Raw genomic sequence first — 287693 nt, 5'->3', positions numbered from 1 at the left:
ATGAGCACTTAAGTTGTAAACCAATGTGCCAGGTTGTTGGGAAGTGAACTCAGGTCTTCTGCAAAAGCTTGTATCTGCTGAGCCATCCTTTCAGCCCCATGTCGTTTCTTTCAAGTGTGTGTGTGTGTGTGTGTGTGTGTGTGTGTGTGTGTGTGTGTGTGTGTGTGTGTGTGTGTGTGTGTATTAAAGATGTGTGCCACCACTTCCCAGCAAGGCCTACTATTTTAAAGATACTGTTACAGTTCACTGGAGAAAGCTACAAACCACCACAAACACAAGGCCAGATAAGAGTCCTTTATTTAATCTGGTGGCTGACGTCAGACTCCTGCCACAAAGAACTCTTGGTCCCAAAGTTAAGCACTACAGAGTTTATAAAGACAAAACCCACAGTACCTCACACTAGGTCCAGGCTAGGGGAGTTTTACTTCAGGGTTATTTCCAGGCAAGAAAGGAGGCCCCTTGGATCTGTTAAGCATTTGACAAGCTTCACTTCTCTAGAGATGGGAGAAGCCCTACTTTGTTTTCTGTCAAGCAGGTTGTGGTCCCAGAGTGGAGCAGGTGTGGAGTCAGGGTAGCCTGACCTTCCCTGGACCATTTCAATAGGGTTTTCCATCCATAGCCGAGGCTGACCTCACACCCAACGGCCATCTTCTTGTCTCAGCCTCCCAAGTGCTGGAACTACTACAGGCTCGGCTTTAGAACATGGATTTTGATGGCAGCCGATTTCACAGAGTCCCACCACAGCCTCCAACAGACAGCCCCTCCCCCGAGCCCCCCTGTCCCCTACCCCCTCATCCCCCCTGGGGATCACCACCAGATGAAGCTGAATACCCAGAAGCAGGAGTGTGGGTCCCTATTCAGGTACCTGTGAGAGGTCACCTTGTACCCCTGGTCTCTAATGTCCTTCTCCAGGCAGTACACGAAGTCCTCCGTGACAGGGCCTGCCTTCCAGGGCCCAAATTTGACGACGGGTGTCTTTTTGGCCTCCAAGATATGCAAGGGCTCCACACACTTTGCGTTCTCCTCCTCTGTGCGCACCACACACACCATCACCTTGGAGGAGCGCATTGCCACGGCCTCTGCCCGAGCCAGGTGCAGCAGGACCTCCAGGTTCTCTCTGTAGTTTGGCACTCCCGACAAGAACTGCATTCGAGCCACCTGTTCGCCAAAGATCTGTGGCGTATCTTCCAAGATCTTGACCAGAAGATGGATTTGGTAGAACTTAGCCTCACGGTATACCTCAGGAATGAACTCTGTGGGCACCTGCCCGGTGCGTAGGTAGTCCAAGAGAAGCCCAAAATGGGTGCCAGGCCGATCAACAAAGAAGCGGCCCTGTGCATCTCTCTGGTGTCTAGCTGACTTGGATAATATCTCTGAAAACTTTGAGCCCGGATGTTTCATCAGGGTGCCCATGGTGGTGGTGTAAAACTGGCCACCTACGTTCAGCTCCACAACCTGCCGACGTAAACAGCAGAGTGAACCAACAACGCCACCTCCAGGACACACGCAACTACAACTTCCAACTTATTAGAGGATGTGCTGTCTGCTGCTACGAACAAACAAACAAACAAACAAACAAGCAAAAGACCCACAGCAACTCTGTGCAGCGATAAAGGTTAAGTCTGGATTTCTTTCCTTCTTTCTTTCTTTCTTTTCTTTTCTCTCTCTCTCTCTCTCTCTCTCTCTCTTTTTTTTTTTTTTTTTTTTTTTTTTTTTTTTGAGACAGGGTTTCTCTGTGTAGCCTTGGCTGTCCTAGACTCGCTTTGTAGACCAGGCTGGCCTCAAACTCACAGTGATCCACCTGCCTCTGCCTCCCGAGTGCTGGGATTAAAGGCATGTGCCACCACCGCCCGCTTCTTTCTTTCAAGATGTATTTATTTATTATTTCCCAGCAAGGAAGGAGGACCCTTTGATCTGTTAGTATATAGTGCTCTGCCTGCATAGACACCTGCAGGTCAGAGAGGGTATCACATCACTATACAGATGGTTGTGAGCCACCATGTGGTTGCTGGGAATTGTACTCAGAACCTCTGAAAGAGCAGTCAGTGCTCATAACCTCTAAGCCATCTCTCCAAGTCTGGATTTCTAATCTGAAGATTCACGTACAAGTCAGTGCGGGGCCAGTGACGGGGCCAGTCCTTCAGTTTGATGTAGGTGAGACCTCATTTTCAGCCTGGTGGTGGGGGCTGGAGAGATGGATGCCTCAGGGGTTAACAGCATTGACTGCTCTTTCAGAGGACCTGGGTTCAATTCCCAGCACCCACATGGCACCTCACAACTGTCTGTATCTTCTGTTTCAGGGGATCTGACACCCTCACACAGACATACATACAGGCAAAACACCAATGTACATAAAATAAAAATAATTATAAATATGTGTATACACACACATACATCAACCTGTCTGTGGCATTGCCTCTTAAGATTTAAGTGTTGTACGGGAATTAAGACAGCCAAAGGTAAGCAAGCTGCTGGCGGGTGGGGGTGGGGGTGGGTGCAGAGCATTGAGTTGCCATGGCAACAAGTCCTGCAGGGGCCATTTCTGCTATTTAGAGAGGAGAGAGCAGAGGAGAAGAAGGAGCCAGACCATACAGCTGAGGAAAATAAGCTCAGAACCTGTGTCCTTCTGCCTTCCCTAAACTTCAAGGCCCTTGACAAGGCTGTTTGGTTAATGCTGAGGTCACCTCTCTGAAGCAGATAGTTAATCCAGCAGCTATAGACTAACACTTGAATAAATCAATATGTAGGTGTTTGTATTCCTCTGAAACACAGCTCCTAGGTCCTCTTAGTGTCTTCATATGACAGATGCGAAAGATGACCATGCGAAAAGATTCAGAGAGCTAGGAAGCATTGAAGTGCAGCTCGGATCAGATGCCCAATCCAGCAGCCACGCCCACCACCCACCACCCACCTCCTGCCTCATGCCTCATGCCTCACCGCAACTACAATTAGCTCTCTGCCTGGGGAAGGAAGTTCACTATCTTCCTCTACCTTAAGCTTCAGCATCTGTGAGAAGGGGAAGCAAACTGGACGTAGAGAACTCTTAAGTCCTCTCAGCTCTCAAAGTCAACTCTGCCCAGCCACTTCCAAAGTTCTTTCTGAAGCTAGTTTACAGAAACCAGTTTCCTAGCTAGCTGTGGTGGCACAAACATAAGCCAGCACGCAGGGGGTCATGAACTCAATGCCAGCCTGGGCTGTACAATAAGACCAAGCTTCAAAAACAAACAAACCCCAATAGTTTCCTACTCTAATGCCCTGTGCCCAATTCTTTTGTTTATCATCAAAAAAGACCTCAGCCCTGTTCGCAAGCTTCCTAGTTTTGCTCCTTTTTTATTTCTTTCCCCCCAAAGTTCCCAACCTTAGTGCAAATGCTAGCTATCCTATCTCATCCGTAAACACTGCCCAGTGTGTTTCTAGCAAGAAGGCCCGCTCTTCTGTGTGGCGCCTTCTCACCTTTGCTACCAGCCGCTCTGCCAACACAATCCTGGGAGGGTGGGAAAGGCTGTGGTTGGGAGAGACTTTGCCTCTTAGGGGAACCTGCCGGGGTGTCATGTCTAAGACGATACAGCATGGACCTGACTCCTCTCTCACCGAGTTCAGGCAGAAGGGTCCCTACACATCTTACCCTCTCCCTCTCCCTCTCCCTCTCCTACTGAGTCAGGCAGGCACCTCTAGGGGGGACGTGCCACCCACTTAACACACCTTCAATGTTGTCCTTACTCTCTTTTTAAAATATTTTATTTAAATTTAATTTATGTGTACTGGTGTGGGCGTGTCAGATCTTGACCTTGAGCTGCCACGTGGGTGCCAGGAATTGAACCCAGGTCCTTTGGAAGAGCAGGCAGGGCTCTTAACCACTGAACCATCTCTCCAGCCCATCCTTTCTTTTATTTCAACTAAAACTCTGGAGAAATTCCTTTGAGTTTTCTAATTTATTCTTTTAGGCAGCTCATTGTAAACTTGGCTCATTATAATTCAAAGTTGAACATGTCCCAAAAGAATTCACGTTAGCCATCTTTCCTTTAAAAAAAAAAAAAAAAAAGACAGGCTCTAGACAGACGCCAAAGCAGGGCTATAGGTGTGTGCGGTAGGGTTCAGTTAGAGATGACTATTGTTGCTTGTTTCTGGTTTGGGGCAGTGCTGGGGACTGAGTCTACGTCCTTCCAAGTGCTAGAAAGCGGCCTCTACTGCTGAGCCACATCCTGAGCCTACCTGGCCTCTTTAAATATTTTGAGTATGTCATCTATGAATGAAAACTGAGAATGCGCTTTCCTGTTTGGACATTACAGTCTTCCCAACACTTCATTCTTGAGGTCTAGAACTATTTTGAGAAAAGCTCCAGCGCTAGCCTCGTTAACTTCAGTTAATCTTTCTCTCTTCTTTTCCCCCTGGTGTGTGTTCTGGGTTTTCACAGTAAACCCGGCTTGCATTCCCAAAGTCATCTCAGCCGATCTATGAGAGAAGGCAGAGCCTTTAATCCCAGCACTTGGGAGGCAGAGGCAGGCGGATCACTGAGTTCGAAGCCAGCCTGGTCTACAAAGCGAGTTCAGGACAGCCAAGGCTACACAGAGAAACCCTGTCTCAAAAAACCAAAAAGAGAGAGAGAGAGAGAGAGAGAGAGAGAGAGAGAGAGAGAGAGAGAGAGAGAGAGAGAGAGACAGAGAGAGAGACAGAGAGAGAGAGACAGAGAGAGAGAGACAGAGAGAGACAGAGAGAGAAGGGGGGGGGGCAGGCTGAGCTGGCCAGTGTGGGAGTCAAGGGAGGATCGGAACAGACTACTCCTGCCAGAGGGCAGCGCACAGGGACTGACCGAAGTAGCCGCTTCCATCTCCACTCCCGGGACTGTACCAAGCCAGAGGTTTTCAACGGGGACACACCCAGGAAGTAAAACAGACTAAGTGAAGAGAGAGAGCAAGAGCCAGGGAAGAAAAAGCGAAAGAGAGACTGCACAGAGCTAGGTGGAGCCTGGGGCACTGGAATCAAAGGAGTTTACTGACAGGCGTAAAAGAATCCTTTTCTGGGGTTGGGGTGGAGGTGGGGGTGAGGGATGACTGGAGGGTGGGAGACGGAAAATAGACCCGGAGCTAGCGAAGCGTGCGGCAGGTGTGGGGGTGGGGCGTTCAGGACAGCCAGAGCAGCGCAGGGGTGCACTTACGGCGTCAGGGTCAGGGCACATCATCCGGAGCGCCTGGCCGTACTCCTTGGGTTGGTTTACGGTCTGAGAGTCTTGACTGTGCTCCTTGATCTGGTTTGCGGGTGGACACACCTGGCTGGCCAGCTTGAATTGGTTTCCCGGCAGGCTCATCCTGGCGGGACAGGAACAGCTCGCACTAACTGCACAGCTTGCCTTGAGCGGATAACTTATGGGCAGGGAACACAGTCTTGCCACGTGTAGATAACTTTCTCGAGCCTGAAAGGCTCGTGACTCTCCGCCCCCGAGGAACTCTAGGCCAGTACCTCCCTCTTGCCTTTTTTGTAAAATACTTTTAGTTCCTGTTTATTTAGCTGGACTAAGAAGGTGCCCTGAAATGTTGAGCGGACCTCATGGGTTCTTTGGGCTGTCATCAACTTCTGGTAACCTATAACTTCTCAGGGTTGGGGTACTAGGAGACAAATCCTGGGGGTCCTAGAGGGTAGGCTGTCAGACCAGAGACTATAAAATAGTAAATTAGAAGAGAAAAAGTGAATGCTGTGAAACTTGTCTGGTTCATTCTTTAGTTCTGTGTGAGAAAAATCTTCTCTAAAATTATTGACACTACAGGAAGGAGCACAGCTAGGTCTAGAGCCCAGGATGGTCATCAGCAGAGACAACAACCAGAAATCTAATGCAAAGGAAACTGAGTAGGCAGTGCAATCACACACTGGGCCAAGAAAAGGGATCCTGAGACTGGGGCCCAGCTCAGTGGTAGCACACTAGCTTAGCATGTATGCAGTCTTCGTTTGACCCCAAGCAAAACACACACACACACACACACACACACACACACACACACACAGAAGGAAGGAAGGAGAAAACAAAACCCATCCCTGAATGAAAGTATAATCAAACCAAGTTTCAAAGGATTTACACAGATTGCAAGCAGGCCATCAAACAAACTCACAGTCCAAAACCACAAACCAAGGCATCGTGAAGAAAAGTCAACAGAAAAATGCACAGTCCCTTAGATATTGAGACGGTTGGGCATACAATGTAAGCTTATTTAAGGTCATTAAATAAATAAAAAAGGGCATTTTAAACATGAGTAAATTGGGCCGCAGGCAAGTCTCAGTGGTAGAGTCCTGAGTCCTAGCCACACATCTATAAAACCAAAAGCAAACAGAAACCTAAACATGAGTAAATAAAAAGAAGATTAAAAAAAATTATTTTATTTTATTTTTATTTTTTTGTTGTTTTTGTTTTTTGAGACAAGGTTTCACTGTGTAGCCTTGGCTGTCCTAGACTCACTTTGTAGAGCAGGCTGGCCTCGAACTCACAGCGATCCACCTGCCTCTGCCTCCCGAGTGCTGGGATTAAAGGCATGTGTCACTATGCCCGGCAAATATATATATATATATATATATATATATATATATATATATATGTATATATATATATATATATATATTTTTTTTTTTTAAAGACCAGGGAGATTTTTTTTGAAATACAAATAGAAACACTAAAAATTAAAAGCTAAAGTAGCTGAAATAAATCATTACTGCAGCTTGGACGGTAAATAAGCGCAGCTGAAGGAGCAATGATGTGTACTATTTTTGTTGTTGTTGTCTTGTTTTTTGAGACAGGGTTTCTCTGTGTAGCCTTGGCTGTCCTGGACTCACTTTGCAGACCAGGCTGGCCTCGAACTCACAGCGATCTGCCTGCCTCTGCCTCCCTGAGTGCTGGGATTACAGGCGTGCGCCACCAGGTCTGGCATGGTGTGTACTATTTTTAATCCATAAATTTGGAAAATATAAGAGCAAAATGCCTGAGACGGTAGAGATGCAAGAAAACAGGTGCTCCTATCCTGCTGGGCTGGAATGTAAACTGCTGTTAACTTTAGATATTAATATGACCATCTCTACAAAAAAGAAAAGAACTCCACTTTTGGGAATCCATCCAACGGGGCGGGGGGGCAGGGGGGGAGAGCACCTTTCAGAAGGGGTATGTGAGTGAATGTATTTACCGCTGATCTGTTTGTGTTAGCAAACTGAAGTAGTTAATAGGTGCCTAAATCACCATCTGTCTATGCCATACAGTGCACACGTCTGTTAAAAAGAGATAGCGTTTGGAGAGACGGCTCAGCAGTCAAGATTGCTCGCTGTTCTTTGAGAGGACTAGAGTTTGGTTCCCAACACCCACATCAGGATGCTCACAACTACCTGTTAACTGCAGCTCCAGCGAATCTGATGCCCTCCCACACACAGGCACATGAACACACACACACACCTATGCACACATCCCTATGATCCCAGAACTTGGGAGGTAGAGGCAGGAAGAACAGATGGTCAGAAGTTCAAGGTTATCCTTGTCCTTGGCTCCACAGCAAATTTTAGGCCAACTTGGGAGACACAAGAACCTGTCCCCAAAACAAACAAAGGAAAAAAAAAAAGAAAGAAAGAAAGAAAAGGGGAAAAAGTAGGCCTGGAGAGATGTCTCGGTTCACAGAGTGCGAGCTTTGCAAGCATGGGAACTTGAATTCCATCCCGAAGAAGCCATCAAAACACCCAGGCTGGCTGGGTGTGAGGCTGTAGCACTGTGGTAGGCTCAGCACCAAGGAGGCAGAGGCTGGGGAGCCCTGTGAGACTGAGGCCAGCCTGTTCTGCATAACGAGTTCCAGGCCAGCCAGGGTTATGTAGTGAGACCCTGCCTCAGAAGCAAAAACAGAAGCAAAAGGAAAACAAACAAACAAACAAAAAAGCAACACAAAACAACAAACCCCCCAAATCAACAACTCAGTATAGTGGTACAAGTTTATAATCCTGGAGCTGAGGAAATAGATACAGGAGAATCCCGGGGCTCACTGGCCTGCCAGTCTAGCCTAAGTGATGACCTCCAGGCCAGTGAGAGACCCTTCGTAAAGGCAGGCACCATTCCTGAGGATGAACCGAGGTTTCCTTCTATCCTTTACACACACGCATACACATGTGACTGTCCATACATATATACATGCAGCCCCACAAACATGCACATACACAGTTAAAAATAATAAAATAGTAAGTGTTACAGCAGTGGTATAGTGGGGATATACCAGTGAAAACCATAATAAACACAGCAAACCATCTCTTGTGCAAGTCAATATCTGTGTGTATCAGCATATTATATGAAAGACAGTGTGGAAAGAGGGACCTTAAGTGAGGATATGCCTCCCTCAGATTGGCCTGTAGACAACCTCGTGTGTGGGGGGGTGTTGGGGGTGTTTATTTATTGACGATTAATGTGGAAGACCCCAGTCCACTGTGGGCAGTACCATCCCTGCACAGGTGGCCCTAGGGTGTATAAGAAAGCAAATTGGGCAAGCCCAGGGGAGCAAACCAATTAAAATGAAATGAATATGAGCAGTGTTCCTCCGTGACTTTGGCTGCAGTTCCTGCTTCCAGCTCTCTGCTTTGAGTTCTTGCAATGGCTTCCCTCAGCGGATTGTGATATGGGATAAGTAAGCCAAATGAAAACTTTCCTCCCCATGCCGCTTTTGGTCATAGTATTTACCACATAATAGAAACTAGTGCTTAGCTGGGCGGTGGTGGCGCATGCCTTTAATCCCAGCACTCGGGAGGCAGAGGCAGGAGGATCGCTGTGAGTTCGAGGCTAGCCTGGTCTACAAAGTGAGTCCAGGACAGCCAAGGCTACACAGAGAAACCCTGTGTTGGAAAAGAAAGAAAGAAAGGAAGGAAGGAAGGAAGAAACTAGTATTAACAGTAGTCATTCAGTCGGTTGGGTATAGCAATGTAGAGACCCTCTCCTCCTTTCTTTTTGTTGTTGTTGTTTTTGTTTATACATCTTTGCATTGACATTAATTACAGTAAAAGGGTAAATTAAAAAAGCAACACTACAAGACAAATATAAGGCTTTTAAATGTGAGGCTTCAGGGAAGTGGTGGCATGTGAGCTTGGTCTTGCTGGAGGAAGATGTTTGCTTGAGAGAGACCTGATTCGATCATTTTGTAGAGGGTTGTGTAAGTGAAGGGGAGAAAGAGAAAGAAAAGGAGCGTGTGTTGAACACTGCTTTTCTGTTGTTTTGTTGTTGGTGGTTTGTTGCTTTTTGTTGTGCTGGTGATTTAGTTGTTTGTTGTTCTGTTTTTTTGTTTTTTGAGACAATGTCCATGTAGTCCTGGCTGTCCTGGAACTCACTATGGAGACCAGGCTGGCCTCAAACTCAAAGAGTTCCACCTGCCTCTGCCTCCTGAGTGCTGGGATCAAAGGTTTATGCCACCATGCCCAGCTCGCTCTCTCTCTCTCTCGTTTTATTTTGTTTTGGGTGGAAGCCATGTGGAGAGGCCTGTGATCTCCTCAGCTCATGCTTCCCTGCTTTACACGCCCCATAGCACTTTGCTTTATGCAGTTGGACTCCCCAGGAAGGCAGCGATCCCCAAAGACCTTCAACCCACAATGGAGGGCACCACATATTGAGTAACAGCTTTTAGCTTTATCTCCTGTCTCCCTCAGCCCAGCTGTCCTGAAACATCCCCCGCTCCTTTTGCCGGAATGCCTTTTCCTCTGCCTAGAAAACTCAGACTGAGCTTTGAAGATGAATTTATGTGGTTCCCCGCCCCGACCCCTCTTTTGTATTCATTAGCACATTTGACCCTCATGGTTCAAATGAGGGAAGGGCACCTCCATTGTTTTGATCCTTAAGACTCTTTTAGAGTCAGAAGCAAACAAGAGACCAGGGGTTAGCTCTGGCTCTGCCATGTGTCCTCAGTTACCTTGGGCCAGTCCCTGCCTCCCGGGTCTCATTTTCTATCTGTAAGAGGGTTGAGGTTGGGGCGTTATCTGAAAGGACCCTCGTGATCTCATCCTGCTTCGTGCTGTGGCCACAAAAGAATTAAAAATGCTCCTCGCTCTTGTCCATGACTGGATCTTCTTTCCCCCTGGCCTCGTTCCTCCGAGGACAAGCGCTGCTCCCTTCTGCCCTGCTCCCACCGCCCCCAGCCCTTTGTCCTTCCTCCTGAGACAAAGCTGCCAGCCCCTCTCCCGCCCCACCTCGCTCCCGCAAGCAGATGGGCTTCCTGCCAGCCAGTCAAGTGGCAGCTGGGACTCAGATGAAAGGGCCCTCAGAAAGCTACCTGTGGCAAAACGCCCAGCGCAGCCTTGGCAGCTTTGAGCCCAAATGTCCCGTGAGGCATCCTGTCCACCGCTCCCACACAAAGCTCTCTTTGTGAGCCCCACAGAAGGACACGTCCCTGCCAACCCATGGCTGCCCCTTTCCTCCCCTCGGTGCCATAGTAGTTCGAGCAATGGCCCATAGGGAATGAGTGCTTCAGGCTCCGACCAGGTCATCTTGCCGTTGTGCCAGGAAATTTGGACCGTTGTATCCCATTTAATCTTCAGAAACTTACTGGTAGCAATTATTACCTTTTTTAGTCAGGGTCTTGCTTTTTATGTGACCGGGTTAGCTCAGGTTTGCAAGTCTCTTCTGAGCGCTTGGATTACGTGCGTACCACACATCTAGCCACCGTTAATCCTTCTCCTCCTCTTCCTCCTCTTCTTACTCCTCCTTCTCCTCCTTTTTTTTTCTTTCTTTCTTTTTTTCTTTTTAAGATAGAGTCTTTAGCCCTGGCTAGCCTTGAACTTTCCAATGTAGCTGAGAATGAACTTGAATTTGTGTTCCTCCTGCCCCTGGGACTACAAACTTGTGTCACCACATCTGGTTTTAATCTTTTTTTTTTTTTTAAGTTTATCTAGCCCTGGAAGTTCTGGATCATACTATGTTGACCAGGCTGGCCTTAAACTCATAGAGCTCCACCTGCTTCTGCCTCGTGGGTGCTGGGGACACTTTTGCCCCCCCACCACCACCCTTTTCTTTTCTTTATCTTTCTTCTTTTTGAATCAAGGTTTCACACAACACAGGCTGACTTTGAACACTTGGGTCTCCCGCTTCTGTCCCAAGTACCGAGGTTACAGGTGTGCTGCCACACATCTATCTACTTTGAAAGAAGAGCACACAGACCTGAGGGTCTGCTGAGGCAGAACAGAAAGACAGAGAAAAGTGAGGAGACACGGGAAGAGCAGGGCCCCCCTCACGCTGGGCTCCGGGAGTCAAGAGAGCTGCCTACAAAGAGCCGGCGTCACTTCTGTGAGAGTGTTCAGACCACAATGTACTATGCCTAAGTGTTCATGACCTTTAAGCGTGACTGCATTCCTTCTCCAGATACAAACATGCACTTTTCTGAGACTCTTTTATAAGCAAGACTGCAGCGCACAGTAAAATCATGTGTTAGCTTCTCTGTGCAACCCTTGTGACCTGTGGCTTTACCTTATGGGTTGTAAATCTACCAATCACTTCAATACACAACCTGTGATTTCATTCAATGGTGGACAGCTGGGGGCAGGGGCAGTGAGGACTTCTGGGAGGTGAGGTTTCAAAAGGGAAAAGGAGCTAGATGGAGAAGCACAGTCGGGGGGGGGGAGGCCAGGGGGGGTTGCACAGGTCACTGAGCCCTGAGGGACTAAGAAGACCAAGTCTGTGGAGGGATATGGAGGAACACAGGCATCCTCTTTTGATCGTTTTTTGGCTGATGCAGCCTCTGTTAGGAAAAACTGTGTATGAACTTGCATCATGCAGTGTCTCTGTGAATCACTGTCACATCAGTCAGTGTGTCCTCTATTCTCCCAGGGAATCCCACCCACTCTGCACCCGCCCCTCCTGGGAATTCTTTACTATGATCTATACGTTACCTTTTTTTAACTCTAGGAACCTCTGTGCTAGCAAGCCTGGCGAGCTGAGTTTAATCCCTGAAACTCACATAAAGGTGGAAAGAAAGCGCCAGGTCCACCACATTGTCCTCTCATCTCTGAGCATGCACTGTGGCATTTGTTCATTCATCCGCCTCCCAAATCTCCCTCTCCCTCCCCCCCTCTTCTGGAAGCCTCACATTCTTTGCTTGATACTCATAGAATCTGGGGGATTATGTACTGTCAATGTCTAGGTACAAGCAGGCACCCACATAGATAGAATAAATGACTGAGCAACAGCTACTGTTTCTTCTCTTCTTCCTCCTCCTCCTCCTCCTCCTTTTTCTCCTTCTGTTTTGGTTTTTGAGACGGGGTCTCTCTGTGTAATCCTGGCTGTCCTTGGAACTCATTCTGTAGACCAGGCTGGCCTTGAACTCAGACATCTGCCTGCCTCCGCCTCCCCAGTGCTGGAATTAAAGGTGTGCACCACCACCACCTGCCTCTGAGCTTCTTTCTAAAGGTGCCAGATCTAGCCAGGAAAAGCAGGTGCTAGAGTCTTTGGGTAAAGGGTGTAACTCAGTGATAGAGCACCTGCTTAGCATGTGCTAAGACCTTGGTTCAGTCACCAGCACTGAAGGCATTTAATAGCTTGGTCAATTTAGCCTTGACTAGGAAAACAGGGACTGTAGCTGGAGGCCAGGGATACTCCTAGTTTACCAGTTTACATAAGAACTCCCCTTGCAAGGAGAACTTAAGAGGCCCAGAGTGCTGGCAGGAGATAACCTTTGTTTCACAGACATTATCTTTTATTTTATCTTTTCACATGGATTATCTTATTTAATATTTGCAACAAATCCATAAAATAAATCTAAAGAAAAAAGCATTCCTGTTATGAACCTGGACCATTTTATGCATCACAAAGCAAGCCAATCACTGTGATGAGCTTTTTGAAAGAAAGTTTATTTGTAAGCAAGGCAGCCAAGGGAGGTGGGAGAGTAGGAGGACTCACACCTGTCTCCCTGAGGGAGGCAGTCTGGGTGTGGAGGACTCACACCTGTCTCCCTGAGGGAGGCAGTCTGGGTGTGGAGGACTCACACCTGTCTCCCTGAGGGAGGCAGTCTGGGTGTGGAGGACTCACACCTGTCTCCCTGAGGGAGGCAGTCTGGGTGTGGAGGACTCACACCTGTCTCCCTGAGGGAGGCAGTCTGGGTGTGGAGGACTCACACCTGTCTCCCTGAGGGAGGCAGTCTGGGTGTGGAGGACTCACACCTGTCTCCCTGAGGGAGGCAGTCTGGGTGTGGAGGACTCACACCTGTCTCCCTGAGGGAGGCAGTCTGGGCATGATTTAAGGATATTTGTTGAATAAAGAAGTAGGTAAAGTGGGCTTCGAGGTTTCAAAAGCCCACACATAGGGCCTGGAAAGATGGCTCAGCAGTTGAGAGGACTGGCTTCTCTTCCAGAGGACCTGAGTGTGACTCCCAGAACCCACACGGCAGCTCACACATGTCTGTAACTCCAGTTCCAGGGGGCCTGACACCCTCGCACATGCAGGAAAAACACCACTGATTAAAAGCTCACATGGGGCCCAGCCTTCCTCCCTCTCTCCCTCCCCCTTCCCTCTTTTTCTCTCTCCCTGTTTCCTGCAAGTCAGGATATAAAGCTCATAACTACCTTTCCAGTGCAATGTCTGTCTGTCTCCCAACATGATGATTTTAGATTAACCCTCTAAAACTGTAAACAATCCCCCGATTACACGTTTCATAAGAGTTCCCACGGTCATAGTGTCCCTTCGCAGCCATAGAGCAGTAACTAAAATGGTCTTTATCCCATTTTATTGACAAGAAAACTACTGAAGCCAGAGAGGAAGTGTGATTTTTCTCAAAGTCACACAGCCCTGATCTGGACTTCAAATATGGGCCCCTCTATTGTCACAAACATTTTCATTCCTTCTGTCCCTCACTCAAGAGTTGACCAGAGTATAAGAGGAAAGTCTGGCCAGTGAGAGACATGTGAATCATTCTTGGACAAATAGAAACCTGGTGAGCAAATATTGTCTACTGTGAACACTCTCCTGTAGCCAGCCACTCCCAACCACCTCAAGCACAAACTCTCCAGCCCAGCCAGGAAGCCATCTCTCCTCTGTTTGCTCTTAGACTCTGGGCCCAATTCTACCCTATCTGTGGCTGGTAGGGAGTCTCCACTCTCCTTGCAGTGCTGTTCTATGAGCAAACTACTCACCAAGTTCCCAGAGGCTGGACTTAAACCCCAGGTACTGGGCATGGTGCTCCTGAGACCCCAAGTTCAACATGCAGGCCAGCTTACCAAGTTCCAATGATTAAAAAATAAATAAATAAAGGAATTTCTGTTAAGTCCTTAGACATGTACATCAGCCCAAGCTGCTGAGGTCTTGCCTTTCCTTCTCCTCTGGCTCCCAGCCCCTGCACTGTATGCAAAGTTTATTGTATAGTTTAAATTCTGATTTCTGTCTCAATGTTGTGTAAACGCTGCTCCCCAGATGTTCCAGGTGTGCTGATAAAGCAGTTTAGGCCAATCTCTGAGCAGGAGAGAGAATAGGGCTGGACTTCCTGCCAGCCATGGGAGGAGGAGTTAGAAGAGAAAGTAGGATATTCTGCAGGGAGAAGTGCAGGAGAAATTTAAAAGATTAGGCTGGCCGGGTGTGGTGGCACATGCCTTTAATCCCAGCGCTCGGGAGGCAGAAGCTGGCGGATTGCTGTGAGTTCGAGGCCAGCCTGGCCTACAAAGTGAGTCCAGGACAGCCAACAGCCAAGGGTACACAGAGAAACCCAGTCTCACAAAAAACAAAACAAAACAACAACAAAAACAAAAAGGTTAGGCTGGAGCAAAGAAAGAACTAAAACACAAACAACCTGGGGATTTTGGCAAAGATGGAGTCAGGATAACAGAGGTTAAGACACTGCTCAAGATTGTGTTGTAAAGCTTATTTTTTTTTTTGCTTTGTTTTGTTTTGTTTTGTTTTTTCAAGACAGGGTTTCTCTGTGTAGCCTTGGCTGTCCTGGACTCACTTTGTAGACTAGGCTGGCCTAGAACTCACAGAGATCCACCTGCTTCTGCCTCCCAAGTGCTGGGATTAAAGACGTGCACCCCCAGGCGTGAAGCTTATTTTTAAACAAACATAAAAGAGTCACAATTATTTGTATCATAGCCAGGTTAAGAGAGAAACTAAGAGAAACACTGTTTTATAAAAATAACTGTAACACTGCTCTGTCCTCTTTAGAAAGCCCAACAAGGCATGCTGGCTTATTCCTGTAATCCTAGCACTTTGGGGACAGAGGCAGGCGGGCCAGGAGCTTGAGGTCTTCCATGGCTACTTAGTAAGTTCAAGGCCAGCTTGGGCTATGTAAGACTGTCTCCAAAAACCAGAATCGTCGTGTTGGCCTAGAGAGAGGTTTCAGTGGGGGAAATGCTTCCCCTGAGGTGTGGAGACCTAAGTTTGGATCCCCAGACCCCACGAACCCTGCATGTGGTGCTGGCGTGCACCTGCAGAGAGATGGGAGGCAGAAACAGGAGAATTCCTCAGACACTTGCAAGCATACACAACAGTGGACAAAGAAACTGATTCAAACAAGGTAGGAGGTTGTCATCTGACATGGCACATCTGTGCACATAAAGAGAAACACACATCTTATACAGGCACAGATTCATACACAAAGAATGAAAATAAAATAAAAAGCTTTGCCTCTCAAATGAGTTTCTGGGATGCCAAGCAATGCTTGGTTTTTTTGTTTTTTGTTTTTTTGTTTTTAAGATAAGGTCTTACTGTGGGGCCCAGGCTGATCTCCAATTTGAAACCTTCCTGGCTAGGCCTCTCAAATGCGGGGATTAAAACAGAATTTCTTTTTTGTTTGTTTTTTTGTTGTTTGTTTGTTTGTTTGTTTGTTTTTCGAGACAGGGTTTCTCTGTGTAGCTTTGGCTGTGCTGGACTTGCTTTGTAGACCAGGCTGGCCTCGAACTCAAAACGATCTACCTGCCTCTGCCTCCAGAGTGCTGGGATTAAAGGCGTGCGCCACCACACGCAGCTAAGACAGAATTTCTAACAATTTCAGAAATGGCTCTAAATAGACTTTTGCATATATATTTATGCAAAGTGGCATTCTCAGCACCAACAATTATAAAACCAAAATAGCAATCAACTGAAAAATGTTGGCAGTGTTCTATATCTTACAATATCAAAATTTAGCCATGATTTAATTCTTTGCATAAAAATAAACAATCAAATCTATCTCATTGGTATGAAAATCTGTTTTTATCTTTAATGAACAGTAAAATTATATGCACAACAAATAATTACTTTGAAATAAATGTGTTTGGCTTTTTGTTGTTTTTGTTTTGTTTTTTCAAGACAGGGTCCCTCTGTGTAGTCTTGGCTGTCCTAGACTCACTCTGTAGACCAGGCTGGCCTCGAACTCACAACGATCTACCTGCCTCTGCCTCCTGAGTGCTGGGATTAAAGGTGTGCGTCACCCTGCCTGGGCGAAATAAACGTGTTTGGGCAGTGGATAAAGGTGCTCATCTTCAACATTGATGCCCTGAGTTTTATCCCCTGAAGAACTGACCCCTAAAAGCTGTCCTCTGGCCTCCACATGCATGTCATGGCACACCTGTCCACAAACATACAAAATAAAATTGAAAAAATAATTCTTTATGTTTATTAGTAATAAATGTTTAATTGTATACCTATTTTATATCTTTGCACACTCAGGATCATGTAAAAATGCCTTGGGTAGGAAAGGGTCACAAGTGAAAAAAGTTTAAGAAGCCCTGCCATAGAAACCTGTCTGTGGTGGCTCATGGGTTAAGAGCACAAGAGCACTAGCTGCTCTTCCAGAAGACCGAGGTTCGATTCCCAACACCCACATAGCAGCGTACTGTTGTAGTGCAGGCGAGAGCGCTGCAGACCACCGCAAATAGAGGGTCGATTTAGAGTACTTTATTAGCTGGCGGCTGAGAACAGGTTCTTACCCCCGGAGAATTTTCACTACCACAGCTCAAGGGTACAGTTTCTTAAATTCAAAAACTAGAGGACATTATTGTCGGGCGTAGGCAGGGGGACCTGGTGGCATTCGTTCTAGCTACCAATCCGGTAGATATTTGGTCACGCATCTGGGCGTGCTCACGTCCATAGGAAGTCCTGATACTTCAGAGGGGCTGAGGGCTGAAAAGCTTCTGAGTAGACACAAGATGGAGTCTTCTGGTGAGAGTATACGCCCCTCCCCAGAACGTAACACCCTCCCGCCACCCCGCGCTTCTCTTAGTTACTTTCGGATCTTTGATTTTTATGAAGAAGCAAGTGCTGGGCCCTTAGGGTCATTGATTTAACAAAGACTAGCTGTTGTTTTACAACATTTAACAATCATTAACTAAGGAGGACCCAGTGATTAGACTTAGGAGGAGATGGATGAGAGGCCTTTCAGGGCTGTGAGGAAGGCGGTCAGCCATGGACTCCAATTAAACCAGCCATGGAAATAGGACTATTGGCCTTTTTATTACTTGGGAGGACCAGCTGTTACATGCATACTCAGGCATAACTTATTAAAGAAAAAAAAGTTTGTTTGTTTGTTTGTTTGTTTTCGAACCTATTATTTTTAGATACAGCAGAGCTAGTAGAATTTTGCATCAGAGAACAGTCCTGGGGAGCCACTGGGTTAAGTCAGCCCTGTATGAAGCATTATGGCTAATGTCACCAGGATCCCAAAGGGAAGAAAGGCCGTGGTGATCCCCACCTCCAAATGTAAGGAGGCTAGCGTGCAACTTACTCTAACGGCGTCTGGGCCCCTTGAGCATGGGTCTGTCCTGCCGTGCAAGGACGAATTTAACCCATTTCACTTGGGGATTTAAATTTCCATAACCAGTTTTTAAAATTAATTTTGAATATTGTTTTACATTAAAAGTTACGTTTACTATAAATTTGTTTTGAGTTACTTGCTTTAGGGAACTTCCACAACATATCCAGAAGACTGTATAATGGGAGATATAAATTGGTCTCTCCCTCCCTTGTCTCTGTAAACGAATTACATTTGTATTTAGCACGACATAAATTGGTTTTAATGAATTAAAGATAGAATTATAAATAAATTCTTTAATACAATTCCATGTTGAAGACATTTAATTATTTATGAGTGATCATTTTATATCTTAGTTACCCATGTTTTAACAGTTTACATTAAATTAGTAACTCTCATAGGATTAGAATGTTATAATTTAAGATAATTTATCCATGTGAAGATTGTGAGCTTTATTTTTATTTTTTAATTCTCGTGCCTTTTACTTCTTGTGGCACACACTAGCTTCCTAGTTCTTAAATTAGTAACTCTCATAGGATTAGAATGTTATAATTTAAGATAATTTATCCATGTGAAGATTGTGAGCTTTATTTTTATTTTTTAATTCTCGTGCCTTTTACTTCTTGTGGCACACACTAGCTTCCTAGTTCTTATTTACTTAAGCACTATCTTGATTCCGAAGCTATACAAGGATTGTGTAGCTGTGTAAGTCCTCCCTCCCTACAAACACCGTCAGCCACTCCTATTTACAAAGAGAGATTTAAAAATGCAAGGAATTGCAGAATAAAATGTAACAATGTCTTACTAATACAATTTGATTGTTCACTATACATATAAAAATGTAACCTTGATTCATCTTTAGGAAGTATGTTAATGGAATCCATTAGAGTAAAGTACTTTGTGAAAAACAGCCCTTGATAACCTGAACAGATTCGTAAGGCATTATTATTATTATTATTAATTTTTTGAGCTTTAAATTTACAATTCTTTTGTTTGTTTTTATTTTTCTGAGACAGGGTTTCTCTGTGTAACCTTGGCTGTCCTAGACTCACTTTGTAGACCAGGTTGGCCTCAAACTCACAGTGATCTGCCTACCTCTGTCTCCCCAAATGCTTGGATTAAAGGCGTGCACCACCATGCCCAGCTAAATTTACAGTTTTTTAACTGAGGCTCTTTTAGTATCAAAATAAGCTTTAGATCTCAAATGTAATCCATGGAGAAACGGGGAACCTTATTCTCCTGATCCTTTTTAATAGTGTATTTTCAACATGGTAGCTCTTCCCTGAAGAAGACTAGTTAGCTCTCTTGCTCTCGGCATTACTTCAGAGCTGTAGTTCTTTGTCTAGGATTGAGGCTCTTTAAGACACCCCCTCTGCCCCCCATGTTAGCAAGTCTGTTGGTCATGGTGCTGTTTTTGTTCTCCTCTTGTTTAGGTGGTCATGGTGTCTCTTCATGGGTATATCTTCTCTGACGTTTCTAGGAGGCAAAATTTCACAGCCTCTTCCTCTGACTCTTAAAAATCTCTCCCCCACCCCCAACCCCCCAATTAAGAGCACCCCCCTCCCTCGGTGCAGGAGGTGTATCTGTCGAGTTGGACCGTGCTGTGGCTTTTTCTCTGTACTTAAATCATTTGTGGGGGGTTTTTTTGTTTGTTTTGTTTTGTTTTGTTTTTTTGTGATGGTCTTTATGTGTTGCGTAGAGACTTTCTTGGGTGCAGATGAAACCTCTACTTTCTGTGGGGACAGGATATTTAGAAGGCAGTTAGGAACTGTGCAGATTTAGTAAAGTGGTACGTGTAGGTTTTCCTCCAAGAGCCAGGATTCACTAGTCTGGAGTTGTTGACCGGGTTTCCTGTAGCGGACGCGGTTTCTCTCCCGTCGTGTGGGCCTTAAGTCCAATTTAGAGAGCTGTTGGCTATTGCGAAAGGACTAGAGCTACTGCAACGACCTTGCGGGTATTGTGCCCCGTCGCTCATTGTTTTAAGCTCCCAGGCGTCGTAGCTGGGAAGAGCCTTGCTTGCTTCCCTCTCTTGGAAGCTTTCGCGGCGGCACCTTCACAAAAACAGTTTAAGCTGTCTGTTTTCACGGAGGATGGCAAGCCAGGGTGCCCTAGTGGCAGAAGCCTGACCTAGCGTACAGCTGATGACCCTGTTGCTATGGTGACAGGCAGGTTTCTGGTAAATTCAATTACTGGGCTTTCACAGCGAGAGCAAGGAATTGGCCTCTTGCCAGAGACAGAGAAAATTCACTACTACACAGGGAGCGCGTGCGGCTGGGAGGGAGGGACCAGTCTGGGTTTTAGAGGATTGAAAACATTTACCAAGGGTGGAAACAAACTGAAATTCAAGGTGACTCTGAACGGGATGGGAGATGGAGGCTGGTGCCACCCTGTTACATGTTCATCCGTTCAGAAAATTTGAATCGCACTGTTTTAAATATTCATGTGCACACATACCTACATATGCACACTTATTTCCGGGTCTAGTATCATGGGGATTTTTCTCATGTTATGAAGGGCCTTTCTCTGTTCTTTTTCTTTATTTCTGTTTACTCATTTGTTTATATAGTTTTGAGAAGATCCTTACTAAGTAGCTGGGCCGACTTCGAACTCCCAACCTTTCTGTCCCAGCCCTCCAAGTGCTGGGACTATAGATGTGGGCCACCACACCTGGCATTGCACTATCCTTTTCCTCCAAGTACTGTGACTGGAAACCAAGGTTTCACACCTACCAAACCTGTCTCAACATTTTAATTTTTAATTGTTTTTAATTATGTGCATGTGCCTGTGGGCGTCTTAAGGTGCTCACGGAGGCTAGCGGTGTCAGAACCCTGAGCAGCTGGGGCTATAGGCAGTTGTGAGCCCCTGGATGTGGGTGCTGGGAACCCAACTTGGGTCCTCTGCAAGGGCAATGCACCCCCCCCCCCAGCATGTCACACATACACAGGGTTTCTCTGTGTAGCCATGGCTGTCCTGGAACTTGCTCTGTACACAGGCTGGCCTTGAAACTCACAGACATGCCACCTGCCTCTGCCTCCCAAGTGCTGGGAAAAAGGCATGCACCACCACACCTGGCCTCCTTATTTTCGTTTTTATTTTTAATTTTTAATTTTTTTTTGTTTTTGTTTTTTCGAGACAGGGTTTCTCTGTGTAGCCTTGGCTGTCCTGGACTCACTTTATAGACCAGACTCACAGCGATCCACCTGCCTCTGCCTCCCGAGTGCTGGGATTAAAGGCGTGTGCCACCACGCCCGGCTATTTATTTTTGTTTTTAAAAAGATTTATTTGGGGCTAGAGAGATAAGTTATTGGTTAAGAGCATGACTGTCCTGCTCTTCCAGTGGACTGGAGTTTGACTCCCAGTACCATCCTGATCAGAGACTCACACCTACCTGTAACTCCAGTTCCGGGAGAGCCGAGGCCTCTGGCTGCCTAGGATACTTGCACTCACAGATACACTCACACACACACACACACACACACACACACACACACACACACACATTTTAAATATAATAAACATTAAATGAGTATTTTTATATTCTTGTATGTGGTGTGTTTTATGTATGAGAAATAAGGCAGATGCCAGATATTATATGAGGTTTACTAAGTGAGCATGGAGAGAAGGAAAGGGAGGAGGGTACCCCAGAGAGAGGGAGGGAGGGAGAGAGAGAGAGAGAGAGAGAGAGAAACAGAGACAGAGGAAGAAAGAAGTGGGGGCAAGGGGGTAGAGAGAGGGTAGAGAGAGAGCCATGAGGAGGGTCTGTCCTTTTATATGCCCTGGGCAGGGCCATGCCCCTGTGGCACGTAGGCAATGACATCACAGGTAGGCAGACTGAAGCAGAATCCTAACTGTGTGTGTGTGTGTGTGTGTGTGTGTGTGTGTGTGCGCACCTGCGCAGGTGTGTACTGTGGGAGCACGGTGGAGCCAGGGTAGGATGTCGGTACCCTCTCCTCACTCCCGGCCTTTCTTGTCAGTTGTTGAGATAGGGTCTCATGTAGCTCCCGCTGGCCTTCGACTCACTCTGCAGCTGAGGATGACCTTGAGCTCCCAGTTCTCTTGCCTCCACTTCCAAATCCTGGCATTGCAGACACGTGCCTCTGGGTGCCCAGGATCGGCCCCAGGCTTTCATGCATGCTAGGTAAGCATTCTACAATCGAGCCCCATCCCCCGCCTGTGCCAATACCAAAGCTCTACAGCACTGTGTTGTGTGAACCGCCATTGCGGTTCTCCCTTTACGTTCTCTGTCTCTGCACCATAAACAGCCTTGCAACGAGCAGTCGTCATGGCTAAGTATGTGTGCAAAGAGTATGCACTTTTGGGGGGACCTTATCCGGTTGCTAAATTCCTAGGACTACTATGCCACCCGCTGGTCCACCAAGTGTGGGCATCCCTGGGTTTTGCTTTTGCCTCGTGTTCAAAGTCTGGTACCACGCGGCCGTGCAACTTGATTTAAACTCGATTTACCTGTGGCAGCAGGATGGCTTAGTGAACAAAGGTGCTCGCCTTCAAGTCTGACCACCTGAGCCGAGTTAGTGCTTAGCTGGACTTATTCCTACAAACTGTCCTCTGCCGGGGCACTTACTGCAAGCCACGTTGGCTCGAAGCCAGACCTACAGCTGCACCAAAGGCTTCCCCCAGCTGCCTTTTGTGTCTTGCTGGATCTGATGCAGGAGCATTCTTCTGAAGGACTCCAAAGTCCAGCCCTACTCCCCACACTCCCACGCTCCCTCCCTTTTTCTGTGCCTTTTCTCTCTTTCCCGCTTTTGCTTCCTCCCTATGATATTCCTGTTTTGATGTTTTTGTTTTACCGAGGCAGGGTCTCACTGTGTAGCCCTGGCTGGCCTGGAACTGGCCGTGCAGATAGATCAGGCTGGCCTGGAATTCACTGAGATCCACCTGCCTCTGCCTCTCAAATGTGACATTATAAATGTGTGTCACCCATTTAACCACACTCTGCTATGCTTGCAGACAGGAGCCTAGTATAGCTGTCCTCTGAGAAGCCCCACTCAGCAACAGATCGAATCAGATGCTGAGACTCACAGCCAAACATTGGGCGGAACTCAGAGAGCCTTGTGGAAGAGTGGAGGGAACAGGAGCTCCACAAGAAGACCAACAGAGCCAACCAACCTGTGTGTGTGCATGTGTGTGTGTGTGTGTGTGTGTGTGTGTGTGTGTGTGTGTGTGTGTATGTGTGTATGGACGCCCTACACATATGTACCTGATAGACAGCTTGGTCTTCATGTGGGCCCCCCTAGTAAGGGGAGTGGGGTGTGACTTCCTTCCAGGCGAGAGGATGTGTTCAGTCCTGATGTGACTTGACCTGCTGGGATGGGGGAAGGGGCTCCCCTTTTCTCAGGGGTAGGGTAGGGGGGAATACAGGGAAGAGGGAGGGAGAGTAGGACCAGGAGGAGAGGAGGGAGGAGGCTACAACTAGGATGTAAAGTGAGTAAATAAATAACTTATTTTTTAAAAATGTGTTTCACTAGGACTGGCTTCCCTTCTATGACTTTAACTCTGGTCTTTGTCTTGACTTTTTCCCCCGTGTGTCTGCCTTTTCTTCTTCTCTGTTTCCTTCTCCTTTCAGTGTTTTCTCCCTGGAACCCACCCTTCTTTCTCTTTCTTTCCTCCCTCCTACCCACCGCTGCTTTCCACCCACCGCTTCTGTGAGTCACTATTCAGCCAGCCAGGCTTCTCCACCTAGGACTGGAGTCGAATAAAGATTAGCTAACCTCCTCCAAGGCAGCGCTAGCAGATCCCAGAACAGGGAGCGAACCCAGCCAGTGTGGGCTTCCAGGATTTGGAGACACAATCCATGGAGCTTGCCTCCAAGGCTTCGCCACCTGGCTCTATCCCCCAGTGCTGATGACTCAGCTTAGAGGCTTAAAGAGCAGACTTTCTCCTTATGGGCAGGTTCAGGGTTCTAAGCAGCGAGCGCAGCGACACAGCGGGCCACCATAACTGTGCTTCCCAAGGTGTGGCCTCGCATCACAATGTCAAAGCAAGGATGCTTCAGGAACCAAACTCCTACACTCCAGACATCCCTGTTAAAGCAGAGGGTCTGAGATGGGATCATGCATCCAGTGTTAAAGCTGGGTGTGCTGATCACTCTCTGTTTTTGTTTTGTTGGGTGTTTTGTTGTTGTTGTTGTTGTTGTTGTTTGTTTCAAGACAGGGTTTCTCTGTGTAGCCTTGGCTGTCCTAGACTCGCTTAGTAGACCAGCCTGGCCTCGATCTCACAGTGATCCACCTGCCTCTGCCTCCCAGAGGGCTGGGATTACAAGCATGTACCACCACACTGGGCTGTGCTGCTCACTTTTATGTCTCTGTAGCCCATTTCCAAGACTTTCTTCTATCAAACCATCCCCAGGAGTCCTATGTGGGCCATAGGTGTTATAGCACTGTTTGTTTTATGGTAGGAAGGGGGAAATTCTTGGTCTTTTTTTTTTTTTTTAATGTTACCAAAAGAAGTACTGGCTTATGGATGATTCTGGTTTTTAAATGTATTTATCTAGTGGTGTGTATATCTGCCTATGAAAAAGATTTACCATACTAAAACCCACCATCCTTGTCTTCAGAGATCTCAGAATCAAGTGAGAATTCATACTGGGGCAGCATCTCACAGTATTAGTGTAGAAACAGTGGAGGGACAGCCTGGACCAGCTTGGGGGTACCAAGTGAGGTGCTCCCTGGAAGAGGTGACGTTTTGGCTTCAAATGCCAAAAAGTGGTCACCAACTAGAGGGGCAGAGTTCCCAGAATGAGGCCAGCCTTTTCAGATGCCGGCCAGATTCCAGACCCCAAGGACTACGGGAAGGCTCTCTCAGAGTCCTTGTGTTAAGTGAGGGACAACTCTTTCTACTCCCTGGTTTCATATGGACAATCCCGAAGAACTCTGACAGTTTTCCAATGAAATTTCCCTTCCAAGTTCTTGAGGGAGTTCAGTTTTCTCTCTGAGGTCAGGAGGTGGATTTTAGCCCTTTTCCCTCAGGCAGCCTCCTGTTTTATGTGTGGTGTATCTTGGAGGCACGGGCTCCGCGGAGGTCCGCAGAGCTGCCCGGCAGCGCCCTCTGCTGGCCAGAACCAGAGAGGCAGGCTCTCGCCTTGCAGTGCCCTCCGGTTCGCACAGTCTGCAGTCGGTAAGGCGCGTTGTTGGTGGTGAATTGGGCAATTGGACAAGAGACAGCTTGGGTGGATTATCACTACGGCAAGATAGCCAGTTACACGGTGGGAGAGGGAAGATCTTGTCCGAAAATTCAGCTATTGGTAGTGAGGCTGGTTTTCAGGAGTTAGGACAAAACAGATTGGGACAGCTGCTTTGGAAACTGGGAGAGAGCTGCAGCCGCTGCCAAATCCTCTGTGTATGGTTGCAAGTTTGTGCCTTTGAGCTTTTTACTCAGGCTGGGATTTCTACCTGGAAATCTCCCCTCCTCCTTTCCCTTGCTTCCCCCCCCCCCTTGCTCCTCCTCCCACTCTGTTACAGAGTCTCACTAACTAGCCCAGGCTGTCCTTGAACTCACCACTCTTCCTCCGTTAGCCTCAGTGTACACCACCGTGTCTGGCTTTTTTCTAAGTAGCGTAAAAAAAAAAACAAACAAACAGATATTTATAAATACCAATTTCTTAGCTTGATACACAAGCCTAGCAAATGCAAAGTGTACCCCTGTGCCCCAAGACTGACATCTAAGTCCATGGCTTTCACCATCTGGTGAGTTTTTCTCATGTACAATGTTGGGAACTGAATCCACAACCTTATGCTGATACTCAGTAAGAATGCCACCCCTGAATTACACCTAGCCCCCTTTATTAAAATAGCTTATTTTTGTTTTCTAGGTATAGGTGTTTTGTCTGTGTGCACGTGAGTGTTCCGTGTGCGTGGCGGTGCATGGGGTTCAGAGGGAGGCATCAGATCCCCTGGAACTGGAGTTACAGATGGCTGTGAGCCTCCATGGGGGGAACTGGAAACCAAAGCTCTGCTGGCAAGAGCAGCCATCTCTCCAGTCCCCGTCTCCTCCCAGCCCCACAGGGTCTCACCACATGGCCCAGGATGACCTCCAACAGGCAATCCTCCTGCCTCAGCTTTCAGGGGCTGAGATTCCAGCTTTGTGACACCAGGCCTAGCCCTATGTAAGTTTCCACTTACTGCCTATTTATGTACTCATAGATAACGTAAAGATATATGAAATTATAAAAAGTATAATGGATACATCTTTTATTATGTACACTATGCCAGACAGGTAGATCATGATGTGCAATATGTGCATGTATGTAGTATATATGTGCATATATGTAGTATATATAGTATATGTAGCGTAGCAGTGTATATCTGTGCCTATGTAGTGTGGACATGTACAGCATACGGAGGGAAGGAAGAGAGGGAGAGAGAGGCTGTTTCTCCCTTAGCATTTAAAATTATGCCCAGCCAGTTGTGGGGGCGCACACCTTTACTCACAGCACTCGGGAGGCAGAGGCAGGTGGATCACTGCGAGTTCCAAGCCAGCCTGGTCTACAAAGCAAGTCTAGGACAGCCAAGGCTACACAGAGAAACCTTGTCTCGAAAACAAAACAAAACAAAACAAAAAGATTATCCTCAACTTCTGCATTGCTAATTCTGCCAAGCGATTAATCCTTCTGGAAACTTCTCCAAACTCCCAGGCTAAGCCAAACACTTCGTATCGCCATCTGCCTGTGCTTTTGTGTTCCTTGATTTCTGCTGATGCAGCACATTTGTTAGCGTGCTTGTCTGTCCTTCCTTGCTGAGGGTCCTAACTGTGGACATCTTGGACAGACAGGAGGATTCCTCTCCTACCAGCTGCCACCCGTGAACAAGCAGATGACCCTGAGTCTAGAAACGCATGATGTGTGTGCCAGCACACACGCGTCTGTGGGCACGTGTCCCTCCACTTGGCCTTAAACTTGGCACAGGGGTGAGGTCAGGTTAGTTCACTGCTGGCAGGGAATTGGGCCAGAAAGGCCGGGGAGGTCAGGGTAAGGCTTTGGACTTTAATCGACAGGTGGCTCTCTAGATGGACTGTGTGGAGCACCCTTAGTCTCTACAAGCTGACCTGAGGGCTGAGGTAAGATGACCACCACAGTCTTCCTTGTCCTGTTCCACTCATGTCAGCATCTGCCCTCCCTTATTTGCTGATCTTCAACACAAAATTTCACTTAAATAAAAGCATAGGCTATGAAATCAAAATTGAAAAGAGATGAGAAGTCTGGCGGACATAATAATAATGACCCTAAAGGTATCCATGCCCTAACCCCTGGGACTTGTGACTATGAAGGCTTACATGCCAAATGAGAATTGAGGCTGCAGTGGGAAATAAGATTACTAATCAGCAGATTAGGGTATCATCTGGGACCATCCAGATGTGCTCAGTGTAAGTAGGAAAGAAAGGCGGAAAGGGGGAGGGGAGGAGAGGGGAGGCAGCAAGGCTGTGGGAGGGAGGCTGCAACCAGAGAGGAGGGCATCACTGATGAAGGAACACAATGGCTTCTAGAAGGTGTAAGAAAGGGCACAAAGTGCATCCCCTCCCCCAGCACCGAAAAGCGCTGCATCCCTGCTGACCTCTTGATTTTTGGCCAGTGAAATCCATTCTGGAACGTAGACCTCCAGGACTGTAATATAATCAACAAATCTCTGTCCCTCTGAGACACTGGATTTATGGCCTTTGTGACAGCAGAGACACAAAACTGACAGAAGAAGCCTGGAAAATATGTCAGAAGGGAGGAATGGGGTCCTCAATTCATGCAAAGGCTGGAACAGGAACCTGGCCCACAGGGAAGAAGATGGTTAGGAGTAGCTGAGAAGGCTCGAGAGAATGTTGTCTCCGGGCTGAGCGTCACTTGTGCATTCCTGGATCCTTTGATTTGTCTTTTGAGATGGAATGGGTTGTGTAGCCCAGGCTGGCTTTGAACTCGGGATCCTCCTGCTCCTATGCGCCTGCTAAGCATGAGCCACAACCCAGCCAAATTATGGATCTTGAGCAAGGTCTCCCTCATCTCCAGCAACTCTTCCTCCTAGCACTCATCAGAGTGAGAAAGAAGCCCCCTGTCACCTCCTGGACACTGGCTAGGGTCCTAGCTTGGGGGCTGGCTCTGGGGGGTAGTTCTCCTAAACAAGGTGACTCATCCACGAAGGGCTGACCAAGGCAAAGAATTCAGGTAAGCTCTTTGGGTCCTGGGCTTTCCAAATGATCTCTCTCTCTCTCTCTCTCTCTCTCTCTCTCTCTCTCTCTCTCTCTCTCTCTCTCTCTCTCTCTCTCTCCAGCTCTTCACTCAGGGGAGCCCAGCAAAAATATGTGGATTGAAACAATAGAAGAAGCAAAATGAAACAAAACAAAACAACACCCCACCCCACCCCCCACCAAATAGATTCAGAAAACACCTGGAGCGGAGAGGAGGAAGCTGGACCTTCAGGCTTTTCTTTCATCGTTTATTGTTTTAGAGCACTTGAGAGGTGGAGCCAGGAGACCACAGAGTTCAAGGCCAGCTCTAGTATATAGGGAATTCTAAGCAAGTTTGGGATATACAAAACCTGTTTAATTAGATAGGTAGGTAGATAGATAGATAGACGGACAGACAGATAGATAATTAGGTACCACCCATCCTTTTGGTAAGGAAGGAAACAGGATCCTGAATTGCAGAGGGAAATAGGGAAGACCCAGAGCTCGCCTCCCAAGGCCTCCCAGATAGACAGAGTGACAAGTGTTGGCAGGTGACAGAGTTTTAAACTATCAGAGCCTTATAGTGAGTGATAAATGTGGCAGGTGCAGTTCTCCCAGCAGAGGAAGCGAAGCGTAGATGGAAATGCAAATTGGGGGTCTCCGTTTCCTCATCAGTAAACTTTAGGGACGCTTTGTGGCCACGGCAAGCCTGCTCCGCAGTCTCAGAAGACCTGTGTGGCCTGGGGCCTTGGCCTGTGAGCCCATTGCATCAGCAGCAGGAAGGACTGTTTTGGTTTTTATTTTTTCCCAGAACTAGGGGTAAGGTGAGGTGGGGTGGGGGAAGTTGGCGAGTGGGGCGGCATAGGAAGAGCTGCCAGCTTCCTGGGTCCTCTCTGGTCAGGGCCTCACACAGGGCCTCTGACAGCCATGCTTGCAGCAAGGACTCACATTACCGCCAGGACAAGTAGGAAGAACGTGGACCTCCTGTATGCCTGAGGACCCCAGGGAAGGGCCCCTGTCACCTCTTCAATAAACTCTTGGTGCCTCCATAGCCAGAGTTTTTTTTTTTTCCCAGCTTGAAAAATTCCTCCATTTAGCCCAATCTCTCCAGTTTCCAGGTAGGAGACTGAGGCCTACAGAGGTTTCGTGTCCCTGAGCCAGCTGTCCCTTTAAGGGCTCCTTGGGTGGATGGGTGGATGGGTGGGTGGGTGGGGGGTAGCACCTGTTCTTCTTGGAGGATATTCCACAGAGGCTGAGTGCCTCCACTGACCTCTGTTAGGAGTCAGGCTGGACAGGGCCTGAGAAACTACATGGCTGGTCTGCACATCACACTAGTGACTCTAGCTTATGACCTTATTTTATTTCCTCCCTGACATACACCACAACGTCAGATTTGACGTGTTCATCTTGACTCCCCCTCCTCGCCCCACCCCCACCCCAGATCTCAGCTGCCACCTGTGCTATTAGGACACCGTGCTGACACACAGGAGGCTTCGGGGCAGGGCCTTCTCTTGGGCTTCGAGTACACAGTGTGGGCTAAGTGACTGAGGGCAGAAGCAGGGCAGACCGCGGGTATAAGACCTCTGACCTTGGGGGGCGGGGTGATGTATTCACAGAGGTCAAACTCAGGGCCTAGAACATGCCTGAGCTCAGCAGTGCTTCTGACCCTGGACCTCACCGGAGCAAATCTGTCAAGGAAAACAGCATAGGAGATAGTGGAATATGGTTCAGTGGAAAGATGCAAGCCCGAGAAGGCCCTGAACTTGATCTTAGCCCTGAAGCAGGGGAGGGAGAGATGGGGAGGCAGGTGGGGAGAGATTCCTAGCAGCCTAGCTGAGCAGCCTGGAACCCACGGACATAGGCGACATGTGTGGATGTAGATAGCATGTTGGAACTGGTAAGGCTATCCCCCTAGCTTGGTCTTTAGCCAAGGGCCAGCTGAGGTTACTTGGTGTCTGGCAGCGTGGGTACCACTTGCTCATCTTACCCTTGTACCACATTCACATGGTGTGCCTGGCCAGGCCTTTGACCCCAGCCTCTCTAGGGACAATTCAGTTTATCCAGCTTGGGGCTTTCAGAGTGAGGTTATTCCAGGAGATAGAGATGTCAGCCATCCTCAGTTTCTCTGTGTGGTTGTAGTCTTGGAAGGACTAGAGAAAGTGTGTGTGTGTGTGTGTGTGTGTGTGTGTGTGTGTGTGTAAAGGTCAAAGGTCAACTTGGGTGTCATTCCTCAGGAGCCATCTCTTCCCTCTGCTTGAGATAGAGACTCCCTCTCTTGGATCTGGAGATCACTAATTCAGCAAGGCTGACCCGCCGGATGGCGCCAGGGACGCTCCTGTTTCCGTCTTCTCAGCGCTGGGATCATAAGCAGACACTATCACCCCCTCCTTTTTATGTGGGTCCCTGTTGAGCAAGCTAAGGTCCTCACACCTATGCACTAAGAACTGTACCAACCGAGATAGTCCCTGGCTTAGTCTGCCTTCTGATGTGACACGGAGCCTGCTCCTATTCTAGCCAGGGCTTTCTATCGGCCACGCAGACCTGGAGGCTTCTTGGTCTGTCAGCTGTTGGCTGGATCTGGTCATGCAGACATGCTCACTCCTTCCGACGGCTCCCATGTGTTCAGCACACTGGGCAGTGGTGGCACAGGCCTTTAATCTCACCACTCGGAAGGCAGAGGCAGGTAGATCTCCGAGTTCAAGGCCAGCCTGGTCTACAGAGCAAGTTCCAGGATGGCTAGGGCCACGCAGAGACTTGTTCAAAAAGCCAAAAATACCAAGCCAAACAAAAACCTAAATAACAACAACAAAAACCCCATGAGGCCTGAGGGCCAAGTTCTTGCGGAAGCCCCCGCCCTTGAGTCTGAGGTGCAGAGGCCTTAACAAAAAGTAGCCCTTGAGTCTTCTAACTGCGGCAGAAAAGACGCAGGGCTGACGTGGCCACTGGGCCAGAGGTGGGAGGCAGCTGTTCCCGAGGCTCCAGGGCCCCTTTCTGGCTGTTCTCCATGCCACGCTGGAGTCAGCTCTCCAAGACCTGACCACAACAGAACACTTTGTTTGCCAGTTCTCACTCGGTGGCCCTGGGCTTGGGCACTAAGGCAGAGAGTAACGCCCTCAGGGACCTAAATGTGGATTCAAAAGAGTTACACAACCAGGGCTGGGAAGGCCTCCCTTTGGAGATTTCCAAACCTTTCAGTTTGCAGGTGTAAGCTGGAGCCAGGGAGGCTGGCTGCATGGCAGCTGTCAGCTGCACCAGTGTCCTGCCTCATGGCCTTAGGCTCAGCATGGTCGTAGGAAGAATTTTGCCCCAGAAAATGTAAAGTGAAACATAGAAGTGAGTCGAGAACACATTTACTTAAAAGAGTACTTTTTGCTCCTACAGAAGACCCAGGTTCAGTTCTCAGTACCCACATGATGTCTTGAAACCTCCGTAAATTCAGTTTCAAAGGACCCAACACTCTTCCTCTTCTGACCTCTGAAGGCAGTAGTACACATATGGTGCACAGACATACATACAGACAAAACACTCATACATATAAAATAAAGTGAAATATTTTAAAAACCAACCAACCAGCCAGGTGGTGGCAGCACATGCCTTTAATTCCAGCACTTGGGAGGCAGAGGCAGGCAGATTGCTGTGAGTTCAAGGCCAGCCTGGTCCAAGCCAGCTGAGGCTACACAGTGAAACCTTGTCTCGAAAAACAAAAAACAAAACAATCAAAACCCAACTGCCAAACCCCTCACTTACTTACTTGGCTTGTTTGTGGTGATGTGATCAAATGCAGAGCCCCGGCATGTTCTGAATCCTACTGCTGAGCTACATCTTCTAGTCCCTTAATTGTTTCTATTTTAGTTTTGGTTTTCTCTGAGACAAGGCTTTACTTGGTAGCCTAGGCTGGCCTGGAACTCATTATGTAGACCAGGCTAGCTTCAAACTGGTGGTGATCCCACTGCCTCAACCTCCTGAGTGTTGGCATTACAGGTGTGAGTCACCACAGCTGGCAGATCCTTTAATTTAACATATTAAATTTGAAAAACTATAGCTGGGCATGGTGGCGCACGCCTTTAATCCCAGCATTTGGGAGGCAGAGGCAGGCAGATCTCTGAGTTCGAGGCCAGCCAGGTCTACAAAGCGAGTCCAGGACAGCCAGGGCTGTCACAGAGAAACCCTGTCTCGGGGGAAGGGGGGGTGGTAAGAAAGAAAGAAAGGAAAAAAAAACCCTACTCTTTTCCAGTTCAAGTTAGGAAACAACTTCATGGCACATCTTTAACTACTGACTGATGTAGGTGCTGCGGGACAAGTGTCCTGCCATCAGTTCTGTTCACAGACAAGTGCTGTACTCGCTGTGACTGGACTTCCGGCCCTGGCTTCAGGGCTCTCGGTCCTGCACGGAGCCGTTCCATCTGAGGACACTGTTCCTGTGTTCTTTTCACAGCTAGGTACCGAGATTGAAGACGTGCGCTTGTGCATCAGGAGGGAAGCAAGCAGCAGCCAAGAGGCAGCTTGACTTCAGGTAACCTGAAATAACTATCGATAGCCTGCAGCCAAGGGTACCGGGTGCCAAGGGGACAAAGCTTCCCTCTAACTGGCTGGGCAAGCTGCTGGAGGAAGAGTTGGCCTCTCACTGAGGCAGTCACGCAGGCCTGAGATGACAAGCAGAAGGCTGCCAGGGTTTGTCCCTTGGGTAGATGGATCACCTGATATACACACTGGGAACCAAACCCTGGGATTGGTTCAAAAACAGGGCTGTGTTGAGCCAGCGATTGGGCTTTGGCACCCTGTCAATCTGCTGTCTGCTCAGAAGCCTAGAAATAGTGCTGGGGCAGTCTGCTGGGCTGTGAGGAAGGAAGCAGCCATGCAAGTGCTACCTAAACGCTATCCCAAGAACTGCCTGCTGACCGTCATGGACCGGTACTCGGCCGTGGTGCGGAACATGGAGCAGGTGGTGATGATCCCCAGCCTTCTGAGGGATGTGCAGCTGAGTGCGCACGGAGGCTCGGTCCAGGAGGGAGGCCCTGATCTCTATACCTACTTCACCATGCTTAAGGCCATCTGTGTAGAAGTGGACCACGGGCTGCTGCCCAGGGAGGAGTGGCAGGCCAAGGTGGCCGGCACCGAAGCCAGCGAGGGTGAGAACGAAGCTGCTGACACAGAAGAGGCTGAAGAAGACAGGATCTCTGCGGAGCTGGACCTAGAAGCCCAATTCCATCTGCACTTCTCCAGCCTCCATCACATCCTTACCCACCTTACCCGGAAAGCCCAGGAGGTGACGAGGAAATACCAGGAAATGACAGGACAGGTCCTATAGGTCTCCAGCGCTAAGGAAGGTAATGGTGGCCATGCTGGTGGGTTACAATCCACAAAGGACGTTCCAAGGGAGGAGGGAGGCGAATGGTAGTGGCACTTGGTAGGAGGGGGTGGGTGCTCACTTCAGGGACTGTCACATGGGAAGACCCAGAACTGGGCCTGCCTCCCTAGCCTTCTTATCCAGTGTTGATAAGCAATGACTGTGAACTCCTGCAGGGAACAGAAATGTAGCCTAGGAACACATTCTTCCTGAGTACATGTGCCTGCGTGTGTGTGTGTGTGTGTGTGTGTGTGTGTGTGTGTGTGTGTATGTGTGTGTGTGTGTGTGTGTGTCTGTGTGTGTGTGTGTATGTGTGTGTGTGTCTGTGTCTGTGTGTGTCTGTGTGTGTATGTGTGTGTGTGTGTATGTGTGTATGTGTCTGTGTGTCTGTGTGTGTGTATGTGTGTGTGTGTGTGTGTGTGTGTGTGTGTGTGTGTGCATGTACTGTGTGGACTGGTTAGTAAATATATGAATGTTTGTAGATTGACTTGAATGAGTCTATTCTCAAGGTCAAGTTTTTTAAAACCTTAAAATCATGCTTTTTAGTGTGTGTTTGGTGGTGGTGGGGACACATGTGCACACATGTGGAAGTCTGAGGAATTGAACTCTGATCACCAGACTTGGTGGCAAGCTCCTTTATCTGCTGAGCAATCTGGCTGGTCCTTTTATGAAGTTATTATTATTAGGTGTGTGTACATGCTGTGTGTTATGGACCCGTGTGCTCTGGTGTGTGTGTGTGTGTGTGTGTGTGTGTGTGTGTGTGTGTGTGTGTGTGTAGAAGTCAGAGGACAACTTTGTCCTTCCACCGTTAACTTGGGTTCTAGGGATCAACCTCAGGTCACCAGGCGTGGGAGGTGAACTTCACCCACCTCACCATCCCAAAGCCCCAGTCACAGCCACTTCTCTTCCTTCTCATCTTCCTTTTTTTTTTTTTTTTTTTGGACAGGTCTCTCTATAAAGGCCTGGCTGGCCTATGGCCTAGAAACTCAGAGATTCTCCCTGCCTCTGCCTCCAGGGCACACACCACCCACAAATCCTGAGACCTCTGCTGCCATTGATCTCCCCACACTAAATGCCAGTATGGCTCCCAGTTGCTGTATAAGTCCTGTGCCTACAAAGATGAAAGTAGCTTTTATATTTTGATTACTTATGTTTTGGAGACAGGGTCCCACTATACATCCCGTTGGTCTGAAGCCTGCCATGCTTCTGCATGTCTCTTGAGTTCTGGGACCGCAGGTGGTGCTGTCCATGCCTGACTGCCAAAGACGAGGCTCGTTGTTTTCATTTTGCATGTGTCCTTACCGAGGGAGAAGTATTCATGTAGATGTGCACTGTGAACTCTATGTGTATGTGCCCGCACTGTCTCATAACACGGTAAATTATCGTTCACTGACACATAGGGGCATCTAGGTAAGGCTACTCATAGTGCTCCTGAAACTGGCAGGGATGCTCCACCTATCCCAGGTTGCAATCGGACAAACAGCAATTACTTTGACATTTTAATTATCTCAGTCACATGAGGGTATGGAAGCCCCTGTTGGGAATTCCTGGGCCCATGTGTAGAGGTTGGGTTTGTGAAATGAGAATAAACAGCAAGCAAACAGGTCATGGTATAGAGTAGGGCGTAGAAAGGGGGCTTGGGACACGGGTCCCTCATAGGCAGGGATTGGGAGAAATCAGATTGCAGCGTCTCCTGGTTTTGACCATGGGCCACATGATTTCAAACTGGCATCAGTTATACACTGCCTTATATAGGACTGAGAGACTAGAGTTGTACCTCCAGGGTGGGTGAGATGGTTCATCAGGTAAAGGCACCTGCCACCAAGTCTGATAACCTGGTATTGATCCCCAGGACTCACATGGGAGAGAATTTAACTTCTGCAAGTTGTCCTCTGTCCTCCACGTGTGCACTGTGGCCTGGGCACTGGCCCACCGACCAGTGTAAAAGAATTGTACCTCCACTTACTAGTAAGGAAATTAAAGTTGGGGAATTGAGTGATCCATCTGAAGTCATATAGTTAGTAAAGAGACAAAAGTCAGATGAGACGTGGCATGTTTCCAGCACTCAGAGGCAGAGGTAGGAGAATTGGTCGTCGCTGGCCAGCTTGACAAACCCACACCTAACCAACAAGCAAGCAAACAAAGAGCAAAACAGGCCCCAACTTTGAGCTGAGGGTTCTTCCCATGCCTTGCCATTTTGGAAAGGTGGGGAATCGACATGCCTCCCTTCCCTCTTGGATACCAGACAGACATTCTGTGCTAAGTACTTTCCTAGCTGTTTTCTTTTCTCTACTTCAAACCTGAACTGTCAACCTCAGCCCTGTTTCCCTCTCCCCTTGAGACTTCCTGGGCTACCTTCCAAAGGATCTCCTTGAATTCAACTAGACTGGGTCAACAGCCACGGGTGTCAGAGGAGCTGAGCCTCAATCCCTGAGCTCAGCACCAGACACTGAAGAGCTGTGAAGCCGTGGCGGGGCCACTGTGATGTCTTGTTTGTTTCTTCACTGCACAGTAATAATAGTAAAAACAACTGGCATTTGAATAGTGTTTAAATTCCTTGCATATACATTATTGAATGAATTATCATTACTTTAAAAGGATGTTATTATCGAATGATTGGAGATGTAATTCAATGGTAGAACACTCGCCTAGTAAGCCCAAGGCCCTGGGTTTGGCCCTCAGCTGCCCTCTTTGTGTGTGTGGGGGGAGAGACTTTATTATTGTGTATAAATGTGTGTGCAAGCACATGTAGGCTCCTGTGCGGAAGGACAACTTTTGGAAGTTGGTTTCTCCTCTCATCAAGGGTTCCGGAGATCAAGACTGGGCCACCCAGAGTGCACATGGTGGTGCATTCCTGTAATTCCAGCACTTGGGAGGTAGAGGCAGGAGGACTGAAGTTCAAAGCCACCCTAGGCTACACAGCATGTTTGAGGTCAGCGTATGATATACAAGTCCCTGTCCCCAAACCCAAACCAACAAAAAACCCTTGAGGATTGAGAAGTAAGATAAGGCCGGAAGTTGCTTGCCCTGGCTTGAATCTCACTCTTTCCTTCTACACTGGTGGTTTTGTGCTCCTCAGAGCAATAAAGCCTGCAGACTAGGGTGGGAATGGCAACTGGGGACAGCAGGGAAGGTGGAAACCACACTTTCCAACTAACAAATAGCTTTAAAGGCTAGAGAAGCACTTCTCTACCACGATAGTCCAACAACGCTGACCTGGCTTTCATTCACAGAGGCCTTATGGCACAGCAAAAGTTCAAAAATCTGAGCTTTTTTTTTTTTTTAGCTCTGCTGTTACTTTTTGCCACCCTAGGCCTCTTGCCTTAGTGTCTGTAAATAGGGTGAAAGGACAAAGCACAAGTAGCCCGGCTCTGATGACCTTTGATGTAGTGGTTCTCAACCTGGGGCTCAAATGACCTTTTCACAGGAGTTGCCTAGGACCACTGCAAAACACAAATATTTACAGTAGCAGAATTACAGCTATGAAGTAGCAACAAAAGTAATCTTATGTGGCTGGAGAGATGGCTCAGTATTTAAGAGCACTGTCTGCTCTTCCAAAGTTCTGAGTTCAATTCCCAGCAACTACATGGTGGCTCACAATCATCTATACTGGGAGCTAATGCCCTCTTCTGGCCTGCAGGTGTACATGCAAATAGAGCACTCTTATACATAAAATAAATAAATAAATAAATAAATAAATAAATAAATAAATAAATAAAATTTTTTTTGGGGGGGGGCTCACTTTGTAGACCAGGGTAGCCTCAAACTCATGACAATCTGCCTGCCTCTGCCTCCCGAGTGCTAGGATTAAAGGTGTGCACCACCACATCCAGCTGTAATGAATCGTTAAAAGAAGTAATTTTATGGTTGGGGGCCACTTCAACATGAGGAACTGTGCTAAAGGGTCACAGCATTAAGGAGGTTGAGAACCACCGTTTTTATGTCTCAGGCTTGAAGTGCTACCAGCTTCTAAACAGCAAGTCAGCATTTTTTTTTTTTTTTTGCCTTATTCTGTTTCAGGAGGTGTGGGATGGTAGTTGTTTAAACGTATAAACATTTGGCTTTTTAAACATTTCCACATTCTACAGATCACTTTACACGAGAGAGAGAGAAGACTGATGAGGACTCAGCGGTGCGTCACCCTTGAGACCAGAAAGGAAGGCCTGGACCCAGCTGGACATGAAGACAACTGTGTCTCTGGGTGCTTCCCTATGCCCCTCTGCGGACTTGGTTGCAGGCTCGCCTTTAAGATGTATGCTGTGTTGTCTTAGCAGTTTGAGGTTCACAAGGCAGCCAGGATCAGTAGAAAGCAAAGGCATTAGCAAGTGGCCAAAGTTCACTTCCCGCCTCTTGGGTGTCACTTAGTGCCTGGTTGGGGGGATGGGCGGTGTCACAAATTATTTATTCTCTGGAGCCAAAATTCCTTCATGTGTGAAACTGGGATGCTGTATCTACCTCACGAGGTTACTAAAAGGAACCGTGGAATCAAAAGCACCTGGCATGTGCGGGCCTTTGAATATCCGGTGTCTCTCCTACCTTTCTCGGAGTATATGCTATAGGTTGGCTGTTGCTTTTCACCCCAGGAAGATGCTGAGGTAGCTGAGTGCGTAGGATGAGCTATTCACCCAGTTGGATATGATGGCCACCGAGGAGGCTGAGCACAGGTGAACTAGGCACCTAATTATTGCAGTAGCAATTAAAAGAGGGAAGAAAAGCCCAGCATGCTGCTATGTCTTTTTTTTTTTTTTAAAGTTTCATTGATTCTTTGTGAATTTCACATTATCTCCCCATCCCTCCATATCTGCCCTCTGCCCTTGCAACCTCCCCCACAAAAGAAACAAAGAAAATCTGTCTGTGGAAGTTATATTGTGTCACACAGTAAGTACATACTCTTTCACCCAATGAGCTTTGCTTGCAAATGGCTTGAGGCCTCTGGTTTCTGCTACACTATCAATACTGGATGCCCACAGGGACTCCTCTTGGACATCCTGTTGTTGCCCTCTGTTGTGAAGATCTTGCAGCTTTGGTTCTGGAGGGCCAGCCCTTCACCCACTCCAGAAGTTCATAAATGGCGTAGGTGGGTGGGCCAACTCAAAGCCCTGGGTCTGGGTGTGGGTGGTAGCTGAGTTGGTTAGCCTGACAGCTTTCCCACAATCCATCAGGGCCAGCTCTCCCATATCCACTACACCAGGGCCAGCTCTGTGTTGCCCAAGTGAGGTTCAGGGATGCTCTCCTGAGTGCTGCAACTACTGAGGGGCAGGGCCAGCTCTGCATAGCCCTCAGACCCTGGGGCATCCACCTGGTGCTAACAGACATGGCCTTTAGTGGCAGCAGGGGCCAGGACCTCACCATGGCCTCAGGGGGTATCACAGGCTACTCACGTCAGGCTGCTGCTCACCACCCTCACGTCTCCAGTTCTGCCTCTCTTCATTGTGCACACATGTGTGTCTGTACCTTTGTAAAAGTAATGTTTATTCATCTGATGTAACTGTTGTCTCTGAGGCTCACTGCCTCCCTCAACTAATCTAGGCCTAGTCCGGGAAGCTTCTACCCACCACAATCTAACCTAGGCCTAGAATGTTTTCAGCCTCTGAGACTTACTGCTGAATAAGCTCACTCTTTCTAGTTCTTACTGAACTCTGCCTGGTTGGTTCAGCTCAGATGTCTGGCTCAAAACTCCTCTCCAAGCTGATTCAAACTGGCTTTTCTCAGCTGCTGACTCAATTGCTCTGCCTGGCCTCATACTAACTTCGGCAGTATGTTCTAGCCTTCTGGCTCCTTCTCATTCTCTGGTTTGTCGTATCTTCACCTGTGTCTAGCTTGTTCTCTCTTCAACCTGTCCCAATAAAACTGCCTCTGAATTCCATGAATGCACTGCTTCTCAACTGTCAACAAACTGTCTGAACAGCACTGAGCAGACCTCAGAGATCCGCATGCCTCTGTCTCCTGAGTGCTGGGATTAAAGGCATTTGCCACCATGCTTGGACCTAAGCTTTTCTTTACCTGAAACTTGCTCTATAGCAGGCTGGCCTTGAACTAAGAGATCTGCTTGCCTGTCTTCTGGCATTAAGGTTGGGTCTATATTCCAGCTTTATCACACAGACCTACAAGGTCTCTGGATGTGATCTCTTGCCAGAGCAGCCATGTTCTGGATTAAAATTCCTCTATGTATTTTCTCTAATATAATTCCCACAAGTGAACTCATGGCCACCAAATTAATTTGATTTTTCCCAAGAAACAATTTGTCATATTCCAATTTGTTACATATACCAATTTGAAATTAAGTACCTACCAATTTTACGTACCTTGAAAATATAATCTGAAAAAGGTCTGGACAGCATTTGGATTTGATGAGCTGTAAAGAATTGTCTCCCTGGAGGCAGAGACAGGTGGATCACTGTGAGTTCTAAGCTACCTAATGAGACCCTGTTTCAACAAACACTTCCGGCTTGCTAGGTATCGTTTTCTAGTGGCAGACTATGGTTAGCTACTGAGCCATCTTTCTAGCATGATCCATCCAGGTGCAAAAACCTTATCAAACTATCCATCCTGTTGAATCTTCCCAAACTTCACTCTGTATTGTTACAGAGAGAGCTCAGAAATACAAACCTGTTCTCCTTAAAAAGATTTAAGGGAGCCGGGCACAGTGTTACGCACTTGTAATCCCAGCACTCAGGAGGCAGAGGCAGGTGGATCTCTGTGAGTTTGAGGCCAGCCTGGTCTACAAAGCAAGTCCAGCATAGCCAAGGCTATACAGAGAAACCATCTCCAAAAAGATACACACAATCAAACAAACAAAACCCCCAAAACATTTAAGGGGGGCTGGCAAGATGGTAGTGGGTCCCTGGAACTCACAAAAGGAGAGAACCAACTCCCACAAACTGTCTCCTACTCATATGCCTTGGCATGTGCATATGCACACACCTAAATGTAAAGTGAAATAAAAACCTTTTGGTGAGCTAAGAGTATGTCTTAATCCTAGTGCTTGGACAAACTGAGACAGGAGATCAAAAGTACAAGGTCGGCTGGGCTACATAGGAATGAAGTCTCATAAAAACCCAAACCCAACCAAGCCAAACACTCCTCTAGCAAGTTCCCAGGACTTATTGGGATCAAGTTTAAATCTCTTTGCATGACACAAACCCTTCCTAATCTGGTTTGTTTTGCTACCTTCCTTTGCACCAGAAAAGGAGCAGAGAAATGTTGGTTAAGGGTCAGACACTATCTCAGTCTTAACAAGGCAAAAAATTGTCACAACTAATTAAGTCTGCAGTTGTAGCATTAAAGCAGCCACAAACAACACAAAAATAAATGAACATGGTTACCTTCTAATAAAACTTTATCAACACTGGGTTTCAGATATAGCTCAGTTGGTAGAGTTGTCCAGCAAGCATGAAGCTCTGGCTTCAGTCCCCAAAGCTGCATAAAATGGATGCTGTACTGCACACCCATAACAGAAGTGCAGAAGTTTAAGCTTAGCTTCAACTGCATAGTGAGTTCAAAGCCATCCTGGACTAGAGACCTTGCCTCAGAAAACACAATCCTCCCCATTATTAGCCAGATCTGACCATACTAGTTTTTTTCTTTTTCTTTCTTTCTCTCTCTCTCTCTATCTGGATGGAACCAGGGCCTTGTGGCTGCTAGATATTTCAACTGGAGGGAGAGGGCTGGAGAGATGGCTCGGCTTGTAAGAGCACTGGCTGACCCTCCAGAGGACTTGAATTCAATTCTAAGCACCCACATAGTAGCTCACAAGCCCTGTAACTCCAGTTGATGGGGACCCAGCACCCTTTCTTGCCCACTGGGGACACCTACTCAGTGCACAGACACACTTGCAGGCAAAACAACCAAATAAAGTAACAACAAATGTCTTAAAATCACATGCACACATAATACACAGAATAAATAAATGCAAAATATCTTTGTCTTGAAAATGGGTGAACAGGGGGCCAAGGAGCTGGCTCTGTGGGTAACGGCAATGACAAGCCTGATGCCCTGATCAGTGCCTGGGTCCCAGTTGGTGGAAGGAGAAAACTGACTTACAAGGTGTCCTCTGAGGGCCACACGTGGCATGGCACACACAAGTGCATTCTCTCATGTAAGACACACACACAAAGATGTGTATTGCCATGCATGGCTAAAATGATTTATGTGTGTGTAATGAGCTAATTTCTTAAAAAAAAAAAAAAAAGATTCGAAGATGGGGAGGAAGAACTGTAGGACCCAGAGGGGCAAGGATACCATGAACATGGCCCATAGAGTCAACTCCGCAGGACCCACAGACTGATCGGCAATCAATGCATGCATGGATCCTCTGCTTATGTGCTATGGTTGTTGCTTAGTAACTCCTGAAAGTGGGAGCGGGGGTGTCTCTGATCCTTTTCCTCCTACTGGGAGGCCTGGTCTTTTCTGGGGGTAGACAGAGGCAGGGCTGGGTCTAGGGGAGAGGGGAAGTTGGGGCAGGGGGGGGGGGCTGGGAGGAGCAGAAGTTGTCATTGGGATGTACTGTATGAGAAAGGAAAAGTTAAAATTAAAAAACAACACAAAACCATGCCCACCAAGCGTTCAGAAGTCAGGCTTAGTGGTGGCACACACTGGAATTCGAGTTGGGAGGCTGAGGTAGGATGGCTGGGTTGAGGCCAGCCCGAGCTACACAGCAAAATTCTGTTCAAGATGAATATGGCAGTATACGCCCGAAACCTGTGGACTTAGGAGGTGGAGGTATGAGGAGCAGGAGTTCAAGGCCACCTGGTTACAGAAGACCCAGCTCCAAACCAAAACCATACGTCATCCAGCGCTTCAACATATAGCCCTGGCTTACTGGTCTTGCTATGTAGACCAGGCTGGCCGAAAACTCATAAATCTACCTGCTTCTGCCTTCCCAGTGCTAGGATCAAAGGTGTGTGCTACCACACCCACCGAAATACATTCAATTCTTTTTTTCTTAAGGAGCCTTGCTGGAGAGACCACAGTTAAGAGTGTATACTGCTTTTAATTCAGTTCCAAGCACACACATTGGGCCACTCATACCCACCTATAAACTTCAGTGTATACACACACACACACACACACACACACACACACACACACACACACACACCAGAGAACAAGAAAGGACCAGAATACTCATAATAACCATTTTAATTATAGGTATTAACATATTAACCTAAACTTCAACTGTCACAGAAAGATATTCCATAAAATTCAGAAATATTCAGGCTGTGGTGAACAGGAGCAAGCCTTTTGAAGACTTCAACGCACTGGGTGGAATGGCTCAAGAATTTCACCATAAGTTTTCTTCTCTGTGAAAGAATCATAAAGGATTAATTTTAAAGTTATACTTAAAAAATTTGGTTTCTTGGGCCAGGGACGTGGCTCAGGAGTGGAACAGTTGCTGAGTGTGTATAAGGCCCCTGGCTTATTCCTTAGCATTCAAAAAATAAAAGTCAGGAGCTGGTTAAGAGCACTGACTGCTCTTCCAGAGGTCCTGAGTTCAAGTCCCACCAACCAAATGGTGGCTCACAACCATCTATAATGTGATTTGATGCCCTCTTCTGGCCTGCAGGTGGACATGCAGTCAGAGCATCGTGGTCATAATAAATAATAAAGTAAAATAAAATAAAATAAAATAAAATAAAGGTCAGGGTCGGGAGAGAGCTCAGCAGTTAGGGACACAGGCTGCTCTTCCAGAGGACCTTGGTTTGATTTCCAGCGTCTATGCGGCTGTTCATAACAGTCTGTGACTCCAGTTTCAGGGGATCCAACATTCTCTTCTGGCCTCCTCAGACACACATATGGTACACAGTCACACGGGCAAAAGTCCACACACATAAAATAATGATGATAACTTAAGTAGATAAATAAAGCCACATTGAAAAAAAAAAAGACAACACAGTTCATCTCACTGACGGAAGCCTGTTGAATGCTGGGCCTCCCCATACTCCACGCTGGAACTCAGTTCCCAGTGCGTTGGTATTACTAGGTGGGGCCTTAAAAGGTGACTAAGCAGCAAGGGTGTCACCACTCTGAATGGATATGTTCTCGTAAAAGACATGGATTCAAGAGGTTCTAGTCTATAACCGGCCAGCACCTGAGCCATAGACACGGACAACGAGACAGTATACACAGGATTTTCATTCTTCAATTAGAATAAAATACCTTTTTCAGGAAAATCTTCTGGATGTAATTTTATATATCCAAACATGTCACGGTCCTTCACAGCATACAAATAGTCTTGACGTTTTAAAAAATAATATCCAGCAAAGAAAAAGGAAGTAACATAGAGAAGCTGGCGATGCAAACCTGTAATTGACAAACCCCAAACAACAACAAGAACAAGAAATCGGTCAGAATGCAGAGAGAATTACACTCTGAGGTCGCACCTCAGACACACTACTGCGGTGTTCTTGCCAGTGTTCTCTCATAGAAGGAAGCCCCTCCCGCCAGGACCTCACACAGCCCCGGCTGGGACCTGCGCGTCAGCTCTTTCCTCTCCACACCTTTCTCCACCGCAGCGAACACAGTACTGCTCACCAAACACTTGAGTATGCTTTCATTTTAGAGCCTCTCTCCCATACTCAGACACTGGCTCCCAGATTCTCCCCCGACAGGGAGCTCATCCTTTTATCAGAGCCACCTGCTCGGATCCACTTTCACCTGGTCACCCTTTGCCTCCCACCCAACCGTTCATCTGTGAGACACTGTGCACCGGCTACTGCAGTGCCAGAGACTGCATCACCATATTCCAGGCGCAGACATGGCCGCCTCTGCAGTGGGTCCCTAAGTGTGGAGTGCAAAAGGTGCATTCATTTCTGTTATAAACTGTGTCATAATTTGTTCCTGTCTCCACTACCATCAGGGCAAGCAGTGTCTAATTCATCTGGCTATACCAGTCAGCAGCTAGCACCTAATATATATTTATTAAATAAGTGAGTGGCTTTACCAGTCAGCAGACAGCGCCTAATATATATTTATTAAATAAGTGAGTGGCTTTGGGCAAGTAAATTTACTATCTTTGAAAAAAGAAAATATCTGATGGATGGGTGTGCACACCTGTAATCCCGGCACTCCAGAGGCAGAGGCAGGTGGATCTCTGTGAGTTTGAGGCCAGCCTGGTTTACAAAGTGAGTCCAGGACAGTCAAAGGTTCACAGAGAAACCCTGTCTCAAAAACCAAGCACAAAAACACACCCAAAAAACCCATATGATACATTACCAATGTTTAGACTTAATTACCAGCTAACTTGGAGTGGTTATCAACAAAGCTTTTAAAATACAGATGACAGGGACTAGAATAAGAAGAAATCCTATTTAGTATTTCCACAAACGTAAAAGATACTTGTGTACGTTTACTTCACTGCCAGAACATGCCGTAAAGGCTAAGTGTTCTCTAAGGCTACAGTCCAAAATCCCGCATTCACCTCAGTCCCCGCTCTCCGATCAACCGCATCATGCATGGCCGCACTCCATCCTCCATGTCCTCCACTTACGCCTTTGGTCCCCAGTTGATGCATTATTCTGGGAGGCTGGAGCAGAAAACTGTTACACCTAACTCAAAACTTTTAAAATAAACTCCTTTATGATTTATGTAATGTAATGTTTGATTTAAATACCTATTTAAAAATACCACCGGCTGTGGTGGTGAGCACTTGGGAGGCAGGCAAATCCCTCCGAGCTCTAGGCTAGCTTGGTCTACACAGTGAGATTTTTGTCTCAAAAAGAAAAAAAAAATGGAAACAAAAACAAAAAGAACCTATACACTGGGGGGTTAAACATTTCTTGGGCAGAAGTGTGCTGTGAGTGGAAAAGGTTTAAGAATACTGATCTAGAACAACACAGAAGTGTTCAGTAAACGCTGCAGAGGAAACAGTCTTCAGCACTGCTATCTCCAAAGCAGCAAGGACAGACAAGAAATTCTGAGGCCTAGTCCTAAGTGCTGTCTAAACAGTATTTCATTTCATTTCATTTCATTTCATACAAAGATAGAAAGTTCCCTTGGAATTAAATCACTAGTAGGGTAGAGACAGTATCACACTCTAAAGCATATGCTCCTCTTTTTCTTTTTGGAGAAAGGGTCTTACTGTATAGCTTGGCTGGCTAGTCACGCTGTAGACCAGGCAAACGAAAAGAGAACCAACAGCATCCGCCTCCCTAGTGTGGGGATTAAAGGTGTACACCACTGTCCCTGACACAAAGCGTATGCTTTTCTCCAGCTTCTAGAAAAAAAGTTGAACTGGAGACAATCAGGTGCCACTAGCTGGCACAGAGTCCACATTTCAACCAATTTGTATTTCCTATGAAACATTCTTTCTCATATATATATATATATATATATATATATATATATATATATATATTCTTTTTTTTTTTTTTTTTGAGACAGGGTTTCTCTGTGTAGCCCTGGCTATCCTGGACTTGATTTGTAGACCAGGCTGGCCTTAAACTCACAGAGATCCACCTGCCTCTGCCTCCCTGAGTGCTGGGAATACAGGTGTGCACCACTGCACCCAGCCTAAATTTGTACTTCTTTTACGCTCCCAAAGTACGCTATCATGCCATCTCTATCAAAGCATGTGCCTATCACTCCAAGATCAATAACAGACATTTATTTTTATTTCTGGCTGACTTGCTTCTTGAAGTCAGCTCTTTCCCCCATACTCAGTATGTATACCCATGTCTGGTACAGAGAAAATTCGTTCTCACTCAGCACCTTTTGTGTTACGCTCCTTATCTATAGAACTCACTGAACAAATACACAAAAATCTATTATTCTCATTTGATAGATGAGGAAACTGGCAGATTGAACACATGACTTGCCAAAGTGACGGGCTTGGGCAAACGTGATATGCAGGAGGGGGTGGGGGTACAAACAAAGACCATTTCCAAGAGAGATGGGCTTCCAGGAGTATTTGAGTCCTAATGATCCTAGGATTTCACAGATGCTGACCTTCAGGCCTAAGGCAGAGATGATTAGCTGGGATAATTCCTAGTGGTTGGAACCATTTCATTAGCTTTCTTGTAACTGTGGCCCTTAGCAGCCAACTGAAGGCTTATATTGCCGACAACCTGACCCTCGCCAGTGAACTCCCTCAACCCTCAAAAGTCCAGGGGACAAACTGCCACCACTGACATAATGTTTGCAGCCTTACTACCCCAATCTTGCACAGTAGGTAACCAAAAGCACTCGCTTTCAGAAGTTCTTGCACCCCCCCCCTCACGCCTAGAAAACTTGGTAACTTTTGCCTGATGTTCAAAGTTAAGTTCACTGATAAAGACATCAGCCACTAAACCTGACAACTGGAGTTCAACCCCTGGATTGGTGGCGGTGTGAGAAGCAATTTCCTTAGGCTGTCAGCTGCCCTCCACATTCCCACCCACAAACAATAAATACAGTAAAGTTCAAAGACATCCAAGGTTAGTTTGTCTGTTTTTGGAATTCTAGAGTTCTTAGCACAGTTACGTTGTCAGCTATAATCAATCCTGACAGGAAGCCAGTGACACACTAGAGTATATTGACAGTTTATTGACAGTCTCCTATCCGAACTGTTGTTCCCTGAACGGCAGCAGTGGTAGCATCTGGAGTTTGTACACATTAGTCCCCTCCCCAGACCTTAGGGATCAAACCAGTATTTTAACAGTAGATCATTCTTACATGCTCTGGTTCTGAACGCACAAACCTAGCTCCTCTCCTTAACTGGCCATATGACCGTGGGCAAGCTGCTTTAACCTCTCTTTGGCTCCGCGTTCTTCTAACAATACTTTCCCAGGTCTTTTTTTTTTTTTTTTTTTTTTTTTTGGCTGGGCGGGGGCGGGGAGAGACCTACTGTTATCACGAACTTCAGAGCGGGAACTGTGAGGAGCCCTCTGGGGTCCTTCATAGATCGTGGGGTTCAGAATTCCTTGCTGCGCCGCACTTGGCTTTCTTTAATGTGGCTAAGCTCTGAATAGCTCCAGGGGGTGCATGAACCGGGAAAGCCAGAGGCTCCCAGCTAGGCAGCAAGGCCCAGAAAAGCCCGGATCCCGGGGGCGGACCGCAGCCGGGAGCACCGCAGCCGGGAGGACCGCAGCCGGGAGGACCGCAGCCCCTCTTCCCGGCGGCCCCCGCGCAGCCCTCACCTGCTTTCATCACAGGTTTCATCCGCAACGCGTTGTCGAGCAGGCCGGAGCAGTAGCCCAGGAAGCCGATGTAGACGAGCCGCGGGTCGTTCAGCCTGGGCGGGGGCAGGCTCCGGGCCTCATCCGGCAGGAATTTTAAGGGCTCGCGGCCCGGCCGTCCGTCCATCATATTGATGCCGTTTCCACCTGAGGTCTCACCTCAAGATTCCAACTATTAAGAAAAACCACGAACCCCGCGACCGAGCTAAGGTTCTCCTCCGAGCTCCAGGCTGAAGGGCATAGGGTACGGCGGTGCAGCACCGAAAAGCTTCCCTGTGCGTGCAACCGTAGGAACTCCTGCACGCGAGGTTCCGGGTTACTAAGTGGCCCACAATGCGTGCAGGCCTGCGCTGACATCGGAGTGAGGGTTTGGGGGCCAGGCACCAACGCAGTCCAGGGGTACAGTGAAGGATTCAAAGTGGGCAAAAAGTAGGAAACATTGATATTTGCTTGTTTGTTTGATCCAAAGTGGGCAAAAACTAGTAGACATTGTTATTTATTTAGCCCAGTTCTCGCATACGAAATTGTCTTACTCACCTGCCCCCACCCCCACCCCCGCCTCCGCCCCATGGCTCTTCAGAAAAGGTTATCTTTGCAACCAACAATCAACACTCACAAGTGGTTGTGATAGTTCTTTTATTGAAAGCCCATAAAAGCTAGCTTTCTGGGGTTCCGGCCTTTCATTTGCAGTTGCACGCCCGACTCCCCAAGCCTAAAGTTAAGGTACTGTCAGCAATAGAGTGTTCAGAGAAGGAGCAGATCTTTAACCTATTCTTGAGATCCAGTTCTGGTGATAGTCTGCTAAAATGGTTCCCTCCGGGCCTTTAGGTCTATGTGACTGAGGGGAGTGTTCCCTGTAGGAGTACGGAGCCAGAGAAGGAATCTATAACGCTCTGTCAAGCCGTTGTCCAGTCTCTCTCTCTGCTCACCAACCTAGAATAAAGGACATTTCCATATTTGAGCAGCTCCCTTTCCAAAGCCCTTCCTGAGACTGAGCTAAAATGCCTTCGTCTTTTGTCCGTCTCTTTGTGACTTTTAGCATTTAACCCAGAATGCTCACTAAACCACAGGTCAACACAAATGGCTATGCATCAAAGACCTGAGCGCTAAATACCAGCGCAGAGCGAAGTGTGGGGATAGCCCTACATTTTTGTACTCTTTAAGAACGATTTGTAAGACACATAGATAAAAGCGTTGGAGTGTGTGAGCAAATCTTTTATAAGCATAGCAGTTGGCCCGCAGGAAGGTCATCCTTGGGTACAGGATGTACAGGGTGCAGGACTTCAGAGTCCCTGCCTAAATAAAAAATAGATAAACAATACATAAAAGCAATACAGTTACATCAGCAATGAGCAGACCATGGATGAGAGGAAGACAAAGGGAGAGTTTTGTAGGGTCTGGGAGTCTACCTAACCCTTGCCACAGTCCTAGAATTAGCAAGTATATCTAAATTAATTAATTAATTAACTTATTTGGTTTGTCGAGACAGGGTTTCTTTGTGTAGCCTTGGCTGACCTAGACTCATTTTGTAGACCAGGCTGGCCTCAAACTCACAGTGATCTGCCTGCCTCTGCCTCCTGCGTGCTGGGATTACAAGTGCGCAACACTGTGCCCGGCTCCCTTAAATCTTTTTTTAAAGCCATGTGCCACCATGCCTGGCTCTAGAATTAGCAAGTTTAAATGGTTTTCTTTCTCCTGTGTGTTCAATAATGGTTTGAACTGGAAGATATTTATTCCTTTTTGAGATTTGCTTAGAGTTTTTCATTTGGTCCCACAGAGCTTGCTAGCTAATTAAGGTAAGGAGGAATAGGATTTAAAAGAACCAGGACTAGGGTCTCCTATTAGGGTGTCACCCCCCTCCCCCAGTAAAAGAGTGAGACCCCTTTCCATGGCTCTACTGATCACCTCTACCTTCTAGTTAACAAAGGCTGGGGGCTGGCTGTGTTGCTTATTATGCATGAGGCAAGTAGTTGAGTTTATTTTTATTTTTCAAGATAGGGTCTTTCCATGTCTCTGTGTAGCACTAACTGGCCTGAAATTTGCTGTTTGGACCAGGTAAGCTTCAAACTAATGGTAAGCCTCCTGCCTCTACCCCAAGTGCTGGGATGATAGCCCTGTACCACTCTGCTCACCTCCACCCCACTAAGAGGACGCTTCATGCCCAGAGAAAGCACGCCCAAACTGACATATGTTAAGAAAGATTTTTTCAAATAAAAATTATTTAAGAAAGCATATGTTAGACTTTTTCCTGGAACGCACCAAAAGATGTGAAAGTTCATACCTTATGGCCCAGTAACTATACATCTCCTAATCTGTCCTATAGAATAGTATAACACTGCAGGGTGTGTTGGCTCACACCTGTCATTCCAACACTTGGGGGCTAAGAAAACAGGAGTTGAGGTCAGCTTTGGCTACAGAGTGAGACCCTGTCTCAAACACAACACAACACAACACAACACAACACCAGGGCTGGGGATACAGTGATACAGGGCTTGCCTAGTATGAACTAAGCCCTGAGTTCCAGCCTCAGCTCAACAAAGCACAAAGCAAATGGAACAAAAAGAAAAATAACATGAACTATCCTTTCTGCGTTTCTTTTTTAAGGTAGAGTCTAGAAGGCTGGAGCAATGCCTAAGAGTTAAGAGTGCTTTCTGACCTTCTAGATGACCAGCACCCGCATTGGTTGGCTTTTAGCTGCCAGAAACTCCAGCTCCAGAGGGTCATATGCCTTCTGCGGCCATATACACACAAAGATGCACATAGACACACAACAAAAATAAAGCCAAGCTGGCCTCAAATACACCATGTAGCTCTGACCGGCTGTGAACTCGTGACCTCCTGTTTCTGTCTCCCACACCCTGGAATCACAGGTGTGTATCAGCACACCCAGCTTGCAGAATGACCTCTTGTGGTTGTTTTGCTTTTTGCCACAGGATTTGTTTTACAATTATATATAAAGAATTAAATCCACCAAAAATATTCTCCAGAGAGAATTCTGGATAGTTAAAACTATAAACACACATTTATACTATCACACATATTTTTGCACTGAACACACGAAGGCTCAGCGTCTCAGCTGTGTGCAAGGGGCTCTGTAATGGCAGCTCACCCACTCATCCTTAGCACACCACTCCTACTCTCCTCTAGGCCTCAATCTGAGACTTAGAACATGTTTTTTTTTAAACAACATGCGTATATGCACATGTGCCATGGAATCTTGTGGTGGACAAAGGGAAGTTTTTGGGAGTTTGTTCTCTTCTTTGACTGTGGGTTCTGGGGATCAAATGAAGGTTGTCAAGCTTGGTGACATGTGCCTATAAACACTGGATCATCTCACCTGGCTGATTTGAAAAAATACAAAGAAATTTACCTGCTGACACACGTTTGTCATCTTAGCACTTGAGAGGTAGAAGCAGGGTGCTTAGGAGTTCAAGAGTATTCTCAGCTACATAAGGAGTTCAAGGTCAGCCTGGGCAGTGGGAGATCTTGTCTTAGAAACAGTAACAAAGAAGGGTCACCTTGAACAACATATATGGAGATCTTGTGACAAATGAGCAGAGGATTGACAGCCTCATCCCAGGCAAGGATAGCTAGTTAGATGGAAGAGAAAGAAAAAGGCCCATTTATGTCTTTATGTCATTTATGCTTTATTTCTCTTCCTGGATGGCACCAAGGAATTTGGCATAACTGACCAGTCTACATGAAAGAAAAGTACATGTAACTCTTTCTTACAAAAGCATTTATTATTATTATTATTATTATTATTATTATTATTATTATTATTATTATTATTATTATGTGTGTGTGTGTGTGTGTGTGTGTGTGTGTAAGTGCCCTTGGGGGTCAGAAGAGGGCACTGGATTACCGGAGCTGGAATAGTCATAAGTAGTTTATGAGTGACCTGATACAGGTGCTGGGAATTGACCTGGGATCTTCTACACCCATATGGACTCTTAAGCACCGAGATGAGAGTTGGTGCATCCGTGCTCACACGCAATACTGTTAAAATGCTTAATGCACCACACCTGAAGTCCATTCCCCTTGTATGTACAAGTAAGGACCTCTATCACCCAGTCTCCTGGTACTCCCTTTCCATCTGTAAGCCTACAGTGTGCCTGGGAAGTCTGTTCAGGGACAGAGCAAGGCTGGATGGAGCTGTATCTCAGGTGGTAGAGTGCGTGCCTAGCATGCATAAGGCCCTAAGTTCAAACCCCAGCCCTGCATAAACTGGGTGTAAAATCTGTATGAGCTCAGGTTGTCTTTTCTTTGTGTGTTATTTTCATCAGTTTTTAAAAATTGTTTTAAAAATTACATGTATTATCTGTAGGCCCAGCTAGCAATCAATCAAGACACAGACACTATATTTTAAAATAGTCTTAGTTAACCTGGGGTAGGGCAGATATCAGTCCTCTAAACTACTTCCCATAGTGGGGCCTCAGGCTTGGGATCCCTGCCTCAATCCCATGCCATCTGCTTCTAATAACTCCTATCAAGCTACCTCCCATCCATAATCCCAAATACTTGCTAATGCTCTTCATCCGGGCCGGATTCTCCGTCCACGCCGCAGGCCATGTGCTTCTCCTCCAGCTAACCCATGGCGGCCTTCCTCTCTTCACTTCAGGTCTCCTTCTCTCCTCCTAGCAGTCTTTTTTCTTTCCAGAATTTTTCTCTCTCTCCTAGCCCCACCCATCTCCTGCCCTGTCCAGGTGGGGGGCTTTTTATTAAGCAAAAGGTGGGTCAGACAGCAAGCAGTAATTAGCATCAAAATACCTCAGACCATCCCCCAACAGAGACACATTTTAACGTTTCCTAGGATGGCCCCAAACTTGCTATGTAGTTGTGGCTGACTTTGAACTATTGACTTTCCTGACTTATGTGCCACCACACCTAGCTATAAATCATTTTAAATTACTTAGTAAATTGTGTGTGTTTGAGCTTTTGTGTGGTTTGTGTGTGTGTGTGGGGGGGGAGTATGTGCATGTGAATGCATGTACTGAGGCCCCAAGAGCGCATCAGATCCTCTGGAGCTGGAGTTAGTTACAGGTGGGTGTGAGTCACCTAACCTGAGTGCTGAGAAATGGAGTCAGGTCCTCTGGAGGAGCAGCACACACTCTTAAACCCTCTCTCTAGAGACATTGCCCCCCTCCCCCCAACTCCTTTTTACTCCTTTTTATGGTTCTGAACTCACTAAGACTCACTTGCCTTTTTGTACTTTTACCCACTGAGCTGCTGCTACTGCTTCTTCTTCTTCTTCTTCTTCTTCTTCTTCTTCTTCTTCTTCTTCTTCTTCTTCTTTTCTTCTCCTTCTTTCTTCTTCTTTTCTGAGACAGGGTTTCTCTGTGTAGCCTTGGCTGTCCTGGCCTTGAACTCACAGGGAACCACCTGCCTCTGCCTCCCGAGTGCTGGGATTAAAGGCCTGCACCACCACGCCCGTAGCCTAGCCAAGGTGGTTTCAACCTTCTTCTGTAGCCGTGGATGCCCTTTATCTCCTGATCCTCTCACTTCTACTTAACTGTTGGAATTTGTGCCAAAAATCTAGACTTCCCTGTGTACTTTGAGGAAAACAGATAAACACATTCACGGTGGCAGACCCCTGGCACAGTAGGAGCACATGTAGGATGGAAAGGCAGAGGGTTAGTGGACGCAGATAAACAGCAGTTGTTAAGCAATGGACACTTACGTTTCAGGCTGGGCCAGGAGTGGCGGCAAACAGCTATGATGCCACCACTCAGGAAGCAGAAGCAGGCAGGCGTCTGTGAACTCAAGGCTAGCCTGGTCTATGTACTGAGTTCCAGGCCAGCCAGGACTACAGCGAGTGTCTGAACCCTCCTTACCCTCCAAAAATTTCAGGCTATCTTTCATTTTAGAAATAAAGACGCTATGATAAAAAAATGGTTAAATAATTTGTGAGATGGCTCAGTGGGCTAATGTGCTTGCCACCAAGTAACTGGAGTTCAGTCCTGATACCCACATGGAGAAAGGACAGAACCGACTCCCCTGTTATCCCAGACTTCCACAGGTAGGCGCCAGTGCATACACATACCGCCACATAAACACACAAAATAAAGAAGAAAAAAAAAGCGCTTGATCTCCAAGCAGGCTGTATAACTCCCAGGCCCCTACTCTTTAATCACCATGCTGTGCTAGGTTTACTATTTACAATGTACACACACGGGGGGGGGGGGGGGGAGTAGGGGGCGCAGGGAGACTATTACTTATGCTGGGACTGAACACAGGGTATAAAGCGGATGGCTGAAGCTAGGTGTGCATTCCTTTCCCTTTGGTCCAGTCCCCATGTCTATGACTGGATCAGCACCCTAAGATGACATTGACTTTGGACTTTCTTAGTTCTGTAGGGGATAATGGGTAACTATAATGTATAAAGGCTGTGGTGACAGCTAATGTTGGCTGATTTTGAATGTGCAGTACATATATGGTAGGAAAACTGAGGACCTAGATAAAAAATGTTTATAAGGTAGTCTCAAGAAAAAAAAGAAAAGGGATTGGAGAGACAGCTCATTGGTTAAATACAATGGCTGCTCTTATAGAGGACCAGAATTTGGCTCCCAGCTTCTAGACATGTGGCTCACAGCACCTGTAAGTCCAATTCTAGGGGATCCAACACCCTCTCCTGGTATTCAGACACCAAACACACCTGTGGTGCACACACATACATGCAAGCACACATACACATAATATAAAAATAGATAAATCCTAAAAAAGTTAAATGGAGGAACTAAAACCACTTCAGAGTGTTCAGGAGAGGAAAGGTTACATTATAGTCTTATGCAAACCGCAGGGCTCTTAATGTGGTCTGAGTCTCAGTGGCTTGGGAAAGCAGTACATCAGACATATCTGGCTTGTTGAGTGTTATCACTGTATCATATTAGTGACGCCCATTCTCCTGGAACAAGGTGTACAGAACAGAGACAATACACCATCGGTCCATGTGCATGTCAGCAGGAAGCTATTAAGGGCTGGTAATGACCCAAAGCATGTTGGTATTTTATGCATAAGTACAAAATGACATTTTATTTGTATTTCCTTAGGTGCGGGATCTGATTTGCATTACATCCGAACAATGGTTAGTAACAGCTAGAGATGTTGCTTCTAGGCAGCTCCCGGGCACTTTCAGTGGGCACAGCGGCCTCAGTGATCGCAGCCTGTTCTAAGAGAGGAAAGTGAGAGGGTGAGTGGCTTCTCACCATGGAAACAATCCGGTTGCTAGGCAGGGCAAGGCCAAGTGTGGAAGAATGGTCCTTAAACAGATCTACTGAATAAATAGATCCTGCCACCGGCAGCTTTCTTCAAGTTCTGATTAATATCCCATGAAGTAACTGCTTGGCTTTCACCCAAACATTTCTTTAGTCATTGCTTCTTTGTCTTGCTGACAAGACAGCCAGTCAACACTGAGACATACAGCCTGGTCCAGGCGTATGTGATGCCCACTGCACAATACACTGAGGTCAGCAGCAGAGGGATGAAGGGAAACTTCAGCTTCCAGGAGGTCAAAGGGAAGAGGAATTCACAGCAGACTTCCAGAGGCCCCAGGCCAAGGAGGTAGACAGTTTCCATCCAGTTAAAGAGAGGTTTTTCTTTTCTGAAGGAGAGAAGTCTGATTTTAGATGAGTCGCACCCTGGTTTAGCAAACATCCACAGCTAATATTTTTCCACCTATAATCTCTCACTGTGTGACAGCCAAGGCTGAAGTCAAAAGACTGTTTAAGTTTCCCATGTAAAAAGACATTAATGCTATGCCACTCCATTATCTCAACAACTTAATCTGCCACATTTACCTCTGCTGCTCAGATAAAATTAGTCCTGATTTAGAAGACAGACAGTGGCTGGGCACTGCGACAACAGAATAAGAACATACATGGAACCAGGGATTCTAAAACATGTTTATGTAAGTCACACAGACTTTGCTATTTCAGTAACCTTTGAATTATTCACTCCAGTGGCCTTATGTACACTGCTCATGAGTGCCTATTACTAACCGCTGTCAAAACATGATCCTGGCAGAGCTACAGGAATGCTCCCCTCCAACCTCTGGTCTATGCATTTGTCTGCCCCAGAATCAAACAACATTTGATTTTATGTCCAGTTTCTTTTCTTTATCTTTTTTTCTGAGACAAGGTCTTTCGGTGTAGCCCTGGCTGTCGTGGAACTCTCTCTGTAGACCAGACTGGCTTTGAACTAAGAGATCTGCTCGCCTCTGCCTCCTGAGTAGGGGGATTAAAGGCCTGTACTCCCCCCACCCCTGCCCCAGGAATTAAGGATACAATTTAGGCTGTCATGTAAGAAGGTCAGGGTTAGGGGAATTCCTCCCTCTACTTATCAAGTATTTGTATTAGTTATAATACTGCTATAACTGTATGTGTGCAAATCTGTGCATATGCCATATGTACACATCTCTAGAGGCCACAGGTTGAAGTCAGGTGTCTTTGTAATTGCTTTTCTACCTTTTAAAAAAATTCATTTTATGTGTATGAGGGCTTTGCCTTCATAGCTGCCTGGTGCCAACAGAGGCCAGAAAAACAGGTGTTGGACCCCCGAGACTAGAGTTATAGATAGTTCTGAGTCTTGTGGGTGCCAAGAACCATACATGGGTTCCTTAGAAGAACAGCCTGTGCTCTTAACTGCTCCAGGCCTTGACATTATCTTTTTAGACTGGAACACACACTAACAGACATACATACACACAGACACACATATATACTCAGACAGACCCAGACCCAGACATACACCCAGACCCAGACATACACACCCAGACCCAGACATACCCAGACCCAGACATACACACAGACACAGACACACAGACACACACACAGACAGACACACACACAGACAGACACACACACATACACAGTCATACACACACACACACACACACACACACACAGAGTGCTGGGACTGCTTTCAGAGTGGGTTCCTAGGGGTCTGAGCTCTAGTCTTCTTGCCTACACAGAAGGCTTTACCATCCGGACCATCACCCCAGCCCCAACTTAAAGACATGTTTGAAGTCCCCTTTGACTACTTAAGAGCAAACATCTCACAAAAGAGAATATAACATTAAATGTACTCCTAAAATTACCTGAATAGTGTTTTCAGTGAGGAAATACTATAAACGGTGAATAGCAACATGAGTAAGATTTTAATGGGAAGTTCTGTTAAAAGAAAAAAATACAGATGACAAAATAGCACATGGACACTGCTAATATTCTTTTCTTTCTTCCTTTTTAAAGATTTATTTATTATATATACAATGTTCTGCCTGAGTGTATGCTTGAACACCACAAAAAGGCAATCTCATTATAGATGGTTGTGAGCTACCATGTGGTTGCTGGGAATTGAACTCAGGACCTCTGGAAGAGCAGACAGTGCTCTTAACCTCTGAGCCATCTCTCCAGCCCCCTTTCTTTCTTTTTTTTAGACAGGATCTGTTTATGTAACTTCAGCTGGCACAGAACTCTCTATGTAGACCAGGCTAGCTCTGAACTCACAGAGGTCCACCTGCCTCTAACTCCTGAGTGCTGGGATTAAAGGCATAAGCCACCACCGCACAGCCCGGCTAACCATTTCTGAGGCATCTAAATATACTCAAAACTAGGGGTAAACCAGAGTTTATATTTAAGAGAAAGAACAAGTCTCTTCCTTCAGAAGACTTCCAGTTGTTTAAGTTAGAGCTCACTGGCTTTAAGCCTGAACGGAAAGGGCACAGTGAGAAAAGGCATCTTCCTAAGCAGAAGCTGCTTACCTGCTGCAGTGAAGAGCAGAGGGAAGAGGGAGTAATGTCCTGTTGTGGTCAGAATCAGAAAAATTGTCGCATCTCCTGCTTTTTCCACAGACAAAAGGCTAAAAATAAAAATTCTTACAATAATTCCTTAACAAAACTGAATGTGACTGCAAAGAGCTTAAGTAAATATGTCTGTTATTATTCTTAGGACTGGCTAAAGTAAATACTTTTAATCTCTTTATAAAATGAATATTGATAAGCCCCCTGTGAAATAAATACTGGTTTTGTTGTAAGTCCAATTCAAATGAGAACTATGTGTGTTTGTTTTAAAGGTTTTATCACCCAAAGGTTTGCTTACCTTATATGTATGTTTTGTCCGCATGTATGCTTTGTCTGCATGTATGTTTATGTACTATGTGCACGTGTGCTTGGTGCCCGTGGAAGAAGGCATCAAGCCCCTGGAACCAGAGTTATAAGTGCCAAATGGGTGCTGGGAACTGAGCTGGGAAGAGCAGCCAGTGCTATTAAGTGCTGAGCCATCTCTCCAGGCCCCGGGTGTCATTTTTAAAGCAATCAATAAAACACTTCAAAGAGAATAGGGGAATGAGACAGACATCCTCCACAGAGAGAGAGAAAGAGAGAGAGAGAGAGAGAGAGAGAGAGAGAGAGAGAGAGAGAGAGAGAGAGACAGACAGACAGACAGACAGACAGACACAGACACAGAGAGAGAGACAGAGAGACAGAGAGGGAGAGAGAGACAGAGAGAGAGAGAGAGAGAGAGAGACAGAGAGAGAGAGAGAGAGACAGAGAGACAGAGAGACAGAGACAGACAGAGACAGAGACAGACAGAGACAGAGACAGACAGAGACAGAGGGTGGGAGGGAGGGAGGGAGAACTTTGCTCTGCTGAGTAATGAGGACTGGAAACTGCTCAGTGGAGACAGACAGGAAATTGTACTTAAGCAGTCACCTCCAAACCTACAGCCAACCTTTTAGCTGTAGTTCAATCCCTGGCCCTGCAGGATGAGTTCAGACTGGAGTGTGCTCCATTTGGCAATCTAGAAGTTCTATGGTTCCAAAGAAAACATACTGATCATAGTTTAAATGCTTTCTCATGATTTGAAAAAACACCTCAAACCCAGAAAAGGGCAGATTGCATTCCCATCTGTGTGCTGGATTTAATGAGGTGTCAAGTGGTCACTGCTCCATTTACAGGAAGAAGCTCACAGGACTCCACAGCATAATCCCACTGAAGTCCTAACTGTGACTTACTCTCTAAGGCAGTGTCTTGGTATATACCAGGTGGCCTTGGAGTCATGGTCCTCTTGCCTCAGCCTCCTTAGTACTAAGGGATACAGGTGTGTGCCACCAAAACAAGCTTAGCTGTGTAACTCTGTAAGTCACAGCTCTCTGGGCCCTGGTTTCTGCAGATTCTAAGATGGAATTACACCAGTTTATTACCCTAAAGGATCTGAGCAGTGCAAAGTAAGGTGTGCAAATGATTAAGACAAGAAAGGAACAATCAAACAGCTCTGGAAAGTCTGAAGTGGACACATATGGAGCCATTTTGTGACCCTCAGTCCTTGGACTAACATGGAACAGGTGACCCCACAGCTTTATTTTTACTGATGTGTTGATGCTAAGGATGCTAGCTTTCCAAGGCCACACTCCTAGCCAACACTCAGACCCACTACAGTGTTTAATCATCAACAATATAGGACCAACACATGGATTTCTGCATATCTGAGGACCCTCACAGGTCTAAATAGCCAATCAGCCCTGGTCTATCCACTAGCATGGGCCTGTCGAGGGCAGCACAATCATTAGGCAGTAAGATAGTGGGAAACATGCCAACACTGAGCTCTTTGCTTACCTCATTGGGAGAATCGCAAAGAGTATGGCTTTTTCATGGACATGCCAACCAAACATGAAGGAACTCAAGGCACACAGAACCAGGCATCGGAGAAAGCCTCTGGGCCCTTGGGGTTTAAACCAAAGACAGAAAACAGAGGGCTAGAAACAACAGGCAGAGACAGAACTTCAGTATCATTTAAAGTGAGCTTCACAGAAGCAAGGCACATGCAAACACAGTCTGTGTCATGCCTGGAAACAGCAGAACTGGGGACTCTCCACTGCACTGGGATAATCCCTCACTCTGTGTACACTCCCCCAAAGCTAGCTTTTCAGAAGGAAGTGCAAGCCCATAGGAATATGTATTTACTTCATTAAAACGAACCTTATCCAAATTAACAAATGATAAGTTCTGGGGTATAAAATTTAACAGCTTACTATTTGTATAATTAGCTAATATTCACTGAACTTACTAGGTCAAACTACAAAAATTCATAGATGCTTTGGGGATAAGTGCATTAGATCTTTCCAGTGTTGTGAGCTACAGTGTAATTTACAATAATAAAGCAATTGCCCTCTATATATAGAGTTTACAAAGCTGAAATTTTATGGCTTTAAAAAATTTTACTTCTCTCTCTCTCTAGTATATGTATGTGTGAGCACAGTTGTGTGTGTGGAAGGGTATATACACAAAAAGGTCAGAGGAGGCTGCAGGTATTGTGCATTCTATCACTGCACTGTTCTTTTGCGGCAGGGTCTCTCGTTGAATGTAGAGCTAGGCTGGTGTCAGCAAGTCCCAGCGTCTTCCTGCTCTCATGCTGTGTACATGTGCGGCCAAGTCTGGCAGTTTGTATCATGGGAGCTGAAGATATGAACTCAGACCCTCGAGTTTGCACATCGTGTGCTCACTCACTGGACCCAAGGCTGAGGGCTGAGAATTTTTAAAACCTTAGCTAAAGCCTGTGAATAAGGAGAGTAGCGGGACTCAGTTGCCTGCATACCAATATGGCCACACAGTCAAGTGGGGCCAGGTGTCCTGCCAGGAGATCGTTTAGAAACCAAAATCAAAGCTAATGCGTAACTAGCCACAGGGATGAGATGTTTATGCTGAATCCTACTGAAACTATCGCAAAATTGAAGTCACCAAGAAGTGACAGATGTCAGTGAGAACTCTAACATTTGACTCAACCATAGCTTCTACTTTTTCCTTTTCTTTCTTTCTTTCTTCCTTCCTTCCTCCCTCCCTCCCTCCCTCCCTCCCTCCCTCCCTTCTTTCTTTCTTTCTTTCTTTCTTTCTTTCTTTCTTTCTGAGACAAAGTCTTGCTGTGTATAGCCCAGATTGGCCTCCAAGGGTCAATCTTCGTGCCTCCACCTCCCCTGAAGAGCTGGGGTTGCAGGCTTGTGCTACCACGCCTGGCTTCACAACAGACTGTCATGTGACATGCAAAGAGCTGTTGCTCCTCCCAACTCATTATTGCCATCAAGACAAAACATCCTGTTTTCCAGACACATTTTGATCATTTAGCCAAGGATGAGAGACACAAAACAGAGCCTGGGTGTTCTGCCACAGAGAGTTCCTTTCTCCACAGCATGTTCCATGCTTCCTACTTGGGCGTTTCTTTCTCCTCATGCCAGGATGGACAGATGGCTTAAACAGCCACTGGCAAGACTCTCTCACAGCGGCTGTTCTGGTAACCCTCCCTCACTGTGCTCCAAGTGACTCTGAGAACTGCTAGGAAATACTCCAGTCTGCAGGATGCCAGCCATGGAATTTCTCCTGCAGTTGGAAAGGCTTGAAAGCTGCAATTCAGTCAGCTCTGTGACAGGAAAAGCAGAGGCAGAGCTAGCAAATGAGAACCACGTGGCAGCTTCTTACCAGGATGGCTATCAGTGTGCAGATGAAGGTCGCCAAAGGCGAAACGGAGGGAAGGACTGTGTGCTGGAACTGCTGAACCAGGCCACTCGTCATCGAGGCCCTGGGGATCTGGCTGGGATCAAGAAGTTTCAATTCCAAACCTAGCGAGGAAGCAGACATCTTATGTTAATCAACACGCCTCCATTTCTTATGAGTCAGATCCTTGAGTAGTAATTTTAAATCTTTCAGCGCCTCACAGCCGAGTTTCATGAGTGTAAGTCTGAGCCGTGCTGCCTCCAGCAGATGCTTCTTGCTGGTTTCAGATGATAACCTACTGCTGTAGACTAAAACTGGAGCGAGCTGTTTGTGCAGCGTTCAGGAACCTCGTGGGCAGGAGCATGTGAGTAACAATCTTCTCTATCACTTAAATGATGCAAGCTATTTAAAGTGCAGACCATGTCACACCAAAGCGTTCATTTCTTGTAGCATCCGGTTCCCGGTCCTACATACAGCGGTCTTCATTGATGTCACCTTCCTACAGCCTCATCTGTGCTAATGTGGCTTAGTCTCAGTGGACTGAGTGAGTCCTCAGCATACCACCCTTGACAGCTGGGTCCCTCTGCTCACGAGACTCCCTCGGAACGACTCGCCCACTCTGACTGACTAACTTTGTCATGTATAGAGATCTTCTAAATTGAGAGGCAAGGCTGCTTTGCAAGTTCCCTGGAGCTGTTTCTGTGCTTACTTTCTCTACTGTACTGCGGCTGTCATTCATTCTATCCCCAAACACAGAAGTTCAACAACTCCTTGTCAGATGATGTAAGCCCCACCCAAAATGAACTCCAGAGTAAAAACGGGCAGGTCAAGACAGCCTGAGCACCTATAAAGCACTATCTACTGCCACTGAGAGCCAGCAATGTGGGGAACACGTAGCCTACCAGTGTATTTTCTATTTACTCCTTTCCCCTTCAGTTTTTGGTTCTTTTTTTGTTGTTTTGTTTTGAGACCTAGTCTCATGTAGCCCAGGCTAGCTTTGAACTCCTGATCCTCTTGTGTCTACCCGCCAAGTGTTGGGATTACAGCTTGTACCCTATACCCAGCTCCCTACCCTCTATTTAAGACAGGCTCTCATGTAGTCAAGCCAGCCAAGAATGATTCTGAACTTATCTTCCTGCCACCACCTTCGGAGAGCTGGGTCTGCAGGTGTACCCGCCACACCTGGCTGGGTCTGCAGATGTACCCGCCACACCTGGCTGGGTCTGCAGATGTACCCGCCACACCTGGCTGGGTCTGCAGGTGTACCCGCCACACCTGGCTGGGTCTGCAGATGTACCCGCCGCACCTGGCTGGGTCTGCAGGTGTACCCGCCACACCTGGCTGTGCCATGCTGGCAGTGGAACACCTGGCTGTGCCATGATGGCAGTGGAAGTTAGGACCTGCACTCCACCAGCTGAGTTAATCCCTGGCCTCCCTAATTCTATCTTAAAACTAACAGCTGTTCCCCTGCATTGCTGAATGTCACTGGCTTTCCACCTGAGACATCGTTGGGGCGCAGGTACACACGGTAAAGTACAGCAGTTTCCCGACTCAGGAAGGCCAATCAGGCCTTGTACTGCACTCTGGGTGACTGGTAATAGCTTTTCTGCAAACGTCTGAAGTAGCTTTGTAAGAATGCTATTATACTGATGCTGGACTCATGAGTGAGGGTTGGAACCAAATTATGATTTCTAAAACTAAATAAGCAAACAAAATATCAATTTCTCATAAGTACATAACAGACATACTGGAAGTCACAGTGCAGCTAGCATCTACTACCATGTTCCCAGGCTTTGTTTCCTTACTTTAGATCCAAGCACACAGATGGAGTAACCATTGGGTACCACAACCAAATCTGGGTCTGGGTGGCTCCAAAGTCTCTACTGCTGATAACACCGTGTGTGTGTCTGGTCCTAAGGAGGTCAGAAGAGGGCATCAATCCCCTGGAAGTGGAGCTCAGGTAGTTGTCAGCTGTCTGTAAGAGCAGCCCCTACAATTATTTTTATGCTGGGAGGGGTGCACATGTGCAGGTCAGAGGACTTGAGAGAGTCAGCTTTCTCCTTTTATTAAATGGGTTCTGGACTCAAACTCAGGCTGTCAGTCCTGGCAGCAGGCTCTTCACCTGCTGAGCTATCTTGCTGGCTCAACCTAACATATATTTATTCTTGCTTTCACTCTTGACAACATGCTTTGCAGGAAAGTAAGGTCAAGGAATCCCCCAGGTATTGTGACGCGAGTAATACTAGGGTAACTAAGTGACTGGGCAAGGTGCACAGCCATCAGGTTAGGTAAGGGTGGAGATCAGGACTCAGCAAACAGCATACAGTTCAAATGCAGCCTGTGGCCGGCATCTGTGCAGCACTGAAGCTATCAGAGCTTTTGACTCTTTGTAAAGACAGGCTCATTTTTCTTATTGGTCCAATGCCCAGAGTCACAGTTCATATTTATTTTTCCCTTCTTCAAATATTTCAGTTTAAAGGTAGGGTCAACTCTGCTGAATAGTTTTACTTAAGGCAAAAACTCTCTTCAAGCAGTGTCTAAATAAGGGCTGCACTATAGAAAGGGCTTGGAGGGTTAAGAGTCCAACCAAGAACCCGAATGTGGTTCTGAGCACCCACGTCAGGTGGCTCACATCTACCTGAAACCCCAGGTCCAGGGGACCCAACGCTCTGGCCTCTGTGGGTACTTGCACTCTAGTGCATCCTCCCATTAAAGATACTTTTTAAAAGTGTCTAAATGTTTAATCCACTCACCCAAGGAAAGCTACAACCTCATAGGCACGAGGAACTTTTATAAGGAACGCAGTCCACTTACTGCTCAAAAGACTTGGTCTCAAGCAAGTGTGGGGCCGGAGACCAAGTAATCCAGAACACACATCTAAACACAAAACATGGGCAGCTGCTTCCACCTCCTGATGGGACTAGTCCTTTCAGTACTCATTGTCTAAGTGAAAATGCTGGGTACCATACCAATGACAGACAGCACTTTATCCAAAGCATTGTACAAAGCCCAGAAATTCGGAGCCCAGTAGGCATGGCAAAGGCCCCTCTTGAAAGGAAAGAGTCGGGAAAAGACTTGTGGCAGCTGGTTCTGTCAAAAACAAGAAATGAAACCAATTAAATAGTCATCAATTTTTTTCCCCCAATTCTAAAACAGAACAGTGAAACTGCTTGTGGCATAGTGTGTAGAAAGTTCAGCAGCCTGGGTTTCCATCTTTGTTTTTTACTCCAATCAAGTCACAGACTTTTTTTTTTCAACTGGCCAGTGAGCCACATAAGAATCATGCTACTAGGAAGGACAACAGAATTTACGTGGTGCAAACAGCACAGAATGTAGTCAATCTAAGTCTGCTGAAGTGCTGGGGAGCAAGGTCTACCACAAAGATGCGGTGTTTCTCAATTTTTTTTTAAAAAAAAAAATAAGATTTCTTTATTATGTACACAGTATTCTGCCCACATGTGATCCAGCAGGCCAGAAGAGGGCACCAGAACTCATTGTAGATGGCTGTGAGCCAACATGTGGTTGCTGGGAACTGAACTCAGGACCTTTGGAAGAACGGACAGTGCTCTTAACCTCTAAGCCTTCTCTCCAGCCCGTTTTTCATTCCTAATACAAAGTAAAACTCATTTTTGGATGTGGAGAGAGAAAAGAAAACATCTGAAGACTTGTCCAGCGTTTGCTGTGTACAAAGGACTGAGCTGGGAGGCTAGAGCAGCTGCATTTGAGTGGAATCCACACTGAGAACTAGCCCTCTCGTGTAAAAGAGAGTACAGTTGCCTCACATACTCCCTACTTTACTGTGACTTACGTTATTTTTTAAAAAGTAAAGCAGAGAGTTGGGTATGGTGGTGCACGCCTTTAATCCTAGCACTCGGGAGGCAGAGGCAGGCGGTTCACTGTGAGTTCGAGGCCAGCCTGGTCTAGGATGGCCAAGATAACATAGAGAAACCCTGTCTCAAAAAACAAAACAAACAAAAACAAAAACAAAAACAAAACAAAAAAAGTAAAGAGCAGAAATAAAATAAAATGCCTTACCAAGGCCAAGAAAGGGCCCAGCGAAAGAGCAGAAACCAGGAGAACAATCAGTCCCAGGGAAATAACACGGACAAAGCTGAAGCTAGTCCATCGCACACTGCCATCTGTAGACAAGAAAAACCAGCATTAGCAGGAGCATGAAGACATGCAGGGGGTTCCATCCATAGCCCAAATGTTCTGGAAGCTACCATCCTTCCACTTCCGCCTTCTCAGTACTGTGATTAGAGGTGCCTGCCACCATGCCTGAGTGTACATTGATCTTTGCCATGCCCGAGTGTACATAGATCTTTGTGGATGATGAAGGGCTTATAGATCAGGACCTGAGAGACACCTGCTGTGCTTCATAACACTGTAAGCTGCAAGGAAGAAAATATGAATTTTGCAACCACTGCTAAGACTTACCTGATTTACTGGCAGTGAAACAGTAAGATCGCAGCAGATAGATACCATAGACTGGTGCTACATAGAGGTAGATGTGCTTGAAATGGAGGAGAACAGCAAAGAGAAACGCCCCTTCCATATGCCTTTTCTAGGAAAAAGAGAGGGGAATGTATCACTTTAAATTCAAGGTAGATGAAATGCAGTATGTAGTACCCTGGAGTGAATCCTGGAACACAAAGTAGACATTAGTAGAAAAGCTAATGAAAGTCAAAGACATTTCTCCACAACCCAATGCTGGTTTCTTGGCCTTGATAACCCAATGCTGTTTTCTTATTCTGCATAACCCAATGCTGTTTTCTTATTCTGCATAACCCAATGCTGGTTTCTTATTCTGCATAACCCAATGCTGGTTTCTTAGCCTTGATAACCCAATGCTGGTTTTAGTTCTTGATAACCCAATGCTGGTTTCTTAGCCTTGATAACCCAATGCTGGTTTTAGTTCTTGATACCCCAATGCTGGTTTCTTAGGCTTGATAACCCAATGCTGGTTTTAGTTCTTGATAACCCAATGCTGGTTTCTTTTCTTTTTTGCTATCTTTTTTCCCCATATACATTTTTTTATAGTACATGCATAATACAAACTACATACAGCAGGGAGAACCATGTGATAATCATGAGTTATATAAATGTTACATTCATAGTGATTTGGTCACTTGTATTTGTCAAACTTGAAGTAAACATCTTTCCTATCTTGTTGGGTCTAAATTTCTGAATGAAATTCAATATCATATCTCATTGCTTCTGACTTAAGTCCTTTATCTTGATCTAAAAAGATCTTAACCTCTAACCAGCTAAACGTGATTGTGAAACTATCTGGTCTTCAAACCTCCTCAGAGACTTGAGAAGGAATAAAACTTAAATGCCTAAGTGAACCAGTAGTGCAGGTTAGCAGCTTCCAAAATGAAAAAAATGAGTGAAACAGCTTACTGCCTGAACCCCAACTGACAGTTGGAGCCTCATTTTCAGACTTCTATCCCAGTATTTCTGCTAGACTTATTCGTGAGGCAGGAACTATTGAGGACTTGTTTACCCTGGCTTGGCAGAATTCTGCCACTGACTCTGCCTGCATCTAAGACGCCCACTTTTAGGCAGAATTCTGTTTGTGGCAAAAATAGGGCATTTTGCCCAGTGGATGGTTTGCCACATTCAAAGCCAACTCCATAAGGAGGCTCTTTGATGATCATTATCTTCTTTGAGATTGGCTGGGTGTTGTCAGGAGTTAACTTGTCTTGTTGTCGAAGAAACTTTAGAATAATAAAAACATCTTTAAATGCCATATTCTGTGGGTCTCTGAGGCATTTGAAGACCTTATTTAACTAGTTTACCTCATACATCTGCAGATTCATATCTATCTGTTAGACTTAGGATATATACTCTTGTGCTAAAATCTGACTAGTATTTGACATGCCCATGCCTTGCATCAATATACAAAATTTTATACCAATAACTTAGCAATAACCTTGATTATGAGTAACAATTAAGGCCTTGAGTTAAGGTTCAATCATCTACTTTTTGTTCTGTCCTCCCTCTATATTTCTATATCCCATTATTTTCAGCTCCTATCTCTTTACCTATGCATGAAAGATAAATGAAAAGAGAGACATCCCTGAGGTCAGCCTAGTTTTCTCTCTGTAGAAAACCAATAATAACTTATAACCCCCTCCCCTCCCAATGAAAACAAGCATTTGTAGACCAAGAGAGCAAACAGAAATTTCCCAGACCCCCCTTAGAGGGAATGGGTCATTGTTCGCTTAAGGTTTCTTCAGACTGAATTGAGGTGAATAATACCTTAGAAGGGGCCCAGAAAAATTGGGAAAATGATTAAACATGCCAGGAATTGCATTTGTGGTCCAGTTGCTAAATGCTGAGAGATTCCAGGCTTAATGGGAGATTGAAATGCTGGACCAAATGGGATCAGAAGCTTTCTGCAATGCTGCTGAGAAGCTGTCCAATTCTGATGGGCAACAGTGACAAAGGCGTCCAGGGCTGGAGCAAGGAGGATGCAGGATGCCATCGTCCAGCACGCTGAGAGGAATGGATCCTGTCAGGTCTGACCAGCATCAGTGTCCAGTTCTTTTGTTCTGAAAACATACTTTCTCACAAGCCTTATACAGTTCTAACATTATAATTTTATGAGATGTGTGGGATGTACACAACAATTAAGGCTGATTCTCTGTTCCTTGTATGGACAGAAGTAAGACATTTGCAAATCTTCCTTCATGCCATGCTAAGAATGGTCTCTAGCAGTAAGTCACAGAGAATCTGTGGCCAACATGAAGCCTCTCTATGCATTTACATTTGTATCTCCCAGTCTCAGAGCTATTCCCATGTAGTGGGAATAGGGATATAAGTTACCTGCTTGTTCTGCAGTTTGAATTCTTTACATCCTAATTGCAGTCCCCTCCCTCAACACCTCCCGATCCCATCTCCTCCCTTGTGCCTTTTCCTCCCTCTCCTAGCATCTGATCTCAGCTTTTTTAGTGTCACCTGTAGTACATATACCCTCTTCCTCTGTGGCCTGGCAGGGTCACCCTATACTCTTGGCACTCTGTCCAGTGTCCAGCTTCGAGTCTCCATAACTGTCCTTAAACCCTTGCTGGGTGGAGTCTTTCAGAGGACGTCTATGTTGGGGCTAAAATCCAGATATGAGTATATATATACCATGCGTGTCTTTTTGGGTCTGGGTTATCTCACTTAGGATGATCATTTCTAGTTCCATCCCTTTGCCTTAAAAATTCAACATTTCCTTGTCTTTAATAGCTGAGTAGTATTCCACTGTGTAGATATACCAGTTTGTTTTTTTTTCCATTCTTCAGTTGAGGGACATCTTGGTTGTTTCCAGGTTCAGGCTATTTTTTTTTCAGGCTATTACAAATAAGGCTGCTATGAACATAGCTGAGCAAATGTCCTTGTTGTATGGTGGAGCATCTTTCAGATATATGCCCAGGAGTGGAATAGCTGGGTCTTGGGATAGAACTATTCCCGATTTTCTGAGAAAGTGCCATATTAATTTGCAGAGGGGTTGTACAAGTTTGCACTTCCACCAGCAGTGGAGGAGTGTTCCCCTTTCTCCACATCCTCACCAGCATGTGTTGTCATTCGAGTTATTGATCTTTGCTATTCAGATAGGTGTAAGATGGTATCTCAAGATCATTTTGATTTGCATTTCCCTGATGACTAGGGATGCTGAGCATTTTTTAAAAAGTGTTTCTCTGCCATTCAATATTCCTCTATTGAGAATTCTCTGTTTAGTTCTGTACCCCATTTTTTAATTGGATTATTTGGTTTGGTAGTGTCTAATTACTTGAGATCTTTATATATTTTAGATATTAGCCCTTTGTCAGATGTAGGGTTGGTAAATATCTTTTCTCAATCTGTGGGCTGTTGATTTGTTCTGTTGACAGCGATTTTTGCCTTACAGAAGCTTTTCAGTTTCATGAGGTCCCATTATTAACTGTTGATCTTAGAGCCTGAGCTGTTGGTGGCTCTAAGGGATCTGATGCCCTCTGACATCTGTGGGCACCTGCACACACCTGTGCACATAAACTCATAGGAAACTCATAGGCACACCACATACACATACACATAAAATAATAATTACTTCATCAAGCCTGATGCCAAGATACAAGGTATGCCATCAGTAACCACAAACTATATTCTAAGGAGACAGAAACAATATAGTTAACCTGGCCAAAGAGGAGCTAGGCTCAAAGGATGAATGAATATAATATATAGTGCTGTGTTTTGTTTATGGCTTGTGCTGGGCCAGGATTCTACTATTGAGCTACATACTCAGCCTATCTAAAAAACAAAAAAACAAAAACTCTCCAGTGATTAGAACACTTGCCTAATGTGTGGGGGACCTTGAGTTCTAGCTCCAATATGGTCTCATGGAGCTGTTGCCCAGACTGGCCCTGAATTCTCAGGTCCAAAGGCTCAACCTACCTCAGTCTTCCAGGCAGCATGGACTATAGGGCATACCACCATGCCAGGCTAAGAGGACTAAATATGGTACTTAATCCATAAAAGTATAATAAAACCTCAGACAAACTCTAAGAGAAGAAGTCTGAATTCCACCTACCTCTTAGCAACTGGAGAACCACCAAATATGGCCTTATTAAGTCCTGTCTGAGTCATACAGTTTATTAATGTTAAGATAAAAACATGGGCCTTTTTATTTTACTTCTGTATTTCCATCACACTATTGTAAGTAACCTACAAGCATCTCAAAGAAAAACACCACTTTCAGGCAGGCATAGTGGCACATGCCTTTAATTTCAGGGAGACAGAGGCAGGCAGATTGCTGTGAGTTCTGAGGCCAGCCTCTTCTATAAAGCTTGTCTAGGACACCCAAAGCTACACAATAAACCCTGTCTGGAAAAAACAAAAGAAGAAAAGAAAAGACAAAACAAAACAAAAATACCACTATCATTTATACAGCAAGTGGGGCTGGAGATTCCACTGGAGAAACAGTGCAGCCAGACACAGAACTCTATTCCATACCTGCCACACTGTAATGAGTTTTTAGGATATAATTTTAATTTTCTCATCTGTAAAATTAAAAATAAATCATCCAAAACCAGTAGAATTTGTGGAAGTAACAATAAAAGTGCCTATGTGGTGAAATTCTAAAGAGTAGGTCAAATGAATTATCTGTCACCCACTACAATACTTTCATTATAAGCTAAAAACTAAAAGGGAGATCTAACTAGGTTCTTCTGTGTTTACCTGAAATAACCGTGCGATGGAGAGCAGCATTAATCCAGATAAAAAGCCATTGTACTGGAAATGAATATCTGGATGGATGTCAAGGAAGATGGCACTAGATTCACAGAGAAGTGTGCTACGAATGAGTACTGAACTTGTGGATGTTTTCTTAATGTGTAGATTAAAATGACAGTTTAACTGGTTCTCAAAATTCAACCAGAGACAAAGTTTTTTCTTTTTCCCCAAGACAGAGTTTCTCTGTGTAGCCTTGGCTGTCCTGGACTCACTTTGCAGACCAGGCTGGCCTCCCACCACCTGCCTCTGCCTTCTGAGTATTGGGATTAAAGACCAGGGACAAAGTATTTTAATTACCAGAATCCAGTAAACTTGGAGAGAGCACAGTTTGGGGCGTTAAGTGCCCCAGACCACGCCCCCTTTCAAAAGCAGCTCACATTTCATGATCTTCCCTACATCAAGAATTAAGCTGTGAGTGCACAACAGAGTCAGGATAAAGAGCACCAAGGATACGGTCTACAATTAACAACCCGAAGTTCCACAGCAGCAGCACGGCCAGAATAAACTTGGGTTTCTCCGTGAGCTCTCTGCTGGTTCTCTTCCCATCGATGCACTTGCAGCACCTACATGCACACACAGGCAGAGACAGGTAACATCACGCTTCATCGAATCACACCACTTCTGCACAGAGCTGCTTCTCACAAACCGTCCATGACCTCAGGGCCCAATTCCACATCTTTTCCTCACACATGCAGATCAGAAACAAGTGCTCATTTAATAAAACTAAAGCAAATAAATAGTGATATAAGACCTGCAAGTAAAAACAAGAGGGCACACACTACTTCAGTCCTTACGAGTGAACAGTGTGGGCTAAGGGTGAGGCTCAGTTGGTAGAGTGCTGGCCTAGCACCCAGGGCTTGCACAACTGAGCACAGCAGTGCATGTCTAAAGTCCACTCTGACAAGTAGAGGTAGGAGGATTGGAAGTTCAAAGTCATCATTGGCAACATAGCAAGTTTCAAGCTAACCTCAGCTACATTAAGACCTCGTCTTAATAAACAAAAAAGGATAGCTGGGTATGGTTGGCCCACACCTGTAATCCCAGCACTCAGGGAGGCAGAAGCAGGAAGATGGCTGTGAGTTTGAGGCCAGCCTGGTCTACAAAGTGAGTCCAGGACAGCCGAGATTATATAGAGAAATTTTGTCTCAAAAAACCAAACCAAACAAAATCTAAACAAAAAAGGAAAGAAGGAAGAAAAGGGAAGGTGCAAAAAATGCAAGGTACCTAGTGGCGGAATGGTACATTCTGTGTGAGCAACACTCTAGCGAGGTTCAATCCCCAACGTGTATGCAAGACCCATACACACGCACTCAGTTAAACACGCAGGCTCCAGACACAGTGAGACCCTGTCTCAGTTCCACATTACCCAGATGACAACGACGACGATGATAAAAATAAATTTTTATGTCAAGGGCCGGGGAGATGGCTGTGTCAGTAAAGTACTTACGTTCACTCCCAAGAACCAATATTTCCAAACTAAAACCAAAAACAACAGCAACAATAAAACCAAACCAAACCAAACAAACAAACAAAAACCCCCAAACTCCCCAAATGTTGAGTGCAGTACTTGTAGTGTCAGGGAGCGGAGTTAGGCGGATCTCTGGGGCTTGCCATCCATTTTGTTTTTTGAGATAGGGTCTCTCTCTGGTCCGGAACTTGCCAAGTAGGCTGTTCTAGGCTGGTTACAAGCACCGAGGATCTACTTGTTCCACCATTTCAGTAATGGGATCACAAATGTGTGCCACGTGGCTGCCTTTTCCACATGGTGTTTTGTTCTTTTGTGTATGTGTGTACCATGTGCACACCTAGTTCCTGCAGGTCAGAAGAGGGCATCCAAGCCCTAGACAGTTGTGAGCTGACAAGAGGGTGCCGGAATCAAACCTGTGTCCTCTGCACGAAGAGCGAATGTTCTAAACTGCTGAGCCATCTTTCCAGCATGCCACAGATGAGTTTATTGGAAGACACTCCCTAAGAGCAGACTTGGGTGACGCACAATGGATACATGTGTGTCACGACCCCTCCAGTGGTGTTGATGTGACAAATACTACACAGGCCTGAGGCTACGACCCCTGACAAGGGAGGGCCTCCTGGACTGGGGCTAATGCTTCTGCCAGGAGAAACTGAATTGTAGTTTTTTTTCTCTCATTGTGCTGAAACCTATTCTTCTCTTAACTCTACCTCACTCCCAAGTCAGGACTTTTCAGGCATGAACGTTGCTGTGAGACGGCCCTGACTTGGGACTGCAGCAGAGACTGTCCAGGCCAGAGCAGCTCTACTTCACTCCCACTTATTAAAAGAAACATGACTAGGAGTTCATCACTAGTTAATAAGTTATATTATGGCTTACAAAAAAACAAGGTATATCAAGGAAAAAAAAACTCCAGATAGTGGCACTCAGATATTAAAAAAGGAAAAAAAAAACTGTCTTGACACACAGGTGCTGCACATAAGTTTTGGTAGAAAAAAAAAACATTAACCTTGGACAAAGGGAGCACATACATATTGATATCAAGCCAGTAACTTAGAAGTGATGACATCTTTGCTGTGTGTTCTGTACCCTGTATTGTTATGTTCAAAGTTGTAATTCAAACTACGACAACACAGTAACTTCGCATTCTGTACCTGCACTGTGTGTGCTTGAGTGCTCACTGACTTCCTTATATCTGCTCTGTGAAAAAAATGTAACCACAAGCCCCCCTGCTTTTAAAATGTATGTATAGAAATTTAGACTGCTTGGCTAAAAAAACCACTCAGATACAAACTCGATTCTGAGTTTTGTCTGTTTGCCAACCACCTTATCTCTGCCCACCAATGCTTCAAGAACTCCCGATCCCAAAGACCTGTCCCGACTGAGCCAGTCCATAACAGTGGTGCACAATACATGGGGCTCGAAGTAAGCTAAGCTTTCTCTCCTCTTTTAAAATACCTTTTTCAGACAAAGATAAGGACCTCGCCAAAGAGTACTACAGATCCCTCAACAAAGGACAGGCTGAGCAAAAGGGCGAGTAGGTAAAAACCATGAGATAGTCTCAGTCCAAAAACAGAAGAATGTTCTTGTTAGTATTAAGTCATATATTAAAAGGTAGAGACATAAAAACTTCAAAAGAGAGTTTAAGACAAAATTTCACAACTTTTTATTAAATATAAGTCCCTGGTTCCTGGGGGAAAAAAAAGCTTGTCTTTTTTTTTTTGGTTTTTCGAGACAGGGTCTCTCTGTGGAGCCTTGGCTGTCCTAGACTCACTTTATAGACCAGGACTCTCTGCCAGAAACTAATTAAAAAAACAGAGAGGTAACAACAAAAAAATTTCATGTTTTCTTGTAGTCAACAAGGTCACATTAGTTGTGCCTGTGCCAAACAAACAAACAAAAACCAGACCGTTAAAAGAAACTGTACAATTACATAAAAATCAACAAGTGGCTCAGATTCTATTGCTTCCCGATGTTCACCTGCCTAATCCAATTTTAAAACAAGACAGAGACAAAGAGATTTGGTCTACTGAAGTGGTAGCCTAGACTCAAAAGATAACTAAACAGAGACCTCTAAAAACCATAAAGGTAAAAAAAAAAAAATTAGACACTGGAGCGGACAAATCGTGTGTTACTGGTGAAGACTGGCAAGGTTCTTGGCTCATTTATAACACTACATCAACTTTGGTAGGATTAGGTTCAGCCTCAACTATGGCCCAAAGTTCAAAAATTCTAAAATGGTCTATTAAAGATAAAACTGAGACTTTTCAACTATATGTTATTTCTTCCCTTCCTTCTTCATTATAGGGAACAGATATATTGAAAAAATAAAAATAAAATTAACCACAAATGATACTTAAAACAACCAACATTTTTCATAGGGGCCACTGATAAATTATATACAGATAAAATAACATAGATAAATAAAAAGCCTGTTTAGATTAATCAGTGGTCCCTAATACAAAAAAAGATACAAACATTAAAACAACTTGTTAAAAAACAATTAAGTAGGGTTGGCGAGATGGCTCAGTGGTTAAGAGCCCTGTCTGCTCTTCCAAAGGTCCTGAGTTCTTCCCAGCAACCACATGGTGGCTCACAACCACCTATGATGAGATCTGGTGCCCCCTTCTGGCGTGCAAGCTCACATGCAGGCAGAACACTATAAATAATAAATAAATCTTAAAAAAACCAATTAAGTACAAAACATATAAAAATATCACATAGTCCATAAAATACTCCTATATTTGTTATTAAAAAAATCAGAGAGATAAAGATTTTTACAAGATTTAAGAGCTATAAATAAGACTATACATGATATGGAGGCCCTTCAACTTGGCCTCCCTTCTCCTATAACTATCTTAAAGGCTGTTATATTAATTATTGTTATAGATCTAAAAGATTGTTTTTTCACTATTAAATTATATCCTAAAAGTTTCTCATAAATTTACATTTAACATACCTTCAGTTAACTTTCAAAGACTTTATCAAAGGTATCAATGAAAAGTTTTGCCACAAAAAATAAAAAATAGTCCCACTCTTTGTCAAAAATTTATACATCAAACATTAAAATCTGTTAAAAGATAAATATAAAAATACTTTTATTTTATATTATATAAATAAAATTCTTATGACAAAAAAAATTGACTGAATTCATTCTCAAAGATATGATTAAGTCTTTAACTCAATATAGATTGGTAATAGCCCCTAATAAAATACAACATAATAGACCAATTAATTACTTTAAAAAACTATCTATGACAACTTTATTATGTCACAAAAGTTACAACTTGAGATTGATAAATTAAAAACACTTAGTGATTTTCAAAAATTATTTAAAAATATAAATTAGATTAGACCTTATTTAAAAATTACAAGACAATTACATAATTTGTTTAAAACTCTAAAAAGAGACCCAGATCCAAGATCTCCCACAGTTAACACAAAAAGCCTTACAACTAAAACTAATAAAATAAAATATACAAAATGCCAAAGTACAACAAATTAATTATACTAAGCCTTGCCTTAGTCGCTTATTATATTAAAAACTAGTTATACTACCCTAAACTAGTCTACTACCCTAAAAAAAGAACCCTACACCAAAAAATATATTTCTAACAATGCTTGCTATTCTTGCTCTATAAATAACATGTATTTCAAAAAATTATATTAAATTTACATTCCTCCTCCCCCTCTACTTCATCCTGTGGGTTAAAAAAATCACATATTCAAGTCATAACTAATGATACTCAAATCTTAAAAAAAACTTTATAAATCAAAGCTGACATCTTCTGTAACTACCTATTAAAAAATGTCAGGCCGGGTGTGGTGGCACACACCTTTCATCCCAGCACTTGGGAGGCAGAGGCAGGCGGATCGCTGTGAGTTCGAGGCCAGCCTGGTCTACAAAGTGAGTCCAGGATGGCCAAGGCAACACGGAGAAACCCTGTCTCGAAAAACAAAAAAACAAAACAAAAAAAAAAACCAAACAAAAAAAAAAAAACAAAAAAAAATGTCAAACACTGACCCTATCTGTATAGCTCTATTAGCCCTCACACCAACAAGATGCCTCCTTATTAACTATCACACTTTCCTAGCCAATACTCCAAATCGTTCATCATGACCTGTGACTTTGTCACTCACTTATAAAAAGATTTTAAAAATATGTAAAAAATTGGGCTTATAACTTTAAACTATTACAATTATAATAAAAGTTACTCTATACCTCCTTTCCCACTGCCATTAAAAAGCTATGTACAAAAATATAACAAGGACAAAACTTGATATTCTCTAGCAAAATAAGACTCTAGTCCTCCATGGTTACAATGTAAATATAATCATACTACTCATGCTCCTATAAATCAGATATAAACATTTTTTATTATTCTATTGTATCTCCTGATTTTATTCCTTAGAAGTTAATCATCCGTGGGGTGATGCCAGTCTGGTACCAGATGAATATCAATTAGTTCAAGAAATAATCAATAGGATGCTTGCTAAACTAGAGACCCACTTACTGGCTCTCTTACTTACTACATCTATAGAAACTTTTTTCCTACTTGTCCTCGGGACTTGCACCTGATCTGCTGTGCTGGTGACAGTGTGGGCCCAGCTTAAGCTCAACAATCAATAGACGAGACCCTTGTGTGTTTGCATCCGAATCGGCTCCTAGTGTTGACTGGGTTTCATTTAAGCCCGCACAACAGTACCACATGTAGCTCCATCCCACCATCAGGGCAGGTCACAAAAGCCTCTGGCCATGGCCAAAAGGAAAGGAGGTCTGTGGAGTTGTTCTGAGTGAGAGAACTGGTCCTGGAATTCTATTTGGATTAGTTCTTTCAAACACTCACAATGCTCACACTCCACCACCTCAAAAATCTTAATTTATTCCCATTTCTCTACAAAACCTCCTAAGACTGCTGTAGAGGAATTTTAATTCAGAATATGGCTGCTCCAGCAAGAGATCACATCCAAAGACCTTCTCTTGTCTGTGAGTTCAGACTGGAATACAAACTCACCTTTAATCCAGGAGACAGAAGCAAGGAGATCTGAGTTCAAGGCCAGCCTGGTTTAAAGCAAGTTTCAGGTAAAGAAAAGCTTAGGTCCAGGAGTGGTGAGACACGCCTTTAATACAAAACGATGTTAGTGTGTAGAAGGAAGCACACCCATGTTTGAAAGTGATGTCTAATTGAGTGGCAGAAAAAGTGACAAGATTTGACAGAACAGGATATGCTCAACTCTCAGAAGAAGAAGAGAGGAAAGGTTAAGTAGCTAATGGGAGGGAGGGAGGCAGGGAGGCAGGGAGAGAGAGAGGGAGGGAGAGAGAGAGAGAGAGAGAGAGAGAGAGAGAGAGAGAGAGAGAGAGAGAGAGAGAGAGAGAACATGAATATGAGCAGTTTTACCGGGACAGTAATAGAGAGACAGGTTGCAGAGACAGAGAAAGCTCAGTTGAAGACTGAACAAACAAGAGAATGAGAAAGAGCCAGAAGATTAGAAACGATTGCTGGAGTTAATTTGAGGCCATGCAGAGCAATTCTGGGGCTGAGAGAGAAGCCAAGTTGAATAGGTTAAATGGGAAAGGAGTTTGAACCACAACAGCTGAGTTGAACCAGCCAGCCCAGAGCTCAGAAAGAACAAGAAAGGGCGAGCTTATTCAGCAGTAAGTGTCAGAGGATGAGAACATTCTAGACCTAGGTTAGCAGAGAGAGGCAGTAAGCCTCCAAGACAACAATTACCGCAGGAAAACAAAGGTTCCTTTTACAGACTTCCTTGTAAATACTCTCAGGCATTTTAAAGCTCAACTTGGGTTTTTGTGCTATTACATCAACAGGGTTGTGTTCCCTGTAAATCAACAGTAATCCATTCTCAATACCTTCCACACAAACAAATGTCCACACAGCATGACATTTACCACTTACTCATGAACAGCATACACAAAGAGTGCATCTGTCAAGATGACAGACAACCTCTGGAAAAGCAACGTCCTTGAGCTGCAGTAGTTCAGGTTATGAATATTAAGCATCTCTTGATCAAAGTATTTGGCAATATGTGATAAGGCGTACTCAAACCATGCGAAAAAAGGGGGGTAATCCAAGGTCCACTCTGAAGTTGCCTGTGATGAAAAAAAAAAATCAAAATTAACACACACCCTCAGTAACTAAATAAGGTATATTTAAATTTGCTCACTAGTCTTTAAAAAAGCATAATGAAATGATGTTGCACTTAAATTGCCCTAAAAATAAACAGCAGTTGCTATGTAAGGAAAATTAAAACACAAGGACGCGATGCACACACACATGTAATCCCAGCCCTTGGTATGAAGGGCTACACACTAGTTATAACTTTCCTTCTCTGCACTTGTTACTTTAAAAAAAAATTAAAGTTTTAAATTATACTTCAATGTGAGTGAGTGAGTCTGTTTCCTGCATAAATATAGATGCACTACCATGTATCTGGTGCCCCTGCAGGTCTGGAGAAGGTGTCGGAATCAACAGGCCTGGAGTTACAGACTGTCGTGAACTGGGACTTGAACCCTGTTCCTTTGTAAGAACAAGCGCTCTTACCCAGAGCCTGTTCTCCTGCCCCTCGGCACCCTTCACTCAGAGTTTCTGTCTCTACAAGTCCAGTACAGGCTCACTGGACACACTGGACACACTGGTTCTCCTTGAGGACTACAGTTCAAGGTCTCTCATGATTAAAAGATAATAAACCCAAAGCAAAATCTCTTCTTGCTTTCATTTTTAAGTTCTTTTCTGAAGTCCTGGGGGCTGGACTCAGGCAAGCATTATAACACAGCCTCATTCCCAGGCTAGCCCTCTGCATATAAAAATTAATGACAGCTGCTAGGTCTGGAGAAATCATGACCTGTTTGCAGGTATAACACAGAAGGTTTAGACGGCCCCAGGTAAACCCAGAGGCTCTCAGTCTCTAGTGAATGCAGTCCCTAACGTCTACACTTACAGAACATCTCTCTAATTCCAAGTCTCCAAAGTAGGAGGTAAGTAAAATGACCCACTGAACTGAGGAAAAGAAAAGCTACAAGTTCTAGTCTCATTTGTTAAAATTACTATTTTAACAGCACATTAACAGAATAGTGGCTTTGTAACTAACATAGACACATTCAACAGAACATACTCAGAAATGACTTCTTGCTAGGATATGTACAATAAAAATGTTTAGAAAAGTTCACATAATTCTACTGTCAATTCAGACAGTATAGCTATAATTTAAAATGTCAGAGCTTAATCTCCCCTGAAAGAGCTTTTTTTTTAAAATTGGAAGTTAAAGACTTTCTGGCTTTAGTTTACTGACACATTTACATACATTAAAAGTAGTAAGCAGGAACCAGCCAAAGACATGGGCTGCTGAGAGATGGCCATTTTCCCACAACAAAGTGCCCTTGAGTTTCCTTTGGCACCCCCATTCCACACTACTCAAAGCCTCTCTGTACACCATCCCCAGTCCACACAGACCCCCAAACTGGGCACAGATGACCTCTGCACCCCAAGTTTCCATCTGCCACCATCTTTTTAACTAGATAGCTTTTATTAGCTAGTATTTCCTCCCAGTCACTCCACTAAGTGTGCAAGACATGAGACTCAAAGCCTGGTTTTCAAACACGAAAATAACCAATGCGTCCATATGAAGATTCAAACGATTTTTTTCACTCAATAGATATCAACAGTCTCTTCAGTACTTTCCCAACTAGTTGGCCACTTGGAGGTCAGTGAGGAAAGATGAAGTCACAACTAAGGAGAGCTCTACAGACAATCCACTTTCACCTGTTTACCTTCCTGGGACAGCTTGAAGACACTGCCTGGCTGACTCCACCCTGCCCTACAGCACTTGTCCTACAGCACTTGTTTGCCCAGCACTGCACTTTGAGTTGCTAATTTTTGTTCCCTGTTAGAAAGAACAAGGAAGCAGCAGCACGTCTTCTGTGTAAAGCAAGCAGACACAGGAGACTCCCTTGCACAGGAGAGTGGTCCTCAGGTGACTGTGAGTGGTCATGGCTGGAGGCAGATGTGAAAGAAGACAAAAGAATTAAAAGGGAAAAGGACGCCTGGTGCACACCTTCAATCCCAGCACTCCCGAGGCAGAGGCAGACAGATAGCTGTGAGTTGGAGGCCAGCCTGGTCTACAAGTTAAGTCTAGGACAGCCAGGGTGACACAGAGAAACTCTGTTTCGGGGGTGAGGTGGGGGCGGGGAAAGGAAAGGAAATGGACCACAGAACCCGAGAGTACCAGCTTTTTAAGGGGTGTGAAATAAAGTAGCAAAGGAAACTATGAAGGAAGTCAGAGAAAAAGATAGAGGGCTGCTTTTTCATACATATAATGCTAATAATTAATGCATACTGAGCACTTTGCATTGCACCAAGTTCTTCCACTTGTCTCATATTAACTAGCATCGTTTCACAATTGGAGACACCTTGCAAATACCACGCAGCATGGTCATTAAGCAGGCGAGCTGTCAAACCTGGGCACTGTGAAGCCACAGCCGAAGCTCTGGACGAGCAGCCTACATACCACTTTCCCTAGTCCGCATCCACACACGCTGACTGTGATGGCTGAAGCTAAAACAATCACCTAAAGCTGCCCAGCATATCTATGAAATACTTACAGCACTATTAGGTAAAAGTAAAGCCAGCCCCTTACAACAGCTGTTTTTAGGTTTCCTCACTACACTGACTAGGGAATAAGCTGACTTGAGGATCCAGCTCAGTTAATAGTGTGCTTATTTAGCATGCACAAGGCCTTGGGATCCCCAGTACTGTAAACACATTGGCTTGTCCTCGGCTACATAATGAATTCAAGGCCAACCTTGAAGCCATCTTAAAAGAAAAGGCTGGCTTACATACAATCTGAAAAGGTAAAAGTGAAACTCACCTCATAATACCACTGAGATATCGGCAAACTGTGAGTGATAGCAAGCCAGTTTCGATGCACTTCAAAATCCGTGGAATGGCTACACAAGGCAATCAAAGGAAGAAAATGAGATTTCTGAAAGGGCTGTGTCTCACTATATCCTATAAAATGACAGGCATGCATGCATGTACAAAGTCCTAAAGCACCTCACTTATTAGCAGTCAGAAGATCAGGCCTCCTCCTGAAGTTGCTGGAGGATCTAGGAGTTTGTGATGGGGTCACAGAGATCTCCAAGGGCTGACAAAAAGCTTCGAACAGGTTCTCACACCACTGCACAAGAGCAGCTTTCTCTCTCACACAAACAATCCTAACAAAACCCATAATCTAGAAGATGCCTTACCAAGGAGCTTTAAAGTCTTACAACTACATTTACATCACTTTGTGTAGGTACACCTGTGGAAGACAGAGGACAACGTACTGGAGCTGGTTCTCTCCTTCCACTGTGAGTCACACCTGCCAGCAGGGGCCCTTTGCCCACTGAGCATCTCATGAGCACGTGCTGTTTTCATTATGCTGCCCTGGCTGGACTTGAACTTGCTTCATAAACCAGGCTGGTCCTGAAATTGCATCAGTCGTCTTGCCTCTGCTCTCAGAGTGCTGAGATTACAGATATGAGCCACCACATCCAGCACCAGATGCTTTTCTTTCCCTGAGACCATGCTGTGACATGGGCTACATTCCTGACCTTGGAAACTCTCCTGAATTAACACCAATAATATAAAGGTGCCTTTGTGCAACAACCCCCACCAGCCTGGCTAGAAAAAGTCTGGATACACAATCCCGGCTGGCCTTATATTATTTTCTATTTTTTACATTTATGTATTTTGTGCAGAGAGGAGGAACAAGCTGCCGCCTGCGTGTGCAAGTGCACTGGTGTCTGTGTGCTCTCGTGTGCATGCAGATCAAGAGGACAGTGTGAAGAGTTTGTTCTCTCCTCTCACAACATAGTTTCTGGACAGCAAACTCCTGTTGTCAGGCTTGCCTACAAGTGCTTTTACTCCTGGCCTTCTGGAGTTGTTCACCTCCACATCCCAAGTGCTGGAATTATTAAGCATGCACCTAGCTTAACAGTTAAAGGGCCCCCCTTTTTACTAAATCACTCATCGTTTGACTGTGGAATGCTGTTCATATAACTATCAATACCCTTTATCACACTTACAGTTTATGTTACTGTTTTTGAGAAAGGGGTTTGTGTTATGTAGTCCAGGCTGGCCTCCAATTCATGATGCTCCTACCAGACCTCCAGAGGTATTATTATAGACTCCTGCTGGCATTACAGACATGGACTGCCATGCCTGGGTTTAATTTATACTATTTTGACACCATTTTAATCAGATTTGGAGAAGAGATTACCTTTCGTAACCAAAACCTTTAATCAAGTTTTGAGTTTGATGTCTACTGTGAGCAATCAAAAAAAATCTCAGTGCTCTGTGTTGGTATAGTGCTTAGAAAAAAGCAAGGGGCTGGAGAGGTGGGGTGGTAGTTGAGAGCACTGACTGCCCTTCTTCCAGAGGACCTGGGTTCAATTCCCGGCACCTACAAGGTGGTGGAGGCATAATGACCTTCAGTTTGAGGCCAACCTGGGCTACATGGTAAGTTAGAGCTTGTCTCAAAACTAGCAGCAACAACAATGAATTACAAGCTGAGCTTGGTGAGACACAGCTATAATCACAGCATTCAGGAAATGGAAGGAGGAAGATTGCTACATGCCGAGGCCAGCCTAGGGTAGTGTAAGACCCTGCCTCAAAAAATAAGTAAATAGAAGGGTTTCATATAGATAAAGTTATTTCTTCCTCAGTCAATGCTGGTATAGGAATGGATGGCTATAAATATTCAGAACTGTGTTGTATAAATTTAAACCAAAGGGAGAGAAAGTTAGTTTTGTAGTATCAGCAGTTCATTTTTCTAATTAATAAATATGAAGAATGAAAGTAATTATAACTTGCTGAAAGAGTACTGGAAAAAAAAGGGCCAAACTAAGTCTAGAAACATGGTGTCAAACAGTAAGCAACTGCAGCGATGTATTAAGGCAAGGGCACTTTCAGAAACCTTAAGCAATTTGTCATCGCACACACATTACAGAGCAGTTATACAAACCAATACAGCTGTGGCATCACTAAAGAATAAACTGGAGAGGTGGCTCAAACACCAAGAGGACTTGTTGCTCTGACGGAGGACCCAAGTTCAGTTCCCAGAACCCACACTAGGCTTCTCACAATCCTGTAACTCCAGCTCCAGGGGTCTCCAACATCTTCTGGCCTCCAAGGGTGCCCTCACATATGTGGGGAGTGCGCGCGCATGCGCGCACACACACACACGCACCACTTTTACAAAGGAAAACATACAACTACTGTATACATAGTCTACCAGCGACAGAAACATTATCATCAAATGACACATTACTGTATTTGTTTGTTGTTGTTGTTGTTGTTTTCCGAGACAGGGTTTCTCTGTGTAGCCTTGGCTGTCCTAGACTCACTTTGTAGACCAGGCAGGCCTCAAACTCACAGAGATCTGCCTGCCCCTGCCTCCTGGTGCTGGGATTAAAGGCCTGCGTCAGCACACCCAGCCATTACTGTATTTGGGATGCAGTGTGATGGGCAGCCTAACAGGTGGCCACAGTGAATACAGAGAACAACTACAAAGGTATTCTAGGACAAGATTAATCCAGGACCAAGGCAAGTATTCAAAGTATTGACCCTGAGGATATATTCCTAGACTCAAATAACTAACGCAGGAAAATGCTGTTTAAAAGGCGCTTGGGGTGGCAGTGTCTCTTCAGATAGGAACGGTGATTTTGCTTTTAGCTATGTTTTCTGCCAACTGATCCCTTCTTTTCCCACGTTCACTGCTTAACTTATACACTGCAGTACTTATATTTACACATACATTATAATGGGCATGCATTCTACACAAATGGCTTCTCACACTCAACAAGAGATCAAGATCTTGAGTTAAGGCCAGGCGTGGTGGCGCACGCCTTTAATCCCAGCACTCGGGAGGCAGAGGCAGGCGGATCGCTGTGAGTTCGAGGCCAGCCTGGTCTACAAAGCAAGTCCAGGGCAGCCAAGATAACATTGAGAAATCCTGTCTCAAAAAAAATAAAATAAAACAAAATCTTGAATTAAAGAATACTAATAAACCCTAAGCTAGGAAGTGTAAAGATCCAGTGGAGGCCGAGTGTGCGAGGTGTGTATGCACATCAGAAAAGAAGGGTTGAAGGGATGGCAGAAGTTATTAAATATGCATCCTGAATACCCACTGTCTACACACAACTAAGTGGTGTTTCCTGTACTTTCAGTTTGGACCATACAAGTCATTTCTTTTTACACAAAGCTACCTATGTTTTCCACAGCCCTGTGTGATCTGGCCACTGCTTATGTTATCTCGTGCCACTTCCTTCTTTTTCTCCTCGTCAGCTACTATGACAACTTTCTGTACCTAGAATCCTGAGTTCTTTCCTACTACAGGGCTTTCGCACTTACTCTTTCCTGCTCCTGAACCATTTTCCACATTGGCTATTCTTCTTTTCCATACTCAGAATGTGAACTCAAACATCACCTCCTACAAGAAGAATAAAAGCCCTGCCCATCAGTTCCAGTCTCCTTTCTAAATCACGTAAGAGTCTGAAAGTTTGCTGCTCCCAGATCCACGGGAGACGAGGCCCTGAAACGTTTTGTGGACCACTGCAAGTTCAGGACTTAGAACGCCTTGTCTTGTGAGCAGCAGGTCACACTGGCTGAAAGACTGGTGGAGGTGGTGGGTGTCATTCATTTGCGTACGGAGGATGAGGGCCCGGGAAGCTTAAAAACTTGAAAGTGATTTGCCCAACATTAGACAGCGTGAGGTCTCATCCTAGCCAGACGTGGCTACAGCCTAGCTCTCAGGTTAAATACCAACCCCCGCGGAGGGAGGCTTAGCAACGGCAGAGAGATCACACGGTCTTTCTTCATACCCAAGATATCCACGTAAGTCTCGCCCACCCTGCCGACCTCGGGGCCTTCCCGCTCAGCCCCCTGTCTCTGCAGGTCCTTACTAGGTAGGGATGAGAAGGCATTTGAGGAGTGTCACCCCGAGGGCCAAAGCCGAAAACCAATGGCCACTACCGGCTGCCAGCCTGAGCGCCGCCATTCCTGGAGTCCTGTCACTTCCGGGACGCTGCGCAGGCGGGTAAAGCCCTTAGAGGCGGCGCCTGTGCGCTCTGCGCATGCGCCGGCTGCCCCGGGCGCTGGCTGGAGAAAGCGCCGGCGTTTAAACCTCCAGCCTTGTCACCGTTGTCTCTCAAGCCAGGAGGACTGAGTTGCGCCTGCGCAGACCTCTGTGGTGACATTTATTTATTCATTCATTCATTCATTTCGGTGTTGTTAGTACTTACTTCCATTCAAATGGTGGCTGGTCGTTTGCTTTGGGTCTGGGAAACTTACGTGAGAAAACCCCCTAGAAGATGTTCAAAAGGGATAATGAAGACAATTGTTATTCCTTAGTGACACAGATGAAAGTTCTTGAGAATGAGAACACCCAGGGCCCTTGGAAACCTGAAGTTAAATCCAGGTAGAGAATGGTTTGAGCAGAGTTACAGAGCTGAGGTCATTCTGATCCTGGCTGAATTAGGCTGTCCGTGCAGCACCTGCCCCTTGCGGAAGGAGGCTAAAGCCTAGTGCTTCTCGCGTGTTTGTTGTGGTAGTTCATTTTCACAGTTTAGCTCTGGCTGGGACGGAACTCGCTATATAGACCGGGCTGGCCTCGAACACACAGACACTTCGTTCCTCTTCCCCTGGGGTGCTGGGACCCAAGGCTAAAAACATGCGTTACTATGTCTGTTTACTTCTCTCATTTAATTGCAAATAATCTGGGTAGCTTGTTAAAACTGACTTTATGATTCAGTTCAATCTGCCTACTTTTGATGTCATCGCCTACCTGCCACGGGGGCATATAAAAGCACAAACCGTCCAGTGGCGCGCTCTCTCTCTCTCTCTCTCTCTCTCTCTCTCTCTCTCTCTCTCTCTCTCTCTCTCTCTCTCTCTGTCCCTCTCTCCTCTTACTCTTCCTTTCTTCCTTTCTCTTCTTCCAATTCTCATTCTTTCTCTGTCTCTTTGGGGTACCCCTCCCCCATTTTCCTTCTCCCCCGACCCATGCTCATTTAATAAACTCCTCTACAATATAATATCTGCTGCCTGGAACCTTTTTTAAAAATACCTTATTATACCTTATCTTACTGCCCTAATTTTTAAATATAAAACCGAGCACCACTGCTGCTGGTTAAAAAGGGCAGAGGCACAGGCAGTGAAATTGTTCTTGTCTCTTTGGGACCTCACGGTCTTGGTCAAATTAAACCTTTATTATCTGTCTGTTTTCTTTCTTTCTCCCTTCCTCCTTCTTTCTAAGGATTAAAAATATTAAGCTCAAATTATTAAGATTTAGAGAATGAACACATGTTGTTTGAGATGATGCCAGGAAAGACAGTGCCCAGTAATGGATCAGAGAAATTACATGCCTTACCGAAAGATGTACAGCAAGGTGTTAATCTGAATGTGTGCCTTATTGCCAGCTTTATACACCACCTATATCTATAGGATGCTCAATTTTATACCTCCAACTCAGTCATCTTCTCAGATTCTTATTTGCAACTCTGTATCTGACATTCCTGCTGTGGGTTCCTTCCCAGCCTCCTCACTCCTCCCCTCCCCTCCCCTCCCCTCCCCTCCCCTCCCCTCCCCTCCCCTCCCCTCCCCTCCCCTCCCCTCTCCTCCCCTCCCCTCTCCTCTCCTCCCCTCCCTTCTTCTCTCCTCTGTATCCGCCTCCTCTCTTTTCCTTTCTCCTTGCCTTCTTCATCTCTCTTTAAGCTTTCTTGGTGTTGGAGATTGAAGTCTCAGGGTTTCACACTTGCTAGGTAAATGCTCCACTAATGAGCCACACCCCTGTACTTATATGTATTTTAAATGTTTGTTTATTTTATATACTTTAATTTAAATTAATTTATTCAGATTACATCTAAATTGTTATCCCCTCACTTGTATCTTCCCATTCCCCTCTCTCTTCCTCTTTCAACCTTTTCCCCTCCCCTAGGTCTGTGACAGAAGGGGACCTCCTCCCCCACCATATGATCACAGCCTATCAGGTCTCATCCCGGTAGCCTGCTTACCCTTCCTCTGAGTGCCACCAGGCCTCCCCACCAAGGGGAAGTGGTCAAATAGGGGGCACCAGAGTTCGTGTCAGCATCAGTCCCCAGTCTCCAGACAGCTGTGGAGAATGTGCTGTCCATTGGCTAGAGCTGCATAGGGGGTCTAGGTTTACTGCATGCATTGTTCTTGGTTGGTACAGTAGTTTGAGCAGACTCCCCTGGGTCCAGATCCAGCAGCCTTGATTGTCTTCTTGTAGGTTTCTAGGGCCCTCTGGATCCTTCTCTTTCCCCATTCTCCCATACTTCTCTCACCTGAAGTCCCAATAGGAAGTCCCAGCAACTATCCCAATCTCCTACTAAGTGAAGACTTTCAGGGTACATCCCTGTTGGGCTAGTGTCCAATTATAAGTCAGTATATACCATGTGTATCTTTCTGCGTCTGGGTTAACTCACTCAAGATAATCATTTTTAGTTCCATCCATTTGCCTGCAAATTTCAGGATTTCCTTGTTTTTAATAGCTGAGTAGTATTCCATAGTGTAAATGTACCACAGTTTCTTTATCCATTCTTCGACTGAAGGACATCTAGGTGTTTGATAGATTCTGGCTATTTGAATAAGGCAGCTATGAACATGGTCCTATCTTTCTAATAGGCCCATGATGTTTGTTCAATCCTATGGACTGGTGGAGAGCTCCAACACATCTGCAGGTCAGTCGTCACACTAGATGGACTCAATACAGCCAGAGCATGCATTGAAGGTCTCCACTTAGCTTGGTACTTACAGTCTGCTTACAATTTGGTTATGTTAATGGGGGTCCACCATCATTTTCCGGAGTCTGGTTTCTGTACTGTCTAGATTTGGTGGAGAGACAACAGAAGTAAACTGACTTCTGCCCTCTAAATTGTATTGAGTGGTGTTCCCTCTGAGATGTGGCAATGCTTCTGATTTGCCCTCTTGGCTTGCTGTTGGCTGTGGAGCAGCCAGGTTTCCACTTGACCTTTTCCATAATAAAGCTATAACTTCTCAGGTCAGGGAGCCAGAGTGAAGGTTCTGATTCTGCTAAATGCATACCCACCAATTCTTCTCTCAGGAACTGGAGGCCTAGCTGTAGGGTGCGTCCTGAATGCTTTCTTTCTGTGAGTGAGCTCAACTCACTCTTGAGCTTCAGAATCTCCGGCCTCCACTTCCCAAGTGTTGGGCTTTAAGGCATGTACCCCCCTGCCTACTTTATTCAGTGCCAGGGGTTGAACCCAGGGCTTCCAGAATGTTAGGTAGGCATGCTACCAACTGAGCTAAATCCCCAACATTTTTTGGTTTTTGTTTTTGTTTTTTGTTTTTTGTTTGTTTGTTTGTTTGTTTGGTCTTTCGAGACAGTGTTTCGAGATAGTGTGTAGCCTTGGCTGTCCTGGACTCACTTTGTAGACCAGGCTGGCCTGGAACTCACAGCAATCCACCTGCCTCTGCCTCCCGAGTACTGGGATTAAAGGCGTGCACCACCATCACCCAGCTCCCAACATTTTGAAAAGTAGAATGTTGCTATGTTTTCAAATATAGAGTATGTTATTTTCTTACCATGTTGTTAATAGATCTCCACATGTATTCTTGACAGCAGTGTCCTTTGCCCAGAATCTCTCAGTTCATGTTTCTTTGCCAGCCAGAACCTCTTTTCTACTCTCTACTTCCATTGTTGATTGCCTTCAGATTCCATACATGAGTCAGATCGTGCAGTATTCATGCTGCCTTGGTCCCCTTCCCATAAAGCCTCCCATGTTCATCTGTATCACAAACAACAGAGCTCCTTATGTTTAAAAGGCCAGCCAGTGTTCCTTTAACATATACTGTGAACTACATTTCTGCTACCCATGACTGAGGACAATTTCATTTACATAAAGTCAACTGAATGTAGATGTTAAACACATCTACAGAATGCATCAAAGGGCTTGGAGGCCTGTGTAGCATGTGTGAAGTCTGAAGTTGATCCCTAGCACTGCAAAATCAAAGTTCAAACAAACAAACTAACAAACACCTCATATAACGTCCCAACACTACTTCAGTATTTCATTAAAGCCCTGGCTGCTGGGGCTTAGTCTCCCTTAATACTTCACACTTTACATTCCTCAGTTATTAGGCCGATCCTCATAGGGCTCATGGATGAAAATGTGTGGGGGAAGCTGACAGGGTGCTTTCCGCATGGTAGGCAGCGCAGCTTCAGCGATCTGCGCAAAGGCCTTTGCACCAGTCTAGGGAGGCAGCATTTGATTTGCAAACATTTTTCTACCAACTTCACATATTTTAAATTAAAGTTATATGTGTCTGTATATACATATATATATATGTATATATATATATATATATATTAATTTCCAGTGCTTGGCAATGAATTAAGGCTTTGAGTTGTAGGCGCATATAGCCCAGGCTTGAACTCATGATTCTCTGGTCTGTGCTTCTGAAGTTATGACTATAGATGCTATCTGCGTTTGTCCTGGACAGTTTATGTTAACTTGATACAAGCTACAGTCATTTGGGAAGAGAGACTCTCACTTGAAAAAAATAATTACATAAGATTTTCCTGTAGGCAAGTCTGTGTACATTACCTTAATTAGTGGGCAGTGCCATCCCTGGACATGAGGCTCTGGGGTTTATAAGAGAGCAGGCTGAGCAAGCCATGGACAGCAAGCCAGTAAGAAGTGTTGGCCTTCCTGATTGGATGGGAAGGTGTCCAGGAAAGGGAAGGGTATCCTGAGGCACGGGAGGCCAGGCACCACACAGCTCTGAGCTGGAACAGGTCCCAAGGGTATCCTGACACAAGGGAGCCCAAGAACCACACAGCTCTGGGAGGTGGCCTCCTCAGCAGAGGCCTTGCAGCTCCCAGGGGAGGTTGTCCCAACCCCTGGTGAGCGCAGGAGCTATGGAGCTTCAGCTCTGCTCCTTCTTCTCTTCTTCTCCCGTTGAGGGAGTCACACCAGGCAATAAGTCTCTTAAGAGAGATTTATGGGAGGGACACGTCCAGGAGAGGAGGGACTAATCCAGGAGTGGCTGCCTCTGCATCCAGGAGGAGACAGCAGAGAACTGGGCAGACACAACCTTTATATAGGGGTTTATACCGGGGGGTGGGAAGGTTGGGCGGAGCTTTCTAGGGCAGAGACTTCCAGAGTGAGGATTGGTAGGATTTCAAGTCCTGAGCTTGGGGGAAGCTTAGGAATTGGTGGGTTTTTGTTCAGCCTTTTCATCTAAAATTAGCATAAAGATGCTCCCATCTGTGTGTGTGTGTGGGGGGGGGGTTTACTGCGGGGCTTTGTGACTGTTAGAGGCCTGAACTGCCAGTTTGACAGAGAGATATGGGGAACAGACACATCAGCTCATACCCTAAGGGTTTACATAGATTTGAACTCTAAACTAAACAAAACAACTTTCCTTAACTAAACTATGAATTTATACTATGTGGTCAGATTTCTTGTTCTGGTCCCTGGCTGGCAGTGACCAGTGACTATGTAATGTTCCCTACCTTGGAGGACTTGCTAGTTTATACATTGTTGCCACAAAGAGGGCGCTGCTGGAGCTCACAGACTAGCTCCAGTTAAACACGCCTCCCTGTCAGAAGCCTCCCTGAGTTCCCTGTCAGAAGCAGCTGTAACTGAGGCTTCAAGTGCTGCTGCTTTCTCTGTGGCTTAAGCTTAGCATTTTTCCAGGCATCTGATCTCAGGTCCCAGGGCTGTGGAGATTCAACCTTATTCACACTGGAGTCCTGAGGTGTTGCTGTCCAGAGGTGTAGTGAGGCCAGCTGCAAAGCCTGAAGATCCCAGAATCTTTCTCAGGGACCATAGAGTGTGGCACCCGGGGGAGCTGAAGAGCTGAAGAGGAGTATTCAGGGAAAGGTGTGGTGGAGCCCAGAGGCAAAACTTGAAGAGGCCCAGCCTAGCAGCTAGAGCTCCTCGGCAGGGGTCCCGACATTTTTCTGCAAAGTATACAGAGTTTGCAGAGTATGCAAAGTAAACAAAGGGAGTCTGGCAGGGAAGGCTTCCCCAGCCGTGAATAGCCAACAAGCAGCACTCCTCTGTGGCCTGGGCATCAGCTCCCGCCTCCAGGTTCCTGGCCTGAGTTGCTACCCAGTCTTCCCGGATGATGTACTACAAACCATAGGGCAACTCTCTCTTTCCCAAAACCAATGGTGCTTTATCTCAGGAATAGAAACTCTACCTTAGACAGTATTCTAAAATAAATAAATAAACTGTGTGTATCTGTATGTGTTATGTGTGTGCGAACACACATGCCCCAGCACCCCTGTGAAGATTGGAGGATAACTTCATGTAGTTCTTTATCTGCACTTTTATGTGTATTTCAAAGGATCTGAGTCATCAGGCGTACAGCAAGTGTGCTTACTCACTGAGCCATCTCACTGTTCCTGTATTTTTAATATGATTCATTATAACAATGACTATTGTGTGTGTGTACATGATATGTGTATGTGTACGTGTGTGCCACAGTTTGTACATAGAGGTCCATAGATGACAACTTTGTGGAATCACTTTTCTTCTTCCACATTTATATAGGTTCTATGGGTTGAATTTAGGTCATCAGGTTTTTGTGTCAAATGCCTTTATCCTCTGAGCCATTTGCTGAGCATATATATTTATGCTGGGGGTGGTGGCACACACCTTTAATCTCAGCACTCGGAGGCAGAGGCAGACAGATTGATGTGAGTTCGAGGCCAACCTAGTCCAGAAAGGATAGCCAGGGTTACACAGAGAAACACTGGGAAGACAAAAACAAACAAAAATGTATGTGTATGTATGTATACATATATTTATATGTGTATTTATTTGTGTGTGTGTGTGTGTGTGTGTGTGTGTGTGTGTGTGTGTGTGTGTGTGTATTCAAAGAAACCACTTCAGGAGTCAATCTTTGCTTTCTTTTCATGGGACTGCTAGGTTCACAGTGGTATATTACTGTGTCTGGCTTTTTTTCACGTGAGCTCAGGTGGTCAGGCCTATGCAGCAAACACCTGCTAAGCCATTTCCCTGCACCGCCCCACCCCTGTTGTTATAAAGAAAGATTTTTCTCTCAACCTTTGGTTTTACTAATAAAAACTCAGGAGTCAGATATTGGGGTGAAAATCTACTAGCTCAGAGAGGCAGAGAGAGCACCCAGCAGATCTTCCTACTCAGCTGATCCCAGAGGAAAAAGCCTTTCTGACTTAGCTCACATCCCAGATGGAAAAAGCCAAAAGCCAAAAAACCCAAAGGCCCTTTCTTCTTCACTATGCTGTCTTAAATATACTTCTCTCAAAGTCTCTCCTTTCTGTTTAAGCCCTGTCAGCTGATTACTTGCTCTGCCCCTTGATGTAGAGTTAACTTTATTTGGCTCTTGGGTTAAAGCTGTGTGTTAGGGCTGAGCCACTCCACAACTAGAGTCAAGTTTTTTGTTTGCTTGTTTTTGTTTTTGTTTTTCAAGACAGGGTTTCTCTATGTAGCCTTGGCTGTCCTGGACACCTTTGCAGACCAGGCAGGCCTCAAACTCACAGAGATCCACCTGCCTCTGCCTCCCTGTGCTGGGATTAAAGGCATGTGCCACAAAGCCCAGTTTAGAAACAGGTTTTTACAGTTCACAGTCTCAGGGTTGGGGTTCACAATGGGATCAAAGATCTTGCAACACATCCCCTAACCTGGGATGAGCTGGGGCTATTCCAAGGCACTAAAATAAATTAAATTTTAAGATAAAATTAATTGTTTTATCTATCTGTTTATCTATCTGCCTATCTGCTCATCTATCTGTGTGCATGCACAGGCATGCCAAATTGCACATAGATTCTGATCAGGTATCAAGTTTGTTGGTAAATTCCCTTAGTGGTTAAACCATTTCACAACCACCAAATAAAATTAAACAGATAAATAGTCAGTAAAAAAAAAAAAAAAAAAGATAAATGTGAAGAAGCCACTGAGGAAGAAACCCAGTGTTGACCTCTGGCCTCCACACATGCATGTACACACACACACACACAGAGTTCATGCATGCACACACAAATAGTAAGACTAATAGAGCAGACATATTTGTTCATACATCAATAATGAGAACATCTGTAAGATGAATTTTTTTAAAAGATTTATTACATATACAGTATTTTGCCTTCTACCCCCCAGAAGAGGGCACCAAATCTCATTATGGATGGTTGTGAGCCACCATGTGGTTGCTGGGAATTGAACTCAGGACGTTTGGAAGAACAGACAGTGCTCTTTACCTCTGAGCCATCTCTCCAGCCCCTGTAAGATGAATTCTTACCAAGTGCAAGCGCTAAGGGTCTGCGCATCTGGAAAGTCAATAAACAATATGGTTCATTTTCCCAAGAGATAACGTTAGTTTGCTGCCTGCTCATAGTAACAGTGTATGAGCGCTCACTTCACCCCATCTCACTGTTGCTATGGCTTTAAATCTACTCATTTTCCTTCCAAAAGAACACGTGAACCCCCCCCCCCATCACAACATTTTTTTTTCTAGGTTAGAATTACAGATTTGTGTGGGATTTATCTTTCTGACAGTGAGGCTGGATCTTCTGTCCTATCCTTGGGTTGTACTCTGAGGGCTTGAGGCAGGTGACCTGACCACAGGACTCAACCAGAATAGCTTCAGGTCACCTGGGTAATTGAGACCCAGGCTGGTGCTCTGCCTCATGATGGAAACGCAAACAAGCCAGGTTCTATAATAGAGTACAGAGCTATTGCTGGGAAACCACAAATTGCTGACTTGCTCTGGCAAAGAATACTAAGAAGCCAAGTCCAGGAATTCTAAAGACGCCTAAAGATCTGGGCTGGGGGAGGGGGACTTGGTTTTAGAAAAGAAGCCAGCAGCAAAGGCCTTGGGATACTTCCTAGAGAGCCCGTGAGAAGCCATGGCCCTTCGCCACTCCTGATGGTCTCTGGACACTAGAGCTAGAGTGGCTTGTCCACCCAGAGAGCCTCCAGGAAGGAGTGTCGGAGTGTCACGACTCACGTGCTCAGTTCCCATGGAAAATGCAAGGGCTGCACACAGGCTCAGATCCTGATTCTGCCACCCACCAGTTCCCTGACTTTGGCATATGATATATTTTAATGAATCGGTCAATGTCTCAAAATCTCCCCTCTCTTCAACTTTCTCAGCCGTGGATTGCTTCTTATAACACCTGTCTCAGAAGGCCACTGTAAGAGTCAGTTGAATGCTTATGTTCATATAGACCATCATGATGCCTGGATCTTTACAATGGCCTAGTGAATTATTATTAGTATTAATAATAACAATAGGGCTCCAGGAAGGGACAGACAATCTGAGCTAGATCTTGAAGAAGCAGGATGATTTGACACAATGGGATGAGTGAAGTCAATGTGCAAAGGTCTTCTATTTTCCTTGGCCCAGGGGGAAGCAGACAGTGCTGGGGCCTTAGGAGCAGGCCAGTGTAGAAAGAGTCAGGTGTAAAGGCAGGCACTATCCCACTGTGAACCATGACCAGCTAGTCCTGCCTTACGTGGCAATGACAGCGGCACTGGCCATTTATGGTTACATTGAAGTGTTGGATTCTGCACAGCAACAATTTCTGTGCAATAGAAACATTTTCCTCAATATGAGTCTTCAGTATATTCTAAGGAGGAGCCATGTATTGTACTTGGTTCTAGATTTCATACTTTCTGAAGCCGGAGGAGCAAGCTCTGGCCATCTCCTATTGAGCTTGGTGATTATATATATATATATATATATATATATATATATATATATATATATATATATATATATATATATATATATACACACACTTCTCCTTCTAAGTTGTCATTTTCTTACCACCATCATCGTCATCATTGTCATCATCATTGTTAGTGACAGGATCTCATTTTGTAGCTCAGGAGTCTCTATTGACGAGCAGTATGACCTCCTCCTGCCTCAGACTTTGAATGCTGGAATTTTAATGAAACTATTTTGTTGTTGTTGTTGTTGTTGTTGTTGTTGTTGTTTTGTTTTAAAGACAGGGTTTCTCTTGTAGTCCAGGCTGTCCTGGACTCACTTTGTAGACCAGGCTGGCCTTGAACTCACAGAGATGCTGCCTCTGCCTCCTGAGTGCTGGGATTAAAGGCGTGTGCCACCACTCCCGGAAAAGTGTCTATGTCTCCAGTATACCCTACCCAGTCTTCTACTGCAACCTGACACGCTTTCAGGGTCCACCCCTAGCCCTTTGTTACCATGAAGCTACAGACTGAAAGTTTGTATCCTAGACCCAAATTCATGGTTGAGACCTTAAGCTGCACGGTTATGGCATTTAGACATGAAGCCTTTGGGAGGTAGGTAGGTCATGAGATTGGAACCTGCAGGATGAAATTAGTGGGATGGTGGTGTTTGAAAACTCAGAAGTGGGGCTGGAGAGATGGCTCAGTGGTTAAGAGCACCGTCTGCTCTTCCAGAGGTCCTGAGTTCAATTCCCAGCAACCACATGGTGGCTCACAACCATCTATAAGGTGATCTGATGCCCTCTTCTGGTGTGCAGGTGTACATGCAGGTAGAACACTGTATATGTAATAAATAAATAAATCTTTAAAAAAAAAAAAAAAAGAAAACTCAGAAGTGGGCCTCACACATCTGTCAGCACCTGGATCTTAGACTTCTTAATCTCCAGAACTATGGGAAATATGCATGTTTTGCTTAAGTTACTCAATCCATGCTCTTTTATTATATAGCAGCCCAAATTTATTAAGACAGTATTTCTTCTCTTTCGTAGAAGAAAGTGTAAATGTAGACCATGGTCCAACATGCCATAATGTCAAAAATACAGGTTCCTCTTCTGTTGTAGCTCATCCTCCTGAGTATGCAGTCTTCATGGCGTGGTCTCTGATGACTACTCTGCCGCACACCTGACATTTCAGGTAGCAGAAGAAAGAGAGGGATAAAGAGAGTCATATTCCTTCACAGTAGGAACTTTTCCTAGAAAAGTCTGACACCTATCTTTCTGTCTGTCTATCTGTCTGTCTATCTATCTATCTATCTATCTATCTATCTATCTGTCTATCTATCTATCTATCATCGTGTGTGTGTGTGTGTGTGTGTAGATACTATGGCAAATGTGTGGAGATCAGAGAACAATTTGCTGGAGACAGTTCTTCTTTTCTACCCATGTGGGTACCAGGAATAGAATTAAGGTCATCAGGCTTGGCAGCAAATTCCTTTACCTGTTGAAAGCTCCACACAAGTCTTCGGTCATATGACCACAGTTTGCTGTAAGGAAGCAGGGAGTATGATAAATATAAATACACATATGTATGTTTTTGGGAAAGTGTGGTCAACTATCTGGTTAAAACTGCTAATATTGAAAGAAATTAGGTGGGGGTAGGCTGCCATTTTCCTCAGTTGCCCACATTCCAGTAAGTAAGCCCCATTTGTGCTCCTGCAGACAACCATCGTGAAGCTTAGTGCGTCCAAAACAACAAAAGGTCTCAAAGTAGGAGGGGCTTGTTGAGAAAAAGAAGGGTTTCAGCGGAGAGGTGGGGGATGAGAGAAGGCCATGGCGGGGGTTGAAAATGCTCCTACTCAGTAGATTCATGTATGCAATTGTCAAAGAATAGAAGTTTAAAAGGCAGGGAAAATGGGTTGTGACAGTGTAGCGTGTATTATCCAAAAGGACTGCATATATGAGGGTAGAAGGTAAGGTCTCTTCCGTGTGGGCAGATGAGCCTTCAATTCTGTGTGATGGTTTTGAGAGTGCAAGAGGGAACGTCATTACTGGGAAACACACGCGGGAGGGAGGCAAGCGAAAGGCTAGCTGTGTCTCTGGGCCTCTTTATTGGGTTGAACTCTGAGTTGGGAGTTTTGATTGACAGTGGATGATGCTTCTGACACACACAAACACAGCGCAGGGTATTCCAGGCCTTCCTCTGCAAGGATGGTCTAGCTTTCTGGTTGGTTTAACACTCCCCGCCCCCCCCCCCCCCCGGCCCTGTTTTCGAGGAAGGTTCTCACTGTGTAGAGAGTCTGGTCTTGAACTTTCTATATAGTCCAGAACAGCTTTGTATTTGTCATCCTTTGGCTTCTGCCTCCCCAGGAATGGGATCACAGGCACATGCCACCATACCGGACTTCATGTGATTCTTTGTTTCCTTCCACTTGGCCATCCCTGCTCCCTAGGGGACGTAGTGTGTGGATGACTGAAGTCTGGTGCCAGCTCTGTCGTGTTGCGTTATGAGGTGTAGAGGGCTCACCTGCTCACATCTGAGTGTAGGCTCCCACAGGGCAGGCCTTCTTTATATTATGTGACAGCTGCATGATGAGGAAGGACAGAAGGCTGAATGGATTGGTTCCATTGCGTCTCACCTTTGCTGCCTTTCCTCACTCAGGCGCGGCTTAGCAGCCTACGCGGAGGTGATTACTTAGACACAGCTTCGGTTCCAGTTTAGCAACATGTGCCTGGTGATTGAAGTGAATTAGTGTAGCGTGCAAAGCTCACCCGAGTCTAGTTTTCACTGCAGTGTGCTGTGCGCATGCTCATGTACGTGCTTGTGCGTGTACTTGTGTGCGTGTTGGGGGTTATTGAACTAGAGCCTCTCATGTGCCAAGTACACACTCTACCACTCGGCTGGTGAAGAAGAAATCAGTCACAGAGGGGAAATAACTTGCAAATCCTAGAGCCGGGTCTGGAAGTATCGGCCTGCCCAGATCCGTATCTGCCTTTGGCACTGTTTCCCCCCAACTGCTGTAAACTTGGCTTTGCTTTCAAGAGCTTTTCCCTATTCGAGTGTCTTCCCTTGATTTCTGGCTCTAGCAAACTCCATTTTCCCCTTAAAGTTCAAGTCAGATCTTGCCCCCCAGACCCCACCTAGCTCTCAAGCCAGGGAAGTGGGGGCTGATCTTCTCTCCTTTACTAGTTGCTCCCAACCTTGGTGGAGGAGTTTTCTGAAACTGACCATGTATTAGGCCCATGCCCCAGGCTCCTTAGCACTTGGCACAGTGTTTGAATGGGGAAGGTCTTGTTTATATTTCTGGATGAGTAACCGACCTCATTGCTTCCCCCCCCCCCCCACAGAAACAAGTCCAGAGAGGCAAAGCAACTGATGCTTGTTACACAGCCAGGCAGAGGAAGAGCCAAGGCCAGGCTCCGGGGCCCCTGACTCCTGCCCCTCCTGTCTTTCATACTAGATCACAGACACGGGGCATTTGGAGAAGCCTATGAGCATCTCTGAGCCTTTTTAAAATTAATCTTGCCGTTTTTATCCCAAAGAGGACTTCTTGGAGCATGCTGGCAGGAGAATGGATTTTGGCAATCTTGTCTGAAGTCACGAGGCAAGAGGGAAAAACAGACAAACAATCCTGAGATGTATTTTGCTGACCCAGTCCTCAAAAACATGAGAATAAACCACCTCAAACTCAAGTTGGGGACCAGCCAGCAGGGCACTGAGTCAGCTTGGACGGAACTCACCACACAGGTTCTTCTTCCTCTTTCCTTTGGAGAGGAAGTTCCCCCCCCTGCCCCCCCCCCCCCCCCCGTTTGTCTGGATTTAAAGACTATGTCTAATTTTTTTCTTTTTGAGACAGAGTCTCCCTAAGTAACCCTGGCCATCCTGGAGCGCACTATGTAGAACAGGCTGGCCTCACACTCAGAGGGATCCACCTGCCTCTGCCTCCCAAGGCCAGCTAGAAAGTCCTTAAAGCAAAGCAAAAAGCATGACAGATTTCAAGGCTCTAGGGTACTAACGGGAGCTCCAGGCACGCCTTCTCTTGCTCTGCCTCACTGTGTCCTAGGACCTGGGCATGGTTTATAGCACAGACAACTGGGGGACAAGATTCTCCCTCCCCGAGCCTCTTCCCAGCTCTGCTCTCAGCTCCAGGGGTTTCTGTGACAAAGCAATTAAGGCAGGGTTGCTTCAACAATGGCAGACATGCCAGACTCAGTGGCACACACCTGTAATCCCAGCACTCGGGAGGCAGAGGCAGATAGATCTCTGTGAGTTGGAGGCCAGCCTGGTCTACAAAGTGAGTCCAGGACATCCAGGAATAAACAGAGAAAACATGTCTAGAAAAACTAAAAACAAACAAGCAAACAAACTAACCAAAACAAACCAAAAACCAAAGGCAGAGAATTCTCTTGCTTCTCTGGAGTCTTAGAGCAGGGTTGTTTTTTCCTGAAGGCCACTCTGCTTGGCTTCAGGTGGCCATCTTCATGGCCCAGGTAGGAGAGTGAGTGGTGACAAGGCATAGGGAGTTCAGAAGGACGTGAGCCTAAAACAGCCCGGGGAAACAGTGCACAGACTTGTAGTGACAGGGTCCGTGCTGCATTTTACTTCATCTGCGACAACTTCAAGGCATGAGTTTATGTTCTACTAGAGGAGACTAGAAGCTGACACGTAGACTAGTCATTGTTAAGTTTTACCCTGATTTTACTGACTCTGGAATTTGAACTATAAATGCGTATTGGATCGATGAGGGATAGTATTTCCAACTTCCTGGCTCTCGGCAGCAAGATGTACTGAGGAAGGATGAGGCTGGGGTATTTGGGTGGGGCCCACGATTCTGGCTAGTATTTAATATCAGGTTTCCGCAAAGGAGCAGAATGGTAAAGGGCCAGGCGCACTGAGGGCAGTCACTGTGGGACTATGCAAATCCATGACTAGTAACGAAGTCCGAACACTGCGCATGCTCCACTTGAGTTTTGGTGAGCCCTGTGAAATGAACCTATGGCTTGGAGGTTGGTTTTTCTTTAATAAAAAAAAAAAAAAAAAGATTTATTTATTTATTTAATGTATATGAGAGCTTCATCTGCATGTACACCTGCAGGCCAGAAGAGGGCACCAGATCACATTATAGATGGCTGTGAGCCACCATGTGGTTGCTGGGAATTGAACTCAGGACCTCTGGAAGAGCCATCTCTCCAGCCTGGCTTTGAGTTCTTGTTTCAGAGCTACCACTCACTGACCAAGGCGTTGAAGAGAGAAAGGCTTCCAAGCAAGAAGAGGAGGTTGCATGCACAGCACAGTGTATGCGAGAGAGGAGAGCGGGCATCAGGAGGCCCAGAGCCTGGCCTTAGCTCCTCCCTTTCTGGCTGTGGGCTGGGCAAAGGGCTCATGGATCAGGCAGTGGAATTTACTCACTCATTCAACAAATGTGAGCTGAGGACCTCCTATAGCTGAGGCAGGGCGCTGAGGTACAGAGATAGAGAGCTTTGTCCACTGTGGAGAGAAGAACAAGAGAGCGGCCATGAGGCTGCCTCCCTCTCGGTGGCAGCGCAGCCTGGCCTGGGACTCATGCTCTCTCTGCTTCCGCCTCCCAATGCAGGCGTTTTCATTTCTATTATCCACACACCGTCATCGAGCCTGAACAAGATAGCGCTGCTGGTTCAAGGTGCATGCCAGAGCCAGGGGTAGACTTTCTCTGTTTGACTTAAAGCAGCTCTCTTTCCTGTCTATCTTAAGTGGCCTGTCACAAGTTTGGTTCTGTGCCAAAAAATAACCCGCAAATGTCACATTTTGTTAATTCTGTCATTAGTCAAATAAGAACAGACCCACCCTGCTCAGGAAAGAAGGGTCAAGGAGGGAGCTTTGCTTGTCTACTCTGGCTTCCTGTTAAGGTGGAAGGGGCACCATGTTCCAGTAGAGCAAGCCGCCCCTCACAGAAGCTTCACATAGTCCCAGGAGGGTTCGTGGTGTGGCCTACCACCTGAGCGGCTCCACTTTGCCCGGCCACTTAGCCCTAGCAGCCCTCAGTGCAGTCCAATGTTTCACTCTGGGAGAACCGGCATAGAATGCAGTCAGTCCTAGGATGGCTCCGTCAGCTTAGCATCTTGGTTACAGGTTCATGCCCCAAGATGAAAAGCTGCCTGTAAACCCAGGAGGTCAGCCTTCCGCCTGAGAGCTCCCTGAAACCCAACATGGATTTTTCTGGGCTCCGCTGGAATGTTTCTATGGGTAAGAAGGTGATCTTTCCATCCAGTCCTGGCTAGAAAAGACTTTCAGCTGGTGGATCAAATATCTGCTGTGTTGCATTTTGCTGAGGAAGTTTTCAGGCCCAGAGCAGTGAAGAGATTCACTCAAAGTCATTTGGAATTAAAGGAACAGCCTAGATCTGGGTCCTGGCACTTGGAATCCTGTTCTGTCCTTGGCCTAACAGTTGAATGGGCATGACCTTGACCGAAGAGTCAGTGTATCAGATCAATTCCCAGGAAGGGTTTTTTTTTTTTGCCCCAACTTGGCCACTTAAATTAAATGCTACTTAATTAAATTTAATCTTAGCTAAAGCACATTGTGTGCAGGGCGCTGTACTCACAATGTGACCACGGGAAGCCATTTCACCTTGCTGTACCTCAGTTTCCTCTTCAATGAAATAAAGCACTTCTGGTGCAGCTTCTCTTTGGAGGTTAAATGAGGAAAAAAAAGTAAAGTGCTTTGTAAACAGTGAGGTGCTATGTCCACTGAGGAGCATTGCTAGGCTGCCCATCCTATCTTTGAGGTCCATGCTGCCTGGAGACACCATAGCACTGGCCGCCAAGTTTGCTTACCTGACTCTCTTTCCCACCAGCCCTCCCAAAAGTAGATATGTGGACTTTATCTAATGATCTCACAGAGCACATTTCTGGGGTTGGGATGCTGTTTAAAAGAGCTTGCAAATGTTTAGGTGGGGGAATATAATAAACAGAATGTTTATGAATGATAAGAAAAACCTTATTTTTGGTCCTGAGGATAAAATCTAGGGCTTTGTGTACACTTGGTGAGTATTCTGCCTCTGAGACAGTCCCTAAAGAGTGAAAATTTATTTATCATAGTTCTGGAGGCCAGTAAGTCCAAGTTAATATACATTAAGTATCCATTGAGAAACTATGCATTAAATCACCTTCCCATGACTATAAAAAGTATCTGTTATAGGTTCTTAGGAAGTAAAGAGAGATTTGATTGTGTAGTCAGGAATATAGCTTCGTGGTAGAGTGTTTACCTAGCATGTGCAAAGCCTTGGGTTCAATCCCCAGCAATAATCAACTTTCTTTAAACTGGATATGGTGGTGCAAGTGTGTCGTCCCAGTACTTAGGACACTGAGGCGGGAGGACTGTCACTTAGATGCTAGTCTAGGCTTATGTTGAATTAGAGGCCAACCTGGCTTACATAGCAAGTTCTTGTCTCAAAAAAAAAAAAAAAAGTTTCCAAGCTGGGCATGAAAACTTTAATCTCAGCACTTGGAGGGCAGAGGCAGGTGGAGATTTGTGAGTTTGAGGCCAGACAGCCTTGTCTACAAAGTGAGTCCAGGACAGCCAGGTACACAGAGAAACCCAGTCTTGAAAAACCAAAACAAACCAAAAACAAAACACAAAAAAACCACTCAACAAACCAAACCAAAACCTGCCCCCAAAACAAACAAACAAACAAACAAACAACAACAAAGTTTCCTTTTCAGCGGGGCTTGTGGTGAGGGTATGATATCATGGGAGGAGTGCGTGTTAGAGCAAGGAGTTACATTTCAGGTCAATAAGAAAGAGAAGATAGACAGACACACAGACAGACAAGAGGCATAGATCCACCATTCTTTTCAGTGAATTAAGGGCCTCCCACTACTCATTTCTCAAAGGCTCCATCCTGGGAGGCAAGCCTTTAATTTATGGATCTTCGGGGGAACACTTATCATCCAAGGTATAGCTGCCCACGACCTGGCTCACACATGGCCATCTTGTCACTGTGCTCTCATGAGGTAGAAAGGGCAAGGGGATCCTCTACAGTCTCCTTTATTATGTAGGAGGTCAGGACAGGAACTCAAACTGCAGAAACCTGCAGGCAGGAACTGATGCAGAGGCCATGGAGGAGACTTGGCTTCCAGCTTGCTTCACATAGCTTGCTCAACCTGCTTTTTTAAATTTTTTTTTTTTTTAGCTTTATTTATTTATTATGTATACAGTGTTCTGCCTGCATATACATCTGCAGACCAGAAGAGGGCACCAGGTCACATTATAGATGGTTGTCAAGCCACCATGTGGTTACTGGGAATTGACCTCAGGACCTTTGGAAGAGCAGCCAGTGCTCTTAACCTCTGAGCCATCTCTTCAGCTCCTCAAACTGCTTTCTTATAGAACCCAGGACCACCAGGCCAGGGATGGCACCACCCACCACAGTCTGGGCCCTTCCTAATCAATCACTAAATTAAGAAATGCCTTATATCCTAGGTGGCAAGGGGTGGTGGCGCACACCTTTAATCTCAGCACTTGGGAGGCAGAGGAGAGGCAGAGAGGCAGAGGCAGTGGCCATTTGCAGTGGCAGGCAGATCTCTGAGTTTGAGGCCAGCTTAGTCTACAGAGCTACAGAGCTAGTTCCAGGACAGTCAGGGCTACACAAGGAAACTCTACGTCACTCCCACCCACTCCCACTCCCACCGCACAAAAGAAGAAAAGAAAAAAAAAACATGCCCTATAGCCTGATCTTCTGGAGGCATTTTCTCTGTTGAGGCTCCCTTCTCTCTGCTAACCAGCTATGTCAAGTTGCTGTAAGACAGTCAACATGGGGCTAGTGACTTTGGTTTGTTTTTTTCTGTGCTACAGGGAAAAGTTTGAGCAGACTTTTGTTCTAAAGAGCAAGGCAGAACTTCACTTACAGGAAGGGTGACAGCAATGGGGCCGTGTCACTCCGGGCTCCAGAACTTGTGTGCCTCCCTTCCCAGTGATACCACATTGGTGGCTTGAATGATCCACTTGAGCACACTTGTGCCATGGAACCTGAAGGCTACAAACCGGAGCCCTGCCCCAGCGATGTGGCTGTTGATGGTTGACCATCACCACACCGTGAGTGAACAGCTGCGGATACACGGCCCCTAAGGTCCAGGGACGCTCAAGGGGGTCAGGGCTCGTCTGTCTGGTGGAGTCAAGAAAGTGGAGCTCAACACAGTCTTAGGGATAGGCAGATGTGGTGACAACAAAGAGGTAAAGGGGGTTAGCCTAGACAGAAGTGTGAGAAAGCACAACACGTCCCGTGTTTCCGGAGGAAACTGGATTTGAAGGAGGTTGGAATTATCAAAGGGTGTTTAATTCATAATTCAATACAACACGGGTTGCGGGGAGAGAGCACTGTTTGTTCTTTGGCTGGATTGGTCCCCAGAGGATTTCAATGTGGCTTTATTGGGCCTTTACCCAACTCCCAGTAAAAGGGAAGCTAGGCTTTGGCAGGATAGGGGGAGCTGGCACAAGGAAGAGAATGGCTTGGACTACTCTAGGCTGCCAGCTAACTGGGAGATGGTAACAGAGGCTTAGAAATGCTCTGGGAATCGGGAGCAGGGGTCGAGGGTCAGATCCTCATGGCTCAGATTCACCACCCCTAAGATTGGCTGGCTGCATCACCCTCGAAGCCCATCTGGTCATCCTTTGGGTCAGATGGGACCTGAGTCATGTGTGCTCAGTGATCTTTGGCTTCCACTGCCAACCTTTCTCTTCAGTGTCTTCAGGCTGCGCGGGTATGTCACCAGACTAACTCTACTGCTCGGCCTGTGCTGCACTCCCCCAAAGGCTCTGAAGAAGACTGAGGGCACCCCAGCTGTCTGGGCAGATGGAGTGGTTAAAGCCAGGATCTTTAGGACCTGGAAACTGGCCTGGTCCCTCCCTTTGATAGGCCTGTTATCAAGAATGTTTTGCTCTGGGAAGTGATCACAGGGCGTCGTTTTCTTGCCAACCACTGCCAACGGCCCTGTGCACCTGGGGACCTAGGCAGACACAGATGGTCATTGTGAAAGGCTGGCCACAAGCTGACCTTGGCTAATTCACTACTCACATGGCCTGTTGGGAATAATTCATAAAGGAAGCTAGAATTGGATGAATTCTAATAAATGCTATTATCCAGTCCACTTAGTGGCTAATAAAACATGGTGGGGGTGGAACACTGTGCTGTAAGCAAGAAAGACCCATGGCCACTCCTGCACAGGGAGCATGGGCCCAATGGCAGAGCAGGGCCACGAGGCTTGGCCTTCTTAGAAATGGGAGGATCATTTGGTGGTCCTGAGGGTCGGGTGAGAATGGTTCAAGCATGCAGGGATCTGGCTGGGGCAGGCCTCCTGCAGTGGTCACGAGGTGCTTTGGCGTTCCCACTGGCACCCTTTCTGACGATGTGCTGCATGTGTGGGAACAACCTAGGTCAGGAGCTGACAGGAATAAAGATTCATCAGTGGTAATGCTAAATTGAGTATGGGTGAGCTCCCTCTGGAGTGAGGGGCGCAGAACAGCCCTGCCCTGCTCCCCTCTCTCATCCACTGCAATGGCACCACCCACTCTGCTCTGAGCTCCTCCTCACATTTTTGTTAGGCAGGTGGCTGAAGTCACCTGTCAATGTGAGCCTGGAGTTGTTGAGTGCAGCACCTGCCCCCGTCACACCCCCTTGCAGCAGGTGTGTGTGAGGACCACCGTGCTCACATGCCTCCCCTGCCTACCTTCAGTGTATCCTTGCATGATCTGTCAGTGGCTCACCCACTCTCCACCACCCAGGCTTTGTGGGAAGCTGATTTCCAGGCTGCCACACCCTATGGGCTTGTTATCTACACTCTGCCTGCAAAGTGGTCCCCCGTACCTACCTGAAAGAGCATCGGCTGAGCTGTGTCCCAGGACCAGCTGGGATTCCTACCAACTCTTTTCAGGTCCCTGGGGCAGGGGTGTTAACCCAATGAGGAAACAAATCAGGGAAGCTCTGTGACATGGCCAAGGAGCCAACAGTAAGCCAATGAGGTCAGCTCAAACCTGGGTCCACGTGATGTAAAACTGGAGACTTCCCCATTGGAAGCAGACACAGAGTAATCATCATTTATCATTTATTCTCACATACATTATTTTGTTTGATCCTCACAACGGTCCTGTGAGGTAGGTAGGGTTATGTATTACTATATGCCCATTTCACAGAGGAGGAAATGGAAGCGGCTCAGAGAGGCGAGTGGCTTGCATAGTCCCATAGTGTGTTAGTGCCTTGACACGTTCTGTACTTGCTCTAAGGCCAAGCTACTGAATTAGGAAGCACCAAAAAGATGGAGAAAGCAAAGTTTTATGGGGAGGAAAAAAGGGCAGTGTTGATTTCTGGGGTTTCTTCCTTGACTTATTTGAATATGGTCACAGCTTCTGCTTGTCCTATTGGGTTCTCTGAAGAACTTTCCAGAGAGCCACTGGTGCAGTGGCTCAAGTCAGCCACACAGACTCCCGAGTCCCACTGTAGGGAGAGAAAGGCCTTTACGGCATCAGGACCGGGTTTTGCCTAGGATGTTGAAAACTCCCCGTCTACATGGTGTTAACTATGGAATCCCTTTGCTCTGTCCACCCACGGATGCCTGCACCAGAACTCCCTGGCTGTGTCTGGAGCGCTTCTCCAGTGGGTTAGAGTCTGGGACTCTCATAGCTATGGTCACTCCAGAGGTCAGTCGCAGTGTGCAGGTCCATAAGCCTCCTCACTGGCTGGGGAATAGTAGTCTGGACTTCTTGTCCTTAATATATCCTAGGTGGCCCATAGGGACTTAGGATGGGATAGTACAACAGGCGAGGCTGCTGTCCTAGCAGAAGGGTTTGGAGCTGGACATTTGCTCAGGGCACTGTGATGGTACAGGGCAGTTCCGTACTGCCTGCTGAACACTGTTTTCCAACACCCTAGATCTCCTCAGTCAGTGATTTTCCAGCCAGAAATAATCAGGTGCACGCTGAGCAGTGGCTGGTGGCGAGGGTGATGGACTGGGAGTCATGAGCAAGGCAGAGCCACGTGAGAGAGGGTTGACTCAGAAGGATGGAAAGGAGCTAATTCTGCTAAAGACAAATGGCAAACGGGAATCAGCTCTGAGTAATGTGTCTTCAAAGTGTCCAGTCAAAGCAGGGACACACCTGTGTGTGTAAAGGGAGGTCTAACAAGAAGACCTAGCGCAGGACAGATTTTGGGTCAATACTGAAAGAACTTTCTAACAGCCAGCACTGCTCAACCACGGCAGAAACTGCCTTGGGAATATTGAGCACTCCGTCACCACGGGGTATGCGAGCTGGCATTAAGTGTTCCCTTGGAGGTACTCAAGGGGAGGCACTCACCCCCAAAGGTGCTGGGGCGTCCTGGAGGAAGGGGAAGAACTAAGGAGCTAGTGGATTATTTTCCAACCCTGAGAGTCCACCATATACCGGTTTAAACTGACTGGTTCCAGTGATGCTTCCAGTCATGGGGAAAGGGCTGTGAGAATCGGGCAACCGCAGGGTCATGAGGCGTCCTTCATCTTCTTCACTTCAATAGTCACATCTTTGCAGGGAAAACAATATCTGAAGCCAAGAATCCTTCGATTCAGCCTCCTCAGGAGGGGCATCCCCTCCCACTGAAGCCTGGACACTTGCTCCTCTAGGCCAAGACACAGCTCAACTCTCTCCCTGAGTGGAGCCACAAAGGGTCCTGGGGACTTATTGCATTCTAAAACACCCAAACACGGTTGCCTTTGGGCAAAGGAGTCCTGGTACCCAGGCACATCCAGAGCAAAGAGCAGGTGCGGTGGGATTTGATGTACATGTCATGTTCTAGGAAACTGAGAGGAGCCTCCTGTTCCAACCCTGCCTCTCAGCAGCCAGGGCTCTCTCTGGAGATGGGTTCACGAGGTACAGACCAGTGCTGTGGTGATAGCCTGTGAGAAAACTGCTGCTCCTCTGTCCCAGCCAGAGTCCTCCTGTGGGCTCTTGTTACATGTTTTGGCTGACTTTTAACTTGCCATCATGAACTACCCGTCACCAGCTCAAAACGGCGATGGTCAGAGGACACGTGGATTCCAGAAGGTGTACTTTATCATTGGGAATCGGGTCCAGCTATGCAATTAATACAGATTAGTATAGTGCTCTGCCTTGTGCCACAGGCGAGACACTCTCCTCAAAGCCTCGGCTGACACGAGCTTCCTGGGAACTCCTTCCCCAGCGTGACTGGGGTCTTTTTTTTTTTTTACCTGTACCGTATCAACCGGATGATCTTATTGTTCATAAAGTCCAGAGCGTGTGGGTGGGAGGAGTCGATGCAGAACCCATCGCTCAGTGCGATCTTCAGCACCTCCTCCACAAAGACCTGGAAGCTGTTGATCTGCTTGTTGGCAGGCACCACCCACAGGCGTTTGAGGTTCTGCTTGGTGTACTCTTCCTCGGGAAGGCCTTCCACATTGGCCACCCAGTCAAGAGTCAGGTGGTTGGGGTCCTGCAAGTGGCTGGTGATGGAGGAGAGGTTGCCATTGGAGCAGTAGAAGAGCTTGGAGCCAAGGAGTTTGAGGAAGAGGCAGGATGTGCTAAAGATGTTGGCGTTGAACACCTCCATGCTGGAAGACGACAGGCTGTAGATCTGCGGCGCCTCCCGCACGGTGAAGTGGACTGTCTGCACGCGCTGCTTCAGCGTGATGTTGAGCATGGCGTTCTTCTCGGCCTTGGAGAGTTCCACCTCCTTCTCCTGCAAGGCCTCAATCAGGGGCTGGACCTGGTAGAAGTCAGCTTCCCTGCGGAGCAGGCCCATCTCCTGGAAGTCCTCCGGCAGGTCCAGGTGGGAGGTCCGCAGGAAGTTGAGGATATAGCGGAACACTTTGCCATCGCGGTCAATGAAGCAGTTGCCCTGGCTGTCCCTCTTGGTGGGCATCTTCCCACTGAACATGGCGCCCAGCATGGAGTCAGGGAAGCTGGTCAGTGTTGCCAGTGAGGTTGTGTAGAGCTTCCCCCCAACATTCAGTGTGATGGGGTCAGACATGGTAGGGGCCTGGGTGCCTGGAAACAGTTCTAGATGGGGAAGATGAGAAATGGCTATTAGCCAACCATCTCTGCACAGTCCCAGTCCCTAACTCCTGATTACAGAGCATGCCTACATTGAGTGTGCAATGTGCTAATGTGTAACGAATGGCTGGTAACTGCCACACTATGCAAAGCTTATTAGACTCACAAGGGAACACAGACAGACAACAGACACACACACACACACACACATACACACACACACACACACACACACACACACACACAGAGCCTATGTCCTAGTACTCAGAGGGATTTTTGAAAAGCTTCTTTGGTGATTTCAAATGTTCACGGATGCTAGAGAACCATTGGTCTGTGGAAGAAAGTCAAATGCCTGCGACAGAAACTTCCTGAATTCTTTTATGAATATTAATTTGCACACATTACAGTCCTGCCATCTTTGACATAGACAGTGTCATTATCCATCCCTGCTGCAGACGAGGACAGCTGGGCCAGGACTTATTCCTGGTTTAGAGAAGAAGTGTAAGAGAATTCAAACTCAGGTTCCTTTTTTTGTGAAAGAAAAATGTGTAAATGCTTACTATTCTTTGAAGTACTTAGCGGATGCTTTCTGATTGGGCTCAGTACTCTCACTGCATCAGTGGTGATACAAAGTGAATTGCTTTTCTCATTCAATTTACAAATGGTTGTAACTAGTGCCATTTCCATCTGTCCACCGGAATGTACCATGGATCACTTAGGTTTTGGCCTCCAAATGATAATCTTTTTCAGACCCGCCCCCTCATCAGATCACCTGGCACAGGAAGGAACATCCTGCTTTGCATGAAGATGCTCATCGCATTCCTCAGCCATCTGAAGCTGCCTGCAGAGCACTGTTGCTTCCTGAAAGTACTTTTCCCTCGGCTGGAGATGGCTCAGCAGTCAGAGCATTCAGTCAGAGCACTGTAGAGGACGGTGTATGTGTGTGTGTGTGTGTGTGTGTGTGTGTGTGTGTATGTGTGTGTGTGTGTGTGTGTTCAATTCTCAGCTCTTATAGGCTCAAAACTGCCTGTAACTCCAGTTCCAGAGGATCTAATGCCCTTTTCTGGCTTCTGAGGGCACTATATGCATGCAGTGCACAGACATACACGCAGGCAGAACATGTATATATACACACACACAATAGTAATCAACAAAATGTTTTTTGGAAGATAGTAAAAATGCCCCCACTGCCCCCAGACTCCAGCATCTAGGGCACTGGCCTCCTTTAGCTGGATCTCGCATCTTTGTAAGGTTCTACAGAGCTACGGACTCCTGTAGAAGGGCTCAGCAGTGCCACCCTGACCGTGGAGGTAGGTAAACCAAGAGAAGGAAGCCTCAGTTCTGCCCTGCAGAAGAAGTCATGCTGGGTGCGCGCGTGGGGAGGGTAGAGACAGTGGAGGTGTGCTGGCGAGACAGATGCGTGAAGCGCTGGGGCAGTGAATGCTGGCACAGGAAGAAACATCCTGCTCATCCACACTTACTGCCAGGGTAGGGAAACAGGTCCATGGAGGTGGGGTAGGACAGCAGAGGCAGCACACACATCTCTGTACATCTCTATGTGAAGAGGATCTCTATGAGACCCTGGTTCTCTCCCGAGTTGGGCCAGGATGGATAAAGATGCTTGAAAAGGGAGTGTCCCCTTTCAAGTCCTTCTCAGTGTAATGGGGAGTTTTGATATTGCAGAAAGGCATTAACCATCTGGAGTGTGTGAAGAGGAACCAGCCCACGATGCAGTTACAAAACTCTTGGCAGAAACATGGAGCAGATGGGCTGTGAGGCACTGGGCAGGTCTGACAGAGCTGGATGGGCAAGCAGCCGTGGAAGGGCAGAGGCCAGCACTTGCAAACAGCAGCTGGGACGGGTGACAGGGCTCACAGCTGAGTCAGGCACAGGCAGGGCCCGGGAGTGGGTCGCCTTTACTCTGGATTCAATGAACTAATCCAGAATGTTCTTTTTCTTTCTTCTTTCCCACCCCCAAACTCTGGTCTCCTCTTCCTTTTCTTTTTAGACAACAATCTGCGTGTTTTGGTTTTTCTATCCTTGAGAAATGTCGCCCGCTCCCCATTCCTGCCTTTCTAAGACACTGGACTTCAAGCGGAAGCTTTGGCAAGTGTTCAGCTCCATAAGCTCATGCATCACAGGGGCCGGACTGAGTTTCCAGACAGTTTTGGCTCCAAAGACTCTGCATCTCTTCAGGTGTTAGTGTGGAAGTGTCAAGTGGGGAGGGTGGTAGCCACGGAGCTTTCCTGGAGATCTATGGGTGGGGCTGAAACACCGTTTCTCAGCTTGCACAAGGTAGCAGAGTATGGTCTCAGGACTCACTAAAAGGCAGGATGTTAAAACTGAGGTGAACAAAAGGATGCTCTAAGGGAAGTGAAACATTCAATCCCACAAGGAAGCTTGTTAAGCCCCCAAAATAAATAAACTATGAGGCTGGCAGAGAGAGACATTCTTTCAAACAAGCCAAGCTGCCTGGAGAAGGCTCAGACCACATGGGCCACCTGAGATAGTTTCCAACCTATTGAACTGCCTACCAGCTGTGTGGTGTGCTCCAGCTGTTTGTTAGCACGCTTCTGGTGATGCGCACAGCTTCTGGTGACGCGCACAGCTTCTGGTGATGCGCACAGCTTCTGGTGATGCGCACAGCAATGCAGATGTCTGAGCCATTTCTCCTCCTCTAATAGCCCAACAAAACTCACTGGTTCACCATGTTGGATGGACTTTGGTGGTTTCCTCTCTTATGGGAGCTGCTAGAAGATTCTAGGCCAGTTTGGGCTTTATAAGACTCTTGTTTCAAAACCTCCCAAATCAAAGCCCAAACCAAAGAAAAAAGCAACAACACAAAGAAATATTAAGCACTACTATCTGTTAGAGGCATGGAATTAAAATCACGAATAACATGGCATGTCTATGAAAATAAAAGTGCTCAGCTGGAGAGATGGCTCAGAGGTTAAGAATGTTGGCTGCTCTTCCTAAAGGTCCCGAGTTCAATTCCCAGCAACCATATGGTGGCTTACAACCATCTATAATGAGATCTGGTGCCCTCTTTTGGTATGCAGGGGTACATGCAGGCAGAACACTGTATAAATGGATCTTTTAAAAAGTGTTGATGAAAAAACCCAGCAATTCCAAATGCTGGTGAGCACACAGTGGTGGAGAGTGGCATACTGCTGAAAAGAAAGCAAGAATGTGGGCTGGAGAGATGGCTCAGAGGTTAAGAGCACTGGCTGCTCTTCCAGAGGTCCTGAGTTCAGTTCCCGGCAACCACATGGTGGCTTACAACCATCTGTAATGAGACCTAATGTCCTATTCTAGCATGTATACGTAAATAGAATAGTCATACATAAAGTAAATAAATACTCTTTTAAAAAAAGAAAGCAAGATTGGTTCTGCTGCTGCCATATGATCAAGTGACTCCGCTCCTGCAGAGATGAAGCGTGTACCCATGGAACCCTGCGTGTGACTCCTGCAGAGAGGAAGCGTGTGCCCATGGAACCCTGCGTGTGACTCCTGCAGAGAGGAAGCCGTGTGCCCATGGAACCCTGCATGCGCATGCCTAACACAGCTTCATTCATGATAGCTGAAACCCAGAAACTACTAAAATATAAACAAATTGTGCTACAGTTATATAATGGAATAGAAATGACTCAGAAATATACATTATATATAAGCTTTACACATACACACACAGGGTTCACCACACAGATGAAAAGCATTACCACAAGTGAAAGAAGCCAGCCTCAGAAATGTGCATGAGCTTATTTGTATTATGTCTTGACAAGGAAAACTAGAGAGAGAGATCTGCTAGAGGCCATGCTGGGGAGAAGACATGGGCTCTGAAGAGGCATAGGGGAATATTTTGGAGTGATGGAAATTCTGAGCATCTTGATGTCCTGGGGGCCAAAACTTATAACTTAAGAAGAATGAGTTTTATTATCTATAAATTATCTCTATAAGCTAGAACCGAGAGTGGTGTCCATATTAGTGAGGCATGAAATCAACATAGTAAGTGGGCTGTGACCAGTGGCACCTACTGCAGTGAGATGTTTGCTCCAGTTATGTGTATGTGTACTTGACCATTAAATGTTACCCCACAGTGAGACACTGGCATGCTGAGTGCTTTAAAGTAAAATCAAAATTACAGAATGGGTTGTGATGATAGGAAAGAGAAAGAGAAAAAATTCCATCCTTTGAAAGTGAGACCTGAATCTGTGACATAAACTGACAGCACATAGCTTCACAAGTGAAAAAAAAACATGGAAATGCACAGTAGTTTTGCAAATGGACCCCAGAGAAGATTACTGAGGTCTATATAGTGAACATAGGGGCGGGGTGCCTGCCACACAGCTGTGTGTGGGGTAAGACACCGACATGGTAATACTGGTTCTTCTGGGTAGTAAGAGCTGTCCACAGAGGAAAGGGTGACAGCCTGGCCCTGGGCGTGCAGCTCCTTAGTCTGTGATTCAGTGTGTCCTTCAGGTTGAGAGCCAGGGGAGCTATTAGTCTTAGTCTATGGTCGTGTAAGGAATCTCCAGAGAAAGCCCTTCCTTCTCTTGGGGGAGGTGTTAGGAGCTAGAAATGTAGGAGGTCAGAGATGCACTCAGCACACTATGTCACACTTTCATGCTTTGGGGAATCATCTTCTGAGCCCCTAGTCCTTTGAGAACAATGGCAGGACTCATGTCTGCATGGTGACTGTCCAGCACACAGTAGGTCCTTTGAGAACAATGGCAGGACTCATGTCTGCATGGTGACTGTCCAGCACACAGTAGGTCCTTTGAGAACAATGGCAGGACTCATGTCTGCATGGTGACTGTCCAGCACACAGTAGGTCCTTTGAGAACAATGGCAGGACTCATGTCTGCATGGTGACTGTCCAGCACACAGTAGGTCCTTTGAGAACAATGGCAGGACTCATGTCTGCATGGTGACTGTCCAGCACACAGTAGGTCCTTTGAGAACAATGGCAGGACTCATGTCTGCATGGTGACTGTCCAGCACACAGTAGGTCCAGGTGGATTCATGTGATAAGAACTATGCATCCCAGTCCTAGGTCAGGGTTCTAAAACACTGGTTATTTCCATGTGAAAAAGCCCTGGAAGCTCCTTTTGGTATAACTATTGATCTTGGCCCCACTTCCTGAAATACATAAGAAAGGAGCATCTTCTCACATTCCTAACAAGCCCCTGCCAACAACAGTGTTGTTTATGTCAGCAGCTGCTTCTAGACAGCCCTTAAGGACAGTGACCGGTGCCAGAAAACTCAGCTATTAGAGGGTTGAACCCTCACCTTCCAGCAGGGACCAGAGAGTGGTAAGCACCATGTCTAAATCATTTACTCAGCTATGCTCACATATTGAAGCCCCCACAAACACCCAAAAAACAGAATTAGGAGTTGGTGAGCCCAAAGAGGTACCAGGAAGGTGGGTACCGGGGGAGAATGGGGCTGCTGGCCTTTTCTCCGAACCTGGCCATATACTACCTTTTCCTCTGGCCTTTTCTGACTTAGCCTTCTGCAATAAGCTACACGTCTACTAAATAGATTGTCTTCATGCATTCTCCAGAACATTCTCATAAATCATCCGGCCTGGGTAGGAGGTCATGGGGACCTCTGATTACAGTCAGCTGGTCAGAAGCACACATGAGAACTTACAGTTGCAACTGGCATCGGAGGAAGGAAGTGCAGTCCTCTGTGCTTGTAGGGTCTGTACTAACTCTAGGAAGACAATGTCAGAGAATTATTATGTTTGGTGTTGGCGTAGGAGTAAAGGGTTCTCCCTGGGGAGGGTGCTGCCTCAGAATGACAGGATAGGCTCATATATTTGAATGTTTAGTCACCAGGGAGTAGAGCTGTTTGGGAGGATTAGGATTAGGATTAGGAAGGAAATGTGGCCTTGCTGGAGGAAAGGTGTCAGTGGGGTTAGGCTTTGAGGTTCTAAAAGCCTAAGCCAGGCTCAGTGTTTTTCCCTCGTGTTGTCTGTGGGTCAGGAAGTAAAGCTCTCCAGTTCCGGGGCCATGCCTGCCTGTGTGCTGCCACACTCCCTGTTATGTGATGATAATGGACTAACCTTCTGAAATTGCAAGCAAGCCCCCGATTAAATGCTTTTTGATATAAATATTGCAGCTGGGTGGTGGCAGAACACGCCTTTAATCTCAGTACTCAGAAGGCAGAGGCAAGGGAATCTCTGAGTTCAAGGCCAGCCTGGTCTATAGAGCGAGTTGCTGGATGACAACCAGGGCTTTACCCTGTCTCAAAAAACCAGAATGAATAAGTAAGTAAGTAAGTAAGTAAGTAAGTAAGTAAGTAAGTAAGTAAGTTAAGTAAGTAAGTAAGTGTTGCTTGGTCATGGTGTCTCTTCGTAACAACAGAAGAGGCACTAAGATGCCGGGTAGGAGTGTAACTCAGTGGTAGAGTACTTGCCTGATGTTGAGGCCCTGGGCTCAGAAAGTGGTGTGTAAGGGTTAAGTAGTACAGCTCAGGAGGATCTAGTTTCCATGCCCAGCACTACAGACAGACAGACAGACAGACAGACAGACAGACAAAACTGGCAGTGAAAGCTAAAAGCAACAGAAGGTGTAACAGCCTCTGAGACCTCTTGAAGCACCTTGTTTGAATACCACTCTGCAACTTGCTTGGCAAACCAGTGGCTGCCACCTGTTGTTGGGCCTCACTTAACACTTGGTAACTCTTAGCTCATTTTAATTAATTCTTTTCATTTTTGGTGGTGGGAATCAGTCTAGAATTTCCTGCATTTTAGGCATGCATTCTATCACTGAGGTATATCTCCACCATTCAAATATACATACATACATACATACATACATACATACATACATACATACATACATACATTTGTAGTGTGGGGCATAAACTCCGCGAGCTTGGGGATGCTAGACAGTCTATCTACTCCTGTGGAACATCCTTAGCCCTACTTTTAATAGTGATACATAGAAAAGTACAAAGAATGATTCTGTTGTGCTAAGTGCTTTGCTCCATGTCTTTACAAGCACACCTTGCAGTGGTCTAGGATAGAGAACTCTCAAGTATGACCAAACGAAGCCAGAATACACCACGTCCCTTTGGCTTATTGATTATTTAGTTATTTTGAGAAAGTGCAGACACCGGAGCAGCTCTGGAAAAATGCATTCCGTAGGAAGGGAACTTGCAAGTACAAAGGGGACTCATTAGGGCTGAGGAGAGAGCTACTGGGAGACGGCGTTGCTCAACCTGAGAAACCGACCCCGATTCACTACACAGTCCCTCCCCCAACTCCCCCATAAATCCCCACCACTGCCAGAAGCCCCAAGCTCACCTTCCCTTCTCTAGCCCAGGATGCTGTCTGAACTTCAATGACAAATTCTTTGGGGCTCTTATCTGTGGAATTCTCAGATGTGCACAAACTAACCAAAATGGGCTTTCTCCTGTTCGTCTGCTTTGTGTCAGTCAAGTTAAAGTTCATCCTAGACCCGTTTTCTCTTTGCTTCAACACTACTACCCTCTCCAGTTTGCAGATGAGGACAGTTGAGGCTCGCAGTCACATATCTAGTTAGTGGAGGAGCTGAGATCTGAACCCGATGTTGAATCTCACACCTCTGTTCATTTCCCTCCTGTCACAGGACCTCAGTGTACAATGAAGGCAAGAGATGCCCACCAGCCTGGAGCTCTGCCAGGGGCCAAATGCCAAGATGACGAACAGCTCCTGCACAGCACAGGTCTGTGCAGTCAAAACCGTACTACTTCAGAGGAAACCCAAGATGTCCACTGAAAAAGCAAGGCCCCCAAACCCAGGTCTTTAAAGGTCAGATTCAAAAGATGAAGGAGGATGCAAACCTAGTCGGGACATAGAAGAAGTTCCAGGCAGCACCCCCGCATGTGAATGAACGGTTCTCTTAGGAAGGTTTTCCAAGAGGTGAAGCTAAAGTTCCACTTGCCTGCCCACTTAAAACGCAAGAAGAAAAACCACTCTCTGCCTCTGAGGAGACCATATGCGTCAAACCAGGAGATGGTAGTGCCTTGCTGCTCCCTAAGAGCCTTTGACAGGGCAGTGGGGGCCAGAGTGTCCCACCTGGCTCTGTGGGAAGGAGCAGTTTCAGTCTAGGGACTGAAAAACATCCCTTGTAATGTTTAATTAAGATCCCCAAAATAGAAATCTTTGAGAGGTTCCATAAGAGCTGTGCCCTGCAATCCTCAGCCCTTGCAGACTTGAGGAGGGTATTTGTGTGTGGCCAACCTGGCTGTAGGTGTGTTAAATATAGTGGCTCTTTAAGCTCTACAACACTATTACCTCAGGGGAAACTGAGGCTCAGGAGATTAGATTAACTTGCCCAAAACAGTGGCAGGCTGTGTGCCCATACTACTCTGCCAGGAGGGTGGACATGTATTCTGCAGCCTTTGGAAGTGAGGGTCTTTGTCCCTGTAGGTGTTTTCACACCTGCCAACCTCAACTTGGTCCTGATCCATATGCCAGGGGCCAGACAGTGAATATTTCCTTTGACATACTCAGAGCCATATGAGGCATCTCCCAGAAGGTGATGTCATTAAAATGCCACAGCAGCAGTGTGAGGTGCTGTGATTATCATCTTGGTTCCAGAATTATAAAACCAAGGCCTAGAGTAGCAAACACAGCTACCTGAGACCACATCCTGAGAGGAGGCTGGGCTAGATTTCCAGATGAGGACTTGAGCCTGTGCCCTGGCTGGTACTGCACGCAGCCGGACTTTACTAAGGCCCATAAGCAGAATTTGAATAAAGGCTTGTGATGCTGGAGATCAAACCAGGACCCTGTTGATGCTATGCAGGTGCTGTACCACTGAGTTACTGAGCCCAAACCAAAAGATATTACGGTTGCCTAAAATAATGCTAAGGACTAGAGAGATAGGACCTTTTATGTGCAGTCAGTGAAGACCAGCTGTTGTAACAATCATAAACCCACAAGTAATAGCTCCTCTGTTTCGTTCACTCTGAGGGCCCAGAAATGATCTGTAACCTATGAGCATACCCGTGTGGGTCTTTCTAGGCATCTCCTACAGGAGAGAGTGCCTATAAAAGGAACTAGGACTTCCTGGAAAATGGATTGTTCCTGGGTTTTATTTAAAGGAAACGTTCCAGGTGGGCCCCGAACTTCTTTTGTTAGATAATAAAGGACAAAGACTACTAAGATCATGTCAGAAACACTTAGGAGTTGATCTCAAGAACAAATTTAGTAAAATCTGAGCACTAAAATTAATAACAATAATAGATTTTATCACACTGAAATTTTTAATGGGTCCATAATATTACTGCAAACACAGAAAAGGGGGTGAGGAAGGAAGAGGGCGTGAGAAAGAAGAAAATGTTATTCTATAAATGGGACACCAGGCGGGTGGGTGGGCCTGGTGCTTGTCTTAGTTTCCTTTCCTGTTGCTGTGATAAAATATCCTGACTGAAAAGTCTCAAGAGTGGAGCTTGTTCTAGATCACTGTTCCAGGCACACTCTATCACAGCCAGGGAGTCACCAGTGGCGGGGGCTACGGCACAGCACATGGTAACACTGCATCCGCACTCAAGAAGCAGAGGGCGATGAGCACACCGTTCCCTCTCCCCATTTGTACAGTCAGGGACCGGTCCCACCCACCACTAAGATGGGCCTTGTGTCTGGATGTGGTGGCACATGCTTTTAATCCCAGCACTCTGGGAGGCAGAGGCAGGTGAATCTCTGTATATTCAAAGGCCAGCCTGGTCTACAAAGTGAGTCCAGGACAGCCAAGGCTACACAGAGAAACCCTGTCTTGAAAATCAAAAATAAATAAATAAATAATAGAGAAAAGGGGGGGGATGTGCCACAGACACTTTCCCTGTTACCATGGAGACGTGTGCCATGACATTAACCACTAACCAAACGGCTTCCTGAAGCCCCTGGTATCTGCCTTCTAAAGTGATGGAAGGAGAAGTACGCATTTCCAAAACGCCAGAGACAAAAATAGCTAGGACCCAATCGTTAGTGAGCCAATCAGACACAAACAGATGAGATGCCTCTCTCCAGATAAATGACTTGCTCAAAGAGAGGTTAGCAAATGCAGTGTGTGGCTCTAGACTGGATCTGATCATTAAAGGCAACAACTAAAGGTTTTCGGAGAAGGGCAGTCTGGAAAATGTTTAATACCAAGTGCTTATTTGGTAACACCAAAGGTAGGATTATAATTATTTGGAAACTGCCATTTTAATGAAATGGACATATATTGGAGAATTTAGGAAAAAGTTTCTTTTTTTTTTTTTCCTAGACAAGGTTTCACTCTGTACTCAAGGCTGGCCTAGAAGCAATCTTCCTGCTTAGTGTCACAAGTGCTGGGATCAGGCACGTGCCACCATGCCTGGCCAAGACACTCTCAGTCTCTTCCCTTCTCTGCTCACTCTTTCCGTTTCTCTCCTTTCTTTTGTGTAACAGGTTTTCATAATCCTGCCCTGCCCTAGCTGGTTTGGAGCTCTCAGGCCCAAGTGACCCTCTTGCCTCAGTCTCCTGAGTAGCTTGGACTGTAGGGACAAGCTATCAAGCCTGGCTTGTAAGTTAAAGTAGCCGGGAGATGTGTGTGTGTGCTTGTCCAGGTAAAAGCAAATGTGGTTAAGCATGAATAGGTGAATGCAGGCTGCACTTGGAATTTATTACAGGTCTGGCATTTGGAGAGACTAAGATAGTCATCTAGGTCTAACGGTTGAAGATGTTTCTGAGTGGGAGGTCCGTCCAGCTGGACCTGTGGGAGATGTCCCACAGGAACAGCCTGCCCCTCCTCCATGCTGGGATCCAGGCTTTGAGATATGGCTGTCTGGGCCTTGTTTCTGCTGCTTCCTCCTGAGCCTAGAATCTGCTGCTGTTAAGCAGCAGGAAGGAGATTCCTGCTGTGCATATTGAGAGCTACTCTTGCAGCCCATGTGTGTTGAACCCATGGGGCTTTGGGGTAGAGGACAGCCTATGGTCTTTGTGGTGAGTCAGTGTTTGCGGTAGGCTCTCCCAGGGAAGATGGTGCTGTACCAGGAATAAGAAGGGTTACAGCTGACTCAGCAGTTCAAGCTGGGCTAGCTACTCAGCATGCTGATTTCTACTAATCCTACAGGCCCACGGGATGCTTTCTCTCTCTTTTGGTTTTTGAAGACCGGGTTTCTCTGTGTAGCCCTGGCTGTCCTGGAACTCACTCTGTAATCTAGGCTGGCCTCAAACTCAGCGATCCGCTTGCTTCTGCCTCCCTAGTGCTGGGAATGAAGGCGTGCGACGTCACTTCCTGGTGAAGCAGACACTTTACAGACCAGTGTGACAAACCCTTTCCTCTGCAACTTGGCTTCCATCATCCCCTATGCCAGGAATTCTAAGGAAAAATCTCACTGGGCTGCCAGGCCTCCATATGGAATTCACACTGCCCTCTCCTTAGATTCACACCACTTTACACTCACTCCTTAGCACAACTACCCTACGTAGACAGGTGCCTGGCCTCCCTACTGGGACAAGGAAGCCCCTCTGCATCCCTCCCCAGAAACAGGCTGGGCAGGGAGTAGGGAAAGACATATTTTGATTTTGTTTAGTTAGAACTGTTTTCACCTTCCTTAACTGACTTGTTTACCAACAGGAATATTTATGCCCCCGTCTTGGAGATAAATACTTTTAAAAATGTTTCTTCATTTTGAAGTACTCTCTTGGATTTTCAATTTGGACTCAAAGGCGTTAAGACAAGGTCTAAGTGGCTGAGGTGCAATGGAGGCTTCCATTGTGTAGGGGACCCTACAAATCTCTAACATGACAATGTCTGAAGTGAGTAACGTCTTTCAATAAACCAACAGCTTCCCCGCCTTACCTAGGTAGACCACCAGGACCAAGACTTTGGCCCAGAGCCCCGCAGACTTCTCTCTCTTCCCTTCACACCCGACGGCAGTTATCTTTAGTCATCTTGCCCTGTCCTAGCTCAAAGAGGCCTACAGGCTGCTCCATGGGACCAACTTAGCAGTTCACATGAGGGGGCCTGGAATTTGTGGGCCTCGGTGGGGAAGGTGGGCGGGAGGAAGAACCCACCCAGCTAGGTGCAGTCTCCCTGCTTGCAAAGTCCCCAGCCCACCCCTCACCTGCACGCAGAGCTCTCCTGCTTTATCACATGGCTCTCCTCAAGGCACCCACACCATCTTTGAAGCATTCTCTTCCTGTGGTCTTTCCACTCCTCCCAACAGTGATCATTATAAACAAAGGGCTTTCAAACTACCCCAGCCTGAAGATCCCGTTAGGAGCGTTGGTTGCCTTATAGCTTGGCACTTGGAGGAGCTGAAGCCAACTTTGGAAGGGTGGGGAATCAGAACGCTGATTTCATTGCTACACTATTCCCCCCCCCCGCCCCCCCCGCCCCCCCCCCCGCCCCAAACATGTTTCTCCTGAGGGCAGAAAAAGGTAGGGTCTTTGGCGCATTTGGGGCAAGCCACTCATCAACCTGTGTGCTTCAACTGGAAACCAGTATGGTGCGGCCTTCGTAGGACGTGAGAGGAGACTGAGGTATGTGTGTGACGCGCTGAGCTCCAGGAATGGGTTCTTTATTTCTAGTCGCATGGAAAGAATGGTGCTATGTACATCCACAGGCCCTGGTCCACACACAGCTCAGCTACACGCCCTGGGTTCGCCAGAGGTCCCCGTCATTCCTACGGTCCTGCCTTGCACCCCTCCACCTAACCTAGCACCCACTCCTCAGCTCTGAAACCAGCCCCCTCTGATCAGACAAGAAGCCCCCTTCTCACCTAGAGACCCGCCCCTCTCCCCACCCACCAAAGGCTCCTCCCACATCGCATCCCTTTTTCCCAGCTCCACCCCTCTGATAGCTCGGCCCACCTCCTCATCCCCACAAACGCGCCCCCTACAACTCCCTCCCCTGCCCCCCACCCCGCGGCCACGGGCGGGGCTAACCCCATTTCACAGATGAGAACAGCAAGGCTGAGACAGATGACTAGGACAGGTGCCCTGAGGGGCCCGTTATGTTTCCGCTGGGTCCCGAGCCTCGCCCCCCTCCCCCAGGCGCACCGCACCCACCTCCTGCCCTCGTTCGGCAGCCTCCCCTCCAGCCAGCGCAGCTTCTCTAGGGGGTGGGCCTGGCGGGGGCAGGGGCGGGCTGTCCTGGGCCGCGCGCTAGCCTCCGGGACGTGTAGTTCCTTCTGTGCGGCTCCCTGTGTTGCGCGCCCCATCCTGACTCCACTTCCCAGGAGGCAACGCGGAGAGCCCGCCCACTCCTGTCCCGCCCCGCCGGCACTCGAGCCAGCTGGCCTTAAAGGGAACGCAGCCCGACTGGCAGCTCGCGGGGTAGCCCCCGCTCTGGCTCCGCCCCGTTTCCCGCACCTCGCCCCTCCCCCTCCCCGCTCCGTCCCGCAGCTCCGCGACCGCGCAGCAGAGTTGCACTGACCAGGTCCATCTAGGGTTGTGCGGAGCGGGGTGGGTGGAGTTGGACATCACAGTGGCTGCAGCATCCCTGCGGTCTGGGACCCCTCCATAGGGGAGCGGAGGACCCGCCCTGACCTGCCCTGGCCCAGCCTTGCCCAGCCTGGCCCAAGCGCCCCGCCCTGGAGTGGGCTCTGAGGTAAGGCCCGCTGAAGTCTAGAAGGTAAGGGGGCCCTGGGTGTGAGTGCTGGTGGCAGCGAGAGGGAAGCAGAGTGTCTGCACCCTGACATTTCGAGGGCCCCATAGTTACCTTCAGGGCTCTGAAAGCACGAGATTGGGAAGTGGGAGGACTAAGTACTTCTGGGCCTTGCTGTGTGACCTTGGGCTACTCACTGCTCCTCTCTGAGCCTTAACCATCATCGTCGTCAACTGAGTATAGAGGTGGTCCAGACCCTGCCCACCTCAGTGCTGAGAGCACACACGCCTAGTTCCACGAAGCCTGGCAGTCTTTTTGCGGAGAAACCGCAGTCCTGGTTTGAGACACTGAGGATCCAGAGACTGTCTGGTCACGGTAGCATCTGGGGTCCTTGACAATACTTGCAGATTGGAGAACTAAAGCTTTAGCTGGAGTCCTCCCTCCCAGAAACTCTCTGTTGGGAGTGGGGGCTGGGTCAGCAGAGGGTAGTAAGGGGCAGTCCTGGAGAGGGGGGGCGGGGAGTGTGGCCAATCCCGGAGGGGGAACAGTGTTCCCGTTGCCTTCCCTTCCTGTCTCTCTCATTCTTCTTCAGTAACAGCCATCAGCAAAACCCTCAGGCCTTTCTTTCCAGGACCCAGCTTGTGGGCAGACAAGGCCTCCTAGAGGGAAGGGTGCCATCCCAGGCCTTTCTTGGTTATGACACTAAGTTAAAAGAGACCTGAGGGACAAAAGGTGCCGCCAGGAAGCCCTGTCATCCATGAGAGTCAAGGTGTGGGGGTGTGAATGTGAGCGCCCTGGAAGGGAGCAGATGAGTGGCCCGCCCCAATCCCTAGTGCAGGGCAGGGACAGACCCTGCCTCCTTTCCTTTGAGGAGATCTGGGAACAGCCGACCCGGGGGCTAACCAGGAACAGGGTTTTCATTCAGCCTTTTCTGCCTCGCTTTGTGTGGACCGTTTCTGGAGTGGCCAAGGGCTCCTTCAGTCTACTCTAGTGGCCTCTGTGGGGTGTCTCACAGATGACCAGGCCCAGGCAGAGGAGGGGCAGAGACGGTACTCAAGGTTAACCCTGTCTCTCGTAGCTACTTTTCTGGTCACATCCTTGATTTTTGTCTCACATTGCTGCCACATGTCTCTCCATCAGTAGCTGGGCACACCTTCATGGCCGCCTCTGTATTTGGGCACACTTCCACCATGGGCATTGTGTACCGAGCAGGATTGGATCTACTTTCTACAGAGTCAGACCCTAGCCAGGTGGAGAGAGAGAGAGTGCAAGAGAGAGAGCACGAGAGCGCTGAAGCCCGAGAGACTGCAGAGGGTGAAGGAGCCAAGAAGGCCTTGGAGCCAAAGCTCAGAGACTCTCTTTTTGGAGGGACAAGGAGTGGCCCGCAGGCTGGCCCCGCAGGCTGAGTCAGAATTAGCCAGGAGAGAAAAGGCAAACTCTTCCCATAGAGAGGACAACGGGAAAATAAACCAAATCAAACCAAACCCAAACCGTTCTCAGATTCCCAGCTATGCCCCGTTAACAGTGTTGTGACACACAGACAGCCCCCAGCGCCAGGCTTTGTCCGAGGGGGTTAGTGGCCTTGAGGCTCTGAGTAGCCAGGCAAGAGGGAAGTTTTCAGAAATGAGGCTAATCTGATGGCATTGCTGAGAGAGTTGGGGAAAGGGAGGCCGAGGAGGTGATGAAGGCTGAGCTCAGTCCCTGACCCCAGCGGGTGATAGGCAGGTTCCCCCCCCCACCCCCAGGCAGAAGCAGGGGGCTGTCAGCACACAGCCGAAATCCCAAGGGTTATCTGTGAGGATCAGATGAAGGCTCAGGGCCTTGGGGAGAAGTGTTGCTTCTCCTGAGCACCCTGGAGCATACATACAGAATGTGCCTGGACACCTAGGCTGGCAGGGAGGGCGAGGTCTTGGGGAGGGGTACCAGCCATGATGGGGCAAGGCCAAGAGGTAAGTGGCCAGTCATCTTCCATTTGGGCCCTAGCCCTAGTCCAGGCAGGAGGTAAAGAGGAGCTGATGTTGGTGAGGCTGGAGCTGGGGAGGAGAGTAGGAACCGTTGAACGGAGGGAATTCCTAGAGGCAGTTGTGCAGCCTCCTTCCCCTCACAGCACTTGTGTGTTCACGACAGATGGCCAGTAAGGGACCCACAACTGACCAGGCCTCCATCATTTTTCATACATTGGGCCAACCTTAGGAGTGTCCGGCCCAGAACAGCTTCCATTTTCTGATGAGAAAGCCAAGATGCTAGGAGGAGCTTACCCCAGGCAGGCTGGTGACTTCTGTGTGGAAGCCCCGACCCCATCTCTGGGAAGGGAGGAGGACTGCTGCAGTTGGTACAGAGCCGCTGGCTGGACTCACAGCCTGTGTGGACAAGCCATGCCCGCTGGGCTTCACCTAGTGTCTTCTGGGAGGGAGGGATGCCCCTGATTCCGCTGTGCCTTGGAGATGTGCCTCCCCCTACTCCCTACTCTTTCTCTGGCTGGGGCTGTTGGAGTCAGGTGAAGTAGAAACCTCCCAAGCTCTTTTGCATGAATGCATCCAGGATGTCGCAGACTGGGTTTACTGGTAACCATGGCGACAACTGACCTGAGTGCTTGCATAGGCGGTGGGGCAGGTAGCAAGGCTTGTGCTTTGTGGAGAGGCCAAAGACAGAGGAAGGCTGGTTTGGAACGTCAGGTGGTACTGATGGACGGGGTTTCCAGGTGCCAGGTGCAGCCCACCTGGTGTAGTATCAGGCAAAACGGCAGGTGTTTGCAGGTGTTTGATCATTGGGTTTCTATTGTTTAATCTAATGCCATTTATCCCCCATTCTTTAAATGGGAAAAGCAGCCCTTGCTTATGTCGTACTCAAGGTCACACAGTGCAGGTCTCCATTTCTACTTTGATTTTTTTTTTAATAGTCTTCTAGAACCTTCCCTGGCTCCAGACTTCCATTTGTGCCTGCCCTATGCCCTGGCCCTCTATACATGATGCCAAAATCTCATTGATTAAGTCTTCTTAGCGGCATGCGTGCTGAGCTTTCTTGGCAGCCTGGGTTAAAAAGCATGACCCACCCACTAGTCTACAGTGCAGGAGTTGGGGACAGCAACTGCCTAAGAAAGAAGGCCCAGGCTGACATGGGGGAGGTGTTGCTATTTTACTTCTCACTAATTCTTTAAGTGTTGCTGTGGCTCCAACCCATGGCATTCCACATAGTAGGTTCTATTAAGGAGCCACACCCCCAACCTGGAGACTAGTCTTTAAGGGTCTATGTGTAGTTGGTTCCAGAACAACTCAGGTCCTGAGTCAAGTTTTCTGCCCTGTTGTCCAGGAAATGTCCACCTTCCTTCACCCAGCTGCAAGCGTTGATGTGAGCTCAGTAAATAGAGTGCCTACTATGTGTTGGGTTTTTGCCTAGAGTGGGATTGTGCAGAGAAGCAAAGAAATAGCCTTGCGTTCTCTTATCCGGTCAAGAGAAAGAGAAGAAGTCAGCTATGAAAATCAGCCTGAGACTCGGGAGTCAGAATAGGTCGCTGTGGAGGTCCCCAGAGGACAGTCCAGGTGGAGAGCTCCTATAGCACAAGGCAGTAAGGACCTCATTCACCCAACACATACCTACTGTGTGCCGGGGCCACTGCTAGGTCCTGGGGAGGCGGAGGCTGGTGCCAGCCAAGTAGCTGCGAGTAAGTGCGGTAGAGGAGCCGGCAGCATGTTCAGAGCGTGTAACTGGTCTGAAGCAGGCAGGAAGGGCAGGCGGGGTGTTTTTGAAGTGCCACGCAAGTGTCTTAGTTACTTTCCTATTGCTGTGCTATAACGACGCCACGGACTAGGCAAACTCGGAAAAGGAAGCAGCTAATTTGGGCTTGGGTGAGCCGAGGCAGGATGGCGGCAAGAGGTGAGGGCTCACATCTTGTTCAGCAAGCAGGAGGCAGAGAAAGCTAACTTTTGAAACCCCAAAGCCCACCCCCCCCCAGTGACACGCCACCCGCCTCTTACTTCTTCCTAAACAGATCTTTCTAGAGGGACCGAGATTCAAATGTGAGCCTGTGGGGGGCCAGTCTCATCCAGACCACCACAGCAAACAAGGAGAGGGGGCTGGGGAGCAAGGCTGAGGCTACAGAAGCAGGCAGGGCCCTGGGGATGAAGGGCTGTGGAACCAGGCTGCCCCCACCCCCCAGGGTCAGTAAAGGGCACTGGGACAACCTTAGCATTAAGAGGTGGCAGCTGTGAGCGGGGGACCAGGCATAGCCTAGTATTTTCCAGTTGCTGTGGTAAAACATGAAAGCAGCCCAAGGGAGAAGGGGTTTCTTGTGGGCTCCCAGTCTGAGGTATAACCCCTCAGGGTGGGGCAGCCGAGGTGGCAGAACCACCTGGCGGCTGCACACAAGGGAAGATGAGTGCAATGGATACCTGCCCTCAGGTCACTTGCTCCTTAGACGGTTGATGAGCCCAACGCGGAGAAGGGTGGGTGGATGTCTCATCTCAAACCAATGAAGACAATCCCCCAAGGCGCCCAGAGGCAGAAATCCCTCACTGGTGTCTTGAAGGTGATTCTAGAGCCTATCAATTGATAATACACACATCACAAGGATGTGTATGCATGTTTGCGTGCGTTTGCGTGCCAGGAGTGGGCTTGCCTAGGACAGGTGTTTTAGGCGTTTGGGAAAAGAAGTTTGTCCCGTAATTGGTAGTGGCACCAGCAAATGAATCTAGCAAATGGCATAGCGCTCACCAAGAAGAGTTTGCAAACAAGTTGGTGATCTGAGAAAAGGGTCTTGGGTGGGGCCCCGCCCCGCCCCAGGGCGTGGCTTACCCAGGGGCGTGGCTTACCCAGGACTACTTACTGCAGCTCTTAGAGCCAACACTCACCTATTTCAGGAGTGTTTGTGCTTAACAGTGTTTGAGAGAAACAGAACCAAGAAGGCATCCAGCAGCCAGGTCTGGGACTCCTAGGGGCTGGGCAGGTGCCACTCTGTTCTACTTGTGATAAAGATATCCGTGTTCCCTTTTACAGGTAAGGAAACAGGCCTATCGCCAGTGTCAGCATCCAGGGATCTGGGCCTGGCAGTGGGTTAGAGTGTGTCTCTACTCCCTGTCCCCAGCAGCGTGCGGCCATCATGGACAAGATCCTGGAGGCCGTGGTGACTTCGTCGTACCCTGCGAGTGTGAAGCAAGGGCTGGTGCGGCGCGTGCTGGAGGCTGCGCGGCAGCCCTTGGAGAGAGAGCAGTGCCTGGCGCTGCTGGCCCTCGGCGCGCGCCTCTACGTGGGTGGCGCGGACGAGCTGCCGCGCCGCGTGGGCTGCCAGCTGCTGCACGTGGCGGGTCGCCACCATCCCGAAGTCTTCGCCGAGTTCTTCAGTGCGCGCCGAGTGCTGCGCCTGCTGCAGGGCGGGGCGGGTCCCCCGGGGGCGCGCGCGCTGGCCTGCGTTCAGCTAGGGCTGCAGCTGCTGCCGGACGGGCCGGCGGCCGACGAGGTGTTCGCGCTGCTGCGGCGCGAGGTGCTGCGAACCGTGTGCGAGCGCCCGGGGCCCGCCGCCTGCGCGCAGGTCGCCCGGTTGCTGGCGCGCCACCCGCGCTGCGTACCGGACGGCGCGCACCGCTTGCTCTTCTGCCAGCAGCTGGTGCGTTGCCTCGGCCGCTTTCGCTGCCCAGCCGAAGGCGAGGAGGGCGCCGTGGAGTTCCTGGAGCAGGCCCAGCAGGTGAGCGGGCTCCTGGCGCAGCTGTGGCGGGCTCAGCCAGCTGCCATCCTGCCCTGCCTCAAGGAGCTGTTCGCTGTCATCTCCTGCACAGGTGCGTGGGCAGCCCAGGCTGGGGCGGGAATTCGGGCTGGCCTTGGGGGCGGGTGGCACACTCGGCAGACTGCGATGCTCATTTTAAGTGAGAAAATCTACCTTGGGCGTTTACTATGGGCGTCATCCTGTGGTGATGCGAGGAGTGCAGGGAGCACATCACGTAGAGCAGAGGACGCAATCAGTCAGGGAGGGTAGAGTGGTGGGTCCTGTGGTCCTTGGGTCAGATAGGATCCGTCTTTTGCCACTGACACCTGGCAGCAGGGTAACGTGCAGGCGATACCTGAACTTGGAATCTATCTTTAAAAAAAAAAAAGATTTATTTTCATTTCACACGGACAGATAGATATTCTGCCTGTGTGTATGTTTGTGTACTACCTGTGTGCCTGCTGCCAGGCAAGGTCAGAATAGTGCATGGATCCCTGGAGCTGGAGTTAAGGATGAGTGTGAGCCACCATAATGGCTGCTGGGCACAGAACTCTGTCCTTTGCAAGAACAGCAACAAATGTTCTGAACCACTGAGCCATCTCTCCAGCCCCCTCGACTCTGAGTCTTGACATCTTGTTGCCAGAGGTGGACCTTAGAGTCTAGTGTGGCTGGCTGAGCTGAGGTCTGTGCCTTCTCTCATGGTAGGGACTGTACAGGGGAAAGGAGGGGCGAGCCGGGGCCAGCCTGTGCACCAGGGCCTGCCTCCTGCACAGTGGCACAAGAGTTTGGCGTTAATTGTACCCTGTCACATCTGGAGTGGCCTTTGGCTTTGAAGGGCTTCTCTTTACATGTACGTTTGGGGCTTAGTGCTTCCTCTTGTTGTCAGAGTTTATGTCCCGGGAGGGGTGTTGAATAGATGTGTTTACAATGGACTTTGATGCCTTTGAGGGGACAGGATGTGGCCCCACATGCTCGCTGCAGAGGCCTAGCCTAAGCAGCAGTAGCATGAGAGCTCAATCTAGCCCCATTCCAGAGGAGGAGCCGCCGTCCAGCGCCTTGGCTAGTGTGGTCCAGCACCTCCCGTTAGAGCTCATGGATGGTGTGGTCCGGAACCTCAGCAATGATGACAGTGTGACAGACTCCCAGATGCTGACGGCCATTAGCAGGTGGGTGCTGAGGGTCGGGGTGGGGGGGGTGGGGGTGGGGGGCAAGCTCTTCCCTTCTCCCTTCTCTCTGAAGCTCTTGACTCTGGATGAGGATACAGGCTTTGAGGTTTGAAGTCAGGCTGTCGTACCTGCTTACTGTGAGTCCTCCAGGCCTACCCTGCTCGGCCTTGAGTTGGATGTAAGTAACACAGAATCCTGTCCCAGTGATACTGGCAGGCTAAGGTAGTAGCTGCGCGACCCTGGAAATGCTAGTGAACTCTCAGCCTCAGTTTCCCCTTCTATAAAAAGTAGAAGTGGGCGGTAGTATGAGAAAGTAAAAACAGGCACTGAGGAGATGGCTCAGTGGTTGTCCCTGAGCGCTTGGCCCTGCGAACCTGGCTTCACCCGGTAGAGCCATGCATATGGGTGACTGTAGTGTTCAGGAGGCAGAGATGGGCAAATCCTTGGGGCTCACTGGCCAATCAGCTTCCAACTCAGTGCAAAGACCCTTTCAAAGAGAATCAAGCTGCAGAGGAGTGATAGAGTAGACCACCACCTGTCCAATGGATCGCACATGTGTGTGAACACACACACACACACACACACACACACACACACACAGTGCAGGTAGTTGTTGGTGTGATTTATGAGTCTGGAGAAGATCGTTAACAGAGTTGGGGTGTTTTTCAACTCCCCAAGTCTGTGTACAACCTCCCCCCCCCCATTTGAATGTTGTCACTCTGTGAAGTAGCTTAACCTGCCTGCCTTGTGACCCCTGACTGTGCCACCGGCACTCTTTCCCCGAAGGCCTTTGCCTGTGCAGACCCCGTCTGCCTGGCATGCCCCCCTCGGCTGTTGTTTCTGTAACCATGCACAGAGCACCATCTACATAAGGTCTGCATGGATTCCCTGTCTTTAGTGGGCAAGCATGTAGGCAGGAGGCGGTGTCCCCAAGACCCAGTCTGGCCCAATGCTTCTCACCTGTGTGACTTTATTTCCATTTCCTTAGTCTGAAGAGGTCATCGTTGGGCCCATCCAAGAAAGCGTGGAGGATTAGGTAAAAGCGAGCCACCTTGTGAAGTGTAGGACAGTGCCATGGGAACCCTCATAAGTACCACTGCTCTTCCTCATTATGGCACAGTCAGTTCAGTATTCCAGTGGTGCTGGTTTCCTGAGCACTCACACATCCCATGAGCAGTCCCGCACACAGGCCTGGTGCAGGTGGATACTGCGGGGTTTAGGTGCCATCCTCTGGTAATGTGATAGCTCTCAGGAGCCGGGCACTGCCTCAATCCCAGATGACATCCAGGCTCAGAGAGGAGAAGTGGGTTGCCCTGGTCCTCAGCAGGGCCTTGGTGGAGCCACAGTTTTCAGCCGCAGGGTGCAGCTTCTTACCTGGAAGGTTCTCTTCTCCCCTGTAGTGGGGTGCAGTGGGTGAGAGGTTCTGGAGGAATGTGAGCCGTTGCTTCTGGGTGTCTGCTGGGCTCCTCTCTGTTTTCCAGGAGTGTTTTGTTTGTCCCATGGACCCAGGTGCCCTGTGCAGGTGTGAGTCAGGACTTGATGGCCAGTCCCCGGGCTACCCTTACTCCGGCTTTTGGGCCCCCCTTGTCCCTGCGTCACTGTCACTCCCCCTCACCAGGATGATCGACTGGGTGTCCTGGCCCCTGGGGAAAAACATTGACAAGTGGATCATCGCCTTGCTGAAGGGCCTGGCTGCCGTTAAGAAGTTCAGCATCCTCATCGAGGTTTCGCTCGCCAAAATTGAGAAGGTTGGTGGCCCCTGTCCAAGCCTGGGCTCGTGGCCTTTCCCACTGGTGTCTTTGGGAGCAGTGCAGGTGTGAGATACAAGGTACTGGGCTTCCAGTCAAGCTCATGGTGTGACAGGGCTAATTCACTGCCCATCTCTGGGCCTCAGACTCCAGCCCTGTTACTCTGACCACTCGTTCCAGTGCATGTGTCTGCCCAGCAGCCCTCGCCTAACTCACCATCCGTTGCTCTGTCCAGTTCCGAGGAGGCACCTCTGTGTTCTTGCTCCCACTGTCAGCTTGCTGTTTTCACTCTACCATGTCTCAGGTTCCCTTTCAGAGTACACTTTGGTCACACTTGGCCCTTGGGGTAGCTCAGGTCTGACACAAACTCTTTTTCAGGTCTTCTCCAAACTCCTGTACCCCATCGTGCGGGGGGCTGCCCTGTCTGTCCTCAGATACATGCTCCTGACTTTCCAGCACTCTCATGAGGCCTTCCACCTGGTAAGGGCCCTGCCCCTGCCCCTTGCTCTGTCCTGTGTGACCTAATGTGGTTTTCTGCTGGGAGTCGGGGAGTTGGGGGCTGTTGATGCAAAGCTTTGGATTTTAGCACAGGAGGCCCGGGGCCCCGTCCACCCCGTCATATAGGTGGGAAACAGAAGCCAGAGCATGTGTGGCTCCCGTATGCACACTGTAGAATGACAGAACCTGGGTTGGTGACAGGCACAGTTCTAAGGTTTGTTTATTTGTTTGTTTGTTTATTTTTGGGTTTTCTTTCTTTTTTCTTTCTTTTGTTTTTGTTTTTGTTTTTTGAGACAGGGGTTCTCTGTAGCCTTGGCTGTCCTGGACTCACTTTGCAGATCAGGCTGGCCTCGAACTCAAGGCCTCTGCCTCCCAAGTTCTGGGATTAAAGGCGTGCACCACCATGCCTGGCTTCATACACAGTTCTAAAGGGACTAGTGACTAGTGACTCGTGCCAAGAACAGTGCAAACACTCACTCAGCCACCTCCTGGTCAGTCCTCCCTTCTTCAGATAAGGACACGCAGGGGGGAGGGGATCCCCGATGGCAGGAGGTGGACAGGGAAGGGTCCAGCCAAGTTGGTGTGACTCCCAAGCCACTGTCCCTCCTTCACTTGGTTGCCACAGGACGCATTGGTCTGGCCTGCAGCTCAGGCTTCTCACTCCTCACTTGTGCTCAAGGCTTCCCGTGAGGAGGAACCCCTTCTCCACCTGGCTGAACCCCACATTTTGGAGCTTTCATTTTCATGGCCCCTGGACAGGGCAGTAATGTCACACTTTCCAGTTTCTTGTGAAAATATCAGAAGCAGGCATGGGGACCAAGTGTCACTGTGGGACCTTAATCTGGAACCAAGGGGGTGGGGGCAGGGGGAGGGGGAGGGGATGGATGAAGCCTGGTTTGCTTCTCCCTGTCTCGTGTTCTTGTAGCCCAACTGCCCATTATGACATTGTGATGCAATACCCCAGGGCAGTGGTTCCCAACCCATGGGTCTCTGCCCCTTGGTGGGGGTGGGGTCTTGTACAACCCATTTTACAGGGGTCACCTAAGACCACTGAGGAAACACATATATTTACATTACGGTTCATAACAGTAGCAAAATAAAAGTGGTGATGTAGCAACAAAAATAATTTTATGGTTGGGGTCACCACGTTATAGGGAACCATGTTAAAGGGTCACAGCATTAGGACGGTTGAGACCCACTGATCTAAAGGGTTTGAAAATAACTGGGACACCCTAACATGGGGGCTGAGTGGGCTTTGGACTCAGACAGCCCCGGTTCAGACTCTACCTTTTGTACCTCATCCTGAAAACCTGACAGGTTACACAACCTAGCTGGGCCAGGGGGTGTGGCTCAGGGGCAGCACACTTGCCCTGTGTGTACAAGGCCCTATGTTCCGTCTCCAGCGCCATCAGTCCCTCCCCCAAGTTCTGCCACACAGAATGGATGCTCGTGCTGCTGGCCTCACCCAGAAGTGGGTAAGGCCTGAGCATCTGCTGTTCCATAGAGAAGCCTGTGGCTGCTCGGGCCTTTGGCTCTTAAGGCAGGTGGGGAGGTGAACAGCTGGCGTCTCCTCAGCCGCGAGGCAGGAATTATCTTGCTTTGCAGATAAAGAAACTGAGACAGAGAGTCTTAGATCATAGGTGTTTTGTTTTGTTTTGTTTTGCTTTGTTTTTTAAGGAAAATTGCTTTCTGTAGAGCTCAGCTCCACCTGGTGGAGGGGACACTGGTCAAAAGGGTAGCCTTCAGTCCCCAGAGGTGGCCTTCGGTCCCCAGAGGCCCCCACTTTCAGCCCCGAGCTACAGATGGGTTGCCTGGTGCTTCAACTAACCTGCCTTTTCTCTTGCAGCTTCTCCCTCACATTCCCCCCATGGTGGCCTCTCTGGTCAAGGAGGACTCGAACTCTGGGACCAGCTGCCTGGAGCAGCTGGCAGAGCTGGTGCACTGCATGGTGTTTCGGTTCCCAGGCTTCCCAGACCTGTACGAGCCTGTCATGGAAGCCATCAAGGTGAGTGGGCAGCCTCTTTGGCACAGGTGCAAGTGTGAGCCTTCTTTGAGGCTGTACTGTAGCTTGGTAGCAGCCTCCATCATCTGGATCTGTGCTGTTTCCTGTCACCTCTCTGGGGCCTTTGTGTGTGTCAAGTACACGGAGGTCTCCACTGCTCCCACCGGGGACATCTTTTCTCATGTGTGCTCTGGGCCTCTGTGTGTGCTGGTTGCTCTGTAAACTTCTTCCTCCACATGACCCACAGCACCTGCTCTATTTTATTTGAATTTTCTTGTATTTTAGTAAGCATATGGGGTAATGAATGGGTCACAGCACCTACTTATTGTTTAATAAGGCCCCAGGGTCTTATTAACGGATTGCCGTTAGTGAGTCATCCCTGGCCTGTCTTCCTTCACCAGGCTTCAGCAGGGCCTCTTGGTGGCTCCTGCGGCACCAGCAATGTTGTCACTGTGTGTTGAGACCAGGAACGACTGGCTGGTAGGGCTCGGCTGGTATCCTGCTCTCAGCTGAGCTGAGGTTGGGGTCTGGGGACCTAGGCACAAAGCAAAGCAAGCCGCCTTCCTGGAGAAGCTTTTGAAGTCCTTTGGGGCGACAGATGTGCTTATAGGAAGTCTGGGCTAAAACAGAAGAGGACCCATGTGGGGGTGAGGGCCCCTTCAGAGCCTCTGATGTTCACTCCCGCAGCACAGCAGACCCCCTGCACGTCTACAAAACATCTGGGCATGTGTTGAGACATAGCAGACATCGCTTAAAAGGGTTTACTTTTATTTTATTTTATTTTATTTATTTATTTATTTATTTATTTATTTATTTATTTATTTATTTATGTGTGTGCGTGCGTGTGTCTGCGTGTCAGCATACGTATATGAAGAGAGCATCAGGTCCCTGGAGCTGCAGTGACAGGTGCTTGCAAACCACCTGTTGTGTGAGCAGGAGCTGCCCTTCCAAGAGCAGCTAGTGCTCTTAACCAGTGAGTCATCTCTCCAGCGCCATAGCAGACATCTTTTAAAGTTCAGAGCTGATTTTGCAAGAGAGTAAGGGGGGGAAGGGGGAATCTCCAGGGACCCCAAAGGAGGAGGAAACCGACTTCCCAAATGGTGAGGGAGGCAGGGTGGGTGCCGTGGGTGCCGGTTAGGAGGGTCAGTAACTTGGCCAACCTCAAACACAGAGGGGTTAGTACTGGTGTCAACAAGCCTGGATTAATCGTCTCTGTGGAGTGCCACTGTGGAGCTCCGGAAAGCCAACAAAAAAGCTCTGTTGATAAAAAGTATGGTGTAGAAAACCAAACCACATGTGATCCAAAGTAGATATTGGGATTTTTTTTTCCTGGCTTGATATAGACCTTGGACCAGGAAAAAGAAAAAGAAATGTGTCACCACCAGCAGGCTTAGCGGTTGAAATTCAGATGGTGGAGGTGGTGGTGGTGCTGATGGTGGTGGTGGCGGTGGTGGTGGTGGTGGTGGTGGTGGCGGTGGTGGTGGTGGTGGTGGTGGTGGCGGTGGAGGTGGTGGTGATGGTGGTGGTGGCGGTGGCGGTGGTGGCGGTGGCGGTGGTGGCGGCGGCGGTGGTGGCGGCGGCGGTGGTGGCGGCGGAGGTGGTGGTGATGGTGGTGGTGGTGGTGGTGGTGGTGGTGGTGGTGGTGGTGGTGGAGGTGGTGGTGGTGGTGATGGTGGTGGTGGTGGTGGAGGTGGTGGTGATGGTGGTGGTGGTGGTGGCGGAGGCGGCGGCGGTGGTGGTGGAGGTGGTGGTGGTGATGATAGTGGTGGCGGTGGTGGTGGTGATGATGGTGGTGGTGGTGGTGGTGGTGATGGTGGCAGTGGTGGTGGCGATGGTGGTAGTGGTGGTGGTGATGGTGGTGGCGGCGGTGATGGTGGTGGCGATGGTGGTGGTGTACTGCTTTCAAGGCCAGGCATTAGTTTTGAAAGTATGGATAAACTTGTAATGCCCAAGGGCTGTCTGGTAGACACAAAACAAGCCACAAATACAGGCTTGTACTGCAGATGAGTTAATCTAGAAATTGCTGCTGTAAAAATTCCTTCCCAGGAGAGACAAAAGCTATGTCTACCCCATTTCCAAAGGTCCTGGTGACAAACCCAGAGTCAGTTCTGTGGACGTTACTGTGGGGAGCCACTGAGTTTATAGGCTTCCTTACAGAGCATAGGGGAGCTGCTTTCAGGATATGGGTGCCTGGAAAGCCCTTACCCAGCAGGGATGAGGCCTTCCTTGTAGCCACATGGGTAGAGCCCCTCCTTAACCTGTGTACTCCACCCTCCTGAAGGCCATGTGAGAGGCATGTCCGGCAGGTGGTGGGTGGAAGGGAACTTTCTGGAAAGCCTGGTAGAGTGGAGAATAGAAGTTTGCCATTGACATTAGGGTCTGGCAGGAGGGGGGACATTTCAGATGACTCAGGGGCACAGGGGTGGGGAAGGTGAGTCCGGTTTGGTGGTGTGCAGTGTCAGTGGTGTGCAGGGGACACCAGAAAGGCAGTCACTCTGCTTTGTCCAGGAGATCTGAGTTGCCCAGGCTGGTTGGTCTTAAACTTGCAAGCATTCCTTCGGTAACTACCTAAGTGACTGGTATGACAGGTGGATCCTTTTTCTTCATCTGTGAGAAATGACTGACATATCTGATAAACCGTCCTGGGGAAGGAGGTAGCAGGAGCACCTGTGCACCTCTGCAGTAGCCAGTGTGTGTGTGTGTGTGTGTGTGTGTGTGTGTGTGTGTATGTGTGTGTGTGTATGTGTGGGGGGGTGGGGGGGTGGGGACTCAAGGCACTAAGCTGGTGTGAAGCTCAGATGCCTTTGACTAATCTAGGCCATTGTACTCAGGAACTGGAGGGATGCTGCGTGGGCTAGGTTTATGTCAGCTTGACACAAGCTATAGTCATCAGGCAGGAGGGAGCCTCAATTGAGAAAATGTTTTCAGAAGACTGGACTGTCAGCAAGCCTGTAGGGCATTCTCCTAATTAATGATTGATGGGGGAGGGCTCAGCCTACTGTGGGTGGGGTCATCCCTGGCTTTAAGGTCCTTAGTTCTACGAGAAAGCAGGCGATGCAAGCCATTAGGAACAAGCCAGGAAGCAGCACCCCTCCATGGCCTCTGCATCAGCTCCAGCCCCCAGGTTCCTGCCGTGTTTGAGTTCCTGTCCTGGCCTCCTTCAGTGGTGGACTATGATGTGGAAATGTAAGCCAAAGAAACCCTTTCCTCCCCAACTTGCTACGGTCTTGGTGTTTCATCACAGCAATAGTGACCCTAACTAAGACAGGAATTGGTACCAGGATTGTGGAGTATTGCTGTGACAGACCTGACCATTTTGTTTTTGGGAGGATTATGGGCAGGAAGACTTTTGGAACTTTGGGCAAGGAAAGCCATTGAGTGTTGAGGGCACAGTGAGCTCTTCTGTGGGGATTTGGCAGAAGAGAGCGTTGAGAGTCACGCAGATAATGAAGTTTAAGGACTATCAGGACCTTTGCATATTTACTATTTTGAATTAAGATTCTGTGAAATGGCCGGGCGGTGGTGGCGCACGCCTTTAATCCCAGCACTCGGGAGGCAGAGGCAGGCGGATCACTGGGAGTTCGAGGCCAGCCTGGTCTACAAAGTGAGTCTGGGACAGCCAGGGCTACACAGAGAAACCCTGTCTTGAAAAACAAAAAAAAAGGATTTTGTGCAATGATCAGTGATTAAGAAGAGACCAGCATTGTTGAGGTGAAAATCTCCTGGGAAATGTTTCCTCAGTCAGCAAACGGATTGGTGGTGTAAGAGTCACCCAGGTGGTACTGGTTTTGAAGGCACGAAGGGGTCATGGAGAGCAGCTGATGCTTGGCAGTGTGAGATAAGGAGAGGCCATTGGTAAAGGTGCAGCCTCAGGGGAAGTTGAAAGCCCAGGATTGAAGAGGTCAAGGTTTGGCACCATCAAGAGCGCCCAGGAGATGTTATTGATGAAAGCGCAGTTCAGTTGAACAGCGACCCCAGCATTTTGGAGATGTCAGTATCTTGGGACGACCACCACCACCATCAGCAGTGGCAGAGTGGAGCCAGCTGGAGCCTGGCTGTTTGTGCTGCAGAGGGCGGAACCAGACCTTGCCCTGAGCCTTGAAGAGGAGCCCTGAGGGTCATGAGTGATCCCAGATAGTGGACATTGAGTTATTTACACAGTTGGGAGTTTGGTTTTGATTTGATTTGATTGTGATTTGATTTGTGACTGGTTCTTCCCTTTTGAAAAAAAAAAGTATTTAACTTACTTAAATTTTATGGGAACCCAGAGTAAATTGACTTTGGATTTTAATGGATGCTGTTTAAAAAGAGACTTCAGAATTTTTAAAAGAAACTTCTTCTTCTCCTTTTTTTTTTGTTTTTTGTTTTTTTGAAACAGGTTTTCTCTATGTATCCTTGGCTGTCCTGGACTTGCTTTGTAGACCAGGCTGGCCTCGAACTCAGAGCAATACATCTGTCTCTGCCTCCCAAGTACTGGGATCAAAGGCATGCGCCACAACACCCAGCTGAAACTGATTTTTGTTTTGTTTTATTTTGTTTGTTTTTTGAGACAGGCTTTCTCTTTGTAGCCTTGGCTGTCCTGGATTCACTTTGTAGACCAGGCTGGCCTTGAACTCGAAGCAATCCACCTGCCTCTGTCTCCCAAGTGCTGGGATTAAAGGCATGCTCCACCACACCCAGCATGAAACTGAATTTTTAAAGTGTTTGTAAGACTGTGGGACTTTTAAGTTTGAAAACATTTTATGCCGTGTTGTCAATATTAATGTGTAATCCTGGGGGTGGGGGTCACAAGAAAGGAAAGGTGTGGCTTTAACAGCAATGTATTTGTGTGTCAAGTTGGCCAGGGTCAGTTGTGCTGGCTGGTTTATGTCAGCTTCACACAAGCTAGAGACCTCAGAGAGAAGGGCCCTGAACCGAGGACGATCTGCTTGTAGGCACCACTGTAGAGCATTTTCTTGTTCTTTTCGTTTTTCTCCTTTTTTGGCCTCCCAATGCTGGGATTAAAGGTGTGTGTCACAACCTCATGGCAGGGCATTTCCTTAATTAGTGATTAATGTGGGAGGGCCCAGCCATTGTAGGTGCAGACAGTCTTGGGCTGGAGGGCCTGGGTTCTGTAAGAATGCAGTTGCTGGGCGTGGTGGCGCACACCTTTAATCCCAGCACTCGGGAGGCAGAGGCAGAGGATCGCTGTGAGTTTGAGGCCAGCCTGGTCTACAAAAGTGAGTCCAGGACAGCCAAGGCTACCCAGAGAAACCATGCCTCAAAAAAAAAAAAAAACCAAAACAACAACAACAACAACAACAACAAAAAACCCAAACAAACAAAAAAGAAAGAAAGAAAGAAAAAAAAAAGGAAAAAGAAAGCAGGCTGAGCAGGCCATGAGGAGTAAGTCAGTTAGCAGCAGCCCTCCATGGCCACTGCGCCAGCTCCTGCCTCCAGGTCGCCACCCTGTGCAGTGCCTGTCCTGACTTCCGCCAATGATGGACTCCACTGTGGAAGTGGAAGTGGAATAAACCCTTTCCTGCCCCAAGCTGCTTTTGGGCATGGTGTTTCCTTACAGCAATGGGAACCCTAACTAGGGCAGAGGACTTCACTTTGACAGCCGCTCCGGTAGCTTAGGTGGTTGTCTCTGATGCCATTAGCTGAGCCAGGCAGCCTCCTGATGCAACTACTCAGTGTGACAAAGGATAGCATGCCGAGCCAGTGACAAAGGACTATACCTTAGACCCTCCTACCACTGTTGTAGGACCAGGGCTGGGGGGTGACTAATTATTAGCTTGAAAGCTGGCTCTGTAGTCTCACACTGGGAGGCAGAAGGGGCGGGGGTCACTACTGACAGCACAGAGTGTCAGACCAGGAAGCAAGGGTGTCTTCTCTTGGCAGCTGAAGAAACTGAGGCCCAGGGAGGTCACATGACCGAGACAGGCAGGCTTACTGAGCACCTACACATGGTGGTGAGGCAGGAGTTAGGGCTGGTGGCCAGGAGTCACCCCTGGGCTCTGCCTAGGACAAATGTGTTTGTCACTCACTGTTCATGTGACTACACAGTTCTTTGCTCTGTCTGAATCCTAGTTCTTCCATCTCTGAGATGGGGATTGTGCTACTTCAGACATGGCACCTGAGAGACCGCATAGAAGGCCCGCATGTGAGAATGAGACCCTGGAGTGAGTTGTAAGCAGTGGCAGTGCAAACGCCCTTTTTAGACTTTTCTGAGTGTGTGCTTGGGAGGGAGTGGAGGAGTGGGTTCTAGTCCAGGAGGGCTTCCTGGAGGAGGCGGTGGCTTCAGAGCTGACACTGTTATCTGCTGTCCCCTCAGGACCTCCACATTCCCAATGAGGACCGAATCAAGCAGCTGCTGGGGCAGGATGCCTGGACCTCACAGAAGAGTGAACTGGCTGGCTTCTATCCCCGGCTCATGGCCAAGTCAGATACGGGCAAGATTGGCTTAATCAACTTGGGCAACACATGCTACGTGAACAGTGTCCTTCAGGCCTTATTCATGGCGTCTGAGTAGGTGCTGTTCTGCATCGCCTCCTTAGCTTTTGAGTCAGGCTCTTACCTTGTAGCCTAGGCAAGCTTTGAACCTAGAGCTGGTATTGAGGTATAGCCAGCACAGGGAAAAGGAACTTTATTTGCCTATTTCAGTTGTTGTCTCAGAGGCTCACTGCCTCTTCCTGCTAACCTAGGCCTAGTCCTGGCAGCTTCTAGCCTCTGTACAATCTAACCTAGGCCTAGAATGTTCTCAGCCTCTGAGACTTACTGCTGAATAAGCTCACCCTTTCTTTCTTTTTCTTTGTTTTTTTTTTTTTTGAGATTTATTATTTATTTATTATCATGTATACGGTGCTCTGCCTGCATGTACACCTGCATGCCAGAAGAGGACATAAGATCACGTTATAGATGGTTGTGAGCCACCAGGTGGTTGCTGAGAATTGAACTCAGGACCTCTGGAGGAGCAGTCAGTGCCCTTAACCTTTGAGCCATCTCTCCAGCCCCAGCTCACCCTTTCTTGTCCTTCTGAGCCCTGGGCTGGCTGGTTCAACTCAGCTGTTCTAGCTCAAACTCCTCTCCCAGCTGATTTCTCCAACCTGACTTCTGTCTCTCGGCCCCTGATCTTCTCCTTGACCTCAAGCTAACTCCAGCTGTCTGCTCTAACTTCCTGGCTCCTTCTCCTTCTCTTGCTTGTTCGGTCTTCACCTGAGCGCGCTCTCTCTCTCTCTCTCTCTCTCTCTCTCTCTCTCTCTCTCTCTCTCTCTCTCCAACCCACCTCTTTATTCCTGTCCAGGTGAAACTCTCTTCTCAGAATTGCCCCTTAAGTAGCTTGCCTTTCCTCTCTCTTCTCATGTGAGTTGGGCATATCCTGTTCTGTCAAATCTTTCTGTGATTTGACACTTTTTCTGCCACTCAATTAGACATCACTTTCAAACATGAGTGCTGTCCTTCTATAAACTATCTTTACCTTCCCTGTTTGTGATTAAAGGTGTGTACCACCACTCCGGGACCTGATACTTGCTCTATACCATTCTGGCCTTGAACTCAGAACTGTTTACCTCTGTCTCCTGGACTAAAGGCGTATTTGTATTCCAGCTGGATCACACAGACCTAAAGGTCTTTGAATGTGATCTCTTGCCAGAGCAGCCATATTCTGAATTACCATTCCTCTACAGCCCCACCTCCTTTAGCTAAGCAAACACAGTTGTCTCCTGTGGTTCCTGGTGTGCCTTGTGGCTTGTTTGAAAATCCCTCAGGGCTCTGTAAGGCAGCACTAGTTCTGGCATGCCTCTGGCTGTAAGTTGGTTTTCTCTGAGCTGCAGAAGTGCCTGCTGAGGGGTAAGCCTTGTGTTGTTCTGACTTCTGGAATGCCCAGACCGTTATAACTTCTATAGAATACAACAAAAGGGTTTGCCAGAAAAATCCCTTGTGCTTGTGTGGTCGTGTGAAACTGAGATGCTACGGGTCCTTTGTGCAGCTCATCCTCTGCATGTAAGCTTGTTTGGGACCTGCCGTGGGGGGGGGGGCCTGGAAGCTGCCATTCTGTGCAGTGGCTCTGGATGGAGCCCTGTGGGGCTGAACTGCTGCTGTGAAGGACAGTAGGTCACACTTATCCTTGAGGGCCAGTCTCCCTGCAGTGTCCTCTTATGTCAGGGAATTCCTCAGATAGAACCTGCCTGGTTTGAGGTAGGGGCTTAGCTCTGGGTGGCTTGGGGCCAGGGCCCAGAGCAGGGGCTGCAGGAATGGGTTGGAGGGCCAAGGTTGGGAGCGAATGACAATCCTTGGATGTTACTGTGAAGTGCGTGTCATGCCTCTGGTGGTGACAGCAGAGATTGGCACACCAGTATCTCCACCTTAGAAGATTGACATGTTTGAGACCTCAGAGTCATGGGGTGTCAAAGCTAGAAGAGATGGCAAGGGTCACCTTGTAGTCCCATTTGTTGTCATACCAAGGCCACCACAGAACTCATGACCCCAGCCATAGCAGTCCAAGTTGTTTGCCATCAGGCTCTCTAGTCTCTGGCCTCATCCGGAGCAAATGCCAGAGGCTCTGGGCGGCCTGGTATAGAGGAATGGTGGCTCCCTGGGGCCTCAGCTTACCATGGGCCCCTGTTTCATTTGAAGCTTTCGACACTGTGTGCTCCGCCTGACTGAGAACAACTCCCAGCCCTTGATGACCAAGCTGCAGTGGCTCTTTGCCTTCCTGGAGCACAGTCAGGTGCGTGCTGGGGGCCCTGGGTGGGGCAGGGAGAGCAGGAAGGCCAGGCCCTGCTCTGACACCGTTCACGTCTCCAGGACCTGCCTACACTTAGCTCGATGCTCCCGCCAACACCAGCCGACAGCCAAAAGCCTCCGGGGCCCTTTCAGTGTCCTAACGGCAGGGGTGCACCTCGAACCCCTCTGGCCTCCCTTCCCGTGCACTAATGCACCCTCATCTTCTGATTGTGAGCACCTCAGTTTCCTGGTCCTCTAATCTGAATGAACAAAACGAGCATTGCCTCTGTCCTTGCCGAACCCCAAAGCCTCCCAACAGGCATGTTGGGAGGTCCTGTGTGCAGCCTGTGATGGAAAGGCCTCCATCTGGTGCTTGAAAGGGAACATAGAACAGGCTGGGGTTTGACAGCACACACAGGAAGGGACAGTTAGTGATGGAAGTGGGGGCAAGGCTTTGGGAAGGTGTCATGGAAGAGGCCTCTACCCTGGGGACTCATTTTGGCAAGAGTGAGGGGTGTCCTAGGCAGAGAGAAAATGACACACAAAGGGCTGGAGAGACTGTGGTCTCTGAGGGCAGAATCGGTTTTCAGAGAGTTCTCACCGAGACGATGAAGCCCTGCTTATGGCCCGTGTGGACTTGTGGGTGGGTGTGCCTCAGGGCCATCCTGGAAGGGGAAGGTTATTGGTTAGGAGGCTGGCATGTTTGGAACATAGTCTTAGACTCTCAGGCATGCTGCCTGCTGCTGGGCGCACCTGTGGCTTGATGGTCTGACCCCACCCATCACCTGCTTGTCCTAGAGGCCTGCCATCTCTCCTGAGAACTTCCTTTCTGCATCCTGGACACCCTGGTTCAGCCCTGGCACCCAGCAGGACTGTTCAGAGTATCTGAAGTACCTGCTGGATCGGTAAGAAAGGGCTGGTGGGTTAGGAAGGTGTGTGGGTCCTGAGGACGTTCTGGGGTGATAGCTTATTCCTCTGAGCTGGATTGGGTCTTTCTGGAAATAGAAGCACCTCCTTGTTCTTCTGAGAGGCAGAGGAAGGTGTGTGCCACTGGTCTCCAAAGATGTGAATACATGTGGCACCTGGGAGGGGCTGTCAACGAGTGCATGCGTCCACCGTGCTGCGTGCGCATGTTGATCTTCACACAGCCATAGGCCCGCCTTTGTGGAGGTGTGTGCTGGGTGAATGTGTGAACATAGAGGTATGTTAGTATGCCGCTCTGTACAGGGATGGGAACTGTCTTGCCAGGCTCTTATATGTAAGTACGGTGGGCAGCTTGCTGGGGGTGAGCCTGCTGGTAGGTGTGCACATCTGCTCTCCCTGCTTGTTCTAGGCTTCATGAAGAGGAGAAAACTGGGACAAGGATCTGCGAGAAGCTCAAGTGGTCCAGCGGTCGGTCCAGCTTGCTGCCCCCCCAATCCCCACCGTCAGAACTTCCGAGCTCCAATGCAACATCCGTGGAGAAAATGTTCGGAGGCAAGATTGTGACTCGGATATGCTGTCTCCAGTGCCTCAATGTTTCCTCTCGGGAGGAAGCCTTCATAGACCTCTCGCTGGCCTTCCCTCCTCCCGAGAGAAGTCGCCATCGCCGCGTGGGCTCGGTGATGCTCCCCACAGAGGACGCGCCAGCTCAGGAGCTGGCACTGGCTCCCAGAACCCCAGGGGCACAGAGGCAGAGGAAGCACTGCATCACAGGGGACGCTCCCCGCGCTGGGCTGGACATAGAAGGTGTGGGCGCCGTAAGCCCTGGCGGACAGAGTGGGCAGGAAGAGATGGTGGAGAGGGGCCACGCCGCGAAGGAGGAGGAGGAGGAGGTGGCAGGGGAGGAGGAAGGAACAAGGGAAGAGGAGAGTGAAGATGGGGAACGGAAAGAGAAAGAGAAGGAAGATGAAAAGGAAAAGGAAGCTGAGAGCAGCAAGGAGAAGGAAGGGGACACCTTGGGACTAGGGACCCACAGGGATGCTGCAACCCCACCCAGGGAGCAGGCATGTGGCCCCGAGGGTTCCCGCTCTGTACTGGACTTGGTCAACTACTTCTTGTCCCCTGAGAGGCTGACAGCTGAGAACCGCTACTACTGTGAGTCCTGCGCCTCCTTGCAGGATGCAGAAAAGGTGGTGGAGCTGAGCCAGGGTCCACGCTACCTCATCCTCACGCTACTGCGCTTCTCCTTTGACCTGCGTACCATGCGGCGGCGCAAGATCCTCGACGATGTCACCATCCCCCTCCTGCTGCGCCTACCTCTGGCTGGGGGTCAGGGCCAGGCCTATGACCTCTGTAGTGTGGTGGTGCACTCTGGAGTGTCGTCAGAGAGTGGTCACTATTACTGCTATGCTCGTGAGGGCGCTGCCCGGCCGGCCCCCGTCCTGGGATCCACAGACAGGCCTGAGCCCGAGAACCAGTGGTACCTGTTCAATGACACCCGGGTGTCGTTCTCCTCTTTCGAGTCTGTCAGCAACGTCACCTCCTTTTTCCCTAAGGACACTGCCTATGTGCTCTTCTACCGCCAGCGGCCCAGGGAGGGGCCTGAGGCCGAGTCTGGCTCTCCCCGAGTCCGAGCAGAGCCTACCCTCCACAAGGACCTGATGGAGGCCATTTCCAAAGACAATGTTCTCTACCTGCAGGTGAGTTCTCTGCTGAGGGTCACCCTCTCGCACCTGATGCCACTCCTGGGTGAGGACCTGGCCCAGCACAGCCACCTACGTAGGACAGTGATCTGTTCTCCTCTTGAGTCTGCCTTAGTTTTAAATCCACCTACTCACTCATCACTTAGTAAGGGGTATGTTGATGCCTGGAAAAAACATAACCCTTGACCTCAGAGCAAGGGACACTGAATAATAACACAGACCGATGCTGCTGAAAGAGAGAGTGGTGGGGTTACTGGGCACAGAATGCTCCTGGGGCTCCCAGAGCGGTCACTTGCTCAGTGGCCTTGTCCTTTGTCATAGCCTCAGGCTCCCCTATCAGAGTCTAGTAGTATCAAAATACTCAGCCACACGAGGGCCACAACTGCATCTGGAGTTGGCGTTTCATGTGAGGAACGTGAGGGCGTGGGGACACCAGGTGTGCCTCTACATTTCTCAGGCCACCCAGCCAAGCTATGGCTTGAAAGGGGCTGATCAGGGAAGAACTTGCTCATGAGCAGAAGATGGGACCTATGCCTCAAGAGAGGCAGTGAGTGAGCTGCACAGCGGAGGCCAGGAAGCCAGGAGGGGTTTTCTTGAGGCCCCGGCACTTGTCAGCTAGTCACTATTTAGTATGATCAAGTCATCCAGGGGACTTGGTTTATCTTTGGGAGAAATGGGTAGAGTTTGAATCTGAAACCTGAAGCCCTCCAGCTTTCTTCTCAGCGGGGCCAGGTCCTTGGGGGGGGATCCAGAGATGTTGGCGGTGTTGTGCGGGGTGAGTAGGAGACCCGGACGTTAAGCCTACTTCCTGTCTGCTTCCATTCCAGGAGCAGGAGAAGGAGGCCCGGAGCAGGGCAGCTTATATCTCCACACTTCCCGCCCCTCCACACTGGGGCAGGGGCTTCGATGAAGACAAAGATGAGGATGAAGGCTCTCCAGGGGGCTGCAACCCTGCAGGCGGCAATGGTGACTTCCACCGACTGGTCTTCTAATGGGAATTCCCACTTGTGGGGGTGTCACAGCCAACCTCAAGAGTGGGTCAGGTGGGGCCCAGGGCCCAGGTGAAGTACTCTGTCATCTGGGATCTTCGGAGGCAAGCCCAAGGTGAAGCAGGTCTTTCTGAGGGCAAGGAGGATGGAGAGGAACCTTCTGGGGTGTCAGTCTGTAGCTTGAAGGGCACAGAGAAGGTGACCCCAAGGCTCCTTAGGCATCCATCATCCTATTGAGATGTTACAGTCAAGTGTCCTGACTAACTGGGAGCACTGTGGATGAGCCCACTCTGGGCTTTGCCTCCCCGTGGTCCCACTCCTGGAAAGGCCAGCCAGCTCAGGAGCCAGGGTGGTGTCAGCTTGGGGTCCTGCATCCGTCCAGTAGCACCTCCTTCTAGTTCCTTCACCCAGCTCTTCCTCCATAGGAGAAAGAGCACAGCTGAAGTCAAGGCCTTGCACCAGGAAGGGTGCTGTGTCCCCTCTGCCTGCCCTCATGTTTCCTCAAGGGGGTTCCTAAGACAAGGGTATGTGGGTGCCTGCACCTGCTGTGTGTTTTTGAGGCGTGAGAGCAGAAGACAGAGTAGCACAGGATCAGAGATAAGAGCCTCCCCTCCTGCCCTCCCCCACCCTCCCTAGCCTGCCTCAGTGCCTGAGATGCTGTGTTGCATCCCTGTCCAGTTAAGGTCCAGAGTCCATATTTTATCGACGACATTAGTCAGTCTGTAAGAAAGCCATTGTCGTTTGAGGAAGCTAGCTGGCTTGGCTCCTCTGATGGGATGTGGGGGCTCGGTAGGTACGAATCGTGTAATGAACCTGACCTCATCGTGCCCTGAGACTACTGTAGCCTCTTCTCAGTGGAGAGAAGACACCTGAATAGGAATAAACTTGCTTCTCCGAAGGCTGTGCAGGAGGCTGTTCTTGCAGCTGAGCTGTGGCGTCTGCTGCTCTCTGGGATGCTCACTTGGGTCTAAGCAGTCTTGGCAGTGACTTGGGCTCCTGGTGGGTAAGGAGGGGATGTGCCCCTGTCCAGGGGACCTTAGGCATAGCAAGGAGGTGCTTGGTGCTAGGTCTTGGAGGCCCAGGGCTGGCAGCCTCCTGGGGGCGGGGCAAAGACAGAAGGAGGGGATCATGGAGGTGTGGAGGAGGAGAAAGGGAGCCAGATGGCTGGGGATGCTTCTTGGGATACATTGGGGCAGAGTGGTTTGCCAAGTAAATACAGAAACCCAACAGTGAGCTGCCTTGAAACATCTGCCATCATTGCCTGCTACTTTCCCTCCTCTGAGAAGGGGCCATAGCCCATTCCTGGCTAGACAAGACATATGCTGGGACAGGCTGGGAGGCAGTTCTCCAGCACTCCGGAGTCAACATGTAGCTCTGTAACAAACATTTATTTATTTATTATTGTATGAATGTGTATCTTTGAGAGTTTATGTGTACCATGCATGTGTGCAGGCCAGTAGAAGGCGTCAGATCCCCTGGAACTGAAGTTACAGGCTGTTGCGAGCCACCTAATATGGGTGCTGGGAAGCAAACAGCTGAGCCATCTCTTCAGCTCCAACGTTCAACTCTTTCCTTAGGTCACAGTCCCAATCTTGAAGCTGAAGCAGGGCATGGGCAGCTGTGTATGCGGGGAGGTCTGGGACCTGCCTGCACCCCAGATGATCCTCTTAAGAACAAAGCAGCTAGAAGGCCAAAACGGTGCTGTGACAGGGGTAGAGGTTTTGGTCCAAGTGCCAGACTCTGGAGCTGTGAGGGATTCAGCTTCCAGGAGTGCTGGGATTCCAGGCCTGCACACTGCACATGCCGGATGCTGGTCTGAGTAAAGAGGTCTCACTCCTGCTCCGGCCCACTAAGAAGAGCAGAACTGGGCACGCCAGCTCCTGGGCTTATTCATGAAATGATCCTGAACTGAGTTTGTCAGAAAAGGTGTGTATGTGTGACAGCATCAGTCCCAGGGCTGCCCAGCATGGGACAAGAGTAAGTTTCCACACTTCTAAAGACAGTCTCCAGCAGCCCACTCCGGGTTGCATTTCTAAAGGACTTTATTGTCCTGCTTCTACATAATAAAAAGGGACCTGCAAGCTCCAGGCCTGTACCATTTGTCACCAGTGTGAAAGAAAACACGACTCACTTGAACACATTTCCCGTCCCACCCCTAGACCTCACAAGATAAATACATGTTACAGTTTTTTTTTTTGAAAACAGAATAAATTAATAACTTAAGTGATTAGGCACCAACAATGACTTGAAAAATTAAAGGTCAATCTTAAATGGTAACAAGACACGATGATGTAAGACTAGGCTGCTTCTACTTCATTTTCTCTTCGCAACAAATAGTGACAGTCCTGTGTGAAAGGATTCTAAGTTTCAAGACACACAGATTACAGAACTCACACCACCAGGTACCATGACAGTACAAATCACCAGCAGGGGTGCCCTTGGCAAGTCTGGATGATCCTGCTGGTCCCAGGCCCCAGATATGGCAAGTCCCAGAAAGATGGCTGCTCTAAGGTCAGTCGGCTTCCCCACAATTTTCAGCCAAAGGGTCAAATGGAAGGAAGAGCTACTTCTGCTCACAGCTTGCAAACCTCTGTTGAGGGGGAGGGGTGGGGCTGGACCTGACCCCATGCCCCAGGGACTTCAGAACAGCTGTGCTTCTGTTCCGGGAATGTGGCTTGGTTTCATTGAGTTAAAAGGTAGTATCGCAAAACCCACAGAGGGAGGGAGGCAGGCAATTAACAAGCTAATGTTTGTGTGCTGCCCCTCCCCAGTGACCCAGACCTTCAAAGGATCACCCAGGCTCTTACAGCAACAGTGTCAGCTGTGACCATCCCATGTCAGACTGGCAAGTCTCATGGAGATGCCGTTTCCTTTCTTCGCTGTTCCTACTAAACTTGAGTGTTGCCGGGTGGAGCAGGAGTCGCCCCTGCAGGACAGGTACTTGTGGGAGCTATGGTAGCTGAGAGACAAGGAGTACTCATGGGTCTCAGTCCTTGGCAGCCTAGGGGAGGTGAACTTTGACCCATGGGTAGGCCAAAAGAGTTTTTAAAAAATGGAATTGGATTTTTTTCTATTGGCTAGCAGTCTGGAAATTGTGAGCCAGAGGTCAACCTTCCACAGGCTGGAACCAGAGCAAGGCAGAGGCCTTGAGACTAACTAGACCTGATATGTGGCACGCTCGCCTCAGAGCATGCATCCTGTGGTCTGTGGGGTGGCTGCTGAGGCTGGTGATATCTGGACCTGCTTTGAGCTCCAGCAGTACCAGGGCAAAGCTTAGCCATATAGGAGTCCCACTGAAGGTTAAAGGGCACCATGAAGATGGGCAGAGCCAGACAAGTACCCTGTAACCCTACTCAGTGCAACTGACCACAGCCCTGTGTCACTCAGGGTGACAGTGCACACTTCTGAGGCTGCTGGCTTCATACCTTTAAGGACCTTCTGTTCCCAAGGCTGAGGCATCCCTGTCCCTCATCTCTCCTGTCTCCCCCATGGACCTAGTCCTGCCTACCCTTTCTGCATACAACTCACTCTGCTCTCTTTTTGACTCAGGCTCCCTTAGTGCCTTCCCTTTCTATGCACTTGCTGGTCATCTTTATCTTTTACTTTTCTTACTGTGACCTCCAGTTAGGGACAAGGTATGGTTCATCTGTAACGCAGAGCGTGGCAAACGTTACTAAATGGTGTGTCCTGATGTGAGAAGAGGGGCTCCTGCGAGGAACTCCTAGACAGGGCTCCCTAGAGGGGAGAGGCGAGGTGTGCCCCGAGTTGCCGGAAAGTCCTAGTCTTTAGAGGACAATAGCCTCTTTCTTCATCTAGGACAGAGTGAAAAATGCTGGTTTGCCCTGTAGTTTTTGCTTTCTGAAATGTTTGAAAATTTGGTCAACAACTTTCAACACAAGCACATTGAGATCTCCCTGTCCTATCTTAGGAGCCTTAGGTGATGTCTGCTGCTCATCTCTTCCCTGGTGACCTCTGAAGCCATGGGAAGAGACAGTTTCTACTATCCCTGCGGCTGAGGACAACAGACGTGAAGAGCTTGAGAAAAATACCTGGCACTAGATCAGAGGTGCTTCTCCCTGGCATAAGCCACCACCCAGCCCCTCAGGTGGTGCCTAGATTTCCTTGGTCAAAGTGTGGTTCACCATTCTGCCCCCTGCTGCACTCCTGCACGTGGCCTTGGGCTCTCCGTCAGGCCTGTGGACACACCTCTCCACATACTCTATGTCCTGCTTGGCTCCAGCCCCTAAGCCATCTTCTGCACCCCACTACCTACTAGAGACTTCCTGTGCCATCCCCGTTGCTGCAATGTCCCTGCACTGCTCTGCGCCTAGCACACTCCTGTCCGGGGGCCCCTGCCTCCCATCCCCTGCATCACCCCTTACTGTCTTCCCCATTCTGCCTTCTCTCTCAATCAGGGTCCAGGGAAGAGGACTGCCTGACATGGAGTGGCAGTCCTTTAGCTCCAGGCTTTGTCAACCCAAGCCCAGTTCCTTGTTCCTCGTGGTTGCTTGTCATGATTAATTCTCCTTCCTGCTCTTCTCCATCCTTTGCTTTTCCCAGTCTATAGCATCATGACTTGATATTGGGTACCACCCTGCAGATTATCAGCTACCCTCCTGTGCCTGAGGACTTATTTCTTCATCACTCAAGGCAACTCTGACTTCCATTATTAACCATTTCTTCTTGTGGCACCTTGCCTTTCCCGCACCAAAAATAGCAGGGATATGAAAGCCCATGTGTACTTTGGTCTGCTGGTCCTTGACTCCCTGGGATAGTCATCCTCCTATGGGGATGGAGAAGCAGCCCTGAGGTAGAGGGTAGAGAGCAGTGAGCAGACATGAGGCATGAGCCTTGCTCAGCACCTCATCCCTCCCTCCAAGCATCCAAGCAGCAGACAGATGGGTCCAAAGCAGTAGGCCTTTTTTTTTTTTTTTTTTTTTTTTTTTTTTGGCAACAGCCCCTAACTAAGGTGATGGAGGCACAGCTAGTATTGACAGAAGTCATAGGTGGACCCCAGGTGGCAGAGAGAGTGTCTCCATCAGGCTCTTGCCTCTGATGGGTCAGGGTCCCTGATGTTGAGTACTTTAAAGGCTGAAAGTGGTACAGAGGAGAGGAGGTGTGGAAAAGTAGGGATGGAGAAGAAGGTGACAAAGAAGAGCCAGCTCTGAGCAGCTGCCTTATGGCCCTTGAGCTCAGTGGCCCCCTTATCACAGCTTGGCACCCTTGGAAGGCTCTGAGGACTGCCGCACATCTGTCCACTCCTGCATGGTGTTCTGCAGGGCCTGGGTCTTCTCTTTATCCACTTGGACGTAGTCTACCTTCTCATCCGATGTGACAGATGATGTGGATGGCTGAGGGGACAGAAGGAATGACTGAGTTACATAGAAGGCTATACTCTGAAAGGCCTCAAGGTCCTGTCTGGGTTAAGGGAAGTAGTCATCTGCTGGCGCCACCAAGCCTGCTGACACCTGCTTTTTAGCTCTCAAGGTAACCTACCATTCATGGGCCCTGCTACTGGTCCAGGCCTTCACTAACGCCACCACCCATCTTTGTCCACACTTGCAGGGAGAGCTGTGTTGGATGACAATAAGCAGCAGGCCTTACAGAGCCCTTCCAACATGCTGAGGGGAAGTTGAAGTGGACTTCCTTCTTGGTGCCTGGGCTGAGAGTGGTTCTTGGTAAGCCCAGGCCCTGATGTCCCTTCCAAGGGATACTGTGTCTCCATCAGGGCTCTGGGCCTTATCCAGACAGAGTGTCTGTCTGTGTCTCTCTCAAAAAGGGTAGGGAGACAGGATCTCTGTGTCTTAGACAGTTCACTGAATCCATTTGTAATTGTGAGTAATCCCTGGGGGTGTGTTCCATGCAAGGAGATGGGTTAGAGTAATGGTATAGACAGAGGGGACTGGTGCTCTGCAACCCACTTAAAGAGCAATAATCACATATAAAATGTCTCTGGAAAGGGGCTGCTGGGACGGGTTCTCTAGTCCCCAACCTTCAGGTACCTTGCGGTGAGGGCTTGGGGAGCCCGGCTGGAAGTCCAGGGCTAGGTAATCCACACTGCCAGTGCTCTTCTTTGGAGCTGGGCTATTAGTGCCGCTGGGAACAGGTGATGCAGATACTGGGTTTTGCTACGACAAAGAGTAAAATTAGGTAAGCTTAACAGCCCAAACCATTGCTTGAAAAACCTCTGGGAGCAAGAGCTTGTCTACTATGTCCTGCACTGAGCCAATACACAGTGACTTTTCATATTCTCATTTAAGTTTTCACAGAAGTCCTGAGAGGTCGGTATTACTACTGTTCACACTGCTGAAGGCTAAGAAACTAGGATCAGGAAGTAGAGTGAGTCACTTGTCCTGCACCGCTGGTGTGTGATAGGGATGTGTTCTGACTACCAAACCTGGGCTAATCATCCCATGTAGCTGGCTGTACCTGCTTTAGAGAGGCTCAGGGCAAGTCTTAGGTACTGTCTCTCCTTAAGACTCAGCTCAGTTCAAAGGTCCCTGATAAACAACATTGTCCCACGCTTGGAGATTTAGAGCTTCCTGTCATACCTGGCCACAAGCAGCTGGTCCCCTTTGCCCTTCTCCATAGTGACTGGAACAGTCAGTCAGCTTGTTTCTGGGTGACAGGCCTTCATTTCTTCAGCCATTCTTGGTGTGAGAGGTTCTAAGGCCCTGTCTTCAGGGTGTTTTTGGTTTTTTGGTTTTTTTGAGACAGTTTCTCCATGTAGCCCTGGCTGTCCTAGACTCTGTAGACTAGGCTGGTTTCGAACTCACAGCGATCTGCTTGCGCCTCCTGAGTGCAGAGATCAAAGGCATGTGCCACCACACTCAGCCCTGTCTTCAGCTTTAAGACAACAATTTATGTCAAAAAACAGGCCCAAGGTCTGACTGTCATAAGAGGTGATACCATTTGAATGATTGATCTGTTCTCTGAATCTCTGCAACCTTAGCAGCTGTGCCCCTTTCAGTGACCTCAGAGAGGAACTGTACCATGCATGCTCTGTGTGTATTTCTACTATGGCTGTCACCACCAGAGGGAGTTAAGTATCTGTGTGTCTCTCCAGGGACTCCCATCATGATGTCACCTGAATGACAGACCCCCGTGGGGGCCAGGCTGTATCTCTCTAACGGCTGACAACCCCTGTGGTTTGACATGTGTCCGGGAAGGGTCTGCAGCCGGATGATGACTCCCATACAGTACAAGGCGGCCATGATCTGAAACGGGAGGCAGTCCATTGAATGCTTGAGAGCTCACCATAGGGACGTAGTTCTCCTCACTGTCTCCTGAGTCTGTGCTGGTGATGCTTTGTGTGGAGATGGGACGGCAGTACTGGGAGGAGCTGGAGTTAAAGGTGTGGCTGTTGGACAGAGAAAAAAAAGAGTGAACCGCGAGGAGACATGGGCCACCAGAGCTTCACACTTCCATTATCAGACTGACATCTAATATAGGGACATTTTAATTATTTTCCCCTCACAGATGAGGAAAACAGTTCCCAAGAGTAAGAGACAGAGTAATAAAACACGGAAGATGGCTGGCATGTGGTATAGCAACAGATGTATTGCTGCGTGTGTGCAGTAGTAGGCAGGGGCTGGAACGAGAGGAGCAGCAGGACAGGCCACCTCAAATGAGCCAAGTGACCACAGCCTGAAACCATGAACCAAAGCGTTTATGCCATATAATTTGTAACAAAGACCGGAAACTGAAAAAACCTTCTGATAGCATTAGCATCAAGCCAGCTATCACTCCACTCAATTCTGATGCCAAGTTCCTGATTATAGACACTCACTTGACCCTGGACCAAGACTTGGTGACAGGTGACTTGAAGGGGAGCTCATCGATGACAGTGTTGTTTCTCAGGTCAAGGGGTGTTGGCTTTGCTACAGCAAGAACAGAGTTCAGGAATCAGTCACCACACTAGGTAGACACATGTGCAGCACACAAGCGACATATATTTACAAAGGCCATCAGCTTTATACAGAGGCTGAGTGAGGCCACACAGATGTCAAACTCCACTGTGTGATAATCAAGACTTCCAGAATCCAAAATGGGACTCACGGGTCTGACAATAGAGATTCTCCCCAGGTCTGTGACTTCTAATAAAAACAGATTGTAGTCAGAATAAAGATGGATGCTGATTGTGACTACTGCTATTGATTTTGGACAGTGTTATACAAATCACAGTGAAGGAAAGTAAATGGTACATGACCGTGTAAGCCTCAATTTCACGTGTTCAGAGTCCCTGTTGGTAAGACCCACAGCGCCGGTTCTGTCCAACTTGCCTATTCCTTTGAATCTCTGCTGCTCAGCCAAGGCCAGCAGAAATCTAGTTTGGACTCTAGCACTTTTCCCTGATCTTCACGCAGGTCATAGATGTACTACTGCACACCTGCGGTGGACTACGTGAAGCATCTCAGGTGCTTTCCTATTAAACAAATCTGAAGTCTGAATTTACATTATCTGCACCCTCCCCCCAATCTCTAAGCAAATGCTTTCCAGAGACGAGACTGGGGAAAGAGGGGACTTACCTTTTCGGTCAGGCTTGAGGTTGCGGTTGACCGGGGGTGGCTGGATCTCACTTCCTCGGCTAGGGCCTCTATGAATAGGAAGGGCTGTGGATGGGTAGCCAAGTGGGTCAAAGTGATGGGGCCCTGGGCTCATTGGGATGTACACACTCTGGGAATTGTCCCCTGCTCGTTCCATCGCCAGAAGGGTAGAAGAACCTGGGTTCATGGGCACGTAGTTGTCATCAGAGCTGGCACTGTCTGATCGACCCACAACAGACTTTCCTGGCTGAAAAAGTAAAGTACAACAACCCTGTAACTAGTGAAAAGAAATAGTGAGACTGTACACGTTGCCCCAGTTGGCTAGCTACACTTAGAAGCTACGAGGGAGACCTTGAGAAGACCAAATAAGGAAGTAGAGCAGGAGAAATGAGCGCTGCAAGCTACTTCTTGCTTACATGATCTCTTGGGAGCGGCCTATAATCTGTGAGAAGACTTCAGTACAAAACTCTGGATATTCTAGTCAATGGCTTGTGGCTAGGAGTATTCATGTTCCAGATGCCTGGCTAAGGCAGAAGGCAGGCCAGGCACAGCTGAGGATTCGCCGCTGCTGAGTCAGTCTAGACCCTGACCAGGGCTCTGAAAGGTGAGTTTGCCAGCTGCACTTCCCTGTCCAGTATTCAGTTGACCTGGGCTCATCCCAGGCACAAAGGTCACATGGCAAGTTGATGGTAGAGCAGTCAGAGACCCGCATAGTAGTGCAGCAGCCCTGACTACAGCCATTCTTCAACTTTCACTTATCGTGCGGCACATCTGTCTGCCTTCGCTGCTGCTTCACTGTCTTTGCAGTGGCCTTGTACCTAAGCCCGATCAGCTTGCTTTCAACTTGGACAACTGTGGTCAACCAATTCTAGAGGCAGCCTCAGATCCTCATGTAAGCTGTCATCTGCCACCATTTTTGCCATGTTCCTACTCCATATGATACCTGGTGAGCAGGCCTATTGCCCCAGAGGAACCTTTATTTGAGTGTGTCTGCTTCATTTTATTGTAGTTTGTCACAGGACCCAATGAGGGTATCATTTTATTTGCCAAAAATACCACCCTAGGACTTTGGGCTGGGATGAGCAGGCAGGTCCTGAGGGAAATGCCATCATTCTTTGAATGATGCACTTTTAGTTACATGGGGTGTGCCTTCTTCCCTACCCAGTCTGACCCAAGGGGCCCTGATTAAACCCCACTTCCCAGGAAAGGACCAACGTTCTCACTCACAGATTCAGCACACCAGCTGGCACTCTCTCCACCACCTCGTGTTGGGTACTCATAGGTCTCACAAGAAGAAGCTGTGATGAAGGAAGGAAGATGATTTAAACTCATGCTGATCCCCATGTTTGCTTTCCTGTCCCTGCCAAGTTGACCATTCTCCTGATATTCCCAAAGGTACTGGTGTGCCCTTGAAGAACAGGGCATTGCTTGCTGTTCACACCCCTGATCATGAGCTCTACGTGGGTTTCATGTCTGTTTTGTGTAGGCATCTGCGAGGGGCCTCGTGACTTCAGCCTGGGTTCTTCTAATACCTCCCACTTGGCCCACTTTCACCTCTGGGAATACTTTGGTAATGACATTTATACTAGTTACATATGTTGGCTTTATTTTTCCAGTATGAGGTGAGCTTTGAAGGACAGGGACATGTCCTATATGTGTTACATGGTTCCAAAGCACCGGTGACTGCTCAGAGAGCTGACTGGCTGTAGAGCTCTAAGCTGGTTGCCTAGCCTAGTAGGCCTTCGACTCATCTCTGCTGCTGTCACAGCAGGGAGGAGAAGGCTTTGTGAGCTCTAGAGCTCACTGAACAGAGGGTATGTGTAGAGTTGGAATTCATCTGTGATAAGTGAGGGTAGAACTCAGGGGTTCAAGCCCAAGGTCAGACTTTCACCAGAGATTTTGCTGACATGAAAATATCCTGAAGATCCCATTTTATATTTTAAGTTTGCTGATCTTCTAAATTTGTTTTTACATTTTTGGTTTTAGTTTTTAAATAAATAAGACAGTATGATTTAAACCTCCAACTCCAAAATATCAACATCTCCAAGACAGAGTCTACTACACTTCTGCCAGGGAGGGTGTCATATTGACAGCTGGGCAGAGAACCAACTGTTACGGAAACTGCACAGAAGATGCCTCAGCTTGCATCACAGAACTGAGCAGTCCTTAGCTTACCTTGGCCTGGGGTGACCAAGGGCTAGCAATACACTGAGAATACTTAGGCCACTTCCATGCCCCCTAGTCTCAGCTAGAGATTACACTGACCTCGATGGAGTCGGCTGTTGTCCATTGCAGGGAGGGTATTGCGCCTAGGGATAGTAGCAGCTATAGATCTGCTGTTTTCACTAATTGGAGGTCTTTGCTGAGGGCTGCCCCATCGAGGTGTTTCTGCCTGAACTGGCTTGGGGGGGCGAGGTGGGGGAGCTATGGCTGAGTCTCCAGGAGTGGCCATTGTCATGGCATTGTGGTTCTTGTCCAGTGTGAATGTTCTAGGGATCTGGTAGGCTGAGAGAGGGGTGGTTGGAACATCCATATTGTCCATTAGGAGGTCTCCAAACTCCCGACACAGGGCGTTGCTGGGTGTCTTGAAGGTATAGACATCCTCATTATCAGTCTCAGACCCTGTGAGGCTGCCCTTGGTGTGGCCATGTGAAGCCAGGCTCCGGGGGAGGTCATAAGTACTGTCTTTGAATTCTGTATTGTGTCGGCTTGGCTTGGGAAGGCTATAGAAGCCATGGACTTGACCGCTGACTCCGTTGATACAGTGGCCATTGCCCTGGGCAAGTTTCTGCACTGCTGTATCACTCTTCTGCCGGGTGCCCTGAGAGAAGCTGGCACTCCTAAAAGAGAGAAGTGAAAGGGGGCAGTGAGAAGAGGACAGAAGATGTTTAAAGCGTTATGCAGGTAGTTAGTGTGAAAACACTGAGGTGCCAGGCAGACCTCAGGTCTACCTAGCTCCTGCCACATATTAACTGTGTGATCTTGGGACATCTACTTTAGGTATCTCCAGAACAATTATTAAAACCATACTCTGAAGATTCTTTAGGAAGTCAACTCTGGTGTGTCTAGCTTATACATGTCCGGTAATGTTAACCTTTGTTAACTCTGACACCTATGGATGTCCTTAGCAGAGAACACGATTATTTCTGGGCCCCAGAGATATAAATAAACTAGTCACATTGATGACCTACTCACTGTTTGAACTACCACAGGACACACATGTGTGTAAAAGCTATGAGACAGTGGCAAGTTGTGGGAGAAAACAAGTCATTTTCTCTCTGAGTTAGTTTTTCTCTTTAAAGTAAAGTCAGCTTATGGGCATTGATGCTTGCACTTTTAAAGAACTGGTTGAAACTTAAGCTATAGGCTTATCTTCTACCAGGGATCATGGCTTGAGAGGATCTGGTTCTTTCCAGAAATCTAAAAATATGTAGGTAAAATGACTTCCATTTGGGGACTATATTCAGGATAGAAAGTGGTATTATCTTTATGATTCTAAATGGCAGTTGTGGGAAGTAAGGCAGGCATTAAAGAGGGCAGCTTATGTCAGGCCCTAGCACTGTGACTGACACACTTGTGAGCAGCATCACGCTGTTCTCCCAGGTGTGACCTAGTAAGTCTCAATAACATCCAGGGGTCCACCTGGATCAGAGGCTCTATAAACTGCTCACTTCACAAGCAGTTACTGGTTACTTGGGTAAACTGGAGTGTGAGGTTAAGTAGTAGGGAGCCAGGTCTGCTCTTCTCTCTCTATGATGATCCTTTAGAGGGTTTCATCTGAGGGGGCAGAGCAGGGGATCGACCCTTTCAGCAGTAATGCTGTCTTTGTAGACCAGAGTATCTTCAAACACAAAGAAACAAGCTCTTGGATCTCTTACCAGAATAAGGTGCAGGTTCACACCCAGGCTTGTGTTCTCCTGGGTGGTGTTTGAACTGAGGGTCCTTAGCACCCTCACTGGGAACTTGTTATTTATAGATGTGGCCACCAGGTGGTGGTAGAAAACAGCACCCAGACATTTAGACAGATGTGGGGAACCATGTATGCTGGCCAGGATCCCCTTAATTTGGGCCATTGGTGGCTAAAGGTACTGTTTCAGTCCCCAAATATTTACCAGATCTGGTCCCAAGGTTTTTGTGCTCTCTCTCCATTTCCAATCAATCCCATACACGTAACCATGCCCACAGCTATGGCCCAGGATACATGAACAACAGAGCTGAGGCAGGATAATCAATGGCAGGTACAGAGTATTCATATTTGTCTTTGGTACTTTTTATTTATTACTGTGTTTGAATTTTCAACCCTCTGCCAGATGCCCTTATCTGATTCGTTCATTTGACAAACACTTGCTGATGTCCTCTTTCCCATCTAGGCCAGACACAATGGACACAGAGGTACTGCCTGCTTTGTGCTTGGGAATCACAGGAGGTGCCATCCCTGCAAGTCCCTACAGTCAAGTATAAGTCTGTCAGTGGCCACATATTAGCCCTGGCTGATGGGGTGGAGTGCCACAGACATCACATCTGAGTGAGTCTGGAAAGGAGGGCAGCAAGACAAAATAAAGGCCTTCCAGTTTGTGGCCAAAGACGTCTAATACAACTTGGCAAGCTTAAGTTGCCAAGGCTCAGGCTGGAGGCAGCATGCTAGAAGGGAAGGTGCACAGAACGGCAGATACTGTATAATCTCACTCCTGTGGAATCCAAATCACTTATCTCACAGAAGCAGGTGCAACTGTGGTTACCAGAAGCTGGTATTGTAGTAACAATCACACAATGTATCTGTCCATTTAAAAAGTTAAGTTAGCTTGGGGTTTAGCTGTATAAAAAAGCTGGCAGTCAGGGAGACTCCGGAGCAGTGGCAGAACATCGCAGGTGCCCTGCAGTAACAACGAATGCAGTCCAGAATGGACTCGGTGCCTTCCTTCTTCTGTCCATGTCTGTCTTGTCTGCAGTCTTGGGGAACCATAAGGAATGAGTTACCCAGACTCATTTCTCAGGACTTGTTCGGGTCTTCCAGAATCCACTCCAACTCACTACCTGCTGATTTTTCTTATGGATCAATGAGAGGACTAATGACTCATCTCCAATCTATTGTCTGCCTCCTGCTGATACTTTCCCAGACTTCCCATCCAGATGTTATCAGTATAGTCTCAATGCCTTAGGACTGTACCCAAACCTCTAGGTTTATTTCAGTGGTTCTCTCTGATACACCAGAATGCACTCATCAAATTTACTATGTACACTAGACCTCTGCCTGCCTCTGCCTCCCAAGTGCTGGGGTTATAGAGAGGCGTGTGTCACCATGCCTTGCTGACCTTCTTAGGAGACAGGGCCTTACTGTGTAGTCTGTGATAGCCTCTAATTCATGATATTCTTGCCTCAGCCTTCTGGGTATTGTGATTACATACATATCACCACACCAGACTGGAAGCTTCTAACTTAAACCTGGCAAGGTAAAGCTTCCTCACAATTGGCACAGACGGTTTATTCCTTAAAGTAATTTCCACACCTCTGAGCATAACCATTACTTGCTTAGTTCTGTTCTCGGAGCAGGTATCAATTGTTATTGGTACTATGCCTTTTGTTGCTTGTCTGTACCAGACTTTGACTTCCTTGAGAAAAGAAACTATGTCATAATCACCCCCTTTGTACCCAGATTAGTATTTGTCACACAGTAACTAATGAATGTAGGTGGGATGAAGAGCAGGTGCATGATTACATCAATTTGTGAGTAAAGAAACTGTGATGTTGCCATGCTTTCCCCTGAACTTGGCCCAAACACTTTGGTCTAGTATATTGAAGTCTTTGCGCCTTAGTTTTGTTTTTGGTGTTGAAGATTAAACCAGGGCTTGTACATGTTAGGCAAATGTTCTATCTTGAGGCATATTCCTGGTCAAAACCATTCTCTTTAGACTACATTAAGTTATGTTCCATATTTCCTCTGCCCCAAAATCCCCCGCTGTAGAACTACATACGCATTCACAAACACAGCCTTCTTGTCTATGCTCCAGCACCTGTATCACTCGCTTCTCTTGGGAATGGCTCTAATGTAACAAAAGCTTTCTCTTTACAAAGGTACAGTTGGTTCCTGCTCCCACTTTCACTAGGATCCCCCCTCCGTCTGCTTCCACAGTACTCTGGGCTTCTGTTATAACACTTAACTTACACTGTCATGTGCCCATTATCTGTTCCTATGATTTCCACTTCTGACAAACATGCACTATTGAAGGCATTGGCCTGGAAGATTGCAGATCACACTGAAGCAGAGTGGGGGCGGGGATTGATCATTGCTTCACCAGGCAAAGTAGTAGAATAAAGTAATCACCTTGTTCTATATTTCTACTCAAACGGTGAGCGCCCTTTTTGGGTAAGAATCAACAGAGTGAAATATGAGTACTCATAACCCCTATAGCTTTTCCTACTTTCACGTAACTCTTAACTGAGGACTGCTACCATGGCATCTTAAGATGCTTCTGTGGATGGATGCCTGGAATTGATAAGCTGGTGAGAGCCTCTCTTGCCCACTCCTGGCTGCTGACTGCTGCAGGGGCTACATGGCAGATGGGGCTACCACACTCTTTGTGCTTCCGTATTAATATCTCTTTGACTTTTAGAAACAGTTTCTTATTTTTTTTCTAGCCACATAATTTCACTTCTCTTCTTTTATACATTTTCATATACTCTTATGACTCACACTGTATTATGATTTTGATTTTTCCCCTACTAGACTCTCAATATGATAGAAGGACCAGTTTGATTTTTAAATGAGTCTCCTCTGCCCTGGAACTTGCTTTGTAGACCAGGCCAGATCCTCCTGCCTTTACCACCTGAGTGCTGGGATTAAAGGTGTATGTCACCACTCCTGACTTGAGTATATTTTGCATTTAAGGGAAAATAATATGTAAATACTTGTAAAAAAGATTAACTACCATTTACCATTTTAATGATTGTCCATCACTGGCAATCTCAAGAAGTCACTTGGACCATCTCCCAGTACCAATCCCAAATAAGCCCCTTCTGTGTGACACATAGAAAATTATGAGTCACAGTCCTTAAACAATGAGATCATCTTTGGGGATGGAGATGTAGCTCCCTTCGTAGAGTGCTTGCCTCCCACACATGCCTGAACTCTTTTCATTCAGCAGGCTGAGGCTGGAGGATCAGGATTTCAGACTAATCCTTAGCTATATAGTAAGTTCAAGGTCAGCCTGGGATATGTGAGATCTTGCAGAGAGGGGAGAGAAAAGGAGGAGGAGAGAGAAGTGGGGGATCGATCAATTAATTTATCTTTGTGTCTGGAACCCTTCTGGCTATAATTTGAGCACACCTTTTCTATGTAATGAGAGGGCAAAGTTGCACTTGTGAAGCTAAATAAAATGCAAGATTATTTATGACGCCTTTGGCTAATCAAAGCAATTGGGTGAAGGAGTCAGGAATGCCTTGGAAAAGATCTTGGGGTCAACATGCTGACTTTACCTTTTATATACCATTTCTCTCTAGAATACTGCTGCTGGGCCAACGATATTGGCATCTTTTTTTGTTGTTGTTTTGTTCTGTTTTTTGAGACAGGATCTCTCTGTGCAATCCGCCTTCCTCTGCCTCCTGAGTGCTGGGATTAAAGGCGTGCAAGATTTATTTATTTTTATGTATACAAATATTTGCCTGCATGTACACCTGCACACCAGAAGAGGGCATCATATTATATTATTGATGGTTGTAAGCCATCATATGGCTGCTGGGAATTGAACTCAGGACTTCCAGAAGAGCAGTCAGTGCTCTTAACCTCTGAGCCATCTCTCCAGCCCATGGTATTGGAATCTTATTACTTGAAATTTGCCCTGTCAGCTTTCAACAGAATTATGGCTTCTTTAGGTATGTGACCTGCCTCAGTGTATCACCTCTAACAGGTTTAATAGCATCTTTGAAACAGAAGACAGACACAATCTAGGATCTATAGTGTTGCCCCAAAGACTAGTGGGCAAAAATCAATCCAGTGAAATTAATCTGTCTACAAAGACAAAAGAGTTCTGTCTTAACACAACAGTTCAAAACTATTTCCTTGGCAGTAGATGCTGTTCTGAACAGTTACTTATTTTAGCTGAGTGCAAGACTTGGATTTTGAAAACTTGTTATTTCAACAGAAATATGTATTACCTAGTAATTGAAGGAAGAATAGAAGCTATTACTATAGTAAATAGTGATAAATAATGCATACGTTTATTTCCAGGAGATGCCAAATTTACTTTTGCTTTATGCTAGGGTACCTTACAAATAAAAAGGAGGGGCATAGATATAAAGCTACTAACCTTAGTAATTTATTTATTATTCTCTCTCTGTCTTTCTGGCTCTGTCTCTCTCTCTCTCAGTTCTTTTGGAGACAGGGTTTCTCAGTTTAGCCATGGCTGCCCTGGAACTGGTTCTGTAGACCAGGCTGGGCGTCAACTCATAGAGATCTGCCTGCCTCTGCCTCCCAAGTGCTGGGATTCTCTTTTCATAGCCCTGACTCAAAACTAACTTTAAGGATAAGAATTTGGTGACCATGTGAACCAAGTAATGTGGAAGTGCATTTAAAATGGCAAATGTCCTTTTTTCTGGAGCAGGCACTGTGTCCCACCATACTAGTATAGTAGCATGGCAGGATGAAGTCTGTCCACACTCTGACCACACTCTACACAATTAGACATCCGGAGATCATGCAGAACTGATTTCCCCCCTTGGAGACAGAGTTTTGTTATGTAGCTTAAGCTGGCCATGAACTTTTTATCTTCATGCCTCAGGTGAATGCAAATATATAGACAATCAGTAGCAAGCGCCACTGAGAGACTCAACCAAGCAGAAGAGAGAAGTCGGAGATGGGGGACATGATCAAAGAAATGCAACACTCATAATTAATACAGGATAAATAAAGACATAAATGAGTAATGCAAGAACTCTGAGATGTGATCCACAGACCAAATCTAAGACTCCACAGGGGGAAAACTAAGGTACAGGAAACCTATTCAGTGAAAGTATAGCTTAAAATTTGCAAATTTATGGAAAGAAATGGACATCTAAGCATTAAGAGCCATCCAGAGTCCTTGGTCTTCCCAGAGAAGAAACCCCCCCTCACTACATCATAGCCACGATATGAAATACTCAAAACAAAGAGCACCATTAAAAGCTGAGTGAGACCAACTCAGAAAAGCAAGCACATTAGGAATAACACACTTTACGACAGAAACGCTATAACAGCCAGGAAAACATGGAATGGTGTATTTCAAGCCTTGAAAGTGAATAACTATCAACCAAAATTGCTGTATTTTAATTTTAAAATCCACAGAGAAATTAAGACATTCACGACAGACAGAGACTAAAGCAATTCATGATCACTGAGCCAGTACTGCAGAAGATAACTGAAAGGGCCTTACACAAAAGAGGGAGAAGGACAGCCTCACTTATGAGACCATATGAAACAGCAAAGTTCATGAGAAGGATAGAGGAACAAAGGCAAGCTAGGAAAGAACCATGTCTCACCCAGGAAACCAGTCCAACCCTAACACAAGTGGGAGAAAGAAAAGAACAAGTGCCAGCCTCCAACCAATTAGAAAAACAAGGAGCAAAACTGTAGAACCCCTCTAAATAAGAATGTAAATGACCTTAACTCCACAGTCAGAAGCACATCCTAGCCGACTAAGTTAACACAACATCCAGGGCTAGGGAGATGGCTCAGTGGGGGAAGTTCCTGCTGCACAAATATAAGAACTTGAGTTTGGATCCCCAGTAACATGAATCTATAACCCCAACTCTCCTACAGTGTGATGGGAGATGAAGGCAAGAGAACGCCCAGGAGCTTCTGGGCCAACACAAGTAGTATATAGAGTAGTAAGCAATGAGAGATCAACAGAGTGGAAGGAGAAATCTGTATCTGAAGTTGTCCTGTGATCCCTGCCCACAACTCACACACAAGATAAAGAGAGAAGAACAAGATACAACTTTATATTGTCTCCAGGAAACACAACTTACCGTCAAAGACAACTGAGTGAAAGAATTCTGTTACAGCAAACGGAAGCTGAAAACAAGCCAGTTGGCTCTTCTGATACATGAGTAGAGTTCAAGCCAAAATTAACTAGATGACATAAAGAAGGTAATCATGTATTAACAAAGGGAATAATCTATCACAAAGATGTCACAACTGTAGATACATAGGCACTGACTCATTGCAGTGCTCAGCATCATAAACAAATAAAACTTGACCTAAAAGGACACACAGGTCATGACATATTAATAGAGGACAGATTCAATTCCTAATTCTAATCAATGGATAGGTTACTCAGACGAAATGTCAACAAAGAAACTTCAGAAGTAGTTTGTATCATATATTAAATGGACTTAATGGATATTTACTGAGTATTCCATTTAAGGGCTACAGAATACACATTCTTCTTAGCAGCCATGGAGCTTTATAATAGATCACTTTTAGGCTACAAAGCAAGTATTAACAACACAAAAGAATTAAAGCAATTTCTGTGACTTTTCATATAATGGTAGAATAAAACTAGAAATTAACATCAAAAGAAACTACAAAAACTATGAAAACATATAAAGATTCAATAATATACTTGTAAATGATAGTGAGTTGGTAAAAAAAAATCAGGGAGGAAATTTAAAAGTTACTAGACTCAAATAAAAATGAAACATAACTTATCACAGCCCAAGGTCACAGCAAAATCAGTTCTAAGAGGGAAGTCTAGCTATGAGTGTTTTGTGAGAGAATTTAAAAGGTCTCAAATAAATAATCTAGCATTGCACCTTATGGTCCTAAACATGTAAGAACAATAGAAACTCAAAAGCAGTAGACATGAAGAGATAATAAAAATCAAGGCAGGAATTACCAAAAGAGCAATGCAAAGAATTAATGAAACAAAAGTTAGTTCTTTGAAAACAAAACAAAATATTGACACACTTTTAGCTATACCAACCAAAAGAAACAGAAAGGCTCCAATTTAATAAAATCAGAGGCAAGAAAGGAGACATTTAAACAAGATACTAACAAAATTCAGAGGTTCATCAGGGACAGTTTGAAAATCTATATTCTAGGAAGCAGAGGCAGAGGCGGGAAGATTTCTAAGAGTTTAAGGCCAGTTGGTCTACGTAGTGAGTTCCATGCCAGCCCAGGCTATATAGTGAGGTCCTGCCTCTAAACAAAAAACAAAGACAGTAAAAGAATGGGACATGTATCAGAGGCAGAGGCAGGAAGTTTGGAGTTAAAGGTCTGTTTTGGCTACATAGAAAGGTTGAGGTCTGCCTGACCTACATGACACTGATTTCTGAAAAACAAGATAAAATATATATCCCTAAGTGGGAGAATCTTCAAGAGATGGACAGGTGTTTAGTGACTTACCAACACAAAATGAAGAGGATATAGATACTTTAAACCAATCTGTAACAAGCAATCAGAGTGGAGCAGTGATAGTCTCCCAAACAAACAATGCCAATTCTCCAGCTCTTTAAAGAAGAGCTAACACAGTGTTCCTTGAGGTATTTTATGGAACAGAAGGGGAAAGGGCACAACCAAGCTCATTCTGTGAAGCCTGTATTAACCTGATACCAAAGCCAGAAAAGAACACAACAAAAACCGACTGGTTGTTTTCTCTGACGAACATAGATGCAAACATTCACAATAAAGTACTTGCACATCAAAGTCATCACTGTATTAAAATGATCATGACCAAGTTGGTTTCATTTCAGAGGTGCAAGGATGGCTCAACATATACAAATCAATAAATTTCATACAGCACATATAAATCACAAGATAATCTCAATAGATGCAGGAATGTCCTCAGACAAAGCTCAGCATCCCTTCATGATAGAGCCCCGAAGACACAAAGAATAAAATGAACATACCAACATAACAAAGATGGTGGTGTTGTTTTGGAAGAGCATGGTTCCTAACTGGAGATTAGCAGGGAGGGAGCAGGCCTCGAGTGTTGTGAAATCTGCATCTGGTCCATCAACCTGCTTCCTGATCCACGGAGATGTAAACAACAAGTGATGCCACACACACCCACAGCTAGGGCAGAGCTGCCCCCTGCCGTGCCTTCCCTGCCATCGTGGGTTGGATCCTTAGAACTTTTCAGGGATTTGGGGCTTTATGTTTTGTACTGGAGACTCTGTTAGATGTACTCATAGAGACACAGTTCAACAAGGCTTGTGCTCTCGGTGGAGCTGGACATCTCACCGTTTTTTGAAGTGTCTACGCTGCTTTTAAAACTTACCGTTACTTCCTCTAGTACACATTGAAAAAAATGACGAAGACATTTAAAGCCTTTTTAGGCTGGTTCCCAAATCCACATTTATTTTGGTCTATTCCTATATACTGACTTTTCTTAGCTATGGGTCAACATTTTTATAGCTTCCTCCCCAGTTTACATGGTGAGCATCTTAGAAGACATACTCTAGGAACTCCATAGGTAGAGTCAGAGACATTGAATATCTTTTTTTCAGTTTAATATTCTTTTAAATTTCTTCTTATTGCTATTAATATTAGATGATCTGCAACAGGGTTTTGCTATGTAGTGCAGACTGACCTTGAATTTGCAATAAAACACATTGGCCTTGATCATCCTGCCTCAGCCTCCTAGATGTTGGCATTACAGGCAGTGTTACCATGAATGGCTTGTTCAAGTGTTTATTTTCCATATATGATTTGCTCTATAGCCTCAAAGTGCAGTAACATGTTAATTAAAAATGCATAGTCCAAGATAAAAAAATTCCAAATTCTAGGAGAGAGAGAGAGAGAGAGAGAAAGAGAGAGAGAGAGAGAGAGAGAGAGAGAGAGAGAGAGAGAGAGAGAGAGAGAGAAGACTACAGTAATAACCCTGAAGGAAATGAATCTGGCCAGGAAGACCAACAGGCTTCCAGAGAGCCAGTGGGCGGGACAGGCGTGGTGTAGCTGCTAATTCCAGCAGAGTTATTTGTGCATTTGTTCCCGAATGCTTTAGCAGTTCATGGGCATGGAAGTCTGGGGAAGTGTTAATATTTTATAAAGTCTTCTACTTAAAGTATGATCTGCAGACAAGCTGCACTGGGCAGTGTCTAGTGTTTATCTAAAAGGTAGGCTCTCAGGACCCAGCATAGGCATGCTGAGCCAGAAGATCATTGCAAGAAGATCCACAGGTATTTAAAGATGCTAAGAGCAGGTACTTAACGTCTCCTCTGGAGTTATCAATTTGTGATCTCTCATTCTGGGCTCCCAAATAATCATAACATGCCCTAGAAGAGGACATATTCACAGACAACTGAGTATCTAAGTACTAGATAACATGTATTTTATGACTATTAGTGAGCTCTGCATTAGCTATTCTCATCGTGCAGATAAGGGAGTTAAATAGGTGGCCTAAGGTCACAAAGGAGGCAGTAGAACCTGAATTTAAGCTGCACATGGCTGATTCGGAAGCCCTACAGTTACGCTTTTTAGTTTATCGCCCTGTCTATCTCTCACCTGTGAGTCAGGAGAAGTAAGTGCTACTTATAGGTCCATTGCTCAGTTCAGTAGTCTGGGCTACTTCACTCTATCTTTTTAGAATTCAGCCTTCATCTTTAGGTTGGTAAAGGACAAATTTACAAATTTGTAAAGTTCATAAATGGTGGTGACTTAGGAAAACAACAGCTGACTGTTATGGTATAGAGACGATTACAGAACGGAGTCAATCAGAGTCTAGCCCTAACCTGCTATGTATTAATTGCATGCCTCTGTTTTATCACATTAAGACAGAGGTAAGTCATCCACATTTGCTGTCTCTCAGTGTGTTCTACTGGTTCAAGTGATGTCATTAAAACATTTTCACACATAAGAAGTGTTATATTAATACTTTTGTTTGGGTGCATGTGTCTTCTTGCTGTTCTTTTGCTGTGAAGAGACACCATGACCAAGGCAACTCTTATAAAAAAAGAATTAACTGGGGGCTTGCTTATAGTTTTAGAGGGTTGGTCCATGATCACAATTGCAGGACACAGATAAGCATGGTGCTGGAACAGTAGCTGAGAAGAGCTTTATATCCTAATCCACAGGCAGAGGGCAAAGAAAGAGAGGGGGCGGCAGGGGAGGGAAAGAGAGAACACCTGGCATGGGCTTTTAAAAACTGCCCACCCACAGTGACATACCTACTCCAGCAAGGCCACACCCAATAATCCTTCCCAAACAGCTCCACTAACTGGAAACCAAACATTCAAACATATGAGCATATCGTAGTCATTTTCATTCAAACCACCACAGTGTGTGTGTGTGTGTGTGTGTGTGTGTGTGTGTGTGTGTGTGTGTGTGTAAACATGCGCCATAGCACATATATAAAGTAGAGAACAACTCTTGGAAGTTGGTTCTCCCCTGCCACCTTGTGGAATCTGGGGATTTAAATCAGGCTGTTAAACCTGTCTGTAAGTGACTCTATCCACTTAACCATCTTCCTGGTCCTTTGCCTAAGTTTTTAAAATGGGAAATATATATTACTAAATTAATTTAGAAATATGATTTGTAATCTGGCTATGGTATTAGTTGAAAACTTATTCTGGCAAAGCTCTGTTCTTCTTTCTTCTAACAATGAGAATAAAGGTAATAAATACAAGTGTAGCTTCTGTACCTAGAATGTCCTAAGATAATAGATACAATTTCTACCTCTGCTGTCTAGTCTTAGCCACAGGCCACACCAGAGTGGTGGGCTCTTGAAGCATGCTGGCTGTGATGGGTAATCTTGATTGTCAATTTGACTACATCTAGAATCACCATGCACTTCTTATAGTGCCTTTGAGGGGGTTTCTAGAAAGGCTACACTAGAGAAGACCCGGTCTGTGTGTAAGGGGAATGGTCCTATTGGATGGGATCCTGAAGTGAATCAAAAGGAGGAGAAAACAGGCCTCAGTATTTATCTCTGCATCCTGATATGGATACAATAAAGCCAGCTGCCACAGGCTCCTGTCATTGTGTCTTTTTTGCTGTGATACTGTATCCCTTTTTAAACTAGGAGCCAGAATAGACCCTTCCTCCCATTAGTTGCTTCTTCTCAGGTAGGAGAAAAGTAATTCATACACTGACATAACAGAGCAATTGAATTTAAAAATGTTTCTCATTTAGCTAATTTAAGGTTGCATGGATACATTTAAGGTTACATTCACACATATATACATATGAATGGTAGCTGTTATGAGGAACAGAACGGCCCTAGAGATGAGAGACAAGGAGTTGCTAGGCAGTGCTAAGGGTTTTTAGCTGAACTCTCAAAGGCAGAAAGAAATCGACTGTTCTGCTGTAGTTCTGAAACTTTATCCTCCAATGCTTCTCGTCCCCAAACCAGACAAAATTTTTATAACATGATTGCTGATAATGAGACAATAATTTCCCTGGAATTCAATGATGATTTTGTAGCAACACAGATTGAAACAAAAATTATGATGTTTACACAATGTTTTGTTATCTTTGTGTTTCTTTGCCTAAAAAGGTAATAAGCCTTTTTACTCCCTTGTCTTTAAAGCTGAAATTCAGGGACTGAATAGCAATAGGTCCTGAGTAATCACTTTCCCACATGGTGGCCATGTGGTCTCTTACCTTGCATTTTCTGTCCTTCGGCTTATGCACTGGTGTAAGTAAAGATACTCCTGAGGTGCACTGGTAGACAAGGCCGGCTGTATGTGGCTTGACACAGGGGGCTCAAATGTGAACAAAGTGGGCTGGCTAGAGTGTGAGGGGGCTGAGGACTTGCGCTCTCGGAGCAGGTGATGACTGGAGCTGCTGAACTCAGCTGGAGAAGAGCGGGGACCATGGCTGGCTGCAGAAAGGTTTCTCAGGGAGTCTGTGGGAAGAAGAAAGAGGTCCATGAGTGAACATAAGGAAGGGAAGGCATCCTTACCTAAAGACAGTTGTCAGAAGAAAGTACTTTGATGAGCGATAGTAATGTGGTTGCTGCATTCTCTCCTTCATACACTCATTCTCTCTGTCTCCCCAGCGAGGCAGGTTGGACCTCGTGGCCATCTTGGTTGAGTGGGGGATGAGCTGCACCTCTGAAAAGCTCAGGAGTAGCCTGAAGGCCAGACTATCATGACCCAGACCTGCTCTGCCCCACCCCAGGGGGTTTGCCTATCCACCTCCAGGAGCGTGACCCTGCCGTAGACAAGACTAGACTCTGGATGGGTGAGTACCATGCTTCCTTCCTGTTGGTGGCTTCTGTGGGGAGCGGATGATGTCTGGAGTGAATGTATACTGTTGACATGACTATGGCTTTGGTGAGACTTCCTTGTGTGAGGCTCAGAGGCACGGCAAAGCCTCCTCTGGTCTAGGTAACAGTGTTTATGAATAAGGGACCAGTGTGTGAAAAACTGGCCAGGGTGTGAAAAAAAAACCTGGCAACCTCAGCTTCTTCCTCCTGAATGACTGCAACCTAAGACTGTTTCCCTACAGAGACCTCCTACCCAGACTAGCTAACTTCTGCTCCTGCACTGTACATGATACACAGGGCTGAATTTCTGGTTTGCAGGTGTCTATTAGGATGAGCACAGCCCATCGGATCCTGGCTTTTCTGTAACAGAACCATGCTGCTTCTGGTTGGCCTGGACCTTATATGTAGACAGGTTAGTCTCTAACTTCTAGATATCATAGGCCTGCCTCTGTCTCCGGAATGCTGGGGTTCAAGTTGTGCACTACCATGCCTGGCTGGCTGTCCTCTCTTCATTCTCCTGTCACTCTAGTCAAGGCTTCCAGGAGCAAGCCTTGTAGTGCATGTCAGGTTCGTGCTATTATTACCTCCATCAAAGCTTCTGGCTTTGCTGAATGAGACATTGCTCACTGAAGACTCACTAGCTAAGGTCAAGGACCACCTTTCTGAGATGGTGATAAAAGCACAAATGAATGCAGAGCTGTCTCTTCAGCCCAGACCCTGCTCGTGCTGGTGTTCTTACATGTCTTCCAAGGACAGCTTTATTTTCTGTTCCCCACTTTTCTCTTTCCACTGGTCCTTCTTTGTTTTTCTTTATCCCAAACTCTCCTCTGTTGTATTAGAAAGGAAGTGGGGGATTTAAGGGCAGATAAAGGCTAGAGTACTACAGCCCAAGCCCAGAGCATTATTCATTTGGCTGGCTCTCTAAGCCTAGTCCACATTTCCTTAGTCTGACCTACTTCCTGCTTTCTCTCCACACATAAGCAAAGCAGATGGAAGCATCATCAGCCCCTGAGCACAGCAGCCTTTCTGTGATTCTTTGTTTTCCTGTACGTTGTTCCTTCATCCTGGGTTTCATCTCTATTCTTCTAGCAAGCTCATATGAAAACTTCAAGATCCAGTGCAGATATTACATTCCCACAAAAGCCTTCCTGAGTGCTTTTTTTTTTCTTTCTGGGCACGGACAGGTTTTGGCTCATGCTTTGTTTAGATCTATGGTCACTCTGCTCTCTCATTCTTGGTCTCTGAGAACCGTGTCAGTGAGGTTATTGCTTACACACTCCCAGCATTTGCCTAATAAAGTTCTACAGAGAAAGTTCTTAGACCATGATTATATAAGAAAAACATATGGTATTTAAAAAATTAAAACAGTGAAAATTTATATCTTCAAGAAGTAAAGGTTTAAAGCTATAAGTTCAGGTAGTGTGCTAGGCAGGAGGGATGTTTGGGGACGATGGCTTTCTAGAGTCATTCAGATCTCATCAGAAGAGACAAAGCTCTTTAGCTTCTCTGTTTTCTGACCTATTTTAGGCTGCACCATCCACATGGCCTAAGGCAGGATCACCAGCTCACTAATGCTCTACAGCACTAATTACTCTCTAGTCACTCCTAATACTGGAAAGGGCATTCTGTCAGGGCAGAAGAGAGAAAACCAACGAGCCTCTGGGGAAAAGCTGATCCATGAGAGCTGTATTGATCTCCAAAATGAATTCCTATAACAGGGTCTCCTAGTGACCTGGATGTTTGTTAACAGGACCAATGCATTTATTATTCGATTAGGCTTGCAAAATGAACTCTCTAATGGTGGATAAGAGAGGGTTTATACTAGGGACAGAGAAGTCATGGCACCAAGGGAAGAACACAAGATGTTTTGCCTGAGAAGACGCAGGGAGTGTGTAAAAAGAAACCCTTTGATACGGTTCTATACTCCCGGCTGACTTTTTGGCTTCACCTTGCTTTGTCTACCTCTTCATTCTCAGAATATAGTTCTAGACCTTCCTCTAACTTCCCCCAACCTTAAAGCCTTTCTCTGGAGGAATATTGCCTATTACCAAGCTTTAAATGCCACCCAAGTGATGCCAACTCTCAAACTTCAATCTCTAGTTCAGTTCTTCCAGGGTTTACTAGTGTACATCAATCATCCCTTACCTGCTGGGCTCTTCCTTTAGATGTCCTATCAGCTGGCTAAGCTCAGCAACCAGAGCCAAATTCCTTAGTCCATCATTTTCCGCCTCAGTACCTTTTCCTAACAGTTGTCCAAGCCAGAACCCTAGTCACTATCTGTGACTCTGCCCTGCTTCTCAACATCTATGACATTCTGCCACTGCCCCACTTAGCAATGCTTCCTGTTCTCCTTAAGATGACTTACAGAGCTCTGTCACTTTTGAAAACTATCTTCTTCGACAGTATTTCTTACCAATTCCCCTTGCACTTCAGAGGATTTCCAGGAACATACCAGTCTGTCCCTCATCACTCAGCTCCTTAGGCGTTAGATTGCAAATGCAGTGAAGGCAGAGATTCTAACACTTTCATAATAGCCGTGGCCTTGTGTCATGCCTACCGCATCATACAACTTAATATTTGTTGACCATACAAATAAAACACGCAAGATAACGAAGTACTACTTCTTCAGTAACAGCCACTGATTTCTCATTGCCTTCAGAATAAAGGTTCCTCCGGTTGACAATGGAAGGCATTTTATCATAACCTGTATATTTTGTCTTGTCACTTGGTGCTTCCCTCATTTCTTGCAGTGAATTATTAAGCTGTGTATACAAGTAAAAGGGATGGTTATCTTTTCCTCTGCAGCCCTCCCCTTAGGTACAGACTGGAGTCAGTTCTGTGACCCAGTATATTTACTTGCAGAGTCACTCTGCCTCTCAGAATCTCAGTTTCCTTACTTATAACTCCACATTGGGACTTGGAAGACACCGGCAGTCTCTATTATCTTTATTTACTTATGTTTGTATTGGGGGCTGGATATGTATACCACAGTACACATGAGGAGGTTAGAGGTACCTACCTACATATAGAGGATCTCTACAGAGTGACACCCTACATAGTGAGATAAAAACAAAACAAAACACCAATAATATGCTCTGTCTGAATTATGTGATTATCTCTTGCTGCCTGACTTTGGGAGTTGTCTCTTTTTCCACCATGTGGATCTGGGGTCGGGTAGGGGTGTGTGTGGAATCAGACTGTCAAGCTTAGCATCAAGCTTAGCCTGCTGAACCTTCTCACAGCCCTCAGAGAGACAATCTTGACAAGCAGGGTATACATGATCTTACATGTTGTAGGTATATGACACACGTTCCAATTGTCTGTATTTCTAGGACTTGTAATTAGCACATTTAATACATATTTGTTGAGTGAGCATACTGAATAAATAAAAGATTTCCCCTAGCACAAAAATCCAAATGTGTAGACTCCTGTGGCCAAGATCTGTATTTTATGTATTCCTAAGATGAGGCAGAGAACTGGGGTGAGTTGGCCCCTCTACTGTGCCCATGCCCAGGAAACAAGCTAATTCCATGTAAGGGTCTGTAGCTCTAGAAAAGCTCTGTCAAAGCTGGCTTACACCAACCCTTGCTGAAATCACCTTTCTGTTTGCAACTTCAAAAAAGCTCTGCTTTGCCTGATAAGGTAGCTCATACCTATAACAGCACTTCGGAGCCTGAGGCAGGAGAACTAAGGCAAGTTTAAGGCCAGCCTAGACTACAATGTAGCGTTCCCACGCTCGCCTGCTTTACAAAGTAAGATTGTATCAAAACCAAAGCAAAACATCAGTAAGAGATCTCTACCTTGGGGGTAGAGAGATGGCTCAGGGGTTAAGAGCACTTGCTGTTCTTGCAGAGGACTGGGATTTGGTTCCCAGTATCACACAGTATCTCACAACTGTCTTTATCGCTAGTTCCAAGGAATCTGATATCTTTTTATGATCTCCTTGGGCATCAGGCACCCACATAGTGCACATATGTATGTTCCTAACTACATTATATTTTTCCTTATACTCATGGATAAGTGTAGTCAGTCCTCACCCCTCATCAAGGAAAATTCTCTTTGCAACAGGTGGTGACTATTATAAAAAAACCACAACCAATCAGAATGCAGAGTTGTGGGGTCCAGTCCCCAGTGCTCTACCTATAATACAACTTCGGCACCTACAGCTGAGGGATCATTGCAGAAGAGAGGGCAGAAAGATTATAAGAGCCAAAGGGACAGGGAGTTTGTTGTGAAATGCTGTCTCCTACGAAAGTCTGAAGCTACATTCATGAAGTCTCACCAACAAGACTGTCTAAACAGGAGCTGAACAAGAAAAACAACACGGATGGGGGTGGGAAGGGCCCAGAAGGTCTCGAACCTACACAAAGAACTACAGGCAACGAAGGAATGCTGAGAGCTGAGGAAATAGTCTTCCTCAGGGAAGAGCACACCAATTGGTTATCCAGCACTAAATGGTCAGCTCTGAAAACATACATAAATGTGTCACTCAGACTGAGGAGATTGTATTTAGGAATCAATGTAGATACATGAGTATATATGTATGCAACAACAATTAATGAAAAAAGAGGCCATGAATTTGAAAGACAGCAAGAAGGGTGGTATGGAAAGACTTGGAGGAAGGAAAGAGAAGGAAGAAATGATATAACTATATTAAAATCTCAGAAAATAAAAGACATTTAACAACAAAATCTGCATGTGTATGCATACACATACACACAATAACAACAAACCCCTCAAAAAACTCTAGAACAATCAATGACATAAATCCTATGCTTCATTCAAGATCTTCTTGCTTATTTTAGGAATAATAACGATAATGATATGATGATGATGATGATGATAATTCAATTTACTAGAATAAGGTCTTCTTATTCTGGACACAGAAGGTACAGTATCCCTATAGGCCTTTTGCCTTACTGGGAACAGCCTGTGCATCATACTAAGGAGATCTGGGGAGGTGCTGCCTTCCCAGCCAGCTTGGGTTTAGCACTGTTCTGTTTTGTTCACTATGTGGAGCTATTTCTTTCAGCTAGCAATTGCTTTTAGTAAGTATGTTTTACAAGTATGTTCTGGATAGGGGCTGATTCCTTGGCTTAGTTGTGCTATGTCTTAAGAGTTCACTAGACTATAATTAAAAATTCAAAATTATATCTAAATATTTTACAGAACAAAATATCTAAGGCATGATATATATAATAAGAAAGAATGTATATGTATCAAGTGAACAGCTAAGAGACTGGATTCCTTTTGTTACTCATCCTCTAGCTTGTTATAGAACTCTGAATAAGTTAAGGCCTTTGGTGGATCTTACCCACCTCAACTGTGAAAAATTACTAGTACCACACACCCTACTGTTAATTATAGAGTTCTGCTGAAAGGATAAAGCTAGAAACACATACAGCAAAAACCTCACACATGAAGGTTTCTAATAGCACTATTTATGAAAGCCAAAAAGATGAAATGGACCCAATTGGAGCTGGAATGACTAAGTGGTTAGGAGCACTTGCTCTTGCAGAAGATCCTAGCACCAACATGGTATTTCATAACCACCTGTTACTCCAGTCCCAGGGGATCTAGCTACCTTCTGGTCCACATAGCACCAGGTACACATATGGTGCAAATAAATAAATAAATAAATAAATATCCCCAAATTTCCCACTAACTAATGAGTGGCTAAATAAAATATGACAGCTCACAACGTGGAATATTAGACATACAAATGAATGAAATACTGATATACTATTTTGATGAACCTTCAAAACAATGTACTATGTAAAGGACGCCAATTATAAAAGATGGGGACTATACAGTATAATCTATGTGAAGAGTTTGGAGCAGACGAATACACAGACAGAGAAAGCAGATGCAACGAATGTCTAAGACTGAGCATGGTGTGTGTGTGGGGTGCAGTCAACAGGGAGTGTGACTGCTAATGACTGTGAGGCTGCTTTTTGGAACAGAGAAACAGTTTTAAAATGAAGACTGTGGAGGTGGCTACATGACTGTATAAATATATCAAACCCACTGAACTGCATACTTAGGTGAATTTGATAGTATGTGAAATATATCTCCTTAAAGCTTTAAACATACAGGTTGATAATTTCTCAACAAGCTAAATATACCCATCCCCTCCAAAAAAGTTAAATCCAAATGACCCAGCAGTCTCACATAAAGGTGTATGTCCTAGAGAAATGTAAAATTATGTCTATAAGATGAGCATGTACAGAAACGTTCAGGGCCAGTGAGATAGCTCAGCGTGTAAAGGTGCCTGTTGCCAAGGCTGTCGACAACCTGAGTTTCATCCCCAGGATCAAACTTTACCTACTGTTATCAAACTAGGCCAAAATATCAGATATTAGATTGTCATAACAATTGCATAACCTGTATACTTCAAATGGAATCACAGGAGTGCAAGGTCATGCTTAGCTAAACCATAAGCTTGAGGCCAGTCTGGGATATATAATGAGATTGTGTGTTAAACATCAGAACATAACAATAGAAAACAAAACAGGACCACACACACATACAAATCCCTACCAAACTATTAAGTGTGGACACGAGATTAATAGCACTCTAATAACATACCTGCCAGGCACAGTAGCTCATATCTATAATCCCAGCTCTTGGGAGGCTGAGGCAGGAAATAACTGTGAGCCCAAGGTTAGCCTTGTATGTATGTATGTAGTGGGTTCTAGGTCAGCCATGGATATATAATGAGACCCTGTCGCAAAATGAATGAGGAGGAGGAGGAAGAGGAGAAGGAAGAAGAGGAAAAAAAGGTGGCGGCCAGTCATGGTGGCACACCCTTTTAACTCAGGCTTAACTAAGCAGAAAGACCACTGTGCTGATGCCAATCTGGTCTGCACAGCAAGTTCCAGGCCAGCTAGGACTGTATAGTGAGAACCTGCATCAAAATAACATACAAAGCTCACCTGACCTGAACACTTGGTAAACACTTAGGCCTCACTTTTGCCCCATAATCACAATATGACTTATTGATCCAAGTGGGTGAAAATCCTTTCCAGACAAAGACCTTCATGTCTAAACAGGAGGCAGTTCACCCAGACCCCAAATTTGGTTCTGCCATCATCTGACTGAGATCACGTTCAGTCTAGAGTTTTAGGTAATGCCTCTGGAGTTCAGGGGTTAATACCTGGCCTATATTCAGATCTTATGTGGCTGGGATATTTTTGGTATGAGATGGACATGCTGTTGCAATGATGTGTCTTGGGTCATTAGGAAGGTCAGTAGCACAGCAAGAAGTAAAGGGAGGTTTCCAGACTCCTGGCCTGACTTCTATCTCTGAGTCTAGACTAAAGATAACAGCCACAAATGTCTGAGTCAATTTGTTTTCTTTTCAGCAGGGTTGTTATTTTTTCCTTTTCTTCCTGGCTTCTTTTTAGGGCTCTACAAAGTCACCCCTTTTCCTTTCCACAACTGCCCCTGGGAAGCCTGCCCAGCGCAAGTACTCCTCCCACCTCCTTGCAAAACTGCAGTGTAGAAAAGCTCAGGGTGTTTTAGTAGAGGAGCCCTGCCCAGGCCAGGCCAGCCATCAACAAGCTAGTGATAACAAGGGAAGGAAGGGAGAGCTGGCAGGGGTTTCTGGAAAAGATGATTGCCCAAATAATGACTAGTTCCCTCATCTGAATGCCCTTTTTATCTTTATCTGTCCTCTCCAAATTATCCTCATCCCAAAAAGTCTCAGTGGATCTAAGAACCCAGACACAGGGAGACCAAGTATCTGGAGCCTAGGCTGGACCCAGAGTCTGCTTCTTCTAACTCTGAGCTCCATGGCTTGGACAAGGAAGGATTAGAGATTGTTCTGTAGCTAGCATTTAGCACAATACTCAGCCACTCTTACTGTGACACTTTGAGAAGAAGACTGAGTTGGATGCATGGACAGATACGGGAACTAGTCATTATTTGGCCAATATTTACACTATATATATATATATATATATATATATATATATCCATGAACATGTACATATGTATATATATTATTAAAAATAAATCATAACAAAAATAAGACTCAAAAATTATTTTAATAAAAAATTAGATTCCTACAGCTAGAAAAGCCATAGACTAGACCTGCAAAAGCTCTATTTTCAAATCTCATTCTTACTTGGTGGGTGAATGAGTTCCATGAGATCACAGTAGATAAATAGCATTAGCCTGGTGGGAAGCAGAGTCAAGGAACAGAGTGAGAGTCTGTTCATCTACCTGAGGCACATCTTCCTATATAAAAGGAAGGGTTGGATTAGATCAAGGGTTCACACTGAGGACAGAAAACTGATCCTACTGCAGACCCAATGAACCACCTCCCCACAGAAATGCAGGTTATTACCCTCTGATTTGGTTTTTGCAACTAAGGGCTAGGACCCTCTGGAAGCTCAAGGGTAAAGCAGCCTCTGAAAGTTAATAGAAGGAACAAATACTTCCAAACCTTTTCTTTCTATCACCAAAATTAGAAGCTGAAAGCCATCCACGACCTGACTGTCACTCACAGCTAACTCCCAAGCAACAGTGCGTGACAGAAAGAGCACGTAGACAGGCGCTCTACAACCATGGGCCCTAGTTCTAAATCTACTTCACTATCGCTCTGCCCACAACTTCTAACGTCATCGTATGCCTCATTTCCCACGCTGTCACACCCAGTGCCAAGGAGAACAGTGGCTCTCCAGAGTTCTCCGAAGGATTCGGTGAGAGGAAATGTAGGCAAACAGCATTTTGTTTTGTTTTGCATTGCTTTATTTTGCAGGGCTGAGGCTCATGAGTGGTAGGTGAGTGCTCTACCACTCAGCTGTACACCCAGTCAATAAAAAGCAATTGTTTACTCGTCAATACATTGTTTGGCTTTGATTCTAAGAAGTGAGATGGTAGAGGGGAACTTAAAAGTCTAACTAGAGAAAGCAGTTGATGGAAGAATACTAAAAACAGAATGGCATGGAATCGTAAGTGGTGAGTAGTCCTATCATAAAGGTAACTAGAAGCCCAGAGGGACAGAGAACTAAAAAGATGCAGAACCACCGACAAGTGTGAAGGGCAAGACTGGGAGACAGTTCAAGTCATTTGAACTCATGATTGCAAGCTTGAACTTATTTACAAAGGCATAATTCTCATAGTTATTAAAAAGGCATATTATGCTTAGAGGAGTAATTCCTAACAATAAGGACAAACAAATGTAAGGACCCCACTGAATATATACCCTTATCAAGTGGCAAACAGAATCATCTCTGGAGTCCAACTCCACATTCACCACTGCCAGTCCTTCCCAAATCTTCCACCTACAATTCAAGGAAAAGTCCAGAGAAGGGAGACTATTTTTCCAAGGCTGTACACTGAGTCAGAAATGCACTGTGGAATCAGAATTCAAATCTCTTGGTCCCAAAGAATGTTGTGTCACCATGAATGAGGAAGTTTTCTCTACAGTGTGTCTCTCTGTAATAAGTCGTAAGATCTGGTCACCAGAACACTGGCTCCTTGTGTGTTGCGCTATGTTATGACATTCCTCATAGTTGTACAGTAAGTAAACATCTGTTAGATCAAACTTAAACACTACTATAAATAATTTCCCAAGTTCAAAAATATGTTTTCTAGTGTTTATAATCACCATAAAGCAGAGGAAGTTGAAAGAGGTGGTGGAGACAGGCAGCAACATGAGATCCCAGGAGACCTGTCTGTGACTACAATTCTCCAACCCCCTCCATGAGAGAATCTGAGAAAGAACATCTCAGTGCTTAGCACAGCCAACTCGGACCATCCTGACCTTGCTGCATATGATCCTGAGCTATGCATTAGCTTCGAATTGATTCTTAAAATGCACAGGAGAAACACAGGGTACAGGAGTGAGTGGCTGGAGCTTGGTGCTGTGGCTCTTGGTTATATATCCTTAGAGAACTCCCTTTGCTCCAGAGCACCCCATCTAAGACACAAATGCTTTGCATCAGGCCTCCGGTTGGAATTACTCATGCCGTTCTTTCCATCTTTCACAGTACTTAGTTTCACCACATATTTCAGATGGGGATTCACAAATATGTCATATAAAACAAGACTACAAGCTTTAGAAGTCAGGATCTAGATTCTGGTTCTCTGACAATGCTTACTTACCACAGTGCTCCAGGTCCAAAAAAAAAAAAACCTGGATTTGGATAAGAAGTCAGTTAAATCAGATTTTTTTTTCTCCTTGCATCAGTACAATGAATGGCCATCTAGGTTCCAAATTCTCTTTGGCTGGAAGAAACTGTTCTCACTCTGTGAAGTTTTCTGGGTTGTGTATGTTTCTGGCTTTGGAGCAAGTTTATATTTAACCAGTCACTGACCTGCTCATTTGAGAGGGTCAGGTTAACAAGCTTTGTTCTCAGCTTATTGGCACACCCACCTTTCTCCTGTTCCTTTGCACGGGGCTTGGGTTGGTTAGGGGTCCCTTTTGAAAGGTAGTCCTCTCAGAAAGCTCATTCATACTTGAAATAAACCTTTTTTTGAGGGAAAGGGCAGGAAGATAATGCTGGGCATAGAACACAAATCCACATATGTTTGCAGCCACTAGAATGAAACACTCTTGTCACTTTCTGAGAGTCATGAGCATTTACTGTAGGCACTATGCTGGAAATCTCAGGCCATTGTGAAAGGGTGGATCTTGTCCTTGATGTATGAGCTCATACCACAGAAGCAAAGAGCTAATTTATATTCACAGGAGCACTTCTATCTACCCCCTAAGGAACTCTGGGAACGCATTAGTATTCCTGAGGGAATCAATCCATCTAGTGGGTACCACAAGTTCAGATTTTAGCAATGCTTTTAGAACCTGAAAAACTCTCTACAAAAATATTTTAAAACATTAACAATATTTAAAGCTAATCAACTTTCTAAGAGGGCATTTTTGTTCCTTTCACAGTGTCTCTCACTGAGACAGTCGGCAACTGGTATAAACTCCAGTGTCAGACATAATTGTGGGAGCTTACTGAGAATCATTAGCAGTGGGGTAATTGAACAATAGCTTTACACTGACCAGCTTGGATGTGAGTCTTGGAGTCTAAGAGCTCTAGCTTCCCCTAGGGAACCAGGAGACATGCAAGCGTATCTGAAGGGACACACTGGCTTCAGGAAAGTCGGTGTGATGGTGGGGAAGGAACCTGAGATTTGGAGCCTGAATCTTGGTGTACTTACTATGAAACTGAGTGAATCTAAAAGGCCTTAATTTGTAAAGTTTGTGAAGACTACTAAAGTTTTCTAGGAAGAAACATCTGTGGTCCCTGCACGCAGGTGCTCTGAAACCTACCTTAGTACCTCATTGTAGGAACAGATCTTGAATTCCTTGTTCCCACACTTTCAGGAGCTGTTCCCGGGCGTGAGTGTAGTCAACTGGCCTTTGTGGGGGAAGTCGAGGACTACAGGCACAAGGGTTTGGTAGGACCCAGCTCGCAGCCACCACCTCTATTCGACATCCACACTAATCTTCTGTTGTTACTGCTGTAGCTTCCCACACACCCCTCACCTCTGCTCTTGATGTTCTAGCATCTCTACTTCTTTGCACTTGTGCCCCAAAGAGGAGAGCTATCCTTTTAATATGACTGAGAGGGCAAACATTCGTATCATATGTATTACATAGGCCTGCCATGGCTTGTGGAGAGCTAACTCCATCACATAGCTAGACATGAGGCAGGGAGGAGAGCTGAGAAGAATGTGCTGTGTAAATCACCAAGGATTGTAGATACCCAGTAGAATAAAAACCACAGCTATTCTCATCTGACTAATCAAGTCACAGCAAAGAGGCCTTTCCTCTCCACCAGACCCAACCAGCTTTCCAGTCTCTCCTTATCACATTAACAGGTCTCATTCACCAAAGTATTTATTGCTATCATTTACTTGCTTTGTTTTTATTTGTTTTTCTACTTGAGCATAAGCTATTTTAGAGGTTTGAACCTTACATGTCCTTGATAGTCATAAAAACACACCTCTAAGCTGGCACATGCCTTTAATTCCAGAAGACACAGGCAGGTCTCTTGAGTTGGAAGCAAGCCTGGTTTATCTATATATTGAGTTCCACACTAGCTAGGGATATACAATGAAACCCTGTCTTTAAGACACAAAACAAGGAAAACAAACAACCCCCCCAAACCCAACAAACCCAAGCACAAATCATGCCTCTGAGATCTCCTAGTGTGGGCAGAGTAACTGACGGACAATCTGGGCAGCTAGCCTTCTGCATCCCTTCCTCCCCATGTTCACATGGAGCCTGCACTTGTGAGCTGTCCTCACCAGTCCCAGAGTACTAGCATAGGCCTATTAATATGAGACATGAAACTTCATTAACAGATGCCTTTGGCTGGAGAGCCTTCACTGACTGGCTCAGCCTGTCTCAGCCTTGTGTTGTGGGCTAGTCCTTTTTCTTGCTTTCTTTTCGTTAAATGTGTTAGGACAGCATTGTACTCTTGGATGTTACTTCTTCCTCTTGCTCTCTTCCTTAGCCTCTCACATGAATTCATCCAATAATCCTTCAGGCTATCTAAGCTTTTCTAAACACCGGGTGGACAAAACAGTGCTTGCTTGATGAACAAATGATTGTCTCTCGATGAACAAATGATTGTTTCTTATCTACCCATGGCCAAATTTCCCAGCTAGACGCTAAACTATGTTAATAACAATATGAACTCTTGGAGGAACAAAGACATCTGTCCTGAGCCTGAAGAAGCTGGAGGTACTGTTTAGGTCAAAGGCAAAAGCTAGCTCAGGTTGAAATCATAGGTAACAAGAATTCTTTGGGATGTCTTGAAGGGATAAAGGAAGATTAGCTCTCGCTAAAGGGTGGAGATAGTAATAACTCTCTGTTTGCTGAAGCCTCCAGATAGGCACTGTGACACTTGAGTCAAGGTCCCGAATCTAGAATTTAGAAGTATGGCTTAAGAGTTAAGACGACAGGTTCTAGGGTCAAATAGTTTGGTGTGAATTTCAGCTCCTTTGTTCTCTAGTTATGTGAACTAGAGAAAATAATTTAACATTTCTGTGCTGTTTACCTATTTATAAAACTGGAGTGACAGCAATAAAAAGTATCTATTTTAACTATTGTAAAAATTACAATCTGGAAGATGCTGAGAACATTGCCTTTTATATAGTAAATGCTAGAAATTGGTTGTTTCACTATTAGTAGTAATTCATTTAAAGAGACACTTGCCTAGGATGGGGAAAGCCCTAGGTTTGATCCCAAGGACTGGTAAAACATAACAGACAACTTGGTTTTTGAGCACTCCAATAACTCAAAAGTATAATGCACTTCAAGTCAAGAATGTCAGTAGTCTTTATTTAGTAAACAAACTAATCATGGGCAGCAAAAATTATTTCAAGTTTGAACAAAAGAGAGACAAGGGTTATTTAGGTTACTACAGATTTCAAAAGCAGCATGGTATTCAAAGGGCTGCTGTTGAGCCAGGCAGTTGGTGAGCACCTGTGTAGACCTAGCTCCTTGGAATATGCTGAGGCTGTAGGATTGCTTACAACCAGGAGTTTGGAGACCAGCCTGGGCAACATAGTGAGACCCTGTCTCAAAAACAAATAGACAAAACAACTACAAGAACAACAAAGAAACCAGAATAAAATCAAATGGATGACAACAGCAACAAAACCCATGAAGGCTGTACGGCGATCCTAGAGAAGGCAGCAGCAATTTACTAGCCATACATACATCAGATATTTAACATATGTGCGTATTGTGTATTAGTACTATCTCTACTATAGTTTTAAGGCATTCTTAGTCTTCATAATAATCTTGCAAAGAATTATTTTTTAAATTTTACCAAGTAAGATCAAAAGTGAGGGAGAGAAGTAAGCCAACTTAACTGATAGTTAAATTAGTAGACAGGATGTAGTAGCATGATTCTACAACACTGTGCTTTCTGAGTGTTGGAGATGTAGCTCAGAGACAGAGTACTTGCCTAGCACATAACAGTACCTTATGCTTGATGGCCAGAACCATATGTATACATGTGTATGTATAGGCAGTGCCTTTTGTTTTCAAGACAGGGCTATCCTATGTAGCCCAGGTTGCCTAAGACTAGGATCCTCTTGTGCCACTACGTCTATGTTATATGTGAGTGTTTTTTAAAATGGAAGATGCTGTCACCATCAGCATTATTTGAAATGCTGACTGAAGGTAAGACCCCTGTATTTTCATTCTAGCTTTGCTAGCCAGCAGTATGATCTTGAACAAACTCACTCCCCTGTCTTGGCCTCTGGATGCAGTGGCATTTAAGATTCGGAACTAAGCACTCTCCAAGGACCTTTCAGGATCTCATATTCCAAAATCTCCTACCCCATTCTTTTCATTCCCTTTTGTCTTGGCTGATTATTCTGAGTAATGATATTTACCAGCCATGAAGAATTATGCCCATTTTCTGCATTCAGAAAAGAGGTGAGGAGGTGGTAAATAAGACAAAGAGTAAAGAAATGGTACATACATTAAATAAAAATAAAGGAGTTTCTGTTTTTATACTTTATATTTATTTTTATATATTGTTGTTACATTTGTTTTAATATTTAAAATTTATGATATTTTGGTCTAACTCCTATAATAAAGTTAGAATTAAAAAAAATGCATACATGAGTGTTTTGGCTGCATGTTTCTATATGCACTGCATGCATGTCTTGTATCTGTGGAGGCCAGAAGAGGGAGTCAGATGCCCTGGAACTGGAGTTACAGATAGCTGTGAGCTGTGATGTAGGTTCTGGGGATTGAACCCAGGTCCTCTGGAAAAACGGCCAGGGCTCTTGACTGCTGAGCCATCTTTCCAGCCCTAAAGTTGGAATTTTCTTTCCTATCCCAATAGTGCTTTTCTCTAAACATTTGGAAATGAGTTAGAAGTTTAAAACAAAATAGTTATACAATAATTTTCAAAGTAATTGCCAAACACTGCAACTAAACAGTTTAAGTGAACTGTATCACAATTCCTATTTCTATTAGTGGCCATACATGGGGCTCGATGGTGAAGCTAAATTCAGAAACATTAATTTAAAAATTTTAAATTTCAATTTGATATTAACCTAGCTAAAAGAAAAAGCAACTGGTAGATATGATTTGGCATAGAGTGTGCCATCATTCAATTAATAGTATGTATCTTGCTAACAAGGAGGCAGAGCCACCAAGAAGAGTCCAAGCCAAGGGTAGACTACAGTCCCAGCACTTGAAAAGCTGAGGCAATCAATCTAAATTCAAGACCAGTCTCAGGTACATGTCTGAAACCCAAACAAAGATAAGGTTACAAAGGAAGTTTGGCTGAAAGAACAAAAAAGGAGGTACTTCATGGTATGGACTGAACGAGTAAACAGAACAGAAACTGAGGCATCACTTAAAACTGTGGGCTGTGGAGTCCAAGAGGAAGAGGAAACATGTTTAGGAGAAGCAGAAGCAGACTTTCTTCAGAAATTCAGGTGGAGAGACCACTGGAAACCCAGACACGTTCCAGTGGGCAGTGAGGCCTTGGGCAATGACTTAATGTCTGGAAAGACTGTGATACATCAGAATAACTAAATTAAAAACAGGACAGGTCAGCCTGGCAGTGGTGACGCACGCCTGTAATCCCAGCACCCTGGGAGGCAGAGGCAGGTAGATTGCTGTGAATTCGAGGATAGCCTGGTCTACAAAGGGAGTCCAGGACAGCCAAGGCTACACAGAGAAACTCTGTCTTGAAAAAAACAAAACAAACAAACAAAAAACCAGAATAGGTCCATCCTAGATGAGATTGAAGATCACAAAATGGTTAACAGGGCAAAGAAAATGAGGCAAAATCTCCGGTTTGATCCTAACTAGAAAAGCCAAGAGGACGGAGGCTCCTCTAGAGCATGGATCCCATGCTGGAGCGGTGTGTGCAGATGCTGAATTTGACGGTGGATTTCAGAGGTCTGGAGCATGACTGTAAAAGCAGAGTTGGAAGCCAGGTGCTTTTGACAGTCAGCAGCACCTCTGAACCACTGTTTCCAAATGCTTCCCTTCTACTGATGGGTTAAAAGCATAGCCTCTGTTTGCCATCTATGTATCTTTTGAAATGGCTATTTAAAAATGGGGTTGCCAGTTTTTAAAAATGGTGTCAACTATAGGAAAAGTATCACTTAATAGGATTGTCACTTTATATACGCGAAAGAACATGTTATACACATGTACACACACAGAGAAGCTCTGAACAAGGTGAAGTTCTAAAATCTAGTCACAGTTTTACAAAATTAACTATATTTTCCTCCTCATGTTTATCATTTTGTTGTTGACTGGTAAAATTTTTTCTTAACTTAATACTAGCCCAGAGGTCCATGTTTTGAGGTATTTACCTTAGCCAGTATATTCACACTGTGTTCCGGCCTTTATAGGAAAGCATGGGAGAGGAGCATTTAGATTTTGCTCAACTTGTAGACTTTGACCCTCTCCCCCGTAATATTTAAACTGATTCCTACTCTCTCCTTTCAGGTACTGTATTGCATGTAAAATGTGGTTTAAAACAATGCTTAAAATAATGTTTTAACTTATTCCTAGTTTATTGCTGAATGTGAAATCTACACATTGAACCAGTAGCAAAGTTGAAATCTAAAATTGAGACTTTAACTCCCAGTTTAGATGTTGGGGAATTGACCATTATCTATGGTGTTGTAGCATTTAGAATCCTAAGAGCAACTTCTTTAACTGGATATTTAATCAGACTCAAGATTTTCAGGGATCCAAGATGACCATGTAATACAAATCCCACTTACCATGTAATACAAAAATCTAGTTCTACCTCTAGTGCAAAATAAAGTTAGAACTTTGGAATCTACTCTGGTAATTCATTACTGACTTCCTTCACTATGGGCAATTAGAAGCCATCCATGAAAGGCCAAAAAAAAAAAAAAAAAAAAAAAAAAAAAAAAAAAAAAGGAGGGGCGGGGGCAGGGAGTCTCAAATCACAGCTGGGAGCTATCCAAAGCTGAGAGCTTGGGACCAGACTGCTCCTACTCGCAGCCTGCGGGTCTTGGCAGGTAACAGTAGACTTAATCTATGCTGGCTGGCTCGGGAGGTGAGGAGGAGTGAGTGTCTTGTATAAATAGAGCAGGAAGAATGGAGAAAGGTGTCATGTTTTCCCAGTCACCTTTTCCTCCTCCAGAGTCTGGACTTCCCTGAAGGTCAAGGCTGGGGCCTGTTCCAGAACAATGCAGAAGGTTCTGTGAAGATTTATGGAGCTTGTGTTCCATTCAAGACCTGTTCTTTGGGTGACCAGACCAAGTTGTAAACAAACAAACAAACAAACAAAAAAAAAAAAAAAAAAAAAGCAAAAGACTCACAAAGGAGATCTGATACTTTAGAACTACTTAGAATAACACTTTTTAAAAAGGCACAGGGATTTCAGATCTGGCTGGAAACTGGTCTGGTTGTTTATTTTCCCCATTGTCTCAGTGGAAAAAAGGGTGGGTGATGCCAACAGCAGCCTCCGCCTCTGGGCTGGGGCTTGGGTCAGTCTCCACCCTGTGCTGTGCTTCTCCACAGCTGGGTTGCAGTCTGGGGAGATGCTGCTTCTCACCTCCCACACTGGCTCTCCGCTTCCAAGCAGGGTCCCAGGAGAACCTGGGTGTCTGAGCTCAGAGAAACAAGACCAAAGGGGTGGGGGAGGGAACGGAAGAAGAAAAGGCCTCCCGGGGGTAAGAGAAGAGAAATACTTCTTTCCTCCTGACCATATTCTATTCCCAGCTCTCCACTCTCCCATCCACTTTCAGCATAAGGCAGCAGGGGAGGACAAGGTTGTCAAAAGACATCTGTGTGGACAGTAGCTCTCCCATAGATCTCTCTGCTGTCCCACAGAAACAAGGGGTCTACAGAGGAATGAGCTCTTTGAGGACCCCTCAGTGACATTCTTCCACAGGATCTAAATATTTTCCTAAAGCATTCCTGTGAGTGTTGTCTGACCCCAGATGGAACCCAAGACTTGAAATATTCTGCCGAGGAGCTAGCTGGGAAACTCAAAGATTACTAGAAGTTTAAATATTTATAAAACATTTGGGGGGAGGGGCAGATTTATCAGCTTTTTTAGTAGAGAAAAGGTGGGGGAAGAGAGCATCTAGAACTCTGGGAATTTCATTCTACAGAATTAGGTTAACTGCTGCCACGAAACTCTTGCCAAGGAGTAAAGGAGAAGGAAAAACCTAATTCCATGGAGAGGATATGGAAGAGACTTTGGCCTTATTTCAAAATCTTTACCAGTTATAAAATGGGGCTTTGGTGAGCTAAACTCCCTGAGCTCAAATTCATTCATAGTGGCTTGCTAGTTACTCTGAGGCAGACCATGTTAGTCTGCTAATTGAGTTGTCAGAGGCCACTGTTAATGTATAATAGCACTGCACTTGCAAAATAATCAGCTCTCAGTGATTTAGGAACGCCCTGCTGCTCTTCCTTCTGGCTGTCTGCTTTGTGACTTAGAAGCAGCTATGCCAGACTTGTCTGTGAAGAGTTTAGAACAAATGAGAAAGAGAAGGAATTAGGAAACATAGCCTGAGGATGCATAAAAGCCTCAGAGCTTAGCTGCAGCACCTCTGCTTTCAGGCCAGGCGACTCAGTGCTTCGAAAGCTCCCTGGCCCTCCTTGTACAACAGGAGTAGTGTCATTTGCCCCATCTACCAGGTGCCCAGTCTACCACATTGTGTTTCAAGTGAGACTACAGAAGGGTTTGCTGACAGGAGAGCTCTCTGAAAATGTTAGATACTCTGTTTACCTTGTTCTATAAATACAAAGAACATTTTTATCATCGTCGTCCTCACTATATGGAAAGCAGTGCTGGGCAACTACTGTTCCTACATGTTTTCCTGATGTTTCCTATGTGGTCTGGCATAATCTTCCCAACAACTCTGATACATCATTTCCATTTTCCAGATGATAAAACCATAGGAGGTAAAAAAATTACTTATTTGATGTTCAAACCGCAAATAAACAGAAGCCTTGGGTTCCAGCACAGCTGACCTGCCAGATACCATAGTGGCTCTGTGGGTCCCAGACAGCAACTGAGGAGTGAAGGAAGGAGGCAACACAGGAAGGCAGTCTTCAGCTTTCAGTATTCAAAGGGGCGATGGCTTTCCTAGCACTGGCTGACTCCTCAGCACATGAATAATTCATCAAAGCTTTCAGCTGAAAGCTGGTTCTTTTTCTATGTGGTACATCTGGCCGGGGACAGCTGCCCATGGCAGGCCCTAGTATGAGGACACAGACATGTCTACTGGTAAACACAGCTCTGAGTAGTTATCTGCTTCCTTCTGTTAAGTTTTGAAAGTGATTTTGATTCCTGGAGGGAGGGTTTTAATTTTGTATACACACACAAAACAGAAGTGGGCTCCACACACAATACAGGATCTTTTTGGCATTTGTTCTCCTTCTAGAGCATTGGCCTGGGTTACCATTGGAAGGGGCTCTTTGTCAGGAGGCCGATGTCTTCTCCAACCTATGTGACTATTCAGACTCAGGATCATTCCTGGTTTGGCTTGGTCTCTTAGGTTTTAAACTAGACATTTGGCTAAAATATGTGAGGAATCGCAGGGTAGCTGTAGAATAAGGATCTGGGGGTGTTGAGAAAGTTTAGAGAGAGAAAAAAAAAGACAAGACATATTCCATCTGCTACAGAAACTCTTCCAGCTGAAAGTAAAGAACAGAAGTGTTCAGTGGATGCCATGGAAACCCTTAAGGGAAGGAAGGCTGCTTGAAGGAGGCTCCTCATGTGGAGGAATCTCTACAGGGTCGGGAAGTAATCAAGTGGCCCAGACATGGAAAACAGTGTGCAGAGTCCTGGGGGACATGCAGCCAAGACCTGTGGTTTGCCTGATGGACCACAGAGAATAGACGTGCTGGATGACCAGAGCCCCGTTCTACAGGAGACGGGGGTGAATGACGTTGCTCACAAAGCTGAAACAGACATTCTTACCACAGCTACAGACACACCAATGGGAGTCTGATCACAAGACTGAAGCCATGGATGTCATTATATGAAGAGTATTCTAGGCCCCAGGCTGGAACAATCTGAGGTGGTGAGAAGGGACGCCTGAGCCAGCTGTGAGACCTCATGCAGAGGGGTCTGGAGTGCCTGGTGTGCCTTACACAAAGCCAAATGAGGGAAACTGTGTTTAGTTCTGCCGGATATTCCTATTCTAGGAGTTCAGGGACAAAGATAGAATATATCATTTATAATGTGGAGTCAACCCTAATTTAAACTTGAATCCTAGATAGGTCATTTTCTAGCTATGTGACCAGGGGTTGAAATTAGTGCTACCTAAAATGATTACTACTAATTTTTAGTAGGGATTTATTTAAAGTTTATATTTGGGGCACATATGGCAGCTGTTATTTCTTTTAATTGGCTGGTACAGGTTAGGCTGAGGCAGTTCAGAGTGCTCTATATCTAAGGTAGGTGCTGATGCAGGGCCCCAGGCCCCAGCAGGAGAGCTACACCAATAAGAAAGAAGAGTTTCAGAGTCTGATGCTAGTTTGGCAGCTCACTGTACTGAGTTCAGGTCAAGAGTGGGTAGACAGAGAGAATCTTTAAGTGCTGTTAATCTAAAAGTGCTACACAGGGAGGAAAAATTACTCATTGTCTTTATTTGAAAATGGAGTTAGTGTGGTGGTACACATCTGTAATCCTACCACTTGGGAGGCTGAGGCAGGAAGGACTGTGAATTCAAGGCCAGTCTGGGTTACAAAGCAAGATTATGATAGACAAAGACAGGAAGAGGGGGAAGAAGGAAATAGGAAAGTAGGGAGGAAGGAGGAAAAATGAAAGAAAGTGAGGGGGAAAAGACAAGAGAGGTAAGCAGGGAGGAAAAGAAAGAAGAAAATAGAAATAAAGTGACTAATGATACAGGCTCTTGAGCACAAATGGATAATCAAATGATAACTTCTGCTTCTCCTTAGTCCCTAAGCTCTTATCTAAGGACACTCTTGGGCTTTATAGATAGAATCCACTTTTATTAAAACTACTGAAATGTTGGTGAAATGGCTTAGCAGGTAAAAGTGCTTGTTACGCATGGCCAGTGATATGAGTTAGATTCCCAGACTCCCCTTAGAGGTGGAAGGAGAGCACCAAATTCACAAAGCTGACATGTGTTCTCCCCCACAAAAATAATAAATTGAAAAGGAAAAAATCTCCTGAATTAAAACATAACTCACTATATAACTTGATCTTGTAGCATACTAGAGTCCTGATGAAAAAGAAGAGAAACCTTTTGCTCTCATAGAACTATCTCATGAAGAACCTCACCTTTATCAGAGACTACTAAGATCCTGTTCTGGTGATGGAGCACTAGACATCTAATGAAATAACGTCCCCTCAAAAAGAAGCTGAATGAAGGTGTGGTGGCACATTCTGCCATCCCAGCACTTGGGAGGCTGAGGCTAGCCAGGGTAATAGAGTAAGGATGTGTATCAAAATAATAATAATGACAATTAGAAGCTCATGTTTGGAATGGTGGCACCTGCCTACTCCTAACACTTGAGAGTTGAGGCAGGGAGATCTGAGAAGTGGAGGCCAGTCTGGGCTATATAACGAATTTAAGCCCACATCTTGAAGTCCTGTTTCAGACAGAACAGAACTTAAGGTTTAAGGGAATATACCTTTTATTTTACATCTTTTTATTTTTTAGTTTCCTTTTGAGACAGTCTTGCTACATAGCCTATCAGAACTTGAATTCACTATATAGCCCAGGCTGGCCTTTAATTCAATCTTCTTTCCTCTGCCTCCCAGGTGGTAAGATTACAGTCTGTACCATTCTGCCTGGTGTTAAAGGAATTTATTATCATTAATAAACAAACACTTAGAAAATTAGAAGTTGTTGACAATATAGTCACTCATCTATCACTCTCTAAACATTGCCTATTCTCATCCCTTACTTACTGACCAAACTGGGATACTTAATACTTACCATTCCTTTATATTTAGAACCTTTAAATATCCCCCTCCTAATTCTTTGTAAAATATATAGCATGCTATTATGAATTAAGGTCACTCCAATGTGCTATATAACTCCCCAGAGTTTGTTATTTCTACTTGAGTGTTTCATGTGTGGACGTCAGAAAACAAATTCAGGTGTTTTCTACCTTTTGTCTGATACAGAAACTCTCAGTGGCCTGGAGCTTTTCCAAGCAGGCCAGATGACCTGGACAACAGGCTCCAGTGACCCTCATGACTCCAGCTCTTTAGGCATTGCTGGAATTATAGGCATGCCCCACCACACATGGCTTTTTAAATGTAGGCTCTGGAGATCTAAACATGGGTTTTTACACTTGCAAAGTAAGCATTTTACCAATTGAGATGTCTTCTCAGCCCAGAAATCCATAACATTTTCACACACCAATAACAAACTACTACTAATCATCTCATTGAGAAAGAAACTATAAAAGAAATCTCATTCATGATCACTACAAATCCTACAAAACAGCACCAAAGATAAAAAAAACAAAACAAAAACAAAAACAAAAACGTAGGACATCTTAAATGAAAATTAACACCAATGAAGAACTAAAGAGGACACACAAAAATACAAGTACTCCCATGGTCAAACTTGGAAGAATTAATAGTTAAAATATTCCCATCAAAACACCAATGGCATTCTTTACAGAACTAGAAAAAAAATTCTTAGTTAAAGCCATCCTGGAAAAATAAAAGAACAAATGGAGACATTATACTTTTCTTTCTTTCTGTCTTTCTTTCATATATATATACATATATATTCATATACATACATACATACATACAGTATTCTGCCTGAATATGTGCCTGCAGGCCAGAAGAGGGCACCAGATCTTATTATAGGTGGTTGTGAGCCACCATGTGGTTGCTGGAAATTGAACTCAAAACCTTTGGAAGAACAGCCAGTGCTCTTAACCTCTGAGCCATGTCTTCAGCCTTCCCTCCCACCACCACCCACGCCAAGACAGGGTTTCTCTGTGTAGTCTTGGCTGTCCTGAAACTAGCTCTGTAGACCAAGGTGGCCCTGAACTTACAGAGACTTGTCTGCCTCTGCCTTCTGAGTGCTATGATTAAAGGAATGTGCCACCACCGCCTGGCCTCAATACCAGAGTTTAAGCCACACTACATAGTCATTGTAACCAAAACAATATGATAATGGCATAAAAACAGATATACAGATCAATGGAATACACCAGAGATCCCAGAACCAAACCCACAGCTTTATCTACCTAATTGGCAGCAAAGATAAAAAACATATACTAGAGAGAGGATAGCCTCTCCAGTAACCGGTGCTGGGAAAACTGATGTCCAGGCACAGAGGCTGAGATTGACTCCTACTTCTGATGTAATCACAACAAACTAAAAAGCTGCTGTGCAGCAGCAGGAAAAGTGAGCAGAATGAGCAACCTAAGAAGAGAGAAAACATGGCCGGGGAGATGGCTCACTCAGTCAAGTGTTCGTTATGCACTATGAGTATGAAGACCTGAGTTTGGGTTGATTCCACCCATCTAAGGAGCTGGGTGCGGTGGTACATGTCTATAACCTCAGCACAGATGGGCGTTTTGTCTGCACCTGTGTCTGTGCACCTGTGGAGACCAGCAGAGGGTCTGGAGTTAAAGACTGTTGGTTAACAGCCATGTGGGTGCTTCAGATGAAACCCAAGGTCTCTGGAGGAGCAAGTGGTGCTCTTAACTGCTGAGCCATCTTTCTGAAAGTCCTGAGAATCATATTATGTTTACCTAAAATTACATATAAGATATATGTGTGTGTTCTGTGTGAAGTTACGTCACTTGGTGTGATACTACTTCTCTCACAAGAGCCACAGCCTATTTAATAAAAACCTCAATCCCAACTATCTCTAGTTGTTGGCTGGGGGAGTCCAAGAGACTCATAAAACCATACAGGCTATTGCCATTGCCCCTGCTTACCTCACAGAATTTGAAAGTTAGCCCTTATTTCTAAAGATGTCACATACTTTAGACACAGGACTTAGAAGACCTGAGCCAGAGCAGACCTGGAAGCTCCCTACCAGAAGGTGCTGTGAGCATTGCCAAGAGGAAAAAGAATTAATAGTTCTACCCAGATGTGACAGGTAAGATATCCCCCTAAAAGTTTAATAGTGGCACTTATATCTTAATCAATTAGCTGCCCCATTAGGAGGGAATTCATGCCTGGTACTGTGAACCTAACAAACTAAATGGCTGGTGAGGTCATAGAAATTAGAGGAGAATGTAATACAGCCACTTTCCCAAACTAGTATAATTTTAACTGTATTCTAAGTACTTATTCTTTTATCCACAGGTAAGGGAAGCATCTCCGCTGCTCTGGAAAAGCTACCACTTGGCTACATAACGAGAACAATTGACTGATAGTACCCAGATCCAGCAAATCCATCATTTCCCCCTTTCTCCCTCCAATTCTTTCCATGTCACTCTCTACCTACTTCTCTTAAATTGACGGTCCCATTTTCTTTAGTTATTGTTACATGTCTGTGTGTACAAATATATAAATACAACCTGTTGAGTCCATTTAGCGTTGCTCATATGTATATATTTTTAGGGCTGACCATTTTAGTACTGGACAACTAACTAGGGGCTCATCCCTGGAGAAGATTGACTCTCCTTTTCTCAGCAGTCATTATTACCTGTAGTTTTCATTTGGGGTTGGTGCACTGTGAGATTTCCCCCGTCTGTGTTGGCAGGCCAACTATGTGTTACAATCATGCAGGTCTTATTTAGGTGACCATATTGTTGAGATTTCATAAGACACTGTTTTGAAGCAGATTCTCTGGTTTCTGGCTCTTATAAGTTTTCTATCCCACCTATTCTGTGATGTTCTCTGAGCCTTGGGTGTAGGGATTGTTTTTTGAGGCAAAACTTGTTTTGAGTGTGTGTGTGTGTGTGTGTGTGTGTGTGTGTGTGTGTGTGTGTGTGTGTGTGTTTCTTCCCCTAACTGCCACTTCACAGGTTCATAGGTTAGCATAGCTACCTGTTAGCTTCCAGATGATTCTCTAGTCTTTAAATCCTATTTCCTGTAGGTGTGCTATGATTACAGATACTCACTGCCACATCATGCTTAGGTTCTGGGGATTGGACTGAGGTCATTAGGATTGACTCACTGAGCTTTGTCCATGGCCCTTTTTTGATTGACACAGGTCTAACTCTTGTCATCCGGGCTGGCCTCAAACTCATGTAATCCTACCACTTTAACTTCTTGAGTGCTGGGATTACAGACATAAGCCACCACACCCAAATATAGTTGCTTTGTGTGCATGCATGCATGCATGCGTGCGTGCATGTGTGCCTGTGTACGTGCAAATGGATGTGGAGACCAGAGGTTACTGTTAGGTGTTGTCCTGATTTTTTGAGATAGGGCCTCTCACTGATTTGCCTGGGCTAGTTAGCTAGCAAGCTCCAGGGATCTTCCTGTTTCTCTCTCCAGCATTGCTGTACAGCTTCTTATGTGGGTGTGGTGAACTTAGATGCTCACACTTGTGTACAAATAAATACTTTACTGACTGAACTATGTTCTGATCACCCTAGACCTGTGAGCTGTTTTCCAGACTTCTGAACAAGGACATCACTATAGTGTAACTATCCAGTCATACATTTCTAACTTCTGGCTGTTATTTCACCTTTCCAAATTATCAATTAACATCAACAATAGTGTGATCCTCAACATTATTTTTGTGTTTCCATGAGAGGACCTGGTATGATATTTTACACTTAATTATTTGGTGTGAGCAGTCAGTCTTTTTTTATAATCGTGCATGTTTTTCTTTTTCTTCAAAATAATTTTTTATTAATTTATTCTTATTATATCTCAATGGTTATCCCATCCCTTGTATCCTCCCATTCTTCCCTCCCTCCCATTTTCCCCTTACTCCCCTCCCCTATAATTGTGCCTGAGGGGGACTTCCTCCCCCTGTATATGCTCATAGGGTATCAAGTCTCTTTTTGGTAGCCTGCTATCCTTCCTCTGAGTGCCACCAGGTCTTCTTCTCCAGGGGACATGGTCAAATATGAGGCACCAGAGTACATGTGAAAGTCATACCCTACTCTCCACTCAACTTTGGAGAATGTCCTGTCCATTGGCTAGATCTGGGTAGGGGTATATCTGTATTGTCCTTGGCTTGTGCCATAGTTTTAGCAGGACCCCTGGGCCCAAATCTGCCATGCATGTTTTTCTTACACTGCTAACAGGTGTTTGATATTTAGACATTTAAATCATTAACATTTCAAATTACATGGCATTGGTTTGCAACAATAAAATAAACCAGTGAAATGTTCATTACTAGCCAGCTCAAGTGATATAAATATAACCTCATGCCATCTTAAATGGATTATAGTAAAGAATGAATAAAATTGTCTTTCAGTGATTTATGAGTTATAAAAACTTGAATTTTCACACATGTATCATTTACCTAGAGAATATCTTGTCATTTTGGAGTCTTTGTTTGCTTTCACATGAAGAATCAGAACCTTTGAATTCTTTCTAGTGAGTCTGAGGTCAGAGGACAACTTTTATGAACTATTTCTTTCTTACCATGAGTCTTGGAGATAGAGCTCAGGTTCTCAGGTCTGTGTAGCAAATAGTTTACTTGCTGAACTATTTTATCAGCCTAGTGTACTACTTTTGACAAGAAATTGAGTCTGTCTTAATTTCCTAGATGGTAAGTCATTCAGGTTGATTTGGGTCACTCTCCTTTTATATCTTGCTATTGAGGCAGTCATATCTTTTAATGCTAAAAATATTTCATACATGAAGATGCTTGCTTCATTTTACTAAGATACTGTGCCTAGGGAGTATCTTGTTATAGTGGTCACAAAAGTGTACTTAAAAAAGTCACAGAATGACTACAAATATGAGCTACTAGCAAGTTTTAAAATTACTGGGAAGATTTTTAAGAAGAAAAGATATTGATATGTCAATAAGGCACAGAGCCATGGAAGAAGATGCCCAGTGTCCACCTGTGGCTGCTGTATGCACAGGAATGGGTTGTCATACCCCTCCCACACATAAAACATAGATACACACGTTGAGGTCCTTTTCTTTTAAAAAGGGGTGGGCTATCAAAACTCAAGCACAATGTCAGCATTTCATCCTTTTATCTGCCCTCAAGTAGATATATAGGTATCAGTAACCGAAAAGGATGCCTAAGAAACAAGCAAGCAAACTGTGAGATGGTCTGGAATAGATGGACTAGAACACAGAGAAATGAACCAGAGGTGCGATCAAAGCCATCCCTACGGCATGGCTGGCAAGTGACAAGGCGCAGGGTACAAAACAGGAAGTAGGAGAAGTGGCTAAGAGCTGACAAATGGTGGGAGCATCAAAGTACCTGAACTATCATTAGCATCATCATGACCTTAGCCTTTCTTGCTTCTCCATTTGAGCATTATTAGAACTAGGAAATCTGTCTATATCAAGCTAACTTGGTTATACATTCCCTATTTGCTGGTCACTTGTGCTAAAAATAAATTTTAACCTGAGCCAGTTTTCCTGACTAGAGGAACCTGAGGTCTCAGCAGAGTGCCCTGGGAAAGAGTTGTGCTTGCTCTCATACCTGTGCTCTCCTCAGCCTGATTGAAGCCGCAGATCTGACAGATGCTCTGGACCCACTTATTCATGTCAGCCTCTGTCTCAGCTACCAGGTAAAAAGTGCGCTCGCTGGTCTTGATATCAAACACAAAACTATCCTGAAGCTCTTTCTTGTTGAAGGTGAGGCCTGCATCCACCTGCTCACAGAAGTTCAGGTTGATGATCCGCAGGGGTTTCTTGGAATGCTCATTTTTGTAATATTCCAGAACATCTGGGTCGCCACTCATCCGGCCGCTCCGCAATATGAACCAGCGTTTCTTCCAGGCCTAAATCACCAGAGAGGCAGTAGGAAGAAGGAGAAAAGGCCATTAGTTATTTTAAAGCCTTTATCAGATTCTTACATATCATTGATTAAAGATGGGTGTGACAGGAGGGCAGGGCTTGGAGAGAAAGGCTGCATGGCATACAAGGGATCCGACAGATAGGTCAGTGGATAAAAGTACTTGCCAAAAAGCCTAATGATCTGAGCTCAATCTCTGAAACACACAAGGTATGAAAGTTATCATCTGAGCTCCACATGTGCATCATAGCATCTGTGCTCCACCAAATAAATACATAATTAAATAATTAAGATTACTATACAAAAGAAGCCAGTTAGCAGAGGAAGAGAAGAAACCTCTGGCTATTGGCTACATGTAATAAAACAACAGCATTCCCCAACAAGAAACAGAACAAAACCAAAACACCCTAATATTCAAGCCCTCTGAATGAGGGAGAAGGAGAGTGTTATATAAATTTCCTATAAAGGATCCAAAATGTCAAGGCCACAGGGCTTGGGACCTGTGCCAGCTTGCTAGCCCACTTCATTCTCAGGAGTGCTCTTCTTTTCTTAACAAACGGTCTCTATTTCTATCACTATCCTTGTGTGCTTAGCCCAGTTCTTTATTCTGGGACACAAGAACCTGGAATTCTCAGCAGGTTCCCCCTGGACTCATGCCTACTAACATAGGGAGCGTTGGATCCTTCAGGCACTCACAACCTATATTTCCTTTTCAGATTCCTCAGTTAAAAAATGGAGGATGGTTTTAGAACTTATTACAGGATTAGTGCAACTATTCCTTTAGACCAGAAACATACTCATAAAATGTCAGGCTAGGGAGCACTTGCAAAGCCAAAAAAAAAAAAAACTGTTTATAGGTGGGAACTGGCGGAGGCACTGCAAATTAAAACAACTATGTCACACCACGTATAGCAGAAAAATAAGTTTCCTAACTTCCTACAGTATGCTTGTCACCAAACCATGATGTCTTTGAAAAATCATTGCTGATAAATCTGTGTGGGAACTCTCTGAGACCCACCTTTAGGCCCTTCCTTGTTTTTCTTCAGTCCAGTTTACTGGCATATGCTTCCCCAGGACCTGGGGTAGTTCTCTGTGCACGCTGAGCACTCCTTCTATATTACTGAATGGATAAATGTATTCCATATCATAGATTTAAAACTTGGCTACATATGCTCATATGCTGTCTTCTACATTGCATCTCTTCAACAAGACTGAGTAAACTCAGAGCTGAACTGATAGACCATAGTCGAAAAGGCGAAGCCTCAAACAAACAAAAACCTAAATATAGCTACAGAGCTTTGGGGATTTTGCACTCTGCTACTATTCACTTCTTTGGATCTTTCCTTATCTAGGTAATGAGAATCACAACCACCACCACCATTATCCACTCTATTTAAGACATAGTTTTCTTTCGTGAAAATGAGCTCAGAGTACTATAAATGTCAAGAATTTATTATTATTATTATTATTATTAATATTAATTAATGTTACTATTATTATCATTATCACAAGTTTTCAATCTCTAGGGTGTTATATTAATCCTACCAACATTTCAAAATCACCTTTTATCCCTGTCCTCAATTTCTTCTGTAACCAAATCTCTTTACTTTTCCTTACAATCATTTCCTTGTTTCTTTTTCCATTTCTCTTGTTTACATGGCAAAGCCACAACATCCAGCCAGGTCTAATGTTCTGCCTACTCCACTTGTTCTCGGGAAGGAGGTAGGGGGAAAAGTGAAATAGCTCGTTGCAGATTGGCTTCCCTGGGCTTTCACATGGGCCCCTTACAATGTCCAACAATCCTATTGACCCAGTCCAGGACTTCCCTGTGCTCTTTGGCAACAATCTCTGATCTTTTCTCTTTAAATCTCCAGAACTTCACTTCTTTCTCATTTCATGAGAAAATGTAATGAAAAGAGATCTGATGCCAAGTCGGGCGTGGTGGCACACACCTTTAATCCCAGCACTTGGGAGGCAGAGGCAGGCGGATTGCTGTGAGATCGAGGCCAGCCTGGTCTACAAAGTGAGTCCAGGACAGCCAAGGCTACACAGAGACCCTGTCTAGAAAAATCAAACCAAACCAACAAACCAACCAACCAAACAACAACAACAACAACAACAACAAAAATGATGCCACTGTTACCAATACACAAGCCTCCACAGTCACATTCTCTGGTACCAGAGAGTACAAGCAGCTCTCCTAATAGTTTATATCAGCCTTCTTCCTGAGGCACTTTATCAGAAGATGGAAAGATCTCTCATACTCATGGGTTGGTAGGATTAACATAGTAAAAATGGCCATCTTACCAAAAGCAACCTATAGCTTCAATGAAATTTTCATCGAAATTCCAACATAATTCTCTATAGACTTAGAAAGAGGAATTCTCAACTTCATATGGAAAAACAGCTCCAGGGGAGCTGACACAGCTGACACCTTCTTCTGCCCCCAGTGGGCACTTTTGTGCACATGTGCACTCATGCATACACAGATTCTCCCCTCCAAATAAAAACTAAATCTTTTCTTAAACAGGTAAATAAGTGGAAATTAACAAGTATTTGTAAGTATTCAGTTAAAATAAAGATGAGCTGTGCTTTATGCTGTGTGGGATAAAGAAGAGCGGCAGGACACAAACACTCCTCTTAAGTAACTTAAAATATTTATAAAGTTGTAGGAAGACATTAATATATAGTCCTAAAAGATGAAGCAGAGATTTAAAAGTATCATAAAAAGAGTCATAATAATCTTGCTTATCACTGAAACAGGAACTAAGGTTTTTAGGGACAGAGACAGAGAGGGAGGGAAAGGGATGGAGAAAGATGAGAAATTAATGGCTATAAATAAGAAAAGTTATAAAGAAAGGAGAAAGACTTTTATTTAAAAAAGATCACGCAGTATGAAAAGGCCTACGCATGGAAAAAAAAAAAGACAAGACAGGTTTGGAAAATTTGGTAAGGAGGAAAGGGAGAGCTTGGAGGTCCTGTAAGGCCTTCAGGGCCACCTAAGATCCTGTATCTTTATTGGGAATGGGAGTGGTTGCAAAGTGCACAGCAGTTGAGAAATGGAAAACAATGCTCGGTGTCTACTTGTTAAAATGTTAAGCAGTGTTTATCTAGCAATGAGAAAAATGAACTAGAAAAAGAAAATGAGACAACCCCCCCCAAAAAAAACAACAATTTAACAACAAAACAAAAACCAACCAATCGACTGAGAGGAGCTGCTGCTATAGCTTTCTATGGTCAGTGCACGCCTTTAATCTCAGCACTTGGGAGGCAGAGGCAGGTGGATCGCTGTGAGTTTGAGGTCAGCCTGGTCTACAAAGTAAGTCCAGAACAGCCAAAGCTCACACGGAGAAAGCCTGTTTTGAAAAACAAAACAAAACAAAACAAAAACGAAAACAAAAACAAACTAAAGGAGAATAATGTGGCAGTGGAATCATTAGCAGCGAGGCCTTGCCTCAACAAAACAAAACAAATAGCATAGTGATAATCAAGACAGAGGACAAGGCAATGCCCCGCACTTACTTAAAATGGGGCACACCAGAGTATACTGTCAAAAAGTCAAAACAAAGTTAGAATTTGTGCCAAGAATCAAGTAGGTATCACCACTCGCTCAGATGAAACAGAAGTGACTGTTTTCCTTTGTACCCAAATCTAGTCAGGAAACAAACCATTTCACAATTACCCAGACCACAGAGACATAAACGTGGGCACACATGACCTGGAAGTTGCATCACTCCTGCCGTTGAGCAGAGTGCATGTCATGTGATCCTGTCTGTCCTTTAGGTTAGGTCTGTAAGTGTGCACAGAACAAAGTCATGACTTCCTTTTATTGCTCTTTGGCAACCAGAAAAGTAAAATAGGCCTCAATTGAGACTTAGGATAACTAGATCAAATTATAAATATTCTGATCTAGGCATGGTGGTGCACGCCTGTAATCTCAGCACTCTGGGAGGCAGAGGCAGACGGATCTCTGTGAGTTTGGAGCCAGTCTGGTCTACAAAGAGAGTGAGGACAGCTAAGGCCACACAGGGAAACCATGTCTTAAAAAACACAGAGAAACCATGTCTTAAAAAACACAGAGAAACCATGTCGTAAAAAACAAAAACCAAACCAAAACAAAACAAACAAAAAATACTCTGTTGGTGGGGAAGAGCTCCAGTGAACTTGCCTGTGGTGATGAATGAGTGCTCTAGGTATAAAGGCTGCGTTACACATGGAGCAAGAACTCGGTTTTGTTTAGGTTATTTCACATACTAAAGTTGAACTAAGCTAGTTCCCGCAGGGGATCTGTCTTCTGTTTTAAGGAAGAAGGAACTTCTTGAAGACACTTTCAGCTTCAGTCCTGAAAACTGAAAGTCCTTGTAAAATCTAGATTTTCATAGAAACTCTATGGAAACTAGATAATGTTTAATACTAACACCTCTGAAAAAGAGAGCCTAGGGCAGTAGTCACATTTTGGAGGCATAGAGCCTTTCTTACAACTGTCAAATCTATAGTAGCATGAACATAACAATTAACAAGCAAACAGATTAGCTTATATTCACAAAACTGTTCCCAAAGAGTGTGGTGCAGGTTATTTGCTAAGCCCTGGATTAGGATAAAATAGAAGGCCTAGGGAAAAAGATAGAGGGTGCTGTAGGAGGGTGTGTGTGTAACAAATGGTTGACAGACCAAAGTCAATATCAACTTGGGCAGCCTCACATGGTGTTCACTAAACAATCTGATACCATGATGCCTTACTTAACCAGATTACTTAGATTCTTGGAAGCAAGAGATATGCTCTTCTAAATAACCAAACTAGGCAGAACTTTTATTACTTTCTTCCTGGCAGTTGAAAACAATTCTAAAACTCCACAATCTTTTGCCTTGCCTTAGGTTCTATACCACAGATAACAGAATTCTTCTTTGATGGCTAAAAATTTCTCAGTGCCTCCAATCATCTTTCTCCAGATCCTGTGGCTAAAGTTGTAGAAGGGGCAAGGCATTTCTTGGAAAAGAGCTTGCATAACTTCTAGAAATGGGTGTGTCCTTTTAACTTCCCTCTTTCTGAAGGTAAAACCAAAAACTGCCAATAAGCCAGGAGATGCATGTGAAGTGAGGATTATAGTTCATCAAACCCTGAGGCTACTACATATTAATACACCAACTCTATTAGGTATAACACAAACAAAATACTTTATCTTTTAAAAATTCCTTGCATTCTTTAAAAAAATTACCATAACCAACTCCAAATCTACTCTCAACCCCCAGACTTCCAACTAACTACAGGGTTGGAATTCTACTTTTAGCAATCGTAGACACAGAAGATTTGATTTGCCTTCTGAATATAATTATATCCTAATCTATTTCCGTGTGAAGTACAGTAGGCCACTCTTCTGTCCCATTATACCCAGTACAAGCATGGACAGAGTGCATTCCAGGAGGAATTCTTTTTTTATTATTAATTTATTCATATTACATCTCAATTGTTAGCCCATCCCTTGTATCCTCCCATTTTTCCCTCCCTCCTGCTTCCCCCTACTCTCCTCCTCTATGTCTGTGACTGAGGGGGACCCATACATGCTCTTAGGGTATCGAGTCTCTTCTTGGTAACATGCTATCCTTCCTCTGAGTGCTGCCATGCCTCCCCATCCAGGGGACGTGGTCAGAGATGGGGCACCAGATTTTGTGTGAAAGTCAGATCTTCCAGGAGGAATTCTTATGAGCAAGGAAGGGCTCTGTCACTATGCTTCTAGGAATCTGCTCTGGACAGCAGGGACTTCATACTCTGAGGAAATCAATGTAAGTATTTCCTGAGCTCCTGCAAAACGCTATGTACTTTTTGTTCCTTATCATATTTAATTCTTAAACCAGTGAGGCAAGGTAAATATACCCCCCCTTTCACAGATGGAAGAAAAGTCTCACAGGGTATACATCTAGAAAATATTATGGCCTCAGATCTTTTTGTCCCAGAGGTCTAATGAGAGCCCAGGAAAAGGCTTGAGTAGATAGAGAAGAATGGCTGCCTAAACCATGAGAAACTCTGGCCACAGAGTTCATGGGGAACATTCAAGTTGATTGTTAGTTGACGATGGCAGAAGACAACAGCAACACTAGAATTCAGGCTTTAGGTCTCAGTACAAAGTTAAATGACACATGAAATGTGAATTCTCCGAGAGAAGGCAGGACAATAACTTGCTCCTCGCGTATTTGTTATGAGGATTCTTTCAGCCTCCAGATGTACACAGAATGAGCTTTATCTAAGCACAAGACTGTTACATTGAGGTCCAGGGCTCTTTTTATCTCAGCATTTGGCCCAGTACTTAGAACTCATAGTGTGTTAGATAACTCTTCAGTGATAGTCATAATAAAGGTGCAAAAAGAAAGAATATGTATTTGCTTTTCTTTTAGTAAAAACAGGAAACGTGAGTAAAGCCAAAGCTCTCAGACAGATGACCTGCCAATGTAATGGCATACCTTCCCCCAGTGAGGTAGTTCTGCACAGACACCAGAAACGCAACGGACTTCAGGAAAGCTCACATTCTATATTTGGTACACTAATTACAGGTTGTAGTGGGTAGAGCATAAAGCTTAAGAAGAACTCCCAATGAGCCACACTGGTTGGCTCGGCAGTGAGCACAGATCCAAGTAAGGTCACTGGTACTCAGATCCAACTCTAGCACCATCTTACATGTTAACTAAAGCTCTTTCAAGTCACAGGGAGTTGTAATTATTTGGGCCTGGAATTCAAGGATTGCTGTTTGGGATCTAGGCATATTCAATCCAGAGAGAGCAGAGCTCAAAGATGAAGTCTGTGCCAGGTGTGGTGAAGAAGTAGGAAAAGAGGATAGTTAGAAGTTTAGTGAGTCTAAGCTACATGGAGGAGGAGATGGCGGGCCAGTAGGACAGAAATGACTCATGATGAAATGTGAATTCTAAATCAAGTTCACTCTTGAGATTGTCTCTCCTTAGCTTAGGTAGCTATATTATCATTTAAACTTTGTTCTCATTGGTTTCTTCTCACCTCCAAAAATCTTCTTCCTTTCCTTTAACGGTTTACAATATCTATCAAAATCAATTAGTGCCAGGCTCTTTAAGGTCTTATGGTCTCAGAAAAGACAGGCAGGTGTAATATGTTCTCTAACTCATATATACAGGGCAATGCTGAATTAGTTATGTAAACAAAATTTGTGAGTTCTCAGAGCCCGAGTTTTCCTGGAAAGAGTCAAGGAAACTTATAGCAGAGACCCTATTTGGGATGGATTTTAAGGGATGGAGCAGTCTACCAGTTGAAAAAATTTTTTACAGGGAGAGCTTTTCAAGCAAAGAGAACGAGTCACATAGATCTAGGAAGTTCTGGTTAGTAAAATCAGTGTGTTGAACTAGTGGCTACTCAATCATTCTTCTAGGGGGAATACAGGATTATGCTTCTGTGAGCCTGTAGTTACATGTTTGTTTGTTTGGTTTTGATACAGTGATTCACTATGAAGCTTTGATTGTCCTGGGCTTCCTATGTAGACCAGGCTGGCCTGGCACTCAAGATATTTGCATGGCTATGCCTCCCAGTGCTAGTACCACCTTGCCCAGATCTAGTTACCTTTAAAAAAAAATCAACCTTGTTTCAGTGTTTCTGTTCATAGACACTCTATTCACTATACATTATTGATTTATTAGCACAAAACTCAAGGTCAACAGCCTGAACAAAGCTGATATAACATACTTCTTTTCTCTGTAAAACAAAACAAAACAAAAAACAAAACATCTTAGTCTTCTTTTGCTTAGACACACAAGACATAACACCTCGGCACTGGAAGCACTTAGTGGAATTGCTAACAAAAACAATGTAAGACTATGAAAGAAACATGCAATTGAAGTATGAGAGCTAAATAAGAAACCAGAGTATTGTCTTGTTCCACATCAGCATGGAAAAGATGTATCAATTAGCTCCAGTTTTCCACTTCTCTGTATGTATGCACAGAGTCTAGGGCTGACTGTGAAAGCAGTATTTTAGTCCACTGGAACTGATATAAATAATACCTGTGACTAGTATGACCAACAGCATAAATGCATTGCTCACAGTTCTGCAGGTGTGGTAGCCCAAGATCAAGGCATCAATAGGCTGGGTGTTAAGAACCTTGTTCATAACAGATATTATTTTCCACGTAAAAGAAGTCCAGTAAGTCCTTTCAAGTCATTTTATATTGGCATGGATCTAATTCATGACTGCTCTGCCTTCCAGACTGTCCAAAAGCCCATCTCTCAATACTAACATTGATGATTAGATTTCAAGATATAAATTTTCAAGGGACACAAAAGTCAGAGAGATTAAAAAATTTTAGTGATTAGGGTACTTAGTAAATAAAGAACCTAAAATATATGAATATGAAAGCGAGTATATATTTAAAAGTCTGGTCTGCTCAAAGTATAAGACCAGGTTTGATGAAACTGGTGGAAAAAAGAAATTACTAAAAGTAAGGCTGGAAAAACAGTTTGTGGCAATTTTCAGAAGAGTCTATTCAATTGTTCTCAGTGTCAAATATTACTGAGAAGTAAAATATGAGATTTCTTTTACAATATACTTTTTAGTGTTTGCTAATAACGAAGAAAAGCTACTGTAAACCTAGTAACTCAATTATTTTATTAGTCACAATAATCACACATTTTATGGGGGAAAGGAGTACAAATTCATGGAAAACAGTCCATAAAATGCTTGGTATGGTAATTTTCTTGTCCATACCAAGCATACAGAGGAATATCAAATGGCTGAGAAACACTTACAGAAATGCTCAGTGTCGTTAGCCATCAGAGAAATGCAAATCAAAACAACACTGAGATTCCATCTTACACCCTTCAGAATGGCTAAAATCAAAAATTCAAGTGACACCATATGCTGGTGAGGATATGGAGAAAGGAACATTCCTTCATTGCTGGTGGGAGTGCAAACTGGTACAACCATTTTGGAGATCTATCTGGTGCTTTCTCAGAAAAATGGGAATAGGGCTTCCCCAAGACTCAGCTATTCCACTCCTTGGAATATACCCAGAAAATGCTCCAGCACACAAAAAGGACATATGCTCAACCATATTCATAGCGGCCTTATTCATAATAGCCAGAACCTGGAAACAGCCTAAGTGTCCCTGAGTAGAAGAAAGGATAAAGAAACTGTGGTCCATTCACACTATGGAATACTACTCAGCTATTAAGAACAAGGAAATCCAGAAATTTGTGAACAAATGGATTGAACTAGAAATGATCATAATGAGTGAGTTAACCCAGAAGCAGAAAGAGTCAAATGGTATATACTCACTTATATCTGGACACTAGCCCAAGGGGCAGGTCCCATGAAAGTCTTCACTTACCAGGAAAGTGGCTCAGAGGGGAGGACATCCTACTGGGACTTTAGGTGAGAGAAGCATGGGATAATGGGGAAATGGAAGGATCCAGAGGGTCCTAGAAACCTACAAGAAGAACATTATGATGGCCCGATCCAGGCCCAGGGGTCCTGCTCAAACTATGGCACCAGCCAAGGACAATATGGGCAGTAAGCTTCGAACCCCTACCCAGATCTAGCCGATGGACAGGACATTCTCCACAGCTGAGTGGAGAGTGGGGACTGACTTTCACATGAACTCTGGTGCCCCACTTTTGACCACGTCCCCTGGATGGGGAGGTCTGTCAGCACTCAGAGGAAGGATAGCAGGCTACCAAGAAGAGACTTGATACCCTATGAGCATATACAAAGGGAGGAAGTCCCCCTCAGTCACAGTCATAGAGGAGGGGAGTAGGGGGAAAATGGGAGGGAGGGAGGAATGGGAGGATACAAGGGATGGGATAACAATTGAGATGTAATATAAATAAATTAATAAAATATTAAAAAATGCTTGGTATGGTAGGGTATGTGTGTTTTGAAGGACCCAGGACAGTTCTGCACAGTCATGTAGCTTGGGGAACAGCCTAGGTATAAGGGAATAACATGTGCAAAGGCACTGAAGAAAAAGAAAGCTTGGTTCATGGAGAAACAGACTGAAGGGCATGGCTAGAGTACAGGTGAGTAAGCAAAGGGAGAAGCTGTATGAAGAAGAGAAGAGGAAGGTGCAGAGGCCCTATATGCCATTTATAAAGTTTGGATTTTAATCTTAAATAGAACACAACCCTTCACTAGGGGCATAATTAATACATTGATATATTGGCAATTTAAGATGCAGGCTTTAGAGTGATGTAGTATAATTGCTATTTATATTAAATACCTTATGTTTATATGTACATAAACACATATGTATGTGTTTATAACATATATACATGTTTAACAAAATAGTACTCCAAAATAGTACTAATAGCTTCTATTGAGTGGAATGAATATGTAAGACAAAAGCTATGGGGGAATTTTCACATTTTAATACATATACTTAAAAATTTATACAATGTGAGGCCATAATAATTTTCCTATTTACAATTGTGAACGGTCACTCTGCCTGTAGCAACTGAAGTAGGGACAGAATGTAGGTATTCTTAGATAAACTACTACTGGGGAAATAACAGCAATTTGGACAAGCAGTGGCAATATGTACATAAATCCAAGATAAATTTCAGAGACTGCTATGTCTAATTCTGGGAGTGAACTGAATATGGGGGATACAGAAGAAGGATATAGAAGACTCCAGTTTCCACCTTGAACAACTTGGTGGGCTGTTATCACTTTAAACCAGGAAGAGAGCCCTAGCTGTCTTCTGAGACATCATGCTATCATGATGCATCCTATCCATTTTTGCCCCTAACATATCAAAAAGCCAAGATGAATGTGCCATATGTGAGGGGGGAGTAGATCACATCCGGGAAAACAAAGAGCCTTCTATCAGTAATTACACTGCATTCTAGGACATTGATTCCTGAAAGACAGGTCAACCTTCCTGCAGAGGACTCCAAATCCATTAATGGAATTAACTCTCCCATTGACAAAGCAACACATGAGCCAGTTGTTTGAGTTTTTGTAGAAACAAAGGTTATTCTGTTCAGAGATACTTTTTCATGTCCTTGAATGGTCTGATTTCAGTCATATTTTAAAAACTGAATTAAGTAAAGGTTACCAGGAAAACGTGGGCAAAGTAAAATAAAGGCAGACAAATTATGTCCATAAAAACAGCTAAATAGTTCATTTTTTCTCCTCAGCTCAGGCACCGTAGCCATCATGAACGACACAGCAATGACCTGGACCAGGAAGTTCATGACAAACCCTCTGCTTCAGAGGAAACAGATGGCCATCGATGTCCTTCACCCTGGGAAGGCAACAGTATCAAAGACAGAAACTGGGGAAAAGCTGGCCAAAATGCACAGAACCACACCAGATGTCATCTTTGTATTTGGATTCAGAACTTACTTTGGTGGTGGCAAGATGAGCGGCTTTGGCATGACCTATGATTCTTTAGATTATGCGAAGAAGGTAAGCCTAAACACAGACCTGCAAGACATGGCCTTTATGAGAGGAAAACGACCTCCTGAAAACAGCCAAAAACCAGCAAAAACAGAACGAAGAAGGTCAGAGGGACTGCAAAGGCCAATGTTGGTGCGGGCAAAAAGCCAAAGGAGTAAATCTGTCGTGACTTGATCTGCTGCGATGTGCACATTTCTAAGAGGACAAATAAACTAAAAAAAAAAACAACAACAACAACAACAACAAAAACAAAACAAAACAAAAAAACCAAACAGCTAAATAGTTCCTTTGGGAGCAAAGACTCAAATGCAAGTAGGCATGCTAGGTTCTCAGTCCCAGTATTGATTCAGACTCAGTAGCTCTAGAGTCCTTAAATTATCTAGTACAGAATATGTAACAACTGTTGTCAGAAACCTTACACTTAAGTTGTTAGCGGTGACTGCCGGAATGTGGTCCTGAGAATAAGTGGATCAGAGTTTGGAGGTTTAGGCTACCTTTATCTCTGTTTCTAGAATGTGAACCTGGGAAGAAATACAGTTTCCTGCTCAGGCTTGGCTTGCTCATCTATGTAAAACCCAAGCTTGGCCTGTTTAATTTCTGACACTCTAAGACTACAGGGAAAGATGAGGGTTTAATTATGCAAGGAAGAGCTTCTGGACGGACTCTTAAAAAATATTTATTTACATCCCAATCCCAGCTTCCCCTCCCTCATCTACTCCTAGTCCTTCCCTCTCCCCTTCCCTACCGGCAACCTCCCTTTCCTTCTTCCTCTGAGAAAAGGAGACCTCCCAAGGATATCAACACACTTTGGCATTTCAAGTCTCTGTAAGGCAAAGGACACTATCAATAGAATGAAACAGCCATTTACAGATTGGGAAAAGATCTTTCCCAATTCTACATCCAACAAAGGGCTAATATCTAAAATACATAAAGAACTCAATAAATTGAACATCAACAAACCAAATAATCCAATTAAAAAATGGAGTATAGAGCTAAACAGAGAAGTCTCAACAGATGACTCTTGAATGCCTGACAAGCACTTAAAGAAATGCTCAGCATCCTCAGGGAAATGCAATCAAAATGACTCTGAGATTCCATCTTACATCCTTCAGAATGGCTAAGATAAAAAACTCAAGTGACAGCCCATGCTGGCAAGAATGTTGAGAAAGAGGCATACTCCATTGGTGGTGAGAGTGCAAATTTGTACAACCACTTTGGAAACCAATCTGGAGCTTTCTCAGAAAATTGGGACTAGCTCCACCTCAAGACCTAGCTATACCACTCCTGGGCACAAATCCAAAAGATGCTCTACCGTACAACAAGGACAATTGCTCAACTATAGTCATAGAAGATTTATTCATAATAACCAGAATCTGGAAACAACCTAGATGTCCCTCAACCGAAGAATGGATAAAGAAACTCTGGTACATTTACACAATGGGATACTATTCAATTAGTAAAAACAAGGAAATCATAAAATTTGCAGGGAAATGGATGGAACTAGAAATGATCATCCTGAATATGTTAACCCAGACCCAAAAAAGACACACATGGTATGTACTCCCTTATAAGCAGAGTTTAGCCATATATTACAGGATAAACATACTACAATTCACAGACCCAAAGAAGATAAATAACAAGGAGGACACAAAAGAGGATGCTTAAATCTCATTCAGAAGGGGAAATAGAATAGATAGTGGAAGCGGTTGAAGAGAGGGCACAAGGTAGGAGAGAGAGTGCAAAGAGAAGAGGGTGATCAGATCTGGAGAGAGTAGGGACCAGAGAACAGAAGGCCTGCAGAGGGAAAAGAAACTGTGGGCAGAGGCATCTCTGTGACAGGCTGGAGACCTAAGGCAAAGTAGGCTTCTGGGAGGGTATGGGGGAAACTCCTAGTAGCAGGGGTCCTGGAGACTGAAGAGGACATCTTCTAACTAGATGTGACTCCTAGTGGAGGGAGGGGAACACCCACCTACCCACAAGAACTTCGACCCAAAATTTACCCTGCCTACAAGCTATGCAAGGATAAAGATAAAGAGGGAGCAGAGATTGAGGGAATGTCCAACCAATGCCTGGCCCAACCTCGGACCCACCCCATGGGAGAGAGCCAACCCTGACACTTAATGATACTCTGCTATATTTGCATACAGGACTAGCATAGCTGTTCCCTGAGAGGCTCCACCCAGCAATGGATCAAAACAGATGCTAAGACTAACAGGCAAACACTGGATAGTGTAGGGAATCTGGCGGGAAGTGGGGGTGGAGGGGAGGATAAAAGGACCTGGAGGGGACAGGAGCTTCACAACAAGACCAACGGAGCCAACTAACCAGAGCCCAGAGGGGCTTGAGGAAGTTGAAGTACCAAGCAAGGACCACGTATAGACTAGACCTAGGCCTAGTCCTATCTCTACAAAGATATAGCAGAGAGGTACCTCAGGCTTTATGTGGGCCCTCTAGTAAGGGGAGCAGGAGTTGTCTTTGACGTGGACTCTGTTCCCTGCTTTTTGATCACTTCTTCCTGGTGGGGCTGCCTCACCAGGCACAGGGGAAGAGGACATGCTCAGTCCTGATGTAACTTGATGAGGTGGGGTGGGTTTGAGGGAGAGCTTCCCTTCTCTGAGGAACAGGAGAGGGGGGATGGTGGAAGAGGGAGGGAAGGTAAGATGGGGAGGAAGCTACAATCAGGATGTAAAGTGAATAAATAAATAAATTTAATAATAATTCTCTGTTTAGCTCTGTGCCCCATTTTATAATTGGGTTATTTAGTTTATTGGTCTCTAATTCCTTGCGTTCTTTATATATTTTGGATATCAGCCCTCTGTCAGAAGTAGGGTTGGTGAAGATCTTTTCTCATTCTGAAGGCTGCCACTTTGTCCTATTGATGGTGTCCTTTTTTGCAGGAGTTTTTCAGCTTTATGAAGTCCCATTTATTAATTGTTGATCTAAGTGCCTGAGTTGTTGGTGTTCTACTCAGGAAGTTGTCTCCTATGCCAATATGTTCAAGGCTGATTCCCAATTTCTCTTCTATTAGATTTAATGTATGCAGTTTTATGTTGAGGTCTTTGATCCACTTGGACCTGGAGTTTTTTGCAGGGTGATAAATATAAATCTATTTGCATTTCTACATGTAGACATCCAGTTAGATCAGTACCATTTGCTGAAGATATTTGCTTTTTTTCATTGAATATTTTTGGCTTCATTGTCAAAAATTAAGTGTTCATAGGTGTGTGGGTTTATTTTTGGGTCTTCAATTTGATTCCATTGATCAACCTGTCTGTTTTTATGCCAAATATCATGTGGTTTTTATTACTATTACTTTGAAGTACAACTTGAAATCAGGGATGGTGATACTTCCAGAAATTCTTTTATTGTGCAGGATTGAGCTATCCTGGGCGTTTTATTTATCAAATGAAGTTCAGGATTGTTCTTTCAAGGTCTGTAAAGAATTGTATTGGGATTCTGATGATAATTGTTTTGAATCTGTAGATTGCTTTTGGTAAGATGGCTAATTTTTACTATGTTAATCCTGCCAATATGAGAGATCTTTCCATATTCTGTTATCTTCTTCAATTTTTCTTCAGAGACTTGAAGTTCTTGTCATATACATCTTTGACTTGCTTGGTTAGAGTTACACCAAGATATTTTACTGTTTGTGGTTTTATGTGTCTTACTTGTCTTATCTAAGAATCTCCCTGCCTCAAACTCAAAGATTTTCTGCTTTATATTTTAATATGTCTTACAACTTTACCCTTATGCTTATCTGATGTGGATTTATGGAGAATGTAAAGGATCATGTTCTTTGTCTTCCCACTTCTGTATCCAGCTATTCTGGATCCTTTGCATCCGTTTCCATTATTTTGGGAATGATTTCTTTCTGAAGTGTTGACTAGAATTCAGAGAAGCTATACATGCCTGGAGATGTCTTTATGGAAGTTTTAAAACTTCCATTAATTTCACTTAAATAGTGATATTTAGATTTTTAAATAAGGCTATTCAGAGTTTTACCCTCTTTTGGTATTTTTTTATTGTTTAACATTAAAAATTATATTTTGTGTTTATGTGCCCACAATGGGGGGAATGTGTGCCACAGTACATATGCAGAAGTCACAGGGCAGCATACAACAGTCAGTTCTCTCCTACCATGAGGGTCCTAGGGATAGAACGCTGTTCATTAGTCTTGGTGGCAGGTGCTTTTCCAGTTAGTCTTCTTGCTAACTTCTTAAGACAGTTTCTCTCTATATATCCCAAACTGGCATTAAACTTTAATCCTCTAGATAGATATGTGTTTCCCATACCTGATTTAATATGTCCTTCATAGAATTTATTCATTTTGTATGTTACCAAACTTATTTAGGTAAAGTTATAAATAACATTTCCTATTATTTATAAAATGATATGTAATCCATATACCATAAAATTTACTTCCTGTGCCATAAAAATGAAGTGCATAATTCACAATTTTGTTGATTATCCACAAATACACAAGTATCTCCATTACTTAACTCCAGAACATTTCATCACAGCTCACCCCCCAAAAAAACCCCATGAATAACTAATCACTCTTCAATTCTCCTTCTCCTAGTCACTGGAAACTACTTATCCATTATCTTTTTAGTGTCTATATAATATGCAGTGAGAGGCTGACCCATTCTGCAACTCGCAGTGCAGAATCCAAAGGGTTAAACTCACATAAGACATACCCAGAGGCTCTGGGGAGAGGAAAGGAAAAACTTTTCCCTCAAGTTTGTTAACCCTGATGCCTCACAGCATTTTTCACTGACAATGTGCCAAGCTATTAAATACTTTTTATTCCTTTAGCCCTGTGGGTCAGTCACCTCTGGCCACCTGGTACCTGCAGCTGACAGTACAATACTATTTTCCTAGTGTGGTGTGCTGCAAAGTTTGGGAAGCAGCAACCTACAGCACCAAATCTCAGCTGCTGAGAAAAGCACTCTAGGTGCTCTTCACTTGGCTCCAAAATGCTTTCTGGGGTTGTTTTCTGTCTTTTCTCACTGTTTTTAAACATTGTAGACTACAGGAAAAAAAAAAAAAAAGCTTTGTGAAAACAAGCCCTGCATCTTTATGTCTTTGTGAGGATCGCTGTCAGAATCCTATGACTCCTCCAAGAGGCTACTCAAAAGTCTTGCAGCTTTCCTTCTTCTCAGAGGAAAGGTAGGTACTGAGTCTTTCCTTCCCCACATAAAGAAAGAGCTAAGATAGTACAAATGGAGTGCTTAGTGCTGATGTCCTTTCAGAATACCACCCTTGTTTGTATTTTCAAATTTTCTTTATGTTAGAGACAAGAAGGGGAATATCTTCATGCTCTTGCAGATCACAGACTAGAAAATATTATGGAAGTGTATGGTAGAGCTGAGGCAAGAATGCAGGAGCTTTCTTTTACCAGACCATGTTTCACTGAGTGAGAGCGAGAGCAAGAGAATGATGTGCATGCGCGAGATTGAGAGAGAGAGAGAGAGAGAGAGAGAGAGAGAGAGAGAGAGAGAGAGAGAGAGAGAGAGAGAGAGAGAGAGAGAGAACAAGAACTCTGCCCCATGTTCTCCAGCCCGCCACGCTACTTTTGAGACATGCTCTAATTTTGTATCCCAGGTTGCTGTCAACTCACAACAATCCTCCTGTCTCAATCTCCTACATGCTGACTACAGATGTGAGCCATCACATTCAGCCAGACATGCCACTTAAACTGCAAAAATTCCTAGCAGTGTTCTATCCAATGTATACAGACTGTAAGTTATAAGATTGGTAGCAGATCAGGATTTTAGATAGGAGTGAATTCTGAGATTTTAGGCAGGGGAAGAGGGTGTTCCAGTGAAGAGGGAAAAATTCTGTTTGCTCTGAAGCCTTTGTTGTCTCTTTTTAAATTTTGTGTGTGTTTTGCCTGCCTGTATGTCTGTCTACCATTTGCATGCAATGCTTGAAGAGTTTAGCAGAGGGCATGGATATTCTTGTAACTGAACTTACAGAGGGTTGCTAGCTGCTGTGTGGGTGCTGGGAATCCATTCTAGGTTCTCTGGAAGAGCAGTCAGTGCTCTTAGTTGTTGAGCTACATGTTTAGCTCAACTGCAACATTCTTTATAACTTCGCAGTCTACTGTTGGCTGCTTCACTGATGCAGAGTTGTCTGTACACAGAGGAAGATGCTGATAACTTCAGGAAGTACAACACTGGGGCATTTTCATGTCAAGAAAGCTTTATTTCAAGCTTCCTCTGGTTATATGTGACTGCAGGCTGTGGCTGAATAATTATCAGAGTCTAAATTCAGTTTTTAGACAATATTTCATTTCTAGGCATTGCAGTTCTGAGACATAGGGTTCCCTCTGTGCCCTTGGACATTGTAACTATGACTAAACTAAGTATCTGTTTCCCTAGTTGTCCATATTCTAGATGACATGTCATGGGACTTCTTAACACGCATAACTGTATGAGTCAGTTCCTAAAGTTAGTTCTGTTTTACCTATCCACCTCATCTAGTTATCCATCCTATTAGTTCATTTCTCTCAAGAATCCATATTAATGCAAATAACAGGGAATGTTGTCAATTGATTTTTATGAGAACATGAGCCAATATGCTGGGTGTTTTCTCCTAGTAAGCAACATAGCTGATAAACAATATGGATATGTACATATTTCTATCTGTATATGCAGAGACAGAATCAATAAAGGGGAAATACGTAAGGACAAAATATGTGTTAGTACTAAGGATCACACATAAGAGGCAATAAAGCAGCAATAAAAAAACACTGGCATTCAGGTACACTATCCTCTACACTGAGTTCAAAATTGTGCTTCAGGGTAACATGTTAGCTTGCAAGGTAGGCTAAACTAATGAAGCATTCTTTCATTTCCCAGATATATTTATTAAATTTTAGCACGGATCAGAATTACCTACACTTCTCTCTACAACACAGATTTCTGGGCCCCATTCCCAGCATTTCTGATTTAGAAGGTCTGGTATTTAGAAGAATCTGGTAATTTATGCTCATCTTTTTAAAATTAAATTTTTACATTTTAATTTATTTTGTGTAAATGTATGTGTGCCCATATCACGTGTGTGGAAGCCAGAGTATCAGCTGCAGGAGTCAATTCTCTTTTCCCACTTGGGGATTGAATTTATGCCCTTAGGCTTGGTAGCATGTACCTTTCCTATTAAGCCATCTCACCAGCCCAGACTCTTCATTTTCTAGTAAGTTCTAGGTCATATTTTGATATTTCTGTCTTTCTTGTGTTGAGGCACAGTAAGTTCTGAGTAACATTAGCATTCAGGTCATGATACTACCATGACTAGACACTGTTTTATGACTCTGGCCAAGTAAGAGACTAAAGGAGTTCTTCATTTGAAGGTAAGAAACTATAAAGTACAGACGAAGCACAGGAATCACATTAATATAACAAGAAGTTTACCCAGAGAAGAAGCTCAGTGTCATAAGCAATACCACAGGCTTCAGACATCTCAAGAGAGAAACCAAGCTCCACGCCCCCACCAAAGATTGATCAGCTTACTATCTGACCCCATGGCTTTGCTAATTTGAGAAAAAACTCCTTTCACTTTTTATTCAAGTAAAGCTATCCTCTGGTCATATATTTGGGAAACTCAAATTCACACAACTTAAATCTTGGGAAAATGTCACAGTAAATGTAACTACCCTAAGAGAGCATATGAAGAAGAAACAATGCAGGTATAGATATTTTAGAATGAGATTAAGCATAAAACACAAACAGATCATCAGTCATTGTATTTGCATATTTATTATTTAAGACTTGTGAATTATTCAAGGGAATTAGACAAATTGCAATTATGCTGTTTAACAAAATTTAGGCAAATTTTTAGTAATATCTGACTGTGCAATAAAAATTAATTTTCAACGGTTTGAAATGAAACATGAAACAAAAGTATAAGTAGACAATATTTTTCTACAGGATAAAAGCCCTTTGGAAACACCAAATACCTGATAGACTGCTCATGTCAGCCAGAAACATGACCAAGACAGGTTTTAGAAAGACTGTGTATGCTGACAAAGTAGTCTGCATCCTTTCCACCGATGCTTTAAAGATAGTATGCCACCATTAAAGACTTTACCAATAGGGCTGAGTATCTGTTATGCTAAGTGAGGAAAAAAAAAAAAAGAAAAGAAACATGTATAAATAGAACTTCTACTTAGTATTTATCCAGTCTCAAATCTGGTTTGCCAGGCTCAATAAACAACTTGTTATTCTAGTATAAAACATCCTGTGAAGGTTAAGGAGAGAACAAAAAACAACATAAAAAGACAGAAATAATTTTTTAAAAATCAAAAACTAAAAACAACCAAACAAAAACCAAAGGGATTGATGAGATGGCTCAGGAGGAGCTTGCTACCAAGACTGAAGACTTATTTTGATCCCGGTATCCAAACAGCAAGAAGGAACCGACTTTCAGTAAGTTGTTCTATGACCTCTGCATGCATATATGTCAAATAAATGAAATGCAAAGTAAAATAACTAAGGAGAGAATGGTCTCAAAGAATTATTGAAGATATAACAGAGACTTAAGTATTTTACCTTGAGAGGAAAGTCAAGAAAATGCTAAGATGAAAGAAAAGAAGAAAGCACACAATTTAGGCACTAAGGGAAAGGAACATGTGGCTTCTTTGGAAGTGGCAAGTTTTTTGATGTATTATAGGAAAGAATGTGATAGAGATGCCATAGCAATTAAGTAAGAATAAAATAAGGTCACTTAGTGTTTTGAATAGTGCCACATTAACGAGTTTTGAACTTAGCGTCTTCATGACTAGAAGAAACAGCTAAGATTTTGGTTTTAAAAAGTAAACAAAGTTACTCACAAAAGAGGCAGTGAATATCAAAACTATGAAGTCAAGATTGAAAAATATGACTTATTTTAAACATAGCCTAAAACAAAATTAACAATATTGCTAAAAATATACTTATCATAAAAACTATAAATAAGACCAAGAAGGTGACTACAAAAATCATGACAATTGAATAGAAGAAGAAAGTTGGTACAGTAAGACTTAACTGAGAAAAATTTCTTGGCTGCTGGTGACAATTATGGGTCTTTTATGGCATATTATATTTTACACAGTCTTCATATATATACTATATTTTACAATAAAATGTTGTGGACATAATTGAAAATATGATGGGGGTTGGGAGACACTGGGAATAGAGAGAAATTAAGAGTCAGTCCTATAAGTATTGGGCAAGGAAACGGCACTTCAGTAAAGTAAGTGGGCAGGGAAAGGAGGATTTGAGAATTCCTTAGGAATTAGGTCTTAGTGATACATCAGAAATGGAATCTGAGGGAAAGAACCTGCAAGCAACTGAGCTCTTTTAAGTTTCAAGCTTGGAAAACTGAAAATGATGAATGGGAAAAATACTAAAAATAGCCACTTTTCGTAATTTAGAAGAAATTACTATCTGATTCACATGCCGTAAAAGCTACCCTTTTGAAGTGTGGCTCAGCTGGTAAGGACACTTGCCACCAAGACTGAAATCAGTCTCCAGAAATGACATGGTAGAAGGAGTGAACCAACTCCTACAGGTTCTTTTTTGACCATGTGCATCACACACACACATTAGTAGCAAAACAAGTACAAACTAGAGTATATATCCATGGATTTTAGCATTCTTATAAGGGTGTATAAACACCACCACTATCAAATTCCACAGTATCTTTCATTATTCCCACAGAAACCTTACTGTCATTTACAAGCACTCCCCCTCACATCCTGCCTCCAATCTCAGTCCTCACGTAATTTAAAGAGAATAAAACCTTGTGATTAAAACCTGCCTTGACAGAGCAATAGGAATTTTCAATCAGTGTCACTAGTCCAATCCTCAAGGAGATATTATTTCAGAGCCATAATTGCTTCTTGGTTTTACAAAGGTAGGAGCATTATTGCAGCTGAAAAGTACCTTTTCTCAAGATGTACCTAGTTTCAACTTAGAGAGTCAAATTATCAGATTATAGTGTCTTTCAACAGCAGCCATACTACCCAGGGTGGCTGGAAATATGTACTGTGTTTGGGGGTAACATTACAGGCACTAGTGGTCAGGGGAAAGGTATACTAAAACCCTGCAGGAATAAATAGTCTATCATAATGAATAATTGTCACTTGGCTGCCTCAAATACCAGTGGAGCCCATCCCTCTTTGGAGAAATGAAAAAAGGCCAAGATTCTATTATTCCTCCAAGTGCAAATACCAAAATGGAAGTTATGATCTCTTAACCAGAACCAGGCCTGAGCCCAAGAATGTGTTGTTAAAAATAGCCGAGAGAACAGCAGATTTAAATTAGCGCACAGTGAAAAGAGAGTATTAATAGAAACCTAAGATATTTTTAGTAACAAATCCCAGTCAGCTATGGAGGTTGGTATCCTGAAGCCTGCAGTGCTCTGCCTTCACTGCTTTGTGAAACTGTGTGTTGGAGTTGCAATGGTACAAACCTGGGCCTCACATACGCCTGCAGAAAGAGGACCCACAGAGAGCTATGTCCTACAGTGCAACTTAAGAACAAGTGTTAGGGAGCTCTCTACGTAAGATTTGTGTACAATCTCTCTCACTCTTCTCTCTCTCCCCTGCTCCCCCCTCTCTCTTCAACTCCTTTTATGGAATTCTACCATTGACCATTTCTTCTATTTTAGCATGGAGTACTAAATTTGGTGATTTTTTTTCAGTATTTATTACAAGAGATACTCTAGGAAGAGTTACAATAGTAGGAGATCATTCTCAGATAAAAAGGGCTTTATTCTTGTTGGGGGAATCAAAACCTGGACACAACTGAAGAAAGTAAGCATTCATATATATAACATATTGACTAAAATTTTTTAACAGCTGTCTTAGTTACAGTTTTACTCCTATGAAGAGATACCATGACCATGGCAACTCTTTTAAAGGAAACACTTCATTGGGGCTCCTATTAGGGGCTTCTGTCTCCTAAGTGACTGCACTCCATGAGACTATGGCCAAAAGCTTAAGCGTATAGTAGCTCTTCTGATAAACATATTATGGAAGTAATGTGAAAGCAGTTCACTGAGCAATACTAATGCCAATGCCTGGCCCAGGGCCTGGCACAATGCAAAGTGAAATTTTGTTGAATAAATCATTATTTTAGATGTAATACGTTGAAATTTAACCTTTTATTTATTCTTTATGAATTTCACATCATGCACTCCAATCCCTATGTATCCACCCTCCTCTCTTGCAAACTCCCCCCAAAAGAAAACAAATGAAACAAAACAAGAAACAAAAAACCAAAGCAAAACATCTCTCTGTGGAAGCTGCTTTGTGTCACAGAGTGTACATTTTTGTTTACACATCTTTACTTGCAAATGTTCATTATAATGGGTCTGGTTCAAGGCATCTGGTTTCTGCTATACTGTCAGTTCTGGATCTTCACTGGGACTCGTCTCAGATATCCTGTTGTTGCCCTGTGTCATGGAGACTCTGCAGCTTTGGGTCTGCAGGACTGGCCCCTTCACACACTACAGCAGTTTTCAGATAAGGTAGATATTGGGGGGGGGGGGCAACTCAAAGCCCTGGATTTGGGCCAGGGTGGTAGCTGAGTTGGTCAGGCTCCCAGCTCTCCTGCACCCACACCACCAGGGCCCGCTCTCCGGCACTACCCTGCATAGTTCACCCAATGCTGTAGCTGGCAAGGGGCAGGGCCGTCTCTCCAGCTCTCACACCCGTGGGGCTAGTTCACCTGAGAGCCTTCATCACCAGGGCCAGTTCTACTGTCCTGCCCATGCAAGGTGCCCTTACCCAAGTGCTGCAACCAGCAAGCTGTGGGGCCAGCTGTCCTGAGTGCAGCGGCCAGTGAGGAGGGGGGCCATCCTTTTCCAGCTGTTAGACAGAAATATGGTCCCAGGTGGCAGCCAAGACCAGGACCATTGACATGGCCTTGGGTGGTAACATGGACCACAAACATTGGCACAGACCCCTGATGCATATGGCCATGAACTCAGAACATGGCCCTTGGTGGTAGCATGGGCTGGGACCTCACTAAGGCCTCACGTTGCAGTGCAGGCTACTCACAACAGGCTGTTCCTCACCACCCTTGTGTCTCCAGTTCCACCTCACTTCATAGTGCTCAAACCATTCTGCTTCTCTTTTTCTCCCATCTATCTACCATTTACTTGCACATGCCAGTGGTGCCTGCAGTGTGTGGGTACCCACACATGGAGGTCTCTGGGTATCTGCAGCTCACCTGCACTGTGTGCCTGCAGTGTGTGGGCACTCACACATGGAGGTCTCTGGGATCTGCAGCTCACCTGCACTGTGTGCCTGCAGGTGGGCCATACTACATTTCCTATCCTAAGCATGAATTTGAAGCCCAGTTCAAATGCTTTGTACTTTGTTGAACTGTTCTTATATCAAATATTAATCTTACATGTTATATATAATATCAATACCTTAACATATTACTGTATATTATTATCTATAGCAACATGTAACAAATATAACATAAATTCTATAGATGTATAAAGCTTAATATGTTTTATATATATATAAAACAATCTATATATAGCATTTAAGCTTCTGTTATAGTCTTCATATAGACAAAGAAATAAAAACAACCTTTCATTTCTATTACATGAATATCATAATTGCCCTGTCAAGATTATCATCTTCATGTTATAATTTTAGAAACTGAGTCTTAGGTATATGAAAAAGCCTACATTAAAAAAAGAAAGAAAGAAAGAAAAAGCCTACATTTAGACAACTCTTAAGCACCAAATTAGCTCCAAAACTTACTTTTGGCTGTTGTGGTTTGAATAAGTATGGCCCCATAGACTCATGCGTTTGTTGTAATAGTGCTATTCCCTATGGGAATATGCCACTGTAGGGTAGGCTTTGAGGTCTCCTATGCTCAAGCCACACCCAGTGTGGCACACAGTCTCCTTTTGCTACTTGTGGATCAAGATGTAGAACTCTCAGCTCCATCTCCAGAACCATGCTCATTGGGGCTGGCTTATAGTTCAGAGGTTTAGTCTATTGTTATCATAGCTGGAAGCATGGCAGCTTGCTGGTACACATGGTACTGGAGAGTTAGCTCAGTCAAATAGAGGCCCAAGCTCTGCAATGAATGGGATACAGCAGAAAGCAGACATGGGAGAGTTCTTCTGACAGTATCACCAAATGAATAATGCTATCCAATACTGGATTTATCGATAGGAAATCAATTTCATGCTTGACTGTAATGACTGAGAGCACTAACTTTCCCCTGTCAGCTTTAGACTTGGAAATAATTTGGGAAGGGAAGAATTACATAATTAAAGCACAACATCACACAAGATGCCCTGAGCTGAGGCCAGAGCAAGCTGGATGCCTGCTGGTGTTTACAGAAAATTCTAAGTCAGGCTGACCTGAGAAAAAACAACATCATCATCATCAACAGCTCAGCCCAAAATGATATGCCATTTCCCTATAGTTCTTCACTAAGAAAGCACTAATGGGGAAGCAGGGGAGATTTTGGAGATTCCTGAGCTGTAGGGTCTTCACCTTGGCAATATCAATGGACACACATTTATTCTGCACCAGGATCTACACTAACCACTCTATAATATTTGCTCATTTTATCTCTACATCTACACTATCAGTAGTTACTGTTACCCCATTTGAACAGTAGATATATAAAGCTATGAGGTATCACAATAGTGACTTCTTTCTTCTTCTTACATGCCTTTTTGGCTAAGACCTATCTCTGACCAACTCAGCCCTGTGTCAGACCCACCATACATCTCTCAAAATATGCAAATTTCCAAATCTGACATCCTAGTCCTAAAAAGAATAGAAGAAGAAGGAGCTAAAAATATGTTACACTGATAAATAGTTTCATGCTAAATCTTTTGATTCAAGCACTGTTTTGGGGTTCAGTCTGTAGCCCATGATTTATTGGATGATCCCCAACCCTTGCAGATTCTTTAACTTAAAGCTCATTAAAAAAAATGAACTCTGTTTATTTTAAAAGGTTGTCTTAAAAAAAAGTTGTCTTTAGAATGAAATCTGTATACCTTTGTTTATCTATAAGCTTTAGAATCACTGTGAAATTTTATTTCCCCTCCCCCCTTTTATGTTCTTTAAAATGGTTTGGATAAATGCAAATGTGAGATAGACAGTGTTACCAAAATGAAGCACATGGTTCAGTGAAGCAGAATCCTAGGCTGCTGTAAATATTAATAGCCAGATCTGCTTTATATTTTGTCTCATATCAAGTGCCTCATGTGATGCTGGCCTGACTCAGATGCCAAGTGAATGGCTCCTTTATTTCTCCTCCTGGTTTGGCACTTTTGTGAGAGAGTGACATAGATGGGATTTGATACTCCTGTCAGGAGGCAAAGGAATAATCCTGCTAGAAACAGAACACAGAATTCTCTGGTATTCCCCATCTGAGAATCACTAGGATCATGAGATTTACAGCTTTCCAGTGATTCACTTTCCCCAAACCCCAAATAGGCTGATTTATTTATTCAGGGTATACCATGGAACCCTGCCAAATGCAAATGTGGAGCATGTGCCAAGCTTTTTTGGGAGCCAGATCATTACTGCCATAGTCACTACAACAAATAACAACAAAAGCCTCTAGGTACAAATTATCGCACATAATAAACTTAATTTAAGAAACACTGAAGAGATCTTTAGTTGCATTTTAATTTACACAACACCATTTACCACACAAGTGCCGTGGAGCCACTACAAAATGAAAACAAGGCATCTGTATAGAAGAGGTTCTGATGTCTCATTGAGCTCACCAATATAAGTCCACTTACCAAAAAAAAAAAAATGTGATTGAAAACACAGGGAAGACTGTAAAAAAGCATGGACCAACATACTGTAGAGTTAAAATTCTATTCCTAGCTAGATCAATGGTAATGGTTTGGATCTGCAATGTCCCTGAAAAGTACCCTTTGGGAACGTTCTCACAGCTTAATGAGCTGTTAAGAACCGGTAGAAATTTTAGAAGGTGGGACCTAGTTGGAAGGAGTAAGTCTCTCAGGGTGTATACCTAAAGAGTTTTATTTTGTCTCCATCCTTTCCTTTCCCTTAGCTTCCTGGCCACCAGGGTGTGAACAGCTCTGCTCTACCACAAACTTCATGCTGTAATGCTCTGTCTCACTACAAGGCCCAGAGTCAGCAGTGATCATGACCTAAAATCCCTGAAACTGTGAGCTGAAACAAATCCTTTATCCTTTGAGTTTTATCTCAGGTATTTTCTAACTCTCTTAGCTTCAAGAGTTAAGTAGATGAAGTTCAATGTAGTTCACCTGCAAAAGCACAAAGCTTAGGGTGGAGCTGTTGAAAAGGACCATTTCAGAATCAGGCTGGTATCACATGAGGCACCTGGAAGTGAGGCAAGCCAGCCACTATTATCACAACAGTCCAGGGCAGAAACACAAGGATGGCACTTGCTAGACTTTCCTTTAAGGTAATACCCAGAAAAGTGTGTTACAACAGCAATAAAACATGACGTATGAGGATAACTACTAGCATCTGAGAACCTCCATGATGTGTCAATACTATACTACACTCCCCAATATTGGTTTTTTACACTCATGGCCCTTAGGAAGCAAGCACTGTTACCTTTATTTTACAAATGGACCAATTCATTTGATGATGTGGTTAAACATCTGAAGTTAGTTACTCTGATCTCAGGTTAGCTATGTGAGAATTCATGGGTTTGTGGGGCAAGTGTTCTTATAGCTAAGCCATCTTGCCAACCTAAAAGCTGTATTCTTCAAAACGTGACATTTCTACATGCTGCCAGGCCTTTTGTCATGAGCATGTACTAGTAGACACGATATTCTCAGTGTCCTGCTCTGCTTGTTTAGGAGATGCTCCCTTTGGCAATAGCCTTCGCATGAGTTTTATTCCAACAGTGGGGACTAACTGGTGTTTGTTCTTGGGAGGAGTTCAACCGACGGGTCTGGTCTCTACTCACAAGGGAGATGATAATTTCAGACAGCACTATACTACAAGTGGACCAATGACAAATTTAAATATCAGGAAATCATATGATTAAATGTTTATATTTTACTCAGAATATTAAGTACATTTGAGTAGAGGAGAGAAGCAGACGAAGAGGGAATGTCAGGGAAGTATAACGAAAATGAAGGGGTTGGAGAGAATGCAATGCCCACTTTTTCATCTGTACAGGGGGGTGGGGGCGGGACAGGCAACAGACACAAGCCAACACAATTCTCCCACCTTGGTAATGTAAAATCGTGTAGTCATAAAGTGACATGCTGGGATAAGGGCTAACATAGTTGTTCATATTCACTATATAGGCAAGATTTCTTATTCCCCTTTCCTAGACAGTATAACTAAGGCCCATGGAAGTAGCATAATTTACCAAAGTCTCATAACAAAAAAGTATTCCACAGTTGAAAGGTTGTACAAGATCAAAATTACATTCCTGGAAATAATTACTAGGATAATGGTCTTTTTTTACTTTAACCTCTGGGTGTGGCCTGTTTAATCTAAACTTTATGATAAGCCAGATTACCTTCTCCTGCCCTATGAAAACTGCTTGCTAAATTTTCAAGATTTTTGTAACCCAGAGGACTTCATAATAGTATGAATCAGCTGCAGTGGGAATACTGACACCATAGAAATTAGTAAATGCTGCAAATCAGAGCTGCTGCTGCTGCTGGTATTTCCTCCTGAGAACCTACTGCTAAATATATACCATCACAAAACTGTTGGAGAACAGCGAAGTGACTCCCATCTTCTTTGTCAGGCTCTACCTATCGGTCTTAGTTGTGAGGAAGATTGTTGAGAAGGATTCTGAGACTTCATTTGTGGTTATATTTCATAAAGAACCCACCAAAAGGTGGTTGTGACATGTGCACATAATTCCAGTACTTAGAGGGAAGAGTCAGGAGTTCAAGGCCAGCATAGGAAACTAAGTGACACCCTGTTCAAAAAAAAAAATCTTTCAAAACGAAGAAGTGATGAGGGAAACGTTATCAGTTATGCTGTGTGCTTACTTTCTCTAATATATCCTGATTTTAGAGATGAGGAGGAGAAGTAACTCCTCTGAAGCTGCAGAGTTAACTAGTGGTAGGGCTTCGGTGAGATGGACTTCTAGTCCAGTGATCTTGCTGGGGGAGCAGAGACATGGAGCTGAATCTCTCCTTGACATAGCTAGCATCCCTATTAACATTTAACACCAGCAAGCACTACTAGAGTGATAGTAATCACTAAGCAACAATGCCACAGAGGGAATACAAATACAGTGCAGGGGAAACAGGATGAGTTTTTGCCTGTTGGCCCAGAGTGTTTTTATCTCTGCTCTGATATGCCTTCCTTCTGACTGCAGAAACAACTACGGACCCAAAGTGTGAAATTTCTAAGAATCTTACACAACTTAGCAACGCCCTGAAAACAATTACATTGTAAACGATTAAATCACAAGATACAGAGATTATACTGTAAGGCTGATTTAATCAGAAAACTGTGTTAATAACACCATAACAATTCATTCACAATGAAAATTTGAGAACATTTCTTAAAAATAAACCATCCCCAAACTATGTTTTGTTTACTTGGAAGACATTTTTATTATATTTTTTTAATGCCAGCATGCGGGGGGCGGGGGGTATATACGCGGCACACGTGACTGCAGGGAGGTCAGAAGACAACTTACAGAAGTTACTTCTCTCCTACCCCATGTTGGGTCCCAGGAATCAAATTCAGGCTGTCACTTTGGTGGCAAATGCCTTTGTCCATTGACCCAGCTCCCCAGCTCACCCCACCTCCTTCTTTGCCTGTCTCCAATGGATAGAGAGATAGGGTCTCCCAGTATAACCCAGCCTGGATTTGAATTTGTAGTCTTCCTGCCTCAGCCTCCTCAGTGATTAGATTATACATGTGCTATTATATGCTTTTGAAAAAGATTTCACACTCTTTGCTATACTTATCTGTGGTGGTATCTGAATTCTGCTGTGAGCTTCTGGAAGTCACGAGGACAAGCTGTTCATCTTTGTATTCTAAGTTATAAACATAAATATAAAACAGGACCTCAGTTGAGTTTATGAAACATTGTTACAGACTGTTTAAGTCATTTGACAACCACTAAATTTTATGGTTTGTTGCTCTCAAGTACAACTAAAGCAATGGCACAGTAAGACTTTCTCAGAAGCTACACTTTGGGAAAATACCTTATTGAAGGTTTGGTGGATATGGACAGCCTAGAAGTAGAAAAGGTAAGGATAAACTGGACAGAAGGGACAGAGATCAGTAGTTCAAGTCATCTTTTGCTGTATATTTATATAATGAAGTTCAAGGCTAGACTTGACTAAAAACAAAAGGCAGAGGTTGGAGAAGTTGTTCAGTTGGGAGATGCCTGTTTATTGTACACAAAGCCCTGGGCTTCATCCATAGCACCACAGAAACCAGACATAGTGGTACATTCTTGTGGTTCTAGAACTTGGAAGGCGGAGGTAAGAAGATCAGAAGTTCAAGGCCAGCCTAGGATACATGAGACCTTACCTCAAACAAACAAAAATGTTAGGGAAAAGAAAGAATATCCTGGGTTCCTATGTGTTGGGTGGGTGGGTAACTGAGGAGAAAGAGATGATAGCGCTTATATGACCAGACTTATAGGCTCTTTATGTTAATAAAAACCCTCATTTTTTTACATGAATACATGCAGCTCTTTCATATCCATCCTTGTTTTATTCCCCAGCCTAATTTATACACCATTCATCTGTGTTTCTGAGACCATCTTTCTCTTAGTATTTATTTTTTTAAGATTTATTTTCATGAATGCAAGTGATTTGCAAACATGTATGTCTGTGCACATATGCATACCTGGTTCCCAGAGAGGCCAGAATATGGCATTGGATCCGTAGAACTAGAGTTACAGAAAGCTGTCTAATTTGACCTATTCAATTTGAGGGAAATCATGACTGGTGTTGGAAGCCAGTCAACTATCTGGGGCTAGTGAGACTGTGGAGAACCTAATACCACAACTTTACTAGACCAGTATAAGTTCTAATTATATCCTAAAACAATAGTAATAGATGTGCTAACATGGAAGGTGGGGAGCTCAAGGATCCCACCCATAACAAAGAACCACAGGCAACTAAAGTCTGCTGAGGGAGGGAGACTCAGTCTCTCACAGGGATAAGCCTCTTAATTTGTTATCCAATAGAACGTGGTCAGCCCTGAAATCATATACGCAAGCCACACTAAAGGGACTCGGGGTGGGGGAGGGATAAGGGTGGGAGGTGGGGGTGTGAGAGCGAAGGAGTGTGTGTGTGTGTGTGTGTGTGTGTGTGTGTGTGTGTGTGTGTAATAATAAAACTCAAAGAAAAAGAAGCTATCAGTTTGAGATGGAGTGGGGATGGGAAGGGTTGGAGGGAGGAAAGGGATTATAAAGCAAAATAAATAAAAAGTGATATAATTACATTTTACTTAAAAAAATTTTTAAACAACACTCCCACACCAAGTAAAAAGGACAGAAAGAAGTGAATTCTGGAAAAACTAAGATTCAATTTGCTAAATTTGCTTTTGGTCACGTGCCAATTTTCCTGAAGCTGAAGCTCTCTCCATGTCCTGAGTGCCATGAGGCGGCTTCACTGGTAGCTTCCAGTCTGAAGAACACAGCTAGGAAGTTAGCAGGATGTTATCATTCCAGTGGCGTCCTTGGAGGTCCCTCATGGGATTCTAGTCTAGAGACCACAGCTTTAGCTCTTTTGACCAACTGGTAAGCCTTGAATTTTCAGTGTTAAATCCTTGCTTGTTTAAAAGTATCTGGAGCAGTTTCCATTTCCGGCACTGGTCCTTAAATATAAAATGACGAAGTAAGTTTGAGTGATAGAAAAGAAGGGTACACAAAGGTTTATATTTTGGAAGTAGGTAAGTAAGTGAGTGAGTTTGAGTAAGTACTGAGTCCTTCTTCTTTGTACTAAGTCTGGGATGAAGTCAAACCTCAAGATCTAGTGGTTTGCTTTGAGAGGATGGACAGCTATGTTAGCAAAAGGAGGGTGGTCAAAATGAGAAAGCAGCTGACCGGGCAGCTTTGAAGAGAGCAAGGGCTTGCCTTTGGAGCTTAAACCAAACAGTAACTAGTAAGCATGCTTGGCATTTTATGTACAACATATTCATTTATATCATCTCGTTTCACACTCCTTTTCCTCTCTTTTTGGTTAACATGCGGGAGCTTCCCATATGGCAGGCACTTTGCATGTATTTTCTTTTTTAAATTTTGGAACATCCTATGAATTAAGAACTGTTATTAGGCTCATGTATCTTATCTGACATCTGAGTTCTCATAGTTGTTAAAGAGCGGGCCAGTGCTCAAACACTTACTTTTCATCTACAGCATTCATTCTTAAGGGATAATAAAGTCATAATTTCAGTTCCTCAAGAAACAGTGCTTATTTTTAAAATCAATTCATTTTTAAGCTTTTGTACATATATATTGTGTTAACATATTTATTCTCAAACTAATATCCTCTGTTTTTTTTCACCCCCTTTTCTCACTAGTCCCCTTTGTTCACTCTGAACAGTTTACTTTCATGTAATATTAATATACATAATTTTATTTATCTACATAAAAATCTAATAGCTACAAATGAGAGAAAACTTATGTATTTGTCTTTTTAAGATGTAATTTACTTAATATGATTCTCTTCAGTTGTTCCTATGTTCCTGAAAATGACATGAATTTATTCTTCTCTGTGGCTGAAAAATTCCATTATAATTCTATATATCTCACATTTTCATTATCTATTGCTCTGTTGCTGGATGCCTAGGTTGGTTTCATAATTTAGCCATTGGGAATAATGTTGCAATAAACAATGTGTTAAGTATCTCTGTGATATGTTGACTTGGATAATAGGTTGATATGTTGAGCTTGAATAAATATGGATCCTTGGATCCTATGGTGGATCTAGCTTCATTTTTTTTTTTGAGGAATTTCCATTCTGACTTTTCTAATAGCTGGACTAGTTTGTATTCTCACCAGAAATTTATAAAGGCTCCTTTTGAGTTAAAGCATGTTTAAATATCATGCCAACATGTGGAGCTGCTGTGCTTGTCATAGAAAACCTCTCTCTTCTATGTGTCAAGTCCTCAAGGTAAGAAGGGAGTGTCTGCGCAGTTTGAAAGGGACTAAGCTACTTTAAAGCAGACCAGACTCACAATGGACAAAAGGGTGGGGGCAGTGGCAAAGAGGGAAATCTAATGGCTGCCACCATAGCCTCACTGAGACAGCTCTGTATTTCCGCATCATTGTTTATAGCTCTGAGGACACCATCCGGACCTAATAAATGAAAGTGTCCATTGGGAAGGGGAAAACACATACACATGTCCCCTCCACACACAAAAGCACATTTGTGTCAGAGAGCCTCAGAGGCTGACACACTGAGGACTCGCCTCCCCCCTCTCCCCTAGAAAGGCAGCTTTTCTGGTATTCCACAAAGAAGAGAGGCTGTGGCAGAGAAAAGAGAACAAGGCTTCTCCAAAACTGCTGACTTGATTCATCCCCAAACTGACACAATGTGGAGAGGAAAACTTCAGGAAATGGGTAGATTATGTCCAAGAAAAGATTTCCTGCAAGCAGTTAACAGGAAGCTAACATGAAAAGCAGTACTAAAAATACACGGGCTATTGGAAACAAGCGGCAGGGGCCTGACATTTCGAGACGGGGCTCAGGAAGTTACCAGGCCTTCCTGCACTCTCATCTCGTGAGGTCGACTTAACATGGCTTACTCACCTAGATTAGCTTATTGGGGCCCTAGTGTGACTTAAACTCCACCTGAGGCTTTACCAACTCTCAGTGTGCTTTCGGCTATTCATGGGAGCCATGATTGCCCAGAGAGAAGAGTCTCACTGCTTCACATGCACACGCTGGTCAATGCACGTGATGGGAAACATGCACCAGTGGAGCAGACAGTACCTGTGTCCACCTGGACGTGGGCTCTGAAGGAACAGGCCTCAGCTCTGACGCAGCTAGGACTTAAGTCAATGAGAAACCTGAAGGAAAGGGCAATGAGGTACAGGGCGTGTATCTGCACTTGAACATCTGTGTAAACAGGGATACTAAGTTGTGACGTTAGGAGGACAAAAAGGAGCTGTTAAGAAGTGATTAGTTGTAAACTCTGAGAAAGAACCTTCCCGTGGGTGGGTAGAGGCAGATGCTTCATGTTGGGCTCTTTCATGCTCTAGGGTCAGAGCAGAAATTTGCAGATGGAGTTGGTTTTCAGAGCTTTCCCCTTCTTATTTCTATAAAATCCAAAAATTTTGCTAAATGTTTATTGAACTCCAACACCTGTTCTTTCCTTGCAGTACTGAATACAACCTAAAAAGGAAGACAGAAGGGAGGGGCAGTGTTGGGCTTTATTTCAGAGTTGGCCTGGGACTGTGGAGACCTCAGCTATCCTCAGCACCACCTATGTGCTAACCCACCCCAAAGGTACATTCCCGATCTTGCATTTGCAGTCTGTACACCCTGAAGTTCTGGTTCCCACATACAAAGGGAATCTTACTACTAAGCATCCCACGGACACACAGGCACATTATGGCAAGTCCTTCTTCCAAAATTAAAATGAATAATTCGAGAACAAAGATCTTTCAGCGGCATATTTTCTATAACCAATAGGAGCCAGATGTGAAGGCATACTGGTAAACAAAATGTTGGTGGTCCTGTGTGATTAGAGTCTAGGGAGAACACAAAGTTTTTCACAGTGGGTGATCTTTCTTTTACTATAAATCCCATGAACACTTTTGCTGTTGTTGCTGCTCTTATCTTTGTTCATTTCTTGGCAGCATTTGAGGCAGCTGAGCACTCCTTCTTTCCTAAAGGCTTCTTTGAAATCCTTTTAATTGTGTGACATCACAATTTTCTGTGTATTTCTGTTCATCTTCACAAGGTCCTTGTAAAGTCTACAGTCCCTGGGCTATCATCCCAGTTTTCTCCTGTGTTGGTCTTCACACTCCTGATGATTTGATTGCTCTCCGTGCACAGAGCACGGCTGGGCTTCAACTTCATCCTGCACTTTAGAAACTGGTGAGCAATCATGAGTAAAGCTAATATCCTCACCTTCACTTGTCAGAGGGGAAGGTAGTTTAAATACCTACAGCTCTGGTAAACTGCTTTGCGATATAAATAACAGGATTTCGCATTTTGTCTGTGCATACCTGTTAATAAGGGTTCCTATTGCTATGATAAAACACCATGGCCAAAAGCAACTTGGGGAAGAAAGGGTTCACTTCGTCTTACAGCTTGTAGTTTATCATCCATTGAAGTCACAGCAGGAACTTGAGGCAGTAACCAGGAGGCAGAAACTGACACAGAGGCCATGGAGGAATGCTGCTTACTGGCTCGATCACCATTGCTTGCTCAGCCTGCTTTCCTTACAGCATGCAGGACCACCAGGCCAAGGATAGCATTGTGCACCATAAACTGTGGCCTTTCACATTAATTATCTCAACTGAGGTTCTCTCTTCCAAAAAGACTCTTAATTTGTACCCAGCTAACATAAAACTAACCAGCACAACGTCTGTACTATTTATTTTAAATTTTGGAAATACGAACATCGTGAGTTGCACTTCATTTGCAACATTTAAACAGCAACTATCATCAAAGAGTGAAAAATCAATAAGAATAAAAATTTGAGAAAATTAAGGAGCCAAATGTATAATGGCAGGATCTTAGTGTACAAGCAGTTAATAAAAATGAATTAATTGGATTAATAGCTTGAGACCAATATATATTAAACCATAGTATATTAGGAACTATCGTATTTTATTACTTATTTATTGTTTTAGTTTTTTCAGACAGGGTTTCTCTGTGTAACCTTGGCTGTCATGGACTCACTTTGTAGACGAGGCTGGCCTTGAACTCACAGTGATCCACCTGCCTCTGCCTCCCTAAGTGCTAGGATTACAGGTGTGTGCCACTGTGCCTGGCTCTATTTTAAAAAACTCACAGTCATGGAAAAAAGAAGAGAATCACTGGATTTAACTGTTCAGAAATGTGGTTATGATTCCTTTGGTGTCTATACTTCACTGTGGAATTTTGATAACTAGACCTAAAAAGAAATAATGTGGAGAAAATTTGGACTGGTCCACTAGTTTTTCACTAAATGATCCTTGCTAAACATTCATCTAATATCTGTTAGTTTTTTAAATCTCTAAAGCAGTCTATCCTTAATATCTGGTCTGGTTTCAGTGAAAGATTATATAATCATTTATAACTCACTGTAGGTTTAATCAATGGGTTTAATTCCCTCACCCAATATGATTTGATATTTGAGCTCTAGAAAGAAAAAGAACAGTAGTAGAGCTGCAAAAGGAAAAGGAAAAGCCACTCTTAAGGGTTTCCTTTCTGCTGCAGGCTTAGAGATGGCAGGGAAAGGTCAGGAGTTGGGTGAACTTCCCACAGCTAAGTCAGTTAAAATCTGGTTCAGAAGCAGCTGAAATACAATAAAAATGAAAAAAATAAAAAAAAAGCACTTTTCTCCCTTACGGAGAAAAGATCAGGGCAGAAGTTGGAAATAGAATGGTAGAATAATGAGCAACAACAGAAGAAGCATCACTGTAATCACACCCCACCTTTACTCTATGCAGCATGTGCAGCTAACAGTGAGAAGCAGAAATGTTCTGTCAAATGTTGTAGGGAGTTCCTACATTCTATATGGGACATCCTATTACAGTGTCTACAATTAAGTCTTCAAAACCCTAAGAAGGCATGTGTATTTTAAAAATATAAAGCCGTAAACAAATATATACGTCAGAACAATTAGTTCTGGGTAGTCTAAGAAAGTTGTGTAAGAACAGACCTGGGGCCGCGCCAGGAAACATGAAGGCCTGGGCTTTGCTAGTGTTCATAGTGACCTTCCTTTACAGCCATCATCAAACAGCTTTTAAAAACAACAACAGCCACTACTAACAAACTACTTGCACGGGTAAATCGAAGTACTTCATAAAGTACGAAATGTAAATATGGTATCACTTCATTTTCTAAAGAACACAATGAAGGGTGCTCTCCCTCACCATCATAAAAGCACTTAACATTAACTGAACATTGCAGCAGATACTGAGCTGGATAACACCACCAATATACAACCCTCTTCTACTCTACTTTCATCACAAAATTTAGGAAGGCAGAATATTTACTTTCCTATTCTCTCTGTTAACATGTCACAGTTCGGGTTAGTAAGTTACCAGCAGAAATCTAGGGGGAACTTTGGCTTTCTTTGTATCATGAGGCTCTGAAAACTAGCTTACTGGATGGGAGGATGGAGTAAGCATCCTTGACGATAAAGCTGGTAAACCTAGGATAGCAGCTGTTACATTTTTATAATGTTAGAAAAATGAGCTATTTGTTTAAGCCACTATCAATTGGATTTTCTGTTACATAAACTGAAAATATTCTTGAAATAAATACTTATCATGTGTTTACTCAGGGTTATAAAGTAAGGAGGTGGCAGAAACAGATTTCAAGCCCCTGTCTGACAGATCTAAAACCCTGACTTTTACTGCTGCTCTAACAAGAAAACACACAAACTACCAAAGCTGTCTCTTAATGACTAGGCTATGTGGTTGTTTTGATTAGATAGACTAGTCATCTTATCACACTTACATCATCCTGGGTACATTTTAATAACATCATCATTACAATAACACTAAATCTAGTTTCATTGGCTCTCAGACAGGGGAAAAGGGACTCAACTTATTATTTATAGTTATCTCCTGATTCTTTTCTTGGTTTATGACATTCTTTTTTGTTTGTTTGTTTTTTGGAGACAGGGTCTCTCTGTGTAGCCTTGGATGTCATGGACTCACTTTGTAGACCAGGCTGGCCTCGAACTCACAGAGATCCACCTGCCTCTGCCTCCCGAGTGCTGGGATTCAAGGGTTTATGCCTTTCTTTTAGTCACAATTTCCTTTACATTTGAAATTTTAATATTTGCCTACAGGAAGTTTTCCTTTTTTTGTGCCAATTTGGAGATTCAAATTGGTTACAAATGAGTCCAAGTCCTGCTCTTATTTTCTATTGAATAGACAAGTGCCATATCAAAAGACTAAGACTCTGATAAGACACTTAGAAGATAAAAAGCAGACTATTTCTGGAGTATCACTTATCCTCTTACAACAGAGCAGATTGGAAGGTTGCTTGGGAATATTACAAAGCAGAAACAGCACTGGTCTGATGGTGGCAGTGATCAGCTGTGGCAGCAGTTGGGGCGTTCAGGCCTCACCCTCCAGGGAAATGTATTCTTCTACATAGGAGGCTCTATTGGCCTGCTTCTGGCTGCCATGGAAAGCTCAGAACTGATTCTTTATGTAGCTCCTTAAGGGCAGACAGCCCTTGTGCAATGCTGATAGGTTACCTCCCTCAACCGATTAGCTAATTGCCTGAAATCACCCCTCATAGATCAAGAAAAACTGCCTTCTAAATGAATGCAGTTCATTAAAAAAGAAAAGGCCTTTTGCTTCCTTTTGACAACCTTATTTGATCCTAAAGCCCCTCCATCTACACAAAATTCTACAAATGTGAACAATCAGCTATGATGAACAAATGCTCTGGCTTTACAGTGAATAAATATATTTTTTTTTAAAAGAGGAAGTTATTTTGTTCAGGTTTCTATACTTTCTGAGCCATCTCCCTTACTACTTGGAACTCTTTCTTCAAAGGTCTTAAGTCCCACAAACAATGCACATGTGAAGGACTGTATCTGCAGCACTTGGGAACACTGGGAGTGCTTTATTGGGGGGTTGGTGTAAGAGCTAAATAAAGGTCAGCTAGGATTTTAATAAGTAGACACTGGGGAAAGAGTATGTGGAAGTTTCAGGAAGGAGAAAAGGGCACGTGACAGATACCACTCAACATACTTCTGCGTACACACATCTATACCTTATCATAAATGCCTATAGAAAAGATAGGTATTGTTACTATTTTATGTTCAAATCTAAATTCAAATCATTTCTCTTCCTGTCACTCTGGTGAGGACAAGCATGAAAACAGGAAAGGACAAAGCTTGTTTAAACACTGAGAACTGAGCCTATATGGGGGAGTTTATGTGGTACAACTTGTACAAATCTGAACTGGCAGAACGATATTCCTTTTAAGAGACAATAATCAGGCCTGGAGTCGATGACCCGAGCTGAGGACGACCACAGTTATTTCTTTTATTACATCTACTTGCCAACATAAATGAACGGAGTCACAATACTAAACCTCAGTGTGTCCTCGTCACCAATCTTACCATTTCCCAAGGCTATCCAAGGAAACTACTTGAAATCTTGTCATACCTAACACTTAATGCTATGATGATTCCTCAACTTACTGTTATGGTCACTCTCCATTTATTAACTCTATCTCCTTCCTTCTTTTTCTACCCAGTTTCTAAATTAAGGCCTAGAACAATAGCAAGAGTTTACTGGGGGTGGGGGGGGAGGGCACATAAGTATTTGTTGCATAAATAAATGAAGTATTAGAAGTAGTTGAGAGGTAATAGGGTACAAATGGAAAATGCACTTGGAGCCTCCAGTTAGACTGAGCCATCTTAGATACCAGATATAGGGATCTAAATTCATTTTTATAAGAAATGCGAAAGAGAATTTCTAAATGCTGCTAAGAAGAAAAAAATTTTTGGGCACCGAGGAAGGAAAGGTGAGTGCTAACAAACAACTACTGTGAGAGGACAAGAAATTCCCCAAAAGTAGAGACAGAAAGATGGACGGAAAACAGAATTCTCATATTTCTTACACAAACCTCTTGAGCTTCATATGACACCAAGGGTCTACCTCTCTCTACTTTTTCTTTGCCAAACTACCATGCTTTGTGCAATCCTTCTCTTTATGGATATCCTATGTTTGAGCACTGCTCAAAATGCTGGTTCAAGTTGTCACCTGACTGGATCAGCACAATGTCAAGCAGCCCTACCTTAGAACTACCTCCACCACCGTTCCCACTTCTAATCTTGGTGAAAGGAGAAGGCCAGGTGTAACTTGTTCTTGTTCCTATAACATTTGCCTAACATGTTCTGACTACACCTGAAAATGAAGGAACTATTTTTTCCCACCTTCTCTACTGAAGCAAACAGAGAGAGATTACTACCCTCATCTGGCACGTGCAAACAACTGTACTCAAGGAGAGAAATTACAGCTTCCTTTGCCTTTGCTTACCACTCTAGGAAACGCTCTCAGTTGAACTGCACTAACACCATCATGCTTGGGCTCATCCTCATACCGCACACTCCTCAGGGAACTCAATCCCCAACCGTGTGACTTTTCCTTCAAGACCTACCTCAAATGCCATCCCCCTCAGCGACACGCAGTCCTTGATCGTGTGAGAGAATGCAAACCCTTCTACATCTAACTCTTTCAATGCTTTGCTTACATCTCAGCACGTATCACGACAGGATTGTACAGCAGCTTCTCGTCTCCTATCCCGTACCATTCAGAAAAATCAGTTCGAGGCCAGGGTCTGTATCATTGAGACATTTGCTATAGTTTCTAAAGTAGTACACATACTCTGTTCAACTAGAGTGCTCTTAAACCCTCACTGATGTGAATTACTGACAATGCTACCTTAGTGAAGTTCTTCAGGGCATCATTGTCCTAATTTTAAAAATTGGAAAATGAAAGCTCAGTGATTCAGAAAAGAGGTCCTACTTTCCAAACAGAAGTCGAGTGTCCATTAATGAGTTCAGGTGTGAAGTGTTGTGGCGGTTTGAATAGGTATGGTCCCCAAAGCCTCATGTGTTTGAATGCTTGGCCTATAGGGAGTGGCACTATTAGGAGGTGTGTCCTTTTTGGAGGAAGTGTGTCACTGTGGGGTTGGGCTTTGAGGGCTCCTATGCTCAAGCTATGACCAATGTGGCACAGTCTCCTTCTGCTGTCTGTAGTCAAAATGTAAAACTCTCAACTCCTTCTCCAGCACCATGTCTGTCCAGACACTGTCATGCTTCCCACCATGGTGATAATGGATTAGACCTCTGAAACTATAAGCCAGACCCAATGAAATGTTTTCCTTTGTAAGAGTTGCCTTGGTCATGGTATCTCTTCAAAGCAATAAAACTCTAACTGTGACAAGTGTGTTCTTCTTTGGTAACTGTTCCTATCTTTTGTTGAACAGCCCACTGAAAACAGACCAATCTCTGGGGGCAAGGGGTATAGATGAGCAGTCTGTCAATATTTATATCAAGAGACTTAAGGAATTAATCTAGTGTTGGTGAGATGGCTCAGCAGGCAAGTTCTTGCCGCAAAAGCCTAATGACCAGAGTTCAATCCTCAGAAACCACGCTATGGTGAGAACCAGCTAATGAAGGTTGTCCTTTGGCCTATGTACACTCAAATGCACACACACAAACACACACACATGAAAGAAAGAAGGAAAGAAAGAAAGAAAGAGGAAGGAAGAAAGAAAGCATAAAAGAAATCTGAAAAGAGAAATTACCCAATTTACTATATCTGTTTCTAGAAACACACCTTAGGGAACTATTTAGAGATATAGACAAATGTATATTGTGTGAGGATGACCATCATACTACTGTGCAAAATAGTGAAAAAAATAGTAAAATCACCCATTTCCCAGTACAGAAATTAAAAACATATTTGCCTCTAAAATTTTAAGGGCAAAGTAAAAAAAAAAAAAAAAAAAAAAAAAAAAGAAAGAAAGAAAAAGAAAAAAGAAAAAAATCAACTACTGTTTTGGGGTAGAACGAAAACTAAGAGAAGAAAAGAGTAGAAATTCTTAACATTGAAAATTGATGGTATTATACTAATAGGTATGTACACTATAGATTACTACAACATCCATTTATCAACCCAAGTGAAGGAAAGAAGGTTGAGGAAAATGAAAAAAGGCCACCTGTGTCTGGGCCTGGAAAAGCATCAGGCTAGGGAATATGGCAGCACAGACAAATAGAAGCATAACACATATCACACATGTGATTTTAAAATTTTCCAGTAGCCACACTTAAAAAGTAAAACAGAAACAGGTGAGGTGAACTTAGATATCTTTTTTAAGCACAATATATCCAAAATATTATCATTTCAGAACCCAATCAATATAAAAATGAGGTGTTTTGTTTATGGTTCTAAGTCTTCCAAATACATTGCGTGTTTTATACTTAGAGCACCTGTCAGTTTAGATGGACCAAATTTCAAATGCTCAGGAGATACATGAGGCCAGAGGTAACAGCACTGAGAATAAGGAGAGCAAGACAGGAAGAGGAGCAGAGATAAAGGCGAGTCCTAGAAACAGCTGCCTTAGAGCAGCTCGGTAACATGTCTTAGATGGGCTAAGCATTCTTTCTAAAAAAAAAAGAAACCACTAAGGATGTCTACAGAACATTTTTTTTTAATTTAAGAAAGGATGGGGTCCAACAAGCAGTTTAGTGTGTAAAAGGCACTTGCCACCAAGCCTAATGACCTGAGTTTGAGCTTCAGAATCCACATGGTGGAAAGAGAACCAACTCCTGAGAACTGTCTTCTGACCTCCATATACATGAGAGAGAGAGAGAGAGAGAGAGAGAGAGAGAGAGAGAGAGAATAGAATGGGTTGCAACTAATACAACGTAACTTAAAATGTGAAATAAATGATTACAGGTCTTGAAATTAGATGGAATCTATAAGGATTTAACAAATGTATCAAGAGAGGAGTCATTTTGACTTACAAATGGTATGATTAAGACACTAAATGATCTTAGTCAAAGGTAAAGTCACACATTTATTTCTTCAGTTATGAAAAAAAGGAAATTAGATGCTCTAAGAAAAACAAGAAGTGAATACAAGGTATGTAAATACAAGACTGAAGACCTATTTATTCTACAAATGTGAATGTAAATGTTATTTACCCATATGATTAAATACTTAGGAAACATTTCCTCATTTTACTTGTTGGAGTCAGAATTCTCAATACACAATTATGGGAGGGGCTGAAATTTAAGAATAAATGGAAATCTTCATAAGGCAAATCTGACTAATAAGTCAACAATACTCATTTCATTTAAGAACACCAAAGTTCCAATGTCTTCATGGCATGATGAAATTCACACTGTGACCAATAAATTGTTCTCAGACTTTATAACAAGCATTTCTAAGTTTACAATGTTAAAAGAAATAAACTGCATCCAAAGAAAAGTTGCTGCAAGGGAAATGAGCAGTGCTGCAAAACACTTTCTGTGCACTGAGCATCAGTCAGGTGTTTGGTGCTATGCCAGGCATTTCAGTCTAACAAATGTGATGAAGTAGTGCTATCATGCCTTGTACAGATGGAGAGATAGGATCAGAAGGCTTTTGGACTCATAAAACTTTACCCAAATACAAAGTGGCAGATTTGGATTTAGTGATGATCTAGTGTTAGAGCATATAGCTTCAAAGACAGTGCTAATATCTCCTCTCCTGCTTAGGACCTTCTCATTGCTGACAGCCTAGGACAGGAACAGAGGTCACCTCTAGATAGGAGTAGGTTATCCTGTCAGGTGTGAGGTTTCTGTAGTCTTGTTCAAAGGAGTCTTAAAGAGTGGCGAGGGGGGTACACCTCGGTTTGTGGGGCCAAGGAGTATTCTCTTGCTTGGCTCTAGCATCTCCTGGTATTTTGCTAACTCTTAGCTTCTCCAAAATACCCACCCACTGGTTTCCCAGAGTCAAAAAGCCAAAATATCTTGGCTGAATGGGTGATGGATTACAGATGACAGAGGTTCAGGAAAAAAAAAAGTCTGTAATGTGTTTCTTTTTTTAAAGGCCAAAACATATCACACACTTCTCATTCTTATTCTCTTTGCGTTCTGTCTTGTGAAACATTCTGTTGTCTGTATTTTCACTCACCACAGTGGAAAAAGACAAATAGGTCATGCTGAAAGCCTAAATAAATCCACTGTCTTCCGATTTCAGACCAGCTGTAGTCCATCTCTCCTGAAGTCGGGCCAAAAATCAAGGAGAATATGGAGGGAGCTGCTGATGCTTGCCCTCAAAGGAGAACTCTGGGAGACGGCTCTAAGGGAGACTGACAATGAACGGAGACTGGGCTCTGGGATCTCCTTTCTATGTATCCTTGCCTCCTTTAACCTTAGAACCCATGAATGCTGGTTTTCAGTGAAATGTGTTTTTCAACTTTTCAAAAAATACTCCATTTTTAGCCAAATATACTTTTTTCTAAGCCTTCAAATTTTCATGTACTTCCTCTGTAAGAGCTGCTCTGCTGCCTGTTTATTCCTCAGCAGCCAAGCTTCCCTTTCTGAAATCTGTATTATAAAAATATACAGCTTTTCATTGTCTGATTATAAATTATAATACCAGATGAAAACAATTTTAAAGTATATACAAGCATCTGCTGAATTCTGTTATAATCTAAGTGTTATTGAGAGCCAGGGGCAAAGCCTTTTAAACCAAGTTGTGGTAATTCGGGTGGTTCCTCATTTCCATTCCTGATTTAGCCTTAGCTTCAATTTTACTAAAGCTCCTTTGCGCCCCTTTCCCATTTGGAAAGAATTCACCATAGGGTTATATGCTTTTGTGCTCATTTGACTAAAGCCTCCTCTCTGGAGTGTACTCTGCCAAACTGTTTCTGGTAAGCAATTTTGGACAATGAAAACTCCCTAGACATTTTGAAGAAGGGCGTGAGAGAAAGACACACAGGGACCAAGGAGCTGAAACATAGCCCTCTGTCCTGAGAGGATGGGGGAAGGGCGCTGCAGGTTAGTTGTTAGAGGAAGGAGACTTGCTGGATTTTGGCTGCAAACAATTGGGTAGTGAGTGATACCCGGCTGTTGGCTGGAAAGCTGTCAGCTCAAGAGCAGGAGGTCAGGATTCTGTCTAAAGTAGGAGCGTACCACACGGTTTCACTTGTTACAGCTTCTTCACTCTTACCCTTGAGCTCAATGCCAGTGTTGGAAGGGTTCTTAGAATCACTTAGCCTGTTTAGGGTTTTCTGTCTCTCCCTGCCTCTCTCCTCTCTGCCTTATAGTCCCCCTTTCCGTATACTAAAGTTTGCAATAGACCCACAAGCTGCAAGTTAAAGCTGACCTACTTCTGGCTGGAAGGGGACACAGGCAAAAGGTTTGCCTGCCTAACTGTCTCACCCCCTTAATCCTATGACTGGGGAGGCAGAGGCAGGTGGACCTCTGAGTTTGAGGTCAGCCTGGCCTATAAAACAAGCTCCAGACCAGCCAGGGCTCCAGAGTAAGACACCATAGAAAAAAAAAAAAACAAAGTCTTTCTGGTCTTGATTTTGCTGATTCCCAGCCTTGGCTCAGAGTACCATGGAGTCTTTGGATAAAACCTATGGCCAAGTCTTAAGTGTGGGTCCACAGACTCATGTAGATAGATATGCTCAACTTTATTATATATTCTCTCCTGATGATATCAATAACTCCCAATGCTTCATTAACCATTTCTACATGGAAGAGTCTCACATTAGACTTTTTAAAATTTTATCTCTCTATTTAGCAAAGAAAGAATATAAAGTACATGGTAAGAGGAAACGAACAGAGATGCTGACAAGCAGACAGGGATCTAGAAGTCTAGCAGCAGAATCTCCAGTGCTGGGTCTGAAAATTCAGGACCAGATCTCTTAGCTCTCAGAGGACCTGAGAGAAAATTATGGCCCAAAGTAGAAAATGGCCATGGAATCAAAATGGCTTTAGTCAGGGACTTGGCCAAAAGGAAGCAAGTAAGAACACTTTTTAGAATTGGGAGCTCCAACAGAGAGGGATCGGCCATAAGATTCACTTGATACTGATTCCTAGAGGCCTAGATCAGGTTTCTAAATTCCACCCTCCTTCACCCTACCAGACCTCTCTCACCCTACTAGAATGGCTTTACAGAATTCACTGTAAGGTAGAAAGGTAAAGCCCTGCAGGAGTCACAGCACAACATGTCCAGGCTCTACTTGCCTAGCATGATGAAAGCAAGGCTGTTGCTAAATGATGCAGACAGATGCTATGTTTTCGTCTCATCTACTGAGAGACCCAAAGCCATTTTCTTTCCTGTTATAGAATATAGATGTAAAGCCAGGCATGGTGGCATTCATCTATGAATGTATCACTTGGGAGGTGCAGGAGGATCAGGAGGTCAAGAGAAGCCTCAGTTATACATCAAGCTAGAGGCTAGCCTGAACCACATGAGACCCTGCATAAAAAAAGCTAAAGCCAAAACCAAAGCCAAAAAAGGTTACCAATTTGTTCTTTTCTTCAAAGGGAAGGTAGCCTCTTACAGTTACAGGGGTTGAAACACAACTAGACTAAAGCAATTATGTAAATTTTTATTTATTTATTTACTTTAAATCCCAGTTATAACCCCTCCCTTCTCTCCTCAGGTTCCACCCTCCCTTATCCTCCTCCCCTATTCCTTAGAAAAAGGGAGGCCCCTCCTGCCTATCCACCCCAGCTCATCAAGTTGCATCAGGACTGAGCTCCGTCCTCTAACTCTGTGGCCTGGCAAGGCAGCACCCCCAGGGGGAGTGATCAAAAAGCAGGCAGCAGAGTTCACATCAGAGACAGTCCCCTCTCCCCTGAGTTGTCCATCTGCTACATCTTTGTGGGGGCCTAGGCCTAGTCTATGCATGGTCCTTGGTTGATACTTCAGTCTCCACAAGCCCCTCTGGGCCCTGGTTAGTTGGTTCTGTTGGTCGTCTTGTGGAGCTCCTGTCACCTCCAGGTCCTTCTATTCATCCCCCCACTATTCCACCTTCTAGACTCCCTATACATCACTCAATGTTTGGCTACGAGCCTCAGCACCTGTTTCCAAGCGCTGCTGGGTGGAGCCTCTCAGAAGATAGCTTTTGTCTGCAAGCATAGCAGAGTATGCTTAACAGTGTCAGGGGTTGGCTCTCTCCCATGGGATGGGTCTTAGTTTGGGCCAGACATTGGTTAGACATTCCCTCAATCTCTACTCTATCTTTATCCCTGCACATCTTCTATTCCCCTTAGCTAGGACTGACCTAGAGAGGAGCATGTTAACAAAAAAGAAAAAAGAAAAAAGAGAAAAGAGAAAAGAAAAAGGGAAAAAAGAGAGAAAAGAAAGGAAAGATTCTCAAAACTATAGATAAAGGTTTTTCTGAGAGATACAAAGTACATAGTTTTCCTAGCAACATGTTTGAACCACAAAACAAACAAATACCTTGATACTTGCTACCTTTTAGTACATTTAACAAGTGTCAGTGTCCTTATGATTTAAGTCACTACTGGTCAAATTTTGTTAACTGCATCTGTGTTTTTCTGACCTGCTGAAATGCTTAATAAATAAATTAAAATCATAGGCATTATGTCCTGTAGCCCACAGAGGTATGTATTATTTGGTATTCAGGTTTGAGAGGTCCACAAACTTCAGATCAAGAGTCTTTACTTTATGCTGGACATGTTGGCACAGGCCTTAAATCCCAGCACTTGGGAGGCAGGTCTCTGTGACTTCTAGGCCAGCCTGGTCTACACAGTGAGTTCTAGAACAACCAGAGCTACACAGTGAGAGCTATATAGTCTCAAAAACAACAACAACAATAAAAGCAAAAAGAGTCTTTATGTCCAACCAATGGTTCTTAGTACATAGTCCCAGATCATCATCATGAATACCACTTAAAGGCTAGGTCTCTAGCCCTACGTTGTACCAACTGAATTAGAAACACCAGGAATGGGGCCCAGCAATGTTTTTGTTTGTTTGTTTAAAATCAAGTCATCTAGCTGAACCAATTCATGCTAAAGTTTAAAGACAATTGCTTCAAATTCAGCTTTATTCAACTGAACTTTCTTCAGGAATAAAAACGTTTTTTATTGGAGATAATAGAATATAGTTGCAACTAGGCACAAATGTCTAAATAGCACTTGGAACATAGCTAGTCCAATTGAGAAAGGGGCTTTTTAATTTTACTTAGTTTTCATTTATTAAAATTTAAATAAGCGTTCATGGCCAGTGGCCTATGTATTAAAGAGTCTAGGTCTGAATTAAAATAAGGAATCTCCCAAATCAAACAGCTCCTGGTAGTAAAGTAGGAAAACACTGGTATGCGATTGACTCCTTAGAGAGAAAAGTAAAACACACACTAAAGGCTCCCATTCCTGAAATTTTATGACCCAGCAGGCCCGGCTTAGCCTGAGACTCTGCATTTCTAACACATTTCTATGTGACCTGAATGCTTCTAATCTCACGCTAGCGCTGTGAGATGCACTGAGATAAGTAAAGCTTGCGTGTGTTCTCCGATAGCCAGTGCCTCAGGCCCTACGATGGCTTGATATTACTGAAAGAACGACAGCTAGTCTCTAACAAGAGAAATAATCTGGAAGGTCTGCTGTGCTTCAGGGACCATTAATATTTCCTCATAATGGCAAGTGGCAGCAGCCATGATTTCAAGACGTTTACAGGAAGGCTACATGATTTGCACAAGGTACCCCATCTTATTCCTTTTATTTCATAATTCTAATCATGCCTGTGGAGGGGTGTGTGTGTGTGTGTGTGTGTGTGTGTGTGTGTGTGTGTAGGTGTGTGTGTGTGTAGGTGTGTGTGTATAGGTGTGTGTGTGTGTGTAGGTGTGTGTGTGTGTGTGTGTGTATGTGTGTGTGTAGGTGTGTGTGTGTAGGTGTGTGTGTGTGTAGGTGTGTGTGTATAGGTGTGTGTGTGTTTTGCTGGAAACTAAAATATTCAAGAGTGTTAAGACTTGACACTAGAATAGAGTCAGGAAAGATAACTGGACTGGTGATCTGGATGGGGGCTACGCCTTCTTGAATAACACTACAGAGGAAACCATCTATGCCAAAGACTGGTTTTGGCCAGCTATACAGCTTTCAAGTATTAATGGGAAAGGCAAAAATCAAGGACAAACACACAAGGAACTTTTCTGAAGGTCAAAAAAGCAATAATAAATGCCAAGCCCAGAAAAGCTTTTAAATCTGACCTTTTCCTCCGCTGAAGCCATTCTCCTTCCAGCATCTTCAATCTAATAGACTGAAGTGGGCTCTTAGGAAAGAACTGGGCTAGTCTTTTCCTTAATGCTGCCTCTCTACCACTACTCAAGCAGAAGCAGTATTACTGGTAATTACATCATTATACCGTAATGGAACACATGTGGTGCAAGTGAAATAGCCCAGCAGCTCCTTAGTTGAGGAGAGGAGAAAAGGACTACCGTGCACTGTTTCACTTCTGTTAACCCTCTAGACTCTGGCTTATTTCAAAGACAAAACATCCTTGGGATATTTCACAATCACAAAATAGAGACCATGGAGGTGGAGCTTCCTCGAAAACCAGGAGTGAACTTAATACTTTAGAGTAAGGGCAATTCTCCCTGGAATTGGTAATGTCTGTGTCTGGCTCAGTCTTTGCTGTGAGTATGTGACAGTGTGGAAATAATCTGCAGTTCACAAGTTTCAGTTTCTTCATCCATAAAGAATGGCAATGCTCCAGTGCAGGAGATTCTAAAATGTCACTGGAAGCAACTGAGATTGGATCAAATGATCTCAGGAACTTGCTCCTTCTACTCTCAGCCCTACTATTCTATTATGTAAAAAGACTCCAATAGAGAGATAGAGTGAACAGAAGGAAGGCTAACTCTATTTGGGTTCTTGCTTCTGTTCTTCCATACATTAGCATCAGATCATTGTCTGTAATATCCTCAACATTTTCTTTGTTTTTTATTAAATATTTTTACATATACATTTATATTATTATACATATATACATTAAACTACCTACAGCAAGAAGAACCATGAAACAATCAGGAATTATATACATGTTAGTTAATTTTTAGTGTTTTGGCTATTTGTATTTGGCAGCTTTGAAGAAAACATCTTTCCTATCTTGGTGCATCTAAAATTCTGAAAGTAAATCCATTATCTATCATATCTTGTCATTATCAACTTAAAACATCTATCTAGACCTAAAAACATCTTAACCCCTAAACAACTAAGCTTAATTGTAAAACTAAACTATCTGGTCTTCAGCCCCATCAGAGACTTGAGAAGGAATAAAATTGATTACCTGAGGCTAGAGGGAGTGCAGGTTAGTAGCTTTCCAAATGAGAAGATGACAGAGACTCTTTGCTCACTGAACAGTCATCCGAAACTCTCTATAACGTTGGAGCATCTCATCTTCAGACTTCTGGCCCAGCATATCTGACAGACATACTTGTGAGGCAGGAACTATTGAGGACTTACTTACGCTGTCTTGGCAGAGTTAGATCATCAACTCTGCCTGCATAAAAACTTGCCTTTTTTAGGCAGAATTCTTTCTGTTGTAGAAACAAGGACATTTTGCCCAGTGGCTTGTTTGCCACGTCTGAAGCCTTCTCCATAAAGAGGTTCTTTGATGCACATCATCCTCTTTGAGGTAGGCTGGGTGTTGCCAGGAGCTAGCCTGCCTCATTGTTAATGAATCTTTAAAATAATAAAAACATTTTAAAATGCCATATTCTGTATATCTCTGAGGTTTTTGAAGACCTAATCTATTTTACCTTATCTTTATATAGAATCATATCTACCTACCTGCCATCTCCTCAACATTTTCAAAGGGCCAGGTTCAGAACATACGAATTACAAAGTCTCTTCCAAGAGAGAAAGTAGTGAAACAAGTTTCAAATGCTTCTACAGGGACTTGAAAGTAGGTGGGAAATTGGCATAAATGGCATGTCAACAATGCCAAATACAAAAGAGAGCTGTTTTTTTGGTATGATTTTTAAAGGCTTTCTTATATGTAAGGGAAAATTATATATTAGAGCTCAAAAAGAATAAAAACCTACACATCCACTGTTCCATACCTTATAACCTTAGACTTCTCCCCTTCTAGTGCAAAGAAAACCAATTTAATAAATGAAACAAAATAGTCCTAAATATTAATTTTTAAAATATTATCATGTTGATTTTTCAAGGATATAAGATATTGGCAGAGAACAAAAATTATATGAAAGTAGGTGGAAACAACCTAAAAGTCAATTAATAATGATGGACAGCCATAAATTAAAACAATGGAGTATGAGTAACATTCTTTCTCTTTCATTTATATTATTTAGCCACCAAAAGAAATTAACTCCTGACACAAATGACTAAAAAGAATATGCTAAGTGAAACAATCCAAGTCACAAAAGGAGAAATACTGTATGACTTCACTAATGTGGCAAATCTAAGAGTAGTCAAATTCTGAGAGGCAGAGTGAAGATTTGGAAACAGGGGTTGAGGCCAATGGGGCAATATGTAGCTACTGTTCAGTGGGCACACAGTTTCAGTTTTTGCAATATGAGAAGAAATTCTGAAAGAGAATAGTAGCACTGTTGCTCAACATAGGGAATGTTAATGCTACTGAAGTGTTCATGTAAAAATGTTGAAGATGGTATAAATTATGAATTTTTACATAGTAACAACACTTAGTGAGAACAGATATCCTGAAAAGGAGAAAAAGCACTAAAACAATCTGTTGCACTGAGGTTACCTAAGAGACACTAATGGCAACTATTATAACCATTTGGAGTCTGGGAAATAAGATCATGAACCTAGGATTCACTTTAAGCGACAGACTTACAAAGAACTGTTTGGGGGGTTTTGGGAAATATGGCCTTGTTGGAGAAAATTGTTAATGAAGGTGAGTTTTGAGAATTTTTAAAGGCTCCTGACATTTTGACTTAGCTCCCTCTGCTTTGTGCTTTTGGTTCAAGATATGAGCCCTCAGCTTTGTCTCCGGTTGCCATGCCTGCAGCCTCCTGCTGCCTCTGCTCTGCTGTCATGGACTCCAGCCCTCTGGACTTGTAAGCCCAAATAAACTCTTCCTCCTACATCTTGCCTCAATTATGGTGTTTTGTCACAACAAAAGAAGATAACGAATATATTTCCTAAGAGAGTTTATTAATGTTACACATAAACATTAGAAAGCAATTTTAAAGTTCACAGATGAAAATAAACATGAATATTAGTAAGGGGAAACCACTGCAAACACATGATAAGAATACATTATGAAGTCTTATTAATGAAAACAAAGTAGATTGCCATATACAAGTATAAACCAATGAAATTTAATATTTTAATAACTCTATAAATGGTTAGTAATACATCAACTACTTAGACTATATTAGAGGTAGAATCTTGAATTCATGGAGAAAAGATTTGAGGTAGCATTTAAATTTAAATGTATTGAAAAATAATAAGAGACTGGCAGAGCTGTGTAAGCTGGTTCACACTTGGGATCTAAGGCAAAAGGACCAAGAGTACTATGTCTGCTGGGTAACTCAGGAGAGAAGAGGGAGAAATAAAGGGAGGGGACAGAAAAGGGGGAGGAAGGGAAGGAAAGAGAAGACATACAGAATATAGTATGGCTCATTTCTAAGCACAAAATGAGAAAATATTTCTTATATATCTGGTATCTAGAGCTGTTAAAATGCTCATTATAGTGATTACAAAAATTTACCAATCTTGTATGGTAAAACACATCTACACACAATATAGAACCCCCAAAAGATAAACAAATTATAAACTGTGGTAAAAAAAAAAAGCCACATTTGTCATAATCCCTGTTATAAAAGCTTAATCTTATTAAAGAGCACCTACTATCAATGAGACCAGCAAACCTGTAAAAAATGAACAAAAAGGTAAACAGATATTTAAACATTGTGAAAAGATAACCAGTTCTGACTTACAAAAGCAATGCAAACTAAAAGTATTCTGAAATACTGTTTTGCTAGTACATTGGCAAAACCCAGAAATTCAATAATGTTGGCAAGACTGTGGGCAAACAGGTATTCTTGCCAGAAGGCATTCTGTTATCTCTTTGGAGGGTAAGATGGCAAAATAACACAAACCAATCAGAGTTATAATAGTATATATATTCTTTAGCCAGACAAATATGTATATTTTAGCCAGCCAATTCCTTCTTAGAATTTTATTTTAGAAAACTCCACATATATAAAATGACATACATATACTTTACAGTTTGTTTTTAAAATAAGACAGAAAACAATGTAAATGTCTATAAACAACTTTAAGTGGGATGGGTATCATGCCATGGGCTCACCCTCCCAGTTTCTCAGTAGGCTGCTGTATAGAACTTCTTGAGTCCAGGAGTTCTGAATGCCCCTGTCAGGGTGGGGAGAGGAAGAGGGAGATTAAAAGATACTGAGATTTTGTTATGACTCCACTAATTTCTGTAATAACACTCAAGTATTTAAATTAAAAGTATGAGGAAGGAAAAACTTAACATATTAATATGTAAAGATTATCAAGCTGTGTCAAGTGTAAAGTATATTTTCACTCTGTGCTTCATAGTATCACTTAGCTAAAGTAAGTAACCAAAATATGTATATATTTGTATTTATAGCTATGATCTGCATTAGAGCATATAGGTTAATATATATTATAGACATTTGTTTACCAAAGGATTAGAACTGAGCAGACTGAGTCAGAAAGATCAAAGGAAGACTCTTCACGTGTATTTCTTAAACAATTTGTGCTTAAGCCATGTGCTTGTATTTCTATTAAAAAATTAAAAGGTAGTAAAATTTTCTTAGATGTCAGGCTGCAATAACAACGCTGAGATGGGTAATTTATAAAAGAACAAAGTTGTTTTGTTTTTACAGTTCTTGAGGCAGGTAAAGTTCAAGGTCAAGGGGCTCACATCTGGCAAAGGTCTTCTTGATGTATCATCCTCTAACGGAAGGCAGGAGAGCAAGATGAGCAGAAACAAGCTAGGAGGAGCTGAACTCACACATGTAACAAATATATATTCATGGTACCATTGATCCATTCAGGAACGCAGGGCACAAATGACTTAATTACCTCTTAAAAGTCCCACTTGCCAACACTGTTAAATTACTAATTAAGTTTCCAACACAAGGGCTGGAGAGATGGCTCAGTAGTTAAGAGTGCCGCCTGTTCTTCCAGAGGTCCTGAGTTCAATTCCCAGCAACCACATGGTGGCTCACAACCATCTATAATGTGATCTGATACCCTCTTCTGCAGATAAAGCACTCATATGCAATAAATAAAATAAATAAATCTTTAAAAAAAACAAAAAGAGTTTCCAACAGAAGAATCTTTGGGATACACTTTCAAACCATAACAAATATGTATAGTAAAATATCTAGGAAACTAATAAAATACATAAAATACAATGTTCAAATTAGTAGAGCAAAAACAAAGTGAGAAAAGGCAAAATATTCAGTCCAAGGATTAAAAGAAGAAATAGAAAATTCAGTACAATAAAAGGTATAACACTAGATGATTCTGATAAGTCAAATATAAATCAGACTCAACATAAGAGCCAATTACCTTACTGTCTTAACCTCAGTAAGTATGAACTAGGAGAATTCACAAGTTAAAAGAGAGCCTCAAACTAAATAAAAACACAACCTTGTAACTAGCAAACTGTTTTCAAAAGGTATCACTAAATTTAACAGTGTGGGAATGCTAAAAGCCAAGAAATGGAAAAACTTACACATGATCTATTTCTAAAAAAAAAAAAAAAAGAAAAAGAAAAATGCTGGTATACCTATGTAAAGAGTCAGGAAAAAAGGCCAATGCTAAAAGGTAAAGAGATTTACTTTCAAAGATAGAAGGTTCAAAGTCCAGGCAGATATATTACTCTAAAAGTATGTGCACTTAAAAAGCACAGCCACAAAATATATTAAAGCAATAACTGCTGTCTCTGCAAGTAGAAACCAACAACCACATTACTATTATGGGAGATATTAGGAAAGCTCTTACTACTTGATATAAAAAGGGTGAAACTCTCTTATGCCCTCCAATTAAACTTTCTTAGAACAGCTTGGTCATCATATCAGAAAAAAGATTGGCTCCTATATTCCTGAGAGAAGGACAGACATGCTTCTTGCCTGGCTCTTATGACTAAGACTTAAAAACAGAAATGGGAACTTACGCATTAGCTGCATAAATAGGCAACCACATGTGAACACGATGTCTGTGTCAGCAATCCTGTGTGCTTATGGTTCCAGTTCTTAATGCTCTCAGAAGATGACACTGCTTTCTGTACCTATCCCCACACAAACCACAATGCCTGATATACAGTAAGTGTCCATCAAGTGTCTTATTGACTAATTCATTATGTACTTTTCTTAAAGATATTCACGCTAAAATTTCCAAAGCACCTATCTTGTAAAGTACTGAAAATATATAGATGAATAGGGTGTTTGCCCTCCAGAACCTTATAATCTGGAGTAAAACAAAAATGTGTTTTGTCAATAGAAAAATAACCAGCCCCCGCCCCAACCCAAAATGCCAAAACTAGATAACACAACCTATCAACAGAGCAGAAGGTAAAATGCTCAACGAAAATCTGAATGTTTGAAGGAAAAGTTCTGAAATACATGGTGTGTGTGTGTGTGTGTGTGTGTGTGTGTGTGTGTGTGTGTGTGTGTAAAATAAGCACCATTGATGTCAGAATCAGAGAGTGTGAAAGAAATTGTATTTAAGTTAGCCTTGAAAAGCAAATGTAAAGTCCAAAGGGAAGATGCAGAGTCATGAGAAAGAAGAATATAAGGCATAGAGAAAATGTCATTGCTCAAAGCCAAAAGGCTTGGACACAGAACACAACCTTTACTCCAGCATCTTTTCCACACTGCCCGTTTAACACCTTTTTCTCCTAGAACTCTCTTTATTTATTTATTTATCCCTGTTTAGCTCAAGGGATATTGACTACAAACTAATCAAATGCCACTTAAATTGTAGCACAATATTTAAAATGCACTGAACTTTAAAGTTTTGGGTTTTTTGTTTGTTTGTTTTTTGTTTTTTTTATTTGGTTGGGTTTTGTTTTTTGTTTTTTTCTGACACAAAGTTTCTTTGTGTAGGCCTTGACTGTGCAGAACTTGTTTTGTAGACCAGGCTGGCTTCGAACTCACAGAGATCTGCCTGCCTCTCCCTCCCTGAGTGCTAGGATTAAAGGCGTGGGCCACCATACCTGGCTTTATTTATTTATTTTTTGGCCTTTTGAGACAGGATCTCTCTATGCACAGACAGTGGTGAGCTGCTATGTAGGTACTGGGAATTGAACCCGGGTCCTCTGAAGAGCAAACAGTACTTTTAACTGCTGAGCCATCTCTCCAGCCCCATAACTGTTCTCTTTATCTTTTTTCTAAGCATGTTTTCCCTAATACTTTGGGCTTCATTCTTTTTCTAAAACCACTCCCCACCATGTGGCTGTCTGTCATTACATAGCTGACCTCCACAATGGATTAATTCCAACAGCACAGGTTTTCTCCTTCTCTCCTCCCTGTAGCTGCTAGTTACCTGCTTACAACTTACCTGTCTGGGGCCTTTTCTTTTATACTCTAATAATATTGCCTTCTTTGAATAGATGTTGGTTTTGCTTTATCCTCAAGCTTTTCTTGCCTTTTAATTCTTTAATCAACAGAAAAAGGGAACCCTCTCTACATTCCTAGATGGCATCAAAACAATGGTAGCAACCTACTACCATTAAGTTAACTACTCGTTAATAGATCTCAAGCCCTGCTTTATAAAATGCTTATTGTGTGCTCATTAAAATCAGCTAGAATTTCCTTTAATAAATTTACTTATTGTGTGTGTGTATAAATATTTTGGCTAAGTGTTTATCTGTGCATCACATGCATGTCTAATGTCTGAGGCCAGAAGAGGGCATCAGATCCCCTAGGGCTGGAGTTACAGATGATTGTGAGCTGCCCTGTGGGTGCTATGAATCAAACCTGGGTCTCTGCAGGACCAGCCAGTGCTTTTAACCACTGAGCCATCTCTCCAGCCCCTCTAGGTCCTTTCTTGATTTATGAAAAGACCACACACATACACTGGACAATCATAATAGTTAGAACAAACATGGTGATGGGCTTTATAGAGATCTCTATAAACAAGCTTTTAAAAGTACAAACTGAGACTTTCATTAAAAAAATTCACAGTTAGTCTTTCCCTAAGAACATATTTACAACTAAGATAATGATAAATCTTATGATTCAGGCAGGTGCAAAGTGTGATTTGGACATGGGGATGTTGGCAAACGCTTACCAGGTGATAGTGCCTGGATGATTTGAGGCCCCTTTTCCCTCTTAACAAAACAAATATTTAGGAAGTGGAGCCAAGCAAAGGCCTAGACACAGACAAGAAAAGAACGGAATCTTAATAGTACAGATGGCCTTTACTTGTAATCAGTGAGCCAGAGCAGAGCAGAGCCTAGAAGCCAGCTCATCTGATTCGCAGACCCTTTCAGGAAGTTCCCACTATGAAAAAAAATGAAGTCTTTCTATCAGTGTTCCTTCTTTTGCACTGACCTTTTATTTTAAATCAGAAATTCCCCCAAGGGACCTTGGCATACTGAATGCCAATTAGATTTCCTCCACCTGCTCTGGGGTTTAGAGGGCAGTGCTAAGTCAGTGCCCTCCTAGCTAACAAAGCCACTGGCATTCCTGGTATGCAGAGGCTGGGCCCCAATTTTTTTTTAAAGTCTAGAGCAATTAAAGGGCTCCTGTCCAAGGCCCTAACGAGGAAGTGGAGAGAGGAGGGTTATTAGTTGGTCCAAAAGAAATGGAAGTACAGCCACAGATTGATTGTTGTTGCAGAGCTGGGTGGGAACAAGGAAATTCTGGGAGGTAGGAATGGAATCAGGGTGAGGCGCTCACAATCTTTACTCCCCTTAGGAATGCTATTGTCCTCCAGACTGAAGGGATGAAGGCTTGGACGGCAAAAAAGAAAAACCTCATCCAAAAATAATTTCATCAAAAAACATTTCCCTTTCTCTTCTTGCTTTCATATATACAAGTCTAAATTGCCCAGCCAAAATGACACGCCTTCACTCTCTATCCAGGTAGCACTACTCTATGAAGTTCAGTCTGTATATTCAATCATTTGCACTTTCTCTGTACTTTGACCTCATTGTAGCTTTCAGAGTTGACTTCAAGATCAAGTCAACAATAACTATACGGATGTTTGTTTATTTATTTACTCCAAACCCAAACTCAAATAAATTTGTTTTCTGAGAATCCAGAAGCCTGCTTATACTAAGTTGCCATAAAACTGTAACATAAACATTAGCTGTCAGACACACAAAAAGCAAACCATATACAATTCTAACTAATGTGACAATCATAGCCTTGTTTGGGAGATAAGATTACAAAATAATATAATTAGCACTGAAACAGAGTTGCTAATCTACTCTGCTACTGAAGAGCAAAGGTGAGGGTTACTAACAACCTTCTGTGGCCCTGATTGTGAACAAATATGATTAGAGTGTGTACACAAGGAAAGTACTGCCAAGGATACAACTCAACTAGCCATCTCATGGTTTCCCACCACAACATATACATTTATATTTCCTGCCTTCACTTACAAGGGTTTCTGTTGTTGTTGTCTTAGGGTTATTTTATGTATGTGAGTATTCTGCCTGCATGCCTGGTGCCCACAGAAGTCAGAAGAGGGGGACTGGATCCCACGAGACTAGAACCATGGATGGTTGTAAGCGTTCATGTGCATCCTGTGACCAGAACCCAGCTCTTCTGGAAGAGTAGCAAGTTCTCTTAACTGTCAAGCTTTCTCTCTAGCCCCAGCTTTTAAGTTTTTCTCATGAGAAATCAAGAAAGATTTCAGCATCTCTTATGTACAAGGTATTCTTTTTTAAAATATATTTTATTAATTTATTCATATTACATCTCAATTGTTATCCCATCCCTTGTATCCTCCCATTCCTTCCTCCCTCTCATTTTCCCCTTACTCCCCTCCTCTATGACTGTGACTGAGGGGACCTCCTCCCCCTGTATATGCTCATAGGGTATCAAGTCTCTTCTTGGTAGCCTGCTGTCCTTCCTCTGAGTGCCACCAGGTCTCCCCATCCAGGGGACATGGTCAAATATGGGGCACCAGAGTTCGTGTGAAAGTCAGTCCCCACTCTCCACTCAACTGTGGAGATGTCCTATCCATTGACTAGATCTGGGTAGGGGTTTGAAGTTTACTGCACGTATTGTCCTTGGCTGGTGCCATAGTTGCGCCGGACACCTGGGCCCAGATTTGTCCATCTTAATGTTCTTCTTATAGGTTCCTAGGACCCTCTGGATTCTTCTATTTCCCCATTCTCCCATGCTTCTCTCACCTAAAGACCCAATAGGATGTCCTCCCCTCTGACCCACTTTCCTGGTGAGTGAATACTTTCATGGGACATGCCCCTTGGGCTAGTTGTACAAGGTGTTTTTAAACATACAAAATATCACAAAGCATACCCTTGAGGGATGGGGAGATGGCTCATGGGTAAAGCGCTTGCTACATAGACAAAAGGACCTGAGTTTGGACCCTTAGCATCCACATAAAGGCTGGGTACAGTTCTGTAACCCCAGAACAAAACAGACAAAAAATCTTGCTTTAAGGGACATATGTTCTATAGGTATACATATATATATGAGAGATGAGAAGGAGGAAAGGAGGGGGCACAGAAAGAAGTCAAGCAAACAGGAAAGCCTAAGTTATAGCCCAAACAGACAGCTGCCACCCAGTTCCAGTTAACTTTTGCTATGCAAAAATTTGTGTTCCATGTTCTCAGATCTGGAAGCTAGAAATTTTATTCAAATACCTCAGCTTTTAATACTTGACAATGAATTAAAACTTTAAAAAATTCTGCAGGCCAAGCAAAAATACTTCATGGAATTCTGGCTAAAGATGTTTATTTATGACATATGAGAATACATTTGAAGCCATTGTGGTTTAGACACTACAAAGAGAGGTCCTTGGTAACTACAGTGCTGTAAACTAAGTACTCCTAGACTTGAGGAGGCAGCACTTTACATAGACTTTTAAAAATCCTAAGTAAAGAAAACCAGTTAAGATCATCCTCAACTACATATGAAGTTCTAAGGCTGAACTATATATGACTCTTTTGAAAACAAAATAATATACAAAACATAATGGAATATCTCAAAATGTACTTCTGACCAGCTATGTGGCCTATGGCTTCTTTTGGTTACTAAACTCTAGGATGTGAAACTTGCATCTCTGCTGTATTTTCTGTTTCTGTTCTACTCTGATAGAGGAGTCCTGTCAGGGCAGATCATTTTGTTTGAGTTTTGCCTTGGTCCAGAGCCTTTCATCTGCCAAACAGTTGTATCTGATGCATACCTATATAACAATTTTCAAAGCAAGACACATACCATATTTTTAGCTAATTGCAGAAATACAAAAGCATTTATAAGGGCAGTCACTTAAGCATTAAAAAATAATACAAAGAAAATATTGTGAAGGCTTAATATTATGATTTAGACTCAGCTCAGAGTTTACAATGTTGGGAAGCTTAATACCCAAACTTGTATGCTGATGATATTTGAAAGTGAGATTTTAATTTTTTGGAGGCAATTACCATAAGGTTAAATGAAGGAATAAGGGTGGGCCCCAAATGCAATTAGTGGCTTTATGAGAGACCCTCTCCCACGTTGCTGATACCTCTTACCATGAAGGACATAACAAGGCTTCACCAGAAGCAGGTATGTGACCTTGGATCTCTCAGTCTCCAGAATTATAAGAAATAAGTTAATTTTCTTCAAGAGTTACACAGTGTATGGTATTATGTTATAGAAACACTGAAATCATACCAAGACAATTATCAACTGAGTACAGGTTAAATCAAATGATTTACACATTACTAAAGAGGTACTGAAAAAACTTAAGAGCCCCATGAAGCTGATGGGAATGTTGTTTGTGACTAATCATTCACAAACATTTCTAGATGATAAAATGTATAACAAGGGGCTAGAGAGATGGCTTTGGTTAAAAGTCTTTGTTTTTGCAGAAGACCTGAGTTCAGTTCCCGGCATCAGTGCAAGAAGGCTCACAGCTACTGTTAACTCCTGCTCCAGGGGACCAAACACATTATTCTACAGGTACCTGCACATGTACACACATATACACACACACAAACACACACACACACACACACACACGCACGCACGCACGCACGCACGCACGCACGCACAGGAGAGAAATAGAGAGGGGTAAGTTGGGGTGAATTTTTGTTTTCTTGAATTTTCAGCATGTTGATTTACAGTAAACATATATCATTTTAATAAGAGTGAAAATCACTCTTCTCAAACAAACAGTTGACCTATATATACATCATGGAACTATTATCATGGTTTGTCTTATCTCACAGGGTTTTGGTGCACATTAATTAGCAGGACAGCTAGGCAAGGTAGCTCACACTGGTAATGTTGAACCTGAAGGCCAGAAATGGGGTACAGAGTGCAAATCTGCCAAAAAGAAACAAACATCCCCCAAACCAAGGAACAAACAAAAAACATCAAGCAAACAATAAAACTGTAAAGACTTAGAGGAGTGACACATAAACACTCTAAATTAACTACTAATATGCTGTCAGAGAAAAAATAATGCACATTAGGGTAAGTTTGTAGTTCAAAGGAGATTGTTTTTCACTGAATATTACCTCTCTAGGTTCCATAAAAAACAGCTTGGGCCAAAGTTTACTTGCTTTATCAGATATTCCCATCTCAAAGGAGTAGAGGGAAAGATGAATGAGGCAGAGTCAGAAGGAATTCAAACAGAAGGGTATACTCTTAACTGCCTACAGTTAATGTTAATGAGAATACAAACAACAGGATGTTTAGGATACGCTGTATCTAAAGGGGAGAGAGTGTAGCTAGATACAGGGAGTTTATAAATGAGCAGGCAGACAAAGGCAGAGAGCAGCTTTTCTGGTAGCTTCTCTTCTTCGGCCTCTTCCTGTACTCAGGCCCTAGAGGCCGTCAGTTGAACCTGGAAGTAGTGGGAGAAACCAGGACTTGGCTAGCTGAGGCATACAAAGGCATCAGAGATTCTGTAGTTGTCCACAATGGATACAGAGACTACAGAAGAGCTCAGGCTTTATACCCCCAGAGAGGTGATGAGAGCCTGCAATACTAGGGAATGCATCAAAAGCAGCAGACAACCCAAGACTCATCTTTTAGTAGCAGGCTAGGGTCTGGAAGGCAGAGGGAACCAAGGGGATTGGTAGATAGGTTAAGCCTCACTCGACACAAACACTTGTTATCACAGTGGAATTTTATTGTAACGTATGTGCTATTTCTTAAAACATAAGGGGGAAGAGAAGAAATATCTATACTTACTTAGTCTTTAGGTAGTACTCTAATTAAACAGCACTTGAATCCAGACAGTTCTAACTCTAAAAAAACCTGTGAAATGTTGGGTACATTGCTCATCTCCATAATCCAAATGCATGGTGACTACTGTGAAGCCTGAATGAGCTAAGGTGGCTTAGATCTGTCTCCTCTATGAGAAATGCTGTCCCTTCCCTGACTCAATCTTAACTCCTTGTTCTTCCAGAACAACTGGTAACGTTATTCTGCCCAAGATTATTTATATTTATGAGTATTCTCTACAAAGGGAGGTCTACGTGTGGAGGATTATTATTTCATTCTTTGGTGCCTGGTACAGCTCACACACATGGCTCGGGCTGAATGCAATAACAACTTCAAACAATATTCAGGAGACAAATTGTCACATGATCATTAGTAGTCACTCAAGGGACTCATGAGACTTCAATTTGAGATAGCACTCTGTAGTGCTATCTGGCTTGGAACTCATTATGTAGAACAGATAGGCCTCAATTTTGTGGCAAACCCTCCTGTCTAAAGGCCCCCTGAGTGCTGGGATTACAAGTTTGAAACACTGTCTGCCCTTCATGAGACGTCTTAAATATGGTATGACGGCCACGTTTCATAGGCTTTTAAGACAGACAGACTTGTAGATCGATCCCAGTAACAATTGGTCAAGTGACATAAACTCTAAAACATTAATAAAGGACTTTAAACATAGATAGGAATAGTGCTATATTTTATAGCAGTGCTTTAGGGACTAGAATTAGAAAATAAAAACTATAAGCTGACAATACTAATCTTCACACATAGGAAGCAGAGATAGAAGAATCACTATGAGTTAAAGGCCAGTCTGGGCTGCATAAGGATGTCCTGTTTCCACTAGAACTGGTAGGGCCTGACAGGCCTCGCCCTGCCTCTCTCAGTTATCCCACTCAGGCTTCAGGCCACTAAAACTATATCTACACTCTGACTGGAACTGACAAAAGTGGCCCCCTCCCCGCCACCACGAACATTTTGTTATGGAGATACTATGCATGGTCTTGAAATTTATATTTTTACTTTATTTAGCCCATCAGACAAAAGTAGAGTCCTAGAAATTAACAAGGAACAAGAATCATTCCACTTTAGAAGCCAGGCTTGAAAACCAGGGGGAAACTGTTAATATGAATTATATTATAATATAAATGATATTTCTGAATTTATGAATTAATATGAACATATATAAATTATAACACAAATATATAATAGTTATATATAACTATTAGATGAATTAACTTTTTCTGTTATTGCTTTTAATATCTATTTTTGTTTTGTGTGTACAAGTGTTCTGTCTGCAGACATATATGTATGCTATGTGTGTGTTTGGTGCTTGCGGATGTCAGAAGAGGACCCTGACTCCCTGGAGATGGAGTTACAGATGGTTGTAAGGTGACATGTAGGCTCTGGGAGCTGAACTTGGGTCCTCTGAAAGGATTCTTAATCACTGAGCCATCTTGCCAGCCCCACTTTCTGTATTATATACACATATAAATCGCCAGCTCTAAAGCCAGGTGATTATAGTGATTTTTATTAATCAAACATGAGAAAAGCCACAAAGAGAAGATCAAAGTTCTAGATGTAAAGCTAAAACTTCTTGATTATATTAAAGGGACTTAGGATAGGAAAAAGTATAGGCAAATACTTCATATCATATACTTTATCCATTCTTAGCCTCTATGTAACCACAGAAGATATCACAATATGGAAGAATTAATCTTATTGTGTCACTCAAATTTGGGGGGAAAAGTTCACCTAATAACTTCTTTGAAACAGAACTTTGAAAAAAAATCTTGTTTGCTCCAGCTTGCCCTGAGGAGCACTACACAGCTGGAGAGAGGACAAGAGCTTGTTGAAGAAACAAACCAATGCCCTCCCCCAGGCCTGAGACTTCTGCATTTAAAAGAATTCCAGTCCCAGTTAACCCTCTGTAAGGTCCACTTTTAGTGGGGGTATGATAAATCAGAAGATTTGCCTGACCTATATCATAGACAGAATAAACAGACAGACCAGTCACATCTTCCAATAAGTGACTTAAAAAAAAAATCAAGTTGACAACGTTTTATTTTTGTACTCTAAAAATATCACTTCCTCAATCAACATTTCCTATACAGTTGACTACTTATATGTGTTTCTCCAATCTTATGACTTCCTAGTCAACTCTCAAAGAAAAAGCAGAACTTTAAAACACCCAGGCTGCAGCCGGAGAGATGGCTTAGGCAAAAGTGCTTGTTGAACAAGGATGAAGACCCAAGTTTGGGTCCCTAGCACCCATATAGAAAGCCAAGCACAGTGGTGCACACCTGTCATCCAAGCACTAGGAAGGTGGAGACAGGAATATCCGTCCACATTCAGTGAACTACTATCTCAAAATATAAGGTAGAGAGAAATTGAGGAAGACATCTGGTGTCGGTTTACATGTGAAGGCAAACAATAGCCTCAGGCACTGTCAAGTGTTTTGCTTTTGAGACAGGATCTCTCACTGGCCTTGAATGAGCACCAAGAAGGCTAAACTGGCTGTCTAGTGAGTCCCATGATTCCCTTTTCTCTGCTTCCTTGGTGCTAGGATTGTAGCTGGGCCTTTTGGCTGCTTTATTTGGGTTCCTCCATCTACCACCATTCTCCACCCCAATCCCTTCTAATCCCACAACACTAGGTGGGTAAGAAAGAAGGTTAGATGGGAAAGGGAGCATAACCCTCTTTAGACTACTTCCTGCTGATTAGGGGCACTGAGTTCCTTGGGACAAGTCCAATCTTCACAGTCAGAATATCTCCAACCAGCAATCCAGTAATAGCAAAAGCAGCAGCAGCAGGGGGAGGAGGGGGAGCAGACACTATAGGATCTCTTGTGGCTCTCGCATTTATACCGTCTCAAGGGTCCCCAGAATTCTGAATGAAAACTATCTTCAGACGGCAAAATCATGTTCCTGCTAGAGTCAAATCAAGTCAAATTATAGTTAGTGGCTGTGGACCATCTGAAGCAGCCCCACATCCCACACCTGGGATCGAAACAAAAACATATTCACATAACATAACTGGGATTTTTAAAGGTTTTTGAGACAGGGTATCTCTCTGTAACAGTCATGGCTGTCCTGGACTCACTTTGTAGACCAGGCTGGCCTCGAACTCACAGCGATCCCATGCCTCTGCCTCCCAAGTGCTGGGATTAAAGGTGTGCGCCACCGTGCTCATAACTGGGATTTTCGAGAAACCAAAATTTTCAGCACAGTATACATATCTGTTTGTTTTTGTTTTGTTTTATTTTAAATGGGTCTTTGAGGTTGAACTCAGGTCTTCAAACTTGGGTGGCAAGTTTCTTAATGTATTGATGATTCACTCAAATATTTGTATAGAGTAGTGTAGAAGGCACTACACTGAATGTTAGAAATACAGAGGTCAATAAGACTACCCCTATCCTGCTGGGGGTGGTGGTGGTGGTAGTGCAGGACTTTAATCCCAGCACATGGAAGGCAGAGGCAGGAGGATCTCTGTGAGTTTGAGGTCAAGCTGGCCTACAGAGTGAATTCTAGGACAGCTAGGGCGACATAGAGAAACCCTGTCTCAAAACCAACTACTTGGTTGTCAACTTGACTATATCTGGAATTAACCAAAACCTAAGCTGATGGGTATATCTGTAAGGTGTTTTTCTTGACTGGATAATTCAAGGCAGGAAGACCCACTTTAAAATAGGTCACACCTTCTGGCAGCATCCTATATAAGGATGAAGAAGGAAGTTCTGTTTGTGTGTTTGTCCTCACTTGCTGGTGATTCATCTTTCACTGACATTAGAGACTATTCCTTCAGGATTCTGGTATATACTGAAGACCATCTGAGACATCCAGCCTTGTAGACCAAAACAGTTATTGAATTCTTGGTCTTTCTGTTGGTAGAGCCATTGTTGTCATAATCAGACCACTGTAGGCCACTCTAATAAATTCTGTGTGTGTGTGTGTGTGTGTGTGTATGTGTGTGTGTGTGTGTGTGTGTGTTCATTCTATTGGTCCTGTTTCTCTTAGAGAACCCTAACTAGTACACTCATCAAACCCTCAGAGCAACAAATCTCCCATCTCCCTCTGTACCTCACCAGCTAGTGTGTCATACAGTATGCTCAGGTTCTCTGCAGGAGCTCTGCAACCCCAAAATTAGGCCACAGTGTCCCAGATCCTAACCAAAGAAACTATACTCCATGTGACTTAAGAGCTACATACGTGGACTCTCCATGGCTTCTGGCCTCTGTCACTAAGCTTAGATCATCCTACTCCTTATACCATCCTTTTGCCAAATCACCTTTAGTACCTGGAGAGCAGTAATTGTGCGTGTGAGATTCACATACATCCCATAGGCTGACAGAGGAAGTTTAGTGTTTAAACCTTCATGTTTAAAGCTTGGCGTGTAAAAGCCAGCCATAGTGGCGCATGCCTTTAGTCCCAGCACTCGGGAGGCAGAGGCAGGCAGATCGCTGTGAGTTTGAGGCTAACCTGGTCTACAAAGCAAGTCCAGGACAGCCAAGGCTACACAGAGAAACCCTGTCTGGAAAAACAGAAAACAAAAAATAAAACAACAACAACAAAAAGATTGGTGTGTAAGTATAATAAAGGAATACAGATGGGAATTGTATACGTGTATATAGGACAAGAAGGCATAGAAATGATTTTCCTTTAATACTGGTCACTCCAGATCACAAGCAGTAGTTTATTTCTGCCTTGATTGTGGTGAGACAGGTTTGTTCCTTTGTGAGGTAAGCGCATATATCCCAGGCATGAACCGAAATAGTAAAATAATAATTCCTTAAGCAAACGTCTGTCTACTTTACATTAAGCAGAGGAGGGCATTATGGTAAATAACAATGATACTCCCAATAAAGACAGCTGATTACACTTGTGCACAGACACTGTTCTCAGCATTTTATATACTGACTCATCCAAATTTCACAATAAGCCTAATGAGCTAAGTTCACAAGCCTCACTTTAAAGATGAGTAAACCAAGACACAGAATACATTGCCTACTAAGCAGTAGACTCAAATTCAGAAATCCTGCTCATGCTAGACTTTCCTTTTTATTTTTACATTTATTTATTTAGGTTTTTTTGAGACAGAGTTTCTCTGTGTATAGCTTTGGCTGTATATTTATTTATTTATTTTGTTTTTTTGAGACAGGTTTTCCCTGTGTATCCCTGACTGTAGACCAGGCTGGCCTTGAATTCACAGAGATCTGCCTACTCCTGTCTCCTGAGTGCTGGGATTAAAGGCATCATGCTACAGTTTTTAAACATTATTTAAAATAAAAGACCATGTTCAGAAATGTGTTTCCAAGGTTTAGGTCAATCACGGTACTGATGATTTAAAAAAATGTTTTGAGATTATAATTTCTTCCTTTCTTTTGCTCTCTCCAAACACTATCATACCCCTCCTCGTTCTCTTTCAATTTCATGGCCTTTAAAGATATTTTTAATTTTTATTTTTATGATTACAATATAAAGTACTCCTGCATTTAACATTCGTTTTGTTTTAATTTAATTTTGTAGCAGTACTGGAGAGTGAACTAGAGGCCTTGTGCATGACAGACAAGCACTCTAGCATTGAGCAATATCCCCATTCTGGTACTCTTGTTTAAATAACACTTCCTTTATCTACTGTGGGAAAGAATAAAAATGACCTTATAAGTCTGGAAAGTATAGCATCTGATTTATTTCTATTAACTAATGTGGCTTTTTATGTTGGTGTTGGGGATACAATCTCAAGTCCTCGTGGCAAGCACTTTCCACGGATTCATCTCCACAGCCTTCATTTCAAGCTCTTTAAATTTTTTATAATTTTATTTTTATTTTATGTGTATGTGGTTTGCTTATATGTATGTCTTTACACAACATGCACGCAGTGCCCTCAGAGGCCAGGAGATGACATTAGATCCCTTGGAACTGGAGGAAGAGCTGGTTCTGAGTTTCCCATGTGAGTCCACAGCATTGAACCCAGGTCTTCCAAAAGAGAAGCAATGTTGCTAACCAGCAAGCCATCTCTCCAAGCCCTCATTTCAAATTCTAATCAGGGCTTGACATTAGGGAGAGATGGTAGGGCATGTCAAACTCACTTTATTTAAAAGAACACAGCATAAAAATGCCCATTAAGCTTTGGCGATAAGTGGATCCAATGTTTTAGGCTTTATCACTTATACGGCCCTGGGATAAATTTCTTAGTTTGAGCTGGTTTCTCGGTGAAGTGAATTATAATAAAATCATAGAATTATAATAAAAATTAAATGAAATATAATAAAACCTGCATGGAATTTACTTACTTCATATAAACACACAGTAACATACTTTATTCTCCCTTGCTTCTTAACTTTTACTTCTCCCAATCTATTAGAAAGCTAAAACACACTTAGGACAAAAAGCAAAACTGTAGACAAACTCTTTGTCATTATCAATAATTCCATTTCCTTTGGGGGAACTACTCTGTGTGCAAACACAACACATCCATCATGGCAACCAGGTAGAATACATGCAGTGCTGGGCTGAGAGACTCACTTCTCTAATTTCTGGCCCCACAGTTATTAGTCAAGAGGTAGAAATATGAACTAGGCTACTTCCAGGCTTTTCAATTTGGAGTTCTAAGAACAGAGACCTTGTTGTATGAGTCACAGACATAGGATAACTCGGGGGCTGGAGGGGTGGGAAGAAGGTGGTACGAGCTGATAACAAACTTCTTTCCTATCATCTGGAGAAAGCTTGTCTAAAGGGAAAAAGCAAACCAACCATAGCCAAACAGTGAGAAAGTAGTAAGAGCTTTGAACGCACTAAGTATGATTGTATGCCGAAGGCCACCTGAGTTGTCCTGGTATCTGAAACACTTCTTCCAGTTTTATGAGCTTCCTTACTAACATTCAAAGGCATTCATATTTATTTTTTGTTTGTCTGAGTTGGGTTTTGTCATTATTAATTTAAAGATATTTAAAACCCAAATTTATATTTTGTGTTAGGCTCTCTGTAAGGTGCTTTGTCATCAGTGTCCCATTCAGTCCTCACAGCAGGCCTAATGGGAAAGGCATTGCTGCATACCACAGTAATGCGGACGCCTCTGTAAGCCCAGAGTCAGGATTGCCACTTACGGAAACAAAATTCGTAGCAGAATGAAGGCTTCACACACACCTATCCCACCAACTAAAATACATTCAGACTGTACCACTTAGAGCACAATTAGTTAAATAATCACGGAGGCCTGGGGATGGAACGTACTGTCTAACCACAAAGACACCCAGGGTAGACGAAGCCAGTTTATCAAGAAGCACACAGACAGCTGAATAGAAATTAGGTGCTCCTAGGAGAAAGCAAGGGATGACTTCATGGGGAGCAATCAGTAAGTGTTCACTGCATATTCAACAAGGAAAATTAGAAAGAACATTTTTTAGACTGTCTAGATTTCTGAAGCATCTGATCAATAACTCCTCCTGTTCACATGGCGTCCTGCTGTAAGCTAGCATGGCTTTAGTCTAATTTAAGACTATTGTACTCCAGGGATTAGGTATCTCCTCAGGGAAGTCAGCTAGGTTATCACTGACTCTCGAAGCACTCATTCTGGGTACCAAATTGAAGTGCTGATATGGCAAGAGCAAGAGATCTAAAGATACTTCCTAGACACTCCAACTATGAAGATCTGATTAAACACAAGTCCCTCTTGACTTAATTAAAATGTCCCTGGCTGTTTCTTTGCCTTGGCTTCCTCCTTACTACATGTAAACACGAGATCACAAGAAAATAATGCAAAGCTTGGTGGAACTGTTAACAGTGAGCGAGTTTTCTTTTTTAAAAAACAGAAATTTCTGTTAATGCAATGAGTAGATGATATCATCGCCCAGCACTGGATTGGACGTAAGAGACCTTGCCCTGTCAACTGATCAGCTGCCCCTTGCTTACCTTCAGAGTAAGTGATGGATGACCTCTCATCTTGACTAGTACCAGACTTTCTATGAGCACTATTTCCTGATTGTAAAAATAATGGTGTCACAACCTACCTTATTTGACTTATATGAATATTAAACAGGACTGGCAAGGTTGCTCAGTGGGTAAAGGCACTTGTCACCAAATCTGATGACCTGAGTCCAATCTCAAACATCCACATGGTAGGAGAGAACTGAGTCCCGCAAATTGTCCTCTGACTGCCACATGTACATTATAGCATGAATGTACCCCCTAAATAGGTACAAACATACACACACACACACACACACACACACACACACACACACAGAGAGAGAGAGAGAGAGAGAGAGAGAGAGAGAGAGAGAGAAACATGCACAGACACAAAGTAGAGGGAGAAAAAGAGGGAAGAGGAAATAAATAAAACAAACTTTAAAAAATACTGAATGCAGGAAAGCTATGATTCACATATATTATTTAAGAACAAAGTGACAACCTACAGACTGGGAAAAGATCTTCACCAACCCTACATCTGACAAAGGTCTAATATCCAAAATATATAAAGAACACAAGAAATTAAACACTCCCAAACCAAATAACTCAATTGAGAAATGGGGCTCAGAACTAAACAGAGAATTTTCAACAGAGGAATATCAAATGGCTGAGAAACACTTAAGAAAATGATCAACGTCCTTATCATCAGGCAAATACAAATCAAAACAACTCTGAGATTCCATCTTATACCCATCAGAATGGCTAAAATCAAAAATTCAAGCGACACCACATGCTGGCAAGGATGTGGAGAAAGAGGAACACTCCTTCATTGCTGGTTGGAATACAAACTAGTACAGCCACTTTGGAAATCTATCTGGCGCTATCTCAGAAAACTGGGAATAAGGCTTCCTCAAGACCCAGCTATTCCACTCCTTGGAATATACCCAGAAAATGCTCCACCACACAACAAGAACATTTGCTCAACCATGTTCATAGCTGCCTTATTCATAATAGCCATATCATGGAAACAGCCTAAGTGTTCCTCAATAGAAGAATGGATAAAGAAACTGTAGTACATTTATACTATGGAATACTACTCAGAGCTTAAAAACAAGGATTTCCCAAAATTTGTGGACAAATTGATTGAATTAGAAATGATTATAATGAGTGAGTTAACCCAGAAGCAGAAAGAGTCAAATGGTATATACTCACTTATATCTGGACACTAGCCCAAGGGGCATGTCCCATGAAAGTCTTCACTCACCAGGAAAGTGGGACAGAGGGGGAAGACTTCCTATTGGGACTCTAGGGCAGAGAAGCAAGGGAGAATGGGGAAAGAGAAGAATCCAGAGGGTCCTAGAAACCTACAAGTAGAACATTATGATGGGCAGATCTGGGCCCAGGGGTCCTGCTCAAACTATGGCCCCAGTTAAGGACAATATGGGAAGTAAGCTTCGAACCCCTACTCAGATCTAGCCAATGGACAGGACATTCTCCACAGTTGAGTGGAGAGTGGGGACTGACTTTCACACAAACTCTGGTGCCCCATATTTGACCAGGTCCCCTAGATGGGGAGGCCTGTCGGCACTCAGAGGAAGGATAGCAGGCTACCAAGAAGAGACTTGATACCCTATGAGCATATACAGGGGGATGAGGTCCCCCTCAGTCACAGTCATAGAGGAGGGGAGTAAGGGGAAAATGAGAGGGAGGGAGGAATGGGAGGATACAAGGAATGGGATAACAATTGAGATGTAATATGAATGAAGTAATAAAATATATTTTTAAAAAGTTGAGGTACACTTACTGTTTGAAAAAAGGCTTTATACGAAAGTGTTTAGCTAGAAGCATTCTAAGAACCATGTATACACACGTTATCATTATTCATAAAAATAAACGATTCCTACGGCCTTCCTTGCTTCTTTTCCTACCTTATTCACCCTTACTTCTTTTTAATACCATTTATTCTGGTTAGAGCCTCTAGTGATTCCAACATTATATAGAAGCACACAGACTAGGGAAGTACAGACCAGGGAAGTTAGCCACTGCTGACCTCATACCCACAAGCTGAGACCTTTGACCGACACCATGTCTTCCCCCTAAAAAAGCAGAAGAATCTGTCTGGTTCATCAGAGGGCTGCACCCCACCATCATTCCAGTGATAGGAAAAACAAGGATGACAAGGGTGAGATGTAGACATCATCCCAGACAAATCCCAACTTCTTTATACCTGACCATGTCAATCTGAGCAAGCTTATCAAGATAATTGGAAGAGATTGTACATGGTGAAAGAGTGCCATGTCCACACTCACATCCAAGGTACACCAGAGAGTGAGATGAGGATGGACTACTGCACATGGTATGTACCTCCCAGGCTCAGAATGAAACTGTTGGAGATTAGACCGCTACACCTGATGTTTGTAAAGCCCTTACCAAGGGGGGAAATGAACTTGACTAGCTGAGATGGGTAGCAGTTCATCAACTCACAGAGCAGAACGGCAATCTTTCCAGCTGGGAATTATAGGATTGATTCTGTATTTTAGACCAGAAACCTGAGTTCCAAATGAGTATAATCAGATTTAGAAAGTGATATCATTTAACCTAAACTATCCTGCTTTTACATTTTAAAATGTTAAAAATAAAGTACTTTGAATTATTTAAAAAGTACAGCCAACTCTGCCTTGCTCTTGATCTTAGAGCAACATATTTAATATTTCATGAATAAGAATAATGTTAGCTGTAGGCATTTATAGATTACAAGATGGAGGATATTTCCCTCTACCACTATAGCTAGTATTCTAAGACTTTTATTTTTTTAGATAAAGGTTCATGTAGCCCAAGCTAGCTTCAGATTTGCTGTGTTGCTGAGGATGACCTTAGACTTCTGATCCTCTTCGCCTTTACCTCTCCAGTACTGGAATTAGAGTTCAAAGATATTTTTTTAAAAATTCAAATGCTTTTTTTGTTAATCCAATCTTGCATTCCTTGTACAAATGCCTTACTCACAGTGTGGCAGAGCCAGACTCTGACCCTCCTAATACTGCTACACATGGACAATATGCCACGTATTTGGACCACATGAATGATGAGTAGGTTGACAGTGGATGAGAGGGAACAATGCAGAGGTGACCCTAGGATGACAGAGATGTGTAGAAAATAGGATATAATTTCCTAACCTGCTACAGTCTTCATCCTCCAAAATACCCTCTTAAATTACTGCATCATTTCTTGCAGCAGCTCTTTTTTTTTTGTTTTGTTTACTTTGTACAAGGTCTCACAGTGTAGACCAGACTGGCCTCAAATACACAGAGATCCACCTTCCACTACCTCCTGAGTGCTGGAATTAAGGGTGTGCATCACCGCGCTTGACTGAGTAGCTCTGTATCCACACATCTGCATCTATACCCTGCTTTAGTATTCACTTTATCATTTTTATACTGAGGATTTTCTGTAATGATTTCTCTCAGCTTCAAAAATTAAAGTTGAAAATTTTAATTCCATATATTTGCTTTTAGTTTTTGTTTTTCAAGACAAGGTTTCTCTGTGTATCCTTAGCTGTCTTGGAACTCTCTCTGTTGCCTAGGCTGACCTTGAAATCACAGGGATTCATCTGCCTTGCCTTCCATGTGCTGGGATTAAAGGCATGCGCCATCCCTGCCTGGCTTGTTTTTAGTATTTTAAAAAGAAAGTTTCACTAGACATAGAATCTAGACTGATGACACCACTTGCTGTGTCATCGTCTACGTACTCTATACTTTTATTTTGTCAACTGAGCAATGGGAACACTAACATGCCTATGCTATTAAGATGCCCCGAGGACATGAAATAACTCAAATGAAAGTTCTGATACCATGTCTTACCTCTAGCAAGTATGCAAGGAACACTAAAAGAAAAACAAGTGCAAGCCTACATATTATTTTGCTAGGCATACAAGACAAAAGCCACAGAGCCCAGACTCAAGGACCCTGAAGTGTTTCTTATATACTGAGGCATCTGAAAGTACAATTCTCTTCTGCTAATGGGTAGGATTACAGTGTTCTAAGGTTGTAGGGAAAGTAAGGAAGGTTGAAGGAAGAAAGTGGGGAATAGGAGGGGAGAGGAGAAGAGAAACAGATATTAAATATAATTGCCTAACATACACTAGTAGAACAACCAAATTGAAACCAGGTGAGTCTGACTCCAAAAGCTTTGGATTCAGCTACAGAAGATGTCCAGTCAAGCTAAATATAATCATTTGTCCAAGAATAGTTCCATCATCTTCTCAGTGAAGCATCTGGCTATAAATAGAAAATTCACTGATGAGTCTAAGATTTTGCTGAGGAAAGCAGCTTGGAGAGAAATGTTTCACGCTGTGGGATCTCAAAGCAGGACTACCTTGTCTCTGTGGTTGGCTGTGTCCCAACAAAGCCAGAGTTCCTGGTTTACTTCTTGTCTTTGTCTAGCCCTTAAACTCTGAAACTGAATCTTTATTTTAGATTCATGTCTACGTGTTCTATGTGTTCTCTGTGGAAGTCTATGTATCTTGCTTTCCCGGGGAAGTTTGTCTCGACTCTTCCATCTTTCCCTCTCTGCTTACAGGGGAGGAGACATGCAGAAATATTAATAGTTAACCAGAGGCATATCCGGAGAAAGGTAACGTAGAAGCTTTGACAAGCTTGACAAGGAGAAAGCTGTAGTAGCTTTTTCAGAGAGGGGATAGGCCTTGCCATGCCTCAAACTTCAGTTCACAGAGTCCACCCAAGTCTGATATGGAATATCTGATACAACTTCCATACTATATTTTAAAATGAGTGAGTAAAAAGTCCCCATCAGGTGAATACTGCTTGTGAATTAAGCTCAGTTTGAAAACCAGTGGTTGTCAAAAAAACATAAATCAGGTCCAATTTTTGGTAGATACTATTAGAGACAGACTAATTCCAGCACCCTTCAGTACGTGTAGACATACCGAAAATGAAAATACCAGTATTTATTCTAACTGGAGGCCAGCACTAGAAAACAGTAGCCGCAATCCTCTGTCCATGCTCCTGATGTAACTAGTAGAAGTGGAAACAACATAAAACAACAGAAAGAGCCAGAAGCCCCAAGTTCCAGGTCTGCTGGGAAGCAGCTATGATGCTCTTTATGCTCCAAGTGACTATCTAATAAATAGGTCTGAAGATATACTGAAATGCTCTACAGATGGCAATGTTATATAGACAGATGTAGATATATACAGATAAGTAAGATAGGGGAGACACCTTATAGGTATCAGACACTGTTCTAAGTACTTTGTTGTTATTCTTCTCAACAACTCTGTAGCATAAATATTATTATCCAAATTTTCCAGATGAGAAACTAGAGGTGAAGGAACTTCCCAAAGTCACAAAACTTATAAATGAAAGGGTTGGGCATACAAAGTACACAGATTGGTGCCAGAATCTACATTCCTTACTTCTAAGTTCTGGTCCTGAGAATCCCACCACTGTGAGGTTTCCAATGGGTACTTTATTTCATTAATTAAAAAAAAGTATCAAAATTAGAATCTTTTTTCCTGCCAATAGTATCTTGTAAGCTGCAGTCAGGGCAAGCTGTCTGCACATGGATATAGTTGGTTGCCATTTCTGGTAACGCAGCTACCCAAATACAACTCTGAAAAAGTAATTTATGGGCATTTCAGGGAAGAAGATGAATCTCTATAGATGTTAAGATCTTTTATTAAGATCAAGAAGTATAATTATGGAGCTGGAGAGATGGCTCAGAGGTTAAGAGCACTGTTTGCTCTTTCAAAGGTCCTGAGTTCAATTCCCAGCAACCACATGGTGGCTCACAGCCATCTATAGTGAGATCTGGTGTCCTTTTCTGGTGTCAAGGTGTTTCTAGAGGGCACAAGTTTTGTTCCCATGCCAGGTAGCTCACACCACCTGTAACTCCAGCTCCATGAGATCTAATGTCCTCTTCTGGTCTTTGCAGGCACACACATATGTGGTGTGCATGTATGTGTATCCATAAAAAATATAGGTTATAAAGTATGTCTGCAAAATGGTTCAACAGGTAAAGGCACTTGCTGTCAAGCCAGATAATGAGTTTAATCTTTGGGACCCTCATGATGAAAAGAGAGATCGGACTGCTGAAAGTGGTCCTTTGACACCTACATGTACACCATGGCATGTGCACGGTCTACCACCAATATAAAATAAATAAAATTTTCACAAAACCTAATAAGCAAGTTAAATATCATAAACCCTTTTACATTCCATCTATCAAGAAATTAAAAGACTGTGTTCCTTTTCCTCAAATCAAAAGGGATTTGTGAATCCTTCAACCAGTAAACGGTGGCAAAAGTAACACATAACTTCTAAGGCTGGGCCGTTTTAAAATGAAGTCCTGGCCTAAAGATGCTTGCTCTTGAAGCTCTAAGCCACCATGTAATGAAGTCTGTCTATTTTGAGTGTTTTGAGGAAGCCCAGGCCGCACGTAGAAGACATGTGCAAGTGTATGAGTCAATAGCCCCTGCTCAGCAGCACTTCTGAGTCACTGTAAGCCTGGTAGTAGGTATGTGACTGAAGATACTTTAAGACGATTCTATCACCTAGCTGCTAAGTCATTCCAGGCCACTCACTGTCCCAGCTAAGGCCCTGGGTGCTGGCAAACACAGTAAGTTCTTGCCGTATCGTCTGAATTCCTAACCCACAGAATCTATGCGCAAAATAAAAATGTTTTATGCCACTGAGTTTCAAACACACTTTTGTATGACCAAAGATTTATTATAAAGTAGCTGGGATAATTGACAGAACAACAATTTAAAAAACTGAATTTTCTTCTTCCTGTTCTGCAAAATGGAAACAATGCTAACTTTAGCTGCTTATTTGAGAAACTACAGTTCGAAGTGAAATGTGAATGATATTGCTTTATTTGTTTTTTAGAAATGGCAAAGTCAAGGGCACTCTGGGCCCTGCCTCTTCATTCTATAAAGAAGTCTCTGCATGACGTGGAGGGGGCTAGACGTTTAAGGTGATTGATTAGCCTTACTGAACTGACCTCATACAACTTGCAAATAACCATTTGCAAAGGTTATTTAATAGATGCAACTACCACTACAGAATGTCTTCATACCTTTTGCAAAAGCTGCATTGTAAGACATTTTTACTATAGCAACAAATACCCAAAATGCAACATAGCTGCCGTCTCTTTATAATATAAGGTTGGATTAACAATTACAAGACAGTATACAAATTAGTGATCAATCTAGAGAAAATCTGTGCTTTATCATTTTTTAGGAGAAAAATAAAAGCAAATTCATTGTTTCTATAAAGAAAGAGGTCTAGGAGTACCTAAACCTGCTATTCCACAGCTAGCCCCTTCAAGCAAAGGAAGAACTAAGAAAATCCTAGAGTCAGCGTTTTGTATTCCACCTGAGCTTGATATGTCTTTAGCACTTGCATTCATCGGTGCTAATGAAGATGCAGGACATTTTAAGTCACCGGAAAAGACATTTGTGTATGTTTCAGGAAAAGCAACTGCTGGGTATGTGGAAAAATTTCTTAGAAGAAAAATGAGCCTTGATCCACCTTATCAGGTAGCTGTCATCTGCCGTGATCACTTATTGGGACAGTACCAAACTCTTTGGTAAATCTGACATGCAATAGGTGATGCTGTAATGCAGGACGGTCTTCTTGTTCTTCATTACAGTCTTGTGGTTTCTCCTTTGAAAATAACTTGAAGATGCAAGGGTATACGAGGAAGGAACACAGTACGGAGGCTTCTGCAGGTCTGCATCACACTACAGATTCTCACGAAACATGAAGCCACCACTACTTTATGTTGTTATGGGCTAGCTTCTGTTTTCAGCAGCAGAACCGTAGCATTTTTGTACAACGTGAAGCAATAGAACGTATCTGCTACTCTAGAGACTATGTAAAAACACCCGAAACCCAGAGGGAGAGCCTGAAAACACCGAATTTTAACATTCCTTGTGATTCCAAATCTGAAGAAGTTTCTGGTCACTTCCCATTTTTGAGGTAGGTTGGCCTTTTTGGAAGCTAGGTGTCTGCCCTCCAGGTTGGGCAGGTGTCCTTGCAGAACAGCTTGGCATTGAATTCAAAGCCAGTCTGTTAAACTGCAGGACTCGGAACCAAGACTACTGGCCACTTACATGCTCCTATCCGATTCTGAACTTGATACTGCTAAAACAATGTTACTCAACTCTGGGACTGGAGACACTCTCTCCTGTTAAGATATGGCTCTTCTTAATGTCCTTTCTTTGTGATAGTTTATTTGTGTATACCAGTGCCACTGAGACAGGTGTCACAAGGTACTTTCAGTGTGACTGTTGATAACAGTAGCAAAAAAAAAATCAGATGAATTGGGGACTGACTTTGATGTGAACCTGGTGCCCCATATTTGACCACCTTCCCTTGGTGGGGAGGCCTGGTGGCACTCAAAGAAAGAATAAGCAGGCTACCCAAGATGACACTTGATAGCCTATGACCATATAGTGGGGGAGTAGGTCCCCCTCGGTCATAGACCTAGTGGAGGGGGAATAGGGTGAAAGCGGGAGGGCGAGAGAAATGGGAGAATACAAATGATGGGATAACAATTCAGTTGTAATCTGAATAAATTAATAAAATTAAAATAAAAATTTTTTAAAATTCAGGTGAATTACCAGCAGTTTACAGAATCCTTATTGTTTCCTCAGTTTCTCAGCTTTACTGGTTCTGTGTTTAATGTTTGTTTTCTCATCACTGGGATAAAAAAAAAAATCAGTCTTTGTGAACTTTGCTCTTATGAAGGCTTAATTTTAAGCATCATTTTGCCTAAAATTAGCATTCTGATGCTTTCTAACAAGTATTTTGTAGACTCTTATTTCACAGCAAAATTCCCAAATCTGTACAGAAACGTATAAAATTTGACATATATTGGTACCTGTTTTTGTAAAGAATTTTTGAATTGTGCACAACTCTCTTCTGACATTTAATAAAAATTTATTTTAGCCAAAAAAAGAGAAAAATGGCAAAATCTCCCTGGTCCTCCATGAACAGATACCTTGTGCACAGTCCACACAACTTTCTGGCCATGCTGGATTATTCAAAATCCACCATGGGAATCTGGCTACTCTAGTGGTTCTACAGATAGAAGGGTAGATTTGCATGGTTTCATTTATTTTTTCCTACTCCTCTGCCCTATTTGTCACTTTGGAGAAAGTGAACAGTCTCCCTGATATTCCTTCCCATGCCCATCTGGATTCGAGTTGTTCTGGTATGAGGTATGGGGATGCGGGTAAGGAGCAAAGACCAACAGCTGCTGGCTGCTTTGGAATCTCCTGGACAGAGTTCCCATGGGCCAACCAGAATTGCCTAGATGTTGGAGAATGAGTTTCTTCATTGTGTGGTCTTCAGACCTGAAGAACAGCACTCAGCTCTTTCATCTGTCAGACCATTTTCTAGTCTCCTCTAGTAGTAGCCCTGAGCCCTCTTGGGTGGAAAACTGTCATGAGAGTTCAACACCAGAAATTCCCAAGATCACTAGACCCATCAGACTCTTTCTATACCAATGGTGGGATAATAGCATTCCTGCCCCTACTTGCTCCATTTTGTTCAGATTGGAGTAGGCAGATCTGCAAGTTGCCCACATAAATACATTATTTACCAGGCATTAGTCTTCTCCTTTTCTTGACTAACATAAATATTATGATCCTTAAAAAAAAGATTTTTCTAGTTAAGATTAATTACTATAAATGAAATTTGTAATTCACAGGGTAATAAGGCCTTTGATGCATTGTAATAAATAGACTTATTCAGAAAAGGTAGGTAGAGTTTTGGTTTCCATGATTTCTCTTCAATGCTAGACATAATTAAAAAATACTTTAAAATTTCATTGATTGCTGCTGATCTTGAACATATTTTCATGTATTGTTAACTTATGCTTTTAAAGGAATTGCTTGTTTAAATGTTAGATACTCTACGAAATAAATAGATAATGATGTTAGGGAGCAATTTGGGTGCCATGGACAAGAAAACTTGAGATAACCTGAAGTTGGTATGATAGCACATACTCATAATCCTAGCACTCAGGTAGTTGATACAAGGGGGATCAGGAGTTCAAAGCCATCCTCATACACTCATCGAGTTCAAAACTATCTGGAAAACACATGATTCTGTATCCAAAAGAGAAAATAAAAATAACTTGAACAGAGACACTCCTGCAGTTCAGAAGGAATGTGTGAGTAATCTGACCAGATGTGCCTATTAATTTAGTGGCTTTCTTTTGAGTGTTTTCAATTGTGATTGTGTAGATTTCCCTCATGTGGCACTTTGATTGATTCAGTTTGGAGTCCTACCTCAAATGTCACCAACTTCTGATTTTTTTTCCCCTGGAGAGATGCCTTCCCACTAGACCTGGCATCCCTGTGTGCAGCTCTTAGGAAACTACAAAGTGACTGTGGTTTTAGATGTCTTTTCCTTTACACAGACTCCCCAAGGCTAGTCATATTTTCTTTCTGGCCCAGTCAGAATAGGAAATTAAAGTTCAGAAATGCAAAAACAATTTACTCAATCCCACACAACAATGGGAGGTTTGGATTCCAATACAGGACTAACTTCAGAGGCCATGTTTCTGTTTTTGTTTTTTTACAGTTATGTGAGGATTTCTCCAAATAGAATTTGATAACATGTATCTTTAGCATTTGAAAATTCACTTGGATTTTTTCATATTCAGCAATAAAGAATAATGAAATAATTTTTGCTGAAAAATGAATGAAACTGGAGATCATCTTACAAGTGAAAAGGATTCAGAAAAACAAATGCCACATTTTCTTTAAGGGTCCTAGTATTTTTTTTATAGATGTACAAAACCATGTATATATGTTTATGTCATAAAAGTATAATGGGTTATGAAAGGGAGAAAACAAATGGGGAACTGGGAAAGAGAATGGGACCTAACATGACGGAACAGGAGGGAATGACTACTCTCAACACCTAAGGAACTACATGAGGCTCAGCACTGTCTGAAGAATATAGACCAATAAATGGATTTTGGTCTGGAAGCTTTATCTCAAGAGTGATTTTATAAATATACAAGCATAGGCTTGAGTGTGTGAATGATCATCTTAGCGGTGAATGCTGCTTCTTGCTAGCCAGCACTGCATTTTAAAACTTGCAGATATGAAGTGCTAAGTTCTTTACTTTTCATATAGTAATAATCTAGTAAGAAAGAGCAAAAAGGGACAGTATGTAATCAATATGACCACAGCAATTAAAAGCCAATGTATCAACATTTCACTGTGCTTTAAAATGTAAGTTCGCCTGGTCTACAAAGCAAGTCCAGGACAGCCGAGGCTACATAGAGAAATCCTGTGTAAAATAAAACAAAACAAAAAACAAGAACAAACAAACAAACAACCCCTCCCCCCAAAACCGTAAGTTCATGTGGAGAAGAAACAATGGGGGCAGAGGACAGTCAGACTCTATAGGAAGAAGGGCCAGGGAAACAGCTATAGTTACATATGTAGTTTGTAATAAAATCATCAAATGCCAATACCATGAAATGCTGCAGCACTTAGAAACTCAAAATAGCTGTGGATACCTGTGCAAGATAATCCAGTTGACACTCTAGAATGGGAGAGGAAGGGTTGCACGAGCCTACCCTTAACAAAAGAAGCATGGAAGGGGACTGGCTTCTGGGGGAAGGAGAGTCAGTATCCCTAGTAGGTCAGCCACAGTCCAGTTGATGGCCCCACACCTGGGAGCATATTGAAACGCACAAGTGGAATCTATGGCTTGTGGGTTTTTTTGTTTTTTTGTAAGACAAAAGAAGACAATACGTTGAAGGGGTTAGAGAGGTGGAAATGGATCTGGGAGGAATTAGGTGGAGGTAAATAGGATCAAAATAGATTATATGAAATTATCAAAGAATTATTAAAATATACATGTTTTAAAAGGAGCACAAAATGGATAAAGTGATCTTTAATTGCATAAAATTTAAAAGTTCCATGTTAATGCCATTCTACTTATACAATCATTAAAATGTCATGCCTTACTGGGAATGGTGGTAAATATCTTTAATCTCAGAATTAAATATTACAAATATTGTAAGATATAACAAATATTATACAGTACTCAGGAGGCAGAGGCAGGTGGACCTCTATAAGTATGAGGCCAGGCCAGTCCAGTCTACACAGTGAGTTCCAGGCTAGCCAAGGCTGTATAACCTTGTCTCAAACAAACAAAACAGCCATGTCTTAGAAGACTATTTTATGACACAAATATTTTTAGTATACTAACTTAAGATAATACACAGGATGAACTGTCTTTCACATTTTGTAAACTATTCAAATATATAAATACAGAAAAATAGACAAAAGGGGTACACTTAAAATTTGTGTGCTCAATGTTCCAAGTGCTGTAAATACTGTTACATTTTTGTCATCTATATTTACAATAATTTCATTATAGGAATAAAATTTGAGTGTCACCAAAAAACATATATTAGTTACACATAAAAATAAATGTTGTTACATTTTGTATGTATATATAATGTATTTTGATCATATTCACTTCCCTTTTTTATCCTCTTTTGTTCCTCTCCCACTCCTGTGGCTCTCCTTCCTCTTCCCAAGTAGATTTCCTTTCACGTGTGTGTGTGTGTGTGTGTGTGTGTGTGTGTGTGTGTGTGTGTGTGTCCCAGTGAATTTTATTAGAGTTGGTTACAGGAGCATGGTAAGCTTGGGCATCTTATCAATAGCTACACCACTGAAGAAAATGTTTTCTCCTCTTCCTCCTCCCCCTCCTCCTCCTCTTCTTCCTCCTCTAGCAACCATTAACTGTCTATAGATCCTCCTGTTTGATTTTGAGATCGAATCTCACCCATGTTGTCTAGGCTCCAACCCAGCCAGGCAGGGAGCTAGGGCTAGAAGGCATATGCCACCATGTGTGTCATAAAAACAAACAAACAAACAAACAAACTAATTTTTAAAAGCTCATCCTGTGAAAGCTTACAGAACCTGTAGCTAGAACAATTTTGCTTTCAATTCAGTTCCTGTTCCACTTGTTTCTTTAAAATCAATTAATTGCCTGTATGCAAGGGGACAAGGACATGTGCATGCCACAGCACTTGGACAACCTGAGGGAGGCCGTTCTTTCCGTTTACCATGTGGGTTCTGGAGATCAAACTCAAGTCATCAGGCTTGGTAGCAAGCTTTTACCCACTGAGCCATCTTACCAGCCCCCCTCCCCAGTTCTTTCTTATTCAAGGAAATGTCATTAACCCTAATGTTTGCTCAAAACTTTACAGAATAAAGAACTTGGCTGTGCAAACTACCATAGCTCCAACTAAATACTTCAATACTTCTCTGTGCTAGACATAGTGCTCAGATTTCTTTTGCACAGTATCCTGGTAAATTCTCAAATTCAATGGAATAAGCAGCATCAGCCTCATTCCAGTTGTACATGCAATAAAGTAGGAAGCAGAGAAGGAAATAATCCAACAATTCAAAGACCTTTGAAACACTGAGGCAGATCTTCTGAAGACAGTGCCAACATACACTGACATTTCACACTGAAAAAGTGGCAATCTGTGAGGCTACTGACTAAGAGGGACGCTCTTCACCATCTCGGCTTCTATAGAGCATCTCTCCTTAGCTCGCCATTTACCTTTTAAAGCCTTTTCTGCTTTCCTCTATGGACTTGACAACCCCTTTCTAGATGGATTTACTGTTTCCTAATTTCATATTCATGGCCTCTGTCATCGTACATACCATATCGGTCCCAAAACTCTTGTCATTTCCTATACCTAGAGCTCTCTGTCTTTATAGTTTGTTTCCTCAACTACATAACTCCATATAAGGGCAGCATTCTGCTTCTCATGTGCATTTTTCTTCTCTCCAGTCTGCAAATTCATTGAAGGTAGGGTTAAACACTGATTTATTACATTAGAAAGGGAAAGAATGTGACATATACTCTATTTACAGCTTTCAAAATTAATTTGGATGCTGGCAAATGTCTGCTTTAGCCTTCTGCACACTTTGCGGTAGCACCAGGTTATCATGTTCCAGCACTTCCTATGATCTAGAGAAAGACCAGCCAGAGATAGAAAGCAATCCCAAAGACATTTCACTAGTTGAAGGAACAGACGTGCGTTCTAGCTTTGTGTAAAGTTGCTGCCTCTGGTTCTCTGCTGTTGATGAGTTAAGGCTATGGAGATTCTGTTCTGCATTTTCTCTTGAATTAGAAATATCAGCAATAAGGTAAAGTAATACTAGCAAGATTCCTAACCCCTACCAAATGGAGATTTTAAAAAATAATTTTGTTATTATCTTATGTGCATAGGTGTTTTTGTTTGCATGTATGTCTGTATACTATGTATATGCCTGGTGAGCATAGAGGCCGTAAGAGGGTATCAGACCACATGGAACTGGAATTACAGATAGTTGTGAGGGTGCTGGAAATTGAACCCAGAAGTATGTGTTTTGGTTTTTTCAAGACAGGGTTTCTCTGTGGCCTTGGCTGTCCTGAACTCACTTTGAAGACCACACTGACCTCCAACTCACAGAGATCAGCCTGCCTCTACCTCTCTGAGTGCTAGGATTACATGCTTGTGCCACCACACCAAGCTGAATTTGTGTTTTTTTTAACTGTGGTAAAGTACACAGAATATAAAGTCTTGGCCATCTTGACCATTTTACGTGGTTAGGTAGTAAATGAAATACCTTGAGCTGGCCTTAAGGAAATTCACATTGTGTGTCACCATTACTACCATCCTCCATATTCAACATTCTTTCAACTTTTATCGCTGAACTTCGAATCCACTGCACAATAGCTCCTTACAGTTTCTATTCTCAGCCCTTCCTAATCACTTTCTTTCCATCACCAATATAGATAAGTTATGAAAATGGTCATGTGATATTTGCCCTTTGTGAGCAGCTTATTTATAATATCATCAAAGTTTATGCATTTTGTAGCATAGCCATGTTTCAATACTTTAAGACTATTATTCTTTTGTATGCAAAAAGTACTTTTTTTTTCAAGACAGGGTTCCTATGTGTAGCCTTGACTCTCCTGGACTCACTTTTTAGACCAAGCTGGCCTTGAACTCACAGTGATCCGCCTGCCTCTGCCTCCCAAGTGCTGGGATTAAAGATGTGTGCTACCACACCCGGCCTAAAAATTACATTTTTAAAACCTATTCATTCACTGATTAACCTATGGATTACTTGTACATGAGAGAATATGACATAATGTTAGTGACAACCTGATCTACAGAGTGAGTTCCAGGACAGCTAAAGCTACACAGAGAAATCCTGTCTCGAAAAACCAAGTAAACAAATAAATAAACTAATACAACCCTCAAAGAGAATTTATAGCACTAAATGTATATATTAATGCTAGAGAAAAAGTCTCAAGTTAGTAATTTAAGCTCCCACATTAAAAGAGAAACTTATAGAAGTAATATATATCAAATGCTACCAGAAAAGGGTTATAATAAGTAATAGAAACCGATGAAATTGTAAACATAAAAGCAATAGATAAAATGAGTGAGATAAGCAGCTGGTCCTTTAAAAATGTCAATAAGGTCGGCATGGTAGTAACCTTTAACCCTTGGTGGGTTGATCATGCTCCAGTGCCAGGCTACACAGTCAAGATTATATGGTTAACATAAATTAGACTTGATGAGATTGGGCGTGAGAACAGGACACAATGATGGGTGGGTAGGGAAGTGGCTGGATCTGGGAAGAGTTGGGGGAAGGGTAAATATACCAAAATACATTGTACAAATTTCTCAGAGAACTAATTAAAAAATTACCAAAAATGGAAATAATTGTCTATGTAGGTAGGACAGAATTTGTGCCGAAGTATTGTTAGTAGAATTAGCTCTGACAGTGGGGACTCTTATCCACTCTGAGAAGGAAATTGTAAACACTGAGTTAGGTCTGGAAATTTGACTGTGATTTGTGCACATGCTCATACTCTGATCAATTTTCTTTATGACAAGAAGGGAAGGTCATCAGCAAACACTGAAGGGATGGGCCAGTTAACTAATCCAAAGCCAGGAATTCACATATTTAATAATGATAATGAAAGAAGAACAAACAGTTACTGTTTGCTTCCTGCAGCTGTTCATCAGAACCAACACAACTTTCTTCACATAAACCACCAGGGGGCAGTGTTGTAACCAATCTTCTTTTCCCTCATATCTTGTAACACTAAGAAATTATAATAAACTATAATGCATTGCATGCTGTAAATCTTCCGTCCACAGAAGTACTGCTTAATATTTAAATACCTGTATTCCCGTGTTCTCATGCATGTGTAAACTCACATACATACATGGGGATGATGCCGTTTCTTTTGTCTACCTCTCAGTGTAACCATGTGCTACACCAAGGGTAATACTCAGTATATCCCTTTCCTCCTCAATTTCCTTAGGACACACAACAAATACTTTCTAGATAATTTGTTCTTTCTTATGCTTAATCAACTAGAAAATCCAATGAAATTTTAAGAAAATCCTAAGAACAAAACCCTGGTGCCCGATGGGTTGGTATACGCCTTCAATATCAGCACTTGGGAGGCAAAGCCAAAAGCTTACCCCAAATTCAAGGCTAGCCTGGGTTACACAGTGAGCTTACCCCAAATTCAAGGCTAGCTTGGGTTACACAGTGAATTCTAGACCAGCTGGACTACAGAGAGAGAGCCCATCACAAAACAAAACAACACAACAATTCCCTGACAACACAGCATCTTCCAAGTTCTATGTTTCCCTATTGCTTACATTTCATTTCTCTACAAATTAGTTATGGTTTCAAAGTAGCCTTAAATTGCCATGTATTGAATAAGCTCTTTCTCCCTTATATCTGTTTCTTGATGCATCTTTAAAATGAAAAAAAAAAAAGTCAACCTACAATACCACATGACTGTTATGTATACCAGTCACAACAGCTACTTAGGGGTTATGTACGGAGCAGCCAGGCTGGGAAATACCTCCAAATTTGAGCCTAATTAATTTGGGCTTAAAACAGTTGTGGAGATTTCCAAAGGAAAAGTAAACGTAGGGCTGGGGCTTCCAGTGATAGATCTTTCCCCCCACCTGTCAAGAATCAGCAAGACCTTGAGTTCATAGACAGGGCCTTGAGTTTGATGCCTAGTATGCGCGCGCCTGTGTGTGTAAAAGCCAACTGTTTCCTCCAGAAATGTAGTGGATATAGAAGAAGGCTGTACTCTGGGAGCATAGGTGACTCGGATTGGCTGTTTCAGGCAGGAGGACTGGACTTCTACAAATGGGACAGGCTTCCAGTCACACCAAGCTTGCTGTGTCAGATGCCTTAGGGGTTAGAGCCAAAGGGAATGTGTGAAAGAGGGAGGCTGAGGTCATCAGAGGACCCAAGAGTGTTAAGCAGTTTAAATGAGTAAAATCTGCGTTTGACACAAGCCTCCAAACTTGGGTATTTTGAGCTAAAGCTGTTCTAAAAAATATTCAAGAGCTAGGTCAGAGAGAGAATCTACACAGATGCAGTCATGGGTCAAAGTAGCAACAGTATCAACTCTTTTGCTAGTTGTTTCAAAAACAAAGTTTCAAAGCTGTCTAAAGTAGTATTGATTTTGTTTTTTTCAGATTCAAGGATGACCTGAACTTCTAATACTCCCTTCTTCTCCTCCTCCTGGGAATTCTGGGATTACAGACTTGTGCCACCCAGCACTGTTTATGAAGTGCTTGGATAAAACCCAGAACATCTTGTATGCTAAGCAAGAATTCTACCAACTATGCTACATTCCCTTATAATATGAAATTGCAGTAAAAAACAAAACAAAACACGACACTATTTCACTGGCTGATCCTGTAGTCTGTAGTCTGTGGTGGCCTTGAGCTCACAAAGTTGCCAAGGACGTTCTTGAACTCTTGATACTCCTGCCTCCAGCTTTCAGGTGTTGGGATTACACCTCACCACCACCACCACCACCACCACCACCACCCACACGAAGCTTCCCCCCCCCCATCTCTTTGGTTTGTTTTTTGTTTGTTTTTTGAGACAGGGTTTCTATAAGTAACAGCCCTGGCTGTCCTGGAACTCTTTCTGTAGACCAGGCCTGCCTCTACCACCCTAGTACTGGGATTAAAAGTCATGCGCCACCACATCCAGTTTCCCCTAATTTTCTTAATTATTATTATTGTGTATGTAAGAGAGACTGTGTGGCAAACATACATGGACACCACAGCATGTATGTGAAAGTCAGAACTTTTCTTCCATCTTTATGTGGGTTCTAGGGGATCAAATTAAGTCTTCAGGCTCGAGGGACAAGCACTTTTACCCACTGAGCCATCTTGGAGTTGTGCACATGCATGAGCGTGTGCGTGTGCGTGCGCGTGTGCGCTGTTTGGTATGCAAAAGGGAGACAGGGTCTCATGTAGCTTAAGCTAGCCTAGAAAATGGCTGGCTTTGAACCTGCGATCCTCCTGTCTCTGTCTCCAAAATGCAAGTGCTGGCAATTGCAGGCCTAACCTACAGCAACAGGCAAACAAAACACAAGCCCTCTTTGTAATTAAAATCTTTTACCCACATCAAAACACCCAAAATAAGCTTTAAAGTTTAAAGACCCCCTACTATATTACTGTATGCCAAATCTCTGTCCACTTTCAAAAGCCACGCACTAAATCCTTAGATTCCCCCTACCCCCACGCAAATGACCTAAGTCAGAGCCTGATTTCATTGACACACTTGCGCTCCCAACAACAACACTTCCTTTGAAAAACAGAATGTCACTTCCTCAGTCCAGAGGCCAGAAGTCCCCTGATTCTGATCTGGGGAGCAGAGACAGGAAACTCTGGTAAGCTTCTGTCCCCCATGGCCAGCCACTGTGTAGCTGACAGAGAGAGGGCAGGGTCTGTTGGGAGCTCCCTTGATGCACTGCAGCTGGAAGCAACCGCTCACTTCCAGGCTGTGGGAGTGATTTCTCAGAGTCCAGCACTCCCAGTCAGCATAACAAGGACGTTTCTTGGCAAGTGAAGAGGGAGAAGATGCGAGAACCTTCTCACTCCTTTAACGGACTTTCCGTTTCTAAACTCCTCAGACTACCCCAATCTCAGATCCTGGCACCACTTTGTTCTTCTCTGACCTCGCTAGGCAAGGAGGGGGTGCCCTTCCCTCAATTACCAGCTTCTCACCTAGAAGGGACAGCCTGTCCCGGCAATTTCAGTAAACACTGTCCGTTAGCACCACCGAACAATTCAGAACCGTGGTCTTTTCAGACCCCAGACACCAAAGGCTACACAACACAAAACTCTGGCCAGTTATAGCGGACCAAACTGCAGTGTCACTCCATGGGGCGGCGGACCGCGCGCGGTGGTGGTGGCGGTGGTGGCGGTGGTGGTGGTGGGGATGTGAGAGACAGTCGGAATAATGGGAAAGAAGGGGGACAAACAAATGAGTCACTTAATACAAGCGCTGCACATGCCGCTGACGCTGCCCGTGATGCAGCGGCGGTGGACTGGAAGGAAGCCGGCAGCCACCAAGGAGGGGCGGGAGAGAAAGGGATCCGGAGAGGGGCGCGGCGCCTCGCCCTTTGTGGGCCCGGAGCCGCGCGGCCCCTCCGCCTATCCTCCTGCTCGGGGTGACTCGGCCCCTTCGGCCCCGGGCGTCAACTCTCCGGGTCGCCCAGAACAATCGCTACAAACTTCGGCACGGCGGGCGCGGAGTTCGCGGGGAGGCCGGCGGCGAGCGGCGGCCGCGGCGGAGCAGCAGCCCCGACCTGCGCCCCGCCCCTCGGCGGCGCACCTGTGACAGGTGTGCGGCGCCCCACTCGCGCCCCGCCGCTCTTGCCCTCGGAGGCCGCGGGGACCCGGCCCGTCGCGCCCGGCCTCTCTCAGCGCCCCCCACCTCAGAGGCCGCGGGACGCCCCACCCCACCCCACCCCGTCCGTCCGTCCGTCCGTCCGTCCGCTGGGCCGCGCCCGCTCGCCTCACTCACATAGCGCCTCAACTTCTTCTCGGGAGGCGATTTCCTCAACCAGCCGGTGCACACCACGTCGTCGCCGCCGCCGCAGCCGCCGCCGCCGCTCATGTCGCCGGCTGACTGGAGCCCGCCGCCGGCTCGCGCGGACAAGGGCGCGGGCGCGGGCTGCTGGGTCAGCCGGCAGCCGGTGCGCAGCTCGCGCGGGAGGGGAGGGGCCGGGCAGCCCAGGGCGAGGACGAGGCTGCGCGCGGGCCCGGCTGCTGCGCGCGCTCGAGTCCACCCCTCCTACCCTCCCTCCGCCCCCCCCCGCCCCCCCCCCCGCCCGCGGATCGCCCCCCCCACCACGGCCCGCGCGCGCGCCCCCGCGCACACACGGCCCAGCCCCACCAGGGCGCCTCGGCAGGCGAGCGCTCGCCACGCCCACAGCCCCGCGCGGTCCCTGAGGGCAGCCGGCGCCGCGGCCAGCTACCCAGGCTTCCCACCCGACAGGCCTGGCTGGAGGCCGTGAGTCGAGCGGAGAGCTGCGGCCGGTCAGCGCGCCCTCAGGGTCTTGGTTGGTGTTGTTT

At 44.4% G+C, this 287693-nt stretch overlaps 7 protein-coding genes, 1 long non-coding RNA gene and 2 pseudogenes across 16 annotated transcripts; 5 read left to right on the top strand and 5 right to left on the bottom strand.

The window, feature by feature from the left end:
- Nucleotides 1–793: 793 nt before the first annotated feature.
- On the bottom strand, nucleotides 794–5429 carry KCTD14 (potassium channel tetramerization domain containing 14). Its single transcript, XM_084756621.1, has 2 exons — nucleotides 5156–5429; nucleotides 794–1455 (listed from the first exon to the last, which is right to left on the bottom strand). Exons 1-2 carry the CDS (start codon nucleotides 5303–5305, stop codon nucleotides 808–810), a joined length of 798 nt encoding a protein of 265 aa, XP_084612747.1. The 5' UTR covers nucleotides 5306–5429; the 3' UTR covers nucleotides 794–807.
- Nucleotides 5430–32617: 27188 nt separating this feature from the next.
- On the top strand, nucleotides 32618–37942 carry THRSP (thyroid hormone responsive). The gene is made up of 2 exons (XM_084774192.1): nucleotides 32618–33181; nucleotides 37290–37942. Exon 1 carries the CDS (start codon nucleotides 32710–32712, stop codon nucleotides 33160–33162), a length of 453 nt encoding a protein of 150 aa, XP_084630318.1. The 5' UTR covers nucleotides 32618–32709; the 3' UTR covers nucleotides 33163–33181; nucleotides 37290–37942.
- Nucleotides 37943–42324: 4382 nt separating this feature from the next.
- On the bottom strand, nucleotides 42325–47628 carry LOC311593105 (NADH dehydrogenase [ubiquinone] 1 subunit C2). The gene is made up of 3 exons (XM_084774198.1): nucleotides 47316–47628; nucleotides 43360–43503; nucleotides 42325–42503 (listed from the first exon to the last, which is right to left on the bottom strand). The coding sequence occupies exons 1-3, from the start codon at nucleotides 47482–47484 to the stop codon at nucleotides 42454–42456; spliced, it is 363 nt and encodes a 120-aa protein (XP_084630324.1). The 5' UTR covers nucleotides 47485–47628; the 3' UTR covers nucleotides 42325–42453.
- A 6743-nt stretch (nucleotides 47629–54371) lies between these two features.
- ALG8 (ALG8 alpha-1,3-glucosyltransferase) lies at nucleotides 54372–84634 on the bottom strand. 3 transcript variants are annotated; one of them, XM_084772926.1, is made up of 13 exons: nucleotides 84516–84634; nucleotides 80441–80519; nucleotides 77473–77666; nucleotides 70543–70652; nucleotides 70036–70103; nucleotides 65269–65395; nucleotides 64867–64970; nucleotides 63801–63921; nucleotides 60817–60956; nucleotides 58963–59102; nucleotides 57112–57209; nucleotides 56449–56521; nucleotides 54372–54954 (listed from the first exon to the last, which is right to left on the bottom strand). In XM_084772926.1, the coding sequence occupies exons 1-13, from the start codon at nucleotides 84608–84610 to the stop codon at nucleotides 54723–54725; spliced, it is 1581 nt and encodes a 526-aa protein (XP_084629052.1). In that variant the 5' UTR covers nucleotides 84611–84634; the 3' UTR covers nucleotides 54372–54722. The 3 variants fall into 3 exon arrangements, with proteins under 3 accessions (XP_084629052.1, XP_084629054.1, XP_084629053.1); XM_084772928.1 differs by having other exon boundaries at nucleotides 58963–59068; nucleotides 60817–60916; nucleotides 63802–63921; XM_084772927.1 differs by lacking the exons at nucleotides 70036–70103; nucleotides 70543–70652; nucleotides 80441–80519; nucleotides 84516–84634 and having other exon boundaries at nucleotides 77473–77602.
- A 22687-nt stretch (nucleotides 84635–107321) lies between these two features.
- Nucleotides 107322–121432, bottom strand: KCTD21 (potassium channel tetramerization domain containing 21). 3 transcript variants are annotated; one of them, XM_084772930.1, is made up of 2 exons: nucleotides 121327–121432; nucleotides 107322–108302 (listed from the first exon to the last, which is right to left on the bottom strand). In XM_084772930.1, exon 2 carries the CDS (start codon nucleotides 108271–108273, stop codon nucleotides 107491–107493), a length of 783 nt encoding a protein of 260 aa, XP_084629056.1. In that variant the 5' UTR covers nucleotides 108274–108302; nucleotides 121327–121432; the 3' UTR covers nucleotides 107322–107490. The 3 variants fall into 3 exon arrangements, with proteins under 3 accessions (XP_084629056.1, XP_084629057.1, XP_084629055.1); XM_084772931.1 differs by lacking the exon at nucleotides 121327–121432 and adding an exon at nucleotides 110831–113079; XM_084772929.1 differs by lacking the exon at nucleotides 121327–121432 and adding an exon at nucleotides 109778–110008.
- A 131-nt stretch (nucleotides 121433–121563) lies between these two features.
- On the top strand, nucleotides 121564–146190 carry USP35 (ubiquitin specific peptidase 35). Of its 3 annotated transcripts, none has more exons than XM_084774178.1 (11): nucleotides 121564–121867; nucleotides 126948–127632; nucleotides 128593–128725; nucleotides 130344–130473; nucleotides 130852–130953; nucleotides 132818–132976; nucleotides 139290–139483; nucleotides 141590–141683; nucleotides 142478–142584; nucleotides 143013–144300; nucleotides 145131–146190. In XM_084774178.1, the coding sequence occupies exons 2-11, from the start codon at nucleotides 126960–126962 to the stop codon at nucleotides 145293–145295; spliced, it is 3045 nt and encodes a 1014-aa protein (XP_084630304.1). In that variant the 5' UTR covers nucleotides 121564–121867; nucleotides 126948–126959; the 3' UTR covers nucleotides 145296–146190. The 3 variants fall into 3 exon arrangements, with proteins under 3 accessions (XP_084630304.1, XP_084630303.1, XP_084630302.1); XM_084774177.1 differs by having other exon boundaries at nucleotides 126945–127632; XM_084774176.1 differs by having other exon boundaries at nucleotides 126857–127632.
- Nucleotides 146191–147283: 1093 nt separating this feature from the next.
- On the bottom strand, nucleotides 147284–287415 carry GAB2 (GRB2 associated binding protein 2). The gene is made up of 10 exons (XM_084774180.1): nucleotides 287143–287415; nucleotides 197542–197842; nucleotides 169413–169656; nucleotides 156104–156678; nucleotides 155066–155136; nucleotides 153821–154085; nucleotides 153082–153172; nucleotides 152550–152652; nucleotides 151295–151420; nucleotides 147284–150643 (listed from the first exon to the last, which is right to left on the bottom strand). Exons 1-10 carry the CDS (start codon nucleotides 287233–287235, stop codon nucleotides 150500–150502), a joined length of 2013 nt encoding a protein of 670 aa, XP_084630306.1. The 5' UTR covers nucleotides 287236–287415; the 3' UTR covers nucleotides 147284–150499.
- On the top strand, nucleotides 186958–194498 carry LOC311593107. The gene is made up of 4 exons (XR_014777598.1): nucleotides 186958–187017; nucleotides 191197–191418; nucleotides 193956–194067; nucleotides 194277–194498. It is a non-coding gene; the product is annotated as an uncharacterized lncRNA (long non-coding RNA).
- On the top strand, nucleotides 208847–210144 carry LOC311593103 (small ribosomal subunit protein eS24-like; annotated as a pseudogene). Its single transcript has one exon. The product of its transcript is annotated as a small ribosomal subunit protein eS24-like (transcript).
- On the top strand, nucleotides 269492–278661 carry LOC311591874 (polycomb group RING finger protein 6-like; annotated as a pseudogene). The gene is made up of 2 exons: nucleotides 269492–269568; nucleotides 274212–278661. The product of its transcript is annotated as a polycomb group RING finger protein 6-like (transcript).
- Nucleotides 287416–287693: the final 278 nt, after the last annotated feature.

Source organism: Acomys minous (assembly GCF_964271855.1).
Source record: "Acomys minous genome assembly, chromosome: 2".
NCBI classification, from domain to species: Eukaryota; Metazoa; Chordata; class Mammalia; order Rodentia; family Muridae; genus Acomys; species Acomys minous.
Note: the sequence above shows the minus strand (reverse complement) of the source record. Positions and strands in the feature narration are given on the sequence as shown.

What these genes read in the sequence shown, in the direction of transcription:
- KCTD14 (XM_084756621.1), bottom strand. Translation starts at nt 5,305, where the DNA reads ATGAGCCTGCCGGGAAACCAATTCAAGCTGGCCAGCCAGGTGTGTCCA. An exon ending in TGTGCCCTGACCCTGACGCC is followed by an intron (nt 1,456 to 5,155) that starts GTAAGTGCACCC and finishes TTACGTCGGCAG; the next exon opens with GTTGTGGAGCTGAACGTAGG.
- THRSP (XM_084774192.1), top strand. Translation starts at nt 32,710, where the DNA reads ATGCAAGTGCTACCTAAACGCTATCCCAAGAACTGCCTGCTGACCGTC.
- LOC311593105 (XM_084774198.1), bottom strand. Translation starts at nt 47,484, where the DNA reads ATGATGGACGGACGGCCGGGCCGCGAGCCCTTAAAATTCCTGCCGGAT. An exon ending in GAAACCTGTGATGAAAGCAG is followed by an intron (nt 43,504 to 47,315) that starts GTGAGGGCTGCG and finishes TGTCAATTACAG; the next exon opens with GTTTGCATCGCCAGCTTCTC. An exon ending in AGAAGATTTTCCTGAAAAAG is followed by an intron (nt 42,504 to 43,359) that starts GTATTTTATTCT and finishes ATTCTTTCACAG; the next exon opens with AGAAGAAAACTTATGGTGAA.
- ALG8 (XM_084772926.1), bottom strand. Translation starts at nt 84,610, where the DNA reads ATGGCGGCGCTCAGGCTGGCAGCCGGTAGTGGCCATTGGTTTTCGGCT. An exon ending in TTTGTGTATGCTGTTCATGA is followed by an intron (nt 70,653 to 77,472) that starts GTAAGTGGTAAA and finishes GTGTGCATGTAG; the next exon opens with GTGCTGCAAGTGCATCGATG. An exon ending in TGGGCCCTTTCTTGGCCTTG is followed by an intron (nt 63,922 to 64,866) that starts GTAAGGCATTTT and finishes TGTTTTTGACAG; the next exon opens with AACCAGCTGCCACAAGTCTT.
- KCTD21 (XM_084772929.1), bottom strand. Translation starts at nt 109,838, where the DNA reads ATGTGTGTGCTGCCTCTGCTGTCCTACCCCACCTCCATGGACCTGTTT. An exon ending in CCTGTTTCCCTACCCTGGCA is followed by an intron (nt 108,303 to 109,777) that starts GTAAGTGTGGAT and finishes TTCCCCATCTAG; the next exon opens with AACTGTTTCCAGGCACCCAG.
- USP35 (XM_084774178.1), top strand. Translation starts at nt 126,960, where the DNA reads ATGGACAAGATCCTGGAGGCCGTGGTGACTTCGTCGTACCCTGCGAGT. An exon ending in CGCTGTCATCTCCTGCACAG is followed by an intron (nt 127,633 to 128,592) that starts GTGCGTGGGCAG and finishes GCCCCATTCCAG; the next exon opens with AGGAGGAGCCGCCGTCCAGC. An exon ending in CCTTCCTGGAGCACAGTCAG is followed by an intron (nt 141,684 to 142,477) that starts GTGCGTGCTGGG and finishes TGCTTGTCCTAG; the next exon opens with AGGCCTGCCATCTCTCCTGA.
- GAB2 (XM_084774180.1), bottom strand. Translation starts at nt 287,235, where the DNA reads ATGAGCGGCGGCGGCGGCTGCGGCGGCGGCGACGACGTGGTGTGCACC. An exon ending in AGAAGAAGTTGAGGCGCTAT is followed by an intron (nt 197,843 to 287,142) that starts GTGAGTGAGGCG and finishes CTGGTGATTTAG; the next exon opens with GCCTGGAAGAAACGCTGGTT. An exon ending in CCTCAAGCCTGACCGAAAAG is followed by an intron (nt 153,173 to 153,820) that starts GTAAGTCCCCTC and finishes TTCTTGCTGTAG; the next exon opens with CAAAGCCAACACCCCTTGAC.